At 40.3% G+C, this 267,896-nt stretch overlaps 5 protein-coding genes across 10 annotated transcripts; 4 read left to right on the top strand and 1 right to left on the bottom strand.

Moving 5' to 3' along the window:
• Window positions 1–10,634: 10,634 nt before the first annotated feature.
• Window positions 10,635–62,338, top strand: TMEM156 (transmembrane protein 156). The gene is made up of 7 exons (XM_060147313.1): window positions 10,635–10,751; window positions 33,701–33,970; window positions 34,929–35,189; window positions 38,348–38,467; window positions 40,672–40,755; window positions 59,784–59,889; window positions 61,931–62,338. The coding sequence occupies exons 1-7, from the start codon at window positions 10,664–10,666 to the stop codon at window positions 61,941–61,943; spliced, it is 942 nt and encodes a 313-aa protein (XP_060003296.1). The 5' UTR covers window positions 10,635–10,663; the 3' UTR covers window positions 61,944–62,338.
• A 26,208-nt stretch (window positions 62,339–88,546) lies between these two features.
• On the bottom strand, window positions 88,547–148,653 carry FAM114A1 (family with sequence similarity 114 member A1). 3 transcript variants are annotated; one of them, XM_060148350.1, is made up of 15 exons: window positions 148,586–148,653; window positions 147,868–148,019; window positions 139,761–140,116; window positions 129,689–129,776; window positions 116,812–116,925; window positions 116,586–116,689; window positions 113,665–113,799; window positions 108,745–108,897; window positions 105,245–105,368; window positions 101,616–101,707; window positions 99,398–99,559; window positions 98,414–98,553; window positions 95,779–95,851; window positions 91,312–91,365; window positions 88,547–90,096 (listed from the first exon to the last, which is right to left on the bottom strand). In XM_060148350.1, the coding sequence occupies exons 3-15, from the start codon at window positions 140,106–140,108 to the stop codon at window positions 89,995–89,997; spliced, it is 1,689 nt and encodes a 562-aa protein (XP_060004333.1). In that variant the 5' UTR covers window positions 140,109–140,116; window positions 147,868–148,019; window positions 148,586–148,653; the 3' UTR covers window positions 88,547–89,994. The 3 variants fall into 3 exon arrangements, with proteins under 3 accessions (XP_060004333.1, XP_060004331.1, XP_060004332.1); XM_060148348.1 differs by having other exon boundaries at window positions 116,586–116,692; XM_060148349.1 differs by lacking the exon at window positions 147,868–148,019 and having other exon boundaries at window positions 116,586–116,692; window positions 148,586–148,649.
• A 178-nt stretch (window positions 148,654–148,831) lies between these two features.
• On the top strand, window positions 148,832–192,441 carry TLR1 (toll like receptor 1). 3 transcript variants are annotated; one of them, XM_060148353.1, is made up of 2 exons: window positions 148,832–148,992; window positions 189,846–192,441. In XM_060148353.1, exon 2 carries the CDS (start codon window positions 189,913–189,915, stop codon window positions 192,301–192,303), a length of 2,391 nt encoding a protein of 796 aa, XP_060004336.1. In that variant the 5' UTR covers window positions 148,832–148,992; window positions 189,846–189,912; the 3' UTR covers window positions 192,304–192,441. The 3 variants fall into 3 exon arrangements, with proteins under 3 accessions (XP_060004336.1, XP_060004337.1, XP_060004338.1); XM_060148354.1 differs by lacking the exon at window positions 148,832–148,992 and adding an exon at window positions 167,315–167,420; XM_060148355.1 differs by lacking the exon at window positions 148,832–148,992 and adding an exon at window positions 185,118–185,137.
• On the top strand, window positions 170,666–175,727 carry TLR6 (toll like receptor 6). 2 transcript variants are annotated; one of them, XR_009540363.1, is made up of 3 exons: window positions 170,666–171,054; window positions 172,803–175,454; window positions 175,540–175,727. XR_009540363.1 is itself a non-coding variant. In XM_060148352.1 (2 exons), exon 2 carries the CDS (start codon window positions 172,872–172,874, stop codon window positions 175,263–175,265), a length of 2,394 nt encoding a protein of 797 aa, XP_060004335.1. In that variant the 5' UTR covers window positions 170,666–171,054; window positions 172,803–172,871; the 3' UTR covers window positions 175,266–175,727. The 2 variants fall into 2 exon arrangements, 1 of the variants encoding a protein (XP_060004335.1); XM_060148352.1 differs by having other exon boundaries at window positions 172,803–175,727.
• A 22,256-nt stretch (window positions 192,442–214,697) lies between the features above and the next one.
• On the top strand, window positions 214,698–217,672 carry TLR10 (toll like receptor 10). The gene has a single exon (XM_060147315.1). The coding sequence runs from the start codon at window positions 214,750–214,752 to the stop codon at window positions 217,183–217,185; it is 2,436 nt and encodes an 811-aa protein (XP_060003298.1). The 5' UTR covers window positions 214,698–214,749; the 3' UTR covers window positions 217,186–217,672.
• The last annotated feature ends 50,224 nt before the right edge of the window (window positions 217,673–267,896 follow it).

Here is a 267,896-nt window from a genome sequence, read left to right on the forward strand (position 1 = left end):
AAATTATGATGGAAAATATAAGCAACATCCATAATTCCATTCCTTTGTTCAGCTGCTCTTCTCCAGTTTCCATTCTTCCAGGATCAAATTTCCATCCCCAAAGGGCAGGTATAAATTTGCAGGCAATCTACCTAGTTTCCTTCCCTCTTGACTTCCTTTCTTTCTCCACATGGTAGGGTCATTTCTTCTGTCTTTCACATGAGAGCCATCAGGTTTGTCCCAATCACAACTATTGGACTTGTACACCTGTTCAATGCTTACTTCTGGTCAGAGGGCTATGGTATAGTCCCAGTCCAATGCCAGGACTTTGGGGACTGTCACAATTGTGAGAGTTCCTTCTTCAGGTGGGACTGTCTTTATGGAGGAAAGGTCATTATAAGCCCACTGTCAGGTTACTCCTTTCCGTCCCCAGAGCATTCACATAAGAATTACTCTACAATAGAAAGACTCACAATTATGTCTAAAATAAGTTCTGTTCACAATAACAGGTGACCTAGATCTTAGGAATTAGAACGTTTAAGGACTCCCCTCTTGGGACAGGGGCCTGGCAGTGCTGGGCAGCAGAGACAACAAAGTCAGGCACTGACTGCCTGAGGGTTTCTTGCTGGAGGGCACCCCAGTTCTAAGAAGCGAACACCAGGGGCAAGAGCAGCCCTATGGTGAGAGATGCTCAGCAACAGACACAGTGGCCTTCAAAGCACAAATCCGTGGTCATAATTCAGCAGAGGTGGCAAACTTGGCACCTGTCTGAGTCATGAGGGGCTCCTAGGAGATATCAGAGGTGGCAAACTTGGCACCTGTCTGAGTCATGAGGGGCTCCTAGGAGACATCACTGGCAGTGCCTATCAGGAAACAGACTGACGGAGGGACAAGAAATGACTTGTCTAAAGCTGCCCAGCAAGTCAGCGGCAGAACCAGGATGTGCCCAACAGGTCTGTCCTCCCACAGTCCAGGACATACCACCATATCACAGATGGCTGTATCAGACCCGGTCCTGAGCAGAGATCTGGCATCTCCCCCGACACACGGTCTGCTCAGCAACCCCCCTCCCATGGGAACACTGTGGCCTCTGGCAGGCAGGGTAGTAGTCCTCAGGCTCAGGGGCTGTGAGTCGGAGGGCACTGGGCCTCGTGGGGGGGCCCTGCAGCCCTGCCTGAAGCTTGTAACCATTCAGCAGGGCCCTACTAGGCTCAGGTTCACGCTCTGTGGTTAATGATCATGGTGGGCGGTACCAGCCCCAGCTCCCGGGGGATTGCCACGGTGGTCGCCAAAATGGCATAACTGAGATAAGGTGAAAGAGTAACAAATAAAGCCAACTTTTTACCAAAAATTAAGAAAAGTAAACAACAACCACAAAAAAACCCAAGCCTCCCCACCCCCCAAACCTGCTGGGGACGTTGGGAAACAATGTGCATTCTCTCATGCACATATTTCCATCCACTCATTCGTAAGTAGGCCTTTTATAATCAGGCTGTGTTCTAACCAGAAAAAAAGGTTTTTGTAAAACAAATTTAAACACTTCCTGCCAGTCTCCCTAACCTTGCTAAAACACAAACCTAATTCTGTTCATCCCCCAGGACCCTGCTTAGCAAGCTTTAGTGACTCCATTTCCTTCAGGGTAAAGTTCAAACATCTTAGCATGGTTGTAAGATCCTTTATAACCTTACCCCTTTATTACCTCTCCAGGCCTGTGCCCATTCTGAATGATTTGCAGTGTCCAGAATGTATCATTTCTTCTATAATTATACTTTTAAATATGTTTCCTCCATCTGGAATGTCCTGCCTTTCCAATCTCTGCTTGCGTGAGTTCCTTGAGACTCAACTCAAGGGGCATCTCATCTGGCAATCTTTATCCTGAATCTTCCAGGCTGACCTTGTTCCTTCTCTGTGTTCCCATAATATCCTGCATACTCCTCTATTGTCACAGGTACTTAATGGGCTATGAACATTGGTTTACTTGTCTGCCTCCCTGACAAGCTGAGAAGTCTATGATGTCAGACACTCATAAATATTTGTTGAATGAATGAATGAATGAAAAAACCCCTTGCCTATGAAGCCTTGAGAAATAGCAACTTATTAGGGTATGGCCATTTCTACTCCTTAGCATTATAACATATATGAATGGAAACTTTCCTCTAATTTATAGTGTTACACTACCAGTTTCATAAAACTTTAGAAGGTCCTTAATTTAGGATCCTATTAACTTATAAGGCAAGAGAATGAGAACAAAGTACTTGTATTTATTTTCATGCATTAAAAAAATTCTTCCAGCATCTCAATATACTTGTTGTGCTTTTTAAAACTGAAAGTTGCAAGACTGCTAATTGATGTTGATTTCTTATGAGTTAAAAAATGTTCCTTGATGTATCTTCGTATTTGATATATTACTTCTGGGTCCACTGCCTAACAGACAGGAACCACTCCTCTGGCTTCCATCCCAATGGTCTCAGAGAAGAAGTTGATAACCACTATGCAGGGTTAAGCATTTAGGTTTGGCACTGTGCTGATGGTTTGCTCTTCGAATATTCATGCAGCAACACTTACCAGATGTGATGAAGAGGCCTACAGCACAGAAGACACGATGCTACTTGTTATGGGGGAAAGTATTAAACAAAGATGATTCAGACAGATATGTAAACTGAAAAGTTCTTATCATTATGCTTCCTCTTCCTCCTCCATTTTGCTCATCTTTTTTTAAAAGCACAAATCCCTCTTTGTTCACACCAGCATTCTATATTCAATATCTATACTTAGCACAGAATTCTTGAGGAAAGATTCAGGTTGAGTAATAAGCAGCTGACCTGAGATACAAAAACAGTGGGTGACTAGAAAGTGGCAGGTTCTATACACATTCAAAGACAGTCACAAAGTCAATGGTCTCAGCAAGACAGGGAAGAAAACAAACATCTCATTCTCCTTCCCCAGTCCCTAAGAAAGTCAAGACATAGTATTACTTATAGATTACACGTATCAAGAGATGGAGAAGCACAATCAGAACATTCTTCATGATGCTAGACTATAACAACCTTTGACTCTTTAGGAAATAGAGTAAAACCAATCGCTCAGCATCTGAAAGTATTAGGTGCAATAGGTCCAGTGTCAGATATAAAGAACTTGCTGCAACAAGAGGGCATTTCAATGTCAAATTATGAATGCATTTCATTCTCCTCCCCTCCATTCCCAAGAAAATCAAGAAACAGTGTCGCTTAGATTTAGAAGAGCCCTCCTATCGCAGCCAGTTCTTTTTATCTGAGTATAGACCTATTGGACCTAAACTTTCAGATGCTCAGCGATTGATTTTACTCTATTTCCTAAAGAGTCAAAGGTTGTTATATTCTAGCATCATGAAGAATGTTTCGGTTGTACTTTTCTGTCTCTTGATACATGTCATTAACATGATAATACATTTCAAGGTCAAATTAGTTGCCAGAAACTTTGTTCCCACAGGCTGAAATACTGCAGCGGTCCAAGGAATCCATTCCAGGGTGGCTTTCCATCTAGCCTCCCCTCTCTGACTGTACTCTTTGGGCAGACAAGCCTGCCTCTTATTCCTTTTAAGGAAAGTGGTCCCGACAGGTTCCTTCCTGCACAGGCTGCTATCTCAGTTCAATGGGTTTTGTTAGTGAAAACAGATTCTGCTTTTCCTGCCACAGGTGATGGGGTGGGGACAGGTTAGGGAAAGCAGCCATGTGTGGGCCAGGCACATGAAGGCCCAACACCTCTGAGGAGGCCTGTGGGTGAAGACCTTGGGTGAACTCTGCCTAGTCTTGAGAGTTCTAAACACAGCTGTGGCACAGCAAACCAGATCTTCCCCAGAGGGGAGGTGAACCAAGAAAAGGCAGCTCAGTGAACCGTAGCCTGTGGTCTGAGCATCTTTTCTGGTTCTCTGAGGGGCCAGGTGTACATCCCAGGTTGGCCCGGCTCAACTGGCTGCTAACAGGTGACCTCCTGCGTGCCCACATGACCTCAGTTCTTTGCAGCAGCTTCACTACAGCCACTGAAGGTAACAAGGCAAGCAGGGGCAACACTGTGGTCTCCTGTCAGCCTGACCTGAGGCTTTCTCTGAATTTCTCTCCAACTAAGTTCAAGTTCTGGCCTACACTCCCAGCCTCAGGAACAACATCCCAGCCTCTTTCTCAATAATCTTTGTTTCTAAAACAGTAAAAAGCCTATGTGGAGAGAGAGAGAGAATTATGTATACTGAGTTACAATTTATATAAAGTAAAATCTACCCTTTACAGTGTACAGTTCTAGAGTTTTTGCATACAGTTGTATAATAGCCGTCATCATCAAGATATAATCAAGATATATAATATTTCCATCACCTTAAAAATTCCCTCATATGCCTTTGTAGTCAACCCCTCCCTCTACCTCCAGCCTCTGGCAACAACTGGCCTGTTTTCTGTCTCTGCACTTCTGCTTTCCCCTGGTGTCATATAAAAGAAATCATAGAAAGCCTTCTTTAACATCCTTATTTAAACCAACATGTACCTTGCCCAACTCTCTGTTAGCACATCATACTCTTATTTTTTTTCAGAACACTTAACATTATCTGAAAATGAACTATTGTCATTATTTTCTTGATTGTTGTCTGTCACTGGAATGTACACTCCCACCAGAATGTGAGTGCCAGGACTTTGCCTCATTTCCCACTTCATCCCCAGGGTTCAGAACACTGCCTGACACTGTGTAGGTGTTCACTAAATGTCTGCTGAATGAACTGCAAAATGAATGAGGACAATGGAGCTTCCCCCAAACCTCTCTATACTTAGGCAGGCCTCATTAAGAAAAGATTATTTCCACCCCCAAAATGTGTTAATCCAAGCACTGCTGTGCCAAAGTAGATGGTTTATCTTCAAGTAATACATTTAGAGGTAATTAGACTGGTCCAGATTATGAATTGTCTTTTAAATTCACTTTCTGGATGATTAGATTATCTAGAATAGAACTGGCCTGAAGTGGGTAAAATGGAAATAATGACAGTAACTATTTCATACAGTTGTTATTAGGATTAAATTACTTAATGTAAGTGAAGTTTTTAGCACAGTAGTTCTCAACTGAGAGCTATTTGGCCCACCCCAGAGACATCTGGGATTGTCTGCAGACATTTTTTGTTGTTGTTGTCCAAACAGGGGTGAGGAGTGTTGCTACCGGCCTCTGCTGCTAAACATCCTACAATGCACAGGATAGTCCCCTACAAAGATTTATCCAGCCCCAAACGTTGGTAGTGCCACCTGTGAGAAACCCTCGACTAGAGCAATGTCCGGCACACAGAAAGGGCTATACAGTAAGTCCCCTACATACGAATGGGTTCCATTCCAAGAGCACGTTCATAAGGCCAGTTTTGTTCCTAAGTCAAACAAAGTTAGCCTAGGTACCCAACTAACACAATCGGCTATATACTGCTGATTTTACACTTGCTTCCAGACATCCTGGGCTTGAAATAAAGATACCGTACTACTGTACTCTATACAGTACTGTACAGTAAAGTACACAAAAGCACAACCACTTGTAGAGGATGCACGCATGTGACAGTAAATGCCAGACACGAGAACTAACTTACGTGATTGGACATGCGAACGCATGTTCGCATTTTTGAAAGTTTGCAACTTGAAGGTTCGTATGTAGGGGACTTACTGTATTTGTGTTTGCTATTATTATTATTTTATAAGTGATTCTTCTCTGACAGACAAATGTTCTCACACAGTCTGTAACTGGGGGTATAGCACAGTGGTTGACAGCATTAAATCTACAGTCAGACTCTGTGGGTTTGAAGCTTAGCTTTACTATTATTAACAATGTGATTTTAAGCACATTACTTGACTTTATGCCTCATATTCTTTGCCTATAAAATTGGAATAACAATAGAAACTCCCTCAGAAAGTTGCTGGGGATTGATTAAAATAATCCATATAAAACACTCAGTAATGTTGTAAAAAAATTAATCAAAAGAAACCTCAATTAAATAGAGTTGGGAGACCAGAGCAGGGAGCTCCCATGTCCTACAACAATAGGAGAGCCTAATAGGAAGAAGAAAGACTCCTCTTCTTGCCTGGCAAGAGCTCAACCAATGAGAGACTGTCACAACTCAGCCAATGAAAATCCATGGACTCTTTGTTTACTATAGTCCTCCCAATTTCCTTTCCCCTTCTATAAAAGAGTACTCCTCTTCACTTTTGCTGGGGACTTGCTTGTGGCTTGCCATGATTGCAGACTCTGAATTGCAATTCTTTGCTGATCCTGAATAACAACCCCCCACTTTTTCTTTCCTGGAGAAATAATTGGCAGTCTACTTGTTTTAAGTCAACAATGTGTAATAGCACATAGTAAACATTTAATAAATGTCATTGATCATTGCTATTGTTTTTGTTGACCTCAAAAGATCTTTCCACAGAATATAGTGAAGGGATTGGGGGTAGTTTCAACAAAGAAAAAATAGAAAAAATATTGCTCATATAAAGTATTACAAGTGTATATTTCATATAATAAGAGATAACTACACAGACTTTAAATCCAAACCATCATTTTTAAGACTATTATTTTTTAAAACTATGTTGCTCTTGCTTTCCTGGTAGAGCAGCTCCTTGAAATAAAGGATTCTCTCATTTAAAAAAGTTGTATCTAGCACGCAACGTACGATTATTTAATTAAGACTTTTTTCAATTAGAATTATAGATACACTAAAGTATTTCCAGAATCCAACTCTCAAATATGAAATATAAACTTAGGAATGTTAAACACTAGTACAGTATCAACAGTCTCTTGTGTTTTAGATTTATTAAGGTTTTATTCCTTCATTGAGATAGTAGAGAGAAGCCCACAGTGAGTTTGCAGATTTGTAGTCATCCTCTTTTTATAATCTGATGTTTGTGAAGGTGCTTTGGAAATTGTCACAAAATGGGGGAGAAAACCCCCACCATATACAAAATAAAAGGGAACACGACAACCTGGGGAAAATGTTTGCAACATATATGGCAAAAAATACGTATTCCCAATAGAGAAAAGAGGCCCATAGAGCAACAACAAGGATATGAGTGCTCCCATAAAAGACATGAAGAGGCAATTCAAAAGAGAAGAAATTCAAATTGCCAGTAAATATGGAATATGTTCAGACCTACTAGCAATCAGAGAAACAAAAATTAAAACAAATTTTTTTTTCCCTTTCAAATTGACAAAGGTTAGAAGAATAAAATGGCCAGTGTTGAAGTTTGGTGATACAAGGGCACCCCCATCCACTGTGGGTAGAGTATATGTTGACACAACTTTGCTGGGAGACAGTTATCTATATGAATTAAGAACTTCAAAAATCTTTATGCTGTTTGTCTTCATAATTCTACTCTATAATCAGACTTGCACAAAGATATATGCATGTGACTATTCACATTGTGGTGCTATATAAAAATTTTTAATGACAAATGGAGTATGCTTAAATAAATTTCGATCTATGAACCATTAGAAAATCAAAGTCTTTATTTTATTTATTTTATTATTTTAACATTTTTATTGGAGTATAATTGCTTTACAATGGTGTGTTAATTTCTGCTGTATAACAAAGTGAATCAGCTATACATATACATACATCCCCATATCTCCTCCCTCTTGCGTCTGCCTCCCACCCTCCCTATCTCACTCCTCTAAGTGGTCACAAAGCACGGAGCTGATCTCCCTGTGCTCTGCAGCTGCTTCCCACTAGCTATCTATTTTACATCAAATAGTCTTTAGAAATAACTTATTCTGTAGAGTTTTCATGTTTGGCTTACAGAGAGGTGATGGTACAGAAATATGAAAGAAAGGAGAGCACAGATGCAAGGGGGGACATCTAAAGAGGAGTGTCCTTTACCCTTACATACTTCTCAGGCTCTGGGAGTCTCCTGGGCTTCTCACAGTACCTCAGGGTAAATATTCACATTAAATTCTAACAGTAACTCAGAGTCACACACTTAAAGGTTTAGAGCTTACTACATCTCTGGCCTTCAAAGCCACAAATGACATTGTTAAACAAAGTTTCTTACACACCACTAATTGCTTATCTACTTATTTGTTTCTTACTTTTCTGCTGCTTCAGTTCTACCTTCAAATTAAAATTAAATAAAATCAAGAGTTAGCACAACCCATATTTATTTATTTCTAAGGCACTATCATTTTAAGTTGGATTACCTACAAGAAACTGCAGCCTAATTCTTAAATTTTCGTGATTGGTGGTGTTTAAAATGCAAATATTTAATGACATACTTTATGTGGCAGTGTCAGTAATAAAACATTTTAGTGGAGTCAGAAAAAGCAAGATACTTCAGCTCTTTTCACCCTTGCTATTGAATCTTGGAGGATTTGACCCAAGGGGTACTTGGAACTTCTTGTTGGCTATTGTTCTGCTAACACTTTAAGCTATTAGTAACTGTAAGCAGAAAGATCAAAAGTATTTATGAAAATTAAATTAAAATATAATAGAACAATCGAGGACAATAAAAGATTTTTGAAATATCTGAAGGAATATCACAATTTTCTCATGATTTGCTAAATCAGAGATGATACACTGGTATCCAGCAAATGGATTATAGGCCAGGTATGAGACACTGAACCCCTACATCCTCAGAGCAGCCAGGCAGTGGCCTGGGACTAAGGGACCCTGGACTGGCCTCCTGACATCCACCATCTGTACAGCACCAGAGAAGCCAGCTGCAGAGAACATGGAACAGCCCATTACTGACAAAGGACCCACGATGCCGCTAGGGAAGTTTATCTTCTAGGTGTTCAGGAATAAGTTTAGCAGCCTGAGTTCATATTGCGGGGAAGGGAGTAGCAAGGAAAGAAGCAGATCTATAAGAAATACTACCACACAAACAAAAAGCTCACAAATCCATAAAATTTAATATGGACAAAAAAATTAATAAATGAACCAAAGCGCTGTCGTTCATAGAAAAGGACAGGTACTAACAAAAGTAGTTTCAGGGCTTCCCTGGTGGCGCAGTGGTTGAGAGTCCGCCTGCCGATGCAGGGGATACGGGGTCGTGCCCCGGTCTGGGAAGATCCCACATGCCGCGGAGCGGCTGGGCCCGTGAGCCATGGCCGCTGAGCCTGCGCGTCCGGAGCCTGTGCTCCGCAACAGGAGAGGCCACAACAGTGAGAGGCCCGCGTACCGCAAAAAAAAAAAAAAAAGTAGTTTCAGTAAAATCAAAATTAAAGGGGAAAAATATAGAAGTGGTTTAACTGCTCTTATAAGAAAATTCATCCAGGAATTAAACTGACTTAATAGTGCTATGTCAAGTAAATACTTTCTTGATCAATTTTATCGCCATTGGTAAAGTTATGGTTGGAATGTTTGTATTCATAAATAAGAGTTAGAATGTCTGAGGGAATCAAAACAGGGTCAAAATGGGGAGTAGAGAGTCCACTGACCACTTAGTGATACCTGTTAAAATTAAGGAACAGGGTTTCCCATCCATCCTTACCAGAATCTCTACTGAAGACACTGCCTGACCTGTAATCCAATATATCTCAGTCCAGTAATTGGTGCAGGCCATAACTCTCATCAATTTCTCTCTTCCTTTGAATGATCCTTGATGCTGGTCATAAAATAAGTCCTATATTTGAAGTCATACACCCATTTTGACTGTTCTTAGACTCAAGTCCTAAGGTCCATGATTCCCATTTGTCCAACAAATTGTTGCACCCAATCAGAAGAAAAGACAGTTAATTCATATGCACAATATATTCACAGGATGACCTTTGTTCACTGCTTCCTACCCCCAGCTCACCCATTGTTCCATAAAGCTCAGGGCTGGGTGGGTAAAGAACAAGAAATAGGATAGATGGAAATGGATGGGTGGTGAGGGTACAAGAGGGAATGAGCAGGGAGAAAAGATTGGATATATCTGATACCATTTTTTTTTTTAAACCAGAAAACAAGAACAATAGAATAAAAATAATTGTTTGCACATATTCTATATTCACCATGAATTTTACCTGCCCTTCATTTATATTCTAAGATGATGCATTTTATTTCACTGGAATTATTGTAATGAAAGATCTTTTTTTGAAATGGGAACTGAAAATGTGGATTCTGTAACAATAATCACTGTATTTATAGGTATAATGATAATAAGTACCATTCTATTGCTTTTATACAATGTAGTAGAGCCAAAATTTTACATGTGTCTTTTTAATTTATCCTTACCTTTTATACTGTTTACTGTCTTCTAGACATATTGTTTTCTGAACACCAGAATCCAGGACAATGCACTTAAAAATGGGTCAATAATCACTTAAGTAAATGAATGAATGACGTTCTTACAACCTGGACATAACTGACATTCATCATTTCACTTTTGGTGAGTATATTGTGGGTTTATATTTACTCACACCGATTGGTAAGTGTAGGAAAATAGCTTCAAATTTAGATGAGAACAAGACCCCTTTTCTTCCTGAGATCATTTCTTTATTCTTTCTTGTTTAGAAGATAGTTTGAAAGTGCTTGTTAGAAGATAGTTTTCTTAGTGGAAAGTGATTCAAAAATGAAGTCTCAGTTCAAGGCCTCCTTTTTATAAAAAAGGAAGTGAGTATGAGGTAAGCTGTATAAACAAAGTACCGCAAAGATGAAACTTAAACCAGGAAGAAACATGCCATCAATGTACTTGATGAGAACACATGTGTCATGTGAAGAGACATGACAAATACAGCCCTCCTTAAATTACTTTTGGCCATGGTAATCACGTTCATTTTAATTTTGCCGGAATATTTCAAGACACCAAACAGTGAGTATTTAATTACAACCTATTTTTTCTTTTTTAATTTTTAAAACTTATGTCAGCTAATGGTTACAGGAAAGGCCTTTGTTTTTGAGTACATGTTGTGTGGGCTGAAGTTCTATGCCTGAAAAGCTAATAAAATGAGATTGCAATTTTAGTTGACTGTTATACAGTACAGTATAGTACAGTACTTAAGTATTGTAGCATACAACAATGAAATGAAAAAATGTAAAGAAATACTTGAAATCTGTAGTCTAGCTTTCAAACATTGAGTTTACAATAATCTCATCATATGATTTTGCTCTTTGAAAGTTTCCTTCAAAACAGTTTTAATTATGCTTTTACATTCTGGAATTATTTTATAAAGCAAGTAACACTTACTATGTTAAAAATGCTTGAATTCCCTCTATCACAACTATTTCACACACATCACTTACTGCCACTTTATGGAAATGTATTTAGATTTTTTTAAAAATAAGATGGGTGTAAATTTAAGCACGTGTATGCCTGTGCATATTTGCAACTAGAGAAAAATGGAACAAAATTAGCTTTGTGTGTATTTCAGAAAATTGTGATATTGCTGAAACCTAGGGTAGGAAAATAAATAGATGTAAATTTAAACTATGTTTATGTGTCAGTAAAAGATTTGAAAATATATTAATGTGATTGTTTGAATGGTAATTGTGCTCCCTAGCATTTTATAAGAAGAAAAAGTAAAAAGAAAATGTTGTGTTCTATCATTAAAAAGTTATCATATGAATTTGATTAAAATCAGAGAAAAGCTTATATTTCATGACTTTTTGCAATGATTATTTATTATTGCATATACATAATACTAAGTGGCCAGATGAAAATACTTTTGCTAATAACATTTGGTGACATATTGCAATGATTATTTAATATTGTATATACATGATGTAAAGTAGCAGATAAAATTTTTTTTGATAAATAAACACTATGAATATCCATTTTGTGAATAATTGAATTTTTCAAATTACTCTTGGTTTTCTGGCATTATGTTGCTTAGATTAAGCAATCATAGCATATATTTTAATTCTTGATTTCACTGAGTGAAAATATAAAAGGAATAGTTAGAATTGGAATGGAGATAACCTATTTCAATTTTTAAGCTATTGTGGGCTGAGGGGTAGCTCATTTAATAGCTGTCTAAGGTAGATCAGATAGATGTATCTAGCACCTCTAAAGAAAATCAGGTTGGATCTAATGAAAACCAGGTAATCAGTCTAAAAGATTTAATGATCTATTTGCTAAGTATTGGTTAGTGTTTTGTGAGAACTGGTGACTACAAGAGCATGTTAAAAGTTTTTCTTTTGGGGGCAGATGTCTCGACAATAATCAACCATCGTTGATAACGATTTTGTACTCTTAGTTTCTTAACTGATTACAATAGCTTCCAATACTACCTTTACTGCCTCCTAAAATTTAAAATACCCATTTCTCTTTTCCTTGTCCAAGAGCAACGTAGATATTTCCTCCAACTCTTTTTAGAGTGATGGATTTATCTGAGAATTTTGTTTCAAAGGAACTCTCCTTGGAACCAACAAACAAAACTGTTTGAAAACCACCATTTTGTCCTAATATCTTTTTGTGGTAGAAGGAATTTTGCACAGAGCTGCCATAAATGAAAAGTTGATTCTTAGGCAAAATGTTTTACACATGCAATAGTGTAATAATAATGCTTTATATTTTATAATGGTTTATGGATCACCAGGAGCAAGTTTATATATCTTCATTTTATACAGTTCTATATTGATTAAACCAAGGGCACATAATTGTTTTGTCTTCTTAAAAAATAATTTTTTTTTTCTTTTTTTTGCGGTATGTGGGCCTCTCACTGTTGTGGCCTCTCCCGTTGTGGAGCACAGGCTCCGGATGCGCAGGTTCAGTGGCCATGGCTCACGGGCCCAGCCGCTCCGCGGCATGTGGGATCTTCCCAGACCGGGGCACGAACCCGTGTCCCCTGCATCGGCAGGCGGACTCTCAACCACTGCACTACCAGAGAAGGCCTAAAATAATTTTTAATCACAATAAGTTGCCTTATGAAATGAGTTGACTTGTTAACTGATGTATTTCATAAAATAAAATATCTAGTAAGATTATTTAGATGATAAAAGAGTTCCAGAAGTGCTAAAATTAACCTTGAGAGTTTCCCATGTAGTCTTACCCTTCCTATCAGTTACTTGCGTCTTTTTTCCATTCTTATATTCTATTAACTTTAATTTCTAAGATAAATATTATAAAATGATTTTTACTTGCAAATTATTTATTGATACACTGTCTTTAACATGTCGAATGAATTCAAAAGGAATCTTAATGAGGAATAATGTATTCATCAGGTTTAATAGATTTGATTTCAAAATAATAAATCCTCTGAAGGCCTAAGTTAAAAATAGAACACTGTGTTTGATCATTTTTCATCAAGAATGTATCTGAACAATCATTACACAGAATATTCAATTATTATAATTACATAGTATAAGCTATTTAGTCTAACTTTAGCAAAGATGGGGAACTTCTTTAATGGTGTTTGGGACTTCTAATGACTTTACATTGGTTTGCACTGGCAAGATAGCTTATTCTAGTTTTCGGTTTATTGGAAAGGCAGCTTATACTAAGACACAGTAGTTAATATAACGGTTTCATACTCTTATATTGCATTAGATAATAGAGATATAAAAGGGTATGGGTATATTTTTATTCAGAGTTCTTGAAATTAAGGGAGCTGGGTTGTTCCAAATAAAAGATGTTTTACCAACCTGCTTTAGGTGGACTTACAGTGTTTAAGAGAGAGAGAGAGACCTGGTTAACTCATATAAATCTCAGTGATCTTTGTTTATTCTTTCACTTATGAATAGTGTCTAACTGTACTAGGAACCCAAGGCTACAAAAATGAAGGCAATTCTTCCTTCAAAAAGTTTTCAGTCAAGGGGAGGACTGACTGGTAAATAATTAAATACAATACTGTAATCATGAAAATAGCAACGTTAAAAAGATGCAATGGGAACATAAAAGTTGCTTCCAGTCCTGTCTGGGGGAGGATATTTCTTCCATTTTCATTCACAAAGAGAAATAATTGTCAGAGTTCTAATGATCACCCAATATTTCTCCTTCGCTACTTGCAGGAGCACTTTCTAAAAGAAGCAATTGTTATTGATTTTCAAATAAAATATATTCGTATTTATATCTCAGAAATTCTTGAAGCCAGAAATTTTAGTGAGTTATGTGAGTATATTCCCTACTTTGGTGACGAGGACCAGGAATAGCACAGATGAAAACATCTCATACCTAATTTCATCTAGCTGTTTTGACTTCCTCTCTTACTTTTTTTTTTTTTTTGCGGTACGCGGGCCTTTCACTGCTGTGGCCTCTCCCGTTGCGGAGCACAGGCTCCGGACGCACAGGCTCAGCGGCCATGTCTCACGGGTCCAGCCGCTCCACGGCATGTGGGATCCTCCCGGACCGGGGCACGAACCCGTGTGCCCCGCATCGGCAGGCGGACTCCCAACCACTGCGCCACCAGGGAAGCCCGCCTCTCTTACTTTTAAGAGCCAAACTGACATACACTACGTTTACCAGCTTTCATTTCCCTTCCACTTCACACTTTCTGATGGAAATGGCTGTATAGTGAGCAGTGAAATGGAGGAAAACAAAGGATAAAGGAACCTCAAATACTTACAAACTATAGGATAAACCCTGAAGTATATGAGCGTATGTACATATTACTTATGTCTATATTATAAAGACCAGTGTAATCAGGGTAACTGCAATTAATTTGAGAAATTCTTATCTTAGTTCTCAAAAAATGGGCACTTTATTTTCTTATTGGCTGATGCATTAATAATTTAATCAGTAATCCCCAATCAGGTCTGGGATATAGTCATGACTATTAAAAAAAGTTTTTAAAAAATTTAACAAATATTTATACATACATCTGCAGGTATTATACACCAAGTACTTTTACATATAATAACTCATTTTAACTCATTAAAGATTTCAACTCGTTAATGGTGAAGCATCATTCTCAAGGGAGACTATTCTGAAAATCTACAGGAAGAAGGAATAAGCCTAGATGGATAAATTTGCTTTTTTTAAAGATTTTATTTCTTACTGATTTTTCTGAATCATTATAGTTTTAAAATGGCTACTAATGGACATGGTATTTTTACATATATATCTTAGACATACGTACTGGCAAAAAAATTACTGCTGAAAATAATGCTTTTCACTGCTTTGGCAGAATTGGCCTTATTCTCTCATAGGCGAGGTTACAATACCAATAACCCTTGCTTGGGAAGCTTTCTCATTACATGTCTCATTCATCTGCATTGGTAGATAAATGTTCTCTCGGAATATCTTTTTTGTTTTTATAGAAAAAATGGCTTTCTCTAAAACATTAATATGGTAATGTATATTCCCCTTATACCGCTGTTTCTTTTCTCCATAGCACTTACCACCTATATTATTTACTTATTTATTGTTTATATTTTTTGTTGCCCGATTTCTCTAAATAGAACGTAAGCTCAATGAAAATGAGGGTTTTTTGTCTGTTTTGTTCATATTTCAAGCACTTAGGACGTACCCGCCACATTAGAAGGCACTCAGTTTGTGCTTAAGTGAAATTTCTGAGTCATATTGTAAAGGAAATTAAAAATATTATAAAGGAAATAAAAAAGAAAATGCTTTCAGGAAGAAAGTATTTCCCATCAGACCCTCACAACCATCTTTTAATTTAGGTAGGTCAGGCATTATTATCCTCATCTTACATTTCTGAAACATAAAATTTCACCACAAACCTAGAACTTTTAGGTTGTGCACCCTCTGAAATTTATTTCACAGAATCTTTTACTTAAAAGATATGCATCACTTTACCCTGAATCATTTACCTACCATTTTTTTCCCCAATGGAGAATTTCACAGTGTGCATTTACTTTCCTTGTTTTGACAAATAAAACCAGTAGTCCCTTTCTTATGTCCCAAACCTGCCATTCATATACTGCGACCATAGGTTAAAAGTGATCCCAAACCTTGCCCCTTCCTCCTAGGAAATATTTTATATTGTCTTCCCCAAATGATCTCTGAATAAATCCATATTCTCTCTAGACTGCCCTTTTCCTAATCTGGTTAACACCATGGATATATCATCCATACACAACATGATATTTTTTCACCCTTTCCCGCTCAATATTGCTAGAGAAGCTTCAACTATTGTACTCAAATGGAAATATAATTGAGTTTTTGCTATTGAAATTGATACTCTTTTGAGTCTATGCCAGTTGTTAAAGAAGCAGACCTGTGACCAAAGGAAAGCAATATATATTAACTAACGTCTCTGTAGATTAGGCAGGTAAGCCATGAACTTCTATCCTGGCAACCAATATGCATGTTTTAATTCTTGTGGAGTAGAAATTTATCATGGCATATCTTTTATGCAGTTTATGTGGTTAGAGACAAGAATTTTTTAATTAAAAATTTTAAATTTAAGTATAATTGACTTACCATATTATATTAGTTTCAGGTGTACAACATAGTGATTTGATATCTTTATATATTACAAAATGATTGCCACAATAAGTCTAGTTACCATCTGTCACCATACAAAGTTTTTACAATATTATTGATTATATTCCCTATGCTGGACATTACATCCCTGAGAGTTAATCTCGCTCATGTATTTCACTCTTCCCCTCACCCCTCTCCCCTCTAACAACTACCAGTTTGCTCTGTATGAGTCTGTTTCTGTTTTGATATGTTTATTTTGTTTTTAGATTCCACATATAAGTGAAATAATACAGTATTGGTCTTTCTCTGTCTGACTGATTTTACTTACATAATACCCTCTAGGTCCATCCATGTCGTCACAACTGTCAAGATTTCGTTATTCTCTATGGCTGAGCAATATTCCATTGTATATACAATTGACCCTTAAACAACACAGTTGTTAGGGGTGCTGACCCTCCTTAAAGTGAAAAATCCATGCATAACTTATAATTGGCCCTCCAAACACGCAGTTCCTCCACACCCACCGACTGTTCTGCATCTGCAGATTCAACCAACTGTGGATCTTGTAGTACTGTAGTATTTACTATTGAAAAAAATCCATGTAAAGTTTGGACCCATGCAGTTCCAAACCAGTGTTGTTCAAGGGTCAACTGTGTATACCACATATTGTTTATCTATTCATCTGTCAACGGATACTTAGGTTGCTTCCATATCTTGGCTATTGTAAATAATGCTGCAATGAATACAGGGATGCGTATATCTTTTCAAATTAGTATTTTTGTTTTCTTTGGAAAAATACCCAGAAATGGAATTGCTGGATCATATGGTAGTTCTTTTTTTATTTTTTGAGTAACCTCCATACTATTTTCCATAGTGGCTGCACCAGTTTAAATTCCCACCAGTAGTGCACAAGGGTATCCTTTTCTTCACATTCTTGCCAACACTTATTTGTTGTATTTTTATAACAGCCATTCTGACAGGTGGTATCTTATTGTGGTTTTGATTTGCATTTACCTGATGATTAGTGATGTTGACCATCTTTTCATGTGACTGTTGGCCATCTGTATGTCTTCTTTGGAAAATGTTATTTGGGTCCTTGGCCCATTTTTAATTTAGTTGTTGGATTTTTTGCTGTTGGATTGTATGAGCTCTTTGTGATATTAATCCCTTATCAGATACACTGTTTGCAAGTATCTTCTCTCATTCAGTAGGCAGCCTTTTCATTTTGCTGGTATTTTCCTTCACTGTGCAAAAGCTTTTTAGTTTGACATAGTCCTGTTTGTTTATTTTTGCTTTGGCTTCCCTTGCCTGAGGAGACAGATCCAAAAATATTAATAAGACCAATATCAAAGAACTTACTGCCTATGTTTTCTTCTGGAAGATTTATGGTTTTAAGTCTTACATTGAAGTCTTTAATCCATTTTCAGTTCATTTTTGTATACGGTGTGAGAAAGTACTCCAGTTCGATTCTTTTGCATGTATCTGTCCAGTTTTTCCAACACTGTTTATTGAAGAGGCTGTCTTTTCCTCATTGCATATTCTTGCCTCCTTTGTCATAGATTAATTGACCATTTAAGTGTGGGTTTATTTCTGGGCTCTCTATTCTGTTCCATTGATCTATGTATCTGCTTTGTGCCAGTAATACTCTTTGATTACTGTAGCTTTGTAGTATAATTTGAAATCAGGGAGTGTGATAACTCAAGCTTTTCTTTTTTAAGATTTTTTTTTTTTAACTATCCGGGGTCTTTGTGGTTCCATACAAATTTTAGAATTATTTGTTCTAGTTCTGTGAAAAATGCCATCCTTGCATCTCTGGGATAAATCCCACTTGATCATGGTGTATGATCCTTTTAATGTATTGTTGACTTTGGTTTGCTAATATTTTCAGTGATATTGGCCTATAATTTTCTTTTTGTTTTTGGTGGGGTCTTTATCTGGTTTTGGTATCAGAGTGATGCCGTCCTTGTAGAATGAGTTTGGAGGCATTCCTTCCCTTTAAATTATCTGAAATAGTTTAAGTAGGATAGGTATTAACTCTTTTTAAATGTTGGGTGGACTTTACCTGCAAAGCTCTCTGGTCCTGGACTATCGTTTGTTGGGAGTTTTAAAATTATTGATTCAATTTCATTATTGCTAATCAGTCTGTTCATACTTTCTATTTCTTCCTGATTTGGTCCTGGGAGATTGAACGTTTCTAGGAATTTATCCATTTCTCTAGGTTGTCCTTTTTATTGGTATATAATTGTTTGTACTAATCTCTTATGATCCCTTTGTATTACTGTGATGTTGGTTGTAACTATTCTGATTTTATTTATTTGGGCTCTCTCTCCTTTTCTCTCTCTCTCTTTTAAAAATTTTATTAATTTATTTAATTTATGGCTGCGTTGGGTCTTTGTTGCTGTGTACAGGCTTTCTCTAGTTGCAGCGAGCAGGGGCTGCTTTTCGTTGCAGTGTGAGGTCTTCTTATTGTGGTGGCTTCTCTTGTCGCAGAGCATGGGCTCTAGGCACGCAGTCTCAGTAGTTGTGGCGCACGGGCTTAGCTGCTCTGTGGCATGTGGGATCTTCCCGGACCAGGGCTCGAACCCATGTCTCCTGCATTGGCAGATGGATTCTTAACCACTGTGCCACCAGGGAAGCCCTCCTTTTCTCTTTATAGTCTGGTGAAAGGGTCATCAATTTTATTTATCTCTTCCAAGAACCAGCTCTTAGTTTCATTGATCTTTTCTTTTCTTTTTTTTTTTTTCAGTCTCAATTTCATTTATTTCTGCTCTGATCTTTATGAGTTTTTTTCCTTCTGCTAACTTTGTCTTCCTTTTCTGGTTCCTTTAGGTGTAAGGTTAGATTGTTTACTTATTTTTCTTGTTTCCTGAGGTAAGCTTATATTGCTATAAACTTTCCTTTTAGAACTGCTTTTGCTGCACCCCATAGATTTTGGATTGTTGTGTTTCCATTTTCATTTGTCCAGGTATTTTTTTATTTCCTCTTTAATTTCTTCAGTGACCCATTGGTCACTTAGCGGCATATTCTTTGGCCTCCATGTGTTTGTGTTTTTTCCAGTTTTTTTCTTGTAGTTGATTTCTAGTATCATACTGCTGTAGTCAGAAAAGGTGCTTGATAAGATTTCAATCTTCTTAAATTTACTGAGACTTGTGTTGTGGAGAAGCATGAGATCTATCTTGGAGAACATTTTATGTTCACTTGAAGAGAATGTGTATTCTGCTGCTTTTCTATGGAATGTTTTATGTATATCTATTAAGTCTGTCTGCTCTAATCTGTTGGCCAGTGTTTCCTTATTGGTATTATGACTGTATGATCTGTCCATTGATGTAAGTGCGGTGTTAAAAGTCCCTCACTGTTGTTGTGTTACTGTCAATTTCTCTCTTTACATTTGTTAATATGTGCTTTATGTACTTAGGTGCTCTTATGTTGGGTGCATATATGTTTAGAGTTGTTTTACCTTCTTGGATTGATCCCATTATCATTACATAATGTTCTTCCTTGGCTCTTGTTATAGTCTTTGTTTTGAAGTCTATTTTGTCTTATATAATTATTGCTACCTCAGTTTTTTTTTCATTTGCATGGAGCATTCTTTTCTATCCCCTCACTTTCAGTCTGCATGTGTCTGTAGATCTGAAGTCAGCTTCTTGTAGGCAGCATGTATATGTGTTTTGCTTTTGTATGCATTCAGCCCTGCTATATCTTTTTTTTTTTTTTGCGGAACGCAGGCCTCTCACTGTTGTGGCCTCTCCCGTTGTGGAGCACAGGCTCCGGACACGCAGGCTCAGTGGCCATGGCTCATGGGCCTAGCCGCTCCGCGGCATGTGGGATCTTCCCAGACCGGGGCACGAACCCGTGTCCCCTGCATCGGCAGGCAGACTCTCAACCACTGCACCACCAGGGAGGCCCATGCTATATCTTTGGATTGGAGCATTTAGTCCACTTAAATTTAAAGTAATTATTGATAGGTATGTACTTACTGACATTTTGTTAATTGTTTTGGGGTTGTTTTGCAGTTCTTATTTGTTCCTTTCCTCTTCTTTTGCTCTCTTGTGATTTGATGATTATCTTTAGTGTTATGTTTGGGTTCCTTTTCTGTTTTTTGTATGAGAATCTATTATAGATTTTTGGTTAGTAGTTACCAAGAGGTATATATGACAACCTATAATATATGTAATTATTTTAAGTTGATGATCTCTTATGTTTGCATGTATTATAATAACCCTGCATTTTTACTATCCCCCAAATGTTTAATGCCTTTGACATCATATTTTACATTTTTTTGTTTTGTGTATCCCTTAACTACTTATTGTAGATATAGATGATTTTACTGCTTTTGTTTTTTAACCATCATAATATAAGTGGTTGATCTACTGTTTGCTTTCACCAATGGGATTTTTCCCTTTGTAACTTCATATTTCTAGTTGTGGTCTTTTTTTTCCACTTAGAGAAGTCCGTTTAATATTTCTTGTAAAGCCAGTTTAGTGGTTCTGAACTCTTAGCTTCTGCTTATCTGTAAAACTCTTTATATTTCCTACAAATCTGAATGATAGCCTTGCAGGATAGAGTGTTCTTGGTTGTAGGTTTTTTTCCTTTCATCATTTTGAATATATCCCTTCTGGCCTGCAAAGTTTCTGCTGAAAAGTCAGCTGAGAGTTTTATGGGAGTTTCCTTATACGTAACTAGTTGCTTTTCCCTTGCTGATTTTAAGATTCTCTTTATCTTTAATTTTTGCCATTTTAATTATAATGTGTCTTGGTGTGGACCACTTTGGGTTCATCTTATTTGGGACTTTCTGTACTTCTTGAACCTGGATGTCTATTTCCTTTCCCAGGTTAGGAAACTTTTTAGCTATTATGTCTTCAAATAAATTATCTGCACATTTCTCTCTTTCTCTTCTCCTGGGATCCCTATAATGCAAATATTAGTATGCTTGAAGTTGAAAAAAATTCCTTTTTCTGTTCAACTTGGATGATTTCCACTACTTTGTCTCCTAGTTTGCTAATCTTTTTCTCCGTATCATCTAATCTATTGTTGATTCCTTCTAGTGTGTTTTTTATTTCAGTTATTGTATTCTTTAGCTTTTGGGTTCTTCTTTATATTTTCTCTTTGTTAAACCTCTCACTGTGTTTATTTATTCTTCTGAGTTCATTGAGCATCTTTATGATCATTGCCCTGAATTCTTTATTGGGTAGATTGCTTATCTCAACTTCACTTAGTTCTTCTGGGATTTTGTCTTTTTCCTTTGTTTGGAACATATTCCTCTGTCTCCGGATTTTGCCCAGTTCTCTGTGTTTATTTATATGTATTTTTTAGGCCATTTACATTTCCCAGTCTTGGAGAAGTGGCCTTATGTAGGAGAAGTCTCATGGGGCCCAACAGAACACTCCTTCATGGTCACTGGAGCTATATGCTCTAGGGGTACTTCCTACTTGGCTGTGTGGGCCCTTCCGTTGTTTTGGGGCCAACTACTGTTTGCACTCTGGTAGGTGGGGCTGGCCCCTGGCTGGTTGGCTGCCAGGCTCTGCTTGTGTGGTGGCTGCTGGCCAGCTGGTGGAGCCAGGTCCTGGTGCAGCTGGCTGTGGGGCCTGCGGGGGCCTGGTGCTAGTGGCTGGCCTGCTAGTGGGTGGGTAAGCCCCTGATGCTAATAGGCTGGAGGGAGGACTCCAAAACAGCACTTTCCAGCACCTGTGTCCTTGTGGTAGAATGAGCTCCCAAGAATGGCTGCCACCAGCATCTACGTCCACAAGCAAGAATCTCAGGTGCTTCCCACGTCGCTGGGAGGCTCTCCAGGATCAGTCTGACCCAGGCTTCTTTCAAGCCTACTTCTGTGCTGAGACTTGGGGGGTGTGAAATTTTCAGTGGAGTCCCTGTTTCCTACAGCCCTCTGACTCTCCCATATGTAAACCTCTCTGGCCTTCAAAACCAAGTGTTCTGGGGGCTCATGTTTCTGGTGCAGAACCCCTGGGCTAGGGAGCCCAAAGTGGGGCTCAAACCCCTTGCTCCTTGGAGAGAACCTTTGCAGTTGTGATTATGCTCCCATTTGTGGGCCACCTACCTGGAGGCCTGGTCTTGACTGTACCACGTCTCTGCTCCTCCTTCCCATCTAATTGTGCTTTCTTCTCTGTATCTTTAGTTGTGAAAAATCTTTTCTGCTAGTCTTCAGGTTGTTCTCATTGATAGTTGACCTATAAATATCTGTAATTTTCGTGTGCCTATGGAAGGATGTGAGCTCAAGATCTTCCTACTCTGCCATCTTGTCTACACCTCTGGCAGCTAATATTTTTAAATTGCTGAATTTAGCTACAGAATATCCAGTAATGATGAAAGATCTTTAGAAACAATTGGCTACGTTTTGTTTGGTTTGACTTTTTTTTTAAAGACATAATTTACATATAATAAAATGGAAAGGTCTTAAGTGTTCAGTTTCATGAATTTTCACAGTTGTATGCACCTATCTATCACCCTATACAAGGTACAGATTGTCATCACTCTCAGGAAGATTCCTTCTGCTCTTTCCGATCAACTCTCCTTCCAACCCCAAGGCAACTTTCTGGCCTAGCTCACCATAGTTTAGTTTTGTCCCTTCTTATACTTCGTTTTTTTTTTAAATATATTTATTTATTTGGCTGCACCAGGTCTTAGTTGCGGCATGCGGGATCTACTGCCCTGACCAGAGGATTGAACCCAGGCCCCCTACACTGGGAGCATGGAGTCTTAACCACTGGATCACCAGTGAAGTCCCTTATACTTTGTATAAATGGAATAATCACAAAGTATCTACTTTTGGTCTGGCTTCTTCAGCTTAGTATAATGTTTCTGAGATTAATCCATGTTATTGAGTGTATCAGTAGTTCCCTTCTGTTTATTGCCAAGTAGCCCATTGTCCAAATACACTACAATTGTCCTTTCAACCACTGGGTTGTTTCCAGTTTTTGGCTATTATAAAAATGCGGTTATGAACATTCTTCTACAGATCTATGAATAAATATATATCTTCATTTCATTGGATAACCATCTAGTAGTGAAATAACTGAGTATATTTAATTTTATAAGAAATCACCAAATGCTTCTCCAGAGGAGTTGTACTCACTATAACTCATGGTAAAATTTATCTTCTCTGGTTTATATCTAATATATTGGACCAATAACACTTAGAATATATATATTGTCTGAAATAATCCATGCTTCCTTAGAGTTCCCTGACAACTGATTAACAGAGGAATAACCTAGGTATTGGGAAAATATGACATAAAGTAGTTTCTGGAGCTCCTGTTGTGGGCCAAACAATGAAGATTTTATTATAAATTATCACTTACTTTTGAAGTTCAACAGATAGATGAGACTTCTGTTCTTGCAGTTATACTTTAAAAAACACTTCTGGCACAAAATATCTAAAAATACGAGATTAAACATATTAAAAACTTTAAAAATACATAGTTGAACTGATAAGAAAATAAAAAAACTCCTTAAAGTTGGAAAATGACTAGAAATTACAAATCTAGGTGGATAAGCAAGAGTGAAGAAATTGGTCACCTCAGGAGCATCTACCAATTCCTGGTGGCTAGAGTCTCATTTTCATTGGGCCATGCATGGGCAGGACATGTAAGTCTGGGACTCAAAAGATGATATGCTCCATGAAAGAGTAATCAAGGAAAATAACCTGTTGGTTTGTAAGTAAATTTTGTAAGGAAAAAATTCCTTTGAGAGTCTGTGAACACAAGATGGTCATAATTTGGATACTGAGGGTCATTGTCTATGAGGTGTGAAAAGCCCAATCCAAAAATTTAATTTAAAGTGATTTTGGATTAATGGTGTCATTAGACATCAAGTAGAGGCAAACACAATCCTCTCTGGAGGAAAATACCTTCAAACCAGATCTCAGATATTCCTGAATAAAATTCTAAGGAACATGTGCTACTATCAAAAATCATAAAACATATTAAGACTCCAGCTGACAAGAGTCAACAGAAACAACAAATATAAATGGATCTTTAAAGAATTCAGATATCAGAATTATGAGATATAAAATATAAAATAAGTATTTAATTTGTTTCAATATATTAAAAATGGTATCAAAATGTATGATTAAGAAACAAGATTATTAAATATAACCAGGCAGATTTGAAAAAGAACCCTACTAGAAATTCTAATTATGAAAATATAATAATTTGAAGTAGAAACACAAGGAATGCAATAAATAGATTAGATGCAACTGAATAATGAATTAATGAAGTGGATTGTAGATGTAAGGAAATTACTTAGAACACATTTCAGAGAACCAAAGAAATAGAAAATGTGAAACAGAGTTGAATTAGAAATAGCTCTCCATGGGAGAACAAAGGGAGATATTTCTAATTAAACCTATGAAAGGAGAGAAGAGACAGAATGGGGAAAATGTTTGTAGAGATGTGGCTGATAATTTTACAGAAGCAATGAAGGACTCAAATCCTCAGATTCAGGAAACCCAATAAATTCTAGATAGAATAAATAAAAAGAAATTCTGTAGAACATGAAACCTAAAGAGATCTTAAAAATAACCAGAGATAAAGGCAGATTGTCTTCAAAGGAACAATAGTTAGGCTGAGAACTCACTTCTTGAAAGCAACAATGAAAATCAGAAGGCAATGGAATAATGTCTGCTAAGTGCTGGGGAAAATTATTGTCAATCTAGAATTGGTGAGATATATATCTTCAGATGAACAAAAACAGGGAGTGTATAATCAGCAGATCCTCAGTAAAGGAACTGCTAGAGAATTAATTTCAGGAGAAAGAATATAATCCCAAGAGAAAAGACAGAGATGAAAGAAGAAGTGGCAGGAAAAGAACCCTCAACAACAATTATAAACATATGAGTAAATCCAAATAAATCTTGAAAATATTACTGTATAAAACAAAATTAACTACTAATTTGTGTGTTAATGAAAAAACAAGGTAGAACTAAAATGTTGTACAAAAATAGCATTTAGGTCAGGAAGGATGTGATCAGAGTTAAAGTATTCTAAGATCCTTATATTGTTTGAAAGAGGGTAACATTATTGATTGGCTTTAGACTTGTTAAGGATGCCTGTTAAAAATTACTAAAATAATAGAAATATAGTGTCTAACCTGCAAATAACTAAAGGGAAAAACAATGGAATTTAAAAAATCATTAAATCAATAGATAGCAAGAAAGGTAATAGGGAAAGTGGTAAAAATAGAAAGCACTAAATAATATGATGGAGTTAAATTCAAATATATCAATGATCTCAGTAAATGTAAGTAGGTAAATCTATCCAGGTAAAGACACAAAAAATTATCAGGTTAAATTTTAAAAATGTCAGCAATATGACATTTAAACGAGATGCATCTAAAGCATTAGAATATGAGAAAGATAAAAATAAAAGGATGAGGCTTCCCTGGTGGTGCAGTGGTTGAGAGTCCGCTTGGCGATGCAAGGGACACGGGTTCGTGCCCCAGTCCGGGAAGATCCCACATGCCGTGGAGCGACTGGGCCTGTGAGCCATGGCTGCTGAGCCTGCGCGTCTGGAGGCTGTGCTCTGCAACGGGAGAGGCCACAACAGTGAGAGGCCCGTGTATCGCAAAAAAAATAATAAAATAAAATAAAATAAAAGGATGAGAAAAATATAAGGTGCAAATAGTAACTGAAGAAAGCATGTATCACTGTCTTAATATAAGATTTTAAGATCAAAGTCATTATTAGCAATAAAGAAGATCAGTATGTATGGAAAAGAGTTCACTTCACAACAATATCTATCAGTTCTAAATTTGTATGCCCCTAATGAGATAGCTTAAAAGAGACATTTATAAATTCATTATTAGAGTGGGAGATTTTAAACATGATCCTCCAGTATAAAATATAATCAGACAGATAATAAGAATACAGATGATTCAAATAATTTATATAACTTGTTTTATCTAATGACATATTTAGAATACTTAACTCAACATCTGGAAATACATATTATTTTGGCACACTTATGAAACATTAATACAAATTCACCACATACTAGGTTATGAAAGTAAGCCTCAATAAATTTCAAACAATCTTTAATATATATCTGACTAAATGCAATTAAGCTAGAATCTAGTAACAAAAAGCAAACTAAAAACAAACACTGTATTTGGAAATGTAAAAATAAGCCATGGATGAGAAGAAATCATAATGGAAATTAGAAAATGGTAAAAATTAATGATAATAAAATAACATCTATTAAAACTTGTGGGATATTATAAAAATGGCAGATATTTAGAGAAAATTTATAGCTTTAAGTACTTATATGTAAGATGTCAGAAGAAAGACAGTGAGATAAACCCAAGGAAAGTAGAAGGCAGGAAATAATAAAGACGAAAGCAAAAGTCAATGAAATTAAAAGATACTATAGAAAGGATCAATAAAGTCAAAAGTTGGTTCTTTGGAAAGACTAATTAAATGGACACACTTCTGGAATGACTGATGTATTAGTTTCTTATGGCCACTGTACAAATGACCGCAAACAGTAGCTTCAAACAGCACAAATATATTATCTTACAGCCTGTAAGAAGTCCCACAGAGTTTTCACTGAGCTAAAATCAAGGTGTTAGTAGGGTTACATTCATTTCAGAGGCTCTAGGAAAGAATACATTTATTTTCTTGTCTTTTCCAGCTTCTGGAAGCTGCCTGCTTTCCTTGGCTTGTGGCTTCCTTCCATCTTCAAAGCCTGTTGAGTTTTTCTCCCATCTGACACATGTATGATTACATTATGCCCACCCAGATAATCCAGGATAATTTCCTTATTTTAAGAACAGTTCATTAGCAACTTGAATTCCATCTTTTGCCTTAATTCCTCTTTGCCATATAATATAACATATTCACAGGTTCTGGGAATTAGGATACGGACATCTTAGGGAGGCCATTATTCTGCCTACTAATACTGATTAATCAAAAGAGAGAAGGCACAAGTAACAAATGTTAGGAATGAAAAAGGGACATAGAAATTTAAAATATAATGAGATTATTATGAATAACTTTAAGTCAATAAAGTTAAAATATAAAGACACATTTCTAGAAAAATATAACTTACCAAAACTTACTTGGGAAGAAATGGAAAACCCAAGAATCATACAGCAATAAAGAAAATTGAACCAGTGGTTTAATTTTCCTGAAAAAGCACTAGGTTCAGATGGTTTTATATGCAAGTTCTGTCAAACTTTCAAGAAATGGATTGAACAGATAAATGCAATTTTATTTTTATTTTATTTATTTATTTTAACATCTTTATTGGAGTATAATTGCTTTACATTGTTGTGTTAGCTTTTGCTGTATAACAAAGTGAATCAGCTATACGTATATATATATCCCCATATCCCCTCCCTCTTGCATCTCCCTCCCACTGTCCCTATCCCACCCCTCTAGGTGGTCACAAAGCACCGAGCTGATCTCCCCGTGCAATGCATAAATGCAATTTTATAATAAACCTTTTTAGAAAATAGAAAAAGGGGAACATTTTCCAATTTATTTTTAAGGCTAGTATATCTTAGTATCCAAACCCAACAAAGACAAAAAGGAAAACTTTACAGGCCAATCTCATTTATAAATATAGGTAAAAAACATTTAAACAAAACATTAAGAATCTGATGGCAGCAATGTATAAAAATGATCAAATTAGATTTATTCCTGGAATGCAAGATTGAGTTAGCATTAGAAAATCTACTAATGTAATTCACTGTATTAACTGATTAAAGAAGAAAGACTATATAATCATCTCAATAGTTGTTGAAAGAGCGTTCAATTATATTCAACAGCCCTTATAATTAAAAACTCTTAGCAAACTAGGAATAGAAGAGACCTTCCTTAAAGTGAAACGGGATATCTAAAAATGATTATACATCACTCTCAGCGTTGAACATCATAAGCATGCAGAAGCAAGCAAGGATGTCTGCTCTCAACACCTCTATTTATCATGGTGCTGGAAGTCCTAGTCAGTGCATTAAGACAAGCAAAAGAAATAAAAGGTATAAGAATTGAAAAGCAAGATATAAAGGTGTCATTATCTGCAGTCAACATGCATATCTGCATAGAAAACTCAAAAGATTTATAGGAAAAATTAAAATTAATAAGGAAGTTTACAAGTGGTAAAAAATAAAATTGATATCCAAGAGTCAACTGTATTTCCATGTACCACTAATAAACAGAAAACATATTTCTTGAAAGATACTATTGGCAATAGCAACAAAAAATAAGGTAGCCAGGAGGAAATCTAACAAAAGATATATGGGACCATAATGGTGAAAATTTGGAAGCTTTATTAAAAGATATCAAAGAATACCTATATAAATAGAGAGAAAAAAAGGAAGAAAAGAGTGATAGGAGAAACTCAGTAGCATATCTTTTTTCTCCAACTGATTTTGAGATTTAAGTCAGAATCACAACTGGGTTCTTCACTGAACTTAGTAAGCTGATTCTAAAATGTATTGGAAAGAGCAAAGGGTCAAGAATCGCTAAGATGTTCCTAAAGAAAATGAACAAGGTGAGGGGATTTTTCCTGTCAGATATAAGAGCTTTACAGAGCAAAAGTAATTAAGTCAGTAAGATATCTTTGCCAAGATAGAAAAATGGACTGATGGAACAAAATTGAGAACCCGGAAACACAGTCATACATACATGGATGCTTTGATAGATTATAGAGATGTCATTACAGATAGTGGGGACTACTTAATAATTGGTAGTACAATTGATTATCACATGTGGGAGAAATTAATCTGGTTTCCTACTTCATACTGTACACAGTATCAGATAGATTAAGAACTTAAACATAAAAGGCAACACTTCAAAACTTTTAGAAGACCATGTGGGTGAAGATCTTTTTAAAGGAGAAGGATTCTTTTTTTATATAAATTTATTTACTTATTTATTTTATTTTTGGCTACGTTGGGTCTTCGTTGCTTTGCGCGGGTTTTTCTCTAGTTGTGGCGAGTGGGGGATACTCTTTGTTGTGGTGTGCAGACTTCTTACCTCAGTGGCTTCTGTAGTTGCAGAGCACGGGCTCTAGATGTGCGGGCTTCTGTAGTTGTGGCACGCAGGCTCAGTAGCTGTGGCTCATGGGCTCTAGAGTGCAGGCTCAATAGTTGTGGCGCATGGGCTTAGCTCCTCTGCAGCATGTGGGATCTTCCCGGACCAGGGCTTGAACCCATCTCCCCTGCATTAGCAGGCGATTCCTAACCACTGTGCCACCAGGGAAGTCCAGGAGAAGGATTTCTTAAACAAGACACTAAGCACAAATTGTAAAGAAAATGATCGATAAATTCAATACATTCAAGTTAAGAGCTTCCTTTAACTAAAAGATCATAAAGAAAATGAATGGACAAGGTACAAACTGTGAGAAGATATCTTAATAAAAAATGTAAAGAACTTCTTAAAATTTTTAAAAGGAAAGTTAAAAACTCCTAAACATTAATAAGAAAAAGACAAACAACCTACCAGAAAAATGGAAAAATAGAAAAAGTAGGGAAAACCAGGAAAATACACTTTTAAACCATGATGAGGTTCTATTTAACATTCACTGAATTGTCAAAACTTGAAAAGTGCTGGCCAAGATATGCATCAATGGGAAACCTTTATACACTGCAGATGGGAGATTAAATTGGTCCAACTGCTTTGTACAATGATTTGGCATTTTCTAGTAAAATCAAAGGTGTGCATACTGAATACCCAGCAATTTCATTCAATATGTATGCTAGAGAAACTTCTGTATTTGTGTACCAGGAGACATGTTCATGAATATTCATAGTAGCGCTATTTTAAAATAAGCTTTATTGAGATATAATTTATATATAATAAAATGCTGCCATTTTTAAGTATAAAGTTTGAGGTTTGACAAATGTTTACAGCAATGTAACTATCAACAAAATCAAGATATACAACTTTCCAATACCTCCAAAATGTCCCTCTTTCTCCTTTGCAGAAGAACCCTTCTCCCACTATCAATATAGTTTTCCACTTTCTAGAACTTCATATGAATGGAATCACATTAGTATATAGTCACTTGTGTTTGGCTTCTTTCCTTTGGGATAATGCATTTGAGATTCATCCGTGTTGTTGTTTGTATCAGCATTTTCTTCCTTTTTGTTGCTGAGTAGTATTTCATTCTATGGATATGTCAGGAATTGTTTATATATTCACTAGTTGTTGGACTTTTGGATTGTTTCCAGTTCTTAGCTATTATAAATTTTACAGGTGCCATGAAAATTCATGTACAGGTATTTGTGTGGACATATGTTTTTATTTCTCTTTTGTAAACTCCTAGGAGTAGAATTGTTGGGTCACGTGCTAAGTATATGTTTAACTTAAAGAAAATAAAAATGTTTTCCAAAGTGGTTGTACTATTTTACATTCCTACCAACAATGTATGAGAGTTATGGTACACAGCAATATTATCCAGAACAGCAAAAATAGAAACAACCCAAATGCTCACTGTCAGAAGAATAGATACATAAATTGTAGTATATTCATTCAAAACGTACCGCAAATAATTAACTACAGCCATGTGTAGCAACACGACTAAAACATATTCTGCAAAAAAATCAAGTCATAGATGAATACCTACAATATAGTCCATATATATGTATACAGTATGCTAATGCAACAAAATTCAATGTGGTGCTTAACCTCTGTGAAAGAAGGAGTATGTAGGGGCAGGGAGGGATAGGGTGCTTCAGAGATGTTGCTAATATTCTATTTCTTAACCTGTGTGATAGATACATGAGTGTTCGTTTATTTTTATTCTTTAACTGGAACAATACATTTTATATAGGCTTGTATATGATATATGTTTACAATAAAGTTAAAAAAGAAAATAAAGACAGTTTAACCTTACTCTTTGCTTTTCTTTAAAAAGAAAAAATCATTGACTTGGGCATTTGTCCTATACTGTAACTTACTTTCCTAATTCTAGTTAGTATTCTATATCCTTATCTTGAAAGATTGCAGTCTTAGTACTGGAGTAATTCTGGAATGCATTTCTATCTCTGGGAGTGAGAATTTAGATGTCTGACTCTCAGCAATATTAATGGCAGTAGTTAAATTCATATATCCTTGTTTATGAAGATGAGAATACAGCCCACCTGACAACAAAAATGATTGAGTAGAATTCATTTATTTCTTAAAATTATACTGGGGAAGGATATGTCCTGTATTTCTTTCTTTCCTAATTGAATTATTTAAAACTAAGATTTAAAAAACATCATAAAATGACCTCATAGCCAAATACAATGGATATATCTCAACAATTCTAGAAAGCCAAGTTTGTCACTTATTGGATAAGAAGACTTTAATACTGACAGTAAACATTTCTCTATGACAGTAAAAATTTCTCTATCTCCCTTCTAGGTCATAACATAAGAATATAAATTCAAGAAGTTGAAAATTTCATAAGATGAAAAATGCCAGTGAGGAAAATGGAAAGATGGCAAGAAATAATTTTTTCATGTGTTTAGTAATACAAAAAATCTACAGATTATAGATTTCTATCAAATGATACATTCCTATCTTCTTTTTGAGACATTATTATTGAAGACAATTTTTTAAAAAATAGTTTTAATTTGATTACAACTTTGTTTACAAATATATTGAGACATTACAAAATTGTGTATTTGACTAAAATACAATCTCTACCTCCCAAAACTTTTATAGCAACTCAAGTATGAAATGTGTTTATAGCTGGAAATTACATGTGAATTATTACAGAAGCAATTTCAAATGTAGAGGGCTGGTAAATGAACCTTTAATTTGTTAAGTAATAAAAATATCATCAGTAACGAAACAATTATGAAATTACTATCAAAGTACAAATTCAACAAGTAAAAAATGTGCTTTAATATAAATCAATAGCTTGATTTTCTTTTACGTTTGAATCAAGATGTATGACTAGGAGTAATCATTCTTAAAAATGAAGAAATTCTTTCATTGTGCTCCACATTATTTAGAAAATTTTAAAAATATATTTTGCCCCATGTGATTATGAGAAATGGTAAAGAAAGCCACATAAATGTGGAACCGAGCGTGTCAGCTATTTTCTCATGCTAGTAAATGACTGTCAAATTGAGAATATCTGAAAGAGAGGTTACCTATTCCTTAGTTTATCATTACTGCTACATAGGGATTCCCAATTTTCATATAGTGAGTTTTAATTACTCATGTGGATTAAATCTTACATAATCTCATCTTAAATAAAGGATGAATTTTAAATTTTTACTTTGGAATATGGGTTTGCATTTTAATAATATACATTTGAACAATTTTCAAAAATATTTTCATATATATCACTTGATGCTACTATAACCCCACAAGGTTAGCAGGATCTTGTTATTATCTCTATTTTGCTAATGAGAAAATGAGACTTGTGGAGAAAAAGTAAATTATTCAGGTATCTTGGCTAATAACAGCTTTAGCACTAAAGTCTTTGTCTTTTGCTTTGAACTCAGTCTTCCTTCTATTATGCCATTATTTCCAAATCTGATACTTGTCTTCACACCAAAATAAAAATTATGATGTTATCCTATTAAATTTCAAGTAGGTTGAATAATGGTCACCCAAATATATCAGGTGTTAATCCCTGGGAACCTATAAATGTTACCTTATAGGGAAAAAGGGTCTCTATACATGTGATTAAGTTAAGAATCTTGAGATGGGGAGATTATCCTGAGCCTTATCCCAGTGGAACCTAAATCTAATCACAAGTGTCCTTATAAGAGAGAGGCAGAGGGAGATTTGACACAGACAGAAGAGTAGAAGATGGAGATACAGAGGAGAAAGTAATGTGACCATGGAAGCAGAGATTGGAGTGATGTGGTCACAAGCCAAGGAATGCCAACAGTCCCCCAAATTTGGAAGAGGTGCAATGTCTTCAGAGGGAGTGTGGTCTTGGGAATGCTTCGATTTCAGACCAGTAACACTGGCATTGAACTTCTGGCCTTCAGGACTGTAAAAGAATAAATTTCTCTTGTTTTAAGCCACCAAGATTGTAGTAGTTTGTTACAGCAGCCCTCAGAAACTAATACAGAGATACTGTTCAAGTTTTCCATTCCCTGTTCAACTCCATGCAATTCACTTGAACCTCTATTTGGGAACAGATGGATTCAGAGGAAACTAAGGTTTGTCCATTAAAATTTTCCTAGAAAAGAGAATGGTTACAATGCTAGGGTTTCAAAGAACTTCTCAGCAGGACTTCTCTTCTCTGAAAATTAATAGGGAATGTTGACAAATTTTTAAAAAAATATTTAAATGGACTAGATATTGTTAATTCACGTGAAAACAAAGTCTTGTCAGTGATAAACTGAAATGTACTGAATCTGCCTAAGAAAAACTGGGAGCTTATTGTGTATTCATTTGAATGCCAAAAACTCAAAATTTTACAGTAAAGAAAGTTGTTTTTTGTTTTGTTTTGTTTTTTCCTTTATAGGAAACACGTTGGAGCTATCATGCCTGGAAGTATGTTTACAACGTAATTTCACCTATTCATTCTCCTCTTTAAATTTTTCTTTCGTGACTTTTCTGCAACCAATAAAAGAAACTCAGACTATTATGGGAATCTTTCTAAATCACTCCAGTTTTCAAAACTTCACCAGGATTTGCCAAGACATCACAAGTGAATTTAAAATGTGCTCCTCATGTTTGGCTTGTGAGTCCAAAGGAAACATGGATTTTATTTCTCAGGAACAAACATCAAAAGGTAAATGCAAAAGAAAAGTGAGAATTAAAATTATCAAGGATAAATAACCTCATTCTGTTAAAAAAGTATTAATAATACATCCCAATGTTAAGTCTAGTGGCCCTGGAACACCCAGCCGTGTGGTGCTTAATGAGTGACTTACAAGCTTTGAGATAGGATAATAACTTGTTCTTGGTTTACTTTATCAAAATATCTATGCTTAAAATACATCAAAATGCCACTAATCCATGTACATTTAATGGTTAAAGTATTATTTAGCAAGCTCTCTTCAAAAGTACTGAAAAAATTCTAAGTAAACTTGCAGGTTCTCATATAAAATCACACTTTGATTCCCCAAGGAGTCATTGAATCCTTGATACATCCTTATAAATAAAAAAAATTTGGATATAGACATGCACACATAGGGAGAATGCCATGTGAAGATGAAAGCAGAGATCAGGGTGATGCTTCTATAAGACAAGGAACACTAAAGACTGCCAGCAAACCACCAGAAGCTAGAAGGGAAGCATGGGAGACATTGTTCCTCACAGCCCTCAGAAGGAAGGAACCTTGTCAACACCTTAATCTTGAAAGTGTAGCCTCCAGAACTGTGAGACAATAAATTTCTGTTGTTTAAGCCACCCATTTTGTGGTACTTTGTTATGACAACCCTAGCAAACTAGTATAATGTGGGATGGGAAATATTGTTGTGGCCATTTTGGAAAATAAAATCTGTCCCACAAGTCATCAGGAAAATGTTTGCTTTTTCTTTGAGATGCTCCAATTTTATTTCAAACTCACCTAGTTTTCACTCTCTTAAAAAATGTAAGCACTGTAATTGTTATTTTTAGTGCTGGTACTTCTTGTTTCTACTCTTTTTTGTTGTATAGGAAGGAGGTGATTTAGTTTTGAGTTGTATGTGTTTTCTTACCATGTACTACTATTTTTTGTGAATAACATTTTCTTAATCTCTTTCTAGTTCTTATCATGAGAGGATCAACGGAAGTGAAGGCAAATGATTTTCATTCACCTTGTCAACATTTTAACTTCACTGTAACTCCTGTGGTTGACCACTTGGAGCAATGTAACATTACCTGTAATCTAAAAACACACACTAGAAGGTCAGCAATCGATGAGGAAGATCCAACCAAGGAAACAGATATAAACCATACTTGTAGAATTATGGAACACCCGACTAATTGTATAAATATTTCTTTGCACCTAGAAATGGATGTAAAATGTAAGTTTTTAAGGAAATTGGAGGGAAAAGGAGAATGGAATATAGACACAAAGTTAAGTAAGGACTATCACATTAACTGCATTGAAAGTTGAATAGTTGAAGAATTTTATTGATGAAATAGCAACACTGGAAAGAACGTTAGTCCTTTATCTGTTTATTTTTTCTTTCAAAATGTGCTTTTTGTGGAACCCAGCTGTACTCAGAGGTGAAGGAGATGTCTATGGGTTGTGATCTGAGGGGCATTAGAAAGACCCTCTGCCCCAGAATAACTTCTGGGATTGCCTATTAGCTGTGCTTGAGGTAACACTATCACATTTGTGTATTCAAGGATGATATTTCTTTTTAAATGTAAATATACATATACATTGTGATGTGCTATTAAATTTTGAATTGATTTAACATGTCCTCTCTTAGAGCTGAGAAACAGACCTGAATTAAAGGGATTTTTGATATATTGCTGTGAAGTTAGGTGGGGTACAGATTAAGCATTTTGAGGCACTGGATGACTCTGAGGGAAAGGTAGGAGTCTGAAATATAAAACTTACATATATCTTAATTCTGCTTAAGGTTGATTAACACTCTAGTCACCCTATTCTAAATTAATACAGTTGATCCTCACTACTAAGCAGGGTACCCTCACTTGACCCATATACTCTACTCTTGAAGAGCATTTTATGATATAACCATTTAATGAGTGCCTGCTGTATGCCAATCAGTGTGCCAGGCACTGGAGACACAGAGATAGATGTATGTAAAACAATGGAGTCAGTGCAATCAGTGGGACAGGTGCTAGGGCAGAGTAACTTGCTGTGTTTTCTGAGGTTCCAGACATGGGGAAGCCTTTCAGATTGCCTTAGAATGAGTTTCTAAAGCTTTAATTCTATTAGAGGTAATTATTTTAAAATGTTATATTTATTTTAAAGCAAATGCAAATATATAATATGCATGCATTTTTAAAGTGAAATATAAGACTTCAAATAAATTTCTCCTGTGAGTTAGTTTGCCCAAGGCCCTACAGTCTCTGCAGTTAGGGGGGTATTTCAAGGTGTGTGTATGTGTAGGGGGTATGGGAGAGGATCTGAGAAGCTGAACAGAGGGGTTAATTCCCTCTGGCTCAGGAATGAGGTTGGAGGTTTTGAAAAGACCACATAGAGAAGGAGACTATGATGAAATCTGAAAGATAAAGAGGTTTGGATTATAGATATTTAAAACTTATATTTGTTTCAATGTCCATTTATGTATCTATCTAATTGCTTTTTATGTTTTCTAAAACATGAAGGAAAAATAAGCATTACCATATTCCTTATTTTGAGAACTAATTTTTGTGTTAATGGAAAAAATCATAAATGCCAAAGTGAAGTAGTAATTGACAGCTTTTATGGGTCCATAAATCAGAAAGATAACAGAGGTGTACAAATATGTAGTCTTTTTTAACCTAATTTTTATTGGAGTATGGTTGCTTTATAATGTTGTGCTAGTTTCTGCTGTACAGCAAAGTGAATCAGCTATACATGTACACATATCCCCTCTTTTTTGGATTTCCTTCCCATGTACGTTACCACAGAGTACTGAGTAGAGTTCCCTGTGCTATACAGTAGGTTCTAATTAGTTATCTATTTTATACATAGTAGTGCAAATATATAGTCTTGTATTTGGGGAAAAGTATACCTATTTTGCCATGTGTGGAAGATTAAAAATTTATTCATATTTTACTCTGCTGTCCAAAGACTAATTTGATCTCCCTTAAAAGTCCTATCTACTGGAGAGCGGTGGAGGGGGACTAAATTTAGTCCAGTCTGGTAAATTTACTCAGAAAAAATAATTTAATCTACCTCTTTAGATTTTTTTCAGACTCCTGTCCATTTCCCCTTGTTCCTCTCCAAGACGGCTACAGGGACGGGGAGTAGGGGGTCAGCATAGGATGTAGGGAGATACGCTCATCTGTGTTCTCGCTGTGTACATTCTGCTATTGTAATATAAAGTTGGTGAATGCATGGTCCTTTTTTCATAGCTTGATCAGTGCCCCATGATACCTTGGTATTGGGCCCACCTTGACTCTTGCTGGCACTGCACATTCTCTATGCCAGTTAACTGCATGCTTTTATTTTGCTGAGTGAGGTATGCAAGTCTAAATAGTATGGAATGATGTTAGGAAGGCCGAGTGCTGCCATTCCAGTCAAACTCTACCTTCTCCATTCAGTGTCTTCTCTAAATAAATGTTCACTGCCTATTTAATGTACATCTGCTTATGGAGTGGGGGACCTGTAAAAGGGGTACCCAGATCATGAGCCCCCAAACAGCAGTCATCTAAGGGTATTCAGAAGTTATATATCCTGCTAAGTTGAATAAGTACTAGCTGTGTTTTGCATACAAGGAAGAGAGTACATAGGGTGGCTTAGAAAGTCAGTAGACAATTGTGTTTTGGACACAATGAAGTCAACCTCCTTTAAGTCACTGATTCCTGGGTCTGCTGGCCAGTGTGTGTTTATGGGACGAAAGAATATCGTGCTCAGCTATTGCTGATGGTGACTCTACTTCCATATTGCCTCACTGTCATTTGAATGAGCGATTTTTTACCTGTATCCTTATTAAATTCAGGCGAGAGTAACTGTATGTTTAACTAATGCATGCACTTGATCTGATCATTGCCATGCGAGCCCCTGTGGAAAGAACGTATGACTAATCATCTACCCTGGTTTCTTATATGCCTCAATCCAACCACTTTCTTTGCCTTTCCCTTTCTTCCCCATCCTCATCTTACACACTGTATCTTTGTTGATTTGAGGACACAGTTTTTGGCTGCTTGGTCCAGGGCCAAATTGTTAATCACAAATGGCTCTGATTCTGGCACTGCTTGTTGTGGTCTTAACCTAGTGATAGCAATGATAGCAAAACTAACATCAATATAACTTGGAAGTGAAATTAATCCTAGAATTATGAAACTAAATGGATCCCTGGAAACCACTTGGTCATGTTTCTTCATTTAACACGTTAGGAAAGAACTCAGGAAAGCAAGTGACCTTGTAACAGTGATGGTTATATATTCAACTTTTCAGTTATGGGCAGAATATATAGTAGAAGCCAGCTACATCACCATGTTGCCTCTTATCTCCTGCATCATTTTACCGTATTTTTATAGTACGTTTTTTTTTTTGCAGATTTTATTTGTTCCATGAAGATCACTTGGTATGTTCTGGTTCTATTAGTTTTTATATTTTTGCTCATCTTCATTATCCACAAAATACTTGAAGCCCACAGGAGAGTGCAGAAGTGGCAGGGTAAGTATTGAAAAATAAATCCATCTTTTGGGAGAATTCATCTAGTATCAAGGTACTCCTGATCTTATCTGTAGGCTCAATTTCTTTTTCTAGTTCAATTTACCACTAACTGAGCACCTACTGTGTGTAAGTGGTGATTCTAGGTAACCCAAGGAACATAAGCATAAGTAAGACATAGTGCCAGCACTCAGGGATTTTCATGTATCTTTCTCCAGCCCAGACAAGTGAATAGAAGGGGAAGAAAGGCTGCGTGAACTGGAAGGAGTTGGTGGACTGGAGGCTGAGCAGAGCTTGGTGGAAGTGAAGGCAGAAGAGGGGTAGAAGAATAGGGAGTGGTGATAAAGAATTTCGGAGTTGGAGTTCTTGAGCTCTAGGCTCTAGGTGATGAGCAGGAGTCAATCTTTAATAAGTGTGGGGGGACAGGAGATTTTTGACTGTGAAGCACTAAAATGTGTAGTTGGAAATCAGGAAGTAGGGATGATATTAAAAAAGAATTAACTAGCATAACACGGGCATCCACCTATCAGAATGGACATTGACTGTCAACTACTATCGTGGTCTTATGGTGTGCACCCATGCACATACTGGCTGAATATCAGACCTGATGGACAGTTTATAATATGAGTAGTTGGTCTCTTAAAGACAGGATAAAATGTGTCATTATAAGACTAGGCTTTGGGGCTTCCCTGGTGGTGCAGTGGTTGAGAGTCCGCCTGCCGATGCAGGGCACACGGGTTCGTGCCCCAGTCCAGGAAGATCCCACATGCCGTGGAGCGGCTGGGCCTGTGAGCCATGGTCGCTGAGCCTGTGCGTCTGGAGCCTGTGCTCCACAACGGGAGAGGCCACAACAGTGAGAGGCCCGCATACCGCAAAAAAACAAACAAACAAACAAAAACAAAAAAACTAGGCTTTGGAGTCAGGTGGACTTAGGTTAGAATCCTAGTGCTACCACTTACTAGTTATGTGACTTTGTGCAAGTTACTTGCCATATTTGAGTGTCCCTTTCCTTCTCTGTAAAACAAGAATAATCACCATTCCCACAGGGCTGAGGTAAGGATTGAACTAAAGAGATTACATAAGAAGTGTAACACAGTGCCCTGTGCCTAGTAGTTCTCAATAAAGGATAGTAGCATTGTGCTGGTGTAGTATTTCCCAAGGCTCTTGTGTTCTTTACCAGGCAAGGCTGTGTTAGTCCTTTCAGTAGGCAGAAAGAGTGGTTGCCTGTAGGGCTGAGTGAAAGTTTCATTAATTTTTTTGGCTAAGTGTTTGTTGGAGATATTTCTGAGAGCAGTTTCATATCAAGTCTTGTCATTGGTACCTTAGTATATACGGTCCTAAATGCATTGGTTAATAACATCATCAGTATTGTATATTTGTAGAATAAACATTTTCAGAACATTTTCATGAGATTTTTACTAGATTCTCAAAGTTTATAAACAGGGTTTATAAACAAAGTTTATTTATTTATAAACAAACTTTATAAACAGTTTATAACCAGGGTATGTGCTATTTCTTTCATTTTTTATATATGAAAAAAACCCTGAGCCTCAGAGAGATTAAGTGTTTTGTCCAAAGTAATACAGCTAATAAAATGACAGAATTAAGACCCAGGGTCTTTCTAGTTTTGAAAATTATATTATTTTAAATAAATGTGTGTCATTTGCAATTAGTGCATAGTTTTGAGTTTCTTGATCTGTTTTTCTATAAATGATTACATATTAGGAAAGAGAGAATAGAAGCCAGATAGAAAAAAATGCCTAGAAAGAGACCAATAGTGGGGAGTGACATTAAGTTTTTATGAACATCTACCTAAATGACAGGCTTACTGGCTTTCAAAAGCTGCCTTGCAAATCGAAGCATATGAAGTAGTGAAAAATACCATGCCATTTATGACATTAAATATTATTAAATATACATCAAATATTCTGTATATATCTATTGTATGTAATAATGTAAATAATATTCTGCATTTAAGAAGAGATGCATAATGGCATTTATGGCAGTGGAGAAGCCACTGGTTTTAGAAAGTACCTATTTGTTAATGGAAAATAACTTAATAAGAAAAGGCTGTTAATGTCTTGTCACTCCAGGCTCTGCTGTGAATGGCCCATTTTCCTTGGTAATCCTTGGAACCAACATGGGGAATATATATTAAGAATGTGCTTGCTTATCATCTAAATATTTAATTTCTTTTCTTGGAATAGGTCATAAATACAAACCTACATCTGTCCTCTTAAGAGGAAGTGATTCTGAGAAACTGCGAACATTGAACGTGCAGGTCATTTCAGGTGAGTTCTGTGACATGCAGAGTACCACTTATGAAATTCCAACACTTCACCACTCACTATTGAGTAAACATAAGATCGAGTGATCTGAGCTCATTTAAATTAGTCTTGTAGCTGGAAGAAAGGAGCTGTGAGGAAATAAAATCTAGTTTAATATGTCTTATTATCAGGCGACAGTTATGATCAAAACTACCTCCTTAAATAATGGAAAGTAGTTTAATTGGCAAGAAGAAATTCATGTGAGTAGGCAGAGGAGAGAAAGCGATAAGGAATAAGCCTCAGGTTTATTTTTAAATGAGACAAGATACCATTATTCCTCGGAATTGCAAGAAGTAACCGCAGAGCAGGCATGGCTTTTGCTGGAGCCTTCGCTTAGCAGAGGGTGTCATTGTACAACGAGAACGTCTAATAGCCCCAATTAAAAAGTCCCCTGTCCTCTCCTGAGAACTAGAAATGGAATAAGGGAATCCTAATTAGAGCAGCTAAGGGGGCTGTGAGCACAGATGCTGTGGTTCGATCTCGTTCTTCTAATTGTGAAACCTTCTGAATTCAAGTTGTCAAACCGCATTAAAAAGAAAGAGAGAGAATGCAATGTGGGCAAAGGCCTCTTTTTCATCAGGGAGAAATAATGTCCTTGACTCTTTGAAAACCACAGAATTATGACTAATGTTACCACAGCTCCTTGCACACAGCCAGGGAGCGGGTGCCTTCGTACTCTGTGACAAGTTAGATAAGGAGCTTCAAGTCTGGTATGTAAACGGTTTTCAAAAATGTAAGGAAACCGAACAAACCCCGAGCGCCCACCATAGCTGCATCTGTAACCACGTGGATATTTGCACAGCATTTCACTGGGAACTGTGCTGAGACTTTCCTTAGTTATTTAAACTAGGAGGTACTCACACCCCTAGCGTGAGGAAAAATTGGGTTGGGTGCACCTAAAGAGCTCAATTCAAAAAAACTTAGACTTTCTAGTCTCATAATTAGCAGTAAAATTATTAACCTATGGCTAATAATAAGCATTAGCTAAGTAGTCATTTGACACCAGCTAAATGTGAAGAAAGTTGATGAAAATTTTGTGGGGTCAGTGACAATCTTGTTTGATGAATGACATAAATATCATAGGGTGGTTTCAAATGGCAAAACTAACTTTTATGGGGAGAAAATTGCATTTACTCTGTTCTCCCCTCTTATCAGTACTCTGACGTTCATGTACCAGGCGTGTTTTAACCTGGTGCTGCTGGGCTTTTGGTTGCCTTAGGAATTCTGGTACTTTCTCTTTTTAAGTCATAATTTTGAGCATCACAGCCTCGTCTGAGAAAAGGTCAGCAGTTCCCATCAACCAATATAATCGGGGGAATCGCAAATTTAAAGTACTGGCTAACCACAAGACTAACCTCACAGGTTCTATTTATGAGCCTGTGATTTTCATTCACCAGAGAAATCTGTCTTGGCCATCCTTTCCCTTTAATGGCTCTCACAAAAAAATCCTCTGGCTTTATTACCAGGCATATAATATTAATGTTTAGAGCAGGCCAAGGGGTGATGGCCTTTTTTAAAACCAAGAGGGCTTTTGAAGCTTAGCATCTTAAAGAGGGGTGGAAGCAGATGCTTTCTTGTTGTATATATTCCTTTAACCTAAATGCAATTTTCCCCTCCCATTATAAGTTGCTGTTTCTGAGAGCCAAATGGGAAGGAAACAATGTCTCCCTCGAGTGCTGTTTTTAAGGCCTCTCTTTGTAATGATGGATTATAGGCAGCAGTGAGAATCTAAGGGAAAAAAATGTGCCAGCGTGGTTCTCGGGAGAAGCAGTAACACGAGTGAAAAAAAAAATGTATTTCAAAGAGAGCAGTGAATATAGTCACATTCAGCTGAGCAGCTTGCTGTCAGCTCTGGCTGTACATTCCAGAATGTCTCTCTAGTTGTTCACGTATTGCAAAGTAAGTATTGTGACACACATACACACAGAGCTATAGATAACTCACACCCTCAAAAGGATAAGAGAGAAATAAGGAGAGATTACCAACACCCTGGCACTGCACAGGGCTTGGCATGTACTGGCGCAGGTTAAACACCGATAGAGTAAATGAGCCTCATCGCTGTAGAAAGATATCATACAGAATCAAATCCCAAGCTTTTATGTGTCTCTGATATTTTCTTCCTTGCTTGGGGAAGTGTGATTGCCTTGCTGTTAATCTAGTTTACATTTTATTCACTCAGCTATTCTCTTCACACAGGTGATAACTCTGTCTTATTCATCTTTGGATCCCTGTCCCTAGCATAATATCTGGCATGTAGTTCAAGCACAATAAAAGCTTAGTAAATCGCACAAACCTTAAGGGGAAATGAGTAAAAAGAGAAGATGAACGAGAAATGAATCTTGGGGGTTGGGAAATGTGAAAACAAATGGAGAAACAAAGAGTGTTCAGAGGGAACATAATTCCATTTCATTGAAGAACATAAAATTCACTTTGTAGAATTGCTAAGGATATCAAAGAATAATAAAAAAAGTCTTGAAGAAGAGATTTTGAGAACGATGCAAAAGTAACTTTGAAATGCATCCCTAGAAACAGTGCTTAATGAGTTGACCACATTGGGAGACCAAGGCCAGGGGCAGGAGCAGTGTACTAGGACTCGAATTATTGGATGCAGACAGTAGAAACCAACTTGGCTGACTTGGCAGAAAGGAAATTTATTGGAAAACCAGTAGGTAACCCATGCAAGCAACAGGAACATTAGGCAAGCTGAGCTGATGCAGGAGTCAAGAGAGGCCAAGCAGCCAAAAATACAGCCCCATGGGAATGGTCTGGTAAGAATGCCTCTGCTGGTGTCACCACCACTGGACGCTCCCTCTGGGCTGCTAGAGCTTCCCTTTGACCACCTTGCAACTTTGCAGCACTGTCCAGGATTGCAAGCCCTAAGGAGGGGTATCTGGTTGACTGAATGCAGGCCACAGATTGGTACTCTGGGTACCAGGAGGCAGGGAGAGGAGATATATGCCCCTCTGGCTTCGCATACTTGAGAGTACCCCTGAGATGTCCACATGCTGGTCAGCCAACAAATAAATATCTACAAGCACGACACTAGGTTCCTAGGATTCGAGCCTCCACTGCATGGGTCAGCCAAGGGAGTCCTGTCATCTCTCTACTTTGTCCATCAAAAATGGTGAGATCTTTAAAACTTGAAGTTCTTCACCTTCGAATATTCAACCAAAATCTGTTGAACACTGACTATGGGCCAGAAATTGTGCTAAGCATTGCCGATGCAGTGGCTGTACCACAGCGCAGTCCCCGCCTCCATGGAGCTGACACCACCCTTCAGGAGATTCAATTCCTAGTTCCTTAGGAGAAGGGAAGCTAATTAAGCTATATACACTCATTCAGCACCTTCCACGTGCACAGTACTTCCACACACATCATTTGATTTCATTTCATAAGAGCCTCACTTTTTTTCCTGGTGAGAAAACTGAAGCTAAGGGAGTTTAAAGTAACTGACCCACTGCCAGATCCCAGCAGGGTTAGGGTTCAAACTCAGTTCTGTCCAATGGCTGCACTTTCCAGCGCATCACTTAATGGCAAGATGAACTGGGGAGTTTACTCCTGCTGGTTCAAGCCACAGATCAAAACTTTTCTCGCTACTTTACATTTAGTGCTGGGAACTGAGATGAGACATTTTCTCTGTAAGGTATCAGAAGCCTGTGTGAGACAATGTGAGTCATCCTCAAAGTAATATTTCAGCATTGGCACTTAATGTGGGTGGGCTCTTAGGGACCACAAAGCAAAGAAAACGGAAATTCATTGTGAAAGAGAATTGCTAAATGCCAAAGGGAAGTGGATGACCCAGTAATATATATTACCCCAAAATAAAACTAGTGGAAATGTAAAATTATAATTTGCAACATGTTTAAGACCAACATAATAAAGACTAAGCAGGTTTCAATTTTCTGCCAAAGAGAAGATAAATTACTGGTGCCAGATGTCTAGCAACCAAGCAAGATAAAATGAAAATTTAATTTTTACTTGCTTAACTATAATATTTAAGACTCAAAATACAGATTGGGGTCCATAAAACAGTAAAGGTTACAGCCATCTGCTTGGTTACAGAATAGATCAAGATTCAGAGGGTGACTCTACCTGCAGGAGGAAATTCATAAAGTGTGAAGAATCTATAGGCAAAATAGGATGATTTATTCTATTCATTCATTGAATGACTTTATGTGACAGCCATTTGTGCCAGGTCTGAAAAAACTGATGATAAAACATGCAGATAAACATCTTCTCCATCTTCGCACAGACTCCCCCTGCCTGAACCATCTGGCCTCACTCGCCACCTCCCTTGCAATCCTCCCCTTTCCCCACCCTGCCTTTATCTAGTTAAGTCCAACCCTGTCCTCTGATTTTGGCTTAACTAACACTTCCTCAGGGAAGTTGTCTCAGAGCTGGTGGACCAGGTAAATTACACCCTCATAACATCACACTTCTCTCTTTGTGGCAATTATCACTGTTGCTCTTTTACATTTCTGTTATTATTTGATTGATGTCTCTCCTATGAGCCAGTTAGCTCCTTGAGATCCGGGACACTACCTGATAATACTTATCACTGCATCCCCAGCTCATGGCACAGTGCATATGAGTTCATAATAGGTACCCAATAAATATTTGTTAAATAAATACAACTCTACACTGTCTATGTTGAAAGAATGACTGCTGCTGTCTTACCAAGACCTTTCAAATACTTTCCCCCACCCCCAGAGTATAACTTTTGATAATGCCTACCCAAAATAACAAAAGGAGAATGGTTAAACACTTCATCAGTTTTATTCCTTGGAGTATTTAGGATACCTGAAGTGTGAGTGAATTGGAAACTGAGTCAATGGCTCAGAATATTGGCAGCTGTCTGTTCAAGGAGGGTTTTTTTCCCTCTTTAATTGCTATTTCTAGATAATTCTGCAGTCATTTATTTTTCCATCCTCATTTGATTTTCACACTGGCCAGATTTGGAATAGCTGAGTAGTTTTAGGTTCACTGTTAAAAATAACAGATGGATCTTTGAACATAGTAGAGAGTTGGCCTCTTGAATAATGGAAATCTATTTTAAGCCACCATGATTGGTTCTATTAACCCTAAAAGGCTACTAGCTATCTTGGACTTGCACACAAGTGCCTGTGTTTTTATGTGATGGAAAGGTCAGAATGATGCATAGCAATATTGAAATTCTGCATTCCTATGACAGTAAGAAGAAATAATTAAGACTGAAAAGTTTTTTGGAAGCCTGATTAGAGAACTGAATAAGAATCACCAAACCATCTGAAAATGTCCACATCTGTCTTGACCGAAGAAATCTGTGACGATTAACTTGAATTCCTTCCTTTTTGGAGAGGCTCTTATGAGGAAACCAAGTACTTTGTGGGTAACAGTTTAGACATTTATTGCCATTGTCTCCACAAAGAGTCATGGCTGAATCTCCACAAAGAGTCATTGTCTCCACAAAGAGTCATGGCTGAAGTATGAAGGAGAGAAGGAAGCGCCCAAGGTCATCGCTTCCGAGTTTAGCTATCCATAGCCCTTCCCTGCTGAGCTCACACACAGGTCCTACTAAATTCTGAGCAGGGCCCTCCAGTGGGCTTAAAAAGATGCCAGTAAAAATACTTTGTTTTGCACTTGGTGGTGCTTTCTCACAGGGCACTCTTATTTTCCTTATCTCCAAATTCCTGGGTGGTACCCCAGAGTTGACTTTTTGTTCTGCTTGAACCCACACCATTTTATTAAGAAACATGAGGCACAAAGAAGTTAAATAACATTCTTTCAGTCATTCAACATGTATTTATTGAGTACCTATTATGTGTCATGCTCCAAGGTGGGTTCTGGGGAGTAAAACCATGCATAAAAATACAATCTCTGGGGCTTCCCTGGTGGCGCAGTGGTTGAGAGTCCGCCTGCCGATGCAGGGGACGTGGGTTCGTGCCCCGGTCCGGGAGGATCCCACATGCCGCGGAGCGGTGGGCCCGTGAGCCATGGCCGCTGAGCCTGCGCGTCCGGAGCCTGTGCTCCGCAACGCGAGAGGCCACAACAGTGAGAGGCCCGCGTACCGCAAAACAAAACAAAACAAAACAATCTCTGTACACAAGTGGGCAGACAAATAAGGATAAATTATGCAGATTTATGCAAAATTGGATAAATTCACTATTGGGAAAGTAGAGGTCACAGAGGGTCATAGATAGTATGGATACATAAATCTGTTTTGTTCTTCTTTTGTTTTTTGGCTTTCCAATTTAATAACCAAGTAAAATTTAGCTGAACAAGTATTTTTTGGAGATAACGAATATCAAACATTGATGGGGCAAATTCCCTTAGCAGCCAAGACAGACTGACTAGGATGGGGAAGTTTTAGATGTGTCTTCAGTGTGGGAGATGTACCTTGTCTTTGACATGAAAATCATCGGGAACAAAGTGAAGAAAATACCTTGTAAGTTTCCATTACTAAGTGGGAATCAAGAATTACTTTGGAAAGATGAATTGAGGTTAGATACCAGATGACATAGATATAAAGCATTTTGAAAAGTGATAACCTTTTTTAAAAAGGAGAGAAAGAAATATCAGAGGTCAGCTTGGACACTGTCATGGATGGAATGATAGGGGCTTTATTCAAGAACCTAAGGCATGGAGTTTTATTTTTAATCAAAGTTTCTACTGTTGGAAATCCATTTTGTTCACTAGACTCAACCAGGTCAAAACTCAGACCGGGGTTCTTTTTAATTTCTTAGGCTCTGCTAAGGTTCTTGGAAAAAGTCAAAGAAATATTTGGTTTAGAGATTTGACAAATTCATGAAAAGACTTCTGTGAGGTTTTAAAATACTTCTGACTGCTTCTGCTGACTTAACTACTGTTGCTGAATTAATATGATTTGAAAGAAACCCTATTTCTCAGTGTAAAGCTAGAAAAAAATTCCACCTGTTTTAGCTATTCTAAAGAAGGTATAAAAATGACAGGATATCCTACCTTTTTGTCTTTTTATCAATTTTTCAGAAGTTTTCCTATTACCATGTAACTTACATGACTTTGGATACTAGGAGAAATAGAAGATAATGTACCACTAGAGAGTTACTTCGGACTAGCTGTCATTTTGACAGATAATGGCTTTCTGAATTATGGTTATACCATACTATAAAACGTCAGCAAACCTAATGAATAAGCAACTGATGAGCAGTTTGGCTTTCCAACCAAAAGAGCTCTGTTAATTTTCTTTGATAATTATTTGGTTTCATGAATAGGCTCTTTTGAGATTTTAACCTTTAAAAAGAATTATCTCCAAATCTCAAATTCTGGAAGGTTATAAGATGTTTTGTCAGGGAGGAGGGGTTGTGGGAAGGGATAGTTAGGGAGTTTGGGATTGACATGTACACACTGCTGTATTTAAAATAGATAACCAACAAGGACCTACTGTATAGCACAGGGAACTCTGCTCAATATTTGATAACAACCTAAATGGGAAAAGAATTTGAAAAAGAATAGATACATGTATATGTATAACAGAATCACTTTGCTGTACACCCGAAACTAACACAACATTGTTAATCAACTATACTCCAATATAAGATAAAAAGTTAAAAAAAAAGATGCTTTGTCAAGGATGTCTAAACAATTATTCGCAATGGTAAATTCATTCTGAAGCTTTAATGTGCATCAGAATTAACCATCAAAGGCTCCTGGGCCTTTATGAAAGGAGATTGTAATTCAGTAGATCTGGGGCAGGGTCCTAGAACCTGCATTTTAAATTACTACCTCTGGGGATTTTCAAGCCAAGGCTCTGTTGATCACTTTATTCATTTTCTATTGTTGTGTAACAAATTACCACAACCTTAGGGGCTTAAAACAACACATGTTCATTATCTCACAGTTTCTTTGGGTGAGAAATTTGGGAACAACTTTGCTGGATCTCAGGGACTCACAAGCTTGAAATCAAGGTGTGAGCTGGCCTGTGTTCTCATCTGGAGGCTCTCCTTCCAAGCTGGTTCAGGTTGTTGGCAGAATTCCTTCCTTTGAGGCTGTAGACTGAAGGCCCTGGTTTCTTAACTGGCTCTCAGTCAGAGGCCACTCTCAGGTCCTAGAGGCCAGCTGCAGACCCCTGCTACATGACCCTTTCCATAGACAGTGCAGACATGGCGGCATGCTTCCTGAGCCCAGGGAGGGATGCTCTCTGACCCCAGGGAGGGCCCAGTCTCTCTATTAAAAGCTTTCACCTCTTTAAGTCAGACCCACCCAGGATAGTCTCTCTCAAAATCAACTGATTTGGGATGTTAATTACGCCTGCAACAGCTCTTCATCTTAGTGTAACCTAGTCACCAGAATGAGATGCTATTTACCGCTCTGCCCATGCTCAAGGGAAGGGAGTCACGAGGGTGGCCATGTACACCAGGGGTGGGAATCTGGGGGCTGTTTGAGATCCTGCTTGCTACAGCCACCCTTGAAAAGCACAGATTTCAGAGGACAAAAATCACAGACGCCTGGGAACTTTCAGTGTGACACAGATAAGGTTGATAGATCTAGTCTCATAGGTGCGGTTGGGCCTTACTGACAATAAAATAAAAATGGAAAGACTGGTCTTGTTTTCCCACCTTTGCTCTAATCAGTCAGGAAAGCTTTGTCATTTACTCTTTACAGCTAAAGGCTCCATAGGAAAAAATGTGGACTTTGGTGGTGATTTTAGCATTTCTATAGGAATGAAAGGGCCCTCTGTGTCTGCTGGACATGGCCTCAAAAAGGCATCTAATTCCCTTAAAGAGGAGTTGCTACCTTAATTTTTAAAATGTCTAGTTAAGACGGATACTCTTCTGAGAAAACTTACAAAACCTCACATCAGAAGAACAGAAAATCTAAACAAAACCATTGTCATAGAAGAAACAGAAAATTTGTCAGTTATCTCTCAAAAAATAACAGGAAGAGCAGTACACAGCGGAATTTTAACAATTTCTAAACAACAGATATTTCCAGTGGTATTTTAACTGTTATAGACCATAGAAAAAAAGGATGTTTCCTACGTCTATTTATGAAATAAACATTTATATTCAAGCCCAAGAAAGATTGTCTAAAATGAAAGTATCAATCTTACTTATATCTATCTATGCAAAAATCCTCAACAAATATTAGCAAAAGAATCCAGTAGCACAGTTTAAAAAAATATGTATACATACATACACACACTCCTATGATCAAGTGGGGCTTATTCCACGTATACAAGAACAGTTCAGCATTAGGAGATCTATTAATATCACTCATCATATTAACAGATCTAAGGGAACGGTTGTTGGATCATTTCTATAGATGATAAAAATGTATTTGATTATATGCACAAAAGAAGAAGACTTAGAAGACCTACTTTTCTCATTATTTATTCTACAAATTTACTTCTAATTTTTAAAAGACAAATATAGCTGTTATGCTATATTCAATTGATTTAAAACATTTCAGCATAGATAATATGATGTTACAGTTAAATATTAAGCACACCACAAGGGTCTGAGCTATCAATCAGAGACTTTGCTAAGTAGAATGTGAATATTAGAAATGAGTTTTCATTAGTAAAATTAGTGGTAATCAAAGTCCGAATTGTATGTTCATTGTTGAAATTAGAGGCATTCAAGATTTGTTAGCTGGATAAAATACTGTAGAAAAATGCTCCATGGCTGCACTAATGGGGTATGAGAACCCAGCCAACACTGTAACCTCTACTTTAGGAATCGTCCAACTCCTTGCACAGGTCCCTGGCTGCATGATGCCAACTGCAAGCCTAACCAAGTCCTACCTCTGGAGCATGTCCTGGCCTCCCCAAGCGAGCTGTGAAGCCCAAGTGACAGGGAGCATGGACTCACATCAAGCCTATACAGCAGGTTTTCCAAGCTGTGTCCTTGCCCTCTCTCTACTGGCTAACAAATACCTAATAAGTGCCTGTATGTGAGGAAAAATTTCTCCTGGTGAGACTACCCATGCTCAAACTTTTTGGTGGTTGATTTTATCTACTGATAATAACCTAAGGGTTGTGCATGGTTAGATTGGCTTAGGTCATTTCACAGCAATAGCTGTAGGGATTTTGTAAACCTTTAGTAAAACTAGTAAAATTAAAAACAATTTACCTAACGATCAAAACACCTAAGACTAAATTACAGAAAGCATAATTCATATAGTAAAATCTAAATTAAAAATCCAGAAACCACACACAAAAAGCAAAATGTATAAAATTTAGACAAAGTAAGGAAGATATAATGCTAAGTATAAACAATTGGGTATTTTGTATAAGTGTTATTTAATCTGTATTGTATACTTGAAATCTGCTAAAAGGATAGATTTTAAATTAAATTTTCTCAACACACACACACACACAATGGTAACTATGTGGAGGTGACGGATAAGTTATTTAGCTTTATTGTGGTGATCTTTTCACAATGTATGCATATATCAAAATATCAAGTTGTACGTATACCTTATATAACTACTATTTTTATATGTCAAAGATATCAATAAAGTTGTTAAAAATGAAAAAAATGTATTTGACAAAATACAATACCCATTCTTCATAAAAACACCTAATAAAAATAAGATAAATAGGTACTTCCATAATATCATAAAATATATCTGTCTCAAACAAAAACTCAGAATCATGCTTAGTAGGGAAATACTGAAAGCATGCTTAGCTAAAGCCAGAAATGTTCAAGAATGTTCACTATTGCCACTTTATCTACAGTTATCCTAGAAGTACTAGTCAACACAATTAGATAAGAGGCAGAACCACAAGGTTCACAAGTTGGAAAGGATAAGTAAAATGATCACTTATTTTGCAGATGATATGTACCCAAAAAATCTAATTCCCTAAAAACATCTTTGAAAAGTTCAGTAAGGGGCAGGGTACAAAATTAATATAAAAAGTCAAACAACATTTATATATTTAAACAACAACCAGTTAGAAGATATACTGCATTTAAAACAGCTGCAGAAAATAAAGTAATTAGGAATAAACTTCATAAGAAATGTGCATGATCTTTCTGAAGAAAACTTCAGAAAAATGCTCCTGAGAGACATAAAAATGACTTGAAGAAAAGGAATAGTACATAATGTTCTTGAAAGTAAGATGAATATAAAAAGATGCCAATTTTCCCTAAGTCAATAAATAAACAAGTTCATATCCATATCCCAATGAAAAATAAACTGTCAATAGTAGACAGGAAAAAAATGGACATAGAAGAATAAACAGAAGTATCCATTCCATTATGGTACTGGTACAGACTAGATAAAAATACCCAATGAAACATTAGAAAGTTCAGGACTTTAGTAAATGATGAAAATGGCATATCAAATCAGTAGGGAAACAAAGAAATACTGAATGAATGATGTTGGAACAACTGAATAATCATCTAGGAAAAAAAATTTACTTAATCCAGAGCCCACACTAATACTGGAGTAAATTCCATTCAGATCAGTGATTTTAATGAAAACATGAAACCACAAAAGTAATAGAGGAAACAATGGTAGAATTCATTTACAATTAACGCAGAACTAATCATGACACAAAACTCAGCTAAAACACTAATAAATTTGACCCTATGAAAAAGAATGTACACAGCAAAAGCAATTGGGGGAAAGTTATTTGTAGTTCATCACAGATAAGCAACCTTTCCTAGTATATAAAGAGCTTCTAATAGTTGATGAAGAAAAGACCATAACCTAGTAGGCAAATGGGTAAAGGACAAGAATGGACTGTTTACAGAAAAAGGAAATACAAATAGTTCTTAAACATATGAAAGGTTGTTTGGTCTCACTCAGACCAAATTCTTAAAAAAAATTTTTTTTATTGTTGTTTACTATGTGCCAATAATATTGGTCACTTGGGTATAGGAGACACAGCAGTGAACCAAACAAAATAAAGATTTCTGCTCTCATGGAGCTTCATTCAGGTGGGAAAGCAAGTTGAAGCTACACTGAGATGCCACTTTCATCTATCAGATTGGCAAAAGTCCAGAAGTTTGACGTTACACTCTATGGCAAGGGGCAAGAGGTACTCTCATACTTTACTAAGGTAAACTGAGAGGCAAAATTGGTGCAACTTCCATGATAGGTAATTTGGCAATAACTATCAAAGTTACAAATGTATAAGCCCTTTGAGCCAGCAATTCTATTTCTAGGAATTTATCCTATAGATTTACTCACATAGGAGAGAAATGGCATCTATACAATGTTTACTGCTTGTGTATTTATAAGATCAAAAATGATTAGACACCATCTAAGCAGACACCATCTAGGCTGTTCAAAGACATGGTGTTACATCCATACTGTGGAATACCAGGAAGTTGTAAAAAGGAAAGAGGAAGCACTTATGTGGAAAGATCCCTAAGATATATCATTCATGATATATATGTATGGTATTCTACCAATTGTGTAAAGAAGAACAAAAACAAAATTTTAATAACACATATATTAAAGTATAAATTTATCATCTATCTATCTATCTATCTATCTAACTATCTAGAAGGGAAAGAACTATGTGAAATGGTGGGAAGTGATTGCCTGGGAGATGGGGTAAAAAGGAATATTCACTGAATATCCCTTCATAGTTTAAAAATTTTTAATCAGGTGAATGTATTCCTTATACAGAAAATTAAGTCCAGAAAATAAGTTTTTCTTATCAAAAATTTTTTTCTAATTAAAGGAATAACATTCTGACAGAAGCTTTGACAGGATTTCCCTTTTGGTAAACTACACCAGTGTTTAATAATCTTCTAGGAAAAAAAGCATCATATTCTTGATTATACTTAAATCTTCCTTTCTGATATCTATTCTTAAGAAGCAACTACACAAATTTCTCTTTAAATTAGAGGTCACCTCATTTCCATCCATGTTCAGGGCTTTGTATAAAAAGTAGAGACATCTGTGAAGCAAAAAACCACGTGTATTATGTAGAACTCAAGTTTCAATATAAAGACTAGAAAAGCAAGACCCAGGACCCCAGTGGAATAAAAGAGATACCATTGAGCCACGGACATCAAGTTTTACCTTCTATTTGAAGTCAGTTGAAGATAATATTAGAAGAGTTTTATAAAGTCACAGAGTCATAGCAAAGGAGGACAGGTTAGAGTTCATCTAATTTGTAACCTTGCTTTTTGGTAAAATTGTCCCTGAAATCAAAGATGTTATTTATTAATATTATTCTTAGGGACATATTTCAACAATATGCAAAGAAGGAAATGTTTGTACTTTCCAAACTAAAATTCTTTTCTTGCTACTTGACATTGTACCTTAAATTTTTTCTTGACTTTGCTCCACCTTAACTATACTGCAGGTCTTGTGCTCAGAAGGAGATGGGAGAGGAGGAATTGAAAGGATAGATACAGAGTTGAGAGAAATGGGTCAAAAGTTTCAGAGTTGAGAGGGCAGACAGCAGAAGCAAGAAGAACTACAATCCTGCAGGCTGTGAAACAAAAACCACATTCACAGAAAGATAGACAAGATGAAAAGGCAGAGGGCTATGTACCAGATGAAGGAACAAGATAAAACCCCAGAAAAACAACTATAGGATAGATACAGAGTTGAGAGAAATGGGTCAAAAGTTTCAGAGTTGAGAGGGCAGACAGCAGAAGCAAGAAGAACTACAATCCTGCAGCCTGTGAAACAAAAACCACATTCACAGAAAGATAGACAAGATGAAAAGGCAGAGGGCTATGTACCAGATGAAGGAACTAGATAAAACCCCAGAAAAACAACTAAATGACGTGGAGATAGGCAACCTTCCAGAAAAAGAATTCAGAATAATGATAGTGAAGATGATACAGGACCTCATAAAGAATGGAGGCAAAGATGGAGAAGATCCAAGAAATGTTTAACAAAGACCTAGAAGAATTAAAAAACAAACAAACAGAGATGAACAATACAATAACTGAAATGAAAACTACACTAGAAGGAATCAATAGCAGAATAACTGAGGCAGAAGAATGGATAAGTGAACTGGAAGACAGAATGGTGGAATTCACAGCTGCAGAACAGAATAAAGACAAAAGAATGAAAAGAAATGAAGACAGCCTAAGAGACCTCTGGGAAAACATCAAACATAACAACATTCACATTATAGGGGTCCCAGAAGGAGAAGAGAGAGAGAAAGGACCAGAGAAAATATTTGAAGTGATTATAGTTGAAAACTTCCCTAACATGGGAAACGAAATAGCCACCCAAGTCCAGGAAGCACAGCGAGTCCCATACAGGATAAACCCAAGGAGAAACATGCTGAGACACATAGTAATCAAACTGGCAAAAATTAAAGACAAAGAAAAATTATTTAAAGCAGCAAGGGAAAAACGACAAATAACATACAAGGGAAGGCCCATAAGGTTAACAGCTGATTTCTCAGCAGAAACTCTACAAGCCAGAAGGGAGTGGCATGATATACTTAAAGTGATGAAAGGGAAGAACCTACAACCTAGATTACTCTACCTGGCAAGGATCTCATTCAGATTCGATGGAGAAATCAAAAGCTTTACAGATAAGCAAAAGCTAGGAGAATTCAGCACCACCAAACCAGCTCTACAACAAATGCTAAAGGAACTTCTGTAAGTGGGAAACACAAGAGAAGAAAAGGACTTACAAAAACAAACCCAAAACCATTAAGAATATGGTCATAGGCACATACATATCGATAATTACCTTAAAAGTGAATGGATTAAATGCTCCAACCAAAAGACACAGGCTTGCTGAATGGATACAAAAACAAGACCCATATATATGCTGTCTACAAGAGACCCACTCCAGACCTAGGGACACATACAGACTGAAAATGAGGGGATGGGAAAAGATATTCCATGCCAATGGAAATCAAAAGAAAGCTGGAGTAGCAATACTTATATCAGATAAAGTAGACTTTAAAATAAAGAATGTTACAAGAGACAAGGAAGGACACTACATAATGATCACGGGATCAATCCAAGAAGATATAACAATTATAAATATATATGCACCCAACACAGGAGCACCTCAATACATAACACAACTGCTAACAGCTATAAAAGAGGAAATCAACAGTAACACAATAATACTGGGGGACTTTAACACCTCACTTACACCAATGGACAGATCATCCAAAATGAAAATAAATAAGGAAAAAGAAGCTGTAAATGACACAATAGACCAGATAGGTTTAATTGATATTTATAGGACATTCCATCCAAACACAGCAGATTACACTTTCTTCTCAAGTGTGCACAGAACATTTTACAGGATAGATCACATCTTGGGTCACAAATCAAGCCTCAGCAAATCTAAGAAAACTGAAATCATATCAAGCATCTTTTCTGACCACAACATTATGAGATTAGAAATGAATTACAGGGAAAAAAATGTAAAAAACACAAACACATGGAGGCTAAACAATATGTTACTAAACAACCAAGAGATCACTGAAGAAATCAAAGAGGAAATCAAAAAATACCTAGAGACAAATGACAATGAAAACACGACGATCCAAAACCTATGGGATGCAGCAAAAGCAATTCTAAGAGGGAAGTTTATAGCTCTACAAGCCTACCTCAAGAAACAAGAAAAATCTCAAGTAAACAATTTAACTTTAAACCTAAAGGAACTAGAGAAAGAAGAACAAACAAAACCCAAAGTTAGTAGAAGTAAAGAAATCATAAAGATCAGAGCAGAAATAAATGAAATAGAAACAAAGAAAACAATAGCAAAGTTGGTTCTTTGAGAAGATAAACAAAATTGATAAACCATTAGCCAGACTCATCCAGAAAAGGAGGGAGAGGACTCAAATCAATAAAATTAGAAATGAAAAAGGAGAAGTTACAAGACACCACAGAAATACAAAGCATCCTAAGAGACTACTACAAGCAACTCTATGCCAATAAAATGGACAACCTGGAAGAAATGGACAAATTGTTAGAAAGGTATAACCTTCCAAGACTGAACCAGGAAGAAATAGAAAATATGAACAGAGCAATCACAAGTAATGAAATTGAAACTGTGATTAAAAAGTCTTCCAACAAACAAAAGTCCAGGACCAGATGGCTTCAGAGGTGAATTCTATCAAACATTTAGAGAACAGCTAACACCCATCCTTCTCAAACTCTTCCAAAAACTGCAGAGGAAGGAACACTCCCAAACTCATTCTACAAGGCCACCATCGCCCTGATACCAAAACCAGACAAAGATACTACAAAAAAAGAAAATTACAGACCAATATCACTGATGAATATAGATGCAAAATCCTCAACAAAATACTAGCAAACAGAATCCAACAACACATTAAAAGGATCATACACCATGATCAATTGGGATTTATCCCAGGGATGCAAGGATTCTTCAATATACGCAAATCAATCAATGTGATATACCATATTAACAAATTGAAGAATAAAAACCATATGATCATCTCAATAGATGCAGAAAAAGCTTTTGACAAAATTCAACACCCATTTATGATAAAAACTCTCCAGAAAGTGGCACAGAGGGAACCTACCTCAACATAATAAAAACCATAAATGACAAACCCACAGCACACATCATTCTCAACGGTGAAAAACTGAAAGCATTTCCTCTAAGATCAGGAACAAACAAGGATGTCCACTCTCACTGCTATTATTCAACAGAGTTTTGGAAGTCCTAGCCACGGCAGTCAGAGAAGAAAAAGAAATAAAAGGAATACAAATTGGAAAAGAAGAAGTAGAACTGTCACTGTTTGCAGATGACATAATACTATACATAGAGAATCCTAAAAATGCCACCAGAAAACTACTAGAGCTAATCAATGAATTTGGTAAATTTGTAGGATACAAAATTAATGCACAGAAATCTCTTGCATTCCTATACACTAATGATGAAAAATATGAAAGAGAAATTATGGAAACACTCCCATTTACCATTGCAACAAAAAGAATAAAATACCTAGGAATAAATCTACCTAGGGAGACAAAAGACCTGTATGCAGAAAACTATAGGGCACTGATAAAAGAAATTAAAGGTCATACCAACAGATGGAGAGATATACCATGTTTTTGGATTGGAAGAATCAATATTGTGAAAATAACTATACTACCCAAAGCAATCTACAGATTCAATCCAATCCCTATCAAATTACCAATGGCATTTTTTACAGAACTAGAACAAAAAATCTTAAAATTTGTATGGAGACACAAACAACCCCGAATAGCAAAGCAGTCTTGAGGGAAAAAAATGGAGCTGGAGGAATCAGACTCCCTGACTTCAGACTATACTATAAAGCTACAGTAATCAAGAAAGTATGGTACTGGCACAAAAACAGAAACATAGATCAATGGAACAAGATAGAAAGCCCAGAGATAAACCCACGCACCTATGGTCAACTAATCTATGACAAAGGAGGCAAGGATATACAATGGAGAAAAGACAGTCTCTTCAATAAGTGGTGCTGGGAAAACTGGACAGCTACATGTAAAAAAATGAAATTAGAACACTCCCTAACACCATACACAAAAATGAACTGAAAATGGATTTGAGACCTAAATGTAAGACCAGACACTATAAAACTCTTAGAGGAAAACATAGGGAGAACACTCTTTGACATAAATCACAGCAAGATCTTTTTTGATCCACCTCCTAGAGTAATGGAAATAAAAACAAAAATAAACAAATGGGACCTCATCAAACTTAAAAGCTTTTGCACAGCAAAGGAAACTGTAAACAAGATGAAAAGACAACCCTCAGAATGGGAGAAAATATTTGCAAACGAATGAACAGACAAAGGATTAATCTCCAAAATATATAAACAGCTCATGCAGCTCAATATTAAAGAAACAAACAACCCAATCCAAAAATGGGCAGAAGACCTAAATAGACATTTCTCCAAAGAAGACATACAGATGGCCAAGAAGCACATGAAAAGCTGCTCAACATCACTAATTATTAGAGAAATGCAAATCAAATCTACAATGAGGGGGCTTCTCTGGTGGCACAGTGGCTGAGAGTCCGCCTGCCAATGCAGGGGACACAGGTTCATGTCCCGGTCCAGGAAGATCCCACATGTTGCGGAGTGTCTGGGCCCGTGAGCCATGGCCGCTGAGCCTGCGTGTCCGGACCCTGTATTCCACAACGGGAGAGGCCACAACAGTGAGAGGCCTGCGTACAGCAAAAAAATCAAAAAAACAAACAACAACAACAACAATAAAAACTACAATGAGGTATCACCTCACACCAGTTAGAATGGGCATCATCAGAAAATCTACAAACAACAAATGCTGGAGAGGGTGTGGAGAAAAGGGAACACTCTTGCACTGTTGGTGGGAATGTAAATTGATACAGCCACTATGGAGAACAGTATGGAGGTTCCTTAAAGAACTAAAAATAGAATTACCATATGATCCAGCAATCCCACTACTGGGCATATACCCAGAGAAAAACATAATTCAAAAAGACACATGCACCCCAATGTTCACTGCAGCACTATTTACAATAGCCAGGTCATGGAGGCAACCTAAATGTCCATCGACAGATGAATCGATAAAGAAGATGTGGCACATATATACAATGGAATATTACTCAGCCATAAGAAGGAACGAAATTGGGTCATTTGTTGAGACGTGGATGGATCTAGAGACTGTCATACAGAGTGAAGTAAGTCAGAAAGAGAAAAACAAATATCGTATATTAATGCATGTATGTGGAACCTAGAAAAATGGTACAGATGAACCGGTTTGCTGGGCAGCAATGAGACACAGACGTTGAGAACAAATGTATGGACACCAAGGGTGAAAGCTGCTGGGGGGTGGGGATGGTGGTGTGATGAATTGGGCGATTGGGATTGACATGTATACACTGATGTGTATAAAACTGATGACTAATGAAAAAAAAAAAAAGAGTGTCAGAGTTGCAGGCAGGAAATTTAGTAAGTCATGGAAACTGCCAAAGTCCTGTCTAGGTGGAAGGCATGGTTCTCTTACTACATTGGAATATACTGTGTCTACTTTCGCATTGCTCTTGACTAAATACAGACTAGAACAGCTCTCCTTCTTAAACAGCAGAGACCATGCAGAGGCTGCCTATGGCTCATGTCAAGGACGTGCTTCCTCCAATACCAGAACTAGAAGTTACTTCCACGGCGCATCAGCAAGATCAATATACACGGTGAGTGATGCTTCAGATTTATTGACGATTTGACTATTCATTATAAACGTGAATAGATCCAAGGAGGTATAGTTTTCCCCAAACTGCATTTCTATCCGGGTGTAGGTGATAGAAAGTGATGAACTTGCAAAATCAGTTCATATGAATTAGATGGCATGAAATAAAATCACTGTTTCCTCCAAGGTCTAGGAAGGACCAGTAAACTAATCTCTTAGTTTGTTGAACAACATGTGCCCTGAGATGTCTGCTCATCTCTTGGTACTGTTTCCTGGGGTTGAGTCATAAGTCCAGTAGGCTAATCATTATTTCACTTGGAACATGAGAAAAGAGAGAATGTAAATTTGTAAAGCAGAACTACTCACTGACTTTCAACTACTGAAATAAAAACTTCTCTAAATTTAATACTTGATAACCTAGATTAATGCACATTGATTACCATGTATTTGAATACAAAACTGTGATCAGAAGTGTCTTAGTGTCTTTTTCTTTCATTCAACAAATATTTATTAAATAGCTATTTTGTTAAAGGCACTACTGATAACCACTGCAGGGGGTATAAAAATTATAACAGGGACAAGAAGGGAAACTAGCATTTCTTGGTATTCTTTTATTATGCTTGGTGGTAATAGACTAGATCATTTACTGTTTATAATATTTGGGTCCTGGCAGGAAACTGATGGTATACTCATATTGAATAATTTGGGGAGAGTTTCATAAAGGGCCTATTAAGCCAGGATGTGGGGAAACCAAAAAAGGACAGTGTAGCATCCTAGGACTAGTAACTGGGGGCACTGCTACTGTCCCTAAGACTAAAGGGACAAGGAACTCAGAGAGACAAAGACAGAAGCACACACATACACACACAGAAGGAATATGTGGGGAGGGCTGACTGATAGGAGCTGTGGCATTTGGTCATGGACACAACAGCCTGTGGTTGCCCTGAGGAGAGAGAATGAATATCCTAACTTGGCTGTTCTCCTTTTTTCCCAATGTCCAGTACTCCCCATTGGCCAAACCCAACCAGAGCCAGAGGACACTGGCGCTGATTGAGACAATTCATATAGATTGGCCTCCCAGAGCACCAAGCAAAGTGGACAAAAGGGGAGGGCAGATCTGGAGAGACAACCAAAGGGATCCAGCATAGGTGGCCCAATACATCAAACTGGAAACTAAGTGCCAAGGAACACTTTGTCTTCAGGACTAGAGAGAGGCAGGTCTTCGTGCTTGGGTCTTTAGTGCAATCAGGGTCTGCTGTTGGCTCAGACATTCCTAGGGAGAATATAATGTCATCATATAATTGTTTTAATGAAATGTTACTGGCTATTATGCTTGATATTTCTCATTCTGGTCCTCATTCTCGGATGCTCAAGCTTGTACGTGAAGAGCTTTCCTCTGTCCTTTTACCAAATGCTTTTGGAGCACCTACTGTGTGCCAAGAATTCTGCTACTCATTGGCAAAATAACATGCAGTCCATCAGTGGAGGAATCAGATTAGGGAATCCCTAATTCCAAGTGAGTGTCAAGTACCATGATGGAGGTACCCATAAGGGACTTGGGGAGCATTATGGGGAGACCCCTCATTCAGAGGACATGTTGCCTAGCATGTAATAGATGTCCAATAAATATTTAGTGGACATAAGTATTGAGTGAATGGATAAATCTCAACTTCTGTGTCTCTCTAATAGAATCATGGACTCCTGTAACCAAAAGAAACTTGCGTGAACACTTTCACTTTTATTTTATATAAGTGGGAAATAAGCCAAAAAAATATAGTGGCAAAGGTTGGAGGAGACCCCAGGTTTCCTGGGACCTAGGCTGAGAAGTTTATTACCACTAACCACACTGTCTACTTGGGGATATAAAGGAGGCTCCATGGCATAACAAAGGATTGGAAAGAGCCCTTAATCAGTGACTTTAGGAACTTTTTCATGTTCTTATAAGACTTAGTTTTAATAAATGGTTTAAAATTTTTTTCCACTAATTATTTTCAGGTCAACAACATTTTTGTGTGAATAATATTTGCCTTTTTTTAAATCTTCAGACTATCCATATGAATTCCTCTGGGCGATTTGGACTGAACCCTTCTGAAGAGTATTCATAATTCTATTCTGGGAATGAGTTAACTGGTAATAGTTGGTCTGGCTGAGGATGCACAATAGGAACCAGTAGGAGTGCTGACTGGTTGATGGAAACTAACTCAACAGCACTCATTTGACCCAGGAGATCAAAGGCACAAGAGTTTTTTTCAGGAAGGCATTATGAGTCATGGAAAACAAGCTAATGAAACCCATGGAAAAAGCAAGAGAACACTTACTCTCTTTGTTTATCCATCATTATACAGCTTACACTAGTCCCAAGATTTTGATTTTGAGGAACCAAAAACAGAGTTGAGGATGCAAATCCTTTCTCTCACTGGCCCACATTGCAGATCCTGATTTGATGTGTTTTCTTATATAGATGGATTGTTTCTATTTGGCAAATTGCTTAAGAGGACCTGGGTTGTTTGTTTATACATTTGCTTGCATGTGTAAAGCCTTCCTTCCTTTTGGCACTGGGATGTTTAAAAAAAATTCAAAACACCAAAATAAAATGAATTTAAGTGAAATACTTGAATGTTTAAATCTAATAACAACATGTTTCCTCTGTTTCCTTTGGCTTTCATCTTTTCATAGCTATCACTGATGTCAAGAATAATTATAGTTATTAACTACAGTAAAATCAAATATAAAAAAGAGGATAGTTCTTAACATTGAAAAATACTTTCCAAAGAATTAATATTGTTAAAATGGCCTTACTACCCAAAGCAATCTACAGATTTAATGTGATCCCTATCCAATACCCATGACAGTTTTCACAGAACTAGAACAAATAATCCTAAAATTTATATGGAACAATAAAAGACCCCAAATTGCCAAAGCAATCTTGAGGGGGAAAAAAAAAAAAAAAACCAAAGCAGGAGGCATAACCCTCTCATACTTCAGACAATACTACAAAGCTACAGTAATCAAAACAGTGTGGTATTGGCACAAAAACAGACATATGCATCAATGGGACAGAATAGAGAGCTCAGAAGTAAACCCACACACCTATGGTCAATAATCTTTGACAAAGGAGGTAAGAATACACAATGGGAAAAAGACAGTCTCTTCAGCAAGTGGTGCTGGGAAAGTTGGATAGCTGCATGTAAATCAATGAAGTTAGAATACACTCTCACACTATGCACAAAAATAAACACAAAATGGCTAAAAGACTTAAACATAAGACATGACACCATAAAATTCCTAGAAGAGAACATAGGCAAAACATTCTCTGACATAAATTTTACCAATGTTTTCTTAGGTCAGTCTCCCAAGGCAATAGAAATAAAAACAAAAATAAACAAATCGGATCTAATGAAACTTACAAGCTTTTGTACAGCAAAAGAAACATAAACAAAATGAAAAAACAACCTATGGAATGGGAGAAAATATTTGCAAATGATGAGATGAACAAGGCCTAATTTCCAAAATATACAAGCTCATACAACTCAACAACAGAAAAACAAACAACCCAATCGAAAAATGAGCAGAAGACCTAAATAGACATTTCTCCAAAGAAGACATACAGATGGCCAACAGGCACATGAAAAGATGCTCAACATTGCTAATTACAGTACGTCCCCTACATATGAACCTTCAAGTTGCGAACTTTCAGAGATGCGAACATGTGTTCGCATGTCCAATCATGTAAATTCATGTGTCTGTCATACCTTGTCACGTGTGTGCATCCTCTACAAGTGGTTGTGCTTTTGTGTACAGTACTGTATAGAGTACAGTATCATTATTTCAAGCCCAGGATGTCCAGAAGCAAGCGTAAAAGCAGTGGTATATAGCCGATTGTGTTAGTTGGGTACTTAGGCTAACTTTGTTGGACTTACGAACAAATTGGACTTATGAATACGCTCTTGGAAGGGACCTTGTTTGTATGTAGGGAACTTACTGTATTAGAGAAATGCAAATCAAAAGTACAATGAGATATCACCTCACACTGATCAGAATGGCCATCACTAAAAATTCTACAAATAATAAATGCTGGGGAGGGTGTAGAGGAAAGGGAACCCTCCTACACTGTTGGTGGGAAAGTAAGTTGGTGCAGCCACTGTGGAAAACATTATGGAGGGTCCTCAAAAAACTAAAAATAGAACTACCATATGACCCAGCGATCCTACTCCTGGGCATATATCCGGGCAAAACTATAATTCAAAAAGATACATGCACGCCTGTGATAACCTAGAGGGGTGGGACAGGGGAGTGGGAGGGAGGCTCAAGGGGAAGGGTATATATGTATACATATAGCTAATTCACTTTGTTGTACAGCAGAAACCAATACAACATTGTAAAGCAACTATACTCTAATTAAAAAAAGAAAAAGAAAAAAAAGATACATGTACCACTATGTTCATAGCAGCACTATTCACAATAGCCAAGACATGGAAACAACCTAAATGTCCACCAGCAGACGAATGGATAAAGAAGATGTGCTGTATATATACAATGGAATACTACTCAGCCTTAAGAAAGAATGAAATAATGCCATTTACAGCAACATGGATAGACCTAGAGATTATCATATTAAGCGAAGTAAGTCAGACAGAGAGACAAATACCATATGATATCACTTCTATGTGGAATCCAAAATATGACACAAATGAATCTATCTACGAAATAGAAACAGACTCACAGACATAGAGAAAAGACTTGTGGTTGCCAAGGGGGAGTGGGTGGGGGAGGGATGGAGTGGGAACCTGGGGTTAGCAGATGTAAGCTATTATATATAGAATGGATAAACAACAAGGTCCTACTGGATAGCACAGGGAACTATATTCAACATCCTGAGATAACCCATAATGGAAAAGAATATCAAAAAGAATGTATATGTATAACTGAATCACTTTGCGGTACAGCAGAAATTAACACAACATTGTAAACCAACTATACTTCAATTTTAAAAAGGAAAAGAAAACACCTTCTGAGAGTTAAGGTGGAACTTAATCTCCTGATGTCATTATATGGTTAAAATTACTTATCTGAGTAGATTTTCAGAGTTTAACTGCAGGGTCAGATTTAACATTAAGCAACCTAACAGGAATGAATGTTTCAGCACACAGGTTTTTTTGGTACTCCAGTTTTTTTTGTTGTTGTTGTTAGATCACAAACTGAGATTCTATCTGTAAAATTTAGGGATTGAGGATTTGGCAAATGTTATTCTACTAGTCATACTTTTTCTTACTTGTATATCCCTGATTAATAGGTGAGTCAGACTCAGGTCTGGGATGCTTCAGCAGGAATTGAGGGATGTCACACTCTTTGAAGTATGGACCTTATATACAGTTTCTGAGAAGTCAAATTATTGTTTCCTTGCATATCACCTATTAGGACCTGACAAATGACTTGGAAATCAATGGCAACTTGGCTTACAAAAGGCATGAATTAAGCTTCAAGTTCTGTTACATTGTGGCAGCTTTTAGAAGCTAATTTCACTTATTTATTAAAATACTAGACTTTAACAGAAACTGTGAAGCACTGAAAGAGGTAGTGTTATGGGCTGTCTGCCCACAGCAAGCTTACAATGTGGTGGAGGAGACAGGATATGAATGCCGCTAGTTACAATACTAGATGCAATGGTAAGGTGAGTGTCATTAGCAGGCTCCATGCTTCATGCTGAGAGTTCACAGGCCAAAAGAACCATTGCCAGTGGGGGTAATCTGGTGGGCTTCTTGGGAAGGCCACTTTTGAGCAGGGTCTGGAAGATGGCTTTTCCTGTTCTCTCAGTAGAAGTCAAATCTCCCACGTGTACATGTTCTCAGCCCTCATAGCCCTTTTCATATTGGTCACTTACAATTGTTTTTGTGGTTGTTAATTAATGTCTGTCTCCTTCTCTAGACTGGTTCTGCTCACCATACTATCCCTGGCAGCTGGTAGAATGCTCAGCTCACAGTAGGCGCTTAATAACTATTTGTTGGATGAAGAACGATTTACGGAGCCTCCCTGTGCATCAGGCACAGTCGTGTATACTCATTTCCTCTCACAACTGCTCTTAGGTGTCATCACCCCTGAGGAAGCTGAGGCCAAGGGAAGCTCACCAGTTTGCCTGCCGTCTCTGGACTAGTATTTGGCTCCAGGCAAGGTCTGTAAAGCCGGTGCTACTCCCAGGACTCGCACTGTGGGGTGGAGATGGGGCAAAGGGTGCAGGATCCTTGGAGGGGGTGCCTGAGAAAAGGGCTCCCTCCGAGAACACCAGCGGCCTCTCTTCTGGGAGTGCAAAGAGGCTGGGTGAACCTGCCTTCGGAGGAGGCCTCTGATGGAACTGCCTCGGCACTGCTGGTCCTGCATGTCTCCCTCAGCCCCGCAGTTCTGCTCGCCTCCCTGCCCGCCTGGCTCCAATAAAAACGACCCTGTGTTCCTGGGTGCCTGGTGTGATGCCTGGCTTCCAGTCTACACAGCTGAGCATGACTTTTCGCCCATCCTGGTTTTCAACTGGTTCCACGTCTGACATTGACCCACCTCACACCCCTTCCCTATGACTTATATCTTTGTCGTCGTGTGTCTGTGGCTCTCACCACAGGCTCCCCTTCCCAGCTGTGAGCCACACTCACCTCCTTGACCTCTGTGTCCTTCTCAGCAGCCGGGACCCCAGCACTCCATGCAGAGGGGTTCAGGTGTGGACTGGAGGGGGAGGGAACCCGGCACCAGGCAGGGAGGCTGCCAGCGTTGCTCAGTCACTGAGCAGACACGGTGGAATTAGATTGGTAGAAAGAGGGAGAGAGAGGGAGAGAGGATGTGAGGGGAGAATTGGTGGCACTTGGCAATGATTTGATGCAGGTGTGTGAGTGAGGGTGGGGCAGGAGAAGGCGGAGAGAAGAGGCACCCCTCGGATCTCTATGTGGGGAAAACAGCATCACCCGAATTTATAGCTGCTAGCTTGGGTTTCTAGAAGAATTTTCATTTCCCAAAGGATTCCCTTCAAACTTTACTTTCATCCTGGTTGTAACTTCTTCTTCCCCCTGCCCCCTGCATCCTTAGTCATCCTGAATGGAGCAGTCATTCTCCAGACCACCTTGCTCCTTCTGCCTCCTTTCTGACTGTGACATCTGATCTTTCCTTCCATCTGTAGAAATCCTCTCCACCCTTCAAAGGCAGAAAGGCTACCTTGTCCATGGAGCAGCCCCTGCTGACCGCAGCTGGAATAATGTCTCTTTTCTGTGCTTTCCCAGCATTTAGTCCTCTTGCAAAGTACTTCTCCATCCTGCCTCACACCACAACCATTGTACTCATGTCTGTTTCCCCACCAGATGGTGAGGAGACTTGGAACCACATCTTCTCCAGCTTCTGAATCCCCAGGGACAGGTACTCACTTCTCCCTACCCGCTCCTCCCTCGCAATGCTCATCAATGGAGCTTGACAGATGTTGGCTGTAAATTCAGCACAGTGGTTACCTCTAAGGCGATGGGGAAGGGGATGGGGCTGGGCAGCTACATGCCAGGGACTTCTAACACAACTGTCATGTTCTGTTATAAACTTGGTGGTGGGTATATGGGAGTCTTTGTGTCATGATTCTATGTAGCTTACATATATTTTAAAATATACTTTTGTACCTACACGAAATTTAATAAAACCAAATTTTACAAAGGATAAATAGCATATAAATTGCATCTTCCTTTCTCCCTCTGTCAGAAGATAGCTCTGTCGGTCTCTCTCCCAACTATATTTCTTTCCCTTCATGTAAAACATGGTAGAATAAAGACTTGGAATCAATTTTTTGACAGTTGATTCCCATGATCTGATTTTGCTTACTTCCTTCTCTATTTTTTATTTTACTTCTCTTTTCTGTCTGTATCTTTCTTAACCATCTCCAACTATTGGTGCTATTCTGATGGGTGGCAATCTTAGGATAATGAGTGGAAGGAAGTTCTTACATTTTTAAAATCCAAATAAGGTATGTTATTGATTAACTGAGAGATATGACAACAAAAGATGCATTTAAAAATCCTCTATGAACTGGGAATCATGTACTTTACTAAAGACAGGGTAGTCTAGAAGCTTCTATAATTTGAAGGACAAGATGAAGTGTGCATGCAAGGGCATGGAGCAAAACAGGACATTGTGGCAAAAAATAATACTCACAAAATTCTTTGGATGAGTTATTTTTTCACCTGAGAGTTAAGGCTGTTTCCAGAGAGAAATATGGAGATAAATTTATTGCTTATTGAAAGAATATCATTTTGAGGGTTATAATTGAGGTACTTTCATCTGCAAATAATAGCAGGCCCAAATCAAAATGACAGAAGTTATAAGATAAATTAAATTACTGTCTTACCTAATAGAAATTCTGAATAGGGTGCTTCCCAAGTTGGTGAATTCAAGAACTCACATCATCGAGCACGCAGGTTCTTTCCTCCTTTTCCTCTCTGCCACCTTCAACTTGTTGGCTTTTGCCTTCAGGCTTCCCCTCTTATGGTTTCAAGAAGAGATTGTATTCAATGGTGATGCCATGGCATCAGCCATCAGCACAGTCTTACACCACAGTATCCTTTTTAAGAGTAAAGAAACTTTATAAGAAGACCCCTCCTGGGAAGATTTCTCCTCATGTCAGAGCATCTAGAATTGGATCACAGACCCACCCTTAAACCCACCAATGACAGGACAGGGGGTTGGGAACATTATGACTAGTTTAGAAGAACTCAGATTTGCTTTAGGGGAGAGGAATTGACCATCAGAATGAAAACAGGGCTCTGTAAACATGGAAGAAGAGGAAATGACTATTGGGTGGCTCTGGGAACGTTCCTCCTCAATTCCAAGGAGACGTGCAGAGAGAAACTGATTGAAGACAAAACACAGGCTTGTTTATGTTCCCCCCAGAACAATCTCTTGGGGGCATGCTAAGGCTGTTTGCCAAGCATGTGTCATTGCCCAACATTTCACGATGGGTGTCAACAGCGTTGTTGTGGGGCCATTATCTCCCTCCAAAGACATGTCTATTTTCAGAAGGACTGTGAAAATAACCCAACAATTTCCACATAGAAAAGTGATATCAGTGTGTGATATTACAAAGGCAGGCACAACATTTGTAGTGAAGAGCTGCATGGTCGTCATTACCTTTCTTTCGTGGCCTTATGTGACTTTCCTCTTAGGAATTCTCTCTCGTCCACTGAACGATGTCTTGGCAAGACTGTAAATCATGGTTTCTTTCCCATTGGGCAAGGGGTGACATATGACCCGAGCTAGACCAATTTGACCCACTTCCTTAGGACTTTGATTTATAGCGACATGAAGGTGGAAAAAAAGATCTGAGCTTCTTCATTCCAGCTGCTGAGTCATTCCTGCTTTTAGACACCCCAATATCTCCCTACCCCCACCAAACTGCCTTGGTCCTGAGCCTGATTCTCCAGTCTTCCCTTTGATTCTGTGAGCTACCAGTAACATCCTTGCAAAAAGATTCTTTCCTGCTTCAGTTTCAGAGTTGGTTTCTGTTGCCTGCTATATACATCTAACATCTACTTTATTTCATAAAATCACAGGATGTCTGAGCTGTAAGAAATCTTATAGATCATTTGGTCAATGCCGTCATTTTACAGCTGAGGGAATTGAAGCTCCCAGAGGTTAAGGGTTTCACCCAAGGTTACATCACAGAGCTTGTCAGTGACAGAACTGGGAATAAGACAGGGGCTCCTTTGCCCAGGGTAGTGCAGTCAGTTTTTAATTTTAATTCCTTTTTAGTATAAACCACAGCCTGACTTTCTCCTCTCTCTCTCATGATTAACACAGAATAGTGACTTTAAAATCTTCATTTCCCCCTGCAAACTGACAATTTGCTTTGTGTAGTTAAAAAAACTTGTTTCAGAGAGAGTCCTTTCAGGTATATGGCATCTGGTAAAGACAGGCATCAGTTTATATCCTTATATGGAGCCTTAATTCCTTCCAGCTATCTATAAATATTTATTTTTCTCTTGAAATTCATGTTTGGAAAGGAAGTGGTTTGCTCTAGGGAAACATATGGGCTAGGGCTCTGAAAGTGATTATCTACCATTTTTAACTCTAGCTTCTAGCTGTGTGCATTTGGGGAGAGCCTTCCTCAATTCACACTAAAAGATATATATCTGCTCTATTTTTTCAGGTGCTTTAGGGCAGTCGTACCTCATATAACTGCTGCCAAAATAGCCCAGTTAGGGTAGGAGTTGAGGAGGGGTTTAATGTAGTACTAATTATGTGCCTGTCTCTATTTTAAGCACAATACCAGAAGGTAAGTACCTCTATCAGGATCCCAACTTATAGGTGAAGAAATTAAGGCAAAGAGAGGTCAAGCAGTTGCTCAAGGACACACAGGTTTAAGTGGCAGAGTTGAGATTTGAACCCAGGTGGTCTGGGTTCAAAGTCCATGCCCTTAACCCTCTTCCCCGTTACATCTTAATTATGGAATCTCTCTATGGAGGTAAAGGTAGATCCATTTTCTCAGGAAGAGATTGTCCAATACCTTTTCATAAACACTTCTAGCAGGGGGTTCTATAGCATGACTCTCTCGTGTCCCAACAATGCTTGGACGGTATACTTAAAAAGCACTGCTCAACGGCAAGTACTCCTCCACAACAAACGCTTTTCTTGTCTCTACCCATGCAACAAAGCACATCTAAAGAACTTAATTATTTGGTAGTTGTGAGAAAAACTGCACAGAAGGAAGCTTTTTGCTCTGCATGCTCATAAAATAGGATCAAAGGTAAATCATTTAATAGATTTTTAAAAGAATTAAATTCTTTGAACTCATCTCAAGATCCCCTTTGGTGAATGATATTAATTACAGTGCAAAAACAGTCAAATATTGATTAGAAAAAGCTGTGAACTAAGTACCTGGAAATTCCCTTTCTGCTTATGGGTTCAAAACATTTTTCTACTTGAAATTTGTTACAGAGAAACAGGAAATCATCTCTATTCCCCATCCTATTTTGGCAAACGGACAATGTTTTATTTTTAAGCAATTTACCAAAACAAAGTTCCACTACGTCAAAACAAATCAAGAGTGCTTAATGGGGGACACCTTCAAGATGGCGGAAGAGTAAGATGTGGAGATCACCTTCCTCCCCACAAATACATCAGAAATACATCTACATGTGGAACAGCTCCTACAGAACACCTACTGAACGCTGGCAGAAGACCTCAGACCTCCCAAAGGGCAAGAAACTCCCCACGTACCTGGGTAGGGCAAAAGAGAAAAGAATAAACAGAGACAAAAGAATACGGACAGGACATGCACCTCTGGGAAGGAGCTGTGAAGGAGAAAACGTTTCCACACACTAGGAAGCCCCTTCGCGGGCGGAGACTGCGGGTGGCAGAGGGGAGAAGCTTCGGAGCTGCGGAGGAGAGCACAGCAACAGGGGTGCGGAGGGCAAAGCGGAGAGATTCCCGCACAGAGGATCAGTGCCGACCAACACTCACCAGCCCGAGAGGCTTGTCTGCTCACCCGCGGGGACGGGCGGGGCTGGGAGCTGACACTCGAACTTCGGTCGCATCCCAGCGAGAGGACTGGCGGCGTGAACACAGCCCGAAGGGGGTTAGTGCGCCACGGCTAGCCGGGAGGGTGTCCGGGGAAAAGTCTGGACCCGCTGAAGAGGCAAGAGACCATTGTTTCGGGTGTGAGACGAGAGGGGATTCGCAGCACCTCCTAAAGGAGCTCCACAGACGGGCGTGAGCCGCGGCTAACAGCGCGGACCCCAGAGACGGGCATGAGACGCTAAGGCTGCTGCTGCCGCCACCAAGAAGCCTGTGTGCGAGCACAGGGCACTATCCACACCTCCCCTCCCGGGAGCCTGTGCAGCCCGCCACTGCCAGGGTCCCGTGATCCAGAGACAACTTCCCGGGAGAACACGCAGGCGCGCCTCAGGCTGGTGCAACGTCACGCTGTCCTCAGCCGCCGCAGGCCCGCCCCGCACTCCGTGCCCCTCCCACCCCCGGCCTGAGTGAGCCAGAGCCCCCGAATCAGCTGCTCCTTTAACCCCGTCCCGTCTGAGCGAAGAACAGACGCCCTCAGGCGACCTACACGCAGAGGCGGGGCCAAATCCAAAGCTGAACCCCGGGAGCTGTGCGAACAAAGAAGAGAAAGGGCAATCTCTCCCAGCAGCCTCAGGAGCAGCGGATTAACTCTCCTCAATCAACATGATGTACCCTGCATCTGTGGAATACATGAATAGACAACAAATCATCCCAAATTGAGGTGGTGGACTTTGGGAGCAACGATATATATATATTTTAACCTTTTTCTCTTTTTGTGAGTGTGTATGTGTATGCTTCTGTGTGTGGTTTTGTCTGTATAGCTTTGCTTTCACCATTTGTCCTAGGGTTCTGTCCGTCTCTTTTTTTTTTAACTTTCTAAAATTTTTTTCTTAATAATTATTTTTAATTTTAATTATTTTATTTTCTTTCTTTCTTTCTTTCTTTCTTTCTTTCTTCCTTCCTTCCTTCCTTTCCCTTTCTTTCTTCCTTCCTTCCTTTCTTCTCTTTCTTTCTTTCTTTCTTTCTTTCTTTCTTTCTTTCTTTCTTTCTTTCTTTCTTTCTTTCTTTCTTTCTTTCTTTCTTTCTTTCTTTCTTTCTTTCTTTCTTTCTTTCCCTTTTATTCTGAGCTGTGTGGATGAACGGCTCTTGGTGTTCCAGCCAGGAGTCAGTGCTGTGCCTCTGAGGTGGGAGAGCCAACTTCAGAACACTGGTCCACAAGAGACCACCCAGCTCCACGTAATATCAAACGGTCAAAATCTCCCAGAGATTTCCATCTCAACGCCAAGACCCAGCTTCACTCAACGACCAGCAACCTACAGTGCTGGATACCCTATGCCAAACAACTAGCAAGACAGGAACACAGCCCCATCCATTAGCAGAGAGGCTGCCTAAAATCATAATAAGGCCACAGACACCCCCAAACACACCATCAGATGTGGACCAGCCCACCAGAAGGACAAGATCCAGCCTCATCCACCAGAACACAGGCACTAGTCCCCTCCACCAGGAAGCCTACACAACCCACTGCTCCAACCTTAGCCACTGGGAACAGACACCAAAAACAACGGGAACTACGAATTTGCAGCCTGTGAAAAGGAGACCCCAAACACAGTAAGTTAAGCAAAATTAGAAGACAGAGAAACACACAGCAGATGAAGGAGTGAGGTAAAAATCCACCAGACTAAACAAATGAAGAGGAAATAGGCAGTCTACCTGAAAAAGAATTCAGAGTAATGATAGTAAAGATGATCCAAAATCTTGAAAATAGAATGGAGAAAATACAAGAAACATTTAACAAGGACCTAGAGGAGCTAAAGAGCAAACAAACAATGATGAACAACACAATACATGAAATTAAAAATTTTCTAGAAGGAATCAACAGCAGAATAACTGAGGCAGAAGAACCGATAAGTGACCTGGAAGATAAAATAGTGGAAATAACTACTGCAGAGCAGAATAAAGAAAAAAGAATGTAAAGAATTGAGGACAGTCTCAGAGACTTCTGGGACAAGATTAAATGCACCAACATTCGAATTATAGGGGTCCCAGAAGAGGAAGAGAAAAAGAAAGGGACTGAGAAAATATTTTAAGAGATTATGGTTGAAAACTTCCCAAATATGGGAGAGGAAATAGGTAATCAAGTCCAGGAACACAGAGCGTCCCATACAGGATAAATCCAAGGAGAAACATGCCAAGACACATATTAATCAAACTATCAAAAATTAAATACAAAGAAAAAATATTAAAAGCAGCAAGGGAAAAACAACAAATAACATACAAGAGAATCCCCATAAGGTTAACAGCTGATCTTTCAGCAGAAACTCTGCAAGCCAGAAGGGAGTGGCAGGACATATTTAAAGTGACAAAAGGGAAAAACCTACAGCCAAGATTACCCAGCAAAGATCTCATTCAGATTCAATGGAGAAATTAAAACTTTACAGACAAGCAAAAGCTAAGATAATTCAGCACCACCAAACCAGCTTTACAACAAATGCTAAAGGAACTTCTCTAGGCAGGAAACACAAGAGAAGGAAAAGACCTACAATAACAAACCCAAAACAATTAAGAAAATGGGAATAGGAATATACATATCAAGAATTACCTTAAACATAAATGGATTAAATGCTCCAGCCAAAAGACATAGACTCGCTGAATGGATACAAAAACAAGACCCGTATATATGCTGTCTACAAGAGACCCACTTCAGACTTAGGGACACATACAGACTGAAAGTGAGGGAATGGAAAAAGATAGTCCATACAAATGGAAATCAAAAAAAGCTAGGGTAGTAATTCTCATATAGGACAAAAAAGACTTTAAAATAAAGAGTATTACAAGAGACAAAGAAGGACTCTACTAATGATCAAGGGATCAATCCAAGAAGAAGATATAACAATTGTAAGTATTTATGAAACCAACATGGGAGCATCTCAATACACAAGGCAAATGCTAACAGCCATAAAAGGGGAAATCGACAGTAACACAATCATAGTAGGGGACTTTAACACCCCACTTTCACTGATGGACAGATCATCCAAAATGAAAATAAAACAAGGAAACACAAGTTTTAAATTAAACATTAAACAAGATGGACTTAATTGATATTTACAGGACATTCCATCCAAAAACAACTGAACACAATTTCTTCTCAAGTGCTGATGGAACACTCTCCAGGACAGATCATATCTTGGGTCACAAATCAAGTGTTGGTAAATTTAATAAAACTGAAATCATATCAAGTATCTTTTCCAACCACAATGCTATGGGACTAGATATCAATTACAGGAAAAAATCTGTAAAAAATACAAACACGTGGAGGCTAAACAAGACACTATGTAATAACCAAGAGATCACTGAGGAAATCAAAAAATACCTAGAAACAAGTGACAATGAAAACACGACGACCCAAAACCTATGGGATGCAGCAAAAGCAGTTCTAAGAAGGAAGTTTATAGCAATACAATCCTACCTCAAGAAACAAGAAACATCTCAAATAAACAACCTAACATTACACCTAAAGCAATTAGAGAAAGAAGAACAAAAATAACCCCAAAGTTAGCAGAAGGAAAGAAATCATAAAGATCAGATCAGAAATAAATGAAAAAGAAATGAAGGAAACAGTAGCAAAGATCAATAAAACTAAAAGCTGGTTCTTTGAGAAGATAAACAAAATTGATAAACCGTTAGGCAGACTCATCAAGAAAAAAAGGGAGAAGACTCAAATCAATAGAATTAGAAATGAAAAAGGAGAAGTAACAACTGACACTGCAGAAACACAAAGGATCATGAGAGATTACTACAAGCAACTATATGCCAATAAAATGGACAACATGGAAGAAATGGACAAATTCTTAGAAAAGCACAACCTTTTGAGACTGAACCAGGAAGAAATAGAAAATATAAACAGACCTATCACAAGCACTGAAATTGAGACTGTGATTAAAAATTTTCCAACAAACAAAAGCCCAGGACCAGATGGCTTCACAGGCAAATTCTATCAAACATTTAGAGAAGAGCTAACACCTATCCTTCTCAAACCTTCCAAAACATAGCAGAGGGACGAATACTCTGAAACTCATTCTACAAGGCCACCATCACCCTGATACCAAAACCAGACAAAGATGTCACAAAGAAAGAAAACTACAGGCCAATATCACTGATGAAAATAGATGCAAAAATCCTCCACAAAATACTAGCAAACAGAATCCAACAGCACATTAAAAGGATCATACACCATGATCAAGTGGGGTTTATCCCAGGAATGCAAGGATTCTTCAGTATACGCAAATCAATCAATGTGATACACCATATTAACAAATTGAAGGAGAAAAACCGTATGATCATCTCAATAGATGCAGAAAAAGCTTTTGACAAAATTCAACACCCAAACAACCCTCCAGAAAGTAGGTATAGAGGGAACTTACCTCAACATAATAAAGGCCATATATGAAAAATCCACAACCAACATCATTCTCAATGGTGAAAAACTGAAACCATCTCCACTAAGATCAGGAACACGACAAGGCTGCCCACTGTCACCGCTATTATTCAACATAGTTCTGGAAGTTTTAGCCACAGCAATCAGAAAACAAAAATAAAAGGAATCCAAATCGGAAAAAAAGAAATAAAGGTGTCACTGTTTGCAGATGACATGATACTATACATAGAGAATCCTAAAGACGCTACCAGAAAACTACTAGAGCTAATCAATGAGTTTGGTAAAGTAGCAGGATACCAAATTAATGCACAGAAATCTCTTTCATTCCTATGCACTAATTATGAAAAATATGAAAGAGAAATTAAGGAAACACTCCCATTTACCATTGCAACAAAAAGAATAAAATACCTAGGAATAAACCAACCTAAGGAGATAAAAGACCTGTATGCAGAAAACTATAAGACACTGATGAAAGAAATTAAAAATGATACAAGCAGATGGAGAGGTATACCATGTTCTTGGAGTGGAAATCAACATTGTGACAATGACTCCACTACCCAAAGCAAACTACAGATTCAGTGCAATCCCCGTCAAACTACCACTGGCATTTTTCACAGAAGTAGAACAAAAAATTTCACAATTTGTATGGAAACACAAAAGACCCCGAATAGCCAAAGCAATCTTGAGAAAGAAAAACGGAGCTGGAGGAATCAGGGTCCTGGACTTCAGACAATACTACAAAGCTACAGTAATCAAGACATATGGTACTGGCACAAAAACAGAAAGATAGATCAGTGGAACAGGATAGAAAGCCCAGAGATAAACCCACGCACATATCGTCACCTTATTTTTGATAAAGGAAGCCAGAATATACAATGGAGAAAAGACAGCCTCTTCAATAAGTGGTGCTGGGAAAACTGGACGGCTACATGTAAAAGAATGAAATTAGAACACTCCCTAACACCATACACAAAAATAAACTCAAAATGGATTTGAGACCTAAATATAAGTCCAGACACTATAAAACGCTTAGAGGAAAACATAGGCAGAACACTATGATATAAATCACAGCAAGATCCTTTTTGACCCACCTCCTAGAGAAATGGAAATAAAAACAAAAATAAACAAATGGGACCTCATCAAATTTAAAAGCTTTTGCACAGCAAAGGAAACCATAAACAAGACGAAAAGACAACCCTCAGAATGGGAGAAAATATTTGCAAATGAAGCAACTGACAAAGGATTAATCTCCACAATTTACAAGCAGCTCATGCAGCTCAATAACAAAAAAACAAACAACCCAATCCAAAAATGGGCAGAAGACCTAAATAGACATTTCCCCAAAGAAGATATACAGATTGCCAAAAAACACACAAAAGAATGCTCAACATCACTAATCATTAGAGAAATGAAAATCAAAACCACAATGAGGTATCACGTCACACCAGTCAGAATGGACATCATCAAAAAATCTACAAACAATAAATGCTGGAGAGGGTGTGGAGGAAAGGGAACCCTCTTGAACTCTTGGTGGGAATGTAAGTTGATACAGCCACTATGGACAACGGTATGGAGGTTCCTTAAAAAACTAAAAGTAGAACTACCATAGACCCAGCAATCTGACTACTGGGCACATACCCAGAGAAAACCATAATTCAAAAGGAGTCATGTTCCACAATGTTCATTGCAGCTTATTTACAATAGCCAGGACATGGAAGCAACCTAACTGTCTATCGACAGATGAGTGGATAAAGAAGATGTGGCACATAGATACAATGGAATATTACTCAGCCATAAAAAGAAACAAAATTGAGTTATTTGTAGTGAGGTGGATGGACCTAGAGTGTGTCCTACAGAGTGGAGTAAGTCAGAAAGAGAAAAACAAATACCGTATGCTAACCCATATATATGGAATCTAAAAAAAAAAAAAAAAGCTTATGAAGAACCTAGGGGCAGGACAGGAATAAAGATGCAGACGTAGAGAATGGACTTTAGGACACGGGGAGGGGGAAGGGTAAGCTGGGATGAAGTGAGAGTGGCATGGACTTATATCTACTACGAAATGTAAAATAGATAGCTACTGGGAAGCACCCACATAGCACAGGGAGATCAGCTCGGTGCTTTGTGACCACCTAGAGGGGTGGGATAGGGAGGATGGGAGGGAGACGTAAGAGGGAGGAGACACGTGTATATGTGTATATGTATAGCTGATTCACTTTGTTATAAAGCAGAAACTAACAAAACATTGTAAGGCAATTATACTCCAATAAAGATGTTAAAAAAAAAAGAGTGCTTAATGATTACATCATAGTGAGATTTCTTTTTCTTACATTACTCTTTATTCAGAGTGAAAAATTCAATAGATAAAAAGGTACTTTAAAAATTGTCTATTTTTTTCCAGCTATCTAAATAACAGACTAATACTAGACAAAATGTTTATTATTCAGTAGTAGTTGTTGCTTTTTTATCAGAATAATTAGATCAATGTGAGCAAAAATGATCTCTTTCAATGGCATGTTTTACTGACAGAAATGTCATCAGAGACAGAATTCACACAGGCTGTATTCCTGAGAAACTGCTGGTTTGCATGGGATGGGTAGGGGTGGAGGAGCAGTAGGGAGGAGAGAGGAAGAGGAGGTAGGAGGCTTCCTACCTCCCTTGGGAACTGGTTGTATGAGCCCTGGGCGTGTAGGCCTCCCCTCCCTGGGGACCCAGGTTGGCCTACCTCTGCCCCCAACAAGCTAGTGTCTGAGCGCCAGTAACGAATACTGGTATCTGATATAGAAATTACCCATTAAGTGTTTGTGGACTTAATGAATGGAGTGCTATGGGAGCCCAGACAAGGGGAACCTAAATCAAGGAGGAAGAAGTGAAGGAAAACTTCCTGGAGGAGGGGACACAATCTGAGATTGAAAGGAGAAGTTGGCCAGGGTGTAAAGAACACATATGAAGGCACTTGGGCAGTTGTGTACAGAAAAGTGGGGGCCTAAATTAAGATCTATGTGTCTAACACACACACACACACACACACACACACACACACACACGTGTGAGCTCCTGTCATGCAGGAGACAGAAGCATGCTCTCTTTGCAATAGTAATAACCATGCTATTCTCTTTCAAGGACATTGTCGTAATTAATGTGGGAGAGGATGGGCTTTGTTAAACTTGATAATGTCAGGGTTCTGCAGGGGAAAACTGACAATACTGTGATCTATTGTGATATTCTTCACACTCTATAATTTGAGCTTGTAACTGCTTAACCAATTAAAGATTAAGCAGGCAGGCCTTAAATGCTACTGCACAACTGAAAGAATGATTTATTACTCACAAGGTTATTGGAAGGGAGGGAAGCCAGATTGCATGCAGAGGAACACCACTGGAGGTGGCTGTTAATTGGGACTCCAGATCTAGGCTTCCCTGTTCAACCTGGAGAGAAGCTGCACCTTCAGTCCACCTTTTGGAGAGTTTCAATACACAATAATAAACTGAAAGGTTTGGGAATTCACTATAGTTAAAAAAAAAAAAAAAGGTTTATTAATGGTTAACACTCTTCTCAGGAAAATTCTTTTTTTTCCTTCCCAATTATCCCTGACTACCAGTTTTTGAATCATTGCAGTAAGAGAAGATTGAGACACTGGAAGAAATTTCATCCCTCTTTGGGGGTTATATTATAGCCAGATTTTTAAAAATCCAGTCTAAGATAAATTCCATGAAAGCACAGTTTGTGCTAATGATGCTATGCTGACTTTAGGAATGCCTATTTGCTGTTTTTCAAGTGCCTACAACTCAAAGTAATCAACATACCAAAGCAGCATATTTGGGGATGGCATGTCCTGAACTCCTACAGTTATATACTGCAGTGGCATATGCTGCAACCCTTCAGTATCTATTACACCAGTTCACAAGAATGATGAGAAGAAAGGGAAACAAGACTGAGGCAGTGGGATTGAGGAAGATATACAAAGTAACTGATAGCGTTTGGAAACTGATTGGGTGTTGAGGGTGTAGAAAAGCAAGAGCCTAGGGTGACAGCTAGAAGTAACACTGTGCATCCAACTAAGACAGAGAATGTAGGAGGAGGGGGAAAGGTGATGAATTCAATTCAGACATGTTCAGATTAAATTTACTAGGACACCCAAATATTGATGTACAGGTGTCTGGTAGGAAGCTGACTCTATGGCTAGAATCCAGGAGTGATATCAGGGCTCCAGGTAGAAATTTGGGCGTCATTAACATATAGGTGGGTGGTTGTAGAAACCATGGATATACCTAGTGCATTTTTTTGCACAAACAGATTTATATAATTTTGGATAAAAGAACTGCAAAGTCAGTTTCAGTTTAAATTTCAAATTGAACCCTATTTTAATTACTAGAGGGTAAAACAGTTGCAATAAATGTTATGTGCTGACTGGATGAATATATGGATGAATGGATAATTGAATGAATGAAGGGTAGAGCTTCATGAAAATCAATAGATGTTTTCCTTTTTTACTTTATCTCATGATTTGTTTCAGTTTTAGCTCTGGAAAGAAGAAAAATATGACTATCTCAAAGAAACCAGAAGGCCACAATGGATGGGCTGTTTGGATGCAATACATGGAAGACTGCATTCCTGCTCTTAAAAGCCAATGAGCCTTTCATTTTTATGCCAACTAATTTCAGACCATTGATGTATATTATTCCCATTAGGTATTGATGCCCTAGCAGTGACTGATCGACGGCTGCCTTTGCAGCAAATCCAGATGGAGATGACCAGTCAAGTGACAGACTTGTTACTGTTCAGTAAGCAAACATGTTATTTTGCACATGACTTTCTTCGAGTAAATGTGAGTCTTCACTCTATATTCCTTGCCAGAGATCAACTGGCTTTAAAAGAAAGAGATGTGGGATACCAGGCATTGGATTGTGATACCCATATCTTATATAAATGGCCATACTATGGTCCCAGGGGGCTGAAGAATAGTCCAAGACTCCTTAATAATCAACAACACTGCCATCAAGGCGATAGACAGGGCAGGTTGGAAACAAGTCTTCCATTACCACTGATGGATGACTTTTACCTTTCCATGGAAAGGTAGTTCTGACTCTTCATGAATCATCGAGGAAATACTTAAAATGAATGGTCCTGGCCCCGAATGGTCAAAATGTTTTCACACCTCACTACAGGCACCAAATGGTTTGGGCAATGCCAAGAAAATCCATTTTATTGTTCAGGAAGGTCATTAGGACTCAAATTCATTACCTGCTGAGACTTTTCTTTGTTTCCCATTCATTACTGTCCTTTGAGTGAAATGGAGCTATAGGAACAGAGCACAGACCTCAGTTCACTCATCCCTGACACATTATTCATGTCTACAATTTCGCCATAAATTTGGAGAGGGAGAGACAGAAATTGCAAATGCAGGGATTTAAATCCCCTTGTGCTACATTTGTCAAGATGAGCAGATTGTAAACTGCCTCTTGCAAACATGATATGCATTTGGGCATCAAACTAATAATTGTGAACCACAGACTCATTCATTTTTGTGGTGTTTCCCTCCAGAAGTTTCTGAAATTGCTTTTGTAGTCATTACATAGACGTAGAATTGTTCAGGTTTAGTAGGAAGATTAGAGAGACTATCCAGCTAAAGAAGTTGGCCTTTTCCAATGAGATAGAAATGACAAATTTTTCTGTTTACATCATCACAGTCTTTACAAACTATGCATTTGGAATACTTGGTTTTGGGCTTTTTTGAGGAAAGGAAGGAGAGATTTGTATAGTCCTCAAATTTGTCTTAGAACTTTATAGGAACATTGATGACAAAGAAATCCAAATCATTTAGATGCTCTCACTCACACATCTGGCCCTTCTGTTGAAAAATAACCTGTGTATTTTATACTTTAAGGCTCTGGCAGGGCCCTATCCTCTCGTCTCTCTCATCAGAAGCTATGTTCTTTTGCTTCTTGTTTTGATTTTAAAATTTTCATTATATAAGTCATCCATTAATATATTTTCATTATAAAAATATTTAAATATTACGAACAACACTGGAGTTTCCTTTGATTACTATGTCAAATTCTGATGTTCTCCCCACCCTATTGCAACCTTTTCCACCCCTGATCACAAGCATTGTTAATAGTTTTGTGTGTATCTTTGCAAATTTTCTTCTAGGAATGTGTGCGTGTGTGTGTGTGTGTGTGTGTGTAGTATATTTTTGTGTGTGAACATGTTATTTGAGAGAAAATATACTAGAAGTACCATACTGTAGCTTTCTTTTTTCACTCAGTGATACATTTTGGAGTCCCATTAGTACAGAGATCTCTTCCACCTTGCTATGGATTGAATGTCTGTATCCTCCCCAGATTCATGTGTTGAAGCCTAATCCCCAATGTGATGGTATTTGGAGGCAGGGCTTTGAGGAAGTAATTAGGTCATAAGTGTGGAGCCCTCATGAATGAGGTTAGTGCACTTATAAGAAGAGACAAAGAGGGCTTGCTTCCTCTCTCTCTTCACTCTCTGCTGTGTAAGAATGCAATGAGAAGACAGCCATCTGCAAACCAAGAAGTGGGCTCTTACCAGACACTGGATCTGCCAGCACCTAGATCTTAGACTTCCCAGCCTCCAGAACTGGAGAAATAAATGTTTATTGTTTAAGCCACCTAGTCTATGGTATATTTATTACAGCAGCTCAAACAGATCAGGACACATTCTTTCCATTCTTTTTAACTGTTGCATAATATTTCACAGTATTGGTATACCATAGTTACTTATTAAGGTGGTTCTAATTTCTCACTATAGTCTACCCTGGCCTGATGAAGAGTCTTGAAAAATCCCTTACAGAGTGAATTCTTCTAAGTAAAAAATGTAAATTCCATTCACTTTAATGGAAAAAATGTTTATGTACTTCTTTTTTTTTTTTTATGCGGTACGCGGGCCTCTCACTGCCGTGGCCTCTTCCGCCGCGGAGCACAGGCTCCGGACGCGCAGGCCCAGCGGCCACGGCCCACGAGCCCAGCCGCTCCGTGGCACGCGGGATCCTCCTGGACCGGGGCGCGAACCCGTGGCCCCCGCATCCGCAGGCGGTCCCCCAACCACTGCGCCACCAGGGAAGCCCGTTTATGTACTTCTAAGCCCTCAAATCATGCCCATTTACGTTACAACACCAAATACCATTAAAATGGACACAAGGACTTCTATAGTTAACATTAACTCGATCAGATATTTTCCATCATTAATTACTCCATAATATGGCTGTTCCCATTCTCTTATTCAGTGTTTACAGATTGCACCCTTAAGACTGATGTATTTGTTCATTCAACAAATCATTACTGAGCCCCTACTATGAGCCAAACACTGGTATGCATGCAGGGAATATGTTAACAGACAAAAAAATCCCTGTCTTATGGAAATTACATCCCAGTGCAAGAGATAAATAATAGACAAGTAAGATGTAAAGGATGGTAGATAGTGATATATCCTAAGGAGAAAAAAACAAAGCAGGGAAAGGGAATATTGGGAGGGTTGCAATTTGACCCGGAGGTACCTCACCAAGAAGGTGTGCTTTTGAATAAAGACCTAAAAGAAGTGAGGGAGGGATGTGTGAAGCTGTCTGGAAGAAAATTATCCTATGTATCCCTGACTAAGACGCCCTCTAGGACCAAATAATTCTTTCTGACAGAAATGACCAGTCTTTTTGCCCTGCAGTGCATCATTGGTTTCTCATCCTTTATCACATTTCCTAGCATCGGATTTTTTCCCAAAGATAGTAGACTAGAGCTTTCTTGCAGAAGCGTTAAGAGGCAATCACAGTTTTCAGTGAGAAATGGACCACTCAGCGTGAGATTTATAACATGAGGGAGAATGGTATACACAGGCTACCCACTTTCTCTTGGGATCAGAAGCATGAGCAGGAAAAATGTGGTTAGCCTTCTGACAGGGAGATTTGTGGAGCAATTTGTCTCTGCCTGAGGCCACAGGGTAGAGAGAGGAGAGCCCAGGTATTAGCTGGAAGAAAAGAACTCAACCTAAGGGAAAATGAGCAACTTTTCCTTTTTATGACCAGGTATCTGCTTGTCTGTGGGCTCTGACTAGCATTTTATACACTGCCTGGATATAAGTCCTATCTCTTGCGAGTATCAGTTGGATAACCTCAGGCAGATTGTTTAATCTCTCTGTGTTTCGCTTTTCATCTGTAAAATGAGTATGATAATAGTCGCTATCTCATAAGGTTGACATTGGGAATTAAATTGAGATCATGGAGATAGTGTCTGGGACATAGTAAGTACTTGTGAATAAGTTCATCATCACCATCACCATCACCATCTCTATCACCACCACCACCATAATTTCTTGGGCTTAACAGGGAACAGCAGCAAGTTCAGGGACAAGCAGGTATTATTGAGTGCATCCTTAAAACACTTATCTGTATGTCACAGCACCTGGTACTGAAGATTCAGCAGAGAGGCTGCCTAAAGTCAGTAATCTTCTAGGCAAGGGAAGCATAAGACAACCCCAAGCTTCAGGCAAATAGTAGAGGGTTAAGGATTTTCAGGAAGGGTGGTGATATGAAAATGGGCTTCCTTGGCACCAGTGAAGGGGGAGGGGGAGGGGGAAATAGAGCCATTTTAGGACAAAGGCACCTGTGAGACAGGCTGCTGTGCTGAATTTGACCAGGGAGCTGCTTGATGTAAATGTCTGTGAAGCGGTGAAGAGGCCTGCGGTGAGAACCATCCAGGGGCTCCATAACCTCGCATGGCTTCATTCTGTGTCTCTTTGGCCCCAGTGTGTCCTCAGTTGTGTGGAAACAACCCAAGCTGACGACCAAATCTTTCAGCTACAAATCCACCTCGCGGCGTAAAGAGAACTAAACACGTAAGTGTTCAGATGTCTCTAAAATAACGTGTTACTTTTCTCTTTTGTTGGGAAGTTCTACATAATAGTTTACAATGTTAGCTGGTCAGGACGAACTGCTGACATGGATTTGAATCCTGGCTCTGTTTTACTAGTTGTGTAAGATTGGATGAGTTACATAATTCCTTGGGTCTAAATGTTCTCATTTAGACACTGGAAATTGTAATAATATCTACCCAATAGGGTACTGATGGAGATTAAATGGGATAATGCAAATAAAACACTCAGCACAGTGCCCAGCCAACAGTAAATACATATGATGATCATTACAGAAATCTTTTGGCTGGATTGTTTTCTGGTGAGGTAAATGGGGAAAGGAGAGTATAAATGTAGAGAAAGAGAAAGGATAGAAGAGGAGACATGAAAAAGAGAGGCAGGATGTGAAAAGCTGATCCTGGAAGAGAGGCACTTAACGACTGTCAAAAAAGTCCTGAGAGAGAAAAAGGATAAAGATGGCAGGGACTCGAGGCAGAGAATTAGCTTTGCTTTTTTGCCAAGGTTTCATCCATCTGGTCTTGGCTTCTATGCTTGCTTTTTCCTCCAAATGCAGCTCTAGAAACCTAGTGGTGAAACCCAGGGCAAGGAGACAGACCATTTCTGAATTACCCTAAACTTCTGTTCTCAGGGAAGGCATATATGAAATGGACATATTAGTCTTTTGCAGTACGTAATTCCTTTGAGACTAATAGAAGAGACAGGCCTGTCAAGTGAGTCAGCAGTGACCAAGGGCAGACATAATCCTTTTGCTTTTCGGCTGACAGCTCATGCAGAGAAAAATATTCTCTGGTTCAGACAAAGGTAAATGTAGCTTGAATTCCAACACAAAATTCTTTTTTTTTTGCGGTACGCAGGCCTCTCACTGCCGTGGCCTCTCCTGTTGCGGAGCACAGGCTCCGGACACGCAGGCTCAGCGGCCATGGCTCACGGGCCCAGCCGCTCCGCGGCATGTGGGATCTTCCCAGACCGGGGCACGAACCCATTGTCCCCTGCATCGGCAGGCGGACTCTCAATCACTGCGCCACCAGGGAAGCCCCCAACACAAAATTCTTACCCTCCATAATCAGCTTCTATTCCCAGTCTACGATGACAGGAGACACTAGAAATATCAGAAACACCACTGATTTCTTACCGTTGGGTTGTAATAAGTTAATCATTGCTAAAGGTAAAATGCCCAAATGATAGAATAACTCAGATTATTTTCAGGATCTAAGCGTGCACACACACACAAAGAATTTAGATTTGTTTAATAGCAGATATTGTAGTGGAGCATCTATTTATAGGTAAATATACAGAAAATGAACACAAACCTGAATAAGTTATGAGATACCTAGAAAAATACAACAAATGGTTAACCCCATGATTTTTTTCTTTAATGTGAAGAATGGCTGGTCTGAATCCACTCCTAGATTAGATTTTTGAATTCTAATCAACTACAAAATCAAGGCAGAATTGCAGTTCTGAACTGAATTTTCATTATGATCTCTTTTGATGTGCCTTTACAAACACAATAATTTAAGAAGCCAAGTTGAAGTCTGGATCTGAATATCAGAACGTAGGGCACACTTAAGAGGAAGACCAAAGGGTAATTTTTACGTTACAAAATTTACCTTGACCTTGAAGAATAACTGCTTTTATAAAATTAAATACGGATTGAAGTCATGTGTTATGATCCACCCCATCTGTTCAGCATACATACATACATTTTTTTTTTTTTTAGGAAAAAAGAGAAATATGCTTATTTCACATTTTTGCTGAATTACTTCATAAGATGTTATATCCTGGACTTCTGAGATGGCTGTGACTGGAATCTGCCTGCTTTTGTTTCTAGCTTAAGTGCAGCCTGGCTGGCCTGTGCAGAAGGTAATTTCCCAGACATGCAAGCCCCTGGGGGCAGCTGACTTCTACAAAGCACTGGAGACACTCTCATTTCTCGGTTGGGACTTCTACCATGTAATTCGCACTTTCCTTTGCCTTCCCAAGGCTGGTGCGTCTTCGCCTTTGAGTTCTGCAGCTGAGGTCCATGGCTCCTTTGTGGGTGCAGCTGAAGCAGCTCATTCCTGGCACTGCCCCAGTGAGCCACACTGCTCATTTAACCATGGGCTTGATGTACAGCCCAGTGTGAGACCCAGAGGAAAGAGAGGCTTCTGTCCTCGGTGGGATAGAATATTTACGCTTAGGCCTTTGCTTTAGGATTTGGGATTTTGCCCTTCAGAGCTGTATGTATCAATACCCCAAAGCAATTTTTCTTGGATGCATTTTGCTTTGAATTTGAAATATGCTTTTTATTTAATAAGGCACAGGCACAGGACTACATTCATTATTTAGATTAGAATCTTTTGCACCTGATGTAAGGAAAAAATAAAAAACTGGCATGCATGTTCAGGGTAATTGCATAGAGTAAAATGAACCCAATTTATGTAAAGGATTATTGAAGGAATACAAAACCTACAAAGTAAGCCTGCTAAATCATTCATTCAGTAACGGATTGACATGTGCCCAGATCTCGATCCTGTGCTTTGCTAGCTTTTAAAGCAAAGCAAAGAAGCAGTTATTTAAACGTGATGGTGGGGGCTTCCCTGGTGGTGCAGTGGTTAAGACTCCGCCTGCCAATGCAGGGGACACGGGTTCGAGCCCTGGCCCGGGAGGATCCCACATGCCGCGGAGCCACTAAGCCTGTGCACCACAACTACTGAGCCTGTGCTCTAGAGCTCATGGGCCACAGCTGCTGAGCCAGTGTGCCACAACTACTGAAGCCCACACGCCTGGAGCCTGTGCTCTGCAGCAAAAGAGGCCGTTGCAATGAGAAGCCCACGCACCGCAACGAAGAGTGGCCCCCGCTCACCGCAACCAGAGAAAGCCCGCGCACAGCAACGAAGACTCAACGCAGCCAAAAATAAAAAAATAAAAAAAAATAAAAGTGATGGTGAAAAACAGTATTGAAAGAGAGCAATCCTGGAGAGTGGATACATTTTAAGTGATGATTCTCTCTTAAATAATATAATTCACAGACCATGGAGCTAGGCCCCAGGAATCATCTCTCGGCTTACGTTTCCATTTGGCAACCCTTGACATTCTATCATTAAAAGATATATAAATGCAATGTAAATAATGTCAACCACTTTTAAACAAATAATTATCTCTCTTGTTCTTTCGCAGATTTCTATTTCATTTTATGATTAAAATTTTTGCTATGCACTAAATGGGTGCAGTTAAGCTTAAAGTCTAATTTTGGGAATCTAGCCCCTTTGAAACTATTGGTTGCTTTTACATTTCCAGTTATCGTCTATAAATCCATCTGATGCTAAAACATCTGATGTGAGGAAATTGTAAATCTAAACCCTTTCTTCTGCTCTATACACAAAAAGTCTAAAATTTATGATGAGGCAAATGGAACACTTTCATGAGTTAACTGTTCTCTAGACTGAATAGCAGAAACATTTCAGGCAATCAAAAAGCAAGTAGGGGGACTTCCCTGGTGGCTCAGTGGTCAAGAATCCGCCTGGCAATGCAGGGGACACGGATTCGATCCCTGGTCTGGGAAGATCCCACATGCCGCAGAGCAACTAAGTCCGTGTGCCACAACTACCGAAGCCCGCATACTCTAGGGCCCGCGAGCCACAGCTACCAAGCCTACGTGCCACAACTACTGAAGCCTGCGTGCCTAGAGCCCATGCTCCGCAACAAGAGAAGCCACTGCAATGAGAAGCCTGTGAACCACAATGAAGAGTAGCCCCCGCTCGCCACAACTAGAGGAAGCCCACGCACAGCAACAAAGACCCAAAGCAGCCAAAAAAAAAAAAAAATCAAGTAGGAAAACCCAGCTTTAATTGATTCCTCAGAGAATTTTTTTTCCAGATTATAAATTCTTATATTTTCCATTTTGTTGTTTCAGGAGATACACAAATGAAATGCAGGATATTGGAAAATAAAATGCTGAGAAGTAGGATGATACAAAAATATACCTACTTTGCCTGTATGGAACTCTATCAGGGGAATAAAACCAAAAGTGAATGAGGGATTTTTTCACCCTGGCAAAAGCATAGGCTTCATCTGGCCTGGAGAGAGCCACTGTGCAAGACACCTTGTGACAGTACCTGGAGGGATGTCAGCGGGGCTCCCAGATAGGAACATTGTACAGACCCCTACCCAGAGTGACCGTATGGGGCTCGGGGGGAGAAATGCCCATTGACAAGGCCTCTCCTGGCCGCAGGGTCTTCTGTGCAGCTTCCTGGATTGTGACCAATTAGTCATCCACACATCAGCATCTTCTGTCTTTAGAAGCAATCATTACATTTGCCATTGGCGAGTGTGATCTGTGTATTCATGGGACAGCTTGACTCAACTGTAGTAGATTTAGAAATGCAGTCCTGGGGGGTCTACTCTGTTGTAATTCCCTTAATTTTCTATCTGAATATTTACAAGCTTTATGATTGTGCTATTATGTACTTATGGTCATAAGAATTCAATTTTAAACAAAATATTCTTTAGTATCCCTTTTCATATGTATTTTCATCCCATATGTAAAGCTTGGGATAAAAAAGTACAATCAGTTGAAGGGTAGAACATTTTAAAAAACACTAATTTACCTTGTTCTTCAAATTTTTTAAGGTTTAAAAAAGTTATTAGTATTTTAAAGCATTTTAAGAATTATTATAAATCCCCTCTCAGAATATCTGTCTCTACTGGGGTGAGATCATGTTCCTCTATTGTGAGCACACAGTAGGAGCTCAATAAATGCTTGTTCTGAGAGTACATGACTATAAACAGATACTTACGTTTCTCTTTCACCATAATAGGTAATATCTATGAGTAGTGTTATCTCTGACAGTGGCATTAATATAACAAAACTAAGTTTAGGATAAGAATTGATTTTAAGTCATACTAGAAGAATGGGAAATTTAAAAGTGAAAATATAAAGTCTAGGGTCTATCCATGAATTTCCAAATATAATATGCTTGACCAGGAAAATAGAAATGAATATTTTGAGTGAACTCCAGATAAAGGAAATTATCAATACAAAGCCATGTAAATTTAAATTAACATAAAGGAAACATAATTACTTGTAAAAACAACCGTATACATTAAGAGAAATGATACTGTCTTTGAACTTGCATTCTCAATCTGTCTGTGCAAAATTGCTTGTAGTGTCTCCAAACAGGCATCTGTGGTCAGATGCGTCGAAAACATTCCATGAAATGGTATATATCAGAGCAACAGAGCCTGCTGTTTCCTTTAACTAGATGGAGTCTGGCCAGGTCATGGCTGTGCTTTGGAACGACTGGTCTGGATGTGTGAAACCTGCAGGACAGGCAGCAGCAGCTGGAAGGCATCCTGTATGTATGTGGTGCTATTGCAGCCCTATGAAGGGAGAAAATTGTGGTTGGAGGGTTATTGTCAGAGTTCCAGCTTGACAATTCCTCCCATTTGATAATGTTCCTTCTCCTCATACCCCACACTATTTTAGAATATTTTTCTTTTAATGTTGGTGCTTAAAAAAGATGTAAACACATTTCTTTGGATGTTTCTATCCTGTCTCTGACTGCCTGGGTTTCCTCTTAGCTGTGTCCTCCAGAACCTGCCTCTATGGTTCCTTGTCTCTTCTTGTCAACTCCATCCCCCTCTGTGGCTTTGTCTTAAATGATAACATTTGTTGTCACCACATTGTTATTCTTGTACCTTGGTAGTTTCCCTTAACGATAAGACCCAATTCCTAAACGCATTGCTATAAATACATAGGTAGCCCTCCCTGACTTCTGTAATTTCCAAATTTTGCATTTGACAGGTACTTCAGACAGCAAGAAACTACTGTGTATGCATTGCCCATGTTCAAACTCAACTTGTCAACACCTTGTGGCTTCAGTGGGGTGCCCTGGGGCTACAGATGTGCCAGTTCCTTAGAGATGGTCCCTAATAGAAGGTTTTCCCCACTAATTACAGGTGGAACACAGTGCCTCTAAGTCAAGAATGAGGCCTCCTAGGCTTCTCTTCTTCGATCTTACATCGTTACTTCTGGCAAAGCCACAGCCGTACGGGGCAGCTGCATGTCCATGTTACAATGTCCTGGTGGGTAGGCAGGCCACGGAGTGAGCGGTCACAGAGGATCTTGCCTCTGGTCACTGAACGGGCAGATGATAAACATTCTACTTGTCATTTTTGCCAGTCTGGAGCTTAGACCTAGCTAAACTCAAGGTTATGTAAATGGAGGGAAGTGCCCATTTTTATGAAAATCACCACTGAGCAAGAATCCCTCATTGCAGCCAGTTATCACAGTGTTAAATCTGGTGTCAAACTTGGCAGCAGAAATGTGCTTCTGTCGGGGGAAACAGCAACAGAAATAACATGCGAGCTTAGCGTTTCTCTTTATAATCAGAATTCTTGAAAATGAGGTATTGCTGCTTCACCCGAGGGTTTACAGCTGGTTTAACTACACAAATGTACTCAGAAAAGACTGTAGACGATAAAATTTAGAATTGCAATAACACTTGCTGCCTGGGAGAAATACACACACACAAAAAATGTAGCTCTAACATTTGCTTTGATTCAGAAGCACTTTCTCTCCAGGAGGCCACTTACCTCTAACAGTACACTATTGATCATGGGGTTAAGGACCTCAGCCTTCTTGTTGCTCTGTGGAATCAAAAGGATGAAATTGACAGATTAGGTGCTCATACTCCAAGGTTTGTCCCAGAAAATGCAGATGCTGGCTTTGTTGAGGAATCTCTTAGAGAAGAAGGGGAGAAGTGGAATGCTTACTACAGACAAGGCTTCATATTTGGTGCTTCCCCTACACGATCATTTAATTTCGACAGAAATCTTAGGAGGTAGGTAGGTACCATGATAACCCCGATTTAAAGATGAGAAAATAGGGGACGTCCCTGGCGGTCCAGTGGTTAAGACTTCGTCTGCCAGTGCAGGGGGTGCGTGTTCAATCCCTAGTTGGGGAGTTGGGGAGCTAAGATCCCACATGCCTTGCTGCCAAGGAACCAAAACATAAAACAGAAGCAATATTGTAACAAATTCAATAAAGACTTTAAAAATGGTCCACATCAAAAAAAATCTTAATAAAAAAAATTAAAAAAAATAAAGATGAGAAAATAGGAATCAGGAAGGTTGAGTAACTTGCTTAAGGTCATGTAGCTAGAAATTTACACTCAGACCTTTTAAACTACTTAAAGCTCGTAGCAGGTCTGGGATTAGGGGGAGGTGAGTGAGGCTGAGTTGTACAGGGTTGGATTCAGTCTTTATTTAAAATTTTGATATTTTGTTCATCATGATTTTTTGGTGTTAATTTTGATTTTTAAAATACTGCATTAAAATATTTATCTAGGGGCTTCCCTGGTGGCGCAGTGGTTGAGAGTCCGCCTGCCGATGCAGGGCACATGGGTTCGTGCCCCGGCCCGGGAAGATCCCACATGCCGCGGAGCGGCTGGGCCCGTGAGCCATGGCCGCTGAGCCTGCGCGTCCGGAACCTGTGCTCCGCAATGGGAGAGACCACGACAGTGAGAGGCCCGCGTACCGCAAAAAAAAAAAAAAAAAAAAAAAAAAAAAATTTATCTAGATGACTGAGGTTGTTTCTTTGTCTCTTTTTGCGGGGGTGGGGGGAGTCCCCTTAAATTTGGTAGACATGTTATGTACTTTCACTTGCCTACCCTAGTTCCAGACCTGGTCTGTAGTCTTTTTTCTTTTAAATGCAAACACGGGTACTTGATTATAGGGTGTGTCTTCAAGGTTGGCAGTAAAGTTAAAACACTCTTAAATATAACTTGCAAACAGGTCAGCATATCCCAGTTTGCAAAACATGGAAAACGCAGAATACAGAACCTGATATTAAGTAGGTGTTCAAAAAGTGGGAGTCAGTGTTCATGTCGCCGTTATTATTATGTCCAGTCTTCTCTATCTAAAATGTTCAATCCACTCTTAGACAATAAATAATTACAGGGACTAGAAAGAAGAGGGCAGTCTTAATAGGCTGCTTTCCCTCATTGTACTTGAAAGACTTTATGACAAACAAAAGTATATAAATGAACTATTTCTTCCCAGAGCAGCCCACTTTCACTGACATTACTCTACCGAGGGTTAAGTAATGTCCTACTGGGGAAACCAGAATGGAGTCTTGGGAAAAACTCTTTAAAAACCCAGTCATTTTAGTAAGTAACCAGAAAATCCATTACGGTTTGCTTTCATGTTTATTTGATTATCAATAAACCTCTAAAATATAATCAAAATGAGGGCAATAAAATGGCATCGGTTTTCAGAATCAATGAGATGTGCAAGCAATTTAAATAGAGTCTGGAGAGCAATATATACTCATTAGCTTCAAGTTATGAATAATGGCTCTTTTAGAGAATACAAACAATGACGATGTGAATGATTCATCACAGCACAAGATGAGAGGTACTGTTGTCGTGAGATGGTATTTCAGTAAACTCCATTTAGATTTGGCTTTTTCTTTCTCCAAACAATAATCTGTGTGTTCCTGATTGTGTTCATACAAACATTTGGACACAAGTGTGTGTGTGTGTATTTTTTTTTCTTTTTTCTTTTTTTTGCGGTATGCGGGCCTCTCACTGTTGCGGCCTCTCCCGTTGCGGAGCACAGGTTCCGGACGCGCAGGCCCAGCGGCCATGGCTCACGGGCCCAGCCGCTCCGCGGCATGTGGGATCTTCCCGGACCGGGGCACGAACCCGTGTCCCCTGCATCGGCAGGTGGACTCTCAACCACTGTGCCACCAGGAAAGCCCTGTGTGTGTGTATTTTATGTGTGTGTATTTATTCAAGTACATATTTATCTGCTAGAGCTTTGCTACTCAAAATGCAGGATATGAATTAGGAGCACTGTTACCACTTGGGAGTTTGTTAGAAATGCAGAATCTCAGTCCTCATCCTAGACCCACTGAATCAAAATCTGCATTTAATAAGCTCTCTAGGTTATTTGCTTGCACATTAAGGTTTGAGAAGCACTGTGCTGGAATACAATACATTAAAGGGAATAGAAAGCGATACCATGAATATCACCAACTAACATAAATTAATTAATGTTTAACATGAATCATATAAAACATATAACACACATAGACACAGACATATACATCCTCATCACTAGGCAACCGTAGAGAACCAAACAGTTAGCTATCTGTCTGCTGTGTCTGATGGGCAGCCAACTGGGAGTTGAGTCAACTGGGTGAATCGTTCACCCTTCTGAGACTCAGTTTCTCAGGTAGTAAACTGGAAAGAGTGAGAAGAGGGTACAGTAGAGCCTTGGGAAGCTGAGTCGCCAAAGTCATTCCATCCTGATTAAGAGCTCACACCTCTCTGTAAATCTAGCAGTTACACCAAAGTCCATGGGCATCAGTTAACTTAGATGATGCCAATCACATAAATGTATTTTATCAAGCCTATCCTATCAATGAGCTTCTTCCCTCCCCCTTCACTCTGCCTGTTTACAGTGAAGCTCTATTGCTGAAGCCTGAAATTAGACAAATATAAAAGCTGGTCTTTTACAAAATAGGAGAAGCAAACCATATTCTTTGACAGCAGAATGAATAGTTGGTATGTAACTCATCCTTTATCAACTAAGCCACTTACAGAAGTCTGAGAGGCACACAACTCGGACAGCCCAGTCCACAATCATTTTTGCTTTTTTTGAGACCTGCTCTTTGCCTGGGGTGGGGGTGGGAAGAGGTGTACCCCAGCAGCAAAGTAGGTCTACATGATATGACCCTGTCCTCATCACTACTGGAGACACCAAGATGCATATCTGAGCCTTTCAAACCTTCTCACCCAGGATCCTGGAATTTGAATGAAGAGAACCAGGAACTGCTGTAGTTGAGTCACATTAATAACAACACTTTAGAGAGAAGGTACATGAGCTCTGGTGATGGGTCCCCCACGGCTGCTCATATACCTCCACTACCTTTAATAAGCTCCCCTTTCTGTCTAAATTATTTAGTGCTTGTTTCTGTTACTTTGTGCTAGGAAGAGATATGTTGAAGTCCTAACCTCCAGTATATCAGACTGTGACCTTATTTGGAGATAGGGTGTTGCAGATTCAATTAGATAAGATGAGGTTGTACTGGTCATACCTTAATCCAATATGACCACTGTCCTTATAAGAAGAGGGAAATGTGGGCACAGACACACACAGAGGGAGGATGATGTGAAGATAGAGAAAGAAATTGGGGTTACACTGCTGCAAGCTAAAGAATGCCTGGGAAGCTGGAAGAGGCAGAGAAGGGTCCTTCCCTAGTGGCTTCAGAAGAAGCATGGCCCTGCCAATACCCTACTTTCAGACTTCTAGCCTCCAGAATGGTGAGACAATACATTTCTGTTGTTGAAGTCACCCAGTGTGTGGTACTTGTCAAGGCAGCCCTAGGAAACTAATTCATTTGTAACCCAAACACCCTAGCTAAAACAGGAAGTGAAACTTGCTGTTTCTCTTGTAAAGAATCATCTGCCTTTGCATCCAGGGCCTTAAAAGGAAAAGTAGAAAGGTTGAAAAGGAATAATTGCCACTGTCTTCTCCAATCCCATTAGGTAGAGTTACAAAACATGACTTGATTTCTAAAGAAAAGAACCAGAAGCCACAGCTCCAAATGAATGCCGAACCTTTCAAAATTGTTGCCTCGAGAACAGAAACACTTCTACAGATTGGTAAAATTTTTTTCTTTTGGTCAAAGTTGAGGTGTAACAATAAAGCAGAATTATTTTACTAGAGATTGTGGAATTATATATCGCAGATGTTAAATAACAGAAGGAACCTTAGTGAACAAATAAAGGAAATGAGGCCCAGAGAGGTTTGAAAATCCACCCAATACCTTGGATGTCTGATATGGTCGCATCAGGGCTAGAACTCAGTCAGATGAGAGCCTTAAGCTGCCTATAACTAAAGAAGATGCTCAGGTCTCATTTTAGCAAATGTCCCGGCAGAGCTTCTGCTTTGTGGAGCTATCAAAGAAGGTACTATGTCCTCCACTCCATATCACAGCCCCTTGTAGGCCTTCCCCTCAAAAAGGTGAAAAGAGAATCAGTATCATAATCTTACCCCAACAGTGGTTAAAGAATTTGTAAACTTCTTTGATAAGGAGGCCACTTCCTTGCACATTGCAGTAGTTAATCTGAAAGAAGAAAAAAAGAGATTTGGGTATTTTTAATAAAGAAAAATAATTGGATTGTTAATACAAGTATTGATATTAATACAGTATTCCCTTTAAAAGAAGGGCACTCAAGTTTGAAGATGCTCTGTAGAAATATTTTCCTCAGTATTCTTCCATGATTCACAATCACAGTTTAATCTAATTCTCACCCTACCTCTTTATCGAAGCAAAAGCATATACAGGAAAATACCAGGCTTGAGCTCCACAAGGGGTATAAAACTCTTGCCAAGGGACTTTTCTCCAGCATTGTTCATTTGAAAATAATAATGAACATTCACTGAGATACTATGTTAAATACTTTTATATGCATAATCACATTTAATCTGCATAATGACCTGATTAGGGTCCATTATTATTCCCATTTTATAGATGAAGAAATTCAAACTCAGATGTCTCTTCATATCTTGATTATGGGTTTTTTTTTTTTTTTTTTTTCGGTACGCGGGCCTCTCACTGTTGTGGCCTCTCCCGTTGCGGAGCACAGGCTCCGGACGCGCAGGCTCAGCGGCCATGGCTCACAGGCCCAGCTGCTCCGCGGCATGTGGGATCTTCCCGGACTGGGGCATGAACCCGTGTCCCCTGCACCGGCAGGCAGACTCTCAACCACTGCGCCAACAGGGAAGCCCTTGATTGTTTTTATGAGATGCCTCAAAATAAAGATCCTGTAGAATATGTTTTTTAAGACTTACATCAAATACATCAAAACTTTACCCCAATGTTTATTCCAGCCATCACACCTAGGACTTTACCCCAAGAAAATAATGCAAGATAGATACAAATATTTAACAAAGCAATGTTTGTCATAACATTATAGATGATGACAAAAGCTGAAAACAATCTACCTAACAATGGTGAATTTTGCCTGATTTTTTTAAACAATAAGTATGTAAGACTTTTATGAAGTGATTAAAATGCTATTAGCAAAACAATAACTCCAAGTTAATCTTACATGTTAAAAGATCTAGTGATGTCAGTAGAGGCAAGTTTTGTTCTGATAAATAGGGGTTCTGTCTAAGCTATGTATTCAGGTTTGTTGAGCTATATCCATCTATCCCTCCTTCCACTCATCTATCCATCCAACTACTCATCCATCCACCCAACCATCCAAAACTTATCTGCAGGAAGGGTCAGGAGTAAGGCCAAGAGATAGCAAAGAGCAGTTCTGCCTATGTTCTTGGGCAGGTGGGTGGAAAGGCACTTATTGTACAGACATATATGAGGCCTTATTACATTTTGCTTGGAGCAGCTTGGTAAGGTTGGGACAATCAGGGGCTGAGAATCAGACAGGAGCTAAGGGTAAGGTTCTGCTTTCCATACTCAGAAACTTCTGACTTCAGCCCTCCACTTTCCAATCAGCATGCAAATATAAAACAGTACTCAGATGTTTTCCTCAATACTTGAAACTTTTCCTATGTCGCCCTTTCCTCTTCCTTCTTTACGTCGAGACAAGTACATATTCTTTGCAGGCATTTTAAGGGCAGGATTGTGCAGTGCTTGTAATATCTTGGATTTTCACATGTTTAGATAGGAAAATCTACACTAGATCACAAATCTGTACAAGTGAGGAAAAATGCCATCAGAGACACTAATAATGACTTTTTGGAAGGTCCTTCCACCAAAAATTTGCTCCCCAACCTACAATGCCAAATGTAGTAGTAAGTGAAGACTAGTTAGCTAGCAAGTGAGTGAATGTGTTGAGATGTATGTGTGTGTGTGTGTGTGTGTGTGTGTGTGTGTCTGTGTGTGTGTACCCATATATTTTTAGGAGGCTCTTATTTGGGCTCCTGTGTCTATATAATAATGAGAGGGCATTTGGACCTGTGCTGATTTTCTATACCATAGCTTACAGTCATATGTGTAAAAGTTAATGGCTTATTCTTCAGCTCCATAATCAATTATTTTAATGAACGCTCCATACCAGCTATTTTCATGTGTATAACATTATATATATATACACGTTTTTATTTCACTAAACTAATAATAGTAGCTTACTGAAGAATAAACATATGATAGCAAATATGCACGCAAAAGCAATCCACAGTGAACTGGCTTACGTTAGTGACCATCATTGCCAGAATTCAGAACATGCAGAGCTTGTGTACGTCCCTCGGAACAGTGGGGGTGTGTTTGCATATTTCTGTGAAACTAGTTGCGAAGGTCCATTAAGGTGTCTTTTATCTGTGTGGCATGTTGAAAATGTAATTATATTCAAAGGTCTGTACTTTCAAGATTCTGATCTATTAAAAGAAACACTTAGCGCTGAATGATGTAGGGTGTCTTCCCTTAAATCTCTTCATAAATAATTCCTGGAATGTCTAGCTAATTATTACTGTTCTCGCTAACTTGGCTCATTTCTTAAGAGAGTCCTTAATTCTTAAGATGACCACAGAACAATGGAATTAGTTGACATAAAATCTGAATCTTTAGTAGCTGAGGGTGTATGCGTGTGTGTGCGTGTGTGTGTGCATTTGAATGGCACGCATACATAAAATTGGAAAAATAAGAATTAAAAGTAACATTTACTTTATCAGAACTTTTGCTTGGTCGTGAGCTGGTTTTTCCTCTTCTTGTCCATGAAGAATTAATTCTGCTACTTTATGAAGCTGCTCAATACAGCGAGCTGTTACTTCTGCCAGGCTTTCGATGGACTGCATGTATGCTTCCTGAAAGCAAAAAGTACAAGTCAGAAAATTATTCATTGAGAAGATGCTTTCTAAAAAACTCCTGTGACATTAAAACAACTACATAATTCCTGGAAAAAATCCCCCAAAACAAATATGACCTGAAAAAATTTACCCAAAGATTAATGGGTGTACCTAAGACTTTTCTAAGTGGAAATACTACCATAAAACAGAAGTGTCACCAGGTCCCAGGGACATAACAAGCCTTCTTCACAGCTGGGTCCCCAGTTCTCAGAGCAGTGCTGGGCACACAACAGACATGAAAGCGTGTGGAAGGGTGGCTGAATTGAACAGACCTCAGTGGACATTTTTCTTTAGAGCGATCTAATTTGAAATTTTCTTTCTCTAAAATTAAAATTCAACGTAAAATGAAGTTATTACAAACTCATTTGTGAACATAGGCAGATTATAAATTATGCACATATAAATTTATTAAACTACAGAATAAAAACTGTGGCAATGTAATTCTTTTTTGGAAAAAGCTTCAATTACCTCATTAGTTATGGGGCATAAGGACATGTTATGGTTACAAATTTGATATGATGGAATTTTACCCTAAAGATAAATCAACTATGTTCTTAAATATCTTTTTTCCTTTAAATTATAACTGTAACGCTATGGAGGAAAGCTACAATATCTATGCTAAATCATGAAATGTCCTGGTATAGAGAAACTTTAGTGTTTATTACATTAATACTCATATTTCTATAGTGTGGAATAGGGTATAAATGAAAATGAAATGGCTTTGCCTCACTTAAAATTAGGCTGCTAATAAAATGAACATAATATTACTGCTCTCTAGGCGGACGATCTGTAATGCATTTACCTCGACTGTCTTAGTTTTCCTTTCTTCCTTCTTGTCTTCTTCGGGGTTTTCAGGTTTCTCTTCCTTTTCTTCCTTCTCTGTTTTGTCCTCTGACTCTTCGGCCACGTCTACTGGCACCACAGTTTGATCCTCTTCCACCCAGTCATGAGCTTTTTTCATGGCCTGCAAAGGCCCCCAACCAAAGCAATACGTTTATTGTACAAATATGGAGACACAAAAGCCAATCCCACGACTTGGATCAAACCCTAAACCGCCAAGGGTGGTTCTCTGTACGTTTAAAGAGTGATGGGGCAATTCCTCAACTTCCTTAAAAACACCTTGTTGTTGCTTTCTGGTAAAAAATACAGTAAGAAAAAGGGACGGAGTAGAAAGAATGTATGGAGAGAAAACTGCAGGCCTGAGGAATTTTTGGAAAGCATTCTAAAATGATACTCAGGGCTTCCCTGGTGGCGCAGTGGTTAAGAATCCGCCTGCCAATGCAGAGAACACGGGTTTGAGCCCTGGTCCGGGAAGATCCCACATGCCGCAGAGCAACTAAGCCCGTGTGCCACAACTACTGAGCCCGTGTGCCACAACTACTGAAGCCTGCGCGCCTAGAGCCTGTGTTCTGCAACAAGAGAAGCCACCGCAATGAGAAGCCCTCTCACCGCAACAAAGAGTAGCCCCCACTCACCGCAACTAGAGAAACTCTGTGCACAGCAACAGAAGACCCAATGCGGCCAAAAAATAAATAAATAAAATCTTAAAATAAAAATAAAATGATACTCAGATAGGAATAAAAATGACCGTCACTTTGGAAAAGCCATAGTATATTTTTCACTTTTTGTGACCAACCGTAAAATTTCATATATATAATATATATATATATATATATATATATATATATAATATATATATGAAATTTAGCCAGGGTCATTGCTAAAGCAAATTTCCTCATCTGCTATGTCTCATGAAGCCCTTAATATTTCATGAACCTAATAATGTATCGCACCGGAAGATGAAGGATGGCTCTGCTCCTCTCCAGCCATGCCAGAACCTCGCAGGGCGGGGTCGGGGGTGGGAACAAGAGAAGAACTGTGATGAATTTCACTTCACATGAGTGCAGTTTGAGCAACTTGTGGCCTTAAAAGTTTTTGAACAAGCAGACACCACCTTCCCTATCTGTTACTCCCTGAATTTTGAAAGGGCAGACTTACCAGCTTTTATATTATAGTTTAAGCTGTTTGCTTAAGTTGCATCTGAGCTTATGCAAAACTGAGCTGCAGCAGGTGCTGTGTGGAGATGAACGAGGCAATTTCCCTGCTGTGTTCAAGTCACTGACCTGCCAGTATCAGTGACCTCTATCAGAGATAAAGAAATTGCTCATCTCTCCACCTCACTGCCTCAGTCTGCCCTTTCCTCACCCACCTTGATGAGTGAGGACCTGTGTCAACCACCGATCGCTAAAGAGAAGAAAGAGAGCAGGTGGTGGTGGGATGAACTGGGAGACTGGGATTGACATGTATACACTGATGTGTATAAAATGGAGGACTAAAAAGAACCTGCTGTATAAAAAAATAAATAAAATAAATTCAAAAAAAAAAGAGAAGAAAGAGAGAATGGGAAAAATGACAGTTTTAAGTAATTAATGATCAGTGACCTCATTAAGAAATGCCACCGCAAGACCTTGTAGGAACTTGCAAAACATCCAGTGTTACTCTCAGAGGAAGCCAGACAGTGAAAGCTCAGATGGTCTTAGACACAACGAAGCACCGGCTTTCCTGTGGGAGGGGTTGTGTGAGTGGCCTGGCTCTGGCAGATGTGCTTTCTCTGCCTAATGCTGTCATGTCACTTTCGAGGGGAGGGGAGATGGAATTTGAAAAAGCCCTTTGGTGATTCTGCACCTTCTTTCCTCTTCTAGGCTGAGGGTAACCACTGATCTGATCTAAGACCCTATTTTAAGGAGAAATGGCCTGTTCAAGGTCACAAGGTAATTACCAGTGAAACTGCAACTAAAATGCAGGTCTCGCGACACAGCCTAGCAGGTTCTCCGCAGCCACATTTCATGATGTTGCCTCCTCGAATCTTAATTACTGACCTGGGACTCCCCTCCCGCTATGTGCCATTGGGACTTGGGGTTTTTCTATTTCAGGTGGATTTCTGGATTTTACAACAGAGACCTTTAAAAAAAAACAAAAAAAAACCAACGAGCAAAAACTGAGATTCATATGGTGCTGACCTTATTGAGTTTGTCAGGCGTGGCCGCAACATGCAATTCAAAGAGAAGCTCTGTAAGCATGCTAGCAAATTCTTCTCCCTCTTCTTCTATCCCTGGAAATAGAAAATGACAGAAGTAAGAAGCATGATTTATTTTTCATCCTTCAGAATGTGGCAGCTCCCCCAACCTTACAGCCCACAGTCAGAGTATAAGTGGGGGCAGCAGCAGCCCGCCCTCCAGCCGCTGGGCAAAGACGAGCTGTGCCCATGTATGAGCACAGAGGCGAGGCAGCAGGCTGCAGCTGGGCGAGGGGCTGGTGGAGCCTTGCTGCTCGCAGCTCTAGCTGGGGCACCCCTGGGCTGGCCCGAAGGGCACGTGAGGGCAGGGAGGGACCTACTGGTCTTGTTCACAGCTGTAGGTGGTCAGTAGCTGTTTGCTAAATGACTGAATGAACAAATGAATGACCCTTCTCAGGCTTGAGAGCCCTGGGACAACACTGTGTTTATGACTTACAGTACTGTTATGCTTAGCATTGCAACCCTTAATGATACTCAGGGTACACTTTTAGGTCCACAGAGCCACAGTACGGAGCAAGCAGAATTTTGTAAACACTAGAGTTTTATATAAACTATATTGTTAAGTGTTACAAAGATATAAACATAGGGAGATTAAAAATATTTGAGAGTAATCAACACTAAATTAGGATACACGTACTCTCTGTAGCTCCAGCTTTTAAATGTGCATTCGTTCTATAGGACAGAGAAATACACCAATAACTTGTAGCAAATGTTTTAGGAAAATCGTCACAGAGAAAAATGGATGTAAATAAAAAACAGATGTTAAAGAATGCTGCAACAAAGAATACCTATTACTACAATTCTTGGTCTGTATGTGTGGCCGAGAAGATCTTCACCAAGTCAATAAAAAGAGAAAATATCTTTTAAAAATCTTTTCACAACAGTGGTAAACCAAATTAGAGACCCACGGCAGTGTGATAAAATTACACTCTGCTGGTAGGACAAACATGCAAATCATTAGCTAATGTTATTAAATGCAGAGGAGCCCAATATTAAATTTATCTAAAAATGACAGTTCATTACATTTTCTAAGACTACCAAATAAATTATTTAGGTGTTAGGGGGCTTTTAGGAATGCAAGTGCTTACAAGACAAAATATGATGAGAATGCTGTGGTTTCTCCCAGAATTTTGCTCCTGGATTGTCTGCTCTCCCTCACTAATGAGATTGCTCTCGAGAGCTTTTAGTTAATCCCTCACCTTTCTGGAGTTGTAACACTCCATCATATTGGATTGATTTAATGACAACCCTGCTATTCTTCTCTCCTATTCTTCCTTAGGTGTCTAAATGACATTTATTTATTAAATTAAGTTAATTAAAAGTAATTGTGTTTTGATAATCTGGAGCTGCCCTTTAGGAAAATGGACATATTATGGGAGGTAACAGGGTTCCATCACTTAAAGAGAGATTAATCTACCATTTCTTTTTTTTTTTTTTTTTTGTGGTACGCGGGCCTCTCACTGTTGTGTCCTCTCCCGTTGCGGAGCACAGGCTCCGGATGCGCAGGCTCAGCGGCCATGGCTCACAGGCCCAGCCGCTCCGCAGCATGTGGGATCTTCCCGGACCGGGGCACGAACCCGTGTCCCCTGCATCGGCAGGCGGACTCTCAACCACTGTGCCACCAGGGAAGCCCAATCTACCATTTCTTAAGCATGCTGTTCAGGACTTCAATTTTTTTTTTTTGGTCATATTAAAAAATCTCCATTTACTGAAGCTCTATATTAACACTGGAACATAACACATGTAGTAACATTTTCTATTTAACAGTATTGAATCAAGTTTTCTCTCCAAGAAATTGCACTAGTTGGGGATGCCATACTGCATTCACTTACACTGGAAACAATATTTCTTTGATGTTAGGGAGAATTTGGGATCCTGTTTTTATCCGTTCTGAATGACACCCCCAGTAAGGCAAAGGTCTACCTCAGGCATCATAAACTGAAGAAAAATAGCCTGCATCTTTTTGGTGATTGTTACTCTGGAAAAGAGGCATCTACATTAGCTCATCTTGGGTTCAGAATACTAGCTGCATGACCTTTGACAGCTAGTATCTTAGTTTCTTCATTATTAAAGCAAAGACAAGATTGTCATCCTTTGTGACTTTGTAGAAACACACAAATGCTCAAAACCATTGTTCTCCATCTGTCTCTTTGATATTGACCTTTTCCTATGCTTCAGTGTAATTGATTCTTCTATTTTGATGCAGTGAGCATATCTCATTAAACTGAAGGCACACGAGGTCCGCATGCGGGGCTAAAGCGGGAGATAGTATTTAAAAGACAGTTTGCAAATGCTTAGAATAATTTTGCCCCGAGCATCTAGGCTGAAGCATTTGAGCTCTTGTGTTTGAGCTTTGATTAAAGATATGTAACACGTCTGGGCACAAAATGCTTCCAGAGAGTGATGTACATGCTATGCATGTACACTATCACAAGTACAATCGTAAATAAAAGTTGTAACTTATTGCATCTTTACTATTTTCCTGGAATTGTGTTAGCACTTTTAATAATAATAACAGCTAACACTTCGAGCAGCTCTGTGTGCCAGGCTCTGTAATATGTTTTTGCATATATTATCTAATTTGATCCTTACAATAGCCCTTAGGAATAGGTATCACTGTCTCCATTTTACAGGTAAGATACTGAATTTCAGAAAGGTTATATAACTTGTTCAAGGACAAATAGCAAGTAAGTAGTGAAAATGTTGCAAATAAGACCCTTCAGATGATCCCAGGAGAAGCCAGCCTTGTGTGTCCAAGGTTGCTTAAGTTTTCAGCGTAACCTACGTGAAACAAATGTCTAGTGCTTGGTGATGACATCAATCACTCTCCATGTACACAACAAATGCTTTACTATATTCTGCTCCTAAATGGACAACTTAATCATTAAGCACGTCCAACTTTGGGAACCTCTTTTCCTCTCTCAAGGAAGCCTTGCTTCTCACAAAATAGGTTCTAGTCTCCTTGGGGTCATGTCATCGTCTGGCTGGAAGAGCGTGTACCTGGCTCACTTTAGTGATTGACTAAATCAATCAAACCTGACAAATCACGCCTTGATGCACCCTGTGCCTTTGTATTTTTGGGGTGACGTGTAGGCCACTTACAAATACACCCTAACTCCTACACACAGAAATTAAAAGGAAGAAGAAAAATATGAAAAGAAATCCATTGAAAGACCTGCCCACCATCAAGATCAACCACATTCAACAACTTCCACGTGCAGGTAAAAAATCAGACACTGGAGCATAAACTCTAGTCATCAGGGCCCTGTTGAGTGCACTGTGCTCTTTGTTCACTTGACCAGATGCATTTGCTGTGTGCCTGTGACATGACAGGGACACCAGAGAAATAAAGGTGCCTCACTCAGCAGTTCCCACCCAAAGGACAGGAGGACTATAGGTCAATGTGACCAGCTCCTGTAAAAAGAGCAGATGCACAGAGAATTTGGAAGTGAGCAGGAGAAGCACCTGAATTAAGTAATTCTCTCCTGTTCAAAGGGCTATGCTTATTAACAGCAGTTTCTAAGGACGGCACCAATCGTTTGTCTTGCTATTTAACTGGTTACTTTCCTTTACCTTGCACTTCTTGATTCTCTTCATTCTCTAATTCTTTGGCTGCAAAGATGTCTTTAATGGAAATTAGGTCATTTTTTAAGACTTCCAGCTTCTCTCCATCAAGTGATGCTAAAAATGACTGAACCTGAAAAAAAGAAATAGGTCAGCATAACTGTCATCTTTTCTTCTCATTAATGATGTTTACATACAGCTGTGCCCAGTTCTCCCAGGTGATTCATGGTGTGGGAGGTAACACTGGGTTGAATGTTGGATTTAACTGCCTAGTAACTGTGCAACTTTGGGTAAGTTACATAAGCTCCTTGGGCTTCAGTTTTCCCATGTTTTTAAGTGAATATATTTGACAGATAACATTGTGTAAATTTAAGGTGTATAACATGTTAATTTGATACATGTGTATATTGTAATATGATTGCCACTGTAGCGATATTTAGCACCTCTATCACATTACATAATTATACTTTCTTTTTAGTGGTTGAGACAATTAAAATTGTAGTCTCTTAGCCAGTTTGATGATTATAGTACAATACTGTTGTCCGTATGCCTCATACTACACATTAGATCTCTATCGCTTATTTACTACTTTTGCAAGTTTGTACAGACAGCTGGAGATAAAGGGAAGAGAGCAGGCAGGAGGGTGATATGAAAATTTGAGGAGTCTGAGAATTCTAAGTGGAAACCTGGCCTTCCAGGCCATTATGAAAGTACATTTGTCAAGGAAGGATGACAGAATATGTTTTCTTTAACAGTTTGTTTCCAAAACTCTTTAACTTTGAAATAGTTGGTATGTGCAGGGTTGCCAGATAAAATATAGGATGTCTGACTGAATTTGAATTCCAGATAAACAATGAGCGTTTTCTTGGTATAAGTGTGTATCTCAAATATTGCACAGGACATATTTATACTAAGAAAGTATTCATTGTTTATCTAAAGTTAAAATTTTATTAGTCATCCAGTATTTTTATTTGCTAAATCTGACAACCGCAGTAGGGTCTCCATTTGTATTCTTGCCAGGAGCCTGTGACTATTAGGATGGGACTAGTGGAGCCATAAGATGGACAGAGCCTGGCTTCTGGATCCCTAAATGCTGGCAAGCTGCCTGCTGACCAGACACTCATATCTTGGGCTGTCACAGGAGTGAGGAGAACTCTTACTGTTTTTGACCCATATATTTTTAGAACTATTTATTATAACACCCAGTAACTATTATTACTAAGCCAAGAAAAAGTTCTGCATTTCTCACTATGAAAACTACGAAAATCTCCAGGCTGGGGAAAGAAAGCAGAGCTTGTGGGAGCAGTATGCCAACAGAGGGAAACGCCCCCCTCCAGGGACCAAACTGCCTTCCTGGCAACATCAGTCCTTTGGGGCTCTTTTCTAGAGGCCTGGGGCTGTTTTACAGCTAGACCTGCATTGGAACCAGCCAGAGTGGAATGTATCTCTACCACCGTGATAGATTCAAGGGGCCATGCTCCCCTGTAATGTTTTCAACAATAATAACATGTATATATAAGAATGCAGATAAAAATAAAATGTCATCAACATTATATACGCATCTACACGTGTATGTAAAAATGGCAGCTAACGTTTATTGACTACTTATTATGTATTAGGCATGCTGCAACTAGCTTCACATGGATCATCTCATTTAATTCTTTTAATAATTTTACGAAGTTGGTTATCATTCCCATTTCATCGGTAAGGAGATTGAGGTAAGACAGGTCCAAAACCATACAGCTACTGAGTGGCATTTGATCACATAATGTCTGACCCCAAACCCTGCTTTTGTAGGGAAAAGTTTGTTTTTTAGTGGAAAACTACATTTTCCAGATCACACTTTACCAGATTATTGGATTCTGATTCCATGGGAGTAATTTTATAACTCCGTAAAATGTAGATAGCTGATAGCAGTGCAAAACAATAACGAATTTTGCCCAGTGGAGAGACAACCTCTCCTTCTATGGAAAAACCAGGTTTGTGTCCATTTGTACGTTCATTTCAAAATTGCTTTATTTCATATGAATTTGTGCTTCTTTGGCTTTTCCTTCGAACCGGTTATAACATCTGTCTGGTTCTTTCATTTAATTAATGAGGTAAGTAAATTCTTTGATTTGTGTTCACTTGGTATCTGCATGAGTCATGATTTTGCTTTAAAAAAATGATCCGTTAACAGTTTAACCACAAGACTGTCAGTGATGGCTGATGGATAACGAAAAAGGAAATAAACACAGAGTAACTTGTAATTCTGTAATCTTGTATGTGTGTGTGTGTCCATCCTGTTTGGTTCTTCGTTACCTGTTATATGGCAGAGGTCCTCTTTCCCTGACTAGGTGGGCTTCAAGAATGTCTCAACCCCCCAAAGTCCAAATGTAAGAAGACAAGGCCAACAGAGAGTCAAAAATCACTGTTCGCTTCTAAGGCTTAATTCCAAGTTCAGCCTCCTGTCTGAGGACCTGCCTCTCCCCCAAGTAAATGTCACTGGGATGGCCCATGGCCCCTCCCAGGAAGTCCAGAGGGTACTGCCCTGTGGCCTTCACTGCAAAAACACCCCAGACTACAGTAAGCCTGACTCACAAAAAGAGCAGTATATACAATTAAATGAGTCAATAGTTTTAAAGTGCTTAGATTAGTGATTATATAAATGACATATAAGTGTTTGTTAAATAAAAACACACACATTTGGGGACGGACACACACACACACACACACACACACACACACACACACATCCTTTTAAAAAAAAAGAAATCACCAACAACCCTGCTGACTTCCACTATTCATGTTTGTTTTCTTGGGATCAGACAGTGTGAATGTGCAGGGCTGTTAGGTAATTTCCCAGAGCTCTGTTCAGGAGCATCACTAAATAGAGCTTTAACGCCCAGTAAGGTAATCCTGCCCTTTGTGGCCCAGGCATTCTAACACATGGGTGAATAAATAACTATATCACCCATGAAACTAAATATATTAGAACCCTGCAGTCTGGGAGAAATACCAGCTGCTTTGTCTCCGCTGGGTAGGAATGAAGACATGGCCTGGCAGGGCACCTCTGATCTGGGTACTACATCATCAAATGGAGGCACAGGCCAGGTGCTGACAGCCAGGGTTTGCAAGGCCTTTTGGGCCGTGAGTTGGGGGTGGTGATGACTCCTATCATGCTGGCCCTCCTGGGGCTGGTGAGGGGGAACAGCCAGGCACAGGATAGAGAGAAAATAATATGGAGCCTGAGGGGGGTCATCAGGCTGGACAGTATCTGTGACCTCAGCACAGTAATGAGGCTCTAGAAAGGAGGCTTTCTTTCGTGTTTAAGAAGACGTATTCACTCCAGGTGCTTCTAATGTAGTAGACAGTCCTCAGACCCCAAATGTGGGAGATGAGTACAGGGACCCTGTTTGTGTGTGTGCATGTGTGTGTGTGTGTGTTTTTAATAATTTTTTTTTAACATTTAAAAAAAAAAAAAGACGTATTCATGAGCATACTACTTCAAATGACCAGGACAGACATACCTTGCTTTCGCTTTCATTGGACAGAATTTCCAGGGCTTCCAGGTGTGACAAACCCTGATACTCATCAAACAGCATCCCGTAGTGTGCGGTCCTCTCGGCCGTGAGCTGCTGTGCCAACCTCTGCTTCTCCTTCTCCTTGGCTTCCCGCAACATCTGCACAAATACACAGTGTTTGTACATTAGGTGTACGCTTAAAAGCCGCATTTCCTGCGGAAGATGTTGGGGGAGATGAGCACTGACTTGGTACTTGTGAAGGGTAGGTTTTAGTCACTGTGGAATTTCTAAAAAAATGACTTTTTGCATTGATCTTACTCACAAGTTTTTACATAATATTCCACTTTGAACTTTTCATGTTCATATGTACACAGCAAAACAAAGCAAAAATTCTACACCCAGGAAGAGGATTGAAAAGAAGCAAAACAAAAGCTGAACAGTGGTTTCTACTGAAGTATTTTCCATGTGTGTGATTAATCTTATTTTTAAAATGTCCAGATTTTCTATAACGAGCAAATTTTATTCACACTGGGAAAGTTGAATCTATTGTGCCAGGATTAATTGCAACCTGTGCACCTAGGCAGACTTCAAAGCAAAAATAAGCTGGTCTGATTTTATTTGAGTTATTTAAAAATTTTGTGTGTGTGGTTATTAAACATCTTTGATGAAAATGATTAATAAAATATAAACTCATAGTGTATTCCTCACCAGATACTTAATATTAATATAAATAAGAATGTTAGCTTATCAGTTCTTTGATAAGATTGGTTTCTAGAAATACTGTGAACCGAGTTCCTCTCCAGGTTGATCATTTTTCTCCAGTTATTTTTCTGCTGATTAAATAATAAGACAGTAAAATAAACGCAAGTCCACCAGTTACTCTTAATTTCCTGCCTTTGTTTTCTTCAATTCTAAGCATCTTTTATTCGATTCCTCATCAAGGTGACTGTGGCATTTAGTTTATAGGGCTCTTTAATATCTGTGAAGAGCACTATAAATGCACTGGCCACCACAAGGTCACAAGGGGAAGATCATGAAAGAATAGATTTTGGTTTTTATTATGTGTCAATAAACAATCAGCTTCATTCTCCTTTTTGGTTCTTGAGGTTGTTAACCCCAAACCCACCAGGCTGCAGACAGAATTCTCCCTCCTGCCTGTCTTTAAGACTAAATAAGTATAAGATCTGAAAGTTTTCAAAACAGCCCCATCAAATCATCCCTGGGAATTGTTAACATTTACAATAAAACCCAGCTACTCCCACGGATCTCACTGGCTTGGTGGTGGTGAAATAAAGTAACAAAGTGACACTGAAATTGCTTCCTTTCCTACACCAACTTCCATCTCTAAATTCTGATTCAGGTTAGAGGGAAAAAGGGATGCAATAAAAGGTAAAGGGAAATTGTCACTTTGGAACGATGTGGATTCACCCAAGAAATGAAGAGTGAAATTAAAGTGGCCTAAAGAAGAATTAACTGGCTTTCGGGGTGCTGCTGCTACATTCCTTCCGGAGAAGAAAAGGAGATTGGTTTAAATAGCAGTGAGTGATTCTGGCGTGGAAGACTTTGGGACAGAAGGGCAGCTTTGGAAACTTACACCAGTGGGATCTGAGAATCACCCTGTCCCCACGTTATTCAAAGAGTAAGATAGAATGCATGAGAAACTTAGGGAGGGCATGCATGAACATTTCTGATGTCTAGAGTTATTTAGTGTGGATTAGGAAAAACGTAACAGATGTCCCTCTCTCAGTTGATGGCAGCTTCATCCTTGTAGCTGCTCAGGCAAAAACCCTGGAATCATCCGTGCCTCTTCCTTTTATGTCATACTCCATACTCAGTCCACCAGGAACTCTGGATTGACCTTCAAACTACACCCAGAACCAGCCTTCATCACCACCTTCATGGCTTCACACTGCTCTGAGCCACCATTATCCTTTGTTTAGATACGTGCAAATGCCTCCTGAGGAGGCTGTGAGAGGGGAGCATAAATGACCAAGAGCCCCGAGGGTGCGCTTTGAAACCCACTCTTCATTTTCACTGAGGTCATGCCTCTTACCACCTCCCCCTGCCAATCACTGGTGCAGCAGGGATGTTAGGGCAGACCTTCTCCTGAGAGACGGAAACTCCTGTCAGTGGACTTTGGCTGAAGGACTCTCCCATGGCTTTGCCAAACCTTCCTTAGACTGCACAGCAGTCTAGGAAGATTGCACCCAGTCTCCTTTCTTGTTCCCCTCCACTGGGATCAGACTTGCATTGTGGTCTTATGGCTCTCCCCCAACTCCCACAATTTTCTCTCACATTGTCATTTCTACCAATAAAATCCTTGCACGTTTAAACTTACCTTGGCATCTGCTTCTGGGAGGATGTAGGCTGATACACACTCTAACTGGCCTCCCTGCCCTTCACCCTCCCCCCAACCTAGTCTGTTTTCAACACCATAACTAGAGTGATACTTTTAAAATCAGATCTTGTCACTCCAAAACGTTGCAATGGTCTCCCTTTTTCACTAATAGTGAAGTCAAAGGTTCTTACAAACGCCCTCCACAATCTTCCATCACCTGCTCCCCATGACCACACTGGCCTCATCTTCAGCAACTCTCATCCTGGCTCACTCCTCTCCCACCACACAGCATCCTTACTCTTCCTTGTTCATACCAGACACTCCTGCCTCAGGGCCTTTGCACAAGCTGCTCTTTCTGCTTGAAATGCGCCTCACCCAGATTCTGCATAGTCAAGTCTTCATCTCCTTCAAGTATTTGCTCAAACGTCATTCATCTATCTTCATGAAGTTCTCCCTCACAATCTGACTTAATACTTAACCTGCCCCTCACTCCCATATTCCTGATTACCCTCTTTCTGCTCTACTTTTTCTATTTTTTTGACAGCACTCATCATCTTCTAAAATATGAGATACTGTTTATTGTTTGTTTGTCCCTCCTCACTAGAGCAAATCTCCATAATGCAGGGATATTTACTCATTTTGACCACTGATGTATCTCAGGTGCTTAGAACAGTGCCTAGCACATAGCGGACATTCAAAATGCACTGTGGAGTGAATGACCGAATGAAAAATTACTGTTCGGAAGGAAGCTGAAGTGGGCAGTGGCCCCCACATATTTTTCTCCCCTTTCTATGAGGCTGGAAGTCAAGGATTTTAAGATGGTGGAGCCACAAGACGTGGGCTGCCCACGAACGCTAACGCTATAGGAATGAAAGATAAAACGTCTTCATTTTAAGCCACATTGATACTTGGGTTATTATTATTATTTTTGGTTTTGTTTTGTATTTGTACAACATCTAGTGTTAATGTCCTGATTAATACAAAATCTATTTTCTTCTTTAAGGATCAGGAGGGTGATGGTCTAGCTGATCCTGCCAAGTCCCTACCTGGGCTGTAATATCACAGTGGTTGTACGTGGGTTATTCTGGAAGAGCCAAGAAGAAATAACCTAAAAATCAAACTTTTCAGGAGCTGCCACTCACCTGTTGCCAGTGATAGCTCTTTCGTGGCTTCCCAGCACTGAGCCATGGGAAGATGTGTTTGTCCTGCCTGTGAAATTTGTAAGATCCTGCATCTGCTGCTCCTGATTTTGATAAGACATAGAGAGACCTGGTGTATCAGACTCTTAAGGGGGAAGGGAAAAAGGGGCATGATTGACACTATGGGGTCTGAGCTGGTCATGTGTCAACTGAAAGAGCAAGTTCAGTATTAGAGTTTTGTATTTGGAAAATAAGATAAACATTATTTTTAATTTTACTGAATACTGTAAGTAAGCAAAACATAGATTAAATTCTTCAAACCATATTTCTCAAGGAGGAACACTTTAGAGCTGGAAGTATGAGAGGAGAAGTCTAACCTTGCACATAGTAAGAGAAATATAAATTAAAATTCCAATGAGATACCATTTCTACCTATCATCTTGATACATAAAAAAGACAATGACCACAATTAACATTCTTGGGTGCTAACTATGAGTCAGGTTCTATTCTAACTCATTTCATCCTCACAACAAACCTATCAGTAGGTATTGATGTTCCCAGTGTACAGATGAGTAATCTGAGGCACAGAAGGGTTAAGTCGTCTGCTCAAGGTCATGTAGCTAGAACGTGGCAGAGCTGGAATATAATCGTAATATAGACTGAATGTTTCTGTCTCCCCAAAATTCTTATGTTGACACATAATCCCCAGTGTGATGATATTTGGAGGTGGGGTCTTTGGGAGGCGATTCAGTCATGAGGGTGGAACCCTTACGAACAGGATTCATGTCCTTATAAAAGAGACCCAGAGAGCTCCTTTGCCTTCTTCTACCATGCGAAGAAACTCTGTGAAAACGTCTGTCTATGAATCAGAAAGCAGGCCTTACCAGACACTGAATCTGCTGCTATTCTGATCTTGAACTTCCCAGACTCCAGAACTTTGAGAAATAACTGTTTGTTGTTTATAAGCCCCCCAGTCTGCAGTATTCTGTTATAGCAGCCCGAATGGACTAAGACAAATGGCATCAATGGAATCATCCTCAAGAAATTATTAAGTATAATTTGTACTTAATAAAGCAAGGTACAAAGGAGCACGGTTAGTATGCTAACATTTGGTTGAAAAAGTTTGTATGTATATATGTGCACATGTATATATATGTATATGTTTAGCTACATCTATTTGTATAGTCATATCTATATCCATATCTATATCTATATCTAAATCTGTCTGTATAATGTCTCTGATAGAATCCATAAGAAGTCGTTAACAATGGTTGTCTCCCATGATGTGTGGCTGGGGAAAGGGGTGTATTAGAAACTCAATTTTCACTCCCTGATACTTTGTGTCATTTGAATTTGACATGTGCTTTAAAACATCTATTAAAAAAGGTAAATAAAAATGTATTCACTTTATTGACTGAAAGAACAAATCACAAAAGTACATAATCCCACCTGAGATAAGGAAACGGTTCTCTCCATGAGTGTCTTGGTCCGCTTAAAACCTGGGTCACTTTCTGCAAGGACATTCATAGTCTTCTTGCCAATGAATTCCAGAGCATCAAGACCACCTGTTAAGACGCTTTTACCCTGCCAATGAGATAATTGCATGAGATTAGGTTTTCATGTTTTGCTGTTCTGAGGCAGTCAGCGCCTCCTAGACCGCACTATATTCAAATATGAAAGCAATATAAAGTCACAGTTTTTTCTCATCAGGAGATTTATCATCCATTTAATCCTATTTTCTTTTCCGTGGAAGAGCGTATGTCATATAACTTTGTAGGACATGCAATGCTATTAAATAAGGATGCTTAAGAAAACCAAAGCACATTAGGGATTAATTTTATTGGCTGTGTGTATGAATAGATATGTTCCTAGGACAAAAAATTAATAGGTGACCCAACTGCTGTTTTTGTTTGAAAACATTTTAACCCAAGTAGCAGAATCATTTGGAGCAGTCTATAAAAATGTCAAATACTCTTGCCAGTTTAGGGAATTCTTTAATATAGGGCCCTAGAGTGTAGGACCCTCAGGCTGTTTCAGTGGCTCGTGCATACTTTCAGAAAGTAGCAATAACCGCCTATAATTAGTATTTTCATGAAATAAGACAGGTTGATTCCATGTGCTTCTGGCTTTAGAAATTGTTCTATTATGTAGTTAACCACTGCAAATTCCTTTGCCAGTCACTGTTTCTCTTTTAAAAAAAAAGAGTAAATCAACCAAGATTTACTCACATAAACTTACATACACATACACATAACATAAACATATAAACAGAACTGCTCACATTTATTTGCAACATCTTCTTTGCCTATACCCCAACTATACAACTACAATTACAATATGCATATATCTGTGTTTTTTTCTCACCTTACATGAGTTTGCATAGGTTATATTTATTATTACATTATTCTTTATATGCATTATCCATTTTCATAATTATCACTTCAACAGCAATATTTGATTTCACTGATTAATATGCTTTATTAGTCATCTCCATCTTGAACATTTAGACTGTTTTCCGATTTGGGAGCCAATCAATAATCACACTACAAAACAGATTATTATTATTTTTTTTTTTTGGCAGTTCGCGGGCCTCTCACTGTTGTGGCCTCTCCCGTTGCGGAGCACAGGCTCCGGACGCGCAGGCTCAGTGGCCATGGCTCACGGGCCCAGCCGCTCCGCGGCATGTGGGATCTTCCCGGACCGGGGCACGAACCCGCGTCCCCCACATCGGCAGGCGGACTCTCAACCACTGCGCCACCAGGGAAGCCCCAAAACAGATTTTTAAATGCACATATTTTGGGAGGACTAGGGGATATCAGCAATTCACACTTTTGCATAATTTGATTTACTTTCTCCTAACATCCTGTGAGGGATTACTTCAGTAGAGAATAAGATGGGAGAAGGAAGGATGAAGGGACTTTGAGCAAGGGCAGACTTGGTGGGGGAGTGTCTGGAGCTTGGGAAAAGGGAGAACTGGAAGGTTGGAGAGCACACAGAAAGGAATGTGAGGATGCTGAGAACAAACTCAGAGGGCCCTGCCTCGTAGCTCAGGGAGACCATGGATTTACTTCCTTTTTTTTTTCTTTTCTTTTTTTTTTTTTGGCCGTGCCTTTGTAGCATGAGGCGTGTGGGATTTAGTTCCCTGACCAGGGATCAAACTCTCTTCCCTTGCATTGGGAGCGTGCAGTCTTAAGCCACTAGACCACCAGGGAAGTCCCCATGAATTCACTTCTTACGCCAGAGGTAATGAAAGCGCTCTGTCCCATCCCCAGCCCTACAACGCTCCCCGCACACCTGCCGTGGGCATACTGGACTTGTACTGCTATCCGACTCCTAAAACATACTTGCTGACCCCCCTTCTCCCTGCTTAGTCTAGAGGACCTCAAGTATCAAGGAAAGGAACAGTTATTTCCTATTTCTGGCATACCCTGACCTGAAGTCTGGCTAAGACACCCCCATATGTGTGTCCACAGCCCCCTCTTCTTCCCATACAGCATTGCATTTGATAACTGTTAAGTTGCCTCCACCTTCCAGGATGTTATGCCCTCTTTCAGCTTATGCCCAGCATCTAGCATAGCTCTTGGGATATAATGAAAGCTAATTACCTTTTTTTTTAATGAATGAATGAATAAATTGGATGTGAGCCATATTTCTTAAAAAACTAGTTATTTGGTTTCACATAGCAGAAAGTAAATCTTTTCCTTCTGATCCTGAAGACCAGCTAACTGCCTTATCTCAGTTGGGGTGCATCCCCCTTTTTTCATTATTCATTAGTGTTTTGTTGTCAATAACAAGCTTCTTAAGCTTCTTTAAAAGGAAGGGGCCTGGGAAGGAGGGATGTGTATTAGGGCTATTCAAGGAAAGAGGAGAGTGGGAATTGGGAGGTAGGGATGGAGGAAGAATGTTGGTCTTAGTTATCTGGAAACACTTTAGTAACATGTTGGGGAAAGTTCCTGATTCTTTACTGGTATATATATATATATATACCTGAATCACTTTATAATTTTTCAAATTGAAGGTTAAGAAACATAGAGCATCTCAGAAAAACAGCTCTAAGAAAGAGCCCTCTCTCCCTGCAAGCAGAGGCTGTCCTTGCAGCCATTGGAAAGGACATTGTTATATCAGACTGAAAAATGTTCCTTCTAAGCAGCTCCCTTCTTTTAAACATAAAATATATTTCATTTTGTTCTTATCATTTTGGTTCCAAGGTCACGCCTACTCCATGGGAGAAAGCATAACAAAATCATAATCCAAAGTTATGAGCAAGACCATCTTTTCTCTGATGTATCTAGGTCACTAGTAAATAGAAATATCAAAAAAAAGGCACTGGCAGACCTCAGGGAAAACAGAGGAAGCAGCTAAGGACTCACTGTGTTCTGAACCGCATTGGTGATGGCTGACAGCATGCCCCGAGACCCCGATGAAGGAGAAGTGGGCGGGCTTTCTGCAGGCCTCTGATCTGCGGCTGCAACTGCTACTAAAGAGAAAAACACCCTTTCAGAGTTCGTTTTGCTGATATGAACTTGGAACTCTATTTGTGCACGTGGTGTAATGCAGCCCAAGTCCAAGAAATCCCCAAATAAATGCGCCACTCACTTTGAGGGATTTCATTTGCAGTATCAGGTTGGGCCCCTTCGGAAGAGGCAGAATTCACACTGTGAATCCGGAGGGTGGCCCCTGCTTTTTCCTTGACCGCTGTCAACCCATGACCTGTCAGGAAATAAAATATGGCTCATAGATACAATAGAAGCCCACGGTCTGCAGGTTCCATAGCTCATCTCCCAGAGCTCTTCTTGTAAGCTGTAGGTGTATATCCCGACTGTGAGAGAACGTGGTGATTAACAGCACAGACTTTGCGAGCCCTCAGATGTGGGTTCCAGTTCGAGCTCAGTTTCACCATCACCCAGATGGGTGACTTCTGAGAAGTTACCACCTCTCTGTGACTCAATTTCTCCACTGTGTTGTTGTGAGGAGCTAATAAGTGCATGTACAGGGCTCCCAGATGCTTTATTAGTCCCTCTTACTTCTCACACTATCTAACTAGCAACCTGGGGTTTCCAACCCAAGATATTATCTGTGAATGGTATCCCTGTCTTACCCTCTTTCCTCTTTTCTAAGCTTCTCAAGGCAGGTATGTGTCATTCATTTTTTGATTCCTTGTAGGCCTATCCTATTGTAGGTACTCAATTACTACTTGTTGAATAGAAATCAGCTGAGCCTTAACAAAGTGTCAGTCATTCCTTTAGTACGGTCTGTATGTGTGAGAGCAGAGTCTGGAGATGACATGTCAGGATCCAAAGGCAAGCCAGTGGGAAAACCAGAAAGGGCACTCAACAGCTCTGATAGTTATCTTAAGCAGTAACAGTCCAAACACAAGATGTAAGAATAGTCGGCCAGGATGAGGGGCACTGATTTTACTCTATCTGAGCCGGGACAATCCCTATAATTCCCTGGAGCCCAGCACAGTGTGCATTCAATATCAATAACTGTTTAGTGAATACAGAGCTGACCTTCTCATCCACTACCCCCGCCCCACCACTGACACATACACACAAACAAACTTTGGCTTGACAGAGAAATAGCTTTGTCTACATTTTATTTTGGAGCCATTTTTTTCTCCTTAGAAAACTAATAGTCTAGTGATGTCCTAAGTGGCTGTTTGAATTCTTGGAGAAGCAGCCTGGGCTGCCATCGTCACAGCACTCACCTCCCCCTTAGTGCTCGGGGAGAAAATGAAAGATTCACTCAGGACCCTAGGCAACCTCAGGTTGTTAAAACCCAAGGCAGCAGCAATATTAATATCTGGGGGAAAAAGGCCCAAGTCACAGCAGGATTTGAGAGCCAAAGAGAACCATCTAGTTGTAGAGGGCACCATTCAAATGACTGACCGTCCATCTCCTGAATAAGAGAAAGACATGGATGAACCCCAAACCCAAAGAGTCATATTTCATCAATCGTAAGCTTGCTTATCAGAGGGGTCTTAACTTAATCACGGCACCAAAATTTGCCAAACTGATAGAGGACTAATTATATCCAGTGGGAATCACCTGTTATTATACACTATCTAGAAAACACTGAAACTTAGGAAACAATATTTACAATGTTTACAACATTAATTACATACAGAAACATATGACTATATTCATGTGTAGATCATTAGACACAGTCCAAATTCATTACTGAGTTACTTTTTTTTTTGTTTTTTGTTTGTTTGTTTTGTTTTGTTTTTTTGCGGTATGCGGGCCTCTCAGTGTTGTGGCCTCTCCCGTTGCAGAGCACAGGCTCCGGACGTGCAGGCTCAGCAGCCATGGCTCACGAGCCTAGCCGCTCCGTGGCAGGTGGGATCTTCCTGGACCGGGGCACGAACCCGTGTCCCCTGCATCAGCAGGCAGACTCTCAACCACTGCACCACCAGGGAAGCCTTATTGAGTTACTTTTAAAAAAAGATGCACTATAACTGCTAAAAGTAAGACTTGATTCTCTCTAGCTTCCAATTAATTCAAAGCATTTCAATGGAAACTCACTGGAGTTTCAGTAACACATGTAAATTACGGGATATAATTATCTAACTTTATTATATACTGAGCTCATATTCCTCGACATCCTTTAAAAGCACAAATATTTTCAAAAAGGAAATAATGTACATCCAAATCTCCATCCATGATTCTCATTTAGATTTCTGAGAGCTAAAATCAAGGGATAAATGAGTTTCAGAAGGCTGGTAGGCATCTGCTATATCTTCTTTGTGTAAACTGTACAAGAGAGATGATTCCATATCCTTCCCTGAGACCATTCAGGGTTTAATGAACTTCACTGTCATTACCTCCTCTTTCACCTTCTCCATCCCTTCGCAGGTTAGAGCCATGTCTGAATCTTTTCCCGGGGAAGAACAGCTTCTCACCATCTCAGCTTCTCACAAACGACTATGAATATGTATGCATTACCTGCCTCTAGAAAAATCGCTTTGTTTCTGGAAGGAAATACCATTTTACGTGTAAAATAAGGAGAATGTGTCTTTTTAACAGACATGACGATAGGCTGCTACTCCACCTACACACACACACACACACACACACACATACACACACTATTGAGGTATCACGGATGTACAAGGATTTGCATATATTTAAGATTCCTCCAATTATATTTTCTAATTAACAGTTCTTTTTTTCTGAGTTCTTTTGTTAGTGAAAGTACATCTTTAACTACATTCTACTAGAAATATAAAGCTATGGTTTTTCACAGCTAAGGTTTAGACTCTATGCCACACCCTACTTTGAAGAATAACTTCTAAAATTTTACTTAGTGTGACATCTAGTGCCCAGACAAGGAAGTAATAATATGGAGCCACTGCTGCCTTTTGACTGAGAGCGATTCATTCTCAGAGATACTGATTTTGTTCTACCAATAACAGAGAAAAACAACCAATATGAATAGTACTACAGGGTAGAGTTCATGGATTCATTTCTTCACATGTCATCATGAACTCTAAGTATCCCCAAGAAATGAACCCATCCAAATTCTATCGTTCTAAAGACGGAATATCCTCTACTCTTTGACTTACTGCAGTAAAAAGGTGAGTACTGCAAAGAAAGTAAGATAATACATGCCGTGATACTGTATCATTTAAAAACAAATGTTAAATGATTGGCTGGTGTTTAATTTATCATCCATACTCTAGTGGAAAACACCCTAAACTTAGGAGTCAGGAGTCTTGTGGAGGAATTTTGGTTCCATCAGTTATTAGCCATGTGGTCTTGGTGACCTTTCTGAGTCTCTGCTGCTGTGTCTTCTCTGAAAGGAGGTTTATAACATCTACCTCCCAGGGTTTTATAAGGTCACTGAGAAGAAACATGTGAAACCTTTGGTACTGGTCAACATTATTGAGCACTTACTATGTCCCAGGCACTGGACTAAATATTTTCAGTGTAGTAAATTATCTTATTTAATCTTTTCATTATGAAGTAAGAGATACTATTATGCCCATTTCACGATTGAGAAAACTGAGACCTGGTGATGTGAAATTACTTGCTGAAGGTCCCCAAACCAATAAGTGGCCGAGGCAGGATTTGAACCCCATATTTCTGACTCTAAAACTCACTTGCTCAATCACTATGTTAAGAAAGTCTTACATGCCATTTGTAGTTGATTAAACGTCATTTTAGTCCCATTTCTATAACTCCTTGGAGATCAGATACTTAATCAGGAGCTTCTTCATCTTTAAAATATTGGTTTATGTTAAAATTAGCTTGAGTTACCTTACCTTGACCAAACAGCCAGGTGCCGGTCACCCCTGCAGTGAAACCTTCCTCTAACCCTGGCCCTCCCAGCTGTGCCTTGGGTTGGCACAGCTTAATGTTTTAGGATAATCCCTGTGCTGTGCAGGCACGGATCCCAAGACACTGTGTGGTGCTGTCTTCTACCTCCAGTTTAATTTTTTCTCAAAATTTTTTTACCAACCTCGCTTCTTGTTGAGAAGATCAAAACCCCATTGAAGGGAGGTCTCCCCTCTCTCTGGAGGACGAAAATAATCTGTTGTTGGTGGCAGGGTCTCTCTGACCAAGTGGTAACTTAGGGGAGCAAGAGTAGTTCTACACAGCACCCTGGATGGCTGGGTAGCCTTATGGGTACTTTCTGCTGGTCCCTTATGATAAAGGACCCCCCAGGAGGGCAGCAGCTAACTTGTTCAGAGGGTTCTCCCCTTTTAGATTGCTTTAATCTTTAATATAACGTTTCCTTCTTTTTCATTTCATTTCTTTCTTTTTCTTTTTAAAAGGTGGATATATAGAAAAGAAACTTTTAAAAAATCCCATAATCTCATTTCTCTATATGGTTGATTTCTAAAAATAAACATTTATTAGGTTAATCTATATCAAGGTACTGTGAGAGTTCATTATAACCTTTTTGCAACTCTTCTGTAGGTCTGAATATTTTTCAAAATAAAACTTTTAATTAAAGTGATAAAAAACGTAAAATTAAATAAATAAGTAAAAATAAAATTTATAATGTTAGCAAAATCAGAGTATAGAAACATAGACAACAGAAGGTGGGCCAGCCTCTTTCTCCCTAAACAGCGCCTATTGACCTAACAGTCAATACAGTCTATGAGCTTACAGGGGCCTATGGAATGATTTAAGACCTGAAAAGAAGTATTGGTTCTAAAAGACAAAAAAGAAAATTTGTAAATTAGAAATTAAATAATATTTACTTAAATGTATTCAAAAATGTAATACTTGGTCAACTGGTCAACTATAGTTCAAGTAAATTCAACTATTCCACAGTTATATACAAATTACATATTTAATGAGGGATGTGGGTGCATTTTATTATATTTGTTGTGATATGAGGGGGACTTCCAAAAGGAGAGGGCTCTTAAAAGACTTAAAGGGGCCCTGCCTTCCTTCCAGTCCCACCCCCTACACCCCATTTCCTTCTAAGGATAACAAGTCTGATTTGTTTCTTGTTGATTCCTTTCAGGGAAAAGTTCTGAAAAGCACATCCCTACATATAAGTGTCTTGGACCCGGCTTCACCATATACAGTGGAGGTCTCAGCATGTGTAGATGGTTGTGGAGGCTGTGTGTGCTGCCTGGGAGTCCAGTGCTCCTTCACCCCTGCTGACAGCTAGCTCTCAGCTAAACGCCTCCCTTTGAAATGCCCTTCACCAAAGGGAATTGGCTCCTTCAAGACTGTACTGTAATGACTGGTCAGTGGGGAAGTTGGTGATACAAAAGCCTGGTCCTGTGCCTTATGCCCTGGGACAGCTCTGAAGAGTCATCCCAACCCCCAAGCTCCCTGTGGGATGGGCTGTGGCCTCTGACGCAACTGCATTGCAGCCCAGTTCTTGCAAGGCTTGCTCCTGAGGGTCCTTCCTAATAAAACTCCAGGACACTCATCCCTGCCTCAGTTTCTCCCCGGGCATCTGACCTAGGACACTGATCTACCAAATTCTTTTTAATGGTTGCATAGAATCAGAATTCCACTGAATGGTTCTGTCATGTTTAACATTCTCTGTGGATGGATACTTGGGTTGTTTCCAGTTTCTCATATATGCCTGGTGAACTCCCTCAGCTCTTTCAGGTCTCTGCTCAAATACCATTTCATTAAGATCTACCCCACACCACCTTTTTTAAAAGCTTAACCTGTACTCCTGACACTACCTTATATTTTTCATAGACTTAACACTTTATAACCCTCTCTATAATCTTCCTACTCATTATGTGTATTGTTTATTTTTTAATTTTTAAAAATTTTAATTTTTTTGGAGTATAGTTGATTTACAATGTTGTGTTAGTTTCAGGTGTACAGCAAAGTGATTCAGTTATAAATATGCATATAATCATTCTTTTTTAGATTCTTTTCTCATATAGGTTATCCCAGAATATTGAATAGAGTTCCCTGTGCTATACAGTAGGTCCTTGTTGGTTATCTATTTTATATATAGTAGCGTGTGTACGTTCATTCCAAGCTCCTGATTTATCCCTCCCCCCAACATTTCCCCTTTGGTAACCATAACTTTGTTTTTGATATCTGTAAGTCTGTTTCTGTTTTGCAAACAAGTTCATTTGTTTCAGCCTTTTTAAAAATTAGATTCCACATATGAGTGCTATCATAAGATATTTGTCTTTGTCTGACTTACTTCACTTAGTATGATAATCTCTAGGTCCATCCATGTTGCTGCAAATGACATTATTCCATTCTCTTTCATGGCTGAGTAATATTCCATTATATAAATATATACCACATCTTCTTTATCTATTCCTCTGTCAATAGACATTTAGGTTCCTTCCATGCCTTGGCTATTGTAAATAGTGCTGCAATGAACATTGGGGTGCATGTATCCTTTCGAATTATGGTTTTTTTCTGGGTATATAACCAGGAGTGGGATTGCTGGATGTGTATTGTTTATTGTCTGCATCCTTCCACGAGTCTGTAAACTCTACTACAAGGTCTTCATCTTGTTTACTCACTGCTTTACCTCAAGTGCCTAGAATAGGGTCTGGTAAGATATGTATTTGCTGAGTGAATTCCATATTGAACATATACATTAATGAACTTTTGCAAAGAATCAACAGTGGAACTGCTAGACAGAGGACACATACATTTAAAATGTTATAGATAGTGTTAATTGTTCTTCTGAAGGTTGTGCCAATTTCTACTCTTCTTTGGGTGAATCTTTGAGAAATAGAACCATTTAAAAATATTGGCTGTAAAACCGATAGGTAGTGGGAAGCAGCCGCATAGCACAGAGAGATCAGCTCTGTGCTTTGTGACCACCTAGAGGGGTGGGATAGGGAGGGTGGGAGGGAGGGAGACACAAGAAGGAGGAGATATGGGGATATATGTATATGTATAGCTGATGCACTTTGTTAATACAGCAGAAACTAACACACCATTGTAAAGCAATTATACTCCAATAAAGATGTTAAAATAAATAAAAATAAAAATATTGGCTGCATTTCAGACTCTACTATCAATGAATTCAAGATATTATAGTTGTGAGAAGTAGTTATTTAGAAAAACACATCGATGGTGTTGCTGTGCTCAACTAAAGCCAACTTCAGGGCAGCAGAACCTGCAGCCAATCAACCTTCCTTTTGGAAAAGTCTTCTCTCTCCGTAATGATGGTTGATGCCCACTCTGTAATCAGATACTCACTTCTCTTTAGGTTCAAAATTGACAAGAAGAGTTTCTGAACTCATAGTGTTTGCCTTGCCATCACATAGGAATTCATTAACTTATTCATAGATTGTAAAGGATTGTGAACAAACTCCAAGCATTAATCCTATTATCTTTTGTATCAATGATCCTTGAGAATTTTCACATCATCAGCAATGCCACCTTCAAAAATAAACCCATGTGATATTGATACTGAAATACCTAGTTAAGAGTTCTTACTGTAGTATCATTCTGACAAGTTTGCCGTTCTCTGTGATAAAAAGACATTGTCATTATTTCTGACAGTGCTGGTAGAAGACTTTCATTAAAATGTGCTGAAGGAAAAAATTGTGTAACTCAGGAGAGGATGGGGAAGGAGAACAATGGTAACTCTGAAAAGGCAAATATGCAGATCAGAGCTCCCTCCCCCTCCTCAGGTACTCTTATACAAGGTGTTGAGACTCATAAAACTGTCAAAACTAGAATTTTAAATAAACATGTAGGTCATTTGTAGTATCTGGAAATAAGTTGATCTATTCTACTATAGAATTTTTACCTTGGTATATTTGTATATATCTCAGCATTGTTGACTTTCATTTTGATTACTGGTCCATCACTTAACTTAGCAATATATTCTATGATTAAGTCAGGTCTCTAAGGTGCTTGTGGGAAATCACATCTGGTTCTCACAACAGTACTTTGAAATTATCATCAAAATTGCTTTTTCTTTTTTTTTTTACATTTTCCTTTCCCACTCAGGTTTCTTCCTGGATCTTAAATAACAACCGTTTTCATTGTATCTTACGAACTTGTCCAAAGGCATGAATGGCAGCTGATCAAGTCTTCTTAGAATGTGATAATAGCATGGCTGTCAACGAAACTAATGCAGGAGATATGGCCTCTCCAAAAACAATTGTTGGCTGAGAAATGTTGGATTTTATATAAGCATTGGAAAGGTTGCTTTTTCTCATTTTCCCTTAACCTTGGGGGTCAAAGTAGTGAGGCAAAAGATAAAATATAAAAATACAGTGTAGCAAAAAGTCAATCAATTTTCTATATTTTTCTACTTAGCACAGTGGTTACAAATATCCTTCTCCTGCTATATACAGCCACAAACTATGGAATCATCATATTCTGGAAGTTGGAGGGAATCTTAGAATTTCTCAAGTTCTTCCACCCATACTTTCCCAAGTAAGGAGCTGAGTCTGGAGAGGTTCAGTGCATAGTGTAGCTAGGTAGTGACAATTCTTTGTGATCACAAGTTAGTAGCAGTTGGGACCGGGTCTCAGGTCTTAGACTTCTGATACAGTGTTCTTTCCAGGACAGAATCATCTTCTAAATCTTTCCATTCTCCAGTTACTCTCCTGCCAACTCTAAACAGTTCTAATGATTGTGACTGCAGTTTTTCAACAACTGTAAGAAGTATTGGTTTCTGTTTCTAGTGCTCAATTGACAGCTCTGAGTTTTGCTATAGAGGCTGTCTTGCATAGAATTCCATCTGCAACTGGAATTACCCCGGGGTAACATGAGGTTTCTGAGTGGGAATTAATTGCAATAGAATATATGGTTATTTTCTTTCTTTACTTTCCACAGGCAATTTATAAACCTTCAAGAGCTTGTCTGCTGCTGTGCGTGCTCTGTTTTCCAATAAGTTTTTTCACCCTGTGATAATAAACTGTTAATGCTGCAAAGCCCTGGATGGATATTATTTGCCTGTACATAATGGAAGGTCTGCCTTGCTTGCCTCTCTCAATCCAAAGATAGTAGCTCAAGATAGACCACAACCCAGGACGGTGCCCATAACTTTTTCAAGCTTCTGTAAACAGGTGGTTGAACCCTATTCTAACCGTCTATTTCAGGCTGTGAGCCTGGCTGTGACACTTCTCCATTTGTGGCACACTTGTGATCCCTGTTATGTTTTGGGAGTCAAATTCCCAATCACCACCACTGCCTGTTTCCAGCCTTGGAACCTAAGCCTCCCCTTATGCTTCAAGTTTTAGTTCTCTATCAGGTCCACCAAAATACTTATCTCGTTTTCAAGTATATACTGCTATTAGTTTAGCTACTATTACTTTGTAAAGTTAAAGCCCATCCTGACCAAAAATCTCCAAAATGTACCTGGAGAACAACTTAGGGATGGCATTCAGCTATCTTGTTATTGCATTTATTGGGGTTGTGATGACCAGTGGTGATGAACATATTTAGTCTCTACATCTCTAAATATAGCTCCAATTTTTCCAAAGGGATTCTTAGAATGAGTATCAATATTTCAAACTTTCTTTGCTCTCCCTCATGTGCCCTTTGGTCATTGTGGGTGCAAATAAGAGAAAAATGCCAAGATTAAAATGCTTTTCAAACTTCCAACATATATCAGGGAGATAGTGTTTTGGGAAGGATCCCTGGTGTTCTCCTTACTTACTGCAAGTAATAATAAATCCTTCCTTCTCCTGAAAAAAAAATTCCAACATGTAGCCAGAGCCCTTAAAAAATACTAAGTTTCTGGCATTGGTGGTATAACTGATGAGGTTTTCAAACGGAAAAGGGAGGTCTGTTAGGGAGAATTGAAAGATCACCGTAAGATTCTCAACCCTGGCATATACAACATGCAATCCCCCACTTTTTTTTTTTTTTTTTTTGCGGTACGTGGGCCTCTCACTGCTGTGGCCTCTCCTGTTGCGGAGCACAGGCTCCAGACGCGCAGGCTCAGCGACCATGGCTCACGAGCCCAGCCGCTCCGCGGCATATGGGATCCTCCCGGACCGGGGCACAAACCTGTGTCTCCTGCATCGGCAGGCGGACTCTCAACCACTGCGCCACCAGGGAAGCCCAATCCCCCCACTTCGAGTGTGGACAGCATTGTGAATATGATGGGATTCATTCCCATGATTAGGTTACATTATATAGTAAAGGTGAAGGGACTTTTCAGAAGTAATTAAGGTCATTAATCAGTTCAATTTGAGTTAATCAAAAGAGAGATCCTGGATGAGCCTGAACTAATCAGGTGGGCTTTAAAAGGGACTTGGGCCCTTCCTAAAGGGAGAGATTTGAAGCATGGGAGAAATTATTCTGCTGGCTTTGAAAAAGGATCGGAGGGCAGCCTCTAGGAGTTGAGCGACCCTGGCCAATAACCAGCAAGAAAACAGGGGTGTCAGCCCTACAACCGCAAGGAACTAATTTTGCCAACAAATTGAATAACCTTGAAACTGACCCTGAATGTCAGATGACAATGCAGCTAGCTGACACCTTGATTTCAGCCTGGCAAGTCACTAAGCAGAGAATCCAGCTATCTTGGACCTGAATTCCTGATCCATAGAAACTGTGAGATAATCACTGTATGTTGTTTTAAGCCTCCACATGTGTGGTAACTCGTTACATAGCAATAGAAGTGAATACAAGAGGCTCTACTTGAACTTCAGTCTGATATTTGATGGGGCAATGTGTGACTGTCAGATCATCTCAGAGGAGCCCTGTCTCCACCAACCATAAGAGGGAAATGGCAGTAGTGATGGCACAATGATCCTGCTGGTCCACAGGCAGTTATCTCCCCAGGTTCTTCTGGATCAGTTACTGCACAGAGCCAGGTGAGAAGCACCACAAGTTTTAAGTGGTTGCAACATTAACAAGACGCAACATTTATTCGGGGTGCCTTAGGGAAACCTCAAGAGTAACCCCAAACCCAAGCACAGGCTGAAGATTAAGACACTGACTTGAGGTCAAATTAAAAGATGAGTGCCTACCAGTATGGGCTGGGACCTGCCATCGGAGTCACAGCCTGATTTTTAAGCAGTAAAGCCAGCATCATCTACTGGTTATACCTGAATCAGGTAACAAAATCTAGAGGTCTTGGAGCACAGTCCACCAGAAGAAGGCTGCACTAGGCTGTATATGTGCAAAGGTCAGATTACAACAGGACACTGAAAAAGATAATGCACACTAAATTCAACAGGTAAGCCGCCAGTTGATGGATGGAAAACTTTATAAAGGTCCAGCAAAGCCCAAAGTCAAATGGTGAGGTGTAGTCGCTGACTGATAAGAAACAATAGCAAAGAGTCAGACCTACGAGGAGCAAAGCAGTCACAGGTGAGTGCACCTGTAAGTGTACCAAAAACACCTGCACATGACACCCACAGGGCAGCTGATAGCTGTCTTTACCGTGGAAGGAGCTTATATTTAAATTTTTAACGAGAAAGTAAATCCTTTGTCTATAATAGAACCTTCTGAAGCACCAAGTTCATTATAAGCCAGGGCAGTTCTGGACACCATTATAACTGGAAGCACCCAAAACACTGTACTGTTTTATGACATAAACCATGAGGAGAGCCGTATAATTTGGTGACCATATAATTTACTGTTCCATGACTTATCACAACTTCAGAAACTTTTAGACTGCACATTTTTAATTTTGGTTCAGAAAGCTGGCAATCCTGAGTGTTGCCAGAGGCAAGATGCATTTGAGAGCCACTAAATCTCAAACATTTTCCCTAGGAAGTAGGATGCCTTCAGGTTCCTGTCCTCACTCTTATGAAAAGGCTCTGTCCTGTTCAAAAAACAAAACAGGCTCTTCTACTTTAATCTGATTAATTTTTCCATCTGCATATGTAATATTCATGGCATACCTGGCCTTTCAATTAGCAATAGAAAAAAATTTGCTTTCCAGGCTCTCATGCAGAGGGCAACGTTTATTTGACCACCATCTACTTCTTGCCAGAGCTCTCCTGATACTTGACAGACATGGAATTAGGAGAATGCAATCTATCCATTCTTCCAGGGAGTCTAAGTTCTATCAGATTAGGTATCTGGCCCTTCAACTGTTTGTGACCATGGTCCATTAGAGTGGGGTCAAAGACCTCAGCCCTGCTGGTTTTAGGAGTAACAGTGAATTGGACCAATTCATGGCCCATCACAAGATCCTCATGCCACAGAGATACCTTGAGAACACCTGAGTTAGATGATCTGCAAGCTGTGTTACCTGTGACTTCCCCTGTCCTGCTCTTCACTCTCTACCCTCAAGATGAAATGCTACGGCTACATTATCATAGACACGTTTAGGTTGTACCTTCAGTTTTCATGAAGAGTGGATATAAGAAATGGTCACATGAAGAATATTCTGACAAACCTTCACTGATGAAGACATTGTCTATTATATTTTCTCTTTGTATATGAGCCAATATGGGACATTTCTTCAAAAGTTTAATACAAGGAAAATAAATTTATCTAAATAAACTAAGTCTTGTTTTATCACTCAGTGAGATAGATAATCTACTGGTAGCCAAGAATCTCAGAGTTAAGGTCAATGTTCAATTATATTATCCTTGATATATATCTCCTCCCTACCTGCATATTTCTTTTTGTATTTGTATTTTAATACCCTGTGATGAATGCCTTTTATTGAGATACCTCAAATCCTTTTAGGGAGTAGGCTATTTATATATTTTAAAATGTTCATGCGGGATGATAAACACAAAGCATTAAGGATATATTATAAAAGCCTAAATCTTATATTCTAAGATGCAATATAATATAATGGTTAAAAGCCAATTCAGCCACTCCTGACTTTGGATAATCTTTAACCTCTCTGTGATTCAGCTTCCTTACCTCTAAAATGGAGAAAATAAGAGTGCCTCCTCATAGGGTTATTTTGAAGAATAAATATATTAATATACAGGAAGCACTTAGAACAGCAAACACTAAAAACAATTTACTCTTATTATGTCATGAGCTAATGTTAAACTCTATCAGTACATGGTATGATCAAAATGTCATATCCTATTTGGCTCCTGAACTTTATCCATTCAAACGCAATGTGTAATGCTTACCTACTGTGGCAGATGCTGATGAGAGCAGAGATTTGCCCCAGGAGCCCCAGCCTGCCCAGCCCCCTCCACGTGGAGAGGAATCCACGGCCTGCAAAAAACCAGATTACCCACAAGGTCAGCAATTTCATTCATCCCTGAATGGAAAAACACCCATTCATTTGAAACAAAGAGAAGATTTTAAAAAAATCACCAACAACCATATCTCATTGGCTTATAGTTTATAAGGGCCATAAAATATACCAGCCTACATTGCAATGTGTACTTTGGAACCAAATTGGTTTGTAGTGGTGTCGGCTTCTGAGGGCTTAGCTTGAGGTGAGAAGGGAATTTGATGTCAACTAAGACCCAAATCTCCCATTATCTGGAAGACAGGGATAGGGCTGTGGAGGAGAGGGAGAGATTTAGTATTTTAGGGTACACAGTGATTTGTTAAAACTCCAAAACAACCTTGACTCATGCAATTTTTACAGAACTAAAATAATGTGCTCTTCAAGGTAGGGTTAACTTTCAAAAATCTGGGGTGGTAGGAGGGAGCTTTGGCATGGATGGTAGTAGGCAAAGTGTCTAGAAAAGCATCAAGAAGCTTGGAGATGGCGAATAGCAACAGGAAGCCTTTTGAGGTAGACAACTTTCAAGGTGTCCACTCCACTCACAATGACCCCTGTAACTATATCTCTCACTGTCCCTGGGCTCACTTGATTCAAATTCTTTTTCCTAGGTATTTTGATTGGGACTGAGAGATTCTGGTTCAGCTTGAATAGAAGATAAAAACTCAGACAATGTGGGGTGACCATATTCTACCCACCATGCAGACTAAGAGTTAAGAGAAAGCATAGTGAACAGAATCTTCTCTGAGATACGCTCAGAGAAACTGTTTGGATTCCAGAGAGCTTCTCAGCCTCTGCTTCCTGTCCCTCTTCAAGGCCCTACCGCATTCCTACTTTTGGGTTTTATGAGATTCCAGCACAGTGTTTCTCTCTCTTTTAATGTTTTGTTCACTGTTATGTCCACAGAGCATAGAATTCATGGCGTATAATGAGTGCTTAATAAATTTAGTTGTTAAATAAATGACTGAAATTCATCCATTTTCTTAGGTGTGCTTAGTTTCTGTTACTTGCAACCAATGCATCCTGACTCAGTGGAACCACAGCTTTCCCTTAATATCCAGGAATGCATTATAGAAAATGAGGCAAGAACACATTAGGAGATGAAGAATAACAGCTCTTTCACTCCAAGAAAAGAAAGGAAGAAGTTAAGAAGGAAATGAAAAATTCCTACAGAGTTTCTAGATTCTATAACTTTTGACTCAAGGCTGGTCCATCATCATCCCCAACTTCCTTCTGCGTGCAGTCTTCCACTCTTATCTTCCACTCTTGCAGATAAGGGTGGCCATGTGAAACAGTTTTGACAAGTGAGATATAAATGGGAAAGGTTTTGCTTTCATGATAAAATACACAGTTTTGTCTGGTGCCGACTCTCCCCTCTCCTTTTTTCCTGCCCTGAATGTGGACCTGATGCTTGAAACTGAAGCAGCCATTTTTGCTGCCATGAGGGAAAGGCCAGGGAATCACAGAGTCACTGGTCCTGGTACTGCTAAGCTACTAAACAAATGTGAGTTGTTGCATATCTCCATTCTTTCTGTTAAGTGAGAAAAAATTAATTGCTATTTTGTAAGCTAATATATGTTGGGTTTTAGTTACTTGCACCCAAATGCATTCCTAAGCGATTCACCTCATAAATATCAAACATCATCCATGAGCATAGACTACTGGTCAAGAGTAAAGGTTATGGAATTAAATTGCTTGGGTTTGACTCCAGGCTCTGCCACTTGGACATGTTAGTTACTCAAGTCTTTTAGCTGTCACTGACTCATTACAAAAATGCAACCATAAGTATAAGAACCAATAACCTCACAGGGTTATTGTGAAAGTTAAAAGAAATAATTCGCTTAAAGCTGTAAGCATAGTGCCTAGCACATAATAAATACTCCAGAAATATTAACTAGTAATAATAATAAGTAACTACATTTTTAACACTAAGAAGCAAAAAGTTTTGAAAGTTGGCTGACATTATTTTTCTGTTTGGAAACAATGAGAAGCTTGTTAACATGAATGGAAATACTCAAGATTCATGACAGTCTGCTTTCATTTTTGGTGTCTACATTGATTTACTTCACTTCAGCAATGAAGCCAGTGGCCATTTTATACCATCATGAAGACATACGTAAGTTGGTGATTAATATAGTTCTTTCATGGGACCAATCTCTACCTATGTGATTAGGGAGAGTTAATACACTTAGGGGTGACAGCTTCTGACTCAAATTTACAATACGTAATATGCCGTGACAGCTGGTAATTGACTAGCAAATGGAAATTAATGTTAAATGAGTCTAGAACTTTTTGCAGTGTGACTACTTCAATTGCTTTATTAATAAAGCTCCTTTGACATTGAGCTGTGACTTCCTGATCAGCTAAAAAGAATATTTGTTATCAATGGCAAATCCTCAAATAACTAAATGTGCACATTTAATATAAAACCACAAAAACTAAATGTTTGACATGAATTATAAATATATCTCATCTTGAGTATTGTCTCCACTTTAAATAGCTTTAATGTCACATGCTTATGAGATTACAAATTAGGCAGCATGGATCTACTCAGATCTCCCATTTTCATATATGGATATTTTAAAGCTTTTTTCTCACCCTCACCCATGTAACCCCCACCTCCTTTACCAGAGAACTTCACATCCTAATTTACAGAGAAAACAGAAGCCATCAGATAAGAACTCTCTCAACTTCCTGTCCCTTCCTCATAAACTCACAGAAGAGTGACCGCATATTGTAACAGCAAATCAGACTTGGTTTGATCAAGAGGGATCTTCAAAACTCAACTGGAGATCATTTAAACATCTATAACTGTTGTGTGGTCCTAAGAACATGAAAGAGTGCAAGATTCTATCAAGTTCGAAGTTCTTTAAATATAAAAGACATTTATTTATTTTTAGGCTATCAAGTTCAAAGGTATCATTAGATAGAAAAATATGCACAAATCTTAGAATTCCATCAAATTCAAAGGCCTTTAGCATTTAGATAGAAGATATATGTACCTCTCTTAAAGGATAAAGACCAACCTGGTTGTCCTATTTCCTTGGGTAGATCAAGAATCAGATACTGTGTATAACTTTGGTCTTGGGATGTGGACAGTAGGAGTTATGAGACCAAAGCCTTTTTAAGTTTTGTAATTTGTGACACAGCTGTTCTAAAAAGGGCCCAGTGTGACATTTGGGAGGATGTAAATTACTCTGGAGGCCTGCAGCTCTGTCGAAATATTTGCTTGAAAATGGCCTCAGTTATTCCCAGGTAATCTTCTTCCTTGGTGAGTATGCATCACTCAACTCTAGGAAGATTTAACATCAAATATGGAAAGGTTTAAAGCATGAAATATGCTATTAATCATTTTGTGCATATTTGGTCTTTTCTATACTACTGATGTTTAAGGAATTTGACTGATTAGAGTGACAATTTTTTGAAAATCAATTTAAAATGAATAATTGAATTACTAGACTTCTGATTTTTAAGTTGAAATCTTCCTAAGTTTATGCATAATGTTATGCCACCTAAGGGGTTGTTTAGTCTACTCTATAAATTTAAGATTTACAACAATTTTTAAGTACTCAGCAAGATTTTGTTTAAGTAGATAAATGAGGTACTTAAAAAGTATATTAAGTTTATAGATGTAGTTTAAAAATATTTGACAGTGTTTAAGTTGGCAAAAAGGACCAAGCATTAATCAAAAGCCCCTTGAAAGTGACTGTTCAATTATGTTAGGCTTCTAAATACAGTAAGATTTGTGAGATGAATGTAAATACTAGGGAAAATTGACATTGTGAATCTGTAACCTTAATATATTGAACACTAATTGTTTAAACCAAATTAAAAGTCTGAGTAGCTTTTTCTTATGGACAAAACACAGACTAGCCTACACCAAAAACCTATCTCAATACAAATCTAACTTTACTGCATCCCCAGTCACAATTACTTCCTCCCCTTCTATCATAACGGAAATGATATCTTCCTCTTAGTTGTAATTATCACCTCCATCTGAACTCCTCTGGGCCTGGGAAGGTTGGTTCTCCCTTTTTTCCTGGTTTTTCAACCTTTCTCTCTGGCTGCTTCCCACATTTAATGATGTGCACGATTCCTCCATCTTACAACCAGCAAATGAAAATCACGATGACGAAATGTTTCTTTCGAACTTCTGTGGCTTCTGCTCCATGTCCTTCTTTCTTCTTCAACTCTTAAAAAAGATGCCTGCCTTCTGTATCCACCCCCTCCACTCCTCTACCCACCATGGTGACTCTCCCATGGTCACTATTTCATGAAACCATTCTCACCAAGATCACAATGGCTTCCTCATTGTCAAAGGCATGGACTCATTTTAGTCATTTTATTTCTTGACCTCTCAGTAGCATCAGAAGCTTAAGCACTTTTCAATTCTTAAAAGACTATTCTCATGGCTTTCATGACCTATCTTTTGACTCTTGCTTTTTTTGTCCATCCCTTATTATGATGATTTCAGTTTACTTTAGAAAGTTTCCACATGCATATTGTGATATTATGGAATCTCCTTAGATTAAGATACAACCCAACTGCATTCCAATAAAATACACACAGTCCAGGTGGTCAGCTGGCATCCTAATCCGGAAAGCCATACCTCAAAGGCAGCTATAATGAACACTTCTATTATTTGCATCTGTATTAACGTATGATGCTTTGCTAATTAGCATACTGAATTACAGAAATGGGCTTTAACTGGTAAACATGGTGGACTGTTGACTAGCATTTTAAATATCTGAAAGGGGTTCTCGATGGTGAAATTAAAGGTATTAAACACTTGTAGATGGTTAAATATATTTTAGAGCCTCTTCCTACCTTTACATGAATAGGGTGCAAGAAAGGGTTTTTCCCTGTACTAAATGATCTTCTATCCATCTCTGAACTCTGGAGAATTCTGGTTTCTGATGCCAGGTATAAGGGAAGAAACTCCTGCCCCTAGAATTCTAGACATTTGTGTTGAATGCACCTTTCACACAGGGTAGTGGTCAAAGCACCTAAAAGTCCAAAACAATGGCACATTCTCAAGCCTACATGAGTTCTCACAAGCTATCTTTAACTTTCTTGTTAATTAATGTTTAATTTTAAAACATCAGTGTAGTATAATGTGATTTGAGATTGGATTTCATTTATAGAATGAACTTTGCTGGCAATCACAACTTATCAAAGAGCGGTCCATGACCAAAGTGGCTTAGAGACAGGAGACTTCAGGGCCAGGTCCTTGGCCTCTGTGCTTTATTTATGTATAACACCTGGGCAATCTTACCCACTCCCATTACTTAAATAACATCCAGTTGCTGCTGGCCTCCAAATCTCTATCCCCTGGGCTCCAGACCACTATAACCAACTGCCCACAAAATATCTTCACTTGGATGTCTCATCTCATGTTCAATATGGAACTCACCATCTTCTCAATTGTACACGATTCCCGTATTAGTGGTTCCCAAACACGGGTCCATAGACTGACTGCAAGAGTATTATCTGGGGGAACTTATTAAAAATACAGAGTCTTGGCTTCTACTGTGATCTTTTGAATAAGAATCTCTCGGGCTTCCCTGGTGGCGCAGTGGTTGAGAGTCCGCCTGCCGATGCAGGGGACACGGGTTCGTGCCCCGGTCCGGGAGGATCCCGCATGTCGCAGAGCGGCTGGGCCCATGGGCCGTGGCCGCTGAGCCTGTGTGGCCGGAGCCTGTGCGGCCGGAGCCTGTGCTCCGCAACGGGAGAGGCCACAATGGTGAGAGGCCCGTGTACCGCAAAAACAAAAAACAAAACAAAACGAAAATCTCTCAGCAGGCTTCCCTGGTGGCACAGTGGTTAAGAATCCGCCTGCCAATGCAGGGGACACGGGTTCCTGCCCTGGTCCGGGAAGATCCCACATGCCGTGGAGCAACTAAGCCCGTGCACCACAGCTACTAAGCCTGCGCTCTAGAGCCCGTGCTCTGCAACAAGAGAAGCCACCGCAATGAGAAGCCCACACACCACTATGAAGAGTAGCTCCCGCTCACCGCAACTAGAGAAAGCCCGTGCACAGCAACGAAGACACAACGCTGCCAAAAATAAATAAAGTAAATAAATTTTTAAAAAAGAATCTCTCAGGGTTTCTACCCTGAGAATCTGAATTTCTAACAAGCTTCCCAGGTAATTCTAATATACCACCAGATTTAGGACGCACTGCCCAATATAGCCATAAGGCAACAGCATCCACCTGGTTGCCCAAGTCAAAAATCAGGTGCCATGATGGAGAGAGGCTTAAAAGGAGAAAAACTCCAACAGAATTGGAGCAAACTCTACTCCCTCATTTAAGAGGCAAAAATCTATCATCAGCATGTCTTGGCCTATGTTCTCTCATCTTTGTCTCTGTTGATAGCAATTTTATTGCCCTTAAACACCCTGCTTTTCCTTTTCCAGGGACAGAACTATTGAGTGGTAGTCTATGTTTTCCTTTGAGAGTACTTTTAGTTGTAACATTGCGTTCTTTACCTTCTTCATAATTGGTCTTATGCACTGGTGTAGGACAGTAGGGATGAAATTTTTTTTACTCTGGGAAATATTTCTTGGTGCTAAGAATTTAGAGAAATTTTTTCTAGATTAGATCTTTTAGGGGCTGATAGACTAGTATATAATAAGGTCCCACAAGATCTCTGGGAATAAATGTCGCTCCAGGCTAGCACTCAAGACAAACATCTCTGAATGGAAGCTGAGGACTTCACTGACTCCTTAAGATTGATTTGAGTGCTCTAAGGCTACCTTGTGCCTGTCCTATCTAGTACTATAAGACATGCTATAGTTGCTTTTATGCAACACTGCCTTACCCATCTAGATGGTAGGCATCCTGAAGATAGTTGTACTACTCAGATTCTGGGGCATAATTCATGTATCCTGAGGCTGGGTGAGGCCTTAAAGGATCTAGTACAACCTTCGAAGTTCAAGTGAGGCTGGGGACCATCTCTTATGGATGTTGTAGAGTGGAGTCCTGAAGGAAGCCTTAACTCAATGGCTTCTGAGACTGTACATCAGAATGGATGAGAAAGGGGCCCTAAAGACAGAAATAGCTTCTCTGAGTGCATCAACTGTGAACGGCGTGATCCTTCAAGGTAGAGGTGCCAGCTGAGTAGCTGGCAGAACCGCTGGCCCCAGGCCCCCTCCTTGTCACACCGCCCTACCTGCCAAGTTATGGCCCGCATGCTGGCTCAGGCAAAGGTGAAGCTAATAATGTGGATTTTAAGGGAACTCAGACCACTTATAGAAAAATATATACATTTAAACCCATTATCACAAAATCTAGTGTGTCCTAGATTATATAAGTTTACTTCTTCAAAGACTATTCTGCCAGGTTTTTTTTAAGCAGGCATTTCCCCTTAGAAACGTTTTTTAAAGGTGATGAGATTCTTTTAGGCTCAGATACACCTGGAATCAGATAGGTTTTGGAGCTTGACTACACCTATAGGACTTGACATCCCTCAGGGGATCTGTGTCCAAGATCCAAACAGCCAACTTGTAAATGAGCTTTTCATTGAAGATTTTTTGTAGAATTCATTATCTGCTGGATCAACAGAAAAGTGGTTGTTTTCATCACTGCAAAAGGACTTCTTATCAGTGTCCAACAAACAGCAAATAAAACAGCAAACGAACAATGCTTGAAGACGAAGCACAAAACCGAATTCTTCTATATTAACCTAAGATACAAGGATAGGCTGCCACGAGAGATAGCAGAACCCCCTTTTCTGGTAATTATTTAAAGGAGACTATATTTGTACCTATTTAGAAGGGTTTAAATGGAACCTGGGTGAAAGAGATATATCCCTTCCCTTCAAGGCCCTTCCAGCCACCCATATCAGCTTTCTGCCTTCTTAGAACCAAGATACTCACAAGAATTCCTCCTACACCCCATTTCTATCTGAGCTCCTGATGCAATGCCACACACACACATGCAGAGCCATGGCCCCAACTCTGTGGCCAATATTTGTATTTCCATCCAGGTACTTTTGTGATGCTTCATTATGAGGAAATGCTCACCTTTTCAAAGTCCTTGAAAGCTATCAGTGGTGCTGGGAGAGGAGGGGAGTATCTGTCTGCCAGTTGGCTCTCTCCCTGTAGCACTAAGGAGGTTTATAAAGTGCTTGCAAGAGCAGGATTCATTCGATTTGCTCAAAATTTAGGAAGATGGATGTGTAGGAGCATACTGAATTTTTTTGTGCTATCTTTATTGGCAATCTTGTTATAACTTTCAGAAGTCTGAAATTGGAATGTATAATCTAGCCTTCATGAGCTCACGTATTTTGAATCAGTGGAGCTTTTGTAGTTTCTTTAAGTCGTCTTCGGTCAAAATGGTGTGGCTAAGACATAGTGTCTTAATATGTATCAATAGTAGCACTTACAATAACAATTGGGAACCAATGGTCCCCCAATAGAAAGACAGCATGGAGGGAACCCAGGTTCCAGAGTCAGGCATATAGGTAAATACAAGAATAGGGTATATCCTATTGGTTCTGTTTCTCTGAGAATTCAGGCTAATATACATCCTGACATCATTATTTCTTAAAGCTCTCTCAGTGGTTGAAATGTTCAGCTAGGGTCGAGACCCTCTGGTCTAGGAGTTCCCTCAGGGGGGGTCCATGGATGGCTTTAAAGGGTCTGTGATATCATGGAACTTGTAAACAAAATTTTACACGTATGTTTACATATCTGATCCAAACTCCCATCTGGTCCTCAAATGCCTTCCATGACGTTCCTGCAGAATGATTGTTTGCTTTTGTTTAAACATCTCCAGTGATGGGAACCCCCCTCTTCCCTGAGGAAGCTCATCTCATCTTAGAATAATTCTAAGAGTCGCTTTGAGGAAACTGTGGCTAAGAAGCTTGATTCTGAATAAAAGAATCACAAAACATTAGTTGGAAGGATACCTCGTGGTCTTCGTGTGCAAAGTCCTCATTTTACAGAGGAAAAACTGAAGCACAGAGAAATTAGGTGTCTTGCTCAAACTAACAAAGTTAACGATAGATGGAGGATGAAAACCCAGGCCCCCCGACCCCCTGCTTCATTCCCGTCCCTCACTGCTTGGAGCAGAGTCACCTCAAGGCGGTGATCTGTGTGGTACACTCCAGGAGAGCAGGGCTGGGCCTGGCAGAGGGAAGACTTTCATTTCCCCTATACCGTAGCATCCTTCTAGAAGGGAGGATTGGAGGACAGGGCCTCCCCACCCTTTCCAGTCCCCACATGGATGGAGGGGAAGGTGTCAGGAAAACCCAGCTTGATGGTCATACTGATGTGGAACCAGGTACCACCTGGGAGACACTGGTCTGTCTTATCTCCCAGAGAGACAGGTGCAGGCACTGAAGGGAAGCATGAACGTGTTCTGCCTCTGGTCCCCTGGACGGTGGTATGTGATAATAAATGAGTAATCTGAATGTTTAAGATCTTCACAGTAGATTTGTAAATATGTATTAAAATTTGAGTGATGTTAAAGAAACATTGACTTATTTAGGGTGGAATCAGGTTCATTAATAATTTGGACTCATTACGTTCAATATTACAATATCTTCCATATACTACTGAGTAGCTTAATCTTACTGGGTTGCTTAATATCTCTGAGCCTGGTTGCCTCATCTATAACTTGAGGTCAATAATATCCAGCTTAGAACCTCAAAGAACTGTTGTATAGAGTGAATTACATAACATATAGAGTAGCTAGCAGAGTGCCTGGCACACAGGATGTGCCCAATAATTGGTGATTGTTATTATTAATAATAAAACAATTATCAAAATGCAAATATTATAATGACCAATTACTCTCATATATGCCTTTTCTCACCACACAACACATCTTTGACGACAGAGGTAATGTCACAGTATATACTGAACTTCTAATCCCTACCCAAAGAGCCTGGCACAAATCTATGGCCATGGTAGTATCAGTAAGAACTTAGTTTGAACTGAGTCAAGTGAACCACTCCTACCGGATTACTCTGCTCTTTCAGGAGTATTTCAGATCCAAGTTCTGCCTCGAGGTTGACGGAGTCAATGCATTCAACAAGGGTATCCTCAGTCACTTCTCCATTGCGGGGGTGCTCCATGGGACCGGGGTCTTTGGGCTGCTCAGTGAGTCCAGTGTCAGCAGTCTCTGCACCCTGAACAGCCGCATTTTCATGTACATCTCCTCTGGGGTCAGCTGGCGTTAGCTCATTTGAAATCGAAGCTGAATCACAGTGCGCTTCTGCATCTTTGGGTAAGGTATCACTATTGGGCATGTTGGTGATTTCTGCTTTGTCTCCAGTGGCTAAGGTATCGTCGCCATCATCAGACATTTTAATATCTGTCAACATGATTACAAACAAACATCTTATGCTTTAATCCGAATTGTTAAACGTTAATTCAAAGCCCTGAATAATTAAGTTAAATCTGGTGGGGGTAACCTTTCTTCTACCAAGAAGAAAGTTTATGTAACCTTGGGGTATGCTGAATAATGGCCCCCCAAAATATCCATGTCATAATCCTTGGAAGCTGTGAATGTTACCTTATATGGCCAAAAGGACTTTGAAGATATGATTAAATTAAGAAGCTTGGATTATCTGGGTGAGCCCTAAATGAAATCACAAGTGTCCTTATCAGAGAGAGGCAGAGAGAGATTTGACTACAAAGAGGAAAAGGTGATGTGATGATAGAAGCAGAGATTGGAGTGATGCATTCTGAAGATGAAGGAAGGGGCCACAAGCCAAGGTACACTGGTGGCCACTAGAAGCTGAAAAAGTCAAGGAAACCATTCTCCCCTCAGAGACTCCAGAACTATAAGAGAATACATGTGTATTATTATAAACCACTATGTTGGTTGTACTTTGTTACAACAGCAATAAAAAACTAATACAAGCCAACCGTGCTCTCTTTAAACTTTCATGGCTCTCTTACTTGGCATGAAGAAATAAATATGCATATGGGAACTAAGACTATTATCTGTATCTGTGAAAGTACTTATTTAATATGACTTTATTAATTATATTTTTAGCCATAATGAGAATAAGCATGGAAAATACCTGAGAGCTTATAAAAAATATTTGACATTTGGCTTTGCAATGTGGTCTGAAATTCAAATTGAGAGAGACATACATACACATAAGTGTGCCTTGTTGGGTACCAGCCCATGAAGGCCCGGGCTATATTTGGACAATAGTTTAGATGGAAAAACACAAGGATGAAACAGAAAAAAAAGAAGCCAATATTAAGCCAAATAAGGAATGTAGCCATTACAAAATAACCTACGAAGCAGAAAACTCTTTATGAAGCTTGCAAGTTATTGCTATCATATCGAACTGTGCAGTTCAACAGAACTTCCAGTGATGATGAAAATGTTCTGTATCTGCACTGGCCAATATGGTAGCTAACAGTCACCTGTGGCTTTTGGGCACTTAAAATGTGGCTAGGGCAACTGAGGAACTAAGTTTTAATTTTAATTTTAGGGAATTCCCTGGTAGTCCAGTGGTTAGGACTTGGCGCTTTCAGGGCTGTGGGCCTGGGTTCGATCCCTGGTTGGGGAACTAAGATCCCACAAGCTATGTGGTGCAGCCAAAAAAAAAAATTAATCTTAAATAATGTAAACTTAAATTTACACAGGTATGTGTGGCTAGTGGCTATCTTACTGGATAACACATATCTAGAAGGCTTATTCAAGATGATAATTTTCTTAGTCTAAAATAAAGACACAGTGTTCTCACTATACAGGAAGCCAAGTCTCAGGAAAATCAGTGGGTATTTTTGTTGACCTCAGTGTTTACCAGTTGGTCAAATCTCTGGTCACTGTTAAAACCACAGTATATGGGAAGCCATTTAACATACTGGCCACATGATGGCACAGACTTAGAACTCACGTGCCTATGCCAACCCTCTTGTCCCCTCAAATAGCCATTCCCTAAAGTTGTCTAGCTATTTTCTTTTCTCTTGTTACATTCTCTCCCTTGGTGAATCACATTCCTTTCTCACAGTTTTACACACTTCTATGTTGTGACTCTCAAATATCTACCTCCATTCTATAGAGACAGAAAGTAAATTAGTGGCTTCTAGGGGCTGAAGGGAGGGGAAATGAGTAATGGCTGCTAATGGGTATAGATTTCTTTTGTGGGTGATGAAAATGTCCTAAAACTAGATAGTGGTAATGGCTGTACAATTCTGTGAACATGTTAAAAACCACTGAACTGCACATTTAAAAAGAGTATGTGAACTTTGTTATGTATGAATTATATCTCAATACACTGCCATAGAAAAAATTCTACCATTGGATAAGCAGTTCTAATCGTCAGCTGAACATCTCTTTCTGTCCCAAAGGAAACCTTGTCTTGCCATTAATTCTAGATCTTCACTTTGACCTTTGTGTTTCTTTTAATGGCACCTAGATTTCTCCAATAACCCAGGCTTAAAATCTCAGAGCTGTCATTGACCAAACCTTCACTTTCTCAAGAATATATAATATCAATAGCTATCATTTACTGAGTGCCTATTAAATCCAAGCTCTTTAAATGTGCTATCTCCTGTGAGTTAGTTACGACGAGCTTCATTTTACAGATGAGGCAACTGATGCTCAGAGGTCACACTTTAAGGAACAGTGGCAGATTTGAGATCTGAACCCACGTCTGACTTTGAGATTGAGCCACGTCGGAGCCCTATCTGCAATGCCACTTGCCTCTTCTCTTACATTCAACCAGTGCTCAAATCCTAGAGGCTCTTTATTCAGAATCCATATCCTTTCTTTTACTTCTAGTTTCCCTGCCATCACCTTCAATCAGGTCCTCAATTTGATTCATGTTGATGATTTCAATATTGGGTTCAACTCTCCACTGTTCTCGCTTTCACTTCCCCATCCTTCCCCACCCTTTACCTCACTGCTTTAATTACATCACCTCCTGCTCAGACATCCTCAGGGGCTTCCCACTTCCTATTGAGATGAAGCTACATCCTTCAGCTGCCATCCAAGGACCTCTGTGCTCTGATCCCACTAGGTTTACCTCCCACGATGCCCTTGCAAATCCTTAAGTGAGACAACATAAGTATGTGAAAAATGCCTGACATTCACAAAAGAACCTCAGGTGGCTGTTGGTTCAGTATGTTGTTTTAACATATTTAAGGCCCATTTAAAATAACCGCCTCCTCTATTTTTGTTCTTCCCAACTGGATATAACTTTTCTTCCTCTGAACTTCCCAGAGTGCTTTGCATCTGTCTCACTTTGGAGGGTTACAATCATCTTTGATCAGTCGTTTGAGTGTTTTCCTACTATACTGTAAATTCTATGAAGACAAGGATCTTCCTTGTTTTGTCTTCATATTTTATATAGCACTTAACATGGTTTCTTGAACATAGTGGGAAGCTCAACAAATATGTGTGTTGAGTTGTATTAATATTTTTGTGGAGATTTAAAATTAAAGTGTAATTTGGAATGAAAGCAAGCAGAAAATGTCTTTACCCCATTTACTACTCAGGAGTTATCTTACAGCCAGTGGTTCCAAATGACCCATATTGTCTTTCCTTTGTTCCTTCACCTCCCAGATAACTGAGTTAGAATGTCTCTTTTTAAACAAAAATACTTGAATTCTCTGATAACACACCTGTAAACAAGTCTACAGATGGGAAAGGCAAATAATGCATATTTCCTTTTAGGTGGGATATTAAATTTCAGATATGCAAGGTTGGATATGGTCTGTCAATGAGTATGGTCAATGCCTAGATGAAATAGTAAAGAGTGAAAAAGGCCACTGTACAGAAAAGGAGTAGTTACTGTGGTTCATGGGAGGGGGATGAGATTGAGGGAGGGTACTTGAAAAGCTATCATCACATGGAAACTTAAAAAATCTTTATGAAAACCTTGAGTCAGGACTGGCCTAGGAGAGGCACTGCCAAACTACAGCCTGCTGGCTAAATTTGCCTTCCCTCTGTTTTCGTAAATAAAATTTTATTGGAACACAGACATGCTCATTTGTTTATGTACTGTCTATGGCTTCTCTAGTACACCAGCGGAGTTGAATAGCTGCAACAGAGACCATATGGCCCACAAAATTGCAAAGCCTAAAATATTTATTAGCGGGCCGTTTATAGAAAATGTTTGCTAACCCATGGTCTAGGACATTGCTTGACGGCCATGGCCTAGAGTTCTCTGTCCTAATTTGCCCTAACCCCGCCTGGGTCCTAGGGGCACAACCATAAGGGGAATGGGTCCATATTGGACATCACTTATATTCCCATTTTTCTGTTCATCAACAGCTGGTCATAGGCACTGTCTGATATCTTAATTTCTTTGTAAGATAATTTGAAAATCCTTATTAATCTGGATTATTAAGAAGTTCTAAGCTATTTCACTTCTCTATAAGCAGGAACATGAGAATAAACCTGGTTATGATAAACATTCATGGGTGAATAAAAAGCATTATAAACACTTTGTTGTATCTGCTTCACCCTCAATTGTTGTGATACTGTTCCCAGTGCTAAAATATTTCAGCACATACCATGTGACATCTATGTGAGTTAGCTGTATTTTATGCCCTGAGGGTGGCTGGTTAACATTTGAAGCGCCCTATTCAGGAATATACTCTCCAGGGTCTTTACTTACTTAGCATTTCAGATTCTGTAATGAAGTGTTCACCTTTTGAGAGGGTTCAATTATCCCTCTCTCTGATCGCTATTTATCAGGGGGTACTACTTATCCTAAGGGGTATTAAAAGCATTTTTCACTGATAAAATGGAAATAGTGCTTAAAGTGGATTGGCAAGAAGTTATGCACAAGTGCTTTCAGCTCTTCCATTTCCAGGGCAGAAGATTATATTCAGTCCAGCAGCTATTGAACTTTGCAGTAGAGTTTTTCTAGTTCTTCTGCTAATTGCAGGAGAACATCAAAGCCTGATTAGAAGGTTAGCTGAGTCCTGCCACCAGAGCAGTCCTAAAAGCAAAGAGAGCTAGGACTTCATCAACCTACAAGAACAAGCTACATAACTGAGCCTGGTCGCTAATATACATGTGAGTGTGAGGCAGAACTCCATCTGAGAGGTGGATTCAGAGTACAAAATCAGTCTTGGTAGGGATGTTGCACAGAGGAGCCCTACAGCCCTCATCCATCTCTGATGGCCAAACTGCCCTAAGTCAGCTCACCTCAATTGTGGAAAAATTATCGAACAAAACCTCTCTTCCCTGCAGCTGCTCTGTATTCAAGCAACAACATGAAGCCATTCCTTCAGAAACACGCCCAAAGTCCATCTATCAGGTGCTGAACCAATACTGTTAGGAAATATTTATAGACAACTTATAAATTTCAGAAAGACTATATTTTTACATCTGTTCAAATAATGAAAATGGTCACCATAATATTCAGCCCTACTTTAACTTCTAATTGTACATGAACTTCTGCCTGTTACAGGTCCACATTTTCCCTAAACCAAAACCAAAAAAGAATCCCCTCCCAAACCTTTTTTGTCCTGGTAGACCTTTGTCTACTCTGGATGTTATTATGACAGGAGACATGTAATCATTTTTAAGACGGTGCCCTTTTGTCTGAAGCCATTAGAAATTGTGTGTTCTAAAGACACAGCTGTTTCTATGCAGTGACTGTTGGTGTCCAGAAGGACCACAGCTGTGATACATTCTCTTTCCTGGGACAGCCCCCATCTCTGCCTGGATGCCCCAGAAGCAGTCAGACTTAAAATCTCCTGATTTATGGTTTGGAATGTTGATCACTGCAGCCATGTCCTGTGGCTTTGATGCTAGGGAGCCTCAACCCACAGAAACAAGGAGTCTTCTTCAGTAGATTCCAAGGAGAGGAAGAGTGGCATATAAAGAAGCCTTTATGGGCTGGGAATAAGTTAGTTTTTCATGAGTAAATTCATTCATCACCTAGAATGCTCCCAGAACTATGCTAGGTATTGGAGCAGCAACATCATAGCTCCAAAAATAAGTTTAAAATGGAAGACATGGTTACTATCCTTCAGAAAACAAATAATCTGTTTTCATTTTATTCCTGGTCAGTGAAGGCCCAGGAAACTATTGCATCTAACATGAAATGGTTAAGTGATGATGCAAAACAGCACATCAAAGCAGGGAAAGATGTGCCTGAACAAGACTGATCTCATACATGGGAGAACCTTGATAGCGGCTTTGATAGTTATTCAGGCATGATGGGATAAGAGTACGTGCAAATGCCCAAGAATGAATCTAGATATTCAGAACAGATGCTGTGTGGCTGGACCAAGAGCGATATGGAGGAATAGCGAGGGATGGGAGGGATGGACGCTGAGGCGCAAAGAGCCATGCTCTGGTCCCACCATCCCTCTGTGGGCGTACAGCTCATTCTTGTTGTTGTTCCTCACTCCCTCCTACGTAGAGTAAGGCTGGACAAAATGATCTGGATACTTTGTTCCCCAACACCAGACTGCAGGACTGGAACCAGTCCATGATGACAGAGGAAAATGAGGACAAGATAGCGAGTTTTTCATCAATCTAAATTTATTAAATGTAAAGCACTGCCTTCATCTTGCAAGTTTAGCCTTCGTGCTTTTCCTGGTATTAAAATGTCTTTCATTTTACGAAATAGTGGTGTAGTGCATGGATTTTTTTTTAATGATCTCACTTGGCAAAATAAGAATTTGGTAATACCATACCCTGTGTGAAATCACTGCTCCCAATTTCAAAAAGTGCCAGTAAGTGAAAGACCAGGAACAAAAACTGTGGATGACAGGCTCTTAACCAGGTTGCAAGAGTTTCTACGGTGCTTGACAAGTACACGTGCCCAGAGCCCAGTCTCTTTTTCCTCCCGTCTGGCCTCCACGTGTCTGCCAGGTAATTTTATGAAACACGGAGAGGACCTACCTGCTCCCCTGTTTAAAAACCATTAGGTTTAAACACCTTTGCATGGCATCCATGGCCCCGCACAATCCAGCTCCAATCTCTCTATCCGCTTCTGTAACTCTCAACACACCCGACACTCTTCCCTCACCAGATGCTCCATCACTGCCGGCACAGCTCATAAACATCCCCACCTTTGCTTATGCTGGTTTCTCTGCCCAGGATGCCCTGTCTCCAACTGCCTGGCAAGTTCCTATTTGTTTCTCAATGTGTAATGTCACTGTTTACTTTGAAATTTTCCTGAATTTGTCCCACTCCTTCCAAAGAATGAATTACTCTCTCTTCCGTGTTTTTCATGATACCTTGCATGGACTTCTATGGCATTTATAAGGAATATTTATTTCTCTGTCATTCTCTCCTCCAGAACTGTGACCAACAAGCACATAGTTTGGCTTTGGATCCTCTAATATTTACTGAACTGAAATATATTGTTTGATATTGATTAAAAAGAAACAACGTTCCATATAAGCCTGGTCTTATTATTATTTTTTTCAAACTGAATCCTGCTTTAATTGAAGCTTGTGGAGTATAAAGTCCTACAGAAACATTACAGAGAATCTTCTGGAAAACAGGAGTGACGACAACCCCTGTGGAGAGGCAGATGAGAGTAATTCATAGCTCACCAAGGCCTCCCTGTATCGAGATCCCAGAGTACCCAGAAGATCTCTTCACCATCTCAGTCCTGTAAGCCTGGTCTTATAAATAAATGGCTGCTTATATGGTCTGAATCCCTGAGATTCAGCAAGGTCCCTTCCTACCCTCAAATTCCTTCTGGACTGGCTCCGTGGAGCCTCAAATTCCACCCTGAAAGTTTCCTTCTTTTGCTTAAAGCTTATGATGTAAGGAGTTTATCAGTCTTTCCTGAGCTCAGGTTTTGATGGAGAAAGGAAGGAGAGAGCAGGGAATGGATATGGGTGAGGTAGGAAAGGAGCACTAGGCGGAAAAGAAAGCAGAGAGAGGCCTCTGAGGAGTAAGCTTGCCTCATTCTCCGTTTCCTCAGGTTGGCTGAGGTCTTCTGGAGTTCAAGAGACATTGATTTTAAAAAGCTACCTGCCTGACTCTCTCCGTGTTTAGGATGGGAATTGATAGGATCGGTAGGACAGAGATCACTCTTAAGATGATACAGAGAGGTCTCCTACTCTAGGAAAGGGCAGTGAAGTTTAGGCGCCTGATCTGAGATGGCTGGAAATACTCACCAGATTCCAGGGAAGAAGATGAGCCAACTGGGTGGGCAGGTTGGGGGGCTGGGGAGCTGGCGTAGGGAGTAGGACTCAACCTGGGAGCTGTGAATGGAGGTGCTGCTGGCTTAGAGTGTTGGCTGGGGTGGAAGAGCCAACACGGCCGGCGTCTGCAGGGGGAGAGATGATGAGCTTGGGTGGGAGGTCAAGGCCTGAGCTCTGTTTTCCGAGGCCAAGGGCAGCGAACCCCGGGATGGGACTTGCTTCCTCTGTGTCCCCCGCTGCGGAGACCCCGCAGCCTACCTCTCAGTCGAACCTAGGACCTTGGGGAAACTTTTTCCGACTTGCATGGTGCTGGACCGGATACTTCGGGAGCACAAGACAGGCTCCGCAGAGGTTCTCGCCGGCCGAGGGGGCAGAGCCAGAGTGCGGGCGTGTGGGTGTGTGCATGAGCGTGGACCCGGAGCGACACACACTCACACACACACACTCACACGCCCGCACCCACGCAGGGCCCTCGGCCGCAACGCTCGCGCCGCCCGGGACCCTCACCCAAGGCCGGTCCTCCGGGTCCTGCGCCCCGTGCCAAGCCCCTGCCGACTCCGGGAACAGGACAAGCAGCGACGGCAGGGTCTCCCCACCACCCCGCGGCGGCTGTCCCCGCATCCACCCCCACCCCCCCCCATCTGCCCGCCCGGGGAAGGGGATGACGGCGAGAGTTACCCAGGGCTCTTACCGCTCAGGCGGCCGAGTGCGCGCGGGAGCGCCCGCCGGGTCCCGCCCCGCCACGTCGGCAGGGCTGGCGGGGACGCGGCCTGAGGGCGGGCCAGGAGGGGGACGGGTGCTGACGAGCCGAGCTGCCCCGCCCCGCGGCCCCGACAGGGCCCCGCCCCCCGTGACCCCGCCCCAGCTCAGAGCGCGGCGGAAGTCCCGGGCACCTCTTTCCTCAGGCTGCGGGGGTCGCGGGCGCGCTTCCGACCAAGCTTGGGGAACTTGGCTTTTCTGGCTTTGCGCCTCCGGGTGAACTGGAGGGGCGCCCACCCCCACCCAGGGCGGGACTCGGGGTTCTCCGGATCCCTTTCCTTCCTTTAAAAGCGCCCAGGAAACACCGCAGTTTTACCGAGAAGGGGCCGCTCAAGTTCAGTAAGAGTTTGCGATCCCCTGGTGGTGCTTTAAACAGCTTTGTCTTACTCTGTTTGTGGGAGTGTAATTTGATTTAAAACCAATCAACCGAATAAAAATACTTTCTAGAAGGCCAGTTTAGAAATGCGGATCAAAATTCAAATGTATTAGCTTTGGCCCAGGAATTCCACATCTGCGAATTGTACTAAGTAAACAGTCAAATGTACAAATATGTATGTCCAAGGATGTTTATTGTGGTTGTTTATGCCGGGGAAAATAACGCGGAAATAATCTGTCCCCCAGTAAAAAGATTGGTGAAGTAAACTATGGTAACTTCAAACAATCGGACATGCTGTAGTCATTAACTATAACTGTACGTCCAATTTGTTGATATGGAAGGAAGGCGGGCCATAGCCGAATATTAAGTTGAGAGCAAGGGAAGCTTACAAAAGTGTGTATATAGTATAAACCTATTCTTGTGAATATGTATGTGTATTGTAATTTTTTGTATAAAGTTTAGGGAAAATTTAATTTTGAAAACAGTGATTCTTTCTGAGTTCTGCCATTGTGAGTGTTAGCAAATTGTATTCCAGGTGTGACAGGTGTGTTTTGGTGTACCACAGACACAAACACCATTGCCTGTGACTTCTGTGCCTGCCTAGGGCATAGCAAATACCTTTGCCACACCTGCCCCTCCTTGCCCTGCTGAAAGGCAACAGCCCTATCAGGCATTCCTCCCTTTGTGTTTTTTTTTTTTTTTTTTTTTTTGCCGTACGCGAGCCTCTCTCTGTTGTGGCCTCTCCCATTGCGGAGCATAGGCTCCATCTAGATGGGCAGGCTCAGCGGCCATGGCTCACGGGCCCAGCCGCTCTGCGGCATGTGGGATCTTCCCGGACCGGGGCATGAACCCGTGTCCCCTGCATCGGCAGGCGGACTCTCAACCACTGTGCCACCAGGGAAACCCCCTCCCCTTGTTTTTAAATTTAATTTAAATTTTATATTGGAGTACAGTTGATTAACAATGTTGTGTTAGTTTCAGTTGTACATATACATGTATCTATTCTTTTTCAAATTCTTTTCCCATTTAGGTTATTACAGAATATTGAGCAGAGTTCCCTGTGCTATGCAGTAGGTCCTTGCTGGTTATCTATTTTAAATATAGCAGTGTGTACATGTCAATCCCAAACTCCTAATGTATCTCCCACCACTCTTCCCCCCTGGTAACCATAAGTTCGTTCTCTAAGTCTGTGAGTCTGTTTCTGTTTTGTAAATAACTTCACTTGTATCTTTTTTTTTAAGATTCCATATATAAGCAATATCATATCTGTCTTTCTCTTACTTCACTTAGTATGATAATCTCCAGGTCCATCCATGTTGCTGCAAATGGCATTATTTCATTCTTTTTAATGGCTGAGTAATATTCCATTGTATATATGTACCACATCTTCTTTATCCATTCATCTGTTGATGGACATTTGGGTTGTTTCCATGTCTTGGCTCTTGTAAATAATGTTGCTATGAACATTGGGGTGCATGTATTTTTTTTGAATTAGAGTTTTCTATGAATATATGCAAAAGAATGGGATTGCTGGATCATATGGTAACTCTATTTTTAGTTTTTTAAGGAACCTCCATACTGTTTTCCATAGTGGCTGCACCAATTTACATTCCCACTAACAGTGTAGAAGGGTTCCCTTTTATCCACACCCTCTCCAGCATTTATTATCTTTAGATTTTTAACACCATTCTGACTGGTGTGAGGTGATATCTCATTGTAGTTTTGATTTGCATTTCTCTAATAATTAGTGATGTTGAGCATCTTTTCATGTGCCTCTTGGTCATCTGTATGTCTTCTTTGGAGAAATGTCTATTTAGGTCTTCTGCTAAGTTTTTGACTGGGTTGTTTGTTTTTTTGATATTGAGGCACATGAACTGTTTGTAAATTTTGGAGACTAGTCCCTTGTTGGTTGTATCATTTGCACATATTTTCTCCCATTCTGTGGGTTGTCTTTTCATTTTGTTTATGGTTTCCTTTGCTGTGCAAAAGCTTTTGAGTTTAACTAGTTCCCATTTGTTTATTTTTGTTTTTATTTCCATTACTCTAGGAGATGGCTTGAAAAAGATATTGCTGCAATTTATGTCAAAGTGTTCTGCCTATGTTTTCCTCTAAGAGTTTTATAGTATCTGGCCTTACATTTAGGTTTTTAATCCATTTTGAGCTTATTTTTGTGTATGGTGTTAAAGAATGTGCTAATTTCTTTTTTTATTTTACATGTAGCTGTTCAATTTTCCCAGCACCATTTATTGAAGAGACTGTCTTTCCTCCATTGTATAGTCTTACCTCCTTTGTTGTAGATTAATTGGCCATAGGTAAGTGGGTTTATTACTGGGCTTTCTATCCTGTTCCATTGATGTATATTTCTGTTTTTGTGCCAGTACCATACTGTTTTGATGACTATAGCTTTGTAGTATAGTCTGAAGTCAGGGAGCCTAATTCCTCCAGCTCCGTTTATCTTTCTCAAAATTGCTTTGGCTATTCAGGGCCTTCTGTGTCTCCATACAAATTTTAAAAATTTTTTGTTCTAGATCTGTGAAAAATGCCATTGGTAATTTTATAGGGATAATATTAAATCTGTAGATTGCCTTGGATAGTATAGTCATTTTGACAATATTGATTCTTCCAATCAATGGTATATACAACATGGTATATCTTTCTATCTGTTTGTGTCATCTTCGATTTCTTTCATCAGTTTTATAGTTTTAGGAGTACAGGTCTTTTGTCTCCTTAGGTAGGTTTATCCAGTTTTCTTTCTCCTTTGACCCAAACTGTATCTTTACAATAAGAGACTATCAATCAAGCAACAGGTTTTGTTGCCAACTGCTAATTATGCCCTTTTACTCAAATGTTGCTGCTTCAAGCCCACCTGGTTTATTTCAAAACTTCAATTTTTGGCAATGTAAGCAATTTTTATTTAAAAAACTCAGGAGTAGTTAAAATATATAGAAAACTAGAGAATAATATTGAGACAGGCTGGGACCTGGGACCTGGGACCCTTTCCTGCACTGCTTGCACCTGGACACATGTCTCCTCAAGCAACAGAATACAAAGAAACTATGAGGGACTAAAGATAGCTGCATGCATGTGCAGTTGGGGCAAAATATGAACAATAAGATACAAAAAAGCCAAAACCCAACTGCCACTTTTGAAGTGCCAGGAGCAAAAGCAGGGTCCTGAGCATGATCCCTGCATGCAGCACCACCAAGGGGGTGGGCAAATGACCTAAGCCACCCTCCAGCCCAACCCACCAATCTGCCCTCACCCTCACCCCATTTAAGGAACCAGCTCACCCACCTTGGGGATCGAGCAAGGGCACCTGTTACTTGTTTTCAATCCCTCGTGCTGCAGCACGAGTCCCCATAAAGCCTTGCCTGAATTCCTCGTCTGGCCTCTTAGCAATTTCTATTGATTAAAGAGTCCAAGAACCCAGGTTGGGAAAAATATTACAAATACTTATGTGTGTGAAGAAAAGTAGAGAATGGTATGAAAATATGTAGATTTAACAAATCTTATTTTTTGCCACATTTATTTTAGAACCTTCTTTTAAAAAGAAAAAAGTTACAGATATGTTTGAACCCTGTTCCTCCTGGTCTCCACCTTCTCCAGAGGTAACGGTAACGAGTGTCCTGAGGTTGTTGTGCATCCTTCCCACCCATAGTTCTATTACATTTGGCTGCACATATCCTCATTCATCAACACTATATAAAATTGTTTTTCAGTGTTTTAAAATGTTATAAATAACATCCTGTACACTTATTTACTCAACATTATATTTTTGAGAATCATTCATATTCATACATGTAGCTCCAGTACATGCATTTTTAAGTCTTCATGGGATTCCATTGTATGAATTGCCACAATATATCCATTCCCCACACAATGGACATTTAGTGTGTTTCATGTTTCACTATTACATGTTGTTACATGTGCTGAATGCCAATATAGTGCTATCTACTATATTGCATATAGAGCTGCAATGGTCAACTTTGTATATGTTTTCTTGTATCCCGGGCTAGAAATGGAATAGCCAGTTGACCATCACTAGATATTATGAAATCGTTCTACACTGTGGTCCCAACCATTCATTAAACAAAAAAATTTTTTTTTTAAATTTTTTCTTTGCTGTACGCAGGCCTCTCACTGTTGTGACCCCTCCCGTTGCGGAGCACAGGCTCCGGACGCGCAGGCTCAGCGGCCATGGCTCACGGGCCCAGCCGCTCTGCGGCATGTGGGATCTTCTCGGACCGGGGCACGAACCCGTGTGCCCTGCATCGGCAGGTGGACTCTCAACCACTGCGCCACCAGGGAAGCCCCTAAACAAAATTTTTTTGAGAGTGCGCTATGTACCTAAAACTGATCTAGGTACTAGGGATGATATAAGGAGCAGAGCAAAGTCCTGCCCTCCAAGAATTTATATTCTGTCGCAAGGCAGATAGACCCTAACTAGATAATGTGCAAGGTGGTGGAATAAAGCAGAATATAGTCTATAGGGTCTAGGGAATGATGGGTGGGAGCAGCTGTGGTCAGGGAAGGCCCTGCAGATAAAGCGGCACTTCAGTGTAGACTTTAAGGAAGTGAGGGAGTGAACAACGGTGATATGTGGGGACAGTTTCAGGCAGGGGGAACGGCAGGAGCAGTATGGGAGCAGGCTTGGTGTGCTCACAGCATGGTAAGATGGCCAGTGTGGCTGGAGCAGAGGGAGGATGGGGCAGAGTGGAAGGAAATGAGGCCACAGAGGCACTGAAGACTGAGAGATCGGGCAGACCAGGCAGTGCCTTGCAAACCATGGTAGGGATTTGGCTTATGCTTTGAGTGGCAAGGGGATCCTTACAGCTTTTGAGTAGGAGTGTGCCATGATTTTAATTGGGTTGGGATGGGGTTGGGGGGGATGGAGGGAAAGGTAGAGCCAGATAGACCAATTAGGGGCCCACTGCAGTTACCCACGTGAGGGAATTGATGGTTTGGCCACGTGGGAGTGGTAGAGGGCATGAGAGCGGTTTTGCTTGTGGATATATTTTAAAGAAAAACTCAACAAAACTTGCTCATGGATTGGGTGTGGAGTTTGAGCGAAAAGAAAGAAGTCTCAAATTACTCCAAGGAATTTAGCCTGCAAGAATAGAAGTATCATTTACTGAGATGAGGAAGGATGCAAAAGGGACAGGTTTGGGGTTTGAGGTAGATGGTGGATGGACCTAGAGATTATCATACTAAGTGAAGTAAGTTAGAAAGAGGAGGACAGATACCATATGATATCACTTATATGTGGCATCTAAAATATGATACAGATGAACTTATTTATGAAACAGAAACAGACTCACAGAAAACAAATTTATGTTACCAAAGGGGAAAGGGGGTGGGGGAGGGATAAATTAGGAGTTATATAAAATAGGTAAACACAAGTCCTACTGTATAGCACAGGGAACTGTATTCATTATCCTGTAATAAACCATAATGGAAAAGAATATGAAAAAGAATATATATATATATATATATATATAGAGAGAGAGAGAGAGAGAGAGAGAGAGAGAGAGAGAGAGAGGGAGGATTTGAGAAGATGGGAGGAGAACAATTGCAGTTAGTGAGTAAAACAACTTTTTCAAGGATTTTTAGTGTAAAGAGGAGCAGAGAGGAAGAGGTTGTGGGTTCAGAGGAGGGTTTTGTTTTTTACTATGAGAGAAATTGTAGCATTATATGCTAATTGGAATCATACAGCAGAGCAAAAAAAAATGATGATGCAATGTAGAGAGGATAATTGTAAAGGGATTTCCTTGAGTAGCTAAGCAGGAGTGAGGTTCAGTGCTTAATGGGGAGGAATTGGCTCGACACAGAGAGTTCATTCAGGAGAACAGCGGAAAGCACAGATAGAACAGGGACAAGTAGGCACTAGTAGAATTTTGGAGGGAAGATGTGGAAATGCTCTTCTGGCTGCATTTATTTTCTTCCTGAAAAATGAAGCATCAGCAGCTGAAAGTGAGGAAGGAAAGGAGGTATTGGAAGCATAAGAGGAGGATGTGTAGGACAGTGAGAGTGAATGGGCTAAGGAAGGGGAGCAAAAAGGATAGTAGAATGGCTTCTCCCTCTTGAGGTTGGGATCCAGTCATGAATTTCAAGTGAGACAGTCAGCATGGGTGTGTATTTTCTCCAACTATGTTCAGCTGGTCAGGCTCAATATAGTCCAGTGGCAAGTTGGATTTAACCTGGGTTGAGGAGAGAGGAGTAAGGTAGCTGAGGGTGAATTCAGAGAGATGATTAAAAGGGTGGACCATGATCTTTCAGTCCAGTGCAGTGGGACTGGGGAATTGATGGCATCTGAGAGAAAGAGTTAGAGGCGCTAGTTGAAAAGCGGGATGCTGGCAAGAGAGGTTATGGAGAGAGCACAGCCATTGGTAATAATAATATGTAGGGTACAATAAGGGAATGCATGGCTGAGGTAGGTTTCAGGACAAGCTCATTAGAAGAGAGAATATCAAAGAACTAAGAAGCCAGGGGAATAAAAGAATCTCTACATAGCTACTGAAATCACTAGAATTACGACAGTGGTGGTGTTAGACTCAGACAGTGAATGGTGCAAAAATACTCAATGAATGAGGGAGTGATGGGCCTGTGGATGACTGCAACCAGGAGGGTAGGTTTCAAGGGTTGGAGGGAAGAACAGTGATCTGGAAGTAGCAGTGAGAGTCAGGGAAACCTACATCACCTCCAGGCCCTGAGGTGTGAGGAAAAGAGGGACCACTGGAGACCACTAGGGACCACTAGAGGGCGCGGTGTTCAGGATGGAGTTTAGGTCTCAGGGCGCCCTGATCCTCACTGGGTTGGAGTGGAATCACCTGAAGAGCTTTCAAAATAATACTGATGTCTGGCCCCATCCTGGACTATTTAAGTCAGAATCTCTGGACATGTGTAAGAGGTCCTGTTTCCTCACATTGTGACCAACACTTGGTATCATTAGATGTTTTAATTTTTGTCCATCCCAGGGGTGTACAATGGTGTCTCCTGGTTGTCTTAACGTTATCCTGTTATCCATTTGATTATATCCTTTGCTAATTCCTACCCCCACCCCCATTGGGTTTGTTAGCCATTTTATTAATGATTTGTAGGAATTCTTTATATATTTCAGATATCAATCCTTTTGTGGTTATATGTGTTACAAGTATCTTCTGGAATGTGTTTTGTTTTTTCTTTTTAATTCAGCAGAAGATTTTGGTTTTAATATTAATATTTAATATCTAAGTTATAAATTTCATTTCTAGTGGTTTGTATATTTTATGATGCTGATCATTTTTATATAACTTGTTTCAAACCTGTTGGTAGGCAATTGATTTTTTAATTGATTTTCCAGGGAAAGAGAAGTTTTTTTAAAGAACAAAAATCATTAAAGTAATGTCTTGCTTCTGTTTGTATGGGGACAGTATATTTGCTGGCTTTAGACTATTTTACTTATCCCACTATAATGCTATTTTATTTTTTAAAAATAAAAGTAATGCATGTACATAGTAAAAAAAAAAAATCAAACAGGACAAAAGAGCATAAAATGATGAGTAAAAATATCTCCCTCCCTTGGTTCTTTGGCTCAAAGGTAACAGTTTCTTAAGTATCCCCTCAGAAAAAAAGATTTTTATGCAGATGTCAGCATAAGTATGTAGACCCTTGTGTTAGATGCCTGTGGCTGCCATAACAAATTCCCACAAATCAGGTGGCTTAGAACAAGAGAAATTTATTCTCTTACACTTTTGGAGGCTGGAAGTCCAAAATCAAGGTGCTGGCAGGGCTGCTAGCTACTGGTGATTCCGGGCATTCCTTGGCTTGTGGCTGCAGAATTCCAACCTCTGCCTCTGTTTTCACCTGGCCTGTTCCTTTCTCTGTGTGTGTGTGTCTCTCCTCTGTGTGTGCCTTACTCCTGGCAAGAAGATGACCTGTGCAGATGTCTGAGGGACCGGATTTTATGCAAATGCTGAAACACTCTCCATACTCTTCTGCCCTTTGCTTTTCTTCATTTCATAGTCTTTCCACCTCAGCATAAAAAATGTGAGGCTTGCATAGAATTCTAAAACTCCTTACTATAATGACTTGTCTTCTATGGAAATCACTATTCCAGACACTTTTTATTTATTATCTTCCCAAAAAAGTCACAAGCACTCCCATTTTGTGGATGAATAAATGGAGTCTTTGAGGTTAAGCCACTTGCCCAAGGCCATACAGCTAGGACATGGCATTTGGAGGACTTCTGCCCAGCACTGTCTGTTTGTTTGTTCCACTGCCATGCCATCTTGCATATTACCTGATTTTTGTGGGTTTTCTCATCTCCTTAAAGACATTTCTCAGAATTCTAACAGCCTCAACAAGAATAGCCTCTTTGTTCCCGAAAACCAGCATTATTATGCAATACCCTAATGAGCGTTTGTGACCAAATGCTCATAAACATTTTGTCACTGTGTGATGTGACCAAATCTGCAGCCATGTATGTGTGCTTATTTCTTAAAGACTTTGGCTCAGTGTTGTTTGAAATTCCCTCAAACCCATAGCTGGTTCCTTTCTCTTCTGCCTGTTTCACAAAGCTGGTTTCCCAGGGTCACAGGCACCCACTCCACTCTAGCCGTCTCCTCTGCTCATTCAGCAGAGATCCAGTCACTGTTTGTTGACCCTCCCCAGGCCTGTGAAGGCTTCCTGTTATGTTTGATGAGTAAGAATGTATAGTAAGAAGTTGGCCTTTCCTTCCCCCGAAAGCAGAAGTGATTCTAACCCTGATGTCCAGCTTTGTCGTGGGTCAGACTGTACAGTCTTAACTTGTTTTTTTAACGATGAAATAATGCCAAACAGTGGGATTAATTATAGAATGATTATTTAACTCATATGTTCAGTTCTTTACAGAACCTCAGTTAAGGGAAAGTCTTGGGAACAGGGTATCCTGGCTGCCTGAAGTATCTGGTTAATCAGACATCCTCTTTTTGTATCATCAAGCTTTGTTGACATTGTTCTAAAATTATTCTAAATGGCCTTTAGAAAATTGATTTTTAATTAGTCTTGCAGGATCTCAGTGGCATTTATTATTTTAGAATTAAAAATGAAAACATCTAACAATACCAAATATTGGTCAGAACATGGAGAAACAGGATGTAATTTCCCCCGGATGTGGTAACTACTAAACTTTCCTTAAAAGTTGATTTTTTAAAAACCAATTCTTGAACCTAAGTTCATTTTATTTTAAAGTATCCCATCCAGCTAAAATAATGCTTCAAAACCGATTGATCATGGTAGTTACAATTATATTGAAAATATTAAAAATGGTGATAAAACAGGCAAAGTTCAGTAACTTTCCATTGTGGTGACAATTTAACATTCAGGCTGCAAACTTCTACAGATAAATATCACCTTAGAAAAACATTTTTCTTCATACTGAAATTGTCATAAGCTGCGTGATCATATGAATTAAGAAATTTGATTACTGTTTTAATCTGTAGCCCAGAAAACCCTACTGACCACATGCTTTGCTCAGGACCTTTGAAGGGGAAATTCATGTGCAGGGGTAATTCCAGTAATGTCCGACAGGTGGCGCAAACCGCTTTTATAGTATTGCTTTACTTGAACTAAGGACTTGCATTTTGTCAAGCACTTATTTTTCCGTGCATTTAGAAGTTATTTTCCCTTCTTCTGAGAAAGAAATCTTGGTAAGTAAGAAGCCTTTGTGGCTTTTTCAAATTATGGAATAATTACTTCAAATAAGCAAGAAAATGCTAACGATTGTATAGGAAATAGGTAAAGTTTCTTTTAAGTTTTTGCAAAATGATTTTAAGGTTGTTTTTTTTTAATGTTGCAAGCGTTCTTTTTATTAGACAAGAAAGATAAAGATATGGCTATCTTGAAAGATATAAAAATAGCTAGAACTTGTCATAGTTAAGGAAAAAACTAACTGATGTTATTTCTTTCTTCTGTTTTTGTCTACTACATTTTTTCTTTTCACCTTTCCCTAGTTCCTTGCTTTCAGTAAGGTTTACAGTAGTTTCTGCCGCTGATATGGCGCCTATCACATATTATGTATTTTTACCACAGACGTGAGTGTTTGATCCTTCCTGTCACATGGTTCTATAATTGTTTATTTGTGTCTGTCACTAATTTATAAGCTTTTGAAAGCAGGGATTATGCCTTTGCTATTCGTATTTATATCCCCAGCACTGGACGTCTGGGGCAGTTCTGGCACATAGTACACTCTGAATAAACATTTATTAAATGGAGGAAGTGGCGGGGAAAGCCCAGAACTTGCCTTTTTCAACATTCTCACCGAAGCTTTGACAAATAAAACAGTATTTCTCTTGCATATTTGTTGATTTGATTATGGAATTGCACGTTTTACCGGTCTTTCCTTTTTCGTAGTTTTTATTTTCATAGATCCTATCCATCATTTTCTTTCTTTCTTTTTTTCTTTTTCTTTTTTTTTTTTATTTGCGGTACGCGGGCCTCTCACTGTTGTAGCCTCTCCCGTTGCGGAGCACAGGCTCCGGATGCACAGGCTCAGCGGCCATGGCTCACGGGCTCAGCAGACCGGGCACAAACCCGTGTCACCTGCATCGGCAGGCGGACTCTCAACCACTGCGCCACCAGGGAAGCCGCCTTTTTTTTTTTTTTTCATTTTCTTTCTTGATATAGAGCTTCTTCCCTCTGTCTCCCCCACCCACACCTTTCATTTGATGCATTAAAGAAAAAAAACAAAACAAAAAACCTTTTACCTTTTATCTCTTACACTTCCTTTAAAAAAAAAAAGTTGTGACCTCTGTAATCTTCCGCTCTCTCGTCTCCCTTTTCCCCCCTCCATATTTTTTTTTTCGTAAATAGAGAAGCTCCTGGCTTAAATGTAAACACTAGGAAACGCTTGAGGACATAAATGATCGGGGAGGAATATTTGTGTTTTGGAGGCAGGGTGATATACAGGAAGCTTATCAACTCTCCTACGTAGTGGCTAAGTTTCAGTCCCCTGAACACAGACACCATCCAGAGACCTCTGAGTGGGTTCTCACTCACGGATGTCAATTGTCTATCACGTGGAAGAAGCTCTCCCTCTCTCTCTCTCTCCACACAAATGCAAGTGTATTATATTTCTTTAAATATAGATAATTTTATATTAGCTATATTTCCAGACAAGCCTTTCAACTTATAAAACATGTTCAAAATTAGAAATTTTGGAAATATAAATTCATCTATGAGTTAGAGATCTAGAGATAACCAGTTAGCATTTTGTATATTTCTTTCCATTCTTTTTTTCCCCTAGGGTTTTTGTACATGTCAGGTTTTAATCATATTTAACAAAACTAGAGTCCTACTGCACACACGATTTTGTATTCTTTTGTCCACTTAACGTTATGTCATAGAAATTTTTTTTCCGAAGTGCAGTATTTGAGGCTGCATGCTATTCCGTGGTATGGGTGTACCATAACTGATTAAACAATTTTCTCTACTAGTCATTATGATTTTTTTCAATTTTTCATCTTCATGAGCAACCTCATAGTAATATTTTTATGTGTATTCCTTTAGAAGAAAATTCTGAGAAGTGGAATTGCTAAAATAAGGGTAAGCATATTTTTAAGGAATTTATACATGGGACCAAATTGCCTTTCACAAATGTACTAATTTTTCATTCCTGCCAGCAGTAAGTGAGAGTTCTTATTTTAGTCCCACCTGCCAACACTGGGTACTATATTTTTGAATTTTCCCAATTTGGTAGGTGAAAATAATCATGCCTTTAAAAATATATTTAAGAAAAAAATTCCCATTTGATTCACTTTATCTTTTTATACTTAAATATCTTAAATTATAGGCGTGCTAATAATTCACCTCTAAATGCTTCATTCTGTATTTCTAAAAAAAGTACATTTTCCTAACATAGCCAAATAACATTATCAAAAATTAACATTTATTTCTTAATAGAATCTAATACCTGGTCCCTCTTAAAATCCTTTCTCCCCTTGATAAGTAACGTTTACAGCAGGTCTAAGTTGAGATTCAGTCCAATATCACAAGTTTCATTTAGATGTTATACACTATTTTGATTTAATATGATTTTTGTGTGACTGGATGTTATTCATATTATTGACTATTGATTTTGGGGGGATAAATTTTCTGAGCAAATCACGTGATCTACTTAATTTTAAATGTCCAAAATTTGAAAAATATAGGTAACAACTAAAAGGAAAATAACCCCTCCCCTTAAAATTTTACCAGATAGAGATCATCACTGTTAATATCTTGGTATGTATCTTATTAATTTTTCCATATGCATGTGTACATATTAACTGCTGCACATTTTATAAATAAGCTACTTTTTGTCACATATATATAGTGAGCAATTTTCCATGGAATTAGATTTTCATTATTTTTAAAGGCCACACAGTAATATTTAATTATATGGAGATACCATAATTTATTTGAACAATCTGCTATTTTTGGACAGATTTCTTTTTAAAAAAATATTTTTGTACTGGCCCCTTTATTGTACTCTTTTACTGGTTCTAACAGTTTTTTAATTACTTCTCTTGGATTTTCCACATTGACAATCACATAATCTAAAAATAATGATAATTTTATTTCCTCCATTCCAATATTTCTGTCTCTCATTTTCACCCCTTACTTACAATGACTAGAACTTCTAGAACAGTGTTAAATAATAGTGGGCATCCTTGATATTGACTTTCATGGAAATGCTTTGGGGGTGGGATATTGGTTTAAGTCAGATACTTGATATATTCTTTATCAAGTTTTTTTTTTTTTTTTTTTTTTTTTTTTTGCGGTACGGGGGCCTCTCACTGTTGTGGCCTCTCCCGTTGCGGAGCACAGGCTCCGGACGCGCAGGCTCAGCGGCCATGGCTCACGGGCCCAGCCGCTCCGCAGCATGTGGGATCTTCCCGGACCGGAGCACAAACCCGCGTCCCCTGCATCGGCAGGCGGACTCTCAACCACTGTGCCACCAGGGAAGCCCTATCAAGTTTTAAAAGTATCTTTTAAATGTATACTTTAATTAACATGTTTTTAGTCAAAGATGAATGCTGAATTTTATCAAGTGAATTTTTAATATCTATGGAGATGCTCTTCTGTTTTATTTTCCTTTTATCCACTGCTGTATTATTGTCATAGATTTGCTAATAATAAGTCATGCTTACAGTCCCAGAAACATCCAAATTAATCACTATGTATTATCCCTTCAGCATAGAGCAAGATTGATTAGGGTTTCTTCAATCTGATCTTCTCTCTACTACCAAATAATTGGAATTTATCTCTTTTATTTATATTTTAATAACATACATATACATACTCTTAATTTTATAATACACATACTTAAGCTTATATTTTTCTAACAGAATCTTGAGTTAATTGGTATCTATAGCTGCTTCTCAGTCAGGCAAGGATCTTTACATGCTTTCAGTCCACTCTCTCCCTCTCCCTCCACTATCCACTAACTCCCTTGTTATCATTGGCAATTTAAATTCCAGATGGTTATTAAAATTTTTGTCATCAATCCTTATTGGGACTTAGCAATAAATTCTCTACTTTTTTTGCAAAGTATTCCTTCTTGATTCTCAATTTTTTTTTTTTTGAGTCAGTTTCTCTTTCAGAGGATAGAGTCTATGCTTTAGTAATTCATATAGTGGATCTGTCTTCCACATCTTTTAGCATTTCTTTCATATATTTAATCTCTTTGGCCTCTTGGACTGTATTTTGGGAAAATTCCTCTTCTTGGTCTTCTATCTCACTCATTCTCACATCAGCAGTGCCACTTTGCAGTTCAACTCATCCAACGAGTTTTCCATTTCAGTTATTAAGTTTTTAATTTTCATGATTCCTACTCCATTCTTTTTTAGAATCTTACCTCTCTGAGGATATCTATCTATTAAAATGCCTATTCTCTTTTATCTCTGTCTCCTTGGGTGTTAATGTCTGTTGTATCTTGAGTCTGGTTCCTTTCTATCACAGGGTTTGCTTTGTAAAAGTGTCATGCTTCTTGTTTGTGCAACCCAAATTGTGCTTGAGGCTCCATGTAAAACTGCTTGTTGATCTGTTTTCACAGCCTGCTTGTTGGGCGGTTAGACCAAACTAGTCTGTATTAATTCTATATTGCTGCTGTAACAAATTACCACAACTTAGAGGCTTGAAAAACACACTTTATCATCTTACAGTTCCGTAGGCTAGTAGTCCAACATAGGTCTTATTGGGTTTAAAGTGTTGGCAAGGCTGCATTGCTTCTGGAGGCTCTACAGGAGAATCCACTTACTTGCCTTTCTGAGCTTCTAGAGGCTGCTTGCATACCTTGGCTCATGGCCCTCTTCCTCAAGAAAGGTCATGTCCTTCTCATATCACATCACTCTGACCTCTTCTGCCTCCCTTTTCCACTTTTAAGGATACTTTGATTACATTGGGCCCACCTGAGTAAATTTTAAGGTCAGCTGATTAACAATCTTAATACTACCTGCAACTTTTAATCCCTTTCTCCATGTAACAGCATATTTACAAGTTCTGAGATTAGGAAGTGGACATCTCTGGGAGGCTACTATTCTGTCTATCGTAGTCCAATCTGCTTGTGGATTTCAGAGACTTCTCTTAGTTTCAGCTCCCCTAAAGACTTCCCTTTCTGCTTTTAAGTGTGTGTGTGTGTGTGTGTGTGTGTGTGTGTGTGTATTTCATTATTTTGGGGATTTAGAGCAAGAGGCGGTGGCTAGTGCATGTGCATATCACCCTGTTGACTCTCATCATTTTTAATGTTTATAATTGAAAATGTGATTTTCTTGATCCAGAACATATTTAGAACATTTTAAAAAGTGATCTTAAAAGTTTATTTTGTAGTCAGAAATACGACTTTACGAATTTCTGCTTTGGGGTATTTGTTTTAAAATTTATTTGACCTAAGAAACAATTTTAGCAAATGTTCCATGAACCCTGGCCCTTAGATATAAAATATTCTCTTTTTGTAGGGTCAAAGTTTATAAGTCTCTATTAAATCCTTTATTAATTATTTTATTCAAACCCTCCATATATGTTTGTTTTTTTGCTACTTGATCTAACTAAGACCCAGAGAAATATATTACTTTCATTATCAATGTCTCCTTATGTTTTCAGCATTGTTACTTTGTAAATTTTGATGCAATGTTATTCATTGCATAGGTGTCCTTATCTGTTGTATTTTCATTGTGAGCTATTTGTTTTAACCAGTATTAAACAGTAGCTTCTCTTATTCTCATTGCCCAATTCTCTGATACTTTGACCTAATGGAGTATTATACATACAAACTGCAATTTCTGATGAATACACTTGCTAAAGTTCTTATTTCTGCCCCATTTACAAGTATTGTTGTATGTCTTACACCATTCAGAATGAAATATACCCCCTCAAATCCCTCCTTACCTCTTGCCCAGTTCTTTTTATTTTCCAGCGATATTGAGATATAATTGGCATACAACACTGTGTAAGTCTAAGGTCTACAATGTGACAATTTGATACATGTATATTGCAAAATGATTACCACAATAAGGTTTGTTATCCACATCCATCACACACACCTTTTTGTGTGTGTGTGGTAATAATATGTATGATCTACTCTCTTAGCAATTTTCAAGTATATTATACAGTCTTGTTAACTGTAGTCCTAAGGCTGCATATTGGATCCCTAGACCCCATTCATCTTACATCTGGAAGCTTGTAGCCTTTGACTAACATCTCCCCATTTCCTCTGTTTCCTGGCCACTAACTTTCTATTCTCTGTTCTATGAGTTTGGCTTTTTTAGATCCCACATATAAGTGAGATTATACAGTATTTGTCTTTCTCTGACTGACTTACTTTCACTTAGCATAATGCCCTCAAGGTCCATTCATGTTGTCACAAATGGCAGTATTTCCTTCTTTTTATGGCTGCATAATATTCCACTGTGTGTCTGCACCACATTTTCTTTACCCATTCACCTGCTGATAGACACTTAGGTTGTTTCCATGTCTTGGCTATTGGGAATAATGCTGGAATGAACATGGGGGTGCACTATCTTTGAGATAGTTATTTCATTTCCTTCAGATAAATACCAATAAGTGGGATTACTAGATCACATGGTAGTTCTATTTTTGATTTTTTGAGGGACCTCCATACTGTTTTCCATAGTGGCTGCACCAATTTACATTCCCACCAACAGTGCACAAGGGTTCCCTTTTCTCCACATCCTTGCCAACATTTGTTATCTCTTGTCTTTTTGAGAATAACCATTCTAATAGGTGTGAGGTGATATCTCATTGTGATTTTGATTTGCATTTCCCTGATGATTCGTGATGTTGAGCATTTCTTCGTGTACCTGTCGGCCATCTGTATATCTTCTTTGGAAAAAATGTCTATTTAGGTCTTCTGCCCATTTTAAAATAAAATTATTTAAGTTTTTGTTTTGTTTTCACTATTGAGTTGTATGAGTTCCTTACATATTTTGGATATTAACCCCTTACCAGATAAAATGGTTTATATTTTCTCCTATTCTGTTGGTGATTTTTCATTTTGTTGATTGTTTCTGTTGCTGTGCATGAGGATTTTTAGTTTGATGTAGCCCCATTTGTTTATTTTTGCATTTGTTGCTTATGTTTTTGGTGTCAGATCCAAAAAAAATCATTTCCAAGACCAAAGTCAGGGAGCTTTTCTCCTACTTGTTTTTCTAGGAGTTTTATGGTTTCAGATCTTACAGTTAAGTCTTTAATCCATTTGGAGTAAATTTTTGTGAGTGGGGTAAGACACGGGTTCAATTGCATTCTTTTGCATATGCTTATCCACTTTTCCAAACACCATTTATTGGAGAGATAACCCTTTCCGCATTGAGTCTTCTTGACTCTCTTGCCAAATATTAGTTGACCATTTATGTGTGAGCTTAGTTCTCAGCTCTTGATTTTGCTCCATTGGTCTGTGTGTCTGTTTTTATGCTAAATTTATACTGTTTCGATTACTATAGCTTTGTAATATGTTTTGAAACCAGGAAGTGTGATGCCTCAAGCCTGTCTCAGGCTTGTTTGGCTATTCAGGGTCTTTTGTGGCTCCATATGAATTTTAGGATTTTTTTTTTTCATTTCTGTGGAAAATGCCTTTGGAATTTGTTAGGGATTGCACTGAATCTATAGATGGCTTTGGGTGGTGTGGACATTTTAACAATATTAAGTCTTCTAATCCATGAACATGGCATATCTTTCCATTTATTTGTGTCTCCTTCAATTTCTTTCATCAATTCCTTATAGTTTTCAGTGTACAGGTCTTTCACCTCCTTGGTTAAATTTATTATTTTTCTTGCATTTGTAAATGGGATTGTTTTATTTCTTTTTCATATAGTTTGTTGTTAGCATATAGAAACACAACTAATTTTGTATGTTGGTTTTGTATCCTGCAACTTACTGAATTTGTTTATTCTAACAGCTTTTTGGTGGAATCTTTAGGATTCTCTACATATAAAATCATATCATTTGCAAACAGAGATAATTTTACTTCTTATTTTCCAATTTGGACACCTTTATTTCTTTTTCTTGCCTAATTGCTCTGGCTAGGACTTTCAGTACTGTGTTGAATAGGAGTGGTGATAGTGCTTCTTGCTCAGTTCTTACCTGATAATGTCCATCACTGACTAGGTGTAGAAATCTTGGAGAGCTGGGGGGGGCGGTGGTCTGTAGAAGGAAAACTCAGTATTCTGACCTACTAACATCAGTAGCATTGGGGTAAAAGAAATGCTACTTAATTGCCTGGTTGTTACTTATCCTTGGTGTTTGAATCAGAGACAAACAGGTAGAGGGACAAAATTCTTTCCTACCTTTCAGAAGGGAGTCTGTTTTCCTGAAACAAAGCTTGAGTATGCCAGGTTTTCCTTAATATAGCTCCAGATATTTCTTCATGAGTGTAAATGCTTTTGGATCCGGCCATTAATTTTCCATCCTTCTTTGGTTTTGGTGACAAGGTGGGTTTTTGAGAGTTTCTGTGTTTTCTGGGTGTTTTGATGGGCAGATGGGAAATGCTTTATTGGAGGAGCTGGGAGGGACTTTTAACTACTATATGCCATTTTGTAATGAAATTTCCCCAACCCAGAAGAGTTTTTACTCTTCCAAAGTATGACTAGTTAAAACTATTCATCTCTTAACTATTTTGCTATTTCCGTGTGCCCTCAAGTGATGAACAGTGGATCCTTTTGTTAATAAAACTGAACAACAACAAGTAGTCAAAATCTGTTCTCAATTATTCCTGCTACACAGGACCCTGTTGCCTGCTCTTGTCCCCTGGGGCCTCCTAGATGCTTTTTTGTGGAGATCAGATCCTAAATGGGGTTGAGCAAGCCTCGAAGTTCTAGCCCTTTGTCTTGGTAGCAGATATTGAGTCCATGGGTGCATACACCTGCCTCCTCCCCTCAGCCAGGTAATCTTTTCTCATTCACTCAGCATCATTGTCCTGAGAGGCAATGTCTTGTAATCCATTGTAGTACAGTGAGACTTTCTGGGCTCTGGGAAGACTTTTGTCTTACATACAGCAGCTTTATCCTGAAGTGCCTTCCAATTTCTTCAGTGCACTTTTTAATATTTCTCCATCTTCTCCTGTTTTATCAGTGTGTCAACTGTAGGAACTTGATGATTTCAGATTATCAAGTGCCGAATCCTGCCTCTCTGAATTTATTGCTTCTGGTCTAATGTGAAAGGGAAAAACGTATTTCCATGTTTATGAGAATTGTGTCCAAAAATGAGATCCTGCAACTAAAAAAAAAATCCTGTGACTGGAAAGAGCAGAGTATATGTGTTATCTCAACGGACCCTCGCCAGTCTGTGAAGCACTTCTAACCTCTGCCTATAGGTGGTTCCAGGCAGATGTGGTGTGGACACTCCAATGTAGGTGCAGGAGGCTGCCCTGTGACCATCACAGCTGCCACTGCTGCTCTCAGGATGCTGCTGAGGGAATTAGGTGGCTGTGGATCCTGGTGTGTCCTGGCCAGCTTTTGTTCCCTGCTGGGGCTCATAGATGTTTTTCTGTGCAGATCAGAGCAGAAGTGGCATAGACTCACGAATGTGTGTCTGAATTTCTGGGACTGGCTTCTTGCTTGACCTTTTGCACAATTTTAGTTCCACCCCTTTGTCTCAGTCACAAGCATGATGTCTGTGGGCTGGTGAATCTGCTTCCACCTCACAATGGTCATCAATGCCCGGCTTGGCCTGTATTAATCATATCTTCTCAAATGGCTCCATGAACGGTAGTATCCTCTCTGCCAGCCCAGCTACAGCTGGTTTTGTTGAGGTCCAATTCATGGAGGTAAAGAGTATAAGTAGTTCTTCCTTGTAACACAAACTTGGCCTCATTCCTATCCTCATCTACCCTCACAAGAGGATTTATCCCCTGTCTTATGCCGTAGAGATTTAGCCATCAAGCTACAGGGAGATGGGCCTTCCAACCAGGCCTCAGGGACTTGTCAACCACCTTCCTCCCCATCCTTTTCATCTCATGTTGTTTTGGCCAAATTGAGTTGAGGATCTGAAGGTCTAGCCTACTGCTGGCATGGCTCTGCAGTGCCCACCAGGAGGCCCTCTCAGGCTCATCTGAACATTCAGACGCACAAGTGCTAATAGGCCACACTTGGTCCCAGTTTACTCAGGAAGATACAGGAGAGGAAATAGAGCTCAGGTTTCCTACTTGGTATTTATAGTTCATACGCAGTCCTTTCAGCCTGGATGCTATTTACCGTTCAATGGTCATTTTTAAAAAAATAAATTTATTTATTTGTTTTTATTTTTGGCTGTGTTGGGTCTTTGTTGCTGTGCACGGGCTTTCTCTAGTTGTGGTGAGCTGGGCTACTCTTTGTTGTGGTGCGTGGGCTTCTTATTGCGTTGGCTTCTCTCATTGTGGAGCACAGGCTCTAGGCGCGTGGGCTTCAGTAGTTGTGGCGCACGGGCTTAGATGCTCCACGGCATGTGGGCTATTCCCAGACAAGGGATCGAACCCATGTTCCCTGCATTTGCAGGCGGATTCTTAACCACTGCACCACCAGGGAAGCCCCTCAATGGTCACTTTTATCATAAGTGATTCTTCCTGATAACACAGCTGACATTCTCCCTGTATCAGGTTTCCAGAAAAGAGTTAGATCAGATTAGTCCATGGAGAAGGAGAGAAATGAGTTTGTTAACCCTTCACCCATGAGGGGTCACTGGTTGCAGCAGATGGCTGAGCGTAGTACCAAATTGAATACTGGTGTAGACTCGTGAGCATGTCTTGTAGTTTTTTGTTTTTTGTTTTTTTTTTTGTGATACGCGGGCCTCTCACTGTTGTGGCCTCTCCCGTTGAGGAGCACAGACTCCAGATGCGCAGGCTCAGCGGCCCTGGCTCACGGGCCCAGCCACTCCGAGGCATGTGGGATCTTCCTGGACCGGGGCACGAACCCGTGTCCCCTGCATCGGCAGGTGGACCCTCAACCACTGCGCCACCAGGGAAGCCCTGTCTTGTAGTTTTTGGCAATAGCTCCTTGCATACCATTTTGTACAATTTTAGATGATCAAACTGACTGACGGGTAAAACATTTTGAGGGGATAAGAGGACTGCCCTTTGAAAGAGCAATAAAGTATTCTGAGTCCAATGAAAAGAGACCGTAGTCATGTAGTTAACTTTTAAGACAGTTGATTTAAAGTCTTTGTCTAGCAAATCAATGTCTGTGCTTCCTTGGGTACCATTTCTATTGACTTTTCTTCTCCTTTTTTAAAATAGACTTTATTTATTTATTTATTTATAATTTGTTTTGTTTTTTTGGTTTTTTTGCGGTACGCAGGCCTCTCACCACTGTGGCCTCTCCCGTCGCGGAGCACAGGCTCCAGACGCGCAGGCCCAGCGGCCATGGCTCACGGGCCCAGCCGCTCCGTGGCATGTGGGATCCTCCCAGACCAGGGCACGAACCCGCGTCCCCTGCATCAGCAGGCGGACTCTCAACCACTGCGCTACCAGGGAAGCCCTAATAGACTTTATTTTTTAGAGCAGTTTTCGGTTTACAGAAAATTTGAGTAAATGGGCTGGAGAGTTCCCATATACTCCCTTTCCACTGCACACAATTTTCCTTATTATAACATTTTGCATTAGTGTGGTATATGTGTTATAATTGATGAACCAATAATGATATATAATTAACTAAAGTCTATACTTTACATTAGGATTCAGTCTTTGTGTTGCATAGTTCTGTAGGTTTGACAAATGCATATGGTCATATATCCACCATTACAAAATCACATGGAATAGTTTCATTACCCTAAAAGTCCTCTATACTCTGCCTATTCATCCCCCACTCCCCCAGCCTCTGTCAACCACTGATCTTTAATGTCTCTTTAGTTTTGCCTTTTCCAGAATGTCAGAGAGTTGGAATCATACAGTTGGTAGCCTTTTCTGATTGGCTTCCTCACTTAGCAATTGCATTTTGGTTCCTCCATGGCTTGACAGCTCACTCCTTTTTATTGCTGAATAATAATCCATTGGATGGATGTACCACAGCTTGTTTATCTTTTTACCTATTGAAAGACATCTTGTTGCTTTCAGTTTGGGGCAGTTATGAATAAAGCTTCTATCAACATCCACGTGCAGGTTTTTTTTTTTTTTTTTTTTTTTGCGGTACGTGGGCCTCTCACTGTTGTGGCCTCTCCCATTGCGTAGCACAGGCTCCGGACGCACAGGCTCAGTGGCCATGGCTCACAGACCTAGCTGCTCCATGGCATGTGGGATCTTCCCAGACTGGGGCACGAACCCGTGTCCCCTGCATCGGCAGGCGGATTCTCAACCACTGCACCACCAGGGAAACCCTCATGTGCAGGGTTTTGTGTGGACATAGATTTTCAGTTCATTTGGGTAAATATCTAGGAGTGTGATTGCTGGCTCATATGGTAAGACTATGTTTAGCTTTGTAAGAAACTGTCAGACTGTCTTCCAAAGTATCTGAACCATTTTGAATTTCAATAATGAATGAAAGTTCCAGTTGCTCCATATCCTCACCAACATTTGATGTTGTTTCAGGATTGTTTGGCCAATCTAACAGGTATGTAGTAGTTCCTCATTGTTTTAACTTGCAATTCCCTAATGACATATGGTATTGAGTATCTTTTCATGTCCTTATTTGCCATTTGTATATCTTCTTTGGTGAAATGTCTGTTCAGATCTTTTGCCCATTTTTAAATTGTGTTGTTTATTTTCCTGTTGAGCTTGAGTTCTTCATTTATTTTGGATACAAGTTCTTTAACAGATATGTGCTTTGCAAATGTTTTCTCCCAGTCTGTGGCTTGTCTTTTCATTTTCTTAATTGCAAAGCAGAAAATTTTAATTTTAATGAAGTCCAACTTAACATTTTTTTCTTTCATGGATTGTACTTTTGATGTTGTGTCTAAAAGTCATTGCCAAATTCAAGGTTACCTAGATTTTCTCCTATACTAACCTCTAGAAGTTTTATAGTTTTGTATTTTACATTTAGGTCTATGGTCCGTTTTGAGCTAGACCTTTTTTTTTTTTTTTTTTTTGCATGTGGAATGTCTAGTTCTTCCAGCACTATTTGTTAAAAAGACTATCCTGTCTTCACTGAATTGTCTTTGCTCCCTTGTAAAAGATCAGTTGACTGTATTTGGATGGGTTTATTTTTGAGCTCGCTATGCTGGACAGTTGATCTATCTGTCCATTCTTTCACCAATACCACACTGTCTTGATTGCTATAGCTTTATGTAAGACTTGAAGTTGGGTAGTGTCAGTTCTCTAACTTTGTTCTTTTAATTTTTTTTTCCTATGAATGAACAATACTTTTTTATTTCTCTGCATGCCTCATAGTTCTTTTACTTCAGTCAGACATTTTGAATATTATAACGTGGTAACTCTGGAAATATTAGGATGTGGTAACTCAGATTCTCCACTTTCCCAGGGTTTGTTGTTGCTGCTTGCTGTGGGATGTGGTTGTTTATCTGTTTGGTGATGTTTCTAAACTATTTTTGTAAAGACTGTATTCCTTCTTGTGTGTGGCCATTGAATTCTCTGTTCCATTGGCTTAGTGGTCAGCTAGTGATTTGACAGAGATGTTCTTAAACATCTGGAGAAAAAAAACCAAACCAAAACAAAACAAAACAAAAAACACCTGATCTTTGCAGATTGGCTGTTTTGAAGCACTTCCTCAGTGCTTATCCAGGCTGTTTACAACTCTGCCTTAGCTTTTACTTTCTGCTTGCACAGAGCCTAAAAGCCAATCAGAGGTGAATGTTTAGGATTTTCTCAGGTCTCCTCTGAGCATGCATCCAGCCCTGGGCATGTGTATGGCCTCTAGATTACCTGGGATACATGGAGATTTCTAGAGTCTTTTTTCTCCCATGTATCTCCTTTCCCAGCTTCCTCCTTCTCTGGCTTTCTGGTGTGTCTGCTGCCTGCCCCATATCTTATCCCTTGCTCCAGGTGGCTGTGGCTAGTGTTTGTGCCTTTAAAGGTTTTCGAAACACTGTCCAGGAGGCTGCTGCAGCCCTGGGAAAGTTCTGAGTTGGATGGGGTGAAACAAAGGCGCACTCCTGAGTGGACCCCTCAGAAAGCCACCAGACAGGTTATAACACACAACTACAATTCTTTGCTAACAAGGTCTGTATTGCCTTTCCTGGCACAAGCAACTTGTATAACTGGAAAAAATAACACATTAAATTATGGGGACAGAAATGATTCTGATAATGAATGAAGAACTCATTGAGATTTTGTGTTTAGTAAGCTGAGGTTTGAGAGCAATCATCCAATCTTTATACATCTTAATGTATATTATATTTCTAGAATTTGGATTCATAGCAAGATGTTCTGAAGAACAGCAACAACCCTCTAGGGGATAGCCACTTCAACATCATGACCAAAGGCAAAGAATCTGCTGTCAGAAACCTTCATTTTGTTTACATTCTGACCTTAGTATTTGGAACCATAATCCATTTCTCTGATGAAAGTGAATTTGTGGTGGACATGTCAAAAATAGGCCTTATTCGTGTTCGCAAAGACCTGCCACCAAAAACCAAAGTCTTAGATATGTCTCAAAACTACATATCTGAGCTTCACCTCTCTGACATCGGCTTTCTCTCAGGGCTGAAAGTTTTGAGACTTTCCCATAATAGAATCCAGTACCTTGATATTAGTATTTTCAAGTTCAACCAGGATTTGGAATATTTGGATTTATCTCACAATTGGTTGCAGAAGATATCCTGTCATCCGATCACTACAAGTCTCAAGCATTTAGACCTCTCATTCAATGACTTTGATGCCCTGCCCATCTGTAAGGAATTTGGCAACTTGACTCAACTGAATTTCTTAGGATTAAGTGCTACAAAGTTACAGCAATTAGATCTACTACCAATTGCTCACTTGCACCTAAGTCGCATCCTTCTGGATTTGGAAGGTTATTTTGTGAAAGAAAATGAGAAAGAAAGTCTTCAAATTCTGAATACAAAGGAACTTCACCTTGTTTTTCACCCAAATAGCTTCTTCTCTGTCCAAGTGAACATATCAGTGAATAGTTTAGGGTGGTTACAACTGACTAATATTAAATTGAATGATGACAACTGTCAAGTTTTAATTAAATTTTTGTCAGAACTCACTAGAGGGCCAACCTTACTGAATTTTACCCTAAACCATATGGAAACAACTTGGAAATGTTTAGTTGGAGTTTTTCAATTCCTTTGGCCCAAACCTGTAGAATATCTCAATATTTACAATTTAACAATAGTTGAAAGCATCAATGAAGAAGTTTTTACTTATCATGAAACAACATTGAAAGCACTGAATATAGAACATATTATAAACAGAGTTTTTATTTTTTCACAGACAGCATTATACACAGTGTTTTCTGAGATGACTGTTACGATGTTAACCATATCAGACACACCTTTTGTACACATGCTTTGTCCTCAGAAACCAAGCACATTTACATTTTTGAACTTCACCCAGAATATTTTCACAGATAGTGTTTTTCAAAATTGCCACACTTTAGTTAGATTGGAGACACTTATTCTACAAAAGAATGAATTAAAAGACCTTTTCAAAGTAGGTCTCATGACTAAGGATATGCTCTCTTTGGAAATACTGGATGTTAGCTGGAATTCTTTGGAATATGATAGACATGATGGAAATTGCACTTGGGTTGGGAGTATAGTGGTGTTAAATTTATCTTCAAATATACTTACTGACTCTGTTTTCAGATGTTTACCTCCCAGGGTCAAGGTTCTTGATCTCCACAATAACAGAATAAGGAGCATCCCTAAAGATGTCACCAGTCTAGAAACTTTGCAAGAACTCAATGTTGCTTCCAATTCTTTAGCCCACCTTCCTGGATGTGGTACCTTTAGCAGCCTTTCCATACTGATCATTGACTATAATTCAGTCTCCAACCCATCAGCTGATTTCTTCCAGAGCTGCCAGAAGATTAGGTCCCTAAAAGCAGGGAACAATCCATTCCAATGTACATGTGAGTTAAGAGACTTTATCCAAAGTGTAGGCCAAGTATCAAGTGAAGTGGTAGAGGGTTGGCCTGATTCTTATAAGTGTGATTATCCAGAAAGCTATAAGGGAACCCCACTAAAGGACTTCCATGTATCTCCATTATCCTGCAACACAGCTCTGCTGATTGTCACCATTGGGGTCCCTGGGCTGGTATTGGCTGTTACCGTGACTGCCCTCTGTATCTACTTGGATCTGCCCTGGTATCTTAGGATGGTGTATCAGTGGACCCAGACCCGGCGCAGGGCTAGGAATGTACCCTTAGGAGAACTCCAAAGAGCTCTCCAGTTCCATGCTTTTATTTCATACAGTGAACATGATTCTGCCTGGGTGAAGAATGAGTTAATACCAAACCTAGAAAAAGAAGATATAAGAATTTGTCTCCATGAGAGAAACTTTGTTCCTGGCAAGAGCATCGTGGAAAATATCATAAACTGCATTGAGAAAAGTTACAAGTGCATCTTTGTTTTGTCTCCCAACTTTGTCCAGAGTGAGTGGTGCCATTATGAACTCTACTTTGCCCACCACAATCTCTTCCGTGAAGGATCTAATAACTTAATCCTGATCTTGCTGGATCCCATTCCACAGGACAGCATTCCTGGCAAGTATCACAAGCTGAGGGCTCTCATGGCCCAGAGAACTTATTTGGAATGGCCCAAGGAGAAGAGCAAACATGGACTTTTTTGGGCTAATATTAGAGCTGCTTTTAATATTAAATTAATAGTAGTCACTGAAAATGATGATGTGAAAGCTTAAAAAGATCAGACGTCCAACTTAAGAAACCATCATTAACTTGAATTCTGATGGACACTGTGCTTTCAAGTTATTGTGTTTGCTGCCTCCATTATCTCCATGCATTCAGGAAACACTTAATGAAAACTGTGTTTCAGTTGAACTGGGAACCAGACTGGGGGCTGTGGTGGTGCTCAAACGTGCTGATGACAGGTAGCTCAGTCTCTTCTGGTTGAACCATTCCGTTTCAAATTGAAACAAGCTCTTTTGAGTAAATGCTCTCTTCTCCTTTCCCCAGAGGATTTTGTGTGAGCAGGAGTTTATGAGACTTCATGGAAGGAAAGAGTCAACCTCAGAACTGTATGCAGTGGAGTGTCCTGTGGATCCTCATCGGCCTCTGGTCGGCTCTGTTATCCTGCTCTACTTTGGGGCTGGGGGAGAAATTAGACCAGATATGGAAAATAAAGATACTTTTTTTTTTCTTCACATCTGAGTAATAGTTTATAAAATGTTTGACTTTGCTACACAAATATGCAATTAATCATTAGCGACTCATGGCATTGGTAGTCTATGTATATAAAGGGAAATAGAGTCTTAGTCATAGGCTGTTGAGGTCAAAGACATGATTTACTGGCTTGCCAAGGAAACTCAGAGCCAGATTTATTTGTAACCGATTGAATAGGAGTTATCTGGTTGTGTTAGAATTTTGGCGAATGCCTCAAAGCTGACAAAAGGCCGTAAATATCACCACATTTTAAACAGATATTAGACACAGCCAGGCTGGAATTATAAAAAAATAGCAGAAAGAGGTCAGTAACTATCAGTAACTATCAACTCATATTACCCATTTTCAGAAGACTGGCTTCAAAAGGGTGATTAGAGAGTCATTAAGTAGAGGTTCTAGACTTATGGGGAAATTGCTTTGGATTTCTTCCAAAGGCAAACGAGATGGGCTGTAAGCTTAGGAGAACAGTAACCTTACATCCTACTCCCAGCCTGAAAGCTTGCAGAGTAACAGGAATGCACAGGTCCAGTGAGGCAGACAGAGTATGGAGTGAGAGCTCTTGGAAGAGCTGGATGAGTGTCACCTATCGGCAAACAATGCTTTGCAAATATAGGTGCTTGATAAATATTTGTTGAATGAATGCATGAGTGCTTCTCACCTGGAGAATTCAGGAGGTAAGAGGGTGGCTTGGGCAGCCCGAAATAGCAGGATGAGGAAAGAAAGGAAGCAGTGATTGCAACCTACCCTTCCATTATTTGGCATGGCAGAAGTGTTGTGGATTTCCTGTGGGCCATAATGACCATGGGAAGGGTATCTGGGCTTGAGGTGTCATGATATGACCTTAGCTAATAGGGCAGCCTGTTGTGCAAAGGGACAATACTGCTAAGAGGCAAGGGGTTAGGGAGAAGAGGCGTATGACTTGGGGAGTCAGGGGGGTGCTGCAAGAGGTCAGCCAGAGAATGTGCCACTTGCATCAAAGAGCTGTGCAATGTGGGATCCCCCCAAGGCCTCTGAATGACCCACAGATGCATCCTGTGAAAGAGCCAACATTTGGACTCCGCCATAATCAGAGGCAGAGGCGTGATGGCCTGCCTGCCTTATCCAGTTGTTAATTGCAGGGAGACTTGCTCCTTTTTCTCTAATACTCTCTTCACTTGCAGGGGCCTGGGAACATCCAGAATATAGAGAAGGCAGAGAAGATGGAGGAAGAGTGATGATATTGACCACACTCCTTCCCCGCTTCACTGCAAGAAAGGCCCGAGCCAGGGCCAAGCAGAATTTTAAATTAGGTGTGAGACTGATGTTAAACTGGACTGGCCTGGACATTTCAATGCCTGAAATAGAGGGGCAATTACTAAAATGAGACTTGTCACTAAAATCTGTGGGATTCAGGATTCAGGATAGATCCTGAATAGATCCTTATAGAGGGAGAGATTCAACAAAACTTGCTTGTAAAGCTATGGTTAGAGAGAAAAATAAAGCCCTTTCCTTCTGGACTTAGCTCATTCAATAAACTGGTTTCATAATTAATAGTTATAAAGAAACTAGCCTTAATGAAATTGTAGTAGAGTCATCTTCTGTCTGCATTAGCCCTTCCTTCTCTTCAGGAGAGCACTTACTTTCTTCCACAGGCCCTTTCCCAAATGGTAAATTTTCTCTAGCCCCTGTTGGACTTGTTCCTTAAACTAAAAAATCCCCAAGCCAACAAACAAAACCAAAACAGCAAACAACAACTGGGACTTCCCTGGTGGCGCAGTGGTTAAGAATCCGCCTGCAAATGCAGGGAACACAGGTGTGATAGCTGGTCTGGGAAAATCTCACATTCTGTGGAGCAACTAAGCCCGTGCACCATAACTACTGAGCTTGCACTCTAGAGCCCGTGAGCCACAACTACTGAGCCTGCATGCCACAGCTACTGAAGCCTGCACATCTAGAGCCCGTGCTCTGCAACAGGAGAAGCCACCGCAGTGAGAAGCCCGCTCACCACAAGGAAGAGTAGACCCCGCTCGCCGCAACTAGAGAAAGCCCGTGCACAGCAACAAAGACCCAACACAGCCAAAAATAAAAAAATAAATAAATTCATAAAAAAAGCAAACAACAAACTATGTCACACCTTCTAAATGATCAAATATTTTTAAATGGTTCCAATATGTTTCCCACAAAATACTGTTGACAGTATTTAGAAAATATAGAATATATTTTATATGAAAATATAGAATTTTGGCATTTTCAAATAGAATTAAACAAAACCTGTATTTTTGCCACATATGAAACCATACACATTTCAGACATATGAAAGCTCTATCATAAGAGATCAGTTTGTTTTTTAGATAAAGATGTTCTATCTCCAGGAATCCTCTGTTTCCTCTTTTGAATTTTTCCAGTTGCAAGTAGCAGATACCAACTTGGGAAAGGGCGTGTTTATTTCAAGGATACAGAAGTGTCTCATGGACCCATGCAGCTTTTGTGATATTCTTCCCTCCCTTTTTTTCTACTGCCACCCCCAGGTGAGTCTGCAGGCCATCAGGGACAGAGTGTGCATGTTCCACTCTGTAACCTGGAGCAGAGCATCCACTGTCCCGACTAAGCCACCAATATCTCTCACCTGTATGACTGCAGTAAACTCACTGGCCTCCCTGCTTTTACTCTTGCCTCATACATTCTCCAAACAGCAATCAGAGTAATTATTTTTAAAGTATAAATTATTTTAAGCCACTCCCCTGCTTAAAACGTTCTAATGACCTCCCCTTGCAGTAAGAACAAAAGTCAAGCTCCTTGTCATGACCTGCTGTCATGGTGGTGAGTGAGGACGGGGATTGAGGAGTGGGGAGCAGGGTTACCTGCCTCATGACCATTATCGAGAAGAGTGGTGTAGGGGTCTGCTAAGGCTGCCCTGACAATATACCACAGGCTGGGTAGCTTAAACCACAGAAATGTATTTCTCACAGTTCTGAAGTCCAAAAAAGGGAGAGATTGGCAGAGAAGATGGGATGGAGGGGTGTGAAAGCATGGCTAAGAGACAGTGACTGGATGACTGGGATATAAATGGAGGAGAGAGTGAGTCTTAATGAGAACACAGAACACAGCACTGGGAAAGGAGGAAGTCACTTTCTGTCTAGATTTCTGGAGATTGGTTTGATCGGAAGAGAATTAGAATAAATTACAGGCAGATAAAGAGACTTAAAGGGATTTCTAAAGCCACAGGGACTTTCTGTTTTTTGTTTGTTTGTTTGTTTGGCCGCATGGCATGTGGGATCTTAGTTCCCAGACCAGGGATCGAACCCACGCCTCCTGCATTGGAAGCACGGAGTAAGGAATCTCAACAGAGTCAAGTCTAAATATGAAGTAATTTTTGTGAGCAGATTTCAGACATCTTCAGCCCTTTTGAGGTATTAACAGTGCACTCTAGCTTAACATTTTCAATCTCCAATTCCATCTAAAGGTCTTTTCCTTTCCCCGTATCATAGGGTGTAGCCTTACATCATAAACACTGGTATCTCAATGCTGCTGACTCTCTCACTGCTGCCTCTTTATGTATATGTACCTGGGAAATGTGAGGATGGGGTGATGGTGGGGATTGCACTGTCTGGTTCAACTGCTTTAGGAAGTGCTTGGCCCGAATTGTTGGGAGCTCTCCTTAGAATATGGGGTAAGTAACACTTCCTAGTCCTTGGTTTTGGACCCAAGTCATAGGAAAAGTTCCAGTCAACACCCTATACCATAATCAGTAGAACCAACAGAAGGGAAACCAAAATTGTCAGTAGGCTATTGAATTATATAGCAGATGAACAACCTAAAAATCTATTCTAAATTTGGATTAAATCATTTAAAAAAGACATATAAAAAAATCAAAAAGGCATATTCATAGCAATAGGCAGAGAAAAATGGTATGGATTTATGTCAGTTGGTTCAGAGAGTTCACTTCATGGAATGTATCCTAAGGAAATAATTGCTCATACACATCCTAAGAAAATGGATGAACAGGATGCTTATTGCAGAGTTGTTTATGATAATAATGTGACATTTGGAGACAACTTAAAAAGATTGCTTGAATACATTGTTAATTAAAATATTTTAAAAATACATTGTAAATAAAATGGAATATTATTCAGCCAATAATAACAAAGCTGTAGGTGGATATTTACTGATATAAACAGACATTTATGATGCATTATGGATTAAGAAAAGCAGATTAGGGCTTCCCTGGTGGCGCAGTGGTTGAGAATCTGCCTGCCAATGCAGGGGACACGGGTTCGAGCTCTGGTGTGGGAGGATCCCACATGCCGCCGAGCAGCTAGGCCCGTGAGCCACAACTACTGAGCCTGCGTGTCTGGAGCTTGTGCTCCACAACGAGAGAGGCCGCTACAGTGAGAGGTCCGCGCACCGCGGTAAAGAGTGGCCCCTGCTCGCCGCAACTAGAGAAGGCCCTCGCGCAGAAACGAAGACCCAACACAGCCAAAAATAACAAATTAATTAATTAATTAATTAATTTTAAAAAAGAAAAGCAGATTACAAAACAGAATACTTGGTCCAGTGCCATCTGAGGGGGCGGGTGTGTGAATAGCAATTTGGCAACAGGTATCAAGAGCCTAAAGCATGTTTATATATATATTAAAAAGTCTGGGGCTTCCCTGGTGGCGCAGTGGTTGAGAGTCCACCTGCCGATGCAGGGGACGCGGGTTCGTGCCCCGGTCCGGGAAGATCCCACGTGCCGCGGAGTGGCTGGGCCCGTGAGTCTGCGCGTCCGGAGCCTGTGCTCCGCAACGGGAGAGTCCACAGCAGTGAGAGGCCCGCGTACCGCAAAAAAAAAAAAAAAAAAAAAGTCTACATGGTTGCTCCAAAAGTGATATTGGTGTATCTCTATATGGTAAGTTATTATTGATTTGAAATTTTGTTTTTATTTATTCATATTTCCTGTTTTCTTCAGTAAACATTTATTACTTGGATAATAAAAAAATCAAATTAACTGAAAAATTATGTTTGAGGAGATCATATACACATATATCTATCTGACCTTGTTATGAAGAATAACTCTCTAAACCTAAAAGCAACATATAGCAGTAGTCTGCTGGAGCTGGTTTGTACACACTTGTGAGAACCAGTGGTTAAATATTCAGAAATTTTGCAGGCAGGTCAGTTGGTAACTAGAAATCAGCTATACTGGAAATACTTACATCATAGATATTGGCAAGTGCTAAAAAATCAGGCTTTTTATTTTTGTTTTGTAACCTGGTTCACCAGCACACAACTAACTGATAGTAGTAGCAAAGAGAAAGTCAACTTACCTGTTTATATAAAACGTTATGTACTTATTGGTTCAAAAGATCATGGGATAAAAAGATAAACAATGAGGGAAGATGTTTGCAGAAAGTTTGATGGAGGGTTAGTGTCAGTAACATAAAAGAGAATGTATCATTAAATAGTGAAATCATAACCCTGATATAGGCAATGACGTGAACAAGTAATTCACAGAAGTGATAGAAATTATCAATAAACATGAAAACCCATCCAAGACATTTATTTACTCCTTCCAGGAATTTATCCTAAGCCAACAGTAAAAAACTTGGACCAAGATTGTGTACGAAGTTGCTGGTTAACATTTCGTGAAGCTAAAAGAGGAACCCTCCCCTCAGGTCAATAGCTGGAGACAGGTTGGCCTTAGCCTAAGATTTACTCAGGTGGCAACTTAAAAAAAAATTGCTGGAAAATTTTAAGTAGTTAAGGGAGAATTAATTAAATGCTAAATGTCCTAGTGATGTCATCTTTCATTCCCAGCCAGCTTCATGGGGCACAGTTTGAACTCTGGGGTCAGGTTGGAGAGAGGAATTGTACTTTCTGTCAGGAAAATAGGGAGGGAAGGAAGGAATAGAACACAGCTGTGAGTACAGCTGACCCTTGAACAAGATGAGTTTGAACTGCACTGGTCCACTTACACACAGATATTTTTTCAATAAATATGTACTACTGTACTACACTGTTTGCGGTTGGTTGAATCCAAGGATGCGGAACCACAGCTACAAAGGGCCAACTGTAAAGTTATAATCATATTAGGCACCCTTAACACCTGCTTTGTTCAAGGGTCAACTGTACTAACTCCACTGGGAGAGGCATCTCCCAAACTAGGACACTGTGGTCAGAGCATTTGTTTTCTTCCTTGTTGATTAAGAAACAATACTTCTGCCTCTTCCGGAAAAAAAAACACTCACAAACTAGAAACGGATGGGAACTTCCACAACCTGATAAAAAGCATAGATGGAAAACTCACAGCTAACATCATACTTAATGGTTCTCAAAGCTCTTCCCTAACATTTGGAGCCAGACGAGGATGTCTGCTCACACCACTTCCGTTCCACATTGTACTGGGATTGCTAGCCAGGGCAGTTAGGCAAGAACATGTTATAAAAGGTATCCATCTTGGAAAGGAAGAAGATGACATTTTGCAGATGACATGATTTTAATTGCAGAAAATACTTAGGAATCCACTTAAAAGCCATTAAAACTAATACACAAGTTCAGCAAATTTGCAAAGAAGATACATAAATGGCTAATCTACACATGAAAAGATACTCAACATCATTAGGTATCAAGGAAATGCAAATTAAAACCATAATGAGATACTGCTTCATTCCCAGTAAGAAGGCTATAATAAAAGTCAGATGATAACAAGTGTTAGCAAGGATATGGAGAAACTGGAGCATTTATACACTGTTGGTGGAAAGGTAAAATGGTGCAGCTAGCCTGGAACTCCTCAAAAGGCTAAACACAGTTACCATACGATGCAGCAAGTCCATGCCTAAGTATCTACCCAAGAGAGAGTATGTCTACCAAAAACTTGTACATGAATGTTTATATATTCATAAGAGCCATAAGTGTAAACAACCCAAATATCCATCAGCTGATGAATGGATAAATAAAATGTGGTATATCCATACAATGGAAAGTTATTTAGCAACAAAGAAATGAAATCCTGACACATGGTTCAACATGGATGGATCTTGAAAACACTAGTCTAAGTGAAAGAAAAAAAACCACACAAAGAACCACTTATAATATGATTCCATTTATATGAAATATCCAGAATAGGCAAATCTATAGAGATTAGTACAATCTGTAGTGATTGTCTAGGTCTGAGGCAAATGGGGCATTGGAGGGTGACAGCTAAGGGGTGTGGTTCTTTTCAGGGTGATGAAAATGTTCTAAATTGCTTGCGGTAATGGTCGCACAGTTTTGTGAATTGATCTGAAGTCACTGAATTGTACACTTTAAACGGGTGACATTTTTTATGGTATATGAATTACATCTCAATAAAACTTTTGTTTTAAAAAAACAAACAACACGTACAGGTCCCATCTAATTGGCAGAGTATTTACATTGCCCTGGATCCAAAAAGAAACACCTGGGTATGGAATCAAGAGTGGGCAGAAACTGCTATTGAGAGAAGTAAAGAGGTGCCTAGGCTCTAAGATGTGGAACCTCTGTTTTGAGTTAGCTCTTTGAGCTGCTATCGACTGGACTTAGGCTTGTACTTATTTGCATGGCTGTGATAACTCCATCTAGGCTCAGGCCATCCAATATGGTAGAGCCACTAGCCACGTGTGCCCATGGAATACCTGAAATGTGGGGAGCCCAGATGAGATGGGCTGTGAATGTAGAACACACACTGGATTTTGAAGACTTAGAATGAAGAATATTATATATGATATCTTATTAATAATTTTTTATATTGATGGCATGTTAAAATGATATTTTGGATATACTGGGTTAAGTAAAATATTTTAAAAAGTTAAAAGAAAGCATGTTCTTTGAGAATTAAAGTTTTTCCTTAGGAGAGGTGGATATATCAATGCCTGGGTGTACATAATTACAAGTATGTTTGGCCCCTTGTTACCTATTACAGGGGTCCCCAACTCCCGGGCTGTGGACCGCTACCGGTCCGCAGCCTCTTAGGGACCGGGCCGCATAGCAGGAGGTGAGTGGCGGGCAAGTGAGTGAAGCTTCACCTGCCGCTCCCCACCGCTCCCCATCGCTGGCATTACTGCCTGAACCATCCCCCACCCACCCACTTCTGTGGAAAAATTGTCTTCCACGAAACCAGTCCCTGGTGCCAAAAAGGTTGGGGACTGCTGACCTATTGGATAATAGGGAGAAAAAAAAAGAGGCGGGTGGGCAACTCAGAGTGGGGATGAGCTTGAAGGGAAACACAGGACTTTTTGAGTGCTAAAGTGCTTTCTTTCTGCCCTGCTGACTTCCCTGTCCTGGGCATTAGTTTCTAGATTTGGTTCACAAAATCAAATGCCTTTTGGGAGCCAGGAACTGAATTGTTAATCAAAGAGCCCCCTTATCTCCATTTATGGACCTGGGGGAAGTAATGGTAAGTGAGAGTGGAAGGGGGGAGGACGTTCATTCTTTCAGTCACAAAAATATATTTATAGACATGCCTCCCGCTTAAACAAATTGTGAGGGGCTAGGAGGAAACAGAGAGAGACAGAATAGTACAAGTCAAAAAGAATCTCAGGGTTCTTAGGGAAGTTGACTTTGCTTGCTGTGGGAGAAAAGCTGATTCCAGCAAGAATTGCATCCAGCTTGTATAGGACATCATGCAGCACCAGGCTGAGCACAAGTTCAGAGGAAGACAGCTAGCTAGCATTTCTTAGCTTTATTTGCCCATTTGTTGTTTTGTTACTGTTGTTTTAAAAGACCAGAGTGGAGTTATGAGGTTGGATTCCTTGAGCATGCCGACAACAGCAACGAACCCACAGGAAATGTCTTAGACCTTATCGGAGAAAAGAGATCGTTAGCTAGCGCGTTTTTCACATGGAGATTTCAAAAATCACTTTTTGAAGAAAGTTTGAAATATCCATGGAAAAAACTTTGAGCACCAGATTTTCTCTGAAATCCAGTTTGTCGGAAAAGACATGATTAGCATCCATTTGGTAAAAGCCCATGAGTGATCTTCTCTATGAATGAGTTTTAGCAAAACTTTGATCTTGACCCCTCCCTCTTCTCACTTTCAGCCACCTTTAATAGTAGCGTGATCAAAAGCCAATTAGATGGACTTCCCTGGTGGCACAGTGGTTAAGAATCCGCCTGCCAATGCAGGGGACATGGGTTCGAGCCCAGGTCCGGGAAGACTCCACATGCCACAGAGCAACTAAGCCCGTGCACCACAACTACTGAGCCTGCGCTCTAGAGCCCACAAGCCACAACTCCTGAGCCCGCATGCCACAACTACTGAAGCCTGTGCACCTAGAGCCCATGCTCCACAACAAGAGAAGCCACCGCAATGAGAAGCCCACACACCGCAAGGAAGAGTAGCCTCCGCTCGCCGCACCTAGAAAAAGCCCGCGTGCAGCAACGAAATCCCAATGCAGCCATAAATAAATAAATAAATGTACGTATGGGAAAAAAAGCTTAAAAAAAAAAACCTAGTTACAACAGAAGTATTATACTTAACATTGATGACTCTTACATGTCTATATTAATCAAACCAACAAGCTTAAGCCACCTTCAATACCAGATATCAGTTTAGTAGTGAATATTATCCAGATAACATGAACCTGAAATTCATTCTGCCCAGATTATTTTCTATTTCTGAGTATTTATATAAGCACTTAATTTTTTTAAGCCTATTAAGTAGAGCTCTTTTACAAATTCATTTTTTGCAATATCATACACCTACAACACACGTAGATACATATGAACACACAAACACAGAGGCCTTATAGGACCCATTTCAAAATTTCAGCCCTCAGTCAGGTATAACATAAAAACCATCAGTTACAAGGGGCTGGATTCAAACTGGGTTTCTAGCAGATGAACAAACCCATTTTACTAGTGTTTACAGAAAAGGCACTTAAGATTTCTATTTATCCTTGACAAGTCAAGTTCTAAATTACTTTACCCTCTTTTTTAAAATTTCCATTTAAAAAGATGTCAGAAATTAGGGTTCCTGAAAAGACCAGATAGGACATTTGCATCTCAAAGGTACAGGCAAGTTCCTCCTAGGATGATTTTGTTTCCCCTTTGTTTAATACTTTCAAGCCTCGTAAGATAAATAGGGAAGGCTTTGGGAGTGGCAAAAGGATTGGTGAGTTTTGGATTATTTTTGGAACCACACCTCTGGTGTAAAGACTGTAAGACTGTAAAGACTACATTTATAAAACAAGGACGTTTTGTTTTCCTTTTCAAAGAATTGGGTGGTTACCTCAATGATATTGAAGGACTGACATACCCATTCACCTATGTTGGAAAGTTTTACTTTTCCTCATTCAGCTTAGGGGAGAAGGCCTCTTCCAAAATTCCTATCAGGGTCTGAATATCAGCTATGGTCAGTTTAGTCAGACCAGTGGCCTCCTATTTTGTTAATCTACTTCCAAACATTTTTGAAGATCTTCCTTAGGTTTAAGAAATTTGTACCTTATATTTAGACACTGTATAACCCTTTTTACTTAATCACTGGCTGGATATCTTTGGCCAAGCCCGGAACCTCGATATTGCACATTCCAGGGCCTACTAAGGCTTCTATTTTAGCTTCAGATTTTATCTGTTCCTTTTTGCTTTTTGTTAGAACCGTTTGGTGATGAGGGTGGTTCCCTTGCCCCTCGAGAAAGAGTGGCCCCTAACTTAGTTAACAAATCTCTTCCCGTTAAAGGGATGGGACAGTCAGGCATAAACAGATAGGAATGTAAAAAGAGCTGGCCATTCATCTCAGGTGTAATATGATGGTTTCATAAATTGAGTGCTTCAGATAATGACTATAAATGAAAGGGCAAAATGGAGGTTGAGCAAATAGAAGATATTTGAGTCAACTAATTAAGCTAGATAGAAAACTGAAGCCATGCTTTCATTAAATGCTTGAAGACAGGCAGTTTTGATACTGACCAGGGTTCTTGGACTTCCCCAATAAATAGAAATTGACTAGAGGCCAGACAGGAAACTCAGGCAAGGCTTTATTGGGGCCCCTGCCACAGCAGAGGGGAGCAAGAACAAGTAACAGTTTCCCTTGCTTGCTGGCCTGAGGTGGAGGGGGGTGGCAAGCTGGTTCCTTATTTGGGGTGAGGTTAGGGGTGTATCCAGGGGGGTCGCTGGAGGCGTGGCTTGGTGGTTTGCCCGCCCCTTTGTGGTGCTGTGTGCAGTGGGCATGCGCAGTACCCTGCTTTTGCTCCCGACACCCTGTTTTTGCTCCAGGTTCTTTAGAAGCGGCAGCTGGGCTTTTTTGGTCTTTTTGTCCAGAATTTGCCCCAACTGCACATGCACGCAGTTATTTTGAGTCCCTTATAGTTGTTTTGGGTTTTTTTTGTTGCTTGAGGAGTCATTTGTCCAGATACAAGCACTGCAGCACTGCCACAAACGGTCCCAGGTCCCAGCTTGTCTCAGTTTTATAAATTTAAATTTGCTGTGATGGTTGCCGTTGTTAAGCAAACAAAGACCGCTTTCATCTTGCTTGTGATGGGTTCACTGTGTGCTAAGCACTCACGTCTGTGTGTGGGATCCTGTCTCTGCCCTTTGTCTCTCCAGTCACACGCTGTGCACCATACCTGATGGTGCTGACCACTACTTCCTTGAACTCTGGAGTTTGGCCAGAAAGTTAAAAGATCCCCAGATTTGGATTCAGGTTTAGGAATAAGTAGGGAAACCCACTCGAGCCATAAGCCCAAACCACTTTTACTTCAATATAGCTTATACAGGATGGTTCTGTTCTGAGATATTAGGCACTGGCCCAGGCAGTAATTGAGTATTATTTTTATTCTCATTGAAATATTTCTTCTTGTATGAGTAGCTCTTTCAGGAAGCTAGAGAGGAAGACTTGGGTCATGTCTGGGTCTTTCAGCCAAATACAAACAATGACATAAAAATACCACCCTTACTTTTTTTTTTTAATTAATTTAATTTTATTTATTTTTCGCTGCGTTGGGTCTTCGTTGCTGCGCATGGGCTTTCTCTAGTTGCGGCAAGCGGGGGCTACTCTTTGTTGCAGTGCGTGGGCTTCTCATTGCGGTGGCTTCTCTTGATGTGGAGCACGGGCTCTAGGTGCGTGGGCTTCAGTAGTTGTGGCACGAGGGCTCAGTAGTTGTGGTGCACGGGCTTAGTTGCTTCTTGGCATGTGGGATCTTCCTGGACAAGGGCTCGTACCTGTGTCCCCTACATTGGCAGGAGAATTCTTTTATTTATGGAACTTCTGAATTTTATTTTATTTTTTATACAGCAGGTTCTTATTAGTTATCTATTTTATACATATTAGTGTATATATGTCAATCCCAATCTCCCAATTCATCCCACCACTACCACCCCTCCCCCCGCCACTTTTGGTTGCAATGGTGAATGGGATTGTTTCCTTAATTTCTCTTTTTGATCTTTCGTTGTTAGTATATAGGAATGCAAGATATTTCTGTGCATTAATTTTGTGTCCTGCAACTTCTACCAAATTCATTGATTAGCTCTAGTAGTTTTCTGGTGGCATCTTTAGGATTCTCTATGTATAGTATCATGTCATCTGCAAACAGTGACAGTTTTACTTCTTCTTTTCCAGTTTGTATTCCTTTTATTTATTTTTCTTCTCTGATTGCCATGGCTAGGACTTCCAAAACTATGTTGAATAAGAGTGGCGAGAGTGGACATCCTTGTCTTTTGAATAAGACCAAAGTTAGGCACCAAACTGTGTGTAGGTAACAAAAGGTAATGCAAAAAGAATCCTAATTCAACCACACAGGGATGGAACTCTCAAAAAAGCCATGGGGAGGTACGTATCAAACATAGAAAGTACACCAGCTGTGAATCCTAGCGTGAGCTCTAAAGGATCTTGGGGAGGTTGGGGTCAGAGGACTCGCCTTGAATGTGTAAACCCATCTGTATTAGTTTCCTGTGGCTGTTGTAACCAGTTACCATAAACTTGGTGGCTTAAAACAACGGAAGCTTGTTCTCTCATAGATGTGGAGGCCAGAAGTCTAAATTCAAGGCGTCAGCAGGGCTGCACTCTCTCCAGAGCCTCTCCGGCTTCTGACGGCTCTCTGGCTATTGGCATTCCTTGCCTTGTGGGTGTATCATTCCACTCTCTGCCTTCATGTGGCCATCTTCATATATTCATATGGCCTTCTTCTCCATGTCTTCGTTGTCTCTGTCAAATATTCCTCTGCCTTTCTCTTGTTTATAATTTTTTATGCTTAAAAAATTCTAATTATTTTTTTTAACTGAAATGTAGTTGATGTACTGCCTAATGATTTGACATTTGAATACATTATGGAATGATCACCACAATATGTCTAGTAACCATCTGTCCCCATACAGAGTTATTGCAATATTATTGACCATATTCCTTATGCTGTATATTACATCCCCGTAACTTATTTATTATATAACTGGTGGTTTGTACCTCTTAATCCCCTTCACCTATTGTTCCCACCCTCCATCCCCCTCCCCACTGGCACATATTTATTCTCTGTATCTGTGAATCTGTTTTCATTTTGTTCGTTTTGTTTTTTAGATTCCACATATAAGTGAGATCATGTGGTTTTTGTCTTTCTCTGTCTGACTTATTCCACTTAGCATAATACCTTCTAGATCTATCCATGTTGTTGCAAATGGCAAGGTTTCATTTCTTTTTTTTTTACCGGCTGGGTAATATTCCATTGTATACGTATACCACATCTTTATCTTTTGTCTTTTGATGAACGCTTAGGTTGCTTCCGTATCTTGCCTATTGTAAATAATGCTCCCTCTTTCTCTTATGAGGATAATTGTCACTGGATTTAGAGACCACCTAGATAATCCAGGATGATCTTCTCAAGATTCTTAACTTAATTATCTCTACAAATACCCTTTTTCTAAATTAGATAATATTCAGTTAGGAGATTAGGACATGGTTAGGAGGCAGACATATCTTTTTTGGGGGGAGGGTCACCATTCAACCCATTACGTATCCATATTAAAAGTTATTTGATTCGAGATAATATAATTGTTTATAAATATGTACATTTTCCTGGTTTCAGGTTGTGTGACTCCAAATAATGTAGCCTTCATTTAATGAGTCTCTAGTAAAAAATGTTTAATGTCAGCCATGCCTAATTTAATACAGTCAGTTAATGTTGATTTTTTCCCCCTAGGATCTGTATCTGTATCAAGATGCTCTGAAGAATAGCAACTACTCTTAAGATTGTCTACTGTTACAAAATGACTAAAACGAATTCTAGCATCTTCCATTTTGCCATCGTCTTCATATTAATACTTGAGATCAGAACCCAGTTATCTGATGAAAGTGAATTTTTAGTTGACAGATCAAAAACAGGTCTTACCCATGTTCCCAAAGACCTGTCCCTGAACACAACAATCTTAGATATATCACAAAACTACATTTCTGAACTTTGGACTTCTGACATCATATCACTATCAAAGCTGAAGATTTTGATAATTTCTCATAATAGAATCCAGTATCTTGACATGAGTGTCTTCAGATTTAACCAGGAACTGGAATACTTGGATTTGTCCCACAACAAGCTGGAGAAGATTTCTTGCCACCCTACTCTGAACCTCAAGCACTTAGACCTCTCATTTAATGCATTTGATGCTCTGCCCATATGCCAAGAGCTTGGCAACATGTCTCAACTAGAATTTCTGGGGTTGAGTGCCACACAGTTACAAAAATCCAGCATGCTGCCGATTGCTTATTTGCACATCAGTAAGGTTTTACTGGTCTTAGGAGACACATATGGGGAAAAAGAAGACCCTGAGAGCCTTCGAGACCTTAACACCCAGAGTCTGCACATTGTTTTCCCCACAAGAAATGAATTCCATTTTATTTTGGATGTGTCAGTCAGCACCGCCGTAAGTCTGGAACTGTCTAATATCAAATGTGTGCTAGATGATAATGGGTGTTCTTCTTTCCAAAATGTTCTGTCAAAACTTCAAAAGAATTCAAGGTTATCAAATCTTACTTTAAACAACATTGAAACAACTTGGAATTCCTTCTTTATGATCCTCCAGTTGGTTTGGCATACAAACATCAACTATTTCTCAATTTCAAATGTGAAACTACAAGGTCGCGTTGACTTCAGAGATTTTGATTATTCTGGTACTTCACTGAAGGCCTTGTCTATACACCAAGTTGTCAATGAAGTGTTCAGTCTTCCACAAGATTATATCTATAAAACCCTTTCAAATATGAACATCCAGCATCTCACAGTGTCTGCTGCACACATGGTCCACATGGTCTGCCCATCCCAAATTAGCCCACTTCTGTATTTGAATTTTTCCAACAATCTCTTAACAGACATGGTTTTTAAAAACTGTGCAAACTTAGCTAATTTGAAGACACTCAGTTTACAAATGAATCAGTTAAAAGAACTTGCAAATATAGTTCATATGACCAAGGAGATGAAGTCTCTACAACAATTGGATGTTAGCCAGAATTCCCTAAAGTATGATGAAAGTGAAGGAAATTGCCCTTGGACCAGAAGTTTATTAAGTTTAAATATGTCGTCAAATATACTTACTGACTCTGTTTTCAGATGTTTACCTCCCAGGGTCAAGGTTCTTGATCTCCACAATAACAGAATAAGGAGCATCCCTAAAGATGTCACCAGTCTAGAAACTTTGCAAGAACTCAATGTTGCTTCCAATTCTTTAGCCCACCTTCCTGGATGTGGTACCTTTAGCAGCCTTTCCATACTGATCATTGACTATAATTCAGTCTCCAACCCATCAGCTGATTTCTTCCAGAGCTGCCAGAAGATTAGGTCCCTAAAAGCAGGGAACAATCCATTCCAATGTACATGTGAGTTAAGAGACTTTATCCAAAGTGTAGGCCAAGTATCAAGTGAAGTGGTACAGGGTTGGCCTGATTCTTATAAGTGCGATTATCCAGAAAGCTATAAGGGAACCCCACTAAAGGACTTCCATGTATCTCCATTATCCTGCAACACAGCTCTGCTGATTGTCACCATTGGGGTCCCTGGGCTGGTATTGGCTGTTACCGTGACTGCCCTCTGTATCTACTTGGATCTGCCCTGGTATCTTAGGATGGTGTGTCAGTGGACCCAGACCCGGCGCAGGGCTAGGAATGTACCCTTAGAAGAACTCCAAAGAACTGTCCAGTTCCATGCTTTTATTTCATATAGTGGGCATGATTCTGCCTGGGTGAAGAATGAGTTAATACCAAACCTAGAAAAAGAAGATATAAGAATTTGTCTCCATGAGAGAAACTTTGTTCCTGGCAAGAGCATCGTGGAAAATATCATAAACTGCATTGAGAAAAGTTACAAGTGCATCTTTGTTTTGTCTCCCAACTTTGTCCAGAGTGAGTGGTGCCATTATGAACTCTACTTTGCCCACCACAATCTCTTCAGTGAAGGATCTAATAATTTAATCCTGATCTTGCTGGATCCCATTCCACAGTATTCTGTTCCTAGCAGCTATCACAAGCTCAAAGCTCTCATGGCCCAGAGAACTTATTTGGAATGGCCCAAGGAGAAGAGCAAACATAGACTTTTTTGGGCTAATCTAAGAGCATCCATAAATATTAAACTGATGGACAAAGCAAAAGAAATAAATCACACACAAATATAAGAATATTCCTCTGCTGCTTTCGGAAAAAATGTTGCTGCTTTTGGAAGCTCCAGCAATGACTTTATTTTGCATCAATATGGATATAAACATGATTCTGAATTTAGGATGTAGATAAAAATGGGTATGTCCTTTCAGGCCCCAGGTTCCCATGTATATGTGGTAATAAATTTGATGAAATGTTATAATTTCTATTTAAACAGTTAATTTCTACCACATGAGTGATTCACCTAATTCTTTTTTTTTGTATTTTTGAATTTAATTTAATTTATTTTTTTATACAGCAGGTTCTTATTAGTTACCTATTTTTTTAATATCTTTATTGGAATATAACTGCTTTACAATGGTATGTTAGTTTCTGCTTTATAACAAAGAGAATCAGCTATATATATACATATATCCCCATATCCCCTCCCTCTTGCGTCTCCCTCCCACCCTCCCTATCTCACCCCTCTAGGTGGTCACAAAGCACCAAGCTGATCTCCCTGTGCTATGCAGCTGCTTCCCACTAGCTATCTATTTTACATTTGGTAGTATATGTAAGTCCATGCCACTCTCTCACTTCATCCCAGCTTACCCTTCCCCCTCCCCGTGTCCTCAAGTCCATTCTCTACATCTGCGTCTTTATTCCTGTCCTACCCCTAGGTTCTTCAGAACCTTTTTTTTTCTTTTTTACATTCTGTATATGTGTGTTAGCATACGGTATTTGTTTTTCTCTTTCTGACTTACTTCACTCTGTATGACAGTCTCTAGGTCCATCTACCTCACTACAAATAACTCATTTTCATTTCGTTTTATGGCTGAGTAATATTCCATCGTATATATGTGCCACATCTTCTTTATTCATTCATCTGTCGATGGACACTTAAGTTGCTTCCATTTCCTGGCTATTGTAAATAGAGCTGCAATGAACATTGTGGTACATGACTCCTTTTGACTTATGGTTTTCTCAGGGTATATGCCCACTAGTGGGATTGTTGGGTCATATAGTAATTCTATTTTCAGTTTTTTAAGGAACCTCCATACTGTTCTCCATAGTGGCTGTATCAATTTACATTCCCACCAAGAGTGTAAGAGGGTTCCCTTTTCTCCACACGCTCTCCAGCATTTGTTGTTTGTAGATTTTCTGATGATGCCCATTCTAACTGGTGTGAGGTGATCCCTCATGGTAGTTTTGATTTGCATTTCTCTAATGATTAGTGATGTTGAGCAGGTTTTCATGTGCTTCTTGGCCATCTGTATGTCTTCTTTGGAGAAATGTCTATTTAGGTCTTCTGCCCATTTTTGGATTGGGTTGTTTGTTTTTTTAATAGTGAGCTGCTTAAGCTGTTTATATATTTTGGAGATTAACCCTTTGTCCTTTGATTCGTTTGCAAATATTTTCTCCCATTCTGAGGGTTGTCTTTTCGTCCTGTTTGTAGTTTCCTTTGCTTTGCAAAAGCTTTTAAGTTTCATTAGGTCTTATTTCCATTACTCTAGGAGGTGAATCAAGAAAGGTTTTGCTGTGATTTATGTCATAGAGTGTTCTTCCTATGTTTTTCTCTAAGAGTTTTATAGTGCCCAGTCTTACATTTAGGTCTCTAATCCATTTTGAGTTTATTTTTGTGTACGGCATTAGGGAGTGTTCTAATGTCATTCTTTTACATGTAGCTGTCCAGTTTTCCCAGCACCACTTATTGAAGAGACTGTCTTTTCTCCATTGTATATCCTTGCCTCCTTTGTCATAGATTAGTTGACCATAGGTGTGTGGGTTTATCTCTGGGCTTTCTATCCTGTTCCACTGATCTATATTTCTGTTTTTGTGCCAGTACCATATTGTCTTGATTACTGTAGCTTTGTAGTATAGTCTGAAGTCAGGGAGTCTGATTCCTCCAGGTCCGTTTTTTTCCCTCAAGACTGCTTTGGCTATTCGAGGTCTTTTTTGTCTCCATACAAATTTTAAGATTTTTTTGTTCTAGTTCTGTAAAAAATGCCATTGGTAATTTGATAGGGATTGCACTGCATCTGTAGATTGCTTTGGGTAGTATAGTTATTTTCACAACGTTGACTCTTCCAATCAAGAACATGGTATATCTCTCCATCTGTTTGTATCGTCTTTAATTTCTTTCATCAGTGTCTAATAGTTTTCTGAGTACAGGTGTTTTACCTCCCTAGGTAGGTTTATTCCTAGGTATTTTATTCTTTTTGTTGCAATGGTAAATGGGAGTCTTTCCTTAAATTTCTGTTTCAGATTTTTCATCATTAGTTTATAGGAATATAAGAGATTTCTGTGCATTACTTTTGTATCCTGCAACTTTACCAAATTCATTGATTAGCTTTAGTAGTTTTCTGGTGGCATCTTTAGGATTCTCTATGTATAGTATCATGTCATCTGCAAACAGTGACAGTTTTACTTCTTCTTTTCCAATTTATATTACTTTATTTCTTTTTCTTCTCTGATTGCCATGGCTAGGACTTCCAAATCTATGTTGAATAATAGCGGTGAGAGTGGACATCCTTGTCTTGTTCTTCTGATCTTGGAGGAAATGCTTTCAGTTTTTCACCATTGAGAATGATGTTTGCTGTGGGTTTGTCGTATATGGTCTTTATTATGTTGAGGTAAGTCCCCTCTCTGCCCACTTTCTGGAGAGTTTTTATCATAAATCGGTGTTGAACTTTGTCAGAAGCTTTTTCTTCATCTATTGAGATGATCATATGGTTTTTATTCTTCAATTTGTTAATATGGTTTTCACATTGATTGATTTGTGTATATTGAAGAATCCTTGCATCCCTGTGATAAATCCCACGTGAACATGGTGTATGATCCTTTTAATGTGTTGTTGGATTCTGTTTGCTAGTATTTTGTTGTGGATTTTTGCATCTGTATTCATCAGGATTCACCTATTTCTTTGGTAGGACTGAATTCATTGAATTTATCATGTAATCAAGAGAAGCATCTATTCAAACAACTTCAGTTGATAAATGTCCCTTTGTGCCAGGGTCAATGTTAGAAAACTCCATGCATTTTATACTTGTAGCTGGGTTTCTAAAGCAGATTTCTAAAGCTATTGGTGTCCTCCTCATTTCCAGTCAGCATTTGCCTCTGCATGTTGAAGGCTGTTTATTGCTAATACTGGACCCTCTTTGCCTGAAGGATTTTCTTCTTGGCCATGAGAAGCCACTTAGTCCACACAAAGGGCAATTCAGAAGTGCTGGAAGTTGTCCTTGGAAGCAGCCATCAACCAATGCCAGAAAGGAATTGACAGATAAATACCACAACTTTCTCACCCATTTTGGGGGAGACAAACCTGAGATATACTTTACATTCTCCCTGAATCCCCCAGTAGGATGGAATTCTGATTCTCTATGGTAGAAATGGCTTTATTGGCTTCTTTTCTATTTTTATTTCATATCCTCATTCCTCCAAGGGTGTTTCCTGGGAACACCTCTGAAATAAACTACTTGCAGTAGAATACTTGTCTCAGGGTTGCAAACCAAGAGTGTGTTGCACTTCAGGCCAAATGGAAAATGAGTCTGGTTTTCTGTGGCTGGATATCTTGCTAAGATTCTAGTTGTCTGAACTAGCATGCAGGAGAGCCTTTGCTCTTTTGATCAGAGGGAGGAATATAGTTGATGTGTACTGCTTCTATACACAGCATCCCTGTCTTTGGGGAAACTATTAAAATAGGGCATGAGCAGATTGGAGCAGTGCAAGGAATGGGCTTTATCAGACTTTATTCCCCCGCTTTATGATATCAGCTATTTTCCATACTCATCAGGCAGTCTCTAGAGACTCTTACTCTGGCAGCCAGTGCTAGGCAGGTGTAGCCCGGCAGCACCTTGTCATAGCTGCACCGTCTACTTCTCACTTTATGCCCCATGATGTCACTAATACCACTCCACAGGATGTTTGTAGAGGCCTGTTCAGCTATTCTGGTCTATGCACAAACCTGGAAGTACAAGAGATACCCTGGGAAGAGATCCTTGACTTCTAAAGGGATGGGAGTCATTAGATAAATATTCCTTTTTCTTTTATTCTTGGGTAAAAAAAATAAGGCATAGTCTAGACCATTCCTCAGAATCCCCCATGGGATTACAGCTGGTTACAGGAGTAACCAGCTCAATAACTCACTCTTGGCTTGGCTTTCCATTTTTCCTTGTTTCATTCTTCTCAGTCTCCTCACACTTGAGCCCTGAGATTACATCTTCAGAACAAATGACCCACACACAATGCTCTTGTCTGAGTCTTCACTTTTGGGAGGAGAAACCCACATAACACTTAACCTGTGCTTGTTGTTTCTTGCCCTAAAAAACTTACAGTCAATCAGAAGACATTACATGTATGCAGACAACTAAAATAAAAATAATGAAACAAAAACATAAATGGAAGTTCAGAGACCATTTAGATTGAGTGAAAAAAATCTTAGGAGTGACGGTTTTTCCACTGGGCCTTGAAAGAAGACTGTTGGATTTTTCAATGTGTAATTATGAAGAATGAAAAGGCCATTCTAAGTAGAAAGATGTGGAGAAGACAGGAATACCCAGGCCTATTCTGGGACTGGTGTCTTAATTTGACTGGACCATGAAGTTTATGAAAAACAACAGTGAGATATAAGCATGGCAAGTTAGATTAAGATCATATTGTCAAGGGTCTCAAAAGTCAAGCTATGGAGTTAAAATTTAGGGCTACAGGAAAGTCATCATTTATATTTCATTTATAATAGAAAGCAACTTAAAACCATGAAATATATGCTAAAATGTATGAAACCTCTCGTTCTGTAATGGAAGTTGCAACAGTTGTTAGAACTGGATTTTCCTGTTTTCTCTAGGATGAATGCCCTTCCTGTATTGAACTTCAAGATTTCATAACCAAGTTTCAATTGTTCAGTACTAGTTGTATATCAGTTTGCTAGGGCTCCAAATCTGGGTATCCTAAACAATAGAATTTTATTGTATCACAGTTCTGGAGGCTAGAAGTCCAATATCAAGTTGTTGGCAGGGTTGGTTCCTTTTGAGGGATGGAGGGATCTACTCCAGGCCCCTTCCCCTTGGCTTACAGATGACTGTCTCTCTCTGTGTTTCTTTGCATGGGTTTCCCTCTATGCCTGTTTGTGTCCAAATTTCCCTTTTGTATAAGGACACCAATCATATTGGCTTAGGGCCATCCTAACAACCCCATCTTAACTAATATAATATACATGATTCTGTTTCCAAATAAGGTCACATTCTGAGGTACGGGGGTTTAGGACTTCAACAAATGAATTTTGGGGAACACAATTCAACTCATTACATACTGCAAGTCTAAAAAAAACCCTTAAAGGGAGTTATAAAGTCAGTTAAAGTTTATTTAACAAACTCAAGATTTTGAGAAGTTAGATCAATCCTATATGTAAATATCTGATCTTATAAGTGATCTTAAGGAGGCCCCTTGGAGCTTGAAATTGTATTTGTGGAATCTCCTGCTCAAGAATTCAAAGTTGGGGGATGAAGAATCAGTTCAAAATGTGAATAAATATATAGTAAGGAAAGTAAGAAAGATGTCACAGGTAAAGGAGAATAAACATTGCAGGGACTTCCCTGGTGGCACAGTGGTTAAGAATCTGCCTGACAGTTCAGGGGACATGGGTACGATCCCTGGTCCAGGAAGATCCCACATGCCATGGAGCAACTCAGCCCGTGCACCACAACTACTGAGCCTGCGCTCTAGAGCCTGCAAGCCACAACTACTGAGCCCACGTGCCACAACTACTGAAGCCCGTGCGCCTAGAGCCTGTGCTCCATAAGAAGAGAAGCCACTGCAATGAGAAGCCCGTGCACCACAACAAAGAGTAACCCCCGCTCACCACAACTAGAGAAAGCCTGTGCGCGGCAATGAAGACCCAACACAGCCCAAAATAAATAAATAAATTAATTAATTAATTAAAAAAGAAAAAACCATTGCAGATTGGGTACAGAAGCAAGCTCTGATTCGCAGTGTCTGGGTTTTAATGCTAACCATTACTTATATATGAATGACATTGGATAATTTACTTTAACTTTCTAAGCCTAAATTCATTATTTGTAAAATGTACCTTTAGAGTAGCAAGCCAAGACCTTTAGATTTCCAGGTATGAATTAAAGACTGTTTACAATATGTCCCCCAAAGGGCAAAGTTCACATGGCCAACTTTCCAAGTGGTTCTTTTGAAGCCCCTTTTCCTAGGATTGAGGTAAGAGGGAGTTCATAATACACCAAAAACCCTCTCCAAAATCCTCTTCTAATCCTTAATTTCTCTCAGAGTTTCCAATCTTTTTTATTGGCTAGAAGTCAGCAAAGGGTTGCAGTTATCTAGTCTCACACTTCACTGCAGGGTGCTCGACAACATTGAAATTAAAATAGTTCCATTTTTATCAGCTTGTTATATTAACAAGACTGCAAGGGAATGGGCATTTAATTTGGAATATATATGTATACATATATATGTGTGTGTGTGTGTGTATATATATGTATGTGTATATATATATATATATATATATATATATATATTCATGATCTTTGACCTGTAATTCCACTTCTAGAAATCCATCCTAAGGAAATAAGTTGAAATGTGGACAGATATTTCTTTACAAATAGGTTAATTGCAGAGTCATTGTTAACTGAAAAATTTGAAGCACTTCAAATTTCCAACAATGGAAGGATGTGCTGGGCTCATTTAGTGATGTATTTTACAATTATTAAAAGTAGTATATACAGTTAAGATGGTAAATTTTGTGTTATGTGTTTTTTACCACAAACTAAAAAAAGGTATAGGAAGTCTTTCTTTATTAACATAAGAGAATGCTTATATTACAATATAAATGAAAAACATAGGATGCAAAATTATATGCACAGAATGGTTTCAATATGTTAAAAATATGCAGAGAAAAAAGTCTAGATGAAAATATACAAAAACATTATCACCACTTGCCTGTGCTTGATGCTTGCTTTTGCTTTTACATTTTTCTGTACTTAAAATTTTTACAACCAACAAAGAAAGGAAATGGGGTTTAGGAGAACAAAACTAGGTCTCCATTAGAGGTGAAAGCAGCAGAGAATAAATGTTATGAAGCTGGGTTCTGCAGATAAGCATTCTGGAATTAAATCCTGGCTCAATTTCTCTATAACTCTGTGTCCTTGGATGAATTCCTTAACCTCTTCCAGCCTCCTTTTCCTCATCTGTAAAATGGCATAATAACCATACCTCTCTTATAGGATTGTTAAGAAACCAGATGTATAATGTGTGGAAAGTCAGGGTCTGGCTACTCACTCTAGGGCTGGAGGTGCATAGTGGGTAGGAGGAACACTCCTGAGACAGGCTACCCCAGCCTGGATTCTGCCTCTTCCACCTCCTTCTAGTGACCCTGAGTGGTTATGTAATTCCTCTCTGCTTTGTTACCCTGGATGTAAAATAGGAATAGTAATACCTGTCTCATAATGTTGTTAGGAGCATTAGATGAGTTAATATATGTAATGTCAAAGAACAGTGGCTGGCACAAAGCAAAAGTTCAATAAATGCTATCTCTTATAATGATATCATTATTATTGCAATTATTGTTATCTTCATTATCTTATGCCACCAAATGTGGAACTGGAGCTGAGCTGCTGATCGTGTTCAGTCTAGATTGTCCTGGGCTTTCTAAGATTAAAGAAAATCATAAAAGGGACAGAATTTGACTACAAAAAACCCCCCCTGGAAACAGCTCTATGTTAACAAACAAGCAAATGAATAAGCAAACAAATAAAAACCACTAAAAATGACAAATGGGGAAATAATAAATTGGGAAGTAAACCGGTAGCTCATATCACAGATAAAATTCTCTTTTCCTTTGTTATAGAAATAACTAATAAGATAAAACAGAAAAGCACTTAGATCCCAACTGATACATTGACAATGAGCTGGACAGCTCCAAACAGGATCCAGTTAGAGAAGAAACACATGAAAAACTTCAACCTCATTAGTGCAACACGATTGTTGCCAAAGTTTCTAGTTGTGGGATTACCACTTCCTTTTATTTTCAATTAAACAATTTGAGTCCCCAACCTCTGTGGTGACAGGAAATCTGTCCCTCCTGAGGGTTTCAGAGGTGTGCTGAACTTCCTGGCTACCTCGCATGCTCTCTTTCTGGACTGTTTTCTTCCTGTGTCTCCACGACACTTTGGACCAGCTCATCCCTGCCTTCCTTGGCTGTTCCTGAGCTCTCTGATGGACTTCATCCTCATACTAGGACACAGTCACTTCTTGTATTCCCCAGGTTAATACCTACACACAAGTGGATGACTACCCTTAATAAAAATCCATTATCAAAGTTAATCAACAAGGTCCCCAGCACCGTGCCTTTGAGAGTCAGGGGACAAGAGTGCTGCATGTTGATGATGTGGTCACATCAGGCCCATGAGGATGTTCACCTCTCTTTCAGGACAACTTGAAGATACAGGGACTTCTTAGAACTTAAATATGATAGTCCCCTCCCCCAAATAAATTGAAACATTGGAAAATACACTAAGGGAATTTCTAAGGAATTAGAACAAAAAGATAAATTGCGAATGCAAGCGAAAAAATAAGAAATAAGAGCTAAATCCGGGGGCTTCCTGGTGGCGCAGTGGTTAAGAATCCACCTGCCAATGCAGGGGACACGGGTTCAAGCCCTGGTCCAGGAAGATCCCACATGCCTCAGAGCAACTAATCCTGTACGCCACAACTACTGAGCCTGTGCTCTAGAGCCCGCGAGCCACAACTACTGAGCCCGCATGCCACAACTACTGAGCTTGCATGCCTAGAGCCTGTGCTCCACAACAAGAGAAGCCACCACAATGAGAAGCCCATGCACCACAACGAAGAGTAGCTCCTGCTCACCACAACTAAAGAAAGCCCGCACGCAGCAGCGAAGACCCAACGCAGCCAAAAATAAAATAAGACAAATTTTTTAAAAAAAAGAGCTAAATCAGGAGGTCAACATCCATCTAATGGGTGTTCCAGAAAGAGAAAATGGAGGGGAAGACATTATCCAAGAAATAAAATTGAGAAATTCCATGGGAGGACCTGCATCTCCAAACCGAGCCCAGCAAAATGAAAGGAATAAGCCACTTTCCCTTGAAATTTTTGAACACCAAGGACAAGATTCTAAAAACTTCCATAGAAAGAAAGAATGAGAGGGCAGGTAGGATTGGGGGTGAGGGAGGGAGAGATGGAGAGGAGGGGAGGGAGGGAGTGGGGGAAGAGAGAGAAAGAGAGAAAGGGAGGAAGCATGTACAAAGAAACAGAAATCAAAATGGCATTGCACTTCTCAATACAATACTATAAGCTAGAAAATAGAAAAATCTCCAAAATTACATGAGAAAATTATTTGCAACTTAGAAATTTAGATCCAGCCAAACAATCAACCAAACATGAGGCGGGACATTTACGTTCTTTCTCCAAATTAACCGTCAAAGCACTCTTTCTTAGGAGACTATGGGAAGATGTGTTCCACTACAATAGGTGAAAATCAAGAAAGAAGATGCCACGCATTCCAGGAAACAGACAATCTAATAAATCTAACAGAGGAGAGAGGGGCAAGGACGTTGCAGAATGGCAGCAACTACAAGTCAGACTTAAGTGTAATCGTGGAGTCGTAATCATAGTATACAATGTAGTTTTCAGCTGTGCCCCAATATTTACATACCACAAGAATGTAAACACTGAACATGATTTAACCAAAAGTAAGAGATAACTTTTTTTTTTTTTTTTTTTTTAAGTGGTACGCGGGCCTCTCACTGTTGTGGCCTCTCCCGTTGCGGAGCACAGGCTCCGGACGCGCAGGCTCAGTGGCCATGGCTCACGGGCCCATCTGCTCCGCGGCATGTGGAATCTTCCAGGTCGGGCTTCCCTGGTGGCGCAGTGGTTGAGGGTCCGCCTGCCGTTACAGGGGACACGGATTCGTGCCCCGGTCCGGGAAGATCCCACATGCCGCGGAGCGGCTGGGCCCGTGAGCCATGGCCGCTGAGCCTGTGCATCCGGAGCCTGTGCTCCGCAATGGGAGAGGCCACAGCAGTGAGAGGCCAGCGTACCGCAAAAATAAAAATAAAAATAAAAAAAGAGTTAATCATTGAGTTAGAGACATGATTTCCTTTCTTTTCTTTTTTTTGCTAGATATAGATGATACCAGAGGCAGTGGTGTGCTGGTAAATGTTTAACAACAGATTCTCCAAAAATAATTCCAGAAAATTAACAAAACAAAGTCCTGATTTATAATTTTTGCCAATTTCATGGTGTAAATACTCTCAGTGTGGTCATTTTCAAGGTACCAATATGATGTCACTAAAGGTGGGGTTGGAAGGAGATGTACCAGCAATATACCACTGTGTATATTTCCACCATACAGATACTACAGATGTAAATAACTTCAAGAGCATAATAATAGTAAATATATAGTAAAATAATTAGGAAGTGATGGGTTTTGAGTACTTATTACTTTTGTTTTTAATATAGTTTACTTAATTGCAAGTATATACAATTTAATTTTTTTTAATTTATTATATTTTTAATTTATTTTTGGCTGCGTTGGGTCTTCGTTGCTGCGCGCGGGCTTTCTCTAGTTGCGGCGAGCAGGGGCTACTCTTTGTTGTGGTGCACAGGCTTCTCATTGTGATGGTTTCTCTTGTTGCAGAGCACGGGCTCTAGGCACGTGGGCGTCAGTAGTTGTGGCATGCGGGCTCAGTAGTTGTGGCGCACAGGCTTAGTTGCTCTGCAGCATGTGGGATCTTCCCGGACCAGGGCTCGAACCTGTGTCTGCTGCATTGGCAGGAGGATTCTTAACTACCAGGGAAGTCCACCAAATTCTTGAAAATTAAAAATTGGCTCTCATGAGCTGGAATAAGCTGGCTCTAGCAGACCAGTGGATGTTTTGGAACATATATTAGTAAGCATGATTCAGTGTGTAATTTTTTCATATTCAGCCAAAACAGTGGCATGTGGTTTGGATGCAAACAAGGAAATCCAGGGAGAGTCCTACGCTGACGTGTCTTATAGGACGTTTATTATTGGGTTGGCCAAAAAGTTAGTTCGGGTTTAACATGGAAAACACGAACGAACTTTTTGGCCAACCAATACATCATTGAATTTCTCTATAACTTTGTCTAAGATAAACGCCAGGCAACTCACTAATAAAGCTATAATAATAATTAGCACCTGAATGAGAAATCTAGACTTTCCTCTTTCCTTCTCTACTGTGCTCCTTTGCCACTCCCTTCTTTAACCTATATATTTTATTTTCTCCCTTCTTTTGGTCTCTCTTCTTTCCTGTCCCTTGCCTTCCATCCTCATTTCCTCCATTTTCTTGTCCTCCATTCTTTCTCCCAGCTCTTTGATTTTTCCTTTTTAAATCTGCTGTCCTTCTGGCTTTTCCAAACCTTCCATTTTTCTCTCTTTTCCTCTTTAATATTTCTTTAGTCTTTGCTTATCCTCTCTCTTCTCTCCCCATTCCAATATATGCATCTATATACCTATATAGATTTTTTTCCCTTTCTTGCCCCTAAAGGCTTTGGGATAATTTCTGAGGACACAGGTCCTGATAGATGTTCCTAGAACAGGATCATTTGCAGAGTGAACAGGGTCAGATGAGAAAGGGAGAAGGAGCTGGAATCAGGGACATGAGGAAGTGAGCAACAGCAATATTTGGCATTACCAAGAAATATTTTGTGGTGAATTAGGGTTCCAGTTTGTTGGTTAATTGTAGGGTGGTCATTTATTAACTTAAGACTCTAGCCCTATCTGTTCAACATGGTAGCCACTAGCCATGTGTGACTGCTGAGTTCTTAAAGTGTGGCAAATGTGAATTGAAATGTGCTGTAAGTGTAAAATACACATCATATTTCTAAGACATTCTATGAGAAAAGAACGTACACTATTTTGTTAGTAGTTTTTTTTCTGTTACATGCGAACATTTTGATATAATGGAATAAATAAAATATATAATCAAAATTAATTTCACCAATTTCTTTTTGTCATTTTAAACATGTTTACTAGATAATTTAAAGTTACTTGTGTGACTTACATTCTTTCTATATTCTATTGGACAGTGCTGCTATAGTCCTTGGTAATAAAGTACCAAATCTCTGCAAAATTATTAGGTTTCCACTGCTTATTTGTTTGAATTAAAATTTTCTCCCCTCCTTATACTCACTGAGTGTAGTAAATGAATGATAAATGATTTGAATTTCCTAACCATGTGAGAATTTTATTCACTTATATTTGTTTTTTAGAAATTCAGAAAAAAACTTCTGTCGCTATTTTCTCTTACTGATACTTATAACTAAACTAGAGGAGCTCTACCCAAATAACATATGTTTCATACTAGACTATGTGCTAGACTGCAAGAGCTTTATCTTTAAAATAAACCTCCATCCACTTGAGGTAACCCAAAGCTCTCTGTTGGTTGCAAATTTTATATGAAGGCAGAAATACGGCAGGTAGAAGTCTAAACTCAGGGGAAGGCATAATGGAAGAAATGTATGTGAGTGACTGAATGACTATGTGGGGGGGGGTGGGGCGGCGAGGTGGAGGGATATCAGGGCACATATCTCTGAAGCCCAGAGTAAGAGGAGACGGGGAAAAAAAGGAAGGAAAACGGAGAAAGTTTTTTTTTTTTTTTTTTTGCGGTACGCGGACCTCTCACTGTTGTGGCCTCTCCCGTTGTGGAGCACAGGCTCCTGATGCTCAGGCTCAGCGGCCATGGCTCACGGGCCCAGCCGCTCTGCGGCATGTGGCATCTTCCCGGACCAGGGCACGAACCCGTGTCCCCTGCATCGGAGAAAGACTTTTGAAGGGAATTAAAAAAATTCCTAGCGCTTCCCTGGTGGTGCAGTGGTTGAGAGTCCACCTGCCGATGCAGGGGACACGGGGTCGTGCCCTGGTCCGGGAGGATCCCACATGCCGCGGAGCGGCTGGGCCCATGAGCCATGGCCGCTGAGCCTGCGCGTCCGGAGTCTATGCTCCGCAACGGGACAGCCCACAACAGTGAGAGGCCCGCGTACCGCCAAAAAAAAAAAAAAAAAAAATGCTTAGCCAAAGATATCAGCACATATGGTTCTGAGCATACTATTAGGATTTAAAGATTTTAGAAATTCCAGGTGAAGGCAGAGGAAATAGTATACAAACTCTTAGGTACCTGAAGTAGTGAATATTGTGGGCTTTGGAGCCAGATAGACTCAGTTTTATTTATTTTTAAAAATATTTATTTATTTGGCTGCATTGGGTCTTAGTTGTGGCATGTGGGATCTTTAGTTGCGGCATGCAGGATATCTTAGTTGTGGCATGCAAACTGTTAGTTGCATCATGTGAGATCTAGTTCCCTGACCAGGGATCTAACCCAGGCGCCCTGCATTGGGAGCACGGAGTCTTAGCCACTGTACCACCAGGGAAGTCCCTAGACTCAGTTTTAAATCTTGACTCCATCTCTTACCAGATGATGGCCTTGGGCAAGTTTCTTATTCTGACTGAACCAGATTCATCATCTGTCAAATGGGAATCATATATATGTTCTATGTCCTTTGTAGTGAGGATTAGCCAATATCTTATTTGCAATACTTTCTGCACTTAGGAAGAATGCAAGCTATAGTGATCACAACGACGATGATGATGACGACACAGAATACTACTCTCTAACTTGGCTTGACTTGTTTCTGGAAATTAAAAATGAGTAAAGAAAATTCCCCATTCACTGAGAGTGTAGAGTGTTTAAAAATGTTGGGCTATGAGAAAGGGAAGAATACGTCTTTGGACATGAAAAACCCCAAGTGATTATTTTTTCTTGAGAGGGCTGTATAGAATATGTGTACCAATCAGAGTCGTTTGAGAATTTCTGAGATGAAAGAAATTTTAGAGCTTATCCAACAAACTAACAACACTCTCTCCAATATTTCCGACGGGCATGCATCCAGCACCTGACTTCATGTATATGTGAATGTAGACATGTTTGTATATGTTTACGTGGGCAGAAGAGCAGACTGTTTTTTTGTTTTTCTTTATAGTTATTCATTGTATGATTTTATCCCTACAGTATATGCAGAAATACATACATTTTTACTAAAGAACCTCAACATAATTGTGAAAAAAATTTTGTGTTAAGGACCCCCTAATTTTACATTTACATAAACCTATTATAATTATCCATTTAAAAATTGACCATCACGCACCTGTCGACAAATCCATTTGGAAATTTTCATCTTCCTTAGTGATCTCCAGCAGTGTCATCTGAACCTAAAGTCAAGGATAAATAAAACCTCAAAAAGTGTTGCTTTGAAAAAATTGATCTGTTCTCTGCAGTCTACATTAAAAAATGTCATGCTTGTTTCACCACTTCGTTTCAAGACAAGGCCTCTAATTAACCCCTTCCCACTCTCTTCCAGTCAGATTGCTGAAACTTTGGAGCCACCATTCCTATTTCTTCTTATTATCACTTGGCCTTCCCACCCAATTTGATGGGCGGCATGACTGATTCGAACCTTGAAGTAAAGCAGCATCAAAGTGCTCTAAGATGCTGTGGGAAACAGTATGGCAGTTCTGCAAAAATTTAAACGTAGAATTGCCACATGATCCAGCAATTCCACTTCTAGGTATCTACCCAAAAGAACTGAAAGCAGGGACTTGAACAGTTATTTGTACACATCCATGTCCATAGAAACATTATTCACAATGGTCAAAAGGTGAAAACAACCCAAATATCCACTGATGGATGAATGGATAAACAAAATGTGGTATATACACACAACAGAACATTATTCAGCCTTAAGAAGGGAAGGAAGGAAACTGTGATACATACACCACATGGAAGAACCTTGAACACATTATGCTAAATGAAAAAAGCCGGTCACAAAAGGACAAATATTGTGTGATTCCACTTATCTGAGGTACCGAGAGTAGGCAAATTTATAGAGACAGAAAGGAGAATAGTGGTTACCAGGGACTGAAGAGAGGGAGAAATGGGAGTTACTGCTTAATGGATATAGAGTTTCAGGGAGGGACGATGAAAAGGTTCTGGAGATGGGCGATGCTGATGGGTGAACAACTATGTGAATGTACTTAATGCCACTGAACTGTGCACTTAAAATGGTTAATTTTACATTACGTGTATTTTACTGCAATTCTTTAAAAAGTGATCTAAGATTGTATGAACTCACGCAACGTGTAATGCCACCAGTATGCAGTAGAGGGCAAAGGAGCGTACGCTTCACAGAAAAGCTTGATTCAATCACTGCTCCAGCCAATTCTAGTCCTGTCTATGAATCATCCACACCTGCAGCTCTGACGGAGACGCTGCAAGCCTGAGGGTAAGAACTCTTTAGTTTTGTTTGCTGTTAACACTCATGAAAATGAAATAAGGGCTGCATAGTCTTTTCCAAAGAAAATGGGAGGAAAGTAGATTTGTTCAGATTTTCAGTATTTATTATTTTGCCTATACTAATCTAAATGTTAGTGATTAGTGAGTGACTTTGGGCTTACTATTGATCACTATTGATCTGAGGAATTGTCTTGCAGGTGCTTGAGGGTTTGGGTTTCTGGAAATTTATGACACCTAGCAGAGTATAAATAGCTTCGGAGAGAGGCACATAAGGTGGGAAGAGAGGAAGAGGCCACAGTGGCAACTAGTCCCGGCAACGGAATTAGCCTCGGTAATCACACCCTAAGCTCTTTCATTTGAGTTTGAAATGCCTTCCATTTGGGTTCCGAAGGAACCAGATAGGTCTGCGTTCAAATTCATGCTCTACCTCTTATTCACTGGCTCGCCTTGGGCAAGTTACTTAACCTCTGAGTTTTAGCTCCTCCATTTGTAAAATGGGGATAAAAGTATCCATCATTTTGTTGGGTTGTTGAGATTATTGAACAAGATAATGAATGTATGGAGAGCATTTAGCTCCGTGCCAGGCAAACAGGAAATGCTCATAAAATGTCAGTCTTTCTTACTCTTATGTTGTAAAGATTATTCAACATTCGATGGGTTTTTAACCCCTTCTCCATTTTTTGTTTTTGCATCATTGGGAAAAGAGAAATTAGATGTTTAAGTATTCTTGCAAGCCACCAATAATTATTTCATGGTGTCTTTTGACTTGGACTTTTAAATCATAAACTGTTAAAGAAAGTCATTCTGTTTTTCACCTGCTTTCAGCACCCAGTAACAGTAGCATGACTATGATAGTAACATATTTATTGACTGCATCTTTCATCAAAAGTTTGTCCTACTTTTAAAAATGTTTAAATGAAATGCCATAATTTATATGCATTGCCTGAGAGAGAGGACCTTTTTATTTTATTGTATTAAGAGAAGTTCAGAAAGAGTTAGTTCCTCTCACTTCTTTAGAATAAGTTTCAGATGAGGTTGTGGTATTGGGCAGAGAGAAGAGTAAAACATGGGTAAAACATGAAAGCTATGACATCTCAACTCAGGGGATTCCAGATAAAGCAACTGGGTTGCTATAGCTCCTAGACATAGTATTTTTCAAGGGCCATAGCTCCTAGACATAGGAGCAACTTAAAGTAAGTCGCTATGAACTGAAGTACTCTGTGAGATAATAATGTTAAAAACATCTCATCTTCTTAATGACTATAACTGCCGATGTCCTACTAAGCCACACTGGAACCTGAGACAAGAGGAAAAATCAGTAATACTAACCCTGTCTTTATGAAAAAATTTGATATTTTGTTCATTATGGATTTTATATTAATTTTAAAATATTTTATTAAAATATTATTTATCTTGATTACTGAGTTTCTTGGTGCCTCTTAAAATATGTGCCTGAAATCACCCTAGTTTTAGCCATGATAACTGCTACCATTTGTGATATGCTAGGTGTGATACCAAGTGGTTTACATACATTATCTCTTTTATGCCTTAGTGATCAATTCCTATCACTAAACTCATTCTCTGATTATCATGCACTGCATCATAACAGGAATTCATAACTCCAATTAATTCATCCGATACATATTTTTGAGAGCATATTATGTACCGCATTGTGCTAAGGAATAAAAAATTGAGATAATTCATTTACTCATATATACATTAATGTATTTACTGAGCACATGCGATGTACCAGGCACTATTCTCTGTGCTGGGAATACAGAGATGAGCCAGATTGTCGGACCCCTTCTCTCATGGGTGTGAGCGGTGGGGAAGTAATCAACAAACAAATAAATGAACAAAAGTTTCAGATAGTGGTAAGTGCTCTATTTTGTAGAGAAATAAAATAGGATGAAGGGAATGAACACCAAGTTAATCTAAACGGCCTTTTTTTCCCATTTAAAATAATTATTTATTTTGTTTATTTATTTTTGGCTGCGTCGGGTCTTCGTTGCTGCACGCGGGCTTTCTCTAGTTGCGGCGAGCAGGGGCTACTCTTCGTTGTGGTGCACAGGCTTCTCATTGCGGTGTCTTCTCTTATTGCAGAGCACTGGCTCTAGGCGCACAGGCTTCAGTAGTTGTGGCTCGCGGGTTCTAGAGCACAGGCTCAGTAGCCGTGGTGCACGGGCTTAGTTGCTCCGCAGCATGTGGGATCTTCCCGGACCAGGGCTCGAACCTGTGTCCCCTGAACCGGCAGGCGGATTCTTAACCACTGCACCACCAGGGAAGCCCAAAATGGCCTCTTTAGATTAGGTGGTCAAATCAGGTTCCTTAGAGGAGATAAACTTTAAGCCAAGACCTAAATGGTAAGAATGATCCAGCCAAGGAAGGATGAGAGAAGAGCATCCCAAGCTGAGGGAAAAGCTAGGGTAAAGGCCCTGAAGTTGGGGCAAGCATGATGTGGCCACGGATCAAAGAGAGGGGCAGCATGATTGGAGTGCAGAGGGTCAGGAGAAGAGTTATATGAAACGAGATCCCAGAAGGAAGCAAGACCAGCTCCTGGGAGACGTTATAATCCAGTATTGGGAGTCTGGATTTCATTCTAAGTGCAATAGTACATTAGGTAGGACACAGGCAGGGTGCTATAACAAGCGACCCCAAAATACAGTGGCTTCAACAAGACAGTGCTCTACATAACGGCTCAATCCATGTCAATCCTTGTAAGTAACTGACCTAAAACCTAAGCTGGGTGGGACTTGCAGACTTATTCACTGGATTCCTTGAACCGTGTATAAGGAAACGTTAAAGACTCAGTATGACGTAGTGAGCTATAATTTCATTGATTAATGTATTATAGTGTATTTTGAAAACAGATTTATCTTGACTCACCCTAGAGAGACAAGATAGCAGAGTGGCTAAGAGCCCAGGCTCTGCACTCACCATGGGTTAAGTTGTGACTGTGAGGCAGTTACAGGGCCTCTCTGAGAGCCACCTTGTCTACCTGTAAAGGCTGAACAGTGCTAGCACCTACCTTACAAGGTGGTGGTTGTAGGAATCAATCTGCAGAAAGTCAGTGAATGGTAGTTGTTATCCAAAAAGATATCAGGTGGCCACTGCCTCATTTGCATGAGAGTCAATATGGCGTGGAGATGCTACTAGACATGCTGAATATATGGATTAAAATTATGGTATTGGCAACTAATTTATTTTGCTGGATTCCTAAAATCTGGAAGATAACCATGGACATAAAGTTATATCACAGAGACTCTTTTTTTTTTTTTCCCGGTACGCGGGCCTCTCACTGCTGTGGCCTCTCCCCTTGCGGAGCACAGGCTCCGGAAGCGCAGGCTCAGCGGCCATGGTTCACGGGCCCAGCCGCTCCGCGGCATGTGGGATCTTCCCGGACCGGGGCACGAACCCGCGTCCCCTGCATCGGCAGGCGGACTCTCAACCTGAGAGAGTTGAGATAAATAAAATAAAAAGGTCCTCTCTCTCAGCTTTATTCATCCACCAGGGAAGCCCGAGACTTTTTTTTTATGTTGGTATTTGTTCTTATTTTGATCATTGGATGGTATATTAAATGTTACAGAAAAAGGAGATGACCAAGAAAGGGCTGCATGGGATGGACTGGAGGAAACAAACATGGAGGGACTATCTCAGTGGAAAAGTGAAACGTCAGTTCTGGGCCCGCCCCTCCTCAGCCCCACCCCCAACCAGTGCCTTTCATGGTCCTCTTCCACTGAGGGCACAATGGACAAGGAGTATCAAAAATAAACATTCTCGGGCTTCCCTGGTGGCGCAGTGGTTGAGAGTCCCCCTGCCGATGCAGGGGACACGGGTTCGTGCCCCGGTCCGGAAAGATCCCACATGCCGCGGAGTGGCTGGGCCCGTGAGCCATGGCCGCTGAGCCTGCGCGTCCGGAGCCTGGGCTCCACAACGGGAGAGGCCACAACAGTGAGAGGCCCGCGTACCGCAAAAAATAAAAAAATAAACATTCTCTCTTCACACTCACGTCACAGGATGCTTGACATGACATTTCTGTTTCCCTTTTCCTATTTTCTATGAAACAATTTTATAAAGTATTTTCATTTGTAAGTTATCTTAGGAAATATCAACATGTTTTCTAGAATTCCTTCACTTCAACAAGAACAACCACAACAATAAAACCAGACAGGTTCTAGAGAAAGAAAAATCCAGATGAGAGCAGGTAATATTCCAGGAATCCTTTTGTGTTAGCTCTGCCAGTTTTTCTCCCCACCATCCCTGCATGGGTGCATACACACACACACAACACACACACACACACACACACACACACACACACATGCACACAGCTTCTCAGAACAACGGGACAGCATGAACAGTACAGAGAAGTCTCACTACACCGTGAGTTTGTCTCTTGTTCCTCCTGCTTGTCTATGGGAGTGACCAGTCTGAGGGAGACTGAGGGTCCATGAGTATTAAACACATGCAAGTAGAAGCAGGAAAACTCTCACCACTGCTAGTTACCTTCCCTTGTGTTTTCAGAGTTCCTGGTGTAGGAGGACGTAAAGTTGAAGAATTTACTAATTTAATAGTAGAATCTAACCACTTCTCACCACCTCCCTCTCAACCTTCTTTCTTGCATGAATTATTCCATAGTGTCCCGGGGCTCTTCCCTGCCAGGTTTGTGCCCTTCCAGTCATTTCCAACAGACAAGCAGAGGACTCATTAAGATGTACGTCAGAATCTGCCCCTCCTCTACTCTACGTCCTGTACTGGTTTCTTATCTCAGTCAGAGGAAAATCCCCACTCCTTACAAGGTCTGACGTCTTGAATCCACCTCCCCCAATTCCACAAGTCATTCCTCACATTTTCCAAACACGTCCCCCCGCCATCAGGTCTCTGAACTTGTACCTGCTCTCTCTCTCCAGGATACTCTATCCCCAGACAACAAGTGGCTCACTTCCTCACTCCCTTTAGATCTTTGCATGAAGGTCCTGTGAGGCCTTTTTAGACCATTCTGTACAAAATATCACTCCCCAGTCACCCTCAGGTCCCCTCATTTAGTTACTTTCTTTCTAGCCCTGATCACCACCTAACAGATAAATTTATTATTTTGTGTATAGTCTCTCCTTTCTTACCCCTTACTAGAATATAAGCTGAGTCAGAAGAGAAATTCTATCTGTTCTATTCACTGTTATATCCTCAGTGGCTAGAAAAAGTGCCTGGCAGAGTAGGTACTCAATAAATATCTTGAATAATAATATGAAATTCTTAGTTCTCCAACCACCTCTGTTCTGTGTCTAATCAAACACTTGAAGCCTGGTTCTTCTCTCAAAATCCTCAGAATTCTGCATCCATGAGTTTCTTCATCTATAAAATGTGGGTAATAGTACTCCTCTCCCAGAGTTTTGTGATGGATAAGTGAGATAATATACGTGAAGTGTTTAGTATATCTCTTAGCACCTCAAGACGCTTCAAGAAATGGAAATTGTTTCTATCATTATCCCTATTTGGCAGTGATGCAGATTGCTTTTGCCACCAACCTAAAGACATATGGAGGCACAAGGACAGGAACCATCATGTTTATTTCCGTGTTTTGGACTTTCTATACACATGGCTAAGTGTTATTGAAAGTCAGATATTCACTCAAGAGACTCTCTATGTTCACAAATACAAAGTTGAAGAAAAACTTCATGGCATTAATTCAGGGGCCCACAGCATTCAGTGATGAAGAATTACTTTCACTGAGAACTTATGTCCACACAAAAACCTGTACACAGATATTTATAGCAGCTTTATTCATAATTGCTAAAACTTGGAAGCAACCAAGATGTCCTTCAGTAGGTGAATGGATAAACTGGGGTACATCCAGACAATGAAATATTATTCACTGCTAAAAAGAAATGAACGATCAAGCCATGCAAAGACATGGAAGAAACCTAAGTGCATATTACTATGACAAAGGAGCCAATCTGAAAAAGGAACATACTGTATGATTCCAACTATATGTCATTCTAGAAAAGGCAAAACAATGGAGACAATAAAAAGACAAGTGGTTGGGCTTCCCTGGTGGCGCAGTGGTTGAGAGTCTGCCTGCCAATGCAGCGGACACGGGTTCGAGCCCTGGTCCGGGAAGATCCCACATGCCGCGGAGCAACTGGGCCTGTGAGCCACAACTACTGAGCCTGCGCGTCTGAAGCCTGTGCTCCGCAACAAGAGAGGCGGCGATAGTGAGAGGCCCCCGCTTGCCACAACTAGAGAAAGCCCTCGCACAGAAACGAAGACCCAACACAGCCAAAAATAAATAAATAAATTTATTAAAAAAAAAAAAAAAAGACACGTGGTTGCCAGCGGTTGTGGGGTGGGCGGAGGATGAATTGGCATAGAGGATTTTTAGGGAAATGAAAACACTCTGTATGATACCATAATGATGAATACACGTCATCATATATCCATAATGTATCCAAACCCTTAGAATGTACAACACCAAGAGTGAATGATAGCATAAACTATGGACTTTGCATGATTATGAGGAGTCAATGTAGGTCCATCCGTTGTAACAAAGGCACCACTCCAGTGTGTGTGTTGATAATAGGGGAGACTGTGCATGTGTGCAGGCAGCAGGGATATGGAAAATCTCTGTACCTTCCTTTCAATTTTGCTGTGAATCTTAAACTGCTCTAAAAAAATCTTAATTTTTAAAAATTTCTTTTCATTTTCTTAAAGCTTTCAGGCTATCAAAAGAGGATGTGGCAGGGGGGTATTGAATATGACCTAGCAACGCAGTCCCTAATTTGAACTGGGTGAGAGGAACTTCTGCCAGCTATTATATATCTATCTCCCTTCTGGGAATCCTGATTTGCCTCAGTGATGGGGGTGTGACACAGTACCTGGCTTGGAAATCTATAAGCCAAGCTCTGAGATCAAGTCAAAGACTCAATAAATGGGTTGGAACCCCAATCCAGATTCTTGGTGAATACAGTCAGATGTTGGCATTAAAAAACAAAAATCCTACAGGGTTTAACAAATCACATAACCACTTAACATTATATGTTGTCTTTCCAGGATTTGAACTCATCTTCCTCATTCATATGAGGTGATGTGTGAAAAAAGTCATCTGAGGTGAACCAGTGATAAAATCCTCAGAATTACAATGAAACATATCAGAAGCATTTACGTATTTTGTAGTATTGTTACGTCAGTGCATAGTGGGGCTTCAAAGCTGCCAGAAGAAACAGAATTGACCACCAACTGCTCAAACGCGTCTTTAAGAAAGGTTCCTGAAGACTTGACCCCAACCACAACCATACTGGATTTGTCCTACAACCTCCTTTTTCAACTCCAGCGTTCAGATTTTCGTTCCTTCTCTAAACTGAAAGTTTTGATTCTGTGCCATAACAGAATCCAAGAGCTGGATATCAAGACCTTTGAATTCAACAAGGAGTTAAGATATTTAGATGTGTCTTACAACAGACTGAAGAGTGTAACTTGGTTCTCGCTGGCAGGTCTCAGACATCTAGATCTGTCCTTCAATGACTTTGACACCGTGCCTACCTGCGAGGAGACTGGCAACATGTCACACCTGGAAATCCTAGGTTTGAGTGGGGCAAAAATACAAAAATCAGATTTCCAGAAAATTGCTCACTTGCATCTAAATACTGTCTTCTTAGGATTGAGAACTCTTTCTCATTATGAAGAAGGTAGCCTGCCCATCTTAAACACAACAAAACTTCACATTGTTTTACCAATGAACACAAATTTCTGGGTTCTTTTGCGTGATGGAATGAAGACTTCAAAAATATTAGAAATTACGAATATAGATGGCAAAAGCCAATTTGCAAGTTATGAAACTCAGCAAAATCTTATTTTAGAGAATGCCAAGACATCCATTCTGTTACTTAATAAAGTTGATTTACTCTGGGATGTTCTTCTGCTAATCTTCCAATTTGTTTGGCATACGTCAGTAGAATACTTCCAGATTCAACATGTGACTTTTGGAGGTAAGGTTTATCTTGACCACAATTCATTTGACTACTCAAATACTGTAATGAGAACTATAAAATTGGAGAATGTACATTTCAGAATTTTTAATATCCCACAGGAGAGAGTCTACTTGCTTTTTACCAAAATGGATATAGAAAACCTGACAATATCAGATGCACAAATGCCTCACATGCTGTTCCCTATATATCCTACAAGATTCCAATATTTAAATTTTGCTAACAATATCTTAACAGATGACGTGTTTAAAACATCTATCCAACTGCCTCATTTGAAAACTCTCATTTTGAAGGACAATAAATTGGAGACACTTTCCTTGGTGAGTTGCTTTGCCGGCAACACATCCTTGAGGCACTTAGATCTGAGCGAAAATCTGTTACAACATGAAAATGATGAAAATTGCTTGTGGCCAGAAACCTTGATCACCCTGAACTTGTCGTCCAACAAATTTGCTGATTCTGTTTTCAGGTGCTTGCCCAGAAATATTCAAATACTTGACTTGAATAATAACAAAATTCAAACTGTCCCTAAAGACATTATTCACCTGACATCCTTGCGAGAGTTAAATCTTGCATTTAATTTTCTAACTGATCTTCCTGGGTGCAGTCATTTCAGAAGACTCTCAGTTCTGAACGTTGAAATGAACTTAATTCTCAGCCCATCTCTGGAGTTTTTCCAGAGCTGCCAGGAAGTTAAGACTCTAAATGTAGGAAGAAATCCATTCCGATGTACTTGTGAATTAAGAGATTTTATTCAGCTTGAAAAATACTCAGAGAGCATGATGGTTGGGTGGTCAGATTCATACATCTGTGAATACCCTTTGAATCTAAAGGGGACTCAGTTAAAGGATGTTCATCTTCCTGAAATATCTTGCAACGCAGCTTTGTTGATTGTCACCATTGTGGTTCTCATGCTAGTTCTGGGGACGGCTGTGGCCTTCTGCTGCCTCCACTTTGATCTGCCCTGGTATCTCAGGATGCTAGGTCAATGGACACAGACATGGCACAGGGTTAGGAAGACCAACCAAGAACAGCTCAAGAGAAATATCCAATTCCATGTGTTTATTTCATACAGTGAACATGATTCTGCCTGGGTGAAGTATGAATTGATTCCCAATATAGAGAAAGAAGATAGTTCTGTCCTGATTTGCCTTCATGAGGGAAACTCTGACCCTGGCAAGAGCATTACTGAAGATACCATAAACTGCATTGAGAAAAGTTACAAGTGCATCTTTGTTTTGTCTCCCAACTTTGTCCAGACGGAGTGGTGTCATTATGAACTCTACTTTGCCCACCACAATCTCTTCTGTGAAAGTTCTGATTACATAATGCTTATCCTACTGGAACCCATTCCGCTCTACTGTATTCCTACCAGGTATCCTAAGCTGAAAACTCTCATGGAAAAGAAAGCATACTTGGAATGGCCCAAGGATAGGCGTAAGTGTGGCCTTTTTTGGGCAAACCTTCGAGCTGCTATTCGTGTTAATTTATTAGAAACCAGAGAGATGTGTGAACTGCAGACATTCACAGAACTGAATGAAGAGTCTCGAGGTTCTGCAATCTCTCTGATAAGAACAGACTGCCTATAGAGTCCCACCCACCCCTAGGGAAATCGGGACCTGAATATACTGTTAGGATATAAATTGACACAACCTTTATCATGGCAATTTGGCAATATCTATTAAAATGAAAAACTATCATTCCTTCATGTCAGTTCCTTGAAGGAGCTCTAAGAATGTATCCTATAGAAATGCAAGTTGCAAAGGTTTATGTAAAGAAGGTATTCATCCTGGCATTGTTTGTAACCATGAAAAATTAAAAACAGCTCAAATGTCCACAAAATAAGGATTGATCTAACAAATTATAGTACATTAATGTAACAGAATATTACACAGCCATTAAAAAATGAGGTAGCTCTATATTTTCTGGTATGGAGAAAGTTAGATTTTGGTTTATACATTGAAATAGGAGTCTAAAGGAATATATACCTGTACATTGGTGTGGTAACAGTGGTTAGGGTCTGGAAGTTTGGATTACAGGAAGCATTTGGTTTCTATGTTGTACATTTCTGTAATGTTGGAGTTGCTTAGAATGAATCTATACTTCTTTTGCAAGCAGAGAAAACAATAAAGATAATGTTAAAAGCCTACACATCCTACTCATTTTGTTTGATCGTCCCTTCTAGCCTCACAGTTCATTGAAAGAAAACAAGCTCTCTTGAATTTTGCAAAGTTATATTTCAAAAACAAACATCAAGAACAAGCATGTTCTTTCCCTATTGGCTCACCCACATGATAAAGGAAGGAAATGCCTTTAAGATCTGACACCAATCACCTCTTGCACCCTTGCAACCCATCATTGAACCCTATCAAATTATTGGCCCTTTCCCAGAACACTCATCTCCTTTCATGCCCCCAGACTCTAGAACTTGGCATCATGTCTGCCTGTGATACCTTTCCTGACTTAGTTCGTTTAGGAAATCTTACATATCCTTCAGGTGCAATCCAAATGTCGACTCTTCTTTGAAACTTTCCTCATTTCTTCCCCCAAGCATGATGTTCCTCTATTCTCTACAACACTTGGGACATATTTTCATCACCAAACTGATGCTATATCTTTAAAAAACATCCCTTTCTTACTCTTCTGTGAGCTCCTCAAAGGTGAGGACAGACTTCCCTCTGCCCTTGTATCAGCGGCAGTTTGCTCAGTCCACGGTTCAGAAAAGATGCTCAGTGAATGTTTATGGAATGGACATTGGGTTAGCTAGAGGAACTTAGTAGGGACTCAACTGGCTTCAGGATAGAGAGTGGAATTTGAAGGCAAATTCTGAGAAGCTGAAGAGGAAGAGCAGGAATAGGTGAAAGGAAGAGAAGACTGAGAACCCAGAATTGATGGATTCCTGAGTACAGCTTGAATCAGGTGAATTTGCCAATATTTGGTTGTTCTTGACTTACAAAAATATCTATTTCAGCTCATTCAAGCTAATAAAACCAATCTCCTAAAGGCTAAAATTGCGCTCTGCATCTACTGTATTTCCTTATAGTTTGTGGTCGTACGAATTCCTCACACTAGTAGCCATTAAAAAAAGTGGACTTGAGAAGGTCAGCCTGAGAGTGTAGGGAGAAGGCTGGTGTCAATCTAGAAGCCAGGTTGTACTTCCATTTGGTCAATGGCCAGTCTGCTCTGAGGAGCTCGAGTTCAGCAGCCCTGAGGCTGAGTGTCTCTCTTCTTCCTTCCTGGTGAGCCTTGGTCTGTCTGGTAGAAGGGGAAGCCCGAGGGAACCTCGGTGGAGAGATGGCAGAGGATTAGGAGAACACCTCTCCTCCCAGGCTCCCAGCAGCCGGGCTGCTGATATTAGCTTCGGAAAGAGTCAGACAGACACTGTATGAAGACTCTGTCGCTCTTGCATGAATTAGTGTGAGACTCTTACCTTTACAGATGAATTAACTTGGAACAAACAAAGAGGATAACATCAGCCCTGAAGTTGTCAGGATTGGGTTATTCATGGCAGTTATTCCAGTCTTCAGTTTAGTAATACAGTTTTTTCAATAGACATTTTATTATAATTTAAAAAAATAACACATTAGGCTTAGTTCTCAGCAACTTCTAATTGTAGCAGCTGGACAACCCCTAAATCTTCCCCACAATTATTTGAGATCTAGATTCTATCTGCAGTCTCTCCCTACTCACCAGGGCGTCCTGCATTTGCAACCGGATTCACATTCCTAAAGCAACGATCTTGTTCTATCAGTAATTTATGACCGGAGGCAGCTTCTCAGATTAGCCACCCTTTGTCCACAAGCCAGAACGTGTTCTTTGTTTAAGGATGAAGAATAATTGGGATCCCGGTTTCCCCTGGAGGTTGTGAGGACAACTTCCCCACTGGTACTCTGCTGGGGAAACTTCCCATGGTCCCTTAGCTCCGTTTTTCACCTGTGTGAAGCTGGTACTGATCTCAGCCCTCCATTATCATTTTTCTATTTATTTGGCTTATTCCAACTTCCCCCACTAGAATGCAAACTCCTTTAGAGCAGAGATTTTGTCTGTTTTGCTCACAGATGTTGTTTCCACCTCTGCCCAGGACAGTGCTCGGCACATGGCTACTCTCCAAGGATTTCCCAAAGGAAATACAGTTTGTCTGTAGACACTTTGTTGATTGGCCGCCTCTGCCCTTCTCAGGTCCAGCAGGGCAGCCAAGGCCACCCACTTCAGTGTCAGCCCTTGTTGTACATCAGGCACATAGGTTTACTCAGCAGGGAGCCTTCTTCACCTTCAATAAGTATATTTTGCTTACACTTTCTGGGACCAGCCGTCCCTGGGTCGTCTCCCTCTGCCCCCCACCTTTGGCTCTTCTCTTTACTTCCTCCTGCTGGGATCCGCTTCATCTCAGGGGCTTGCTGTGGACAGCCCTTGAATTTCAGAGTCTGCAGATTATATGAATCACCACAAATTGGTTTTATGGTCCCCCCACAACCCCCATCAGTGCCCCTCTTCTTGTTGCTGTATCAGCATTTCAAGAGGAGAAGGGGAAGTTCTGGGCCAATAAAGCCTCTGCCATGGCCCACTCCTCAGACCCCTTCCCCTCTCCCCCACCCCCAGGTCTTGGGAGAGACTTCCTTGAATTTTCTGATAGGTCTTCTTGCTTCTGTAGTTCCCTGGTAGCATGTCTGTAATGACGGGTACATTCTTAAGCCCTGGTATGGCCAGGCCTGACAGTGTCCTCCAAGCAAGGATGTCCCCAGCCCACATCCAGACCCACATGGATCCTGGTCTTCACATGACCCTTCAAGGTACTTCCTGACCCTCTGCCTCGCACATGAGGCCAACCAGGTATCCTACGGAGCTCTGGATCTCGCACCTGTGGGGTCCTCTCAGAGACTGGTGGGTGGGCCTCCATTTGAGGCGGACAGTCTGGCAAGAAGATCACTTCTGCTGGCTGAAACAGCATGGGGTCACCCAAGATTGGGCCACCAGAATGGTACACACGTGCTGATTTGGGGTGACTCTCATATCGACCACAAGATGACCTCGGGGGTCTGGGCTACCAACAGTCTACCACCAACCCTTGGGCTTGAGCCAGCCGTGTAGGCCTGTGTCCATCTGTGATTTGATTGTGGTGCCACCTCCTGTCTTCAGTACCTGTGGCAGGTGTGACAGCAGATGCTGCCCACTTCATCCCCCAGCCCCCAGCATCCCGGGTGATAACCACCATTGCTGCAGCTCTGTGCCATGTATTAGGTAGTCCTTGGAGGATGGCTTTCAAGACTGAACACCAATGGGCTTTCCGGTCAATGTGCTCTCTCACCTCCCATTGACATGGCGACATCATGCTCTCCCTGTCGTAAGCCATGTTCATAAGGGAAGGACATATGTTGTGGGAGTGGAACTGAGCCTCCCTCTTCTTGCATGGACCCCTCACTACCCTCCCCACTGGCGATGGTGTGTTTTCAGTCAACACTGAAAGAGCTCCCATTCTAGGGAGGCAGTGATCACCATCTCAAGGGTCCAAGAGAAGACACGACTGGAATATGCCTTATTCTATGTTTCCACCATAAAATTCTGAATGTTAGACTAAACAGGACCAGAAAACAAATATTAGTTTATGTTTTCCTACATACTCTGGGGAAGACTTGCATCAGTGAGGCACAGCACCCAGCTTTGAGTCACTGTAAGGCATCGTGGACAGATGCAGTGACATGAGTAATAATAAAACCATCATTACAGACATGCTATCAGGGAACTGCAGAGGCAAGAAGATCTATACTGTTTAATGGAAACAGGTTCCGAAGAGCCATGTGGTTTGTGTGGTTAATTACAGCATTGCTACGTTTTGGGGGGTTTTTTTGGTGGAAATGAACCAGGAACAGTACATTGGACAATAAAATGCCTGAAGAGATGGTTCCTGGATTTGAACAGGGCGAGATGGTGCTTGGACCCTACAAAGAATCTTCCGATGCACAATGGACGACAATGGACAAGTAACTCTTCTCTATCCATCTCCATGAAAAAGCCACTATACTTCACATAGGTCTGTACCTTGTGAAGCATTTTAAAATCCGGTTATTTATATAATAAGTATAAAAAATAGGAGCTCTGCAAAAAGAATTTTCCTGCCGCCCTGCACACCCTAGATGCAGCTCTGAGAAGGAGAATATCGTGGCTTATGCAGCCAGAACATACATTGCTTCTTATTTCTTGGTGGCACAATGACTTATTTCATTTTCAAAATAAGTCACTGGCAGCAGGACAGTGTTTGTCTCGAGTGCTAATGGGGATGTGGTGAAATTCAGCGCTAAGACTGATGGATCTGAAAGTCTGGAACAGGCAAATTCTAGTACCATGATATTAAGGTTATAGGAAGTTCCTCCTATGGTTTTTATAAAAAACTGAAAGAAGAAGAGGCATCTCTTATTTTATGTCACGATGGGTGAAAGTACCACATTATTAACTTATGTTCTCCCCATGGCGGAAGTTACAGCCTTAGTTGTGCCCAGGAACTCTCTAGTCCTAAGGCCCTGAAGAGTTTGGCTTCCTGGAAACAGTACCTTTGGTCCTGGGAAAAAAAATAGACCAGAGATATATGCTGGAAGAATCTCTACCAGGTTAGCTCTCATTGTCATTAGGACCAATGTCTTCTTTTAATTCCTAGACTCACTAGCCCTGAGGAGATCCAGAGACCCATCAGCCCTCAACCTCCTCCTGGTTCTTTTATTTCTAGAAAAGAGGTGAATCAGTCTCCATGATGCTGTTTGAAGTATCCTGGCCTACTGTGTAACAATACAAACCTGACCCTTCTTGGGGTTTATATGTGCCTGTCACTGTTCTAAGGCTGTTATGAACTTTACCTGTTAATTCTCATAGACCTGTGAATTCAATTTTATTATTATTCTCATATAATAGACAAAGTACCCAAGGTACCAAAAAGTTAAGGTTTCATGGCTAGTAAATTACAGAAATTCAAGGTGGTCTGATTACAGAGCCTGCTTTCGTATCTTTTCTGCTAGGCTGCCTCCCAAGAGCTTGGAAACTAACTACTGTTCCTGCTAGACCCTGTTCGCAGATGGAGGGATCTTGTTGCATAAGAGCACTTAGCATGAGTTGGTGTGTAACCCAAGTGCTTCCAGTCTTCACTGCCTGTGGCTACAAAGAAGGCTCATCAACGTCAATGACCCCGAATTCTTGGTGCCTATGAATACTTCTGTGAGATCCCAAGGAGCCTTGTGTGTGCTCATATCCCACACTGTCAGCCGCTCTCACCATCTGGTACCACCACAGTCTACTCCACTCCAGCTATCTCAGGTAGCTAGACTGGGGCCTGGCAAGGTCCTTGAAGGTATCTTGCACTACTGACCTCGCTGAACGAAGTGCCTTCTGGATGGTGCTAATGTTCATGCTAAGGGTGCTTTCCCCCAAGAATCCCAAATCCACTCATCTTGAGGTGAGAAGCCATGCTGAGCTCCATAGCGTGGTGGGTTCAATATCTCTCTCCTCAAAACTGGGTGTCGCCATCTCAGCGTCCCATAGCCGCAACGCTAGGATTCAGAGTCTCACCAAGTCAACGGGCTCAACATCACTAATCATCGGGGAAATGCAGTCAAAACCACAACGAGATACCACCTCACACCTGTTAGAACGGCCGTCATCAAAAAGACAAGAAATCACTATTGTTGGCAAGGATGTGGAGGTAAAGGAGCCCTGTGCACTGTTGTTGGAAATGTAAATTGGTACAGCCACTATGAAAAACAGCAGGGAGTTTTTTCAAAAAATTAAAAAGAGAACTACGATATGATCCAGCAATTTCATACCTGGGTATTTATTTGAAGAAAAAAACCCCACTAATTTTACAAGAATATGTGTTTATTTCAGCTGTTTACAATAGTCAAAATATGGAACTAACCTAAGGGTCCATGGATACTGAATGAATAAAGAAAATGTGGCATATAAACAATGGACTATTATTTAGCCATAAAAAAAATCTTGCCGTTTGTGACAACATGGGTAGACCTTGAAGACATTACGCTAAGTGAAGTAAGTCAGACAGATAAAGACAAATACTACATGATCTCACTTATATATGGAATCTAAAACAAAAACAAGACCAAAACCAAAAAAACAAGCTCATAGATACAGAGAAGAGATTTGGTGGTTGCCAGAGGCAGGGGTAGAGGTGTGGGTGAAATGAGTGAAGGGGGTCAAAAGGTACAAATTTCTAGTTATAAAATAAGTCATGGGGATGTAACATACAGCATGGTAACTATAGTTAATAATACTGTACAGCATATTTGAAAGCGGCTACAAGTGAAGATCTTAAAAGTTCTCATCACAAGAAAAAAATTTGTAACTATGCATGGTGTTACAAATGTTATTATGGTGTTACAGATGTTAATTAGACTTATTGTAATGATCATTTTGCAATAGATACAAATAGCTAATCATTATATTGTACACCTGAAACTAATGTAATGTTAAATGTGAATCATGCTTCAATAAAAAAAATTAGGAAATGTAAGACAATACTATTGGTGCTTACAGTTTATCTAAAAGTGACTAATAATTTAAAATCTTATGTCATATTAAATGACTGTTACAGAAATAGATAAATAAACCTTCAAAAACAAACTTATTGATTTGGGTGCACATAAATATACACTATAAAACTACCAAATAGGGCTTCCCTGGTGGCGCAGTGGTTGAGAGTCCGCCTGCCGATGCAGGGGACACGGGTTCGTGCCACGGTCCGGGAAGATCCCACGTGCCGCGGAGCGGCTGGGCCCGTGAGCCATGGCCGCTGGGCCTGCGTGTCCGGAGCCTGTGCTCCGCAACGGGAGAGGCCACAACAGTGAGACCCGCATACCGCAAAAACAAAAACAAAAAACTACCAAATCTATAAAGTACCAGTCAACTTTTTAAAATAAAAAGTGACTGTGGCTATATACACAACCTCAGAAAACTTCCTAATTAAAGAGACACTAAGGAAAGAGGAAAACACCGCATTTTCATTCCAATAAAAATAGTACCATAAAGGGGACTTCTCTGTTGGTGCTGTGGTTAAGAATCCACCTGCCAGTGCAGTGTACACAAGTTTGAACCCTGGTCCGGGCAGATCCCACATGCCGCAGAGCAACTAAGCCTGTGTGCCACAACTACTGAACCTGTGCTCTAGAGCCCGCGAGCCACAACTACTGAGCCCATGCGCTACAACTACTGAAGCCCACGCATGTAGAGCCCGTGCTCCGCAACAAGAGAAACCACAGCAATGAAAAGCCCCCGCACTGCAACGAAGAGTAGCTCCCGTTTGCCGCAACTAGAGAAAGCCCACGTGCAGCAACGAAGACCCAACACTGCCAAAAATAAATAATAAAATAAATAAAAATTTTTAAAAAGTACCATAAGTATGTATAATCAAAATAATTACTGGTGACATTTTTCTATAACTTTTATAACATTTAAATTTCTTCCCATTGTCAAATATATTGTCAAATATTCATTTTTCTGAAAAGTGAAAGTGAAGAAAAATCACCAGATCTTTTGATGCTTAATAATAAATTATGAAGGCAAAATTGTGAATAACTAGCCTATTGGGCAAAAGTAATTTTTGGTCCTTTGCTGTTTCCCTTTCCAGTTTTTGTACAAGATTGTTTCAGGATTCATAATTGTGCAAAGACCATAAAATTGTGTCATATTTCTTAGCCTTTACAATTTATATAACAAGTTCAAATTAGAATTTTAAAACATTTTATTCTTTAAAAAGTTCAGGAAATCGGCTCCCCCAAGCCAAGTATGTGGTTTATGTAATCAAAACAAATAGCTGAACTACATGTGCTACACGAGATAAAAACAACAACGAGGGGCTTCCCCGGTGGCGCAGTGGTTGGGAGTCCGCCTGCCGATGCAGGGGACACGGGGTCGTGCCCCGGTCCGGGAGGATCCCACATGCCGCGGAGCGGCTGGGCCCGTGAGCCATGGCTGCTGAGCCTGCGCGTCCGGAGCCTGTGCTCCGCAACGGGAGGGGCCACAACAGTGAGAGGCCCGCGTACCGAAAACAACAACAACAACAACAACAACGAAACCACTTTCCTCAAAACTGGCTGTTAACATCGCAGCATTTCAAAGCTTCTATGCTGGGATCCAGAGTCTCACCGAGTCTCTCATGAAATCCATTCCTGGGAAATCCCTTCCCGGGAGCTCTGAACCAGCCCAGGGAGGAAGGAGTGTGAAACGGCGTCTCCTACCTTTCCCTGTCCATGCTCCTTCCCACACCTCCTTTGCGACCCCCCAAAACACCATCCACCACCCCCACCCCCCAGTTATTCATAGCAATTTATGCATGTAAACGTAGAGAAGTGAACATCATCCAAACAGCAAAACTTTTCTTCCCAGTCTGGGTTCTGGTAGGACGCCCTGATGCATATTTTATGCAAATTGGATGGGGAGGTTTGCCCCCTAAGGAGGCCCAGGAGAGGATGGAGGGGGGAAATTAACTCCATTGTCAGAACCTTAAAAAAACCTGAGAGCTAACATCTTCCTTAGATTTTACAAGCAAAAAGCTGGCTAAGCTTTAAACTGAACTGATATAATAGATTAAAACTGAATAGATAGAAATTTGTTTTTCACTTTGAAATCTCTGTCTTAAAACCAGCTTCAGGCCCCAAAAGGCCACAAATAATAAACGAAGATCACTAAAAGGGAAAAACCAAACCGAAAAAAAAACCCCAAGAGAAGCAGCAGCACAGCGGGAACCAGCTGCACTGCAACTTCTCATTTTGCAGCGTGCATCTAACCTTAATGCCAGGGCCCCAGGGAAGTCGGGTTAGAAGCAGTTTCACTTCATTGGTTGCTCCCCACCCACGGGCCTTTCCGGAGGCGGAAAGCAGAAGATCATGATATTAAAATAGATCCCATTGTGTATGCAAGAGCAACGCTACCAGCACGGCGTCTCTTCCGGCTAGTCCACCTTTTCAGTTCTCAGTTCGGCTCCCCTCAGCCTATTTATACGGATTCTACTAGAAACCTGAATTGGCTTTTGGGGGGAGCTATGGAGTGTGTGCTGAAGCATTTGGCCACTTCGTGTTTTCTAAGTTCCGCAATAAGTTATTTAATGAGCCCTCGTGTCAGAAAAAGAACGTTCCGGGAAAACCCTTTCTGATCTTCTCTACAGCTCACCTTGACCAGGGCACCTGCCACATCAGTCACTCTTCAGAGGACGGAACCGCAGGAGGCTCGTGGGACTGGCATGTTAAAAGAAAGCTGCCCTCTTTTTCTTTTGTTGTTTCCCATGTTTCTTTCTTCTTCCTCTCCACTACCTCCGAAAGGCGTAGAATGGGGCCGCTTTTCGGGTCTACTTAACTCTTACTCCCGGCCCACATCAAGACAACAAGGCAGAAATGCTGAAAGCTCCAGCATCGGCATCACCTGAGACCTTGTTAGAAATGTAGGATTTCAGGCTCCATCCCAGACCTAATGAATTAGAATCTGCATTTTAACAAGACCTCAGCTGATGCGTACGCTCAGTAGGGTTTGAGAAGCACTGTGAAAGAAAGCTTGGAAAACGAACGGATGCCCGTGTGTGAAATTTGGGGTCACAGCGACACCTTGTGGTTACCGTAGTAGTTGCTGTTGAGCTTTCAGTTCCCGGAGGGTTCGGCCTCTCTCTACCACGCTGTCAATCAAAGAGATACGGGCTCTTTTCCAAGGATGCCTTCTACCTGAGTTGGGAACAGCTGATAGCCGTAGTGATTTCATGCATTCGAAATTAGAACCAGCAGGATCAACAGATCTCAAAGTATTTCTTTCCCCTTCACAAGATTTATCATAAAATTCATAAAGCCATTAAAACTCAGTGACACAAGAATGGTTCTAAAGATTATTGAGATGAGTAGTTCCCACCTTTTAAACATGAAGCTCGCTTTATAATAATGGTTGGTATTTACTGAACATTTACTCTGTTTCAAGCACTAAGAGCCCGCAGGCCTTTAATCAATTAAACCTGACATCAATTCAGTGAGACTGGTGCTATATTATTTCTAGTTTGTAGACCCCTCTCTGACAGTAATATTTATTGGTTGAGAAACATCTATACTAACAAGAAACTATTATTATGACTCTAGTAACTCTTGAGAAGGAATTTGCATTGAATTAAATCCAATCACTTCTACATACATTTAGGGAAGAGTAGTGCAGACATATACGATATGTTATCTACCCAGCCTCAGACTGCGTTTGGGGTGTATATAGACTTGGGGTATCTTGCAACAGCTCCAAGGATCTCCAGAGGATTCATAGCTCACAGTCTGGGAGCCCCAATGTAGAAATACCCCCAATCCTTTATTGATGCCATACCATGCACTCCGGAACACGGCTGACTTCATCTAGTCTCTGATGATTAGCAGGGTCAGGCTTGCCTTGGCCTTGGATGGAAGACTTCTGGGGAGTAGGAAACATCTCAAAGAAGTTCCCCATGGTTATATTTCTAGCTTGAAAACTACACTGTAGAGACAGACTCCATGGACTGTTGCTCCCTTCTGTTCTCCAACCCATATACCCTAGAAAAAATAATTTTCCTAAAACAGAGTTCTGTTTGAGTTATTCCCCAACACCAAGTTACTCCAACTATGCCCAGCTGGTTATATGAGCTAAAGCTTAGTCTGATTACCTAGGTGTTCAAAGTAAAATCTAATACCAACCAACCTGCTTGCTGCTACTCCCTTTACTCTGTCTAGACTATTCCTCTAGTCTCTGTGGTGGAAAACGGTGGCCTCAGAGGAGACCTCTAGGAGGCCAGCTAGTGGCTAAGGTGACTCTCTTCAGGAAGTCACTTGGGATGCAGAAGTAGGTCCTACACAGACACAGGAAAACAGTTCTGGCAAGTAACAGTTAGATAGCCTTTTCTCAAGACCAAGCATGAGTTTACCGTGAAAAGTATCATTACTGACAGGTAAGTACAACTTCTGGTGGGTATTCTCTTCTTCAGTCCCTCGGTGGAAGAAATAGCATAACCAGAAGTTTGCTTGGTCAGTATGAGTCTTGGCCATTTCATGTTTCTGGCTGCCCAGTTTCAAACCCATCTTTTTTTTTTTCTTTTTTTCTTTTTTTTTTTACGGTACGCAGGCCTCTCACTGTTGTGGCCTCTCCCGTTGCGGAGCACAGGCTCCGGACACGCAGGCCTCTCACTGTTGTGGCCTCTCCCGTTGCGGAGCACAGGCTCCGGACACGCAGGCTCACTGGCCGTGGCTCACGGGCCCAGCCGCTCTGCGGCATGTGGGATCTTCCCGGACCAGGGCATGAACCCGTGTCCCCTGCATCGGCAGGCGGACTCTCAACCACTGTGCCACCAGGGAAGCCCTCAAACCCATCTTTTTAAAAGTACAGTATTTCCTTTTGGGCATTCTTTCTTCCCACTGGACATAGTCTGGGAGACAGTGGCCAAGATTCCAGCATTCCTTCATTAATGGGTAGAGAGGTGGCCCAAGTTAGGTCAGTTACATTCTCTCTTCCTGGTATTTGAATCTTGACTGGAGGATCAAAGAAATAGAAAAGAATTCTATTTCATCCCAGCCTTCGAGAACCTGGTTTCAGACTTCTTGCGAGTCTTTGCATCTTATCCTCGAGAAATATCCTAGTTCCTGCCTGTTTCCATGCCTCCACCCTGTTATTGACTCTGTGAGCCCCCAGCATCCTTCCAAAATAATTTTTTTATTTTAATTAAGTTAATGTGCTACTCAGCTATTGCTAGAATAATGTTGTATTAAAAAGCACCCTCGGGCTTCCCTGGTGGTGCAGTAGTTGAGAGTCCGCCTGCCGATGCAGGGTACACGGGTTCGTGCCCTGGTCCCGGAAGATCCCACATGCCGCAAAGTGGCTGGGCCCGTGAGCCATGGCCGCTGAGCCTGCGCGTCTGGAGCCTGTGCTCCGCAACGGGAGAGGCCACAATAGTGAGAGGCCCGCGTACTGCAAAAACAAAAACAAACAAACAAACAAAAAATAAAAAGCACCCTCAAAATCTCAATGGTTTGAGGCAACAGAATTTTATTTTCCTAACCCACAGGTCTGTTAGTCAACCAGGGTGGCTCTGTTTCAGACTTCAGGTCTGGTTAGGTCTGCTCCATGGACCTCTCATTTGAAGACACCAGCAGCAATTTTTTTTTTTTTTTTTTTTTTTTGCGGTACGCGGGCCTCTCACTGCTGTGGCCTCTCCCCTTGCGGAGCACAGGCTCCGGACGCGCAGGCTCAGTGGCCATGGCTCACGGGCCCAGCCGCTCTGCGGCATGTGGGATCTTCCGGGACCAGGGCACGAAACCATGTCCCGTGCATCGGCAGGTGGACTCTCAACCACTGCGCCACCAGGGAAGCCCTATTTTTTTTTTAATTGTGAAAAATTTTAATTAAATAAACAGGGTGATGCAATAGACAGGGACTGAGAATCGATTGCAATAGTTCTTCAGAGAAGGCTGTCAGAAAGCCTTTTGGAGGTGCAAATATTTAAGATAAAAATACTTTGTCCCTTTACTTTTTCTTATTCATCAGTTTCAAATAATATATTTCAAAATATAAGTTTCATAGATTACTTTAAATTTTCTAAAATTCACATATTATGACTTGACTGCTGCAGGATGTGGGCCATAGAGGGAAGAGCTACACATTTTCTTATTGAGAGAGTTATTATATGGTTGTTATTAAACCAATGAATTTTTTTGTTTCTTATGGATAGTTTTAGAACATTGCCTACCACAGTAGACTGGATACCTTAGTTTTCTCAATGGAAGAAAAGCAAAATCAATAAATCTATATTAGGAGTTGGCAAACTTTTCCTGTAGTGGGCCCTGTAAACAAATAATTTAGACTTTGCAGAACATATGGTCTGCTACAACTATCCGACTCTGCCATTGTATGATGAAAGCAGCCATAGACAATACATAAATGAATAAGCATGACTGTACTCCAGTAGACATTTCATTATAAAAACAGGTGGCAGTTCAGATTTGGCCCCCAGGCTCTAGTTTGACAACCCCTGACCTATCTGACAGTGACACCAGCAGCTATTCAGGGCATGCTCTTCTCGTGATAGATGGTAGTGGGCAGGGTAAACCACACCAGCACATATGACATCTCTAGTTGAGCATCATATATGCTATTCTGCATTCTGTTGGCCAAAGCAAGTCATGTGGTCAAGCTCAAACTCAGTTGTGTGGCCGTGCGCATTTTGCCTACTCTACAGTAGGGAGGCAATGCAAAGTCACCGTAGAAAGGGCGCCAATGTATTTGCATTATTCTGTTACCCGCAGAGAGTGTAAAGCTGGGACCATTAACCTACCTTGGTTAACCAGAAAATAATAAAATATTAACAGAAATTAATTTTAACCCAGTCAAATTTATCAATCTTTTCCTTTATGATTTATGCTTTCCAAGTCTTGTTTAAGAAATTCTAAAAAAAAAATTCTTCTTTGCTGTATGTCAATTATATGTCAATAAAACTGAAAGAGAAGGTTTCCCTGGTGGCGCAGTGGTTGAGAGTCCGCCTGCCAATGCAGGGGACACAGGTTCGTGCCCCGGTCCGGGAAGATCCCACATGCCGCAGAGCGGCTGCGCCCATGAGCCATGGCCGCTGAACCTGCACGTCTGGAGCCTCTGCTCCGCAATGGGAGAGGCCACACCAGTGAGAGGCCCGCGTACTGCAAAAAAAAAAAAAAAAAAAGAAAGAGAAAATAAAAAAGAAATTCTTCTTTGGCCCCAAAACATCACAGTCTTCTTCTTTTTTAAAAAAATGAATTTATTTATTTTATTTTTGGCTGTGATGGTTCTTAGTTGCTGTGCGTGGGCTTTCTCTAGTTGTGGTGAGCGGGGGCTACTCTTCGTTGCGGTACACAGGCTTCTCATTGTCATGGCTTCTCTTGTTGCGGATCACGGGCTCTAGGCGTGCAGGCTTCAGTAGTTGTGGCACGTGGGCTCAGTAGTTGTGGCTTGTGGGTTCTAGAGCTCAGGCTCAGTAGTTGTGGCACACGGGCTTAGTTGATCCGCGGCATGTGAGATCTTCCCGGGCCAGGGCTTGAACCCGTGTCCCTTGTGTTGGCAGACAGATTCTTAACCACTGCGCCACCAGGGAAGCCCCATCACCTTCTTTATTTTGTTTTTCACACTTAAGTCTTTAGTCCAGAGTATGGGTAAGGCAGGGATCCAATTGAGTTTTTGCTAATGGCAGACCAATTGCCCCAGCATTGTTTTTTGAATAATTCATCCTATTCCAAGTGATCTGTAAAACCACTTTTGCCATGTATCAAGTTTTCATAAATGCAGAGTGTCTTTCTGGACTCTTTATTCTGTTTCATTATTCTATTTGTCAGCCTCGGCTCATACTCCACCTCTCAATTATTTGGTCTTTAATCTTCATTTAGAATCAGCTTGTCAAATTCCATATATATACACACTAAAAGTACCCCTCAACATTTTGTTTGGAATATCTTTGAATTAAAGATTAATATGGGGAAAAAAAAAGGTTTTCAAGATAATAAATCTTCCTCTTCATGCACATGGAGTATCTCTCCACTTATTTGGGTTATCTTTAATTACATTCAATAAAATTTTATAATTTTCTTCTTAAAGTATGCCATCATTTGTTGGATTTATTCCTAGACATCTTATTTTATGCTATTTAAAATGATATAAATGCAACCTTTTAAAATGATATCTTCAAATGATTTGCTGCAGTGTGTTGAATATAAACAATTTTTGTATATTGATCTCAAAGCCAGCGACTTCTATCATAATAGCGAGCATTCATATTACCCTCCCTACGTGCTAGGCGCTGTTCTAAGCACTTTGTATGTGTGGAATGCATCCAATCTCACAACGACTCTGTGAAGAAGGTTTTATTATTATAACTATGTGTAGATGAGGGAGCTGAAGTCCAGAGAAGTGCAGAGAGGTTAAGTAAATTGTCTAAGATGGTAAGTGGTGGAGCCAGAGTTCAAACTTGTCCAATATCCAAAGCTATAACCACAACACTATATTTTTCTCTTATCCTTGTTAAGCTCTTTCATCAGTTCTAATAATTTGCTTGTCTATTCTCTTAGGTTTTTCATGCAAACAACAAGAACAACAAATACTTTAAAAATCAACTCACAAACATATGGTAATGCCCTATTAAAGCAGGGCAAGGTGTGTGGGGGGGAGTGTGTCTCTGTGTGTATGTGTGTGTATGTGTGTGTGTGTGTCTGTGTGTGTCTGTCTCTGTGTGTATGTCTGTTTCTGTGTGTATGTGTGTGTATGTCTCTGTGTGTGTGTCTGTTTCTGTGTGTATGTGTGTGTATGTCTCTGTGTGTGTGTCTGTTTCTGTGTCTGCTTCTGTATGTGTGTGTCTCTGTGTGTGTGTGTCTGCTTCTGTGTGTGTATTTCTGTATGTATGTATGTGTATGTGTGTGTGTGTATGTCTCTGTGTGTGTGTATGTGTGTGTGGTGTGTATGTCTCTGTGTGTCCGTTTCTCTGTGTGTGTGTGTGTGTGTGTGTGTGTGTGTGCATGCTAGGAGGAGGAACTTTATGAAGAGCAGCATTCTCAAAGCGAATGGAATTCACTGAGCCCTTGGGGTGGTTGGTATACTTCCCGAGGAGCCAGGAATTTCTGGCATGGCTGCAACTGGCCAAGTCAGGGCATCCTCAGAGAGGCCTGCAGGCTCCAGGGAGGCCTGAATAGGAAAGGAGGCCCAGGGCCAAGCCCAACAGAGAGTGTCAAATGACAGGCCGGCTCCTTCCCCACCCTCCACCTCCAGATCTGGGCTGAATCAAAGGGCCATTGAGGCCCCTCCCTTTCACAGACTGAGGCCACTGGGGCAGTCCCCTGAGGCTGAAACGCAACAATCCCACAGGCTTCTGCTCCAAACAGGCTTGTGTTTGAAACCACAATATACTTGGCTCCAGTTTTACACACATTACTTTCCTGGTGCTGAAAAAAAAGAAAAGAATTAGAAGAATGAAAGTGAGAGGCCTTGAGGGATGGGAATTCTTTTTCCAGTCTAGTGAATGAGGTTAATAAGTAGAAAAATAAAACTACTCTCCATGAAGGGTCTTTGGAAGGGTTACCAGGCCATGATAATTAAAAGCAAATTAAAAGGCTATATCATTCATTCAGCCTCAGTCGCCTCTCTCAGCCCTGAGGGAACTGAGTCTACTGCAAGGCAGTGAGGGAGAGGGCGGGAGAAGTGGGGGAGAACCGGCTTCCTCAGCTATGTGGAGTGATAGCCCTTAAGGAGAAGTAGGGACCTGCACCTGCAGCTCTGTGTCCCTCTGTGGCATCCCACCCAAATGCTAAATCATGAATTAGGGAATTGACTGACTGATAATCTCCCCACGCCTTACCGCACGCCGGACACTTGCTCACACATTTCAAAGGAATGGCTCATCTTGCATGAGTCCCTTGTATCTCTCTGGATCTCAATTTCCTCTCTGTAAGATGAAGGTGGGAACTAGATCAGTTGTTTTCAAACGGTGCTCTCCTGAGTCCCCTCTGAAGCCTGGGTCGTGGAAGAGGGAGGGAAAGGGAACTGTGAATCGAGCCATTTAGCCCTTGTCTGATTCTGCCATCTTTGACCTCGTACCATTTTCAGTACACACTGGTTGAGCAGTTAATACTAACAGGACTGTTCCTATGACATGCTGACTCTGTCAACTATTCCAGGAAACCCCAGAGGTCAGAGCCGCTGCCTCTGCACTGGTTTGGTCCATACTGCCACCTTGAAGAAGGCGTGGAAGGTTCCTGCCAGCATCATGTCTTTCTCAAGGAGACTAAGAAAGACTTGTGATGACCCAGGTGGGTGGTGTGTGACCACAGGTTCTGTGCTAGTGGCTTCAGGAAGTAGCCCTGTGGCCCGGGTTGGAGTAGATCTCGCAGATCTACATCTGCGTTTTCACAGACTCAGGTGAGATTTTGCATAAGCTTCTGCAAGGATTTCCCTGAGAAACCCTTTTTGAGCTCCCAAGTTGGGTTGTGATGCTTTTCCGAAGCACCCCGATTATTCACTACCCTAGAACTTAAAATGTTAGTGGTGTTGCCTGTTCACCTACTCACTTGTATCCTTTCTCTGGTCTTGAAGTCAGAAACTGTAGCTTTTCACTATAAATCCCTAGGACCTGGCAAAGTCCCTGCCACACAAGGTGATTATATTTTCCAAAAATAGCAACCGCAATATTTCCAGTTTCACATGTTCTTCCACAAACTTTCCACTTCCCATCACGATTCACGTCTATTTCCCCTCCCCTGAGACCCAGGTTGGGGAGGGTGGACTCTGTGCCTGCCTCAGTAAGTAGAATGCTGCAGAATGCTTGACTTCCAAGGCCAGATTATTAAAAGCAATAAGGCTTCTGCCTGATGCTCCCTCCCTTGGGATATTCTCCCTGGAAACCAGCCAGCAGCTTGTCAGGATACAACCATGTGGAGAGCCAGCGATGCCCCCAGCTGACAGCCAGCTTCAACTGCCCGACAGATGAGGATACAAGACTTCATATGATTCCAGCCTCTAGCTTTCAAGTCCTCCAGCTGAGGCGTCCGACATTGCAGGGTAGAGACAAGGTATCCCTGGTGCGTCATACCCACATTCTTAACCCATAGATTCTGTGAGCATAATAAACGTTTCTACTGCACCACTAAGTGTTGGGGCTATTTGTTATGTAGTCATAGTAATTGGAACAGTGGTCAATGATAGACACTAAATACATTAATAAATGGTTGGACATGGGTTCTGTCGGATCCCTGGACCCACCTAGAAGGTGGAAAAGAGAAGAGCTATTCCAGGAAATAGGTGGAAGTGTATTGTGTTCCTCTAAAGTTTTAAGGCATAAATATCTATTAGTGTCTACTGTACTAGTAGAAAAGACTCTTTTGAAAAACAGCGCCCTATCAAGCCATGAAAAGACATGAAGGAAACAAATGCATATTACAAAGTCAAACAAGCCAATCTGAAAAGTCTATAGATTGCATGATTCCACCTAATATGACATTCTGAAAAAAGTGAAACAGTAAAAAAAAAAAATCAGTGGTTGCTAGAGGTTAGGGAGGAGGGCACAAATAGGCAGAGGACAGGGATTTTTAGGGCATTGAAACTATTCTATATGATAGTCTAATGGTGGATGCATGTTATTGTGCATTTGTCCAAACCCACAGAACGTACAATACTAAGAGTGAATGCTAATGTAAACTACAGGCTTTGGGTGATAATGATGTGTTAATGTTGGTTCATCGACTGTGACAAATGTGCCACCCTGGTGCTGATGGTGGAGGAGACTGTGCATGTGTGGTGACAGGGGGTATATGGGAAATCTCTGTACTTTCCATTCAATTTCTTTTCCTTCCCACTCAGTTTTGCTGTGAACCTAAAACTGCTCGGAAAAACAGAGGCCATTTTATTAAGGGGTCATTTAAATATGGTTGTATTTATTTAAGAGCTTAGGGATTCCTCCTTCCCTCGCCCCAGCTTCCTCACAAATAAACAAACTGCAATCGTTGGCGGAATTTTTAGGGTTTGTCTCAGTGCATTGGAACTTGAGGATAAAGTGTGACCTTACACATCAGGGGTTAATTTACTTCGGGACTTATACTTTCATTCCTTTCTATCTTTGGTGGACTGCACGTTATCTGGGAGCTGATCTGTTTCTAACATAATTTAAGGAGGCTTCTGTTTTTGCCTTGAGTGACAGTGAAAAAACTTCAGCCTTAAAAGGCACAGCCCTAAATGAATGGCTTAGGACTAGATTAAATCCAGGACTCCAGGGCAGTTTGAATAATGAATTCCGCATTCATTATTCTTGGTCTCTCTCTCTCTGGCATTTATTAATTAGCAACTGTTTTCCATGAAAATAACCAGTGGGATCATCATCCTTACAACCGACCAAAATAAATGTAATGTTTAATTTTGTGTTTTAATTAAAACTAGATGTTATGGTTGGGTTTTATCATTATGTCTATTTGTTTAATAGATCTCTCCTCAGAAAATACAGCAGGTAACCACGTAGTTCCCAGAGTGATGATTTAGATGGAAGGTGACTGCACAGGGCTTTCACAGTTTTAAAAACATCTGTAATAATGATTATTCGTGACTTTGGTTTAAGCTGACTTATAGGCATGTGGATATGTGCACACACTTGCTAAACATCTTGGAAGAAGAGTGGTTGTCAGTCTATGCCATAGAACTTCCCAACCTCCAATAGATGGCATTTTTCTTGGGCTGGGGACCTGCAGGACAGGGAAATGCATCACCAGAAATCTAGGCTGCCAGGAGCAAAGTCTGAGAGCTGCTTTCTGTGAGTTTTTCACAGAGAAATGATTACAACAGGTAGATGCTTTTTGTTACTAAAAAATAATTTCTTATGAACATGCACTTATTAATTGGTTTTTAGTTTTATCACAGTTCCATGTGTACAAAGTTTACCAGGTCAGATGGTTTTATAAGGCTTCTATTGAAAACCCTACTCGCCCTGTTCCATCCCCGATTTCCTCTCCACAGAGGCGATGATTTCTTTCTCTTAAAGCTTTTTCTTCTGGGGTTTGTCTCCTTATTTCTAAATTATATGCTTACACTGCTGTTTTTCACATTGTCATCTGTAAAATGAGTTGAAAAATCTCATAGTGTTGGCGCGAGCATTAAAAAGAATTAATTCATAAAAAGCACTTTTAACAGTGCCTGGAAATGTTGTTGTTATATGAACTTTTCAGATTTAGTTATGATCTATTGTCTTCCTACTACAAAAACACCAGCCTTAGCTCTATTACAATAAACCCTAAACACACACACACACACACACACACACACACACACAGTTTCCCCTCCTGCCACCTGACTGATGTTTGTCTATCATAAATTTTTTTTAACATCTTTATTGGAGTATAAATGCTTTACAATGTTGTGTTAGTTTCTGCTGTATAACAAAGTGAATCAGCTATATGTATGTATATATCCCCATATCCCCTCCCTCTTGTGTCTCCCTCCCACTCTCCCTATCCCACCCCTCTAGGTGGTCACAAAGCACCGAGCTGATCTCTCTGTGCTATGCAGCTGCTTCCCACTAGCTATCTATTTTACATTTGGTAGTAGGTATAAGTCCATGCCACTTTTTCACTTTGTCCCAGCTTACTCTTCCCCCTCCCTGTGTCCTCAAGTCCATTCTCTACATCTGCATCTTTATTCCTGTCCTGCCTCTAGGTTCATCAGAACCATTTTTTTTTTAGATTCCATATATATGTGTTAGCATATGGTATTTGTTTTTCTCTTGCTGACTTACTTCACTCTGTATGACAGACTCTAGGTCCATCCACCTCACTACAAATAACTCAATTTCGTTTCTTTTTATGGCTGAATAATATTCCATTGTGTATATATATATATATATATATATATATATATATGCCACATCTTTATCCATTCATGGACACTTAGGTTGCTTCCATGTCCTGGCTATTGTAAATGGAGTTTCAATGAACATTGTGATACACGACTCTTTTTGAATTATGGTTGTCTTAGGGTATATGCCCAGCAGTGGGATTGCTGGGTCATATGGTAGTTCTATTTTTAGTTTTTAAAGGAATCTCCATATTGTTCTCCATAGTGGCTGTATCAATTTATATTCCCACCAACAGTGCAAGAGGGTTCCCTTTTCTCCACACCCTCTCTAGCCTTTATTGTTTGTAGATTTTTTGATGATGGCCATTCTGACTGGTGTGAGGTGATACCTCATTGTAGTTTTGATTTGCATTTCTCAAATGATGAGTGATGTTGATAATCCTTTCATGTGTTTGTTGGCATTCTGTATATCTTCTTTGGAGAAATGTCTATTTAGGTCTTCTGCCCATTTTTGGATTCGGTTGTTTGTTTTTTTGATATTGAGCTGCATGAGCTGCTTGTATATTTTGGAGATTAATCCTTTGTCAGTTGCTTTGTTTGCAAATATTTTCTCCCGTTCTGAGGGTTGTATTTTCATCTTGTTTATGGTTTCTTTTGCTGTGCAAAAGCTTTTAAGTTTCATTAGGTCCCATTTGTTTATTTTTTTTTATTCCCATTTCTCTAGGAGGTGGGTCAGAAAGGATCTTGCTGTGATTTATGTCATAGAGTATTCTGCCTGTGTTTTCCTCTAAGAGTTTTATAGTGTCTGGCCTTACATTTAAGTCTCTAATCCATTTTGGGTTTGTTTTTGTGTATGGTGTTAGGGAGTGTTCTAACTTCATTCTTTTACATGTAGCTGTCCAGTTTTCCCAGCACCACTTATTCAAGAGGCTGTCTTTTCTCCGTTGTATATTCTTGCCTTCTTTATCAAAGATAAGGTGACCATATGTGCGTGAATTTATCTCTGGGCTTTCTATCCTGTTCCATTGATCCGTATTTCTGTTTTTGTGCCAGTACCATACTGTCTTGATGACTGTAGCTTTGTAGTGTAGTCTGAAGTCAGGGAGCCTGATTCCTTTTCTGCTTTTTCTGCATCTATTGATATTATCATATGGTTTTTATCCTCCAGTTTGTTAATATGGTGTATCACATTGATTGATTTGTGTATACTGAAGAATCCTTGCATTCCTGGGATAAACCCCACTTGATCATAGTGTATGATCCTTTTAATGTGCTGTTGGATTCTGTTTGCTAGTATTTTGTTGAGGACTTTTGCATCTATGTTCATCAGTGATATTGGCCTGTAGTTTTCTTTTTTTGTGACATCTTTGTCTGGTTTTCATATCAGGGTGCTGGTGGCCTCGTAGAATGAGTTTGGGAGTGTTCCTCCCTCTGCTACATATTGGAAGAGTTTGAGAAGGATAGGTGTTAGCTCTTCTCTAAATGTTTGATAGAATTTGCCTGTGAAGCCATCTGGTCCTGGGCTTTTGTTTGTTGGAAGATTTTTAATCACAGTTTCAATTTCAGTGCTTCTGATTGGTCTGTTTATATTTTCTATTTCTTCCTGGTTCCATCTCAAAAGGTTGTGCTTTTCTAAGAATTTGTCCATTTCTTCCAGGTTGTCCATTTTATTGGTATATAGTTGCTTGTAGTAATCTCTCACGATCCATTGTATTTCTGCAGTGTCAGTTGTTACTTCTCCTTTTTCATTTCTAAGTCTGTTGATTTGAGTCTTCCCCCTCTTTTTCTTGATGAGTCTGGCTAGTGGTTTATCAATTTTTTGTATCTTCTCGAAGAACCAGGTTTTAGTTTTATTGATCTTTGCTACCATTTCCTTCATTTCTTTTTCATTTATTTCTGATCTGATCTTTATGATTTCTTTCCTTCTGCTAACTTTGGGGTTTTTTTGTTCTTCTTTCTTTAATTGCTTTAGGTGTAAGGTTAGGTTGTTTATTTGAGATGTTTCTTGTTTCTTGAGGTAGGATTGTATTGCTATAAACTTCCTTCTTAGAACTGCTTTTGCTGCATCCCATAGGTTTTGGGTCATCGTGTTTTCATTGTCATTTGTTTCTAGTTAATTTTTGATTTCTCTTTGATTTCTTCAGTGATCTCTTGGTTGTTTAGTAACGTATTGTTTAGCCTCCATGTGTTTGTGTATTTTACAGTTTTTTCCCTGTAATTGATATCTAGTCTGATAGCATTGTGGTCGGAAAAGATACTTGATACGATTTCAATTTTCTTAAATTTACCAAGGCTTGATTTGTGACTCAAGATATGATCTATCCTGGAGAATATTCCATGAGCACTTGAGAAGAAAGTGTATTCTGTTGTTTTTGGATGGAATGTCCTGTAAATATAAATTAAGTCCATCTTGTTTAATGTGTCATTTAAACTTGTGTTTCCTTATTTATTTTCATTTTGGATGATCTGTCCATTGGTGAAAGTGGGGTGTTAAGTTTCCCTACTGTGTTACTCTTGATTTCCCCTTTTATGGCTGTTAGTTTTTGCCTTATGTATTGAGGTGCTCCTATGTTGGGTGCATAAATGTTTACAATTGTTATATCTTCTTCTTGGATCGATCCCTTGATCATTATGTAGTGTCTTTCTTTGTCTCTGTAATAGTCTTTATTTTAAAGTCTATTTTGTCTGATATGAGAATTGCTACTCCAGCTTTCTTTTGATTTCCATTTGCATGCAATACCTTTTTCCATCGCCTCACTTTCGGTCTGTATGTGTCCCTAGGTCTGGAGTGGGTCTCTAGTAGACAGCATATATACGGGTCTTGTTTTTGCATCCATTCAGCCGGTCTATGTCTTTTGGTTGGAGCATTTAATCCATTTACATTTAAGGTAATTATCGATATGTATGTTCCTATTATCATTTTCCTAATTGTCTTGGGTTTGTTATTGTAGGTCTTTTCCTTCTCTTGTGTTTCCTGCCTAGAGCAGTTCATTTAGCATTTGTTGTAAATCTGGCTTGGTGGTGCTGAAATCTCTTAGTTTTGCTTGTCTGCAAAGGTTTTAATTTCTTCGTCAAATCTGAATGAGATCCTTGCTGGGTAGAGTAATCTTGGCTGTAGGTTTTTCCCTTTCATCACTTTAAATATGTCCTGCCACTCCCTTCTGGCTTGCTGAGTTTCTGCTGAAAGATCAGCTGTTAACCTTATGGGGATTCCTTTGTGTGTTATTTGTTGTTTTTCCCTTGCTGCTTTTAATATTTTTTCTTTGTATTTAATTTTTTTTTTTTTTTTTTTTTTTTTTTTGCGGTGCACAGGCCTCTCACTGCTGTGGCCTCTCCCATCGCGGAGCACAGGCTCCGGACACGCAGGCCCAGGGGCCATGGCCCACGGGCCCAGCCACTTCGCGGCATGCGGGATCCTCCCGGACCGGGGCACGAACCTGCGTCCCCCGCACCGGCAGGCAGACTCTCAACAACTGCGCCACCAGGGAAGCCCTGTATTTAATTTTTGATAGTTTGATTAATATGTGTCTTGGCATGTTTCTCCTTGGATTTATCCTGTATGGGACTCTCTGTGCTTCCTGGACTTGATTAACTATTTCCTTTCCCATATTAGGGAAGTTTTCAACTGTAATCTCTTTAAATATTTTCTCAGTCCCTTTCTTTTTCTCTTCTTCTGGGACCCCTATAATTCGAATGCTGGTGCATTTAATCTTGTCCCAGAGGTCTCTGAGACTGTCCTCAATTCCTTTCATTCTTTTTTCTTTATTCTGCTCTGCAGTAGTTATTTCCACTGTTTTATCTTCCAGGTCACTTATCTGTTCTTCTGACTCAGTTATTCTGCTATTGATTCCTTCTGGAGAATTTTAAATTTCATGTATTGTGTTGTTCATCATTGTTTGTTTGTTCTTTAGTTCTTCTAGCTCCTTGTCAAACGTTTCTTGTATTTTCTCCATTGCATTTCCAAGATTTTGGATCATCTTGACTATCATTACTCTGAATTCTTTTTCAGGTAGACTGCTTATTTCCTCTTCATTTGTTTGGTCTGGTGGGTTTTTACTTTACTCCTTCATCTGCTGCCTATTTCTCTGTCTTCTCATTTTGCTTAACTTACTGTATTTGGGGTCTCCATTTCACAGGCTGCTGGTTCGTAGTTCCCGTTGTCTTTGGTGTCTGCCTGCCCCCAGTGGGTGAGGTTGGTTCAGTGGGTTGTGTAGGCTTCCTGGGGGAGGGGACTGGTGCCTGTGTTCTGGTGGATGAGGCTGGATCTTGTCTTTCTGGTGGGCAGGACCATGTCCAGTGGTGTGTTTTGGGGTGTCTGTGAACTTATTATGATTTTAGGCAGCCTCTCTGCTAATGGGTGGGGTTGTGTTCCTGTCTTGCTAGTTGTTTGGCATAGGGTGTCCAGCACTGGAGCTTGCTGGTCGTTGAGTGGAGCTGGGTCTTAGCATTGAGATGGAGATCTCTGGGAGCAGTCTCTCTGATTGATATTATGTGGGGCCTGGAGGTCTCTGGTGGTCCCATGTCCTGAACTCGGCTCTCCCACCTCAGAGGCTCAGGCCTGACACCTGGCTGGAGCACCAAGACCCTGTCAGCCTCATGGCTCAGAAGAAAAGGGAGGAAGAAAAGAGAGAAATAATTAAATAAATAAAGTTATTAAAAATAATAATTATAAAATAAAAAGTAGTAAAATAAAGAAGAGAGCAATGAAACCAATAAACAAATCCACCAATGATAACAAGTGCTAAAAACTATACTAAGATAAACATAAAAATCAGAAACTAGTCTGTGACAGACAGCAAACCCCAATTCTACAGTTGCTCCCAAATCCACCGCCTCAATTTTGGGATGATTGGTTGTGTATTCAGGTATTCCACAGATGCAGGGTACATCAAGTTGACTGTGGGGATTTAATCTGCTGCTCCTGAGGCTGCACAGAGAAATTTCTCTTTGTTCACGCAGCTCCTGGGGTTCCGCTTTGGGTTTGGCCCCGCCTCTGCATGTAGGTCGCCCTCTGGTGTCTGTTCTTTGCCCAGACAGGAGGGGGTTAAAGGAGCTGCTGACTAGGGGGCTCTGGCTCACTCAGGCCAGGGGGGATGGAGGGGTACAGAATGCAGGGCGAGCCTGCAGTGGCAGAGGCCAGCGTGATGTTGCATCAGTCTGAGGCGCGCCGTGTGTTCTCCCGGGGAAGTTGTCCCTGGATCCCGGGACCCTGGCAGTGGCGGGCTGCACAGCCTCCCGGGAGGGGAGGTGTGGAGAGTGACCTGTGCGCGCACACAGGCTTCTCGGTGCTGCATCAGCAGCCTTAGCATTTCATGCCCGTCTCTGGTGTCCATGCTGCCTGTCTCTGGAGCTTGTTTAGGCACTGCTCTGAATCTCCTCTCTTCATGCACCCCCAAAAATGGTCTCTTGCCTCTTAGGCAGGTACAGAGTTTTTTCCGGACTCCCTCCTGGCTAGCTGTGGTGTACTAGCCCTCTTCAGGCTGTGTTCACGCAGCCAACCCCTGTCCTCTCCCTGGGATCTGACCTCGGAAACTGGAGCCTCAGCTCCCCGCCCCCGCCCACCCCGGCGGTTGAGCAGATAAGCCTCTCGGGCTGGTGAGTGCCGTCGGCACCGATCCTCTGTGCGAGAATCTCTCCACTTTGCCCTCTGCACCCCTATTGCTGTGCTCTCCTCCGTGGCTCTGAAGCTTCCCCCCCGCCAGCCCCCACCCCGTCTCCTCCAGTGAAGGGGCTTCTTAGTGTGTGGAAGTATTTCCTCCTTCACAGCTCCCTCCCAGAGGTGCAGGTCCCAGTCTCTATTCTTTTGTCTCTGTTTTTTTCTTTTTTCTTTTGCCCTACCCAGGTACGTTGGGGAGTTTCTTGCCTTTTGGGAAGTCTGAGGTCTTCTGCCAGTGTTCAGTAGGTGTTCTGTAGGAGTTGTTCCACATGTAGATTATTTTTGATGTATTTGTGGGGAGGAGGGTGATCTCCACGTCTTACTCCTCCGCCACCTTGAAGGTCCTCTTGAATTATTTTCTGAATAATTTCAATCCCTCCATTTTCTCTCTTCTCTCTTTCTGGAACTCCTATTTTATTTGCCTATTATATTCTTCTTCTGGTCTTCAAATTTTTTTCTCTTCTATTTTCCATTTGTTATATTTCTTCTGCTTTCTGGGATATTTTCCAAACTTTATCTTCCAAACTTTCTGTTGTATTTTGCATATATGCTGTCATAATTTTAATTTCCAAGTGCTCGATTTTTGGTCCTTCAATGAACTCTTATATAACCTCTTAATTTCCTTCTCTCTTTTTTTTTCCCCTCTGAGCATATTAATTACAGATTTTTAAAGTCTTCTTCTGATCCTTGTATTATTTTTCTTTCTACTGAGCTTTTTGAAAAAAAACTTTTGATCTCAGTTTTCCTATTAGAAAGTTGTCTCAGATGTTCAGTCATCCTCAGCTTCCTTCTCCTGTTTAAGAGTGAGGGATTAAGAAACCGGTTGGAAGCTGTGGTGTGTGTGTGTGTGCGCACATGTGCTATTGTGGGTTATAGGAAGCTTGCCAATGGGAATTTCCTGCAGGGTGACCTTCCTAGGCTGTTTCACTGGGAGGCTCCCATTGGTTAGTTCTCTGAGTCTTTTCTCTCAGTCTAGTCAGTTTCCCTAGAGAGGAAACTTTCAGGCTCTGATTTGGTTACCAGCATTCTGAGACTGGCATGAAGGAAAGGGGATGGGGGTCCACACTTTAGGGAGCAGAACTCCACTTGATCCCCAATTTTCTGTATGGTGCCCTGCCCCCTGAATCTTAAAGTCTCTCTGGCTGCTTTCTTTAGAGAGTCAGCCTATGGACTTCTGAGATTGAGGGTGGAGGGTAGACAGATCTTGTGGGAGTGGGAGGGTGTCTATGTGCTTCTTGTACAGACTTGTAACCAGTCTTCTGTTCTCAGCCTCACTTTCACCCTAGAGCCACCAACTCCTGACTCTTTCCAAGGTTCTGTGACTCACATCAGCCTGCTTCCAGGCTGCCCCACTGTCAGCATTGGTTTCAGCTTCTTTTGATCAGAGCTGTGTCAGTAATCACTTGTCCATATGCTTTCAGCTTCCAAAATGTTTCTTTTCTTTCTTTTCCTTTGGTCCTTGTGGGTTTATATCTTTTTTTATAGCCATTCAGCCACTGCCATTTTGGTGGGACTGATGGAGATAGGGGTAAAACTGTAAATTATGTTTTCAATTTGCCTCATATAACAGGATTTTTGAGTATTAGAATTCAAACAGTGTAATGGTAAAATATAAACTGAGCTGCATTAATTCCTGTTGGACTCAGTCTGAGTTTAAAAATTTCCTTAGGGTGCTAAATTTGGTGGTTCCTGTAGGATTTTATATTTCCATAGGTGTGCTATTGATGTTCAATGTTTATAGCAGAAAAAAAAAGAAATCCTGAGAATCTATAAACTGTCTCAAGGAATTAGGAAAAGAAAAGCAAATCATACTCAAAGAAAGCATAAGGAAGGAAACTACAAAGATAAAATCAGAATGAACTAGGAAACAATGTACAATAGAGAAATTCGGTAAAGTCCAAGGTAAAAACTCTGGTGAGACTGATCATAAACAAAATAGAGAAGGCCTAAATTACCAATATTAGAAACGAAAAAGGAGGCCTCACCTTAGATACTAAATAGATCATATTATAAACAGTAATAAATTTAAAAATTGTAGATGAATTGGACAAATTCTTAGAAAACTATCCTGCCAAAATGGCCGTGAGAAATCTGAATATAATTTTTTTTTTTTTTTTTGGCCATGCCATGCAGCTTGAGGGAGCCTAGTTCCCTGACCAGGGATCGAACCCGTGCCCCTTGCAGTGGTAGCACAGAGTCGTAACCACTGGACCACCAGGGAATTCCCTGAATATAAATATTTTTAAAAATTGACTCTTTAAGTTAATCACTCCCACAAAGAAAACTTCAGGCTGAAATGTCTTCACCAGAGAATGTGACCAAGCCTTAAAATAAGAAACAAGATCAATTTTACACAGACTCTTCCAGGCAATAGAAAAAGAGGGAACAATTCCCAAGTTGTTTTAAAGGGGCAGCATATCCTTGGCACCCAAATATGACAAGGATGTTAAAAGTAAGGAAAATTATAGGTCAATCCCACACATAGATGAAAATATCCAAAATAAAGTATCAGTAAGCTGAATCCAGCCATGTATGCATAAAAAATATAAAAACATTGTGACCAAGTTGATTTGTTAAAAGGGTTTATTCTGGAAATGCCAGGTTGATTTCTCTTTCAAAAATCAATATAATTCATCACCTCAGCAGAAGAAAGGCAACATTTGTGTCAAGGCGACTATTTTAGATGCTCTACGGTCAGCAGGGTTTTGGATAACTTGGTTGTTTTCTCTATAAGCCACTAAGCAAACCAGAGGTGAAGAAATTCTGTTCAGAATCTAGTCAAGGCTCAGTTCATTGGGGTTGGGGAGGAGAAGAGGGTAAGCCGGGAAGTACCGAGACTGGACCCAGACCCGGGCAATGAGGAAGCTGAGGACAGGGATAGAGGCCACGGCAGCTGGTAAATAAGACTCTCAATAGGGAACAAGTTCCCCTCCCTTCCGATAAATGCAAAGGCTTCCTGAAGAGAGTTTGTGTTCTGGTTTTCAAAATATGTCAGTATTTCTCAAGAAGTACCCGATGTTTAATGGCAAGCACCTCGTCCAACTTCCTGTTGATAACATCTCAGTTGGGGTTAGCCCAGTTCCATTTGTTCCCAAGTCAAAGATGATGGCCATCTCTGACATATTGACCCAAAGAGACCAGGGCAGTAGGGGCTTGTAGAAAAGCAGGAGAGCCGACCGGTTTTTCCTCCCTTCAATCATGCTAGACATTCCTGGGAGAGACCGACGTCTTGGGGTATGGCCCTATTTGAAGTCAGCTACACATGATGTTTTCTCAGATTCTTGGGTTATTCTCTTTTGTTTTACCTCCTTGTTGTTTCCAAGGTTGAAGCCATGATGTTTTGTTTGTTTTGAACTGTCATGGTCTTACTCTAGCCTCGTGCTTAAAAGCTGCTCCTGGAGACACACAGTTCTGGGTTCAGTACCAGTGATGAAACCGACCTGAGTAAATTTGATCAGGCACGACCCTTGGTTTCTGTTACAGTCACAGCAGGTTTGAAGTGAGGACAAGAGGCTTCCTTCCTCACAACCTCGCTGACCAGGTTATAATTCTGCCCCGTAGACAGAGAGTTATTAAGCAAACATTTATTGACAAGTGCAGAACCATTTCTGTAAACTGTTTTTTAGCCTGAAGGAAGCTGCGACTTTCTGTCCCTTCATAGGTGCTTTTTCCACCACCTCACATGATAAGGATATTCAAAGCAGACTCACCAAATATCCAGACACGGGGGTCTCTTCCTTTGAGAGCCGGCAGTGAATGGGGAGTGAGCCAGGATCCTCTGAGTCCGTGGCTGTCCGATGGAACAAGTTAGAGTGAACTCTTAAGGGTGAAAGTTACAGACGTCAAGGGTCCATGTATTTCATTTATGCAATTGTGGGGAGTAGCTCTAAAATACTTGGGCTGAGCCACATGTTTTAAATACCTTTAATTGCTCCAATCAGAGCCCATTTCTAAAATCCATCATGCTAGTTAATAAGCCACTGTGATCACAAAGGAAAAGCCGTTTCTGACACCTTCTATGCTGACTGGCAACGCATTAGATGCTGATTGAGATACAAATAACAGAAGCAGGTACGGTAACCAAGAGCACAGGCTTCCTCATGAGAATGCTGCTGCCCACCCCTGGACTGCCAATTATTTATCAGAATAGACCCCCCGAATTGTTGCTTAACTAGAGCAATACATATATCACACTGTATATATGGAAGTACTTAAAACTAAAATGTAGACGTTGAAACGACCGTCTCTGCCACATCCTAATTACTAACCTGGACAAGTTATTCAACATTTCCATGCCTTAGTTTTCTCCTTTGTCTCTATCCATGGATTGTTGGGTCAATAAAATAACATATGTAAAGTACTTAGGATTGTGCCTGACACACACACAAAAATTAATGGAAGCCTGTATTATACGCGGCATACCGCGTGCCATGGCACAGCTGTCACCTGCGCCACAGAAGGCCCTGGCTCTCCGTCCAAGCTGGGGTAGAAATTGAGAGATGAGACTGGCGTCCGCCTAGGTGCACTGGATGCTACTGCATATCAGGGACTGGGCTGTTACATTAAATACCAGGCCCTTTTATAAAGCAGGAAATCGATTTTCCTCAGTATTTCCAGAGGTGACTTATAATAATCAAACTCATTGGAGACTGATGTGGAAGTCAAATTTCAACTTATAAATCATAATAAGAAACACAGCTACCAAGTACATTGGGATATCTGAGTTCCTGGGAGTAGATGACGATATCTTTAGTGTGGGTTCATTTTATACAATGGATGCATTCCTGAAGACTCTGTTATTCAAAACCCATGTAATTCAAAGCAAAATTTCCCGCATTAATAACTTTAAAATATGGAGGAGTATGTTCCCAGAGCACATAAATTGATACCCATTGACCTGTAACTTCCTTTAAATGGTGCTTTTCATTTCTTTAGATGATCTCTGATATTTTGCAGAAGTGAGTCTGCTAAACTGCAAACATATCATATCATAATGGCTGTTAGGTCTTCTTCAAAGCCTTTTTATGACATCTAAAGTCTGGAATAAATGCATTGCTTTCGGTGCCTTTCTGCGTCACCACACTATAAATGCTCTGATGACATGGTCACAGGATATTTTGAAACATATAATAACTGCACAGTTGTCACCAAAATCACTTGATGAAGTTCTGAGCCATGTGAATAGCAGCATAGTTCACAAGATACTGATGAAAGGAAGAGAGAATTTCGGTTTTAGAACCAAAGTGTCAGTTTGTAATTCACTTGTCTGAACAGCTTTGAAATTGAGCAATTCTTGATTTTTAATTCTGGGGATTTGTGTGATTTCTCTCTCATTTTGAGCACAAAATGAGACCTTGTGAGTGTCTTGTATCACAATTTCAAATACACATAATTCAAATTCACTTAAAATGTAACTGTGCTGGATTGATGAATTGTTGCTTTCGGGGTCATTTTCTTTTCAAAGAGGGTATAGTAGAAAAGATGTTGGCTTTGAAGCCACGAGACAGATCTGGGTCCAATTTAGTTTTTGTCACTTATTAGCATGTGGGACTTAGTTTCCTCATCTATAAAATTGGAATTATAAATGCCCATCATACAGGGTGATTCTGAAGATGAATAGTAACATTTACCATTTATTAGGGGACTTACTATAAGCTAATCAATTTATATATATATATATATATATATATAAAATTGCATTAATCTTACAGAAATTCCACAAAGTAGAAATTATTATTCCATTGAGAAAAAAAGGCTCATGGACGTTAAGTTACATGACCAAGGCCTAATACCTGATAAGCAGCGGAAGTAGGATTCAAACTCACGTCTGAACTGGCTTCACATCAAGAGACACTACACTTTCTTCTGGAAGTAATTGAGATAATATCTTTAAAATGAACAAGGACTGTACCTGACATAAAGTGGACAATAAATGACAATTGCTGTTATCATTATGATAACCTCCTCCTTCATGTCCAAAACACACACACACACACACACACATACACGTGTATGAAATAAAAAAGAATCTGTATCCTACATTGCTTTAAGCTTCTTCTTTATTCGCTTTCCCACTCATGTATATAAATATATAATATGAAAGGAGAAATGGAACTCCTCAAGGCCTTTCCAGAGAGCTTACAGAGACAAAGAAAAATACTAATTGCTTTTCTTCCTGAAGGAGATAACTCTGGCAAAGTCATTAGTTTCTTAGGGCTGCCATAGCAAAGAGCCATGCACTGGGCGACTTTCACAACAGACGTTTCTTATTTCATAGTTCTGGAGGCCTAGAAGTCTGAGATCAAGGCATCTGCAAGGCTCCTTCTGTGGGCTGTGAGGGATACTCTGTTCCAAGCCTCTCTCCTAGCTTCTGGTGGTTTGCCGTCAATCTTGGGCGCTCCTTGGTTTGCGGAAGCATCACCCTGACCTCTGCCTCTCTTCACATGTGTCTTCCCTCTGTGCATGTCCAGATTTCCCCTTTTTATAAGGGAACCACGAGTCATATTGGATTAGGGCCTAATCTAATGACCTCATTTTAACTTGATTTCCTCTGTTAAAGGCCCTACTTACAAATAAGCTCACATTCTGAAGCGCAGGGAGTTAGGACTTCAGCGTAACTTTGGGGGGGGACACAAGCCCATAATGGTGTGTGTAGGGTATGTATGTGTGCGTAAGAGAACGTGAACATGGCTAGCACTAGACAAAAAAAAAAGATTTGTTGTTGATCCTATCTACCTTCTAGAATATCTCCTGGCAGCTTGGATGTATGAGGTCATGATTTTTTGAAGTCGTGACTCTTTGAGTTGCAAGTGACAGACTCAACTTGAACTGGATTAAGCAAAGAGAGAAAGTACTGGGTTATATACTGAAACTACAGAAATGACGGGGAAGCTGTCAAATCTCTCTGTCTCTGTCCTTTTCCACATGCTGCCTTCATGCTTCCAGCTGCTCTGTGAGGCTGCAAGCATGATGCCAGACCACCCACTCCTTCCCCTCTTACAGCCTTGTAACTAGAGAATTAAGAGCCTTCTTAACTGGTTAAGGGAAGATGCCAATAGGCTCTCCTTGGATCACGTGACCTTCCCTAAACCAACCCCTGATTCTTAGGGGATAAGGAAATATACTTGGGTCTACTTGGGGCATGTGCCCATCTCTAGCCATGGGTCTGGGGCTACTAGAACTGGCAAGGTTGAAGTTGGAGGGGATTATTTCCCCAAGTGAGAGGATAAAACAATCAGGGCTCATTACAGAAGGGCTTTGGGCATGTTTGCAGCTTGAGGTACGGCTGAAGGTTTGTCTTGCTGCAAGCTGTCCTGGGGGCTCATGTCCCCAGCAGAGGTCTGATGGGTGCTTTGGCTCTGTGCTGGAATCTCATGTTCCTGGTTGTAGGATATGAGTTGTGTCAGGGGCGGCCCAGCTCTACCAAACTCATTTTCCTTTCTTCCAGGGCACAGAGCTGTTGTATGGTTTCCAGCCTTTCCTGCAGTTTCACAGTTGCTAAGTGTTGACAAAGTACCGAATTCTAGCTGAAGGAATGTGCTTGGACGTGATACGCGCCACTTCCAAGTCTGACCCACGCGACTGCCTACCCTCCACGTTCTTTCCCTTCCTGCCAGCCTGATGCAGATGGGCACAGCAGCTTGGGTCACATACTGAAGTTGGTGGAACCACAATATGGAAGGAGCATAGGTTCCCGAATCCCTGCTTGGAGGAAAGACATCTGCTCAGCCGACTTTTATGCTACTTTGGACTTTATGTGCGGAAGAAACAAACTTCTATTGTTAGAGAGATTACAAGTTTCAGAGTTTGTTGTAGCAGCGAGTGTTGTCCTAACCAACAGGTAGATTTCCTTCCCTTTCTTCACCTTTGCCATCATCACCTCTGTTTTCCCAAATAGCTGCAGTGGATCCAGGACGAACAGAGCTGGGTGACTCCTGACTTTGCTACTTAGCAGCAGGGTGACTTCAAGGAGGTCATCCATCTTCTTTGAGGTGCAGTTTTCTGACCTGTAGGATAATCATGTTTATCCTACACCTTGCAGCCCTGCAAGCCTTGTAATTACCCAGCCTCAAGGCCAAAGAGCCAGAGACATCAACAGTTTATTGGATAGGGAAACTTACCTGTCAGAGGCAAAAGTCCTGGAGTGATACCCCACCGTGTATGGCAGACGGCAGGACATGGCAACAGTCTTCATTACTGGGGGAAGTGAGAGTTTACCATTTATCTGGGGGATTGACATCAGGTTGGCTCATCAGTTACCAGGGAAACCAGCAGCTGGGGCAGGGGGCAAGCATATAGGCAGTTACTGATTCAGCCCTATGATTAAGAGGATTGGATAGTCATGTGAGTAAGGTGTGTGTGTAGGTGAAGCAGGCACTGGTCCGGCAGGGGATGTACAGACAGCAAGAGTGCAGCCATCTTGAGTGGCCTGCCCATACACTACTTCACAAGGCTGACGAAAAGTTTGAACTATAGAGGGTATATGAAAATACTTAAATGCTGATTCTAGGTGTTGATAGTATTGTGTTTTATTTAAACTGCCGCAGGGTGACTTCATCCAAAATGACTTCCTGCCTAGCTCTGGTTGCACTGAAGACTATCTTGTCAGCTAGGAAATTCCTCAGCCTCAGAAGAAAGCCTTCCTGACTCAGAACACAAAGTTATGGACTTGGGCTAAAATGCGGCTGCCATTGAGCCTTCTTTCTACCGGGAGGCAAACCCCAGCAGATATTAAATCCCAGGCTCTGGCTCTGCCTCTCTGGACTTCTCACGTAGGAATCATTCTCAGTTCCAGACTCACAGACCTCTGCTTCTCTAATTTATTTTCTCATTCATTCGTTTGCCCATTCATACGTGTGCCCATCGGTTTGCTTATCCATTCATCCACACAAGTATTTATTGCATGCCAACTGTGCTGGAGATACAGAAGTGAGAAGGAAAGGCATGGCTTTACTCTCATGAGAGAGATAAAGTGCTACGACCAGTACTGGGTGCTGCAGAGGCTCACAGAAGGTGCTCGATCCAGGCGCTGAGGTCAGGAAGGGCGTTCCACAAGCAGTGATGCCAAGCACAAGTTCTTCCAGGCAAAGGGATGGCGAAGCTCTTTCTACCACAACTACCAGCTACCACTGAAATCAAGCTACTGGGGTCTTCCACTTGCTAGCCTCATCATTTAGATACCCTGTCACCACTACCACCACCGCCTCCCAACTTCCAAACTCCTTAAGAATACAGTGCCCTGTGTAGCCCTATAACTATCAAAAATTCTTTCGGGCTTCTCTGGTGGCGCAGAGTCCGCCTGCCGATGCAGGGGACACGGGTTCGTGTCCCGGGTCCGGGAAGATCCCACATGCCGCGGCGCGGCTGGGCCCGTGAGCCATGGCCGCTGAGCCTGCGCGTCCGGAGCCTGTGCTCCGCAACGGGAGAGACCACAACAGTGAGAGGCCCGCGTACCGGAAAAAAAAAAAATTCACAATACATGTGTATATATGCAAATGCCTTAAAATGTAATATATAGGTATACATGTTTGCATACATACACACACACAATGCATATGTGTGTATGTGGATATACAAATATATAATCCCCAAATTTCTAAGAAAACTAATTTTTCAGTTGGGGCTGCCTGTTGCTACCTCAGACACTAAACTTTATTAAATTTCACCAAAAGCGGAAATAAAAGGCAGCCTACAGCTTGTTTTGCTCTCTAGAGAAAGCCAGCAGACCCAACAAACTTCGGAAGTGCCTGGCTGGTGCAAAAGTTACTCAACCGTTTCCTTTGAGAAAAGCTTTATTATTGGAAGTGTGTTAACGATTTCTTCCCTTCCTTTGGTGTCTAGAATAATGTGTCCCGTGATACATGCCAAAGTTCAAATGACTAACAGCTGATGGTAATTGAGTATTTACTGAGGGGTGGCATGGGAGATGTATTTTTTATATATCATTATCTGCACCATACTCTCTGTGGTATCTCCCTGTTAATGACTCCTAAATTGTTAGAATTACTGATGGCCATGACAGTGACCCCTAGAGCTGAGAGAGAGGGTGGGAGCATTTTCTTAGATTTTATTAACAATAACAATGAGAACAACAGTGATAGCATTTATAAGAGCAATAATCAACATATATTATAATTAACAATTATAATACTAATTTACACCTATTACTTCATTTATGTCTCAGTGTTTGAGCTACTACTTCATTTATTTCTTGCAACTGCTCTTTGAAGTAAGTTCTAGTAATGTCATCCCGATTTTACAGATGAGGAAGATAAGGCACAGAGAGGTTTAATGATCTGCCCAAAGTCACACAGCACTGGCAGAAACAGGGTTTGAACTTGGGCTGTCTAGCTCTAGAATCCATCCTATTTACCACTAAGGCTTTCACTACTCTTATACAATTTAGTCCTGGAAGGACAAGAAGAAGAGCCATCTAGCTGAGGCCCCCAAAGCCCCAGAAGAGCCCTGGCTCTGAACTCGAGGCCCCAGATTTCTGGCTTCCCCTTTCCAGCAGGGGGCGCCCATAGTCCACATTTTCTGGGTTCCGGCTAAAAGACTGATGCCTCACTTATTTTTTATTTTTTTTTGCCTCACTTATTGAGAACCACGACTCAAGACACTTTATAAGTAGAAGCCCTGATTTTAAATTTTGTCTATCATCCTTAGAGCAATGATCCAATACATGGAAATAACCAAGGGAATGATCCAGTACATTTCTTGGAGGACCCGCAATGGGCATGGATAATCACAAACCCAATAAACCTGCAGAAGCCCCAAGCAGATAATCCAGAAAGACATTAGAGGCACAGATTTCTCTTATCACACTCAGAAAACTAGCCCCAGCTCTCAGGGTGGCCTGGACCACATCAGTCCTCCCCGCGGGCTGTAAGGTCAGGGGCCGTGCTGTGCTTGCTGCATTACCCCTTTGGCACTTGTGCCCAGATGTTTTTTCTCTAGTGACCTTTGTCATAGCCTTTGCAGGAAATTAGCTCAGAGGAGCAACCCCAGAAGGCCAAACTTCAACCTGCACCGTAGACAGAAATGCCAGACCGGATTCGGCAGGACTTGTGCGTTTCACAGTGCTGAGAGAGTAACTCTGCGAATAACTTGGAGGGGTATGTCCCCCACCCAGACGCTCCCTCTACCTTTGCGATAGTCTGCAATAAAGATCGGGTGAGGGGCCTCACCTTAAATGGGGGCTTCTCAGTCTAGAGGCAGCGACAGAGTTGGTTGCCCTGGGGATGCAAGTTTCTCCAACATCTTACACATTCCCCAGCTGCCCCGAGGAGCCCTAGCAGTTTTCAGGGGACTCTTTTCAGCCCCTCCAAGTCATCCTTTTTCTGCGCATACTTTGGTATTAGAAATCTGATTCAAAATTGAATGAGAGGGAAAACAGAGAGAAATACCCCCAGGCCAGCCTCCAGGGAGATTGCCTGGGTTCAGTTTCTAGATCTGCCTCATGTGGGCTGAGCAGGCCCCAGGCAGTTTATTTACCTTTTCTCTGCACCACAGTTTTCTCATTTGTGAAGGGAAGATAATAAAATCCACCTCCTAGGATCGTTGAGCACCTCCAGTGAATTCAGGCAGGTAAAGATTAAACACAGTGCTTGGTGCACAGGAAGTCCTGCATCAATCTTAGCTGTTGTAATTAAACCTAGTCATGCAGGCAGCTCTTTCACGGCTTGCACTCTTTCACGACTGCAAACCTTATTGGGACCAGGGCAGTTTTCTCTGCTCTGGTGACACTGGTAAACTTCCTGCCTTCCTCTGGGGACATGAGGCGTCCCCACCTCCTCCAAATTGCACACTCCCTCCTTCAGGGTAGTTAACTAGAGGCCACGCGGAAGTTTTCTCTCCTGGAATCGGGTTCCTCGTGACTAACTGGCTGGGAGCGAAGTTCAGTTGAAGTTCAAGGAGGCCTCGGTTCTGACTTTTACTCCTTATTGATTTGTGGCACTTAGAAGCCAAAACACCGCCCGCACAACAATGTGGCCCTTCGCAGGTGGCCCTGTTTACCCTCCGGGAGCAGGCAGGGTGTGGCCTGAATTTCTGAGCACAGCACAGGGTGTGGTGACAACGCCGGGTGTGGCTGCCCAGAACAGGCCTTGGAGAAAGCAGCTGGGAAGCAAGTCCCGGAGACCCGGGTCTGAATGCGGAGGCCTCGGTGTTCCCGCTCTGCTGTGGAGCAGCTGTGGGAACTCGGGTTCTCTGCTCCTCAGACACGACTACGGCAATAATAACAGTATCCCTTTACTGAGCACTTACTAGCCACACGAGGCACCCCGCAGCTCTTCCTTAATTAAGACCACGGGCTGTGTGTGAGTCCCAACATCACCACTACTAGCTGCATGACCCTAGAGACTTATCTTTCTCTTCCTCAACATCCTCACCTGTGAGAAGTGGGGTGGTTAAAGGTACCTTCCTCGAGGGCAGAGCTGGAGGCACCCATCTGACCCCATGGCCAAGGTGCTGGAGCCTGGAGAGCCCGGGAGGGGGAAGGCAGACTTAGATCATGTGATATCGGAGGAGGGGGATTAATCTTGGTGTCTTTAGGATGCTGGTTCCATGCGGGTATGCAAGGCTAAGAATCCAGGAAAGAATTGACAGAGAAGGAATTAAAATAAGATTTGATCTGAAAGTATCAACCTTGATCCTGAAATAAAAATAAACCAACTGGCAACGGCAGACACTGAGCAGAGTCCTGAGCATAGAAAACCAAAACCTGACTCACCGAAATCATTGTGAACAAAGCTGAGATCAACCACATAAAATATCTTATGGACCATAGAAGTCTTTCAATCAAGGAAATAAAGTATGTGGGGGAAAAAAACACCTTCCTTTTCAGGTTGCATGAGGATGAAGTGGAAAGCCCTAGAATAGCTTCTGGCCCCAGGTAATGTTGAGCAAACGTTAGCAGTCACTGAGGTAGATTTCACCTGTATGATTTCATGCCTTCTCATAACCACCTTGTGAGGTAGGGCCTCTAACGAGGAGAGGCTCAGGGCATATGCTGAGAGAAGCAAGCAAAGCTGGGATGTGATCCCAGGATTATCTCATTTTGAATCCCAAACTCTGGGTCCAATATCACTGGGGCTTACTGCCTTTCATTTACCATCTCCATGTGAAGAAGCACTGGTTGAGCACTTGACCATAAGACAAGATGTTGTGACCTTTTTAAATTCATTGCCAGTTCCAACAACTCAATTCATAAGCACACACAGAGCTCTTCCACCTGGGGACTGGGCTGGGTCCTGGATCCATCTCCGTGAGCAGAACGCTGGTCTTGTCCACAGGAGCTCACAGGACAAATAGTAAATGAAGAAGAGACCCTGAGTTGGCACCTTTACAGGTCTAATGACTCTGCTCGCAACTCCATTTGGACAATTTCTTGAGCTCCCTTACCTCTTCTGAGGGCCTTAATTAAACCATCAACTCCCACTTTGCTTGAAATTCCTATTTCTAGGTTGAGGTTTTAAAGTGGACTGTTAAATGAAGAGAAAGAAAGAAACTGGGAGAGACATTGGTCATATATTCCTCAGTCATCAGTGTATCCTTGAAAGACTAGAAGATTTGATAAGGGCTTGAAGAAAGGAAAGACCCCTGTAGGGTACACACCCCTCTTGACATGGGTCTTCACTAAGTAGTGGGCTTTGGGAAATGGCTTTCAGATTCTGGAAAAGTGGTCAGAAAAAAATGTCACCCACTGAGAAATTAGGAAGAAAGTCATTGATGAGATGGGCTATCTGCAGGTGTTCCCCACCTGCAAGATGGGCTGCCCAGGAAGACTTGAAATACCAAGATCAAATCCATGCCTTTATGAAACATGGAATACTCTATAGGCACTATGAGAAACGGTGGGCATTTAAAGATGAAGCAAGCCCTGACCTCTGCCCCCCAGGTGCCTCAGAACCTGGAGCTGAAAGTACACAAAGAAAGGTGTAACCTAATCAACTGAGTTAATCTGTGTTTAAAGCTTTGATGTGACAATAAAAGTATGTGGCCGGCAATGGTGTCCTAGAAAGGAAGCATTCAGGCCCACTACCTTAGTGTTTATCCAGCCCCCTGGAGGGCCCAGGTTCCTATCAGGAGAGTTGTGAGCTACCTGGACTAGAGAGACCTTTTTAGGACTTTCCATACCTGGGTAAATTTGCTGCATTAATACTTACAGAGGCTTCCTCTGTGCCCAGAGCTGTTCTAAGCACTTGACATCTGATGGTCCACTTAATCCTCACAGTAAACCTATGGAGTAGATGTACTGTCCCCCCAACAACTCCAAAATTTGATGCCTTGAGAGGTTAAGTAACCGATTGAAGGTGATTATCTCATGCAGCTTGTTAGGTGGCAGAGAAGGGCCTTCTAGCACTGGGCCCCCTGCTCTTACCCACAGCACTAGCAGTTCTTCTGTAGGCACCAAAATAGCCTTCTCGTGAGTGGTTTGGGTTCCCTGGTCACTTGATCCTGTGTGGGTAGCGCACAAAACATGAAGACCTCTCATTGTGATTTAATTATGTGGCATCGGATTTATACCCTAGTCTCATGTAAATATGGGCCCCATGCATCGGTTGCCCTGAGCGTGACAGCCTTAAGGTGCTCAAAGAAAATAAAATTCCTTACCAAGGACCAAACCCAAAAGCAAATGGGTCAGTGTCCCATCAGAAGACAGATGATACAAGGACACACAGCAGCAGAACCAGGGGTAGAACCCAGTTGCCTTGGCTTCAGTCGTGGTTCTTTATCCTTGGAAAGGAAAAGAAAGGACTTAAAATGCACAGGAATCAAGTTCTGAGAATGTCTAAGCCAACTTAGAAATATCCTTTTAATGTGTCCCACAATTGAGGACTTAAATAGGTACCATGGAGTGTTTTTCCTATCAACATCCTCACTCATGGGGCATGGGTTCCCTCAGGGTTGCGACTTTGAGGCCCCCATGGAGGGGATGGAAGCCCAGGTCCCAGTGAGAATGGGGGAGGTGGGGAGAGAAGGGGGCCAAAGGAGAACGAGCCTTGTTTAGAATCTCCAGGTAAGTGTTGAGCAGAGAAGGTGGACTTGAGGAATCTACAGCACTTTGGAGAGATATTGAAATGGGTTGAGTTAAATAGAAAATGCCTGACAGGCCCCCAGAGAAGTTCTATTTTTTTTTTAATAAATTTATTTATTTTTTGCTGCGTTGGGTCTTCATTGCTGCATGCGGGCTTTCTCTAGTTGTGGCCAGTGGGGGCTACTCTTCATTGTGGTGCGTGGGCTTCTCATTGCAGTGGCTTCTTTTGTTGTGGAGCACGGGCTCTAGGCATGCGGGCTTCAGTAGTTGTGGCACACAGGCTCAGCAGTTGTGGCTTGCGGGCTCTAGAGTGCAAGCTCAGTAGTTGTGGCGCATGGGCTTAGCTGCTCTGTGGCATGTGAGATCTTCCTGGGCCAGGGCTCTGAACCCGTTTCCCCTGCATTGGCAGGTGGATTCTTTACCACTGCACCACCAGGGAAGCTCCCCAGAGAAGTTCTTAAACTTTTCCTGTTAGAGCCTTAGGACTGTGTGTGGTTAGGGAGAGAAGGGCCTAGGGCCCTAGGGGTGTTGGTGTGGAAATGGCCTGGGATTTTAGAAGGTTGATGGCAAGCCTCCCAACCCCTCCCATTTCCAAGCCCTCGAGGTATTAGAGCAAGATCCAGAGGATGCAGTTCTATTTAGAAAGTAGCTTGGATTTGACCCTATTGACGACGTCTTGTTAAGAATATGGCCTCCAGGTTTTGGGAAAAGGTGCCTCTGGAATCCAGGAAATCTGAAAGAGCCAGAAAATATTCATTGCTTTAATCCAATTCAATTCAACTCGGCTCAACTCAACTGAATTCAACACATTCAACTAAACATTTACTGTGTGCCAGGCGCTGTGCTGGGAGCTAGGAATACAGCAGTGAACAAGATACGCAAAACTTTCTCCTGCCTGCAAGAAGTTCATAGTCTAAAGGTAGAGACAGATACAAATACAATTAAATCCACATTTAATTACAAATTGTAGCGCACGCCACGAGACCCCTGTGACAAAGAGTAAAGGTGGAGAGCTGCTTTAAGACAGGGTCCTCCTCCTCTGAGCAACTGACTCTTCCTCTGCAGCTTGTGGGATGAGGGGCCCCCGGGGAGAGTGGCTGCCGATTAGCGGTTCATCCCCCTGCAGTTCTCCATCTCCAGAATCAGCCCTGCCGAAGACTTATTGCTTCATCCAGCCCTCTGATGCTGTCGAAGGTTGTTTTTTTTTTTTTTAATTGTATCTAGATTTTCCAGTTTTTCCTGGCAGAAGCTTTGGTCTGCTGTACACTACTCTATCCTAAATGGAAGTGGAAATCACATGACTCTTACGTTCATGTCCTTTTTAACTATGCAAGTTGTACACAAATACATCTCTTTATAAAAAAATTAATTTAAAACAATGGGAGTAGATGGAGTAACTGTGATGGTCCTCTTGGCCCCTTTTCGTGACTTTCTGCGTGGCAGTAGGTGACTGTTACGGGTGAATCTTTCTTACCCTCCCTGATGTCTCTCCTCCACGTGACCTTATGACACTCCTGCCCTCTCTTCCTCTCATTTTCTGCCGTGGCTAGAAGAGGGAGGTGGCTTAGCCTAGCTGGTGGATTTGGGAACACTACTGAGCGTGCTCACCTCAGGTTTTCCCCTCTCTTCCTCCTGAGAGTGAGCTGTCTGCAAGAGAATTCTCCTCTGCCCTAAGTATTGCCAGGTCATCCCCACCTCTCCCCCTCTCCCAGTGTGGGAAGGCCATTCCAGTCCTCTGTTACCCCGATGGCGCAGGTAAGTTAGCCCAATCCTGGGCTTAGCTCATCTGGACTGCACACCAAGCATGCTCTCTGGCTTAACCTTTATCAGTAAGAAACGGAATATTTTGAACCACATCTGACATGCCTCTGGTGAGACGTGATTCTCATCCCAAATCTCAGTTGCAAGAGAGCGCAGGAAATGTAATTTTTAGTTTTCCCGGCTCTGTAGTACAGAAAGATGTGTTAGAAAAATGTGGCATGGAATGCAGAGGGCCAGTTCCCCGTGTCCACCTTGAGTGTTGGTAGTTTGTGTGATAGCTTATCTCCCGTCTACACCCCAGGGCAGTTAGTATCTGAAGTCTTCTAATCAGAAACCCACAGTTGAAATATGTGGCTCAGTATTAAAGTTGCATCATCTACCTCTACGCACTGGTGTGAAATGAATTTTAGCAACAGAACCTGACAGTTGTCGCCTAGTCAAATTAGTTTAGATCAGTTTGCAACAGGTTCCTAGAAATTAGATATGTACATATTAAATTTTGATAAATACTCTCAGGTTACTTTCTAAAGGATCATTATCCATTCTCCTATTAACAGTGGTGGAGAATGTCCTTGTCCCATAACCTCAGCAATTCTGAGGTCTCTTTCTTCATTTCATTTGCATGTCCTCCTTATTTATTCTGAAAGCGCAAATAGTAAACTATAATAATTATGAGCTATTGAGCGAAGTACTACGTTGCACTAAACACTTTGCAAACATGACGTCATTTAATTCTGAAACACTATCAGATAGATATGAGCTGCCTCTGTTTTACAGACCAGGCAACAGAAGCTCAGAGAGGTTTAAAGGCTTTCCAGTTGTTCAGAATGGTAAGGAACAAAGCAGGAATGTTAACAAAGGCGACCTGTTCCAAAACCTGTGCATTTAGGAGCAGCAGAAGTGTCAAAAAAAAGAGCCAGATTTAATGACGAGGGTTACTATTGTTTTAAAAATAGTATTTAGTTGGTTTTTGATGATTCAAATGGTAGTTCAAGGTCATGGTTATAAACATCAAGTCTCTTACCCTCCAGTAGTACAGAAATAAGGGCTTCTTTTTTTTAGAAGGAAAATCATCCTTAGGATTTAAGGAACTTTCTTCCTATGCACCCTAGGTGGCTTGCATTGACGTGATTACTCACCTCAACTATTTGTATGGGAGCTGAGAGGAGATTTTATAACAGGGAGGAGACCAGAGATTTCTAGTTTTGAAGTGGCCAGTCCAAAATTCCAATCAATAGATTCAGCTCCTTAGTGTTTGCCCTGGTGGCAGGAACTTAGAAGCAGATGCAAGGGCTGTGTGTGTGTGTGTGTGTGTGTGTGTGTGTGTGTGTGTGTTGTGCCTTATAAAAGTATCTAAATGTATAGAAAACAGACTTGTGGTTGTCAAGGTGGAGGGAGGGTGGGAGAGGGATGGATTGGGAGTTTGGGATTAACAGATGCCAACTATTATATAGAGACTGGATAAACAACAAGGTTCTACTCTATAGCACAGGGAACTATATGCAATATTGTGTAATGAACCATAATGAAAAAGAATATGAAAAAGTGTATATATGTATAACTGAATCACTTTACTGTACAGAAGAAACTAACACAACATTGTAAATCAACTATACTTCAATAAATACATTTTAAAAAATGAATAAATAAAAAGGGTCTAAATGGGAGAGTAAAAGGAGAAGTAGGGTATGTGTATTTGTGGCAGAAGGTCAGTGACAGCAATTTGGAGAAGCTGGCCCTGGTCCCCATTTCTTGGAAAACCAGGAGACTTTAAAAGATGAGGAGCAGTTTACAGGTTGCTGGGACCAGTCCCGGAGTGATTCTTTTTTTTAATTAATTAATTTATTTTGGCTGCATTGGGTCTTCGTTGCTGCACGCGGGCTTTCTCTAGTTGCGGCGAGCGGGGGCTACTCTTTGTTGCGGTGCGCGGGCTTCTCATTGCGGTGGCTTCTCTTGTTGCGGAGCACGGGCTCTAGGCGCGCGGGCTTCAGTAGTTGTGGCTCACGGGCTTAGTTGCTCCGCGGCATGCGGGATCTTCCTGGACCAGGGCGGATTCTTAACCACTGCGCCACCAGGGAAGTCCCCTGGAGGGATTTTTTCATTTATTTAAGATAAGATAATGAGGGCTCAGTGGGTACTCTCTGTCCTCTCCCTCCTCCCATCTCCACGCCCACTTCAACCCACCCCACTTAGCTTCTAAAGACACCACTTCCCTTTCCACTCTCGGGTCAGAATCTACAGAGGTGAGGCCTTAGAGTCTGTATTCTCTAACCAGGTCTGCAGATGAGCTGGGTTGTCAACCAGGCTTGAAGCCCAGTAGGGTCCCAGTTGGATTTGCTGTGAAGCTGATGAAGCTTCCAGGGTCTCACTTGCACAGGCCCTTCCAAGTCCTGGGAGGGAGCAGGTGTCCTGCTCCCCGGCCATTTGTTTTTTTGATATTTGCAGAAGTATGATGTTTCGACTGCAATTGGTCAAGACTCTTGTCTGCTTCCTTTGTAACTTCTGCTAAGGTTAGTGGGACTGGAGCAGTTTGCACACTTTGTGGACCCTCTTAAAGGACTACTAACTGGGGAATGTCATTTTGTTTGGGCTTAGTAGGATGTATTCAAGTTTCATGTTACTTCTGTGCTGCGTTATTGTCAGTGTGGGAATAACATCCAGGAATATTTTTATCACCCACTGGGCTGGCTCAACCTGGTGGCAATGTGAAGCTGCAGGGCCAGAGGCTGTATAGCAATCAGAGAAGGTCCTGTGCCATCTGGCCCAGATGTGCCAGTGGAAGAGAAGCAAGGTTTGAAATGTACAGGGTCAGAAGCTAACCCAGGGGAAATGCGCCCAGACATCAGGCATGTAAAATCATAAGCATGGGACTCAGTTCTCCTCCTCAACCCCCGGTCCAAACAAAAGTTCCTTCCTGTCGGGAATTACTCAATAGTGCAATGAGTATCATTCAAAATGAAGCATATCGTGTCTTTTCTTTTTGCTGGAATCACATGAAATAGACTTTTTCAGAATTTCTGTATTTATAAGGCACAAACCTGTAGCATTCCTACGAAAGTGAGTACATCTGTGTGTGAAGCCGCATGTTTTATACATCCAATGATTAATAATAATAAAACAAATGTTAATCAGCCATACCAGGGGAAAGACTGATTTGTCTTTCTATTCTCGCTCTATAGAAAAGTTATGAAACTGTTGTCATAGGAAGAGGCTATGCAGCCAAAAAATGTAGAAAACAAGTGTTGTTGTAATGGTCAAGGGGGTTTGTGAAGAGGCGGTATGATATTGTTAGAGATTCTGTACTGTTTAACATATCTATCAGCTTTTAAAATTTACAGTTTATTGGGATTTCTTTTCTCATTTGAAATAAACGTTCACAGTCATAAGTGATTTCATATTTTGTATTTGTGTTCATAGTTTTGTATTCTTTTCTTAAAAGCCTCTCCCCTCTCAAATGGAGAAGCTTCAGATCCCACAAAACTATACCTACTCTTGAGTAAATTATACTGCATCTCTGAGACTCATTTCCCATATGGCTGCCAGCCCATCCCTCTCTTCCTCCCACCCCTTCCAATAAGGTTGTATTTCTCCCTGACTTTTTTGTCATTCTCACTTGCCAAGACAATCTCTTAAAACAAACCATTTACAATTCTAGTATTTATTATCTATTTAGTTGCCAATGTAAAAATTCAATATCATGTTTCATCCATGTTATATCTAACTCTGAGATTTTTTGTTTTATTTTTTTGTTTTTTTTTCTGTCTTTCATTTCAGCAGTTTGATTATGAAGTGTCTGGGTGGGGATTTCTTTGGGTTTATTGTTTGGGGGATTTAATCAGCTACTTGAATCTGGAGGGTTTTTTTTTTGTTGTCTTTTTGTCTTTCAACAAATTGGGGGAGTTTTTACATTATTTCGTTAACTATTTCTTCAGCTCTATACTTTCTTCTCTTTTGGGACTCCAGTGACATGAATGTTAGATCTTTTGTTATTCTCCCACAGGTCCCCAAGGCAGTGTTCATTTCTTTCAATTGATTTTCTCTATATTGTTCAGACTGGATGATTTGTATTGATCTATCTTGAAGTTTACTGACTCTTTCCTCTGTGGTCTCTATTATTGAGCTCACCCAGTGAGTGTTTTTATTTTGGGTGTTTTATTTTTCAGTTCTAAATTTCCACTCGATTCTTTTTTTATATCTTCTATTTCTTTGCTGAAATTTTCAGTTTTCTGTTTGTTTCCAGAATGCCCATAATTGCTTTTAAGAGAATTTTTATGAAACTTCCTTTAAAATTTTTGTGAGACAATTCAACACTTCTGTCTGTTAGTATCTGTTGATTTCTTTTTTTTTTTTTTTTTTTTTTTGCGGTACACGGGCCTCTCACTGCTGTGGACTCTCCCGCTGTGGAGCACAGGCTCCGGACGCGCAGGCTCAGCGGCCATGGCTCACGGACCCAGCCGCTCCGCGGCATGTGGGATCTTCCTGGACTGGGCACGAACCCGTGTGCCCTGCATCGGCAGGCGGACTCTCAACCACTGCACCACCAGGGAAGCCCGAAAAGGTTACTTTTGAGACGGGTTTTGAAAGATGAGTAGGAGTTTGTTGAGTATCTCCCTGAATATCTTGTGCAACTATCAAAGTCATAGAGTCTGGAGAGTGTTTGAAGGTTCTTAGGGAGAAAGAAAAAAAATTTTATGGTAATAGATGAGGCTTTAAAGGGAATAGGGCTGAATTTAGAAGAACCAATTCAGGTGCAATGAGGGCCATGGAAGGATTTTAAACAGCTGGACAATAACATGATCAGATCTTTGTTTTGGAAGGATGGTCTCGGTGGCTGGTGTGGAGGAGGATGATTGAAGTGAGAGAGTGAGGGGACTTCTGTGATAGTCCCAGAGGCCTGAGCTGGGGCAGCAGATGGCAATGGACAGGAGAGGACAAATTCAGGAGAAGTTCCAGAGGTGGTCCCTTTGATATGAAAGGGTCAGAAAGATCTTAGTGCCCAAGTTAAGACTAGAACTCAGATCCACCTATTCTTTCAACCACTATCTAATGATGTATTCACTGTGTGTGTGGTGCTGAGGACACAGATGTGAAGAAGTCCCATCCCAGACCGTGGGGTTCCTCATTCTGGTGGGGAAGAGATTCTTGGATAAATAATTAGAGTGTAATGAGTGATCTCAAGGAGGCAGGGTCAAGTGTGTAGAGCAAAAATTAGGGGCTGAGGATGCTGGTTTGAATGTGTGGTGGGATTTTAGTTTCGTTGGGGGATTGCATGAGTGTAGCTGTGAAGTTGTGCAACTTACAGAGAAGCAGCTGGCCTTTGTAGCAGGAGATGAAATCTAGAGCAGATCCGTACGCCTTGAAGGTCCTCAAAACCCTCCTCTGCCACACAGAATTCTTTAGAAGCCAATTCCTTGGACTGTTGGAATTCCTGAGTGTGATGGTTAATTTAATGTCAACTTCACTGGGCTGTAGAGTGCCTAGATTAAACAGTACTTGGGCGTGTGTCTGTGAGGGTGTTTCTGGATGAGATTAGCATTTGAATCTGTGCACTCAGTAGGTTGTCTCCCCAGTGTGGGTGGGCATCATTCAACTCACTGAGGGCCTGCATCAAACAAAGAGGTGTAGGAAGGAGGAATTTGCCTCTTTTGCTTCCTGTCTTCATGAGCTGGAACATTGGTCTTCTCCTGCCCTTGGACTGGGCTTTATACCATTGGCTCCCCTGGTTATCAGGCTTTTGGACTAGAATTACATCATTGGTTTTCCTGGGTCTCCTAGCTTGTAAATAGCAGATCATGGGACTTCTCAGCCTCCCTAATAATGTGAGCTGATTCCACATTAAAAATCTCTTTAGGGCTTCCCTGGTGGCGCAGTGGTTGAGAGTCTGCCTGCCGATGCAGGGGACACGGGTTTGTGCCCCGGTCTGGGAAGATCCCACATGCTGCAGAGCGGCTGGGCCCGTGAGTCATGGCCGCTGAGCCAGCGCGTCCGGAGCCTGTGCTCGGCAACGGGAGAGGCCACAGCAGTGAAAGGCCCGCGTACAGCAAAAAAAAAAAAAGAAAAAATCTCTTTATATCATCTATATCTATATATCCTAATCTATATCTATACATCCTATTCGTTCTGTTTCTCTGGAGAACCCTAATACACTGAGTCTTGAGAAGGAAGAAACACTGAATGTATTCAGTGTAAAAGAGAGATACAGTCTAGGAACCTGCAGATCCAGTTGCTGTCTTCTATCCTTAACCCAGACCACTCAGGACACCCACGGGGAATGCAAACCCAGGAACAGAACAAACAAGCAATAAATATGTCTAAAGTTGGTGAGAACCGCCCCCCCACCAAAGTAGTAAGTTTAAAGAGAATTCTAATTACGGCACGTCAGTTTTACTTGGGGGTCACTCTCTACATATACAGTCTCATTCCAGCCACCCTGACTGTGATCAGCTCAGATAAAAGGAAATGGTAACAGGATCGGTTTACACATCTTAAAATAAATGTACCCTTGAAAGGCAATTCATTGTTGTCTGGTACATACACACAAGTCACTCTGGTCTGTAATAGTTCAACTTAGACACCTATAGATATGTGTTTTCACTACCATCTCAACCCATCCCTGAAAGCCACTTCTTTCCTTGAAGACTTGGTAACTTGCCCCCCAGCAAGTCTCCTAATTCCTTCTTTGACCTGACAGCATTTAAAATATTGGGCAATGGGGCTTCCCTGGTGGCGCAGTGGTTGAGAGTCCGCCTGCCGATGCAGGGGACACGGGTTCGTGCCGTGGTCCGGGAGGATCCCACATGCCACGGAGCGGCTGGGCCCGTGGGCCATGGCTGCTGGGCCTGCGTGTCCGGAGCCTGTGCTCCGCAACGGGAGAGGCCACAACAGTGAGAGGCCCGCATACAGTAAAACAGACAAAAAAAATATTGGCCAATGATTATATATTTTGTGTGTGTGTGCTGAACATCTTAATTTGTTCAACCATTCCTCAAAAGAATTTAGTTTCTCATAAAATCTACATTTGTCACCATTCTGATCACTCACTCAGGCAGAATCCAGTTGTAAGAAAGTATTTCCTTAGAAGGCTGGGTCTCATTTTGAAATCAGCAAGTATCATCCCACCCATATATGAAATATAGTGGGAGAAATACAGCCAATTATTTGGACTAATCCAAGGTGATATTCCATTAGGATGTCATAGTCACATATAATAAATACCTTTTGAGCTTGCAGTCAACTATCACAGTATAAAAGCAGAGAAGTTCCCTGGAGAAGGCTGATGGAGAGCGCGCAGAAGGCTGAAAGCCTCCAGCCCGTCCTCCTTCCCCTCTCCAACCTGCGAAGTTGAGTCACGTGACAAGCGCCAGTCGGACATTATTTCATGTTATGCTAAGATGAAGTCTGGCTGGAGGAAGCTGCTGAGAGACCTAAAAAGCCAGTATCTTAGCTTCAATTACATTTAGGTGGAGCAAGAGAGTAGACATTTTGTCTTAAACAAGAACTCTAAATGCCCACCAGAAACTACTTGT

The sequence above is a fragment of the Lagenorhynchus albirostris genome, chromosome 4 (genome assembly GCF_949774975.1).
Source record: "Lagenorhynchus albirostris chromosome 4, mLagAlb1.1, whole genome shotgun sequence".
NCBI lineage: Eukaryota > Metazoa > Chordata > Mammalia > Artiodactyla > Delphinidae > Lagenorhynchus > Lagenorhynchus albirostris.

Excerpts from the sequence above, each read along its gene's own strand:
- TMEM156 (XM_060147313.1), top strand. The coding sequence starts at position 10,664 with ATGACAAATACAGCCCTCCTTAAATTACTTTTGGCCATGGTAATCACG. Across the intron at positions 33,971-34,928 it reads TCAGGAACAAACATCAAAAG|TTCTTATCATGAGAGGATCA; the intron begins GTAAATGCAAAA and ends ATCTCTTTCTAG. Across the intron at positions 35,190-38,347 it reads CCTAGAAATGGATGTAAAAT|ATTTTATTTGTTCCATGAAG; the intron begins GTAAGTTTTTAA and ends TTTTTTTTGCAG.
- FAM114A1 (XM_060148348.1), bottom strand. The coding sequence starts at position 140,108 with ATGTCTGATGATGGCGACGATACCTTAGCCACTGGAGACAAAGCAGAA. Across the intron at positions 116,693-116,811 it reads TGCAAATGAAATCCCTCAAA|TAGCAGTTGCAGCCGCAGAT; the intron begins GTGAGTGGCGCA and ends TTTTCTCTTTAG. Across the intron at positions 98,554-99,397 it reads GGAAAACTAAGACAGTCGAG|GAAGCATACATGCAGTCCAT; the intron begins GTAAATGCATTA and ends TTTTGCTTTCAG.
- TLR6 (XM_060148352.1), top strand. The coding sequence starts at position 172,872 with ATGACCAAAGGCAAAGAATCTGCTGTCAGAAACCTTCATTTTGTTTAC.
- TLR1 (XM_060148353.1), top strand. The coding sequence starts at position 189,913 with ATGACTAAAACGAATTCTAGCATCTTCCATTTTGCCATCGTCTTCATA.
- TLR10 (XM_060147315.1), top strand. The coding sequence starts at position 214,750 with ATGAAACATATCAGAAGCATTTACGTATTTTGTAGTATTGTTACGTCA.